We start from the raw sequence: 288,358 nt of genomic DNA on the forward strand, positions 1-288,358 counted from the left end.
CCTTAATTCGATGTGTTGCTGTATCGTGCGGTGTTCCGATACTGGTCTGCATCTAAACAGACATCTTGGCCTTGCCTTCATCACCCCCACCTCAGAGATTCTCACAGAGCAAGTATTTTACAAGCCAGTGAATTACAGTACCATCTCCAGAAGTCATCAGATTTCAACCCACAGAACCTCTTACCTGTGACAATCAAAACATCAAATAAAACTATTACTTTACAGTAGTATCTCTAAGGATGAAAACGAATGGTTCAGCGATTACTGCAGGTGTTTAGCAAGGTATAGTTAAGATATTGTACACAGATCCTAGTGGTTTTTAAAGTGTGAGATTCAAAACCAACTTCCATTCCATGTACTGTTTTCATTTTGGTATCAATGCAAGTGATAATTATTCTCAGTAATTAAAATGCATGCTCTGATATTTAATGATCTTAGACAAACCCTATTTTTTTTAGATATTAATTTCTTAGGGTGAAAGGTGAAGATTGTACATAACATAAAAACAAATCACATTCCTTAATGGTTTTTAGTAAGTTGCAAAGACATACTTGTTTCCAGCATAACTGATGAATACACAAATTGCTAATATGTATTTTAAGTGTTCAGCACCATTCATGTTAAAGGTCAGCTGTAAACTCCTTAGGCAAGAAGGGTGTTGTGTTTATAAAAAAGAACTTTTCAGTTGTACGCTGGGTACTTCTCCTTAAACAACCGAGGAAAAAAAAAGAGTTCTCAAAAGTAAGTTAAAGACTGAAAAACTCAGCAGAACACCAAAATGCTGTCAGTTGTTCTAGCATGCACGCGACCTCGTGCAAATCTGGAAACCCTCCTTCGATTCTCCATTTTGTACGGGGGGTACAACAAACCTTGTACAACTCTCAAGAAGCCAAAGGACGAGCTTTTACCAGTTCTTGGCCTCCTACCAACTGACTCCTTGCAAACGCTGCCTCCCCGCCTGAAAATCTGAGTTACAACAGGTTTGAGTTGTATCCCTTCTTCTACCATTTTAATAAAAGCAAGCCAGGCACAGGCTACGTATCAGCAATAGCTTTTATTGCCACCTTAGAAGAATGTGTGTCTTACAACCTCTAGTGATGGACTTTTGCTCAAAGCCTGAACTACCACCAAAAGAAACCTGAGAGACTGGCTATTAATAAGAATCAACAGACATACTAAAAAAAGCACTAAGTTTATCTTCTATATGTACCATTTTTGATGCTGCATCTCAACATCACAATCAGTTCCACAGCTCCGTGCAAATGCTACCTGCATCTCAGAATCACAGAATCATCTCAGTTGGAAGGGACCTTGAAGATCATCTAGTCCAACCGTTAACCTAACACTGACAGTTCCCAACTACACCATATCCCTAAGTGCTATGTCAACCCGCCTCTTGAACACCTCCAGGGATGGGGACTCCACCACCTCCCTGGGCAGCCCATTCCAACGCCTAACAACCCGTTCTGTAAAGAAATGCTTCCTAATATCCAGTCTAAAAATCTCCCCTGTACCCACCTCAGTCCAGCTCCTGGCATCCTCCTGCTAATGAGCAAAGGCAAAATTATTTCTCCAGATCTGTGTATCCCACTTAAACTGGCTGAAAAACTATGGAATCAGCTACTGTCAGTGTGCAATTTTACACAGGGTGTTCTTTAAACACAGAGCCCGTTGGAACAACTCCCATACCCAACATATCTTCCAGACATTTACAGTCTAACTAATAGCAAATACAACCCTATAAACAGAATGTTGTTGGTTCTAGCAGAAAACCTCTAACTACAAGCTGTACAGAACATAAGTTTTGAAAAAATAGGTAAATTTACAAAAGACCTGTTTTGCAAAATATCTGTTTTGCAGGGAAAACCAATTACAGATTTGACAAGTGGCATGAGAAATCTGATAATCTGGAAGTACCAAGAGATGCCAAGTGTTGGAATACAGTTCCCTACATTGACTTTGATATCACCTCTCCAGGCAGCTAGAGATTGCAGAAACACAGATTTGCTTTTTCCTCCCAGATGCTGCTAACCTCTTCAGAGAAAAGACAGAGAAGTTAATTTAGAACGCTACTAAGAGTCAGCACTGGAATCAAACTGTAAAGGACTAACAGAGAACTGAGCATGAAATTGTTTCTTATTTAAATGCTAAATAGTCTTCAGTGGTTGTGGGGTAGAGAAATACTGGAAAATGAAGGTAGCACAGCCAGGCAGTTTAACACTGAGGGCGCTTGGTTCTGCGGTACATACAGTCTAACAAACACAAATTTCAGTGTTGAACAGGGTATTTTCTACAACTGGAGGCCAAAAAGGCAGAGCATGCCCGTGTGGCTTTTAAATTTTTAAGCAATGTTTTTTGTGAAATGTTTCTTTTTATCAAGCTGCAGACTACTTTCGCTAGAATGCCTGGATGCCAGAAAGCCGGCAGACTGTTTTAAACTGCTCTCTACAAATAAAGCATTTAAGATTAACAGAAATCAAAGAGTACAGTGCCTGGCTTACTCTGGAGCTTTAAAAATGGTCTCCTTTCAACACCCGCAAAACTTTTGTTACACTAACTCCAGTGTTTGGCATGGAAATAACAATTCGATGAAAGACTATGATTTAACAGCATATTATTAACCAGTCATCAAACTTCAGAACCTGAAAATGGGACAGAAAGGAGAAAGATGCCAATAGACCGTGGAAGAGTTTATGTAAGTATTCTACCTGTCCGTGGTGTCCCAATCCAATATCAGGGAGGGTTCTTAAACGATCCCAAGAGCGAGATTAAGACGCAAACGAGGTCAGATGCCGCACAAACCTTGTAAGCTTTATTTTGCAAAACAACTGATAATAGCGATAGGACAGAAGAAGAAAGGAAAAGTCAGAATACATATAACTACCAACATCTTTAACAAATATGTCATGTTTAAATTTAACTCACTTTACAAAACCAAAACATTCTATAAACTAATTTTAAGGCTGTGAGGAATCAGTAGAAGAAGACGACAGCAGTTTACATGGTGGACATTTGCAAGGATAAAAGACAAGTATTAAAAGAACAATTAAGGTAACAGTTAACAAAATCAAGGCCACATAGTAAATTGGAATCAGCACTACCAGGTGATCCATTGTTTCCCTGGCAGTCCACACGGTCTGCTGCCCTGGTCTGCTCGAGTTGGGATCAGCATATGCAGCAGGAAAATCAATTTCCACTCCCCCTTATCCTAAAGTGCATGTGTCATCTGGGCCTAGAAGCTTCTATTCCAAATTTAGACAAAGGCAGATAAGCAATAACACTACAAATTCACTGCTCAATATTGTTAAAAGAATAGATGGAAAAGAAGGCAGTCTAAATAATGGATACAGCTGCAGGCTTTGATTGGCGAATGACACGAATCTGCTTTACACCATCAGGCGAGGCAGTAGATATGAATTGCATGTTCGATACAACATGTTGGATTAATTGAATAAAGCAGGGAATAATACATGGCAAAAACATCAAAGCAGCAAATGCACATAACAGATAAAATCAAAGCTATTTTACTCATGGTGCTCCCGGTAACCAAGACCATAAATCACCATTCCAGCCATTCCATGTTTGAATGGGGACATGGGCCAGTTTTCTAATCCCAAAATCTATTCTTTGGACCACCTGACCATTGTCATCAATTTTTAAACAAGCATTAAAATCGTTTAATTTGCCAAAAACAACCCCTTCTTCGGCTAACAGGTAATCGAGAACCATACAATGTTAGAATATTACAGTCCACATTTGCATGGCCTGGTCTGCCAATAAATCCAGGGCATGAGCAGTTTCATTAATAATAATTTCTAAGATGGCCTATAGCCAGATAATACAACTTAATTTATAAATGGGTTCTTGAGCACCACTAATTAGCTCATTGGGGTTCCAGGTGGCAGGCCCATAATGCTGGATGATCCATTGTGGGGTCCATTCATCCTTGCCCCAGGTTTGGGCCCTACCTCCTGTCAGGGCGGTATCAATAGATTGCTTATTTCAAATTAGGTCATCATAAACTTTAATCCCTAATGCCTCACCCTGGTTTTGTGATAGTAAGAAAAACAATGGTTTAACATACCCTATGTAACATATTCCTATCCAATTTAAAAATAGCCTCCAATAGGCATATTGTCCACAAATCCAATAATGACCTTTTAAAGCCCAGGCCCCATTAGCAAGGGACCTTCCCATGATTCAGTGTCTACTGGTTGTTCATAATATAAATGGTTCTCAGGTCCTAGAGATCCTCCCACCACAGTTGTTTCCCCTTCAAAGTCACAATAATTACATTTCCAGGCTCCTGCACTGGGTTGCCATTTACAGTTGCAACCCCCAATCATCCTTGGTATTTAGAACAATCATAGGGTCTACAACAGGGGTCATAACAATCAAAGCCTAGAGATAAAGTCCATTCACAAACACTCCCCCCAACTTGTACTCCTCCCTCTTTTGTCTGGTTAAGTTAATAAATACCTTTTCCAGGAAAATGGAGTCACCAGGGATTGGCATCCTCAGTCCAGAATCCCACCCCATTATGGACTGTACTCAGGTTTCTGACCCACCATTTAGGTTGCACCGGTTGGGCTAGCCAAGGCCAATCTTCAAATCTTCCTGGACTTCCACAGACCCAGCAGTTAGTAAGGTTAAATACACTGGCAACAGAATGACTTAAAGCCACAAATTCGTTTTCCCCCCATTTTCGGTAAACACTTACAGAATCACAGAATCACAGAATCAACTAGGTTGGAAAGGACCTTGAAGATCATCTAGTCCAACCATTAACCTCACACTGCCAGTTCCCATCTACACCATATCTCTCAGTGCTATGTCGACCCGACTTAGAGAGCTGGAGCTTCCCCCAGAACCAAAGGAGAGGAGAACGGTCGCCCAAAACAATTTTGATGATGGTACATAATACATCCTACAAATATTAATAAGGCAATGGACATGAATACTATACAAAAAATCAAAATCCACATAAGGATCCCCCGTTGGGGCTCAGGATATTGTTCTCCATGGGATTTTACCTACAAAAGAAAAGGAAAGTGTTCTCGGTTCATTTTGAGAACCGGAAGTGGGTTAGTTAGAAAGATGGAATAATCCACCTTGTATTAATTTTGTGCTCCTTTCCATGAGCATCTTTGGCTTTCCAGGTATACTTGTTGTGTCCAACACCAGTGGCACTGTACCCACTGAGGGGAGTTCAACCAAGTCAGGTTGTCCTGGAAAATGAGACGGATTGCTGGGGTGATCAGGGCCATGTGGGGCTGGAATGATTGTTGGAGCTTTTGGGCAGAATGCTGTGATCTTTGGGCATCCATTTACTCCCCAGTGACTGCTAACGCTGGTCACTGCATCCCATAGTCGCTCGGCCCATCCTGATTTGTGTGGCTTAAGGAAGTGCTTTAACAACCATTTCTACACAAGTTCTAATTTCTGGGTCGGAGTCCGTCCATCAGGTCCCGGGGAATGCCTTCCTGAAGCCCTGGCTGCCACAGTCCCTGTCGAGTTAGGGGCCTCTCTCTCCCAGAATTCTGACCTTGGGGCGACTCCAAGCCTTGGCCCTTCCCCATGGATGGTTGTCACCCACTAACTTGCTCTGCAGCCCGTATGACCCTGGTTTCAGTCCTTTGGAACAATCCACCAATGGGGCCATATTTTCTCCCAAAATTGATCAATTCCTGGGCTATCTCTCCCCATGTCCATACTTTTGTCCCTTGCCGCCGATGGTCAGGGGTCACTATCCCCTCCGGCCGTAATTCTTTCCGTTGGGGGTGTTTTGAATCCTCCCTTGTAACTGAATCCCAATGGGTTTCAGGGAGTTGGGAAGTCCCCGTATCAGGGGAGACATCCTTTCTGGGTCCACAGGCATCATCATCGGGGAGCCCTGGCTGGGCTTGAGCTCCTGATCATACATCATCTGGAGACAGGCTGCCTTCTGCACACTTTCCACTAACTGATCCACCGTACCTGTTATGACAAGGGGATCCCCCCTCTCTGAGGGGTTCAGCCCTCTGGCCCAATAGGCAGCTCTCTGAGTCAACGACCATGGGGCTCGGCGATCACCAGTAGCTAGAAACACACCCGGGCCCCACTATCCTTCTGCTTCTTTTTCTGACAACAAAATTCCATCCCCTCCTGACAGAGACACTCTCCACACATACTCCGTCTCTGATTCCTTTGCAGTCCTTGCAAAATCTTTTCTCAACTTTGCTAATCCAGTTGCTGTAAATGGGACCTCTTTGGTGATAACCTGAGGATGGTTAGTGCTATCGTCCTCGTACACGTACTCTGTTTTAACCAGCGGATACATATGGGGGAAGCTTTCTACGGTTTCTTTTGCCTTCTGTAAATCTCCTTGAGGATAAATTTGCCGTATCCCCTTCTCCGAAAGCTTCACTTCTACCTCCGCCAGTGTAGCCGCCTCCCTCAAAAGTTGATTCCTCAATTCGTCCTTTAGTATTATATTTTGGTTCTTTCCTCCTCTAGCAATTGTTTGCTTTCTTTTAATTGTTCCTGCAGGGTCTGTTAAGACCATCTGCAGGGAGTCTATTACAGTATCAGGTTGACAAGACTTCTGCTTTCTCTCTTCCACCGCAGCTGCCAGACTCACTCCTAACACTCACAAATTACAGCTTTTCCTTTCCCTCTCCTAAGCTTCCTTCTGCAATAGTCTTGTCCTATCCACCACACTCTGTGGTTCAAACCAGTGATTTTTCACCCAATCTTGTCCCGGGAGCGAGAGACAAGATCAATGCACTTCCAAAAGATCATATAATTTATCTATTCCTTCAACCCGTGAGGGCACATCATCACAAGCATCGGCTGCCTTCTGGGCAGTCATTCTTTTCCTAACACAAAGGGGTTATCGTCCCGAGAGGGTCATACCTGTGTATCCAAGTTTCCCCTTTTCTCTCTCAGGAGGTCACACTGTAATTTACCACAAAAGTATCTCAAAGTGGTTATCGTCCTGAGAGGGTCACACCTGTGTATCCAAGTTTCCCCTTTTCTCTCTCAGGAGGTCACACCTTACCCTAACACAAATGCAATATTACTATCCACTCTGCCCCCTATTCACTCTCAGGAGGTCACACCTTAACGTAGCACAAAGGGGGTTATTTCATCCTGAGAGGGTTGCGCTGAACACAGCAAGGTTGTACAGCACTCTCGCCTCTAGGGATCCTGTCTGTGACACCAAATTAAAATGTCCCCATCCAATATCAGGGAGGGTTCTTAAACGATCCCAAGAGCGAGATGAAGACGCAAACAGGGTCAGATGCCGTACAACCTTGTAAGCTTTATTTAACGAAATAATTGCTAACAGCGATAGGACAGAAGGAAGAAGGAAAAGTCAGAACACCTGAGCAAGCAAACAAAAAGGAGAAGCAGCAATACTAATTACCACCACCACGAGTCCAGTCGCGTCCCGTTGTTCTGGTCCCAGTGCAGGTGATGGGGAGAAAGCTCGGCAGGTGATGGAGAGAAACCAAGCAAGCGAAAAACTTCTGCAGGTGAGAGCTTCGGAGAGCGATACAGTGAAGGCAAGCGAAAAATCTACCACAAGCGAGAAGTTTCCCTAGAGAGCAGCACGCAGCCCCTTTTATCCAGTCCCCATCACTAGTTCGCTCGTGGCCACTGAGCTCATTTCATATTCCCGCCCCATGTTCCCCCACGTGCACATGCCCAGGTGTCCACAGTGGTTGTACGGGGCGGGGCGGGCATCGGCCATTGACGCCTTCAGCTTCCGCACGTCCCCCTTGTCCCCCGGCCCCGCGCACACCCGCAGCTTTTCCAGCTCCGGGCGGATTTTGTCCTCCCAACAACGGGACGTCGAGGCCTGGCCGAGGAAATGGCATGGGGCTGAAACAGACAGCTGCCATCTTACACCGCCCTGCGGCTTGGGGCGGGGGGGTAATGGCGTATCAGCAATGTTGAGACAAAATGGCTGACACAGTCCCTTACACATGGTTTACTGATCAAACACATCCACATTAATAAAATACTAAGAAAAACTGTAAAACACAAGGAGTGGTGATTCTCAGAAGTACAACTCTATCTTTGGTTCAAGGAATAACGCCTTTGTCCTCACCACAAAATTAACTTGAAAGACAGATGAGCAAGTACATTTCTCCTGCGCACCCTGATCCATTTCATCTTGTTTTCTAGCTGATGACCCACACAGATATCTAGCAGCAACAGCCTTTTTGCCTCTCTGGTTTCCCATTCTGTGTAATGAACCACTGAATTAAAGCAAGGCATTAATGAGAAAAAAGATGAAAAAACATTTGAGCCCATAAATTGAAAGATCAACAAGTCTGATTTTATTATGATATTGTATTTTTATCTGGATGGCACATTAATACAAAGAAACATTTACAATATATTTTCAAGTATTAAGTTATGTCATTTCAAGGCTTCCACTTCAAAAAGCTACATTAATAATACACCATACAGATAGTACAGTCGGTTAGAATTTCAAATAACTTCCTCCCCTCTATTTGGTTTAAATATGATTCAGTAGGCACTAGAAATGCCTGCAGCCACTTACTTTCTTGGGACTTGACCTTGTTCTTGTACCGGTATATATCATTTTGCATGTCAGAAAATCAGCTACTCTCAGACACAGCTCACAGGTAGTTTCATGACTAGAGCGATGTGCAGGTTCACAACAGAGAGCAGAACTACGTCCCTGACCCCTACCGTTTAGCAGTGATGCAAAAAGAAAGAATGCATATTTAAGTTAACTTAAAAAACACCTCTACAATGAAGTAACTGTAAAAATGCCGTTTTAACATCCCATACTTGCTACATTAGCGTTTCTCTTTTCATCAGGCATGTTAAACTTCAAAATAAACCACGTTCATGAAGTCTGAGCTAGGCAGATTGAGCCTAGGTTGAATCTAACTCAATTATTTTCATTCTATCAGTCAGTACGGGTCTCAATGGTCAACACTGATTCCTGTGGCACTGGCGTAACCCATCAATTACAGCAGGGTTACACAATTTTAAGACTGGAACTTTGAACAGTCCTGTTGATGCCACCACAGAGGTGTAAGGTAACACATACCCCACTAAGTCTCTTTTGTGCTGGCAATATACCCTGAGCAGATGGAATTCTGTATACAGTGGAGTAAAACCTGTTTGATAGGATATTGTCTCCTAAAAAAAACATCTTGGATGACAGTAAATGATCCCAGCATTCAACCTTTTTTTTTTTTTTTTTTACCAAAGACAGCAAAAGCCCTGTTACCTCTTTATTCTCATTTCTTATACTACCTTTTAAAATAAAGCAGGAAATGTGGCCAGCAGCTGGTCCCGTCTCTTCTGCCCCAACACAGCTGAATCCACTTTAGCATAAAGAAAAACAAGGATGCTAAATACACATATACTTTATCACACAGTGATGTTTCACAAAGAAAAATCAAACTCCTTTTATAGTGATGAACACTTGACAGGGTCTAGCACCAGTAAAGCAAATGACTGGGAGAAAACGCTTTCACCTTCTACTTAGCCTTAAACACAAAATTTAAGGCTTTAAAGAACAAGACTTCAGAAACACTAAATAGAATCTTTTTTTTAAAAGAAGTTAATAAATGAAACTGTTTTAGGAAAGTCTATTCTTTGTGAAACCTCACTTTACATATTATAATTTTCACAATCCTTCTTCCCCCAACTGACATACATATAAACAACCTGGACATTATAATACAACTGAAAAAACAACCCACTCGTCTTTTGTGATAGGGAGAAACACTGACTAGTACAAGAAAACACACGCTATTGTTGGTCAAACTATTTTTCCTCCTATCTCAGTTAATTATGGAGCATTTTTCAAATCATTAGCCTCAAGATACATATTTGCTCATCTCCAAACTGTGCTTAATTATATAAAGTTATAGATTTCTGGATACTGTAAGAGGCTAAATTAAGAACTCTACAGTAAATTTAAGCACATGCATATACATGCAGTATCTTTAAAATTTAAAGCTACTTTGAAGTAACGTAGGAATTTCAGTGTGCGTGGGCACAGGTATTTACTTATGGGAAGCTAAAGTAACGAGTTACTTCGATGCACTGCATTCTTCAAACCGCAATTCTCGTTAGAGGTCCATGCAAACAAGTGACTCCTCTACATTAGGATTCCATATACAGATATAACCAGTGTTCAGGTTCTGTTTAATCAGGCAAAACTCCGCATCATGAATTAGAGCAAGCTAGAGAAGGACTTTATAAAGGTACCGTGCATCCCTAACACTAGACAGTATTTTAAATCAACAGGTCACAAATTATTTTTTTTTTCCATTTAAAAAGCAATTTACTTACACTTTTGGGACAGTCCCCTATAAAAGGCTGTAAGTGTCACATCCCCCTTATTAGCATACTTTCCCTTTTCAGCTCATCAGATACTTAGTTTAACAGAAAATTCATATTTCAAATGGCATAGGCATCTATTTTTTCAATTCAAAGCGTATCTCATGTATTGGCTACTATGTGCATATTCATTTAAAAAAATGAAAAGAAGAAAACAGCTAATTAGAATGATGTGACTGTAATTTTCACTATTAGTTATCATCTAGAGCTAGAAACATTTTGGCAGAGTAGGCCAAGGACCAGAGAAATCATTTCCTGAACCAGTCATTACAAGAGACTGGCATAAGCAAAGCAAGCTGTCTGATACCGCATTATGGGAATATATTGATCCTTACCAGGTTGCGAGGTGGAAAACGACTGTTCTTTAACCCCTACACAACGGAGCCTGGCAGGGCAAGCACCTAAAAGAGAAACTGTCAGAGAGGTTTTAATAGTAATGTATAACTGAGATGCAGTACAATTTTATATGCATGCTTTCTTTTGCCGATCATTACTATTTTCTTAAGTCTGTCCAGTGACGATGTCTTAATGAAGTTTTTGGTTTGGTTTTCTAAGCAAGCATTTTCGGCTCCTCAGGATAAGCAGGCTAGACATTATCTGACTCAAGACCGGGTAGTCAGTGTTATCTTTACTGGTAACTGCGAAGCTGAACCAAGCACACCTTCATGCGTCAGGTCGGCATGATCTTTTCACCCAAGTGCTGCAAACGGGCTCTGGCGGCACCTCTGCGTGTGTATGCGCGTGTCAGTCTGCACGATAATTATCGCACTGCTGTACACAGCTTCGCACGACTCTTACGCAAAAAACAGGCTCAGACCACTACCGTCCACACGCCAGATTTACACGACCTTTAACCAAGGCCACCATCTGGCTCCCAATGTGCCGTTCAAGAGAATTTATTTTTTTTTGTTACCCTGGCCACTTAAGCACCAGGTTCCCCTCCTCTGCATCTCCCCCAATACCACCCCATCACCACTGTATTTATCCTTTTCCTCCGCACCATCGCCTGCTTCCTCCGCCACGACGCGAGGCCCCTAGGGGCGAGAACCCCACGAGTACTTGCAGCAGGTACCTGACCCTACATTTTGAAGGAGGCCGCTGCTCGCCGAGCACAGATGGAGCAGAACTCCACCGACACCTGATCCCGGTCCACGTGGAGGCAGATCCCGCCGGGGGCCGCCCACTCCTCCTCCGTCTCCGTCACCACCGCCGCCTCCTCCAGGCTGGGATGCCGGGAGCTGGGGAGGGCGTAGTCGTGGTCGCTGCTCTCGCCGGCAGGCTGGAGGTGGTGGTGATGCCGGCGGGGGCTGCCCGTGTCCCTGAAGAGGCTGGTGCTGAGCTGCAGCCCGCCGGCGCGGATCCCGGCTAAGCGGCTCAGGAGCTGCCCGAGAGCGCTCTGGTTAGCCAGCACGGCCCGCAGGTAGCTGCTCTCCCGCTCCAGCTCTCGCAGGCGGCGGCTCAGGCCGCGGTTGCGGTCCCGCAGCTGCCGGTTCTCAGCAGCCAGGCCCTGGAGGCGGCTCTCCAGCCCCAGCACGTACTGCTTCTTCTTCAGCCGGTTCAGCCGCGCCGCCGCCGCCGCCTTCAGCCGGCTGCCAGCCCCGCCGCTCCTCCGCCCGGGCGCCGCCGGCCTCTGGCCCTGGCCCGGCGGGGGCAGCGGCTCCGGGTCCCCACAGAAGCAGCCGCTCAGCTCCGCGTCCAGGTCCCAGTCCGGCCGGGCCGCCTCCAGCAGGTCTCCCAGCTCCAGCCCCGGGAACCAGTCCTCTTGCTCCCACACCTCCAGCGGGCCACCGGGCGCCTCCGGCTCCTTCTCCTGCCGCCGCGGCTCCAAGGCGCCCGCCTCCCGCCGCGGCGGCTGCTGTTGTTTGGGCCGCGCGGGGCCCGGATCCCCTTCCCCGCCGCCATCCCGCCCTCTCGGGGCCTGCCCCGCGCCGGTCAGCGGCCAGACGGCGCCCGAGGGGCTCGCTCCGCCGGAGGAGGCCGCCAGCAGCTGGGTGAGGCTGTGGCGCATGGCGGCGGCGGGCGAGGGGCCCGGCGGGACGGGACGGAGCCTGCGGAGCGCGGCTGCGGCCCGGCGCTCCCGCCGCGGTGCCTGTCGGGAAGCGGCACCCTCAGCGGGGAGGGGCAGGGGGCGCCGCGCCACTGCGCCCGCGCGCGGGAAAGCGGCGGCCGTGAGGAGGGGGGATACGTGTGTGTGAGGGGGGAGTGTGGCGGGGGGGTGTGTGTGTGTGAGGGGGGAGTGTGACAGGAGGCGTGTGTGTGAGGGGGGGTACGTGTGTGTGAGCGGAGAGTGTGACAGGGTGGGTGTGTGTGAGGGGGGAGTGTGACGGGGGGGTGTGTGTGAGGGGAGAGTGTGACGAGGGGGGGGGGTGTGAGGGGGTATGAGTGTGAGGGGGTACATGTGTGATAGACGGCGTCTGTGAGGGAGGTGTGTGCTTGAGGGGATGGGTGCGTGTGTAAGGGTGTGCTTGGGGGCCGGAGGTGGGTCTCTCGCCTACAGACACAGCCGAGGGGAAGGAAAGGGGAGGGATGTCCCCGACGGCAGCAGTGTTTGGGGTGGGGGGGGCTTTCCTGCAAGCCTGCGGGACTGTTCTGTCACCCAGCGAGTGGGTGTCCTGTGCACAGATTTAGACTATTTAGGCACCTGTGTTTAGGCTCACAGTCACGGGAGGGAAACGGGCACTCCTTGCTGCATATTGACTATTTAAAACAGAGCAGCAGACTCAAGTCCTACCGTGTTCCTTCCCCTGTGACCACAGGCCTAGTTTGTAGCCTGGGTCAGTGGGTGTTCACACACACATGCAGCATGGGCATGTCAGTGGGAAAAAGATGGGTGAAAAGTCAGAGGATGTGGTCCATAAAATTGGTGTGAAACGACAGTTGTAGGAGCCAGATCAAAAGAAAGGCTGTGGTTTGTTGTGCAGTAGCAGAGCAGTACTTCCCACCTGGCTTTCTGTGGGTCCAAGGAGAGTCCAGAGAAGTTCAGATGACAAGTCTGTTGACAGCTGTTACTTAGAAAGCACATCTGGTTAGGTACATCCTTGAGATGAACGGGTTTCAAGCTGTAGGATCTTCTGGCCATTTCTGTACACTTCTGAACACGTGGCTCAACAGGTACCAAGTCTGACGCAGTGCTGCGGCGCTGTAGATGCTCAAGAGTAAGAGCTGCCCCAACAGCTAGCTAAAACGGTGAGTTAGCCCCTGATATACACACAGGAAAGAACTTGGAGAGCTCTCGAGGCAGCTGCCTACAGCCCAGGTGGGGAATGCCAGTTGTCCCATCCTGGGGTTTTTTTGTTGGAGAGTTAAATAGCAGGAGCTGAAACTCAGCAGCCAAAAACCTCCTCCTTGGCTGGGAGAGAGGCTGAGAGAGAGGGGGATGCCTCTGTATCCCCCAGTGCTGACAGGAAAGGGAAAGATTCCCTTGTCAGAAAATGCCAAACATACACCCTTTCCCTTTTGTGCATCATCGCTATTTTCTCTACCTAAGAGACACCTAAACTATCAGAACATCCAGGACCTCAACCTGTTCCAAAGACTGTTGAAGTCACCCAAAGACCTGACAATTTATTTTGAGCTGAACAGGGATATAGATAATGCTATGACATTAAATAAACCTAAACCAACTGTAGAAACCCCTAAGACTACTAGGCAACTGTACACAGTCACCTGCTTGAGCATCAGGTGTTGTGTTCTGACGCGTTAAGTTGCTGAATCATGACTGTTCACAACACAGGGCAAGGTGAGATTTCTTTCTTGGATCCTCCGTGTTACCTCTTACATGCCCAACTTCAAGGGAGAATCAAATGCAAAAGGCTAAGGGTTTGAGCTTTGGTCTGTCTTGGAAAATAATGTGATTTTAACTGTAAAAAAATGAAAATGTACGATACAACCGAGGTTAGGACCAAATAAACCAAATTCATATTTTATGTTTTCCACCCTAATCTTTCATGTCACAGGTTTGACTAGTTCAACAATCCCCCTTCAGATTTAACAGTGTAGAACTCTTACTTCTTTAAAAGCATAACAAAAAAGCAGACTACAGAACCATCCTTGTAGGAGGATTTAAGCTGGTAAATGCGGAGAAATCAGAAAATGGTCTCTGCCAGAAGAGGGTCTCGTGGCGAGGAACAAAATGCAGTGGTGAGTTACAGTAGAGGCACCTGCCAAGACGAGAACAGAGGAGGAAGCTGCAGTTACACAATAAAATGACGGAGTTTGGCATTCAGCGCTTTTTCTTTAGTCAGTAAATCCATGCTGTGCTTTCTGTAAGCATCGAACTGCAGCGAGAGTTTGCTGCACGCCTGCTTGCTGCTTTCGAGCTGTCGTTGGAGCTCTTGGACCTTCAGATCATTGTCTGCTGCTGCCGCCTCTTTCACGAGGCACTTTCCTGCTCTCTGCCTGGCGTTTTCTGCGATCTCCAGCTTCCTCCCCAGCTGCTCAATTTCCCATTGCTTATCTTGCAGAGCTCTGCCCCTCTCCATGGCTAGGCTCCGGAGCCGCTCTTTCTCCTCGTTCGCCCTCTCCAGCTTGGCCTGCAGCTCGCTGCCCTGAGCCCTCTGCTGACTTTCAGTGCGCTCCACCTGCGCAGCAGTTTGTTGGTGCTTCTCCTGGAGGTGTTGCAGCTGGTGTTTTAATGAATCGATTTCCCAGGCATAGGCGCTTGCTTGGAGGCTCTGAGCTTCTAGTAGCTCCTTTTCCCGCTCCTGGGCTCTGCGACTCTCATAAGCGCATTTCTCCTGCAAGGAGTCCAACTGCTGCGAGAGCTTTCTGGCCTGGGCAGCAAGCTGGAGCACTTCAGCTTCCTTCTCCCTCACCATCTGGCTGAAGAGCGCTTCGTTCTTCTGCCGCAGGCACTTATTCTCCTCCCACAGCTGCACGTGCCGTTTCTTGTGTTCGTTCTTGAACTGGATCATTTTTTCATGGTTATTGGCCAGATCCATGAAGCGCCCCTCCAGATGGTGAATCCGTTGGGTCAGGGTCTTCATTTTCACAGCATCCTCTGTCCTCAGTTTCTCCAGCTCCATGTTGAGCTGCTCCAGGCCTCTGCAGCGTTTGTGTGCATCATCTGCTTTTTTCTCCAGTATACAGATAAGGTGATGCTGCTGTTCTAGGTGTGAATGCAGCAGAGCCTTCTCACTCTTCTCCTCCTCAGGGCTCTCACAGAGTTCCTCCAGGCCTTTTGTCATATCCTCCACGTCTTTGCTCGTCTCTGGATCACTCGTGGGGTTGGCCATCCCTGCCTGCCTCTCATCCTGAGCCATGGAGCCCCTGTCTCACACAAAGATGAGTCAAAATGTCATAGCGACCACTTCTCTTAATGACACTCAGCATAATTAAACAGTACCCAATGGTTATGTGGCCAGCACTGCGCTAGGCTGGTGGAGTTTCTCTGGGAATCCACCAGAGTGGGGGGACAGGACCTCCCACAACTGATGGCAGCCCACAGCCCACGTGGTCCTGCAGCCCTCCTCACCTGCTTCACCCTGCTTCAGAGTTAGGCGGGCTGGTGAAAGGGATGCCAGGCTCCATGATACAAAAGCAAAGAATCTAGGCTTAGTGTTTATGCAAGCCTATTCATTTGCTGATTACTAGCTTTGCTAATTATTCCTTCTCAAAGGGCTCTGTTGTTGTAGCTACAAGAAGTACTATTATATTTAGGTAAAAAGCTTGTAAGTGATAAAGCAGTAAATTCCTTAAGCAATCCTTTTCCTTTCCCTTTATTTTCTCCTCCAGATCTGGTATTATAAATGCAAGTAAAACATGGAGAGTTACATCAAACTTCTAATTGATTTATAAGATTTTAATGCTATACTGCTCATTAAAAATAACCAATTAGCCTTACACCATGCTTAGTAATTTATGAATAAGAGATCTATACAATGCTAATTACTGAATGCCCTGTGATACAAAGACTTTGTGCCTGGAAAAATGGTTCATTGCTTGGGTTTTGACACTGATTTGCTGGATTATTTTAGGCATGTAATTTTAGAAGTCTGGTTCCTCATGTAAAAATAAGGAAAATATTTATATTACATTGGCACCAAATCATTACTGGTGCCTAATCATAGGCTATGCTACCCAGATGTATGAAAAGTCAGCCTAAAACTCATGTATGAGTTTTTCATTTAGATCCAGACCTGGACCTACACAGCACATCAAACAGCATGCCGATGGTCAGGTTCTGTGAATTCCTGGGCTTTAACTGGAGGTAAAGACAGGGCTGTGGGAAGGAGTCAGCTTAAAGGAAGGATAAAAAAATAACATACAGCAAAAATGAATTAACGGCTGCGAAGCACAGACGGTTTCAGAGCTGCATAGCAGTGACCGTAGGTAGGGACGCTACCTCCGCCTCCACCGTCCTGCGCTCCCCTGCCACTGCTGCGACCTTGGATCCTGCCAACACATTTGGAAATAACAGAGGAGAGGAGGAAGGACTAAAAGGTTTAGACCATCCAGTGGAAACACAATGAAGAGCAAGGTTTAAGGGGAGAAAAATGTTTTCTTACCAGGTGTTTTCTTTCCCCAACCATTTGTTGCCACTCCTGCCGCAGGTTTCTGTCTCCGTGGAGATAAGAGGCTGAATCCAGTCACCCCAGAGCTCGTGCCTTCATCCGGGCTGGTTGGAACTGGGCCAGCCCCATGAGAGCAGCTGAAAGAGCTGGGAGGGTTTCTTAGCAAACAAATGCTGCTGACACTCTCAAAAGCACCCAGATTCAACAAAGGGAAGAGAATTTCCACAAGTCTGCAGAACTCCCTCTCGGCTCGTGCCCTTCGTGTGCCAGAGGAGATCACCATGGCAGGCTCTGGCCTTCTCAGGTCATACATGTCTACGGTAAGTAAAGACACAGCCCGCGCCCTAAAAACGGGCAATTTTTTCAGCAGTTAATGCCAGATCTGGCAGATAGCATAGGGAACGGGAAAACAATGCAGCTGGAAGGAAAAAGTTGGTGCAGGTTTTGCTGACTCCACTGGAAAAGGATACGAAGCAGAGGAGCGAGTAATGTGGGTAAAGGCTATGAAGCAAACAAGACAAGGAGGGGGCAAGCCCAGATCTTCCAAAATGGGTAAAGTCAGAGTGATGGGGGTCACCACACCAACTCAGGTTTGCAGGCTTACTTGTAGAAATGGGAAGTAGAAAAAGGAAGAGGGGGTTTCTGAGCACAGAGCATGAAAGGAGAGCTGGGGCATTGGAGCCGGGTTTATAGGAAGTAAAGATGGTGTAATTCAGAGCACACACACACATATATATGTGCATACATATGTACGTGTGCCAAAAAAGCTTCATTCCAGGCTAAAGCAAAGATGAACTCAAAGTGAAGGGGAAAAAAAAAAGTGTTTCTCCCATTTGTTTCTCTGGACAAGGATGAATATAAAGACTTTCTAGGATTACGGCTGCTTTGTCATAAAGGTGACTTGGAATTAAGAATTAAAGCATAGCTATTAATTTTATCAAAGTGTTCCCCAGTTCATAACTAACTATACACCTTTAAAGTTTTGGTTACAGATGACAAGTCTTTTGACTGTAGCACAAAGAAAGTCATTTCTTGAAACTTTTTATTCTAATCAACTTCATAAACTTGCATTCTCTATCAGCATATTATCGATTTTAAACACACTACTGTAGTGACTATGAATTTGGTGGAAAGCTGTATTTATTATGTGAACCACATTCAGAGGAATGTCAAAAAATACCAATAATCTTTTTTAAGTAGTAAGTTTAGCATGACTTTAGATGTTTTCAATACAGAATTCCTGCTGGTTTATGTGATTAGATGCAGCCATTACTTTCAAGCACCTTTTAATAAATCAACATAATATCATTTAGCAGGAGGCAAAATTGTTATGTTTCTACTCTGCAATTAAATCCTACAGCATGCATAGGGTAATCAAAGTACTTTTTCCACTGATGAAACAGCTTGGTTTGTAATCTTCCCTTCTACTGAAGCTCATCTCACCAGGACAGCTTTGATTTTTCGTCTGTATGACAATAGTAAAACAGTAAGAAGATTATAAGCACAGCTGTTAAAGCTCTGCTGAAAAATCTTTAACTTAAAGATCTATAGCTTGATGCAGACTCCATGGCAGACTAACAATAACAATGACTTTAAAATATCTAATGTTTTTAAGCACTACAATACTTTTCAGAGACACTGCTGTGACTGCCTCTGATGACCTCCTGTAAATTTGGAAGCGTAAGGAAGACTCACTTTTGTGTGCGGTGACAACTGTCCTTATAGGTTTACCTCTAGTTGTCTCCCATTTTCTGCACGTGCTGAAAAAAATGTATTAAAAACCAGGGAAGAGCACTGATTTTGTACTAAAGGGTCCATTTTTGTTACTTGGCTCAGTTTCTTGATTAATCTAGATGAGTACATAACACTGCTGTGTCATTACTCACACTAAAGCGCAGCACACAAGCAAATCTTACATTCATGTTCAGGTAGCTTTTCAAAATTTAAACTGAGTTTTGATCTATTTTGTGTAGTGGTAAGCAATGTCTGTCTCTAGAATGGTTCAAGAACAGTGAGACAGATGTTCTGCTTGACCAAATGACAAGGAGACACACTATCACAAACCAAACGTTTTATTCTGATGGCAGTCAAGTTTAGCTATCAAAATTCTGTACAGTATAGAACACAGCAGGTTACATGACACTTGCCTGCAAACCGAGAGCCTCAAGATCCCATCCCCAAAGCTATTTTGACATAGCGATGGATTTGAGCTTCATGGGAAACACAACAACGAAGACTTTAATCCAGTGAAATGTTCACAGCCACCTACCTTGTCAGGTGAAAATGAATTCACCTAGGCAGTGAATATAAGCAAGCTGGGTGCCTCTGCCTTCCCAGAATCACCACCCTTTCAGGAGTGGCTATTTACGAATACAGAAGCAAAGTAGCTCTGTATCCCCTAAGTACGGATGTGTTGTTCTGAAGTGTCACACGCACACTGTTCCCTAGTCATGCAAGAATGTTTTGTATCTACCTGGCAAAGTGGAATCTGTAGCAGCTACCCGTCTCATCCAAAACACCCGAAGCAGTAAGAGATGAGGACTGGCAATGACTTTTGGCATTTGTAAACACCACAGCCTGCCTCACTGATGAAAGTGGGTTCCCTGGCAGGTTGAATAGCACCTTTCCTTTTTTCCATTCATAGTGTGTAATAAATACCAAGTAGCATTTAAAATTTCTATGATTAAATTAAGCAGTTGAGTTGGAGCTGTGAAAAGCTCCCTTCTCCTCTCTACTGCGAGGTGCAAGATTTCACCAGCTTTTAGACCTACACAGTTGGAGCAAAGGAATGTGCATTTATTTTCAGAAATGTTTTCTCTCTGCATTTTGTTATATTGCATGCTGAATTGCTAACATAAAACACTGGGTTTTAATAAACACTAATTCCTATTTAGCTTTAATAGGCTGCTTTTATTAAAAAAAAAAGTAATACACTTTGTATTTTTATGCATTTACCTTTCTTTAGTAGCATGCATTTCTACAAGTTACAAATTCCAGTCCTATTTCCTCTGCTGCAAAGCTATCTAAACCAAGACCACCGTAATCCCAACATTCTCCTAATGGTGGCGCTGTAGCACAGATAAATTACTTTTTGGAAAAAAAAAGCTACTGGTTACAGATACAGACGAGTACACTTTACAGAATAAATACCCAACATACTTGTCATCACTAAAATAGGCAGGTTTAGATCCTTTAGAGTAACTGTTGAATAAAAAAATGTTTCACCTCTATGCCTTCAGCATTTAAGAGTAAGGATTGTATACTAGCGAGACATTAACACATACATAAGCAAACTTTTTATAACCCTGAATTTTTATAGTACATTGGAACTAACAGTCCTCTGCACTCTGCAGAATAGAACGAACATCGACAGTACCACTTCGTGTAATGCTTCTTTCATGTCCTAGAAGTGTACAACTAAAAATAAAGGGACTTTAAAAAAAATTCTTCATGCACATATTCCTCACTGGAGAGATCCGACACAGCATAATGAGGATACAAACACATAGTAATGAACACGAACAAAATACAACCTGTTCTTGTCTTATTAATAACACTTAATGAACAATCCTAGAAGTATACAGAAAGAGTTGAGTTGCTCTTATATTTTTGCTAGTAATTTAGGTTACTTAAGGGATTAGCAACGCTTCAGGTAGGCAACACCAGCATCCAAGTATCACAGCTACCTCTACCACTGAATTCTGTGAGTGCCTTCTTTCTTGAAGTCATTTTCAGTGATTAAGAAATTAAAGAATCCCTTAAATTTATGTAATAATCTGCAGGCAGAAGTTTAATTAGAAATACCAAGTGACATTTGACAGCACAAAACCAGAACAGCAACGGAGCAGAGACTTTCAAAAGAGCTATTGTGTTCCTCTTCCAAGTTTCACCACCACACATTTAATTTCATTCCCACGGTTTCTTTTTGACACTAGCAATTAAAAAGCCACCTTATTTTGTCAATTTTGCGACCATTAGCATCCTGAGAGGTAGCGTATCTTCTATCCACGTGTTCGGCGAGTTCATCATCTTCTCCCAAAGAGCAGTTTCATCTGAAGTAGAATCCATCCAGTCTACTGTAGTCCCATAGCTTTTCCCTAGAAAAATGTTAGTTTTAAGAGAAACATTACTTAATACGCTACAGAGTTGAGAGTGGACAATCAAATCTGCCCATCTTCCAAAACGGTTGCACCTCCTCAGGTAGCTGACCTAGTACTTTGAAGAGCCAGTTCTGCATTTTTACACTTGAACAATTCTGTCAAATACAATTAACAACAGTTTCACATGGAAACTTTGTCATCTTTCTCCATGCTTTTTTTCCTTGTTATCCTTTGTCTTTTTGTCACAATCCCAAGGAGAAAGATGTATTGGCGATAAACATCTGAGAGGGTTTAAGAATAAAACAGAACACTGGTTCTGTCCTGAAATACAGCCCTGGGCACTCTAAAATTCAAATTGAGACTTATTATACTAATTTGTATTTTAAGCTATTCTGGTGAACCATGCAAGAAATTAATTTGGGAAAAAGTGATTTTTTTATTGTATTTGCTTGAAAAGACTCAAACACATCCTCCCCTCAGAGGAGACAGGACAATGAAAGGGTCAAATATAGTAAGGAAAACATACAATTTTTCTATCTGCACATCTTATATTGCCCTTATGCTAAAAACTTGTTTGCATTGATAAGTTTTTCTAGCCAATATCTTCAATCCTTATCATGCATTCCCGATCTATCTTTTTATCTCCACCCAATACTGTCTTCACACCACATGCCTAGTTTTTGCATGTCTAAGTTCATAAAGCGTTATCAAGATTTTGGGTGCAGGAGTAGCATATTCTTATACTTCAAGCAGTACCAGATACAATGTATGGCCAGACAAAGGTTTATTTCTAATATTTCTCCTTACTTGTCAGTCATCCTAACCCTCGTAATACTGCTATTATTTACATTTCATGGTCTGTGCTGAAGAATAGGTAAGTTATTAATGAAACTCTTCAGTAAATAACTGAAAGGCTGCTCAGTGATCATTGCAAAAAAGAGAAGAAATGGAAGAGGAAAACAGGAAAGACTGTATTTTTTAAATTAAGGATTAATGTGTTGATTGTCCAGTACCTGTTCCAAGGCCTATCCTGAGACCTCCTAGAAAGTGGTTGGCTAGTTTGTTGTGATCCCACACTGTGAGTTCTATGCATGCTTCTTTCAAATCTTCTGGTCTAAAGCCATCATAGACCATGGTGTGGTTGAATACTGGGTTTGTAGTTTTCGCCACTGTTCTTGTTTTCTGGCGACTTTTTCTGCTAGTATCTGGAAGAATGGTACTTCAGAAAAAAAAAACCACACTGTCAGTTTGCACTTGCACAGCATAGCCTGCATTAAACACACTGAACAGACAAAAAATGCTGATTAAACACTGTCCTTTGCTTGTTAGAATGTGACTGAAGAGAAGATGCTTTAGCATCATGAAGTCAAAGGTCATATTGTCAGTCCCCTCCAAGAAATACTGGCAGCACGTACCCACCCTTGTGCTTCAGAGGATGGAAGGGAAGAAGTCTGGTGGGGAAGAAGCACAAGTGAGTTTATTTGCTGTATTATCACTAATGGCGCTGAAACCTTTTTGTTGCTGCCAGAGATTTCCCAACCATCTTGTTATTCTTGTCTCTTCATGTTTTTAGTCTGTATGCAGAAAGGAAGGAGGAAGAAATACAACTATGCTCCTCACTTCTGTCTCCTCCCACGATTTGCTAAGCTAAACCATACTCTTGCACAAACATACTTTGTTTAAATGCAAATAAAAGCAGACACAATTTTGACTAGGTCTTCCACCAAGTAACTGAGCAAAATGAAAGAGTAGTGATTACACAGGAAGTTTTCCCAGTATGTTTTACTTGGTGGTATATACTTAGCAGCTTGAAGGTGTAAGCCCTGCAGGACAATTTGCATTACAATAAAGGAGAATCAGAAAGTAATTAGGTGTTTTCTACTTTGAATGTAGAAATATTAAGATAAGATTAGGAAGCACATCAGTAGCATTATTAGGCCACCATGTTTGATGACCAACTACAGTTCTTACCACTTAATAAAAGAGTTGAGCCTGTTGCCTCTCAGAAGAGGAAGGTCATGGCATTCCTTCACCCAGATGTGGACCTCACCAGTAGGTAGAGTCTTCTTTCCTGCAAAAATAAAATGAAACATCTGATTAAGCCTTACTGATCCCTTTTAAGGGTAATTTCTATGATGCAGCAGTTCCTGCCCAGTTGTAGAGGTGATATTCAGCCTAGACTCTCATTATCGCACATCTTAATCCAACATTCCTCTCTGTACTCTTGAAGCTGCAGTCTTCATCCCAAAGTGTTGCAAGATCACATCACATCTGTATTCCTACAATGACATTTTTTCTGTAACAACTGAACAAATACATGCTACTGGTCTTCTCTTTCCAAGCCTCCTAGATAAAGAGATCAGCTTGTCTTCAGTCTATGTGATGTTAGCATTTATTGCCACTTGTACTTTCAAATAAGATCTTTTGTGCTCTTAATATATTTGATTTTTATTGACTGACTGGCTGGATTAAAGACCCAACTTCACTGTCAGACCAGCCAGTATCAGTTGCCAGACAAGATTAAACCAAACAGATTGTACTGCTATAAACTGCTGCATTCTAAATACTTATTGCTGTTTTCTACTTCTAATATTGCTTGAATTTAGTGTGTTGTCATTGCTTATTTAGCAAATCACAGCACCTGCCTGATGATTTATAATCTCTAAAATGATTAGCAAGAAACAGAGTTTTGTTACACACAGACTGCATTAAACATCTAAGATTACAGCAATGAGGTCATTTCTTCTGTAGTACCATTAAAAACAACCAAAGATCCTAAAGTGATCTTTGGATCCTAAACTGAATTCATTACCACGGTGATTTACTCCTCTAGAAAAAAAAAAAAAATCTACTGTTAAAGCAAGATGTCTGAATTGGCTGAAAAACATTTTAAAAGATTATTGGGTTTTTCTTTTTTTTTTTTTCCCCCTAAAGAAGAACAAAACCCCCAAGGCCCAACAAACCCAAACAAAGAAGCAATCCATACCTCCAACAGGGTGTGGGACATACTGGAGAGCTAGTTTCATCTCCCCTCTGTTTTCTAGGTTAAGAGCCATTGTCGAAGTCTGAAATTTAAGGAAAAAACCCCACAAATCTCAAACCTTGCAGTTCATGCACAGAATTTACCAAAGCTTTTCACTGGAAGAAGCTTGACTTCTACTCGAGGCTTCCCCCCCGCCCCCTTGTTTCCTTATCCATTAGTCTTCCATCAGTCTACAGGACATGAGATTTTAGGGCATGTTTCATCACTTGACATGCCTCAGATACATAGCACTTCCACTAAAGCAGAAAAGACAACCCAGGAGAGGCCAAAAGGCATTGAGGGTGCATCTTTTCCACTGCTGCACACTTATTTAAAACCAGAACACACACTCTTTCATTCAGGAAACTTACTCTTTGTGCAACAGAAAGTGCACTTTTACAAACTTATTTCTATCGGAATGTTTTGTCTCATTTAATACAATCTAAAAATCAGCCTCAGGAAGAGTTATCTTGCAAAAAGGTGGAAGAATATGTCACTTCTTCAGAGAGTCACGGACCATCTGTAGATGGAACATGGCACCTGTTAATATTTGGTTACATTTATCTACCCAGAGCAGTTTTAAAGTCAGTCGAATTAAACTCGACTACCATAAAAAAGACTACCATGACATTTCTGTTTTGTTCTACAAATTATTGAATTTTGGATTGAGCTAATTTTGGAATCAACTAGTGGAGTAAACTCAAGGAAAAAAAGAAAGAGAAAAAGAAAACAGAAGAAACCAGAACTTCTAGCAGTGGCTTAGCTAAAAGTTTAGATTTTGACTGAAACCCATTAACAAACAAGAGGCACGCAGACATGGAAGTCATCATTATATCTGATATTAAAATGATACTGCACTTGCTCCATATTCTCGGGAGGTTTGCTTCATGTTCAGGGAACAAGTGCCTTCAGGGATCTGTTACAGCAACGTGACATAAGTGAAAAATACCTTGAAATTCCTACTCCTTAGACTATGAGAAAGTTTTTCCTACTATAAGAGCTAGCTACTTACTGGACTAATAGAAACCTCAGAACTGTATGTTCCATTTACCAGTAAAGGGCTATTTATGATTATAACCAACACAAACCACAGAACACACAAGACCAGGCCTAAATAAATGACGACTTGGTTTAGTACTTACACAGTGAAAAACACAAAATAGCTAACCCACCCTTAGTAACCTACCCTTGGCTTGAGTGGAAACCAGTTGATCTGCTTGTTGGATTTATCATTCCAGTCCCAAGTTCCTAAATCCAGCTCCACTTCACCAAGGAAGCTATTCCTCCCGAAGGTATCATTATGCCAGACAGAGATATTAAGGCTTTGGTTCTTTAGGAGATCCTTCTCAATTTTATACTGCCAGGAGGAAGAAATGAGGAAAAAATAAAACAAACTGGATTTTTGTCAATGCTGTGTCTGAAAGTGACAAGGTTAGAAAAAAAACATGTCTGGGTTTATACATCTGTAACTGTTCACTTCTTCCATTTCAGAACAAAACTCGTCATGTTTTATTTCTTATTTCAAGCATCTTACACTCATATTTAGCTTGTGCTTGTTTACAAGAAGTATACAACAACCAGTGTTCTCAATGCCGTATCCAGAGTATACTGGAGAGTTAACCTGTCCATGGAAGGACATGGGTACTTCTACAGACCAATCCATCTCATCCTACTGTCTCTGAGAGCAGCTAGACCTGTGCGTAGAAGTTAAGGTTCCTCGTACTTCATGTATGCATGCAGTATTTCGTATCTAGTAATAGTTTGATAAATACCCGCAGTATTTCATTATAGACTGGATTAAAGGTTTTCTTTTTGACAGAAGTCTTCCGTTTGCCCAGCTTGTACTTCTCTGGAAGCAGGTAGGTCTTTACATACCTAAAATTTAGACAGGCTTGTTAGAAGAACAAAAACCCCACTCTTTCCAACTTCCCTTTCCAAAATACACAGGTATTTCCTTATAAAGTAAAAGAAATCCACTTAACTAGCCATTATGTTGGTCAGCTTGTTACATGTAAGAAATGGAACAGCAGTGGTGAACTACAACAATAGTTTCCAAAATGGGACATTAACTTCCTTCTACCAGGGCAAAATCTGTTGAAATGTCTCCTCAAAACAGACAGACACAGAATATTTAACTATAGTATGCCTAGATATCATAATTACAGGCTCTAATCCTACTGAAAACTTAAAGCAGGATTTAGCATCTGGAAAGTTGAATTTTAAAAGAGAATTTCATATTCTTAAAAGTTTGAGCTTCCCATGTTAATATATGTACAATTTCCAGTGGCAATTCTATATTCAGTTCAGAGTGGAAAGCCACGTAAGGCATTTTATAGCCTCTTCTTCTATTTAATGGGTTATAGAGATTGGAAAAAAACATCAGTTTTCATTTTCACACTAAAAGAAAAACTTCCATTAAGAAATAAAATATATTCTCTGTACTTACGGGTCTGAACGCTGTCGCTTAACATCTGCCACTGCCAAGTCTTTACACTGGCAAATAAAAATGTGGAGCTCGTACAGCTGTTCTACATAATCAATAGCAAACTGAATGTTCCCCTTCACATCCACATTGCCAAAGTCTGCGCTATAGATGCTCATTAGACTTCCGCTCACCTGTATCATACAAGAGGAGAAAAATTTTCCAGGCATTGAATTTCCCAGATACTTCAAGATTAGGGTAGAAGCTATGCTTAGAATTCAGACAGTAAAGGAATCAACCGTGTCCCTTTAGATGTAATAACAAAATGTAATGGACACTGTTATACAAGCTTCTTAGCAAGCAGATTAACAGAAGAAAGTTATTTGTAAATCAAAGGTGTTAGGCCAAGTTTTCTACAAAAAAAAAAATTTGAATGTGTTTATTGCATTGAGATCGAAGAAATAAAGTGATAGGATACTGTAGATTGGAGATTGCCTGTAATCAGACCCTTGAAGTATTACTTATATATCTCTTCAGCTGATCGTCCTTGCAGAAAGCAGAGCCTAAGGGTTTAGGACAACAGGCCTTCTGAAAATACCGACAAAATGATTAGTGATAAAGTCTATATGGCTGAATTCTGTACCTAAATAAAACACTGAAAATTAAACGCTACTTATATAGAAAGAGAAGGATGTACAATTTTTTAATCTCAATATCCTTCCCCGAAATTCTACTTCTCCCCATAAAGTCTTGACTTTTGGTTAGCTGGTTCACTGATTTAATTACATACACCACATACCAATACTGTCTCTTGTTTTCACTTATTTCTCCCCACTTTCTCCTTTTCTAAATGTTTGTTCTATATAAATTATCCCCCACTTTCAGCTACAAATGTAAGCTCTTAGGGTGAAAGCCATGTCTCTGTTCAGTGTTTATAGAGTATGCTGCACACTGGAGTCCTGAACAGGCTCTGATATATTACTAGAAAACAAACAAAAAAAAAAGTGAAACAGATTTTATTTGGTTTAGGCAATTCCATGCAAGGGTTCACGTAACAGAGAGGGAAGGAAGGAGACAGATGCCAAGGGAAGAAAGGCAAAAGGAATAAGAAGGGAGACAAAACAATACTGAAGAGATTAGCAAAAGCAAAGTGCCATTACAACAAGGCTTTGGTTTACATACAGAGGATAAGGAGGCCATGCCAGAAGAGCCGCTAAGATTGGTTAGAGAGCTGGGACTCTTCTTGATTCTGCCAAGGGAATAACTGCTTTCTGATGCTGTATCTGTCTCTCTGTCATCACTCTACAAAAACATCACAGAAAGAAAGTCTGTGTAGGTTCTTTATAATCACAAGGAACATTAAAAAAAAAGCAAACAATTTTAATATAGATTGAGACTCAGTGAAAACCTGAATTTAAATCTCCTTGTAGTGCAACACAAGTAATTAATATTTCTTGAATTAGGTCATGCAGTTAAAAAGTTGAAAGGGAATTTTTCTGATGGAAAACTACACTGAAAGTTTTCTAAAGCAGTAATGGAACTGGGTTTGTTTTTTGGTTTTTAAATCTTAAATAGCAATGAAAACAAAGTTAACTTTACTGGGGCAATTAAACTCAATTTCCCTACTTCACTACCCTATGCATAAACATATTCAAGTGATAATGCTCAGGTCTCTTACCAGTCCCTTTCTGTTATATAGAAAATCCTATCAATTCTGTGCCCTCTACCTTGAAGGCAGGTAGCTGGAAGGTAACATGCACAGTGGAACAGCACTGGATGCAAGTGAATGGCTTTTACAAAAAGCCTTTCTTACATGAAGGCAAGCAGGGCCCTGCTTTTCCATCAGGGAACTGCAGTTTTGGTTGACTTGGTCATCATCAGGTTATGTGTTTACAACCCCGTTCTGTCTCAATGCTATCACTGTTCCCACGTGTGCCTCGGCATCTTCCTCTGCAAGCTGTTACAGAACATGTTCTCTCCCTGTTATGTTCCACCCACGAACAATTTACAAGGCTCCCCCCGCTCCTTTATACAGTTTTGAACTGCTGTCACAGATCTTCTACTAACAGATACAAGATTAGTAAACAACAACTTCTATACACATTAAGAAAATTAATATTTACAGAAATAAATACCTAGCATATAAGCATTCTGAGTAAGTCTTTATAAAGATCCGTTGATTGTAGCTTCTCTGGCTGTCTATATTGCTGAGTAAAAGCAGGCCAGGATTGTTCCCCAGTTCAGAGGCCAAAGGTAAGGACTGACTAATGTCCACCCTACCTAAGGCAAGGCTCCTTAAGAGAAAAGTTGTTTCGGAGAGCACTGTTTGGGACTGTCTAAAATAAATCCAGGGAGTGAAGGAACAGTTAAGCAGTGTGGATAATCAGTCCTGTTACATGAACTCTTTGAAAGACAGGAATATCCTAAGCCCTCTTATAGAGGAAGGATACATGGCTTCCCTAAGACCATTTTAGCTGCTGTCCACACAGCGGATCAGCAGGAGAGGTACAGGATTGAACCCAGTTCTGCTGACTTTCAACCCTGTTCTTAAATTTACGTAAAGCCTGCTCTCTGGCTGGGAACAATCAAAGCTCTTCTTGTGGAGGTTTGTGGAATGTCTGGAAGTTCAGAGACAAGGAATTAAGCACTGGGTGACTGCATGCCTCCAGAACACAGTACACATACAATTTTTTTTTAAAGTTACTTCCAAATATTAAATAAGGATATTGTTACTATTCACAAGTAGAGAACCCTTAAATTTTTAGGCTGTTATCTCTTTTAAGCAAAAGGAAAAGACACTGGTACTTTAAGATATATTTCTTTGTATTTCTTCTTTAATTAGAAAGTCTGTTATTATCAGAATTCAGTATTTTTAATTCCAGAACTGAAGTAGCACATAGAAATAAGTGTTAATACTATCGTGACTACATGGTGTCTACAATGATTATTTCTACCTGTTATTTCTACCAGATTTATGTTATCCATTCATTAGTTTCATGCTTTGTATTGGCCAGATGGTACTGCAGTGATGATAAACTCCAAGGCAGAACAAGCCCATGGTATACATACATGCTATTTTTATAGATATACACTATTTTTTATATATGCATATGTCTTGTAATAAAACCTGTGCTGTGAGCTTCATAACTCAAAACAGTATTGGGACTAATCACAATTTTTAAAATAAATTTTGGGGGTAGAATAAACAGACTTGGGTGCTGAAAATTTCTTATAGTATCAATATGAACCACCCCCAAACCCCTTCTACATGACCAGACTGATTACATATAGTCCTTGGACTTTCAAGTATTTGTCAGACTCGTTCATTCAAAGCCCACATGAGTAAGCTTTTTAATTGGCTTCTTACAGAGGCTGCAACTGGTTGTTTTTAGGTGCCCAGATACCAAACAAGTCTGAAATGAGTATCCCACCTCTAATACTTTGAGATACTAATGTTTTCATCTGTCCATGGTGCAACACTAACAGAAAACTTTCCTCTGCATTCTTCTCAGAAGGGGCATTAGGATAGTGAAGTTTTAGAGAATCTTTAGTTAGAGGTGTAATTCATAGACACTGAATGGTTTTAAGTTCTGCACTTAAGGTAAGATTAGTCAAACCTGTATCACCACATTTTGTTTATTTCAGACTTTAGTAGGGCGTAGGCTAAGACAGGGCACAGCATATTCCTGATTCGGGCCCTTCTGTACTTTTAGACATGTGTTTTAGAAAAATAATCAAAAATACTGATGCTTATGCTGCACTTACAGTGATAAGGGCTGGGGTAAGCAGCAGCTCCTCATTTTATAGCACAGACACAGGTATTTTTGTGATATTTATGCCCCAAATTCCCATGTCGCATTTAAGTCTGTGTCCACTAATACACATCCTTCATTTGACAGGACTCAGGCGTTTCTACCACCATTTGCTAACAGCTTGTGGGAGGGGGAGTTTGGCATTCACATTCATAATATGGCACTCAGGAAGGAATGAAAAAAAATATCTATGGTGTTGGATATCCAAGTTCAACAATGACAAGGTATTTCCTATTCTCTAAAGCTTCCTGTTCCCTGTGACCAATGGAGCTACCTCTTTTCAATACGGCCTCAGAGCTTATTCCGAGGCCCACACCATGATGATAATAACAATAAAAATAGTCTTACAGTCTATTGTTATTACAGGCACAGTATGTTGTTGGAAATTCTGAAATTTCATTCACGCAGAATTAACAGCTCAGTTCCTGAACCTACATCCCTAAGCAGAACACCAAGCTAATACCCCTCTGAGAAGGGTTACCAGATGGTGACTTTCTTATAGTTTTACATGCTTATTTTAGATTTTAGGCTCTGAAGAAAATAAATATATGCACATACGGATGTTCTGAAGACAAAAAGAGATCTGTTCGTTTAAGGATAGAGATTGCCTTTGGGAATACACAGCAAACATTCACTATGCTTCAACCTCCTAGATAAAACATGCTCTGTATGTTGAGCTATACAGTAAGAATCAACCTCTAGTTACTGGACTAAAGCTTCGGAAAGGTTAGACACAGGTTGTTTGGGGTCATCTTCGATTGTTACACCACAAGCTCAACTGCATGCCATGGTCCAACAGTCAACTAGCTTGGCAGACCCTGGAAGGCACTACTTGACAAATGCAAAATGCCACAGTAACCAAAAGTTTTAGTTACAATATTTCAGAGATGGAACTTACCTCTTCCTGTAGGAATGATGGTACTGACTTGCTCAGTCCTTTGAGTTTTTCAGGATTGGAAAATAGCTTATCAGGCTGTGAAGGCACTGTGGAAACTGAAGAGCAGCAATTCAAAAGGCTTCAAAAATATGTTTGTACATCAAAATAGTGAGATTCCGTAACAGGACACAGTTAAACGACTTCAGATGAAATACATGCACATGCACAACCAGTTTACAACTTGGATACAAGATTTGCACACACACACCCCCCCCCCCCCCCCAGGACTCAGAGAAGCTATCATTAGGAAGGATAATCTACTTTGACATCTCCTTAACACTGACCAAAGAACTTTGTCTGGCAGGAGCAGAAATGTTTACATTGCTTGACATGATGTACAAGCCTGGGTGCTGCAGGCAAATTCTGATCAAATATAATGAAGAAAACATTTTCAGTTTACCTTCCAGATTTTCTTCCTAGAACAAGGCTAAGTGCACTCATGCACTAACCATACCATCATTGGCATTAAAGTCATCATAAGGTTCTTGGTAAGAAGTCAGTGTACAAGCCAAACCCTGTTCTTTTATTTACTCAGTCTAATTAATTGCAATAGAAACATTTGTGTAAATCAAGCAATTCTTAGACCAGAACAAGGAAGTTTCAACTATTCTTAGTTAATTATAAGATGCATATCATTAATGATGCACTTCTTTGCAGCCCATCTCTTCAACTTTTGTATACCTCTACTGAAGTCAACTTCTATGCTCTTTCACTGTACAGAGCTTAATTGCACAAGCCAGCCTTGCAAAAAATCCAGTTTGCAGGAAGCCCACAAGTCTCAATTTTCCATGCTCTAACCCCACTTATATTTAATAATGCACTAAAGCTCTGTATCTTTGGACTCGATACACATTGTAAAATGCACCAATACTGAATATTGTATGACAGAGAATTATTTGGCAACAAACAGCCAGCTACAGGGGCATCTATTGCCTAAAATGAAATGCTGCACACATGACGGGATTGTTTGCAAGGCATGAGTTAAGCTTTTGCAAAGCTTTTGCTGTTGAAGCTCAAACAGCGCTCAACATATCAGTTATGATCAGTATGCAGTTAGATGCAGTTTCCCCACTGAGCAAGTATCTAGTCCAGATGTATAACTTATTAGTTGTTAAATAAAAAAGGATTTTTAACGTATTAGTTTAAACATAAGTGGAGAAGTCTCTCCATTGTTTGCTGGAAGAATCCTATTACTCACTTCCTGCTGCATTTTCATTCCCCTCTCGATGCTGATCAGCTTTCGGACCTGCTCAGTGCAGTATTGACAACAGTCATTCAGCAGCACAAACAGCTTTGCAATGTTATAAATAGCATCAACATATTTTATATGTGGGAAGTTTTTTACTTCCCCAGGCTCCATATGTTTCTGTGTTTTGCATCACTGTTCTCCTTTGAGGAGCTGGATCATAACAAAGGTAACATGAGTGTACAAGCTAAGCACAGCAAAAAGATGAATAGTATTTCCAAGAGAGCTTGCCTTATTCTGTCTGTGCAGCTATCAGTTTGGCTGTGTGTGTCATTTTTTCAAAAGTTCACTCAATAAATTTAATTGAAAACCCCCACCACCCTTTTCAGATACATTCCATATTGAATGTAAAACATGCTTTCAGTAGGGGCCTCCATGTGAAAGTAAAGTGCAGTGCAGTACTTAAGTCTTGTTAATTTACTGGACACTGCATGCATCCTATTATGCTACAATCATCCTATTTATACTGTAGGCCACTAACAAGCAAAATGCTTTAAAGCATTTAAAACATGACAATAAATGCATCTGTGCACAACAATTTTTTTAAAACTGTAGTGCTTCAATGCAGTAGAGAGTTCTGTGTTATATTCCACCATATTCAGTGTTATTTGATGGTTTTCTATTGTGTTCATCTTGACCTATTCTTGGAGTAGGCTTGCTTTTTATTTTGGTTAGATTCGGAATTTCAAAAGGTATATAGAAAAATTTAACAGTAAGGCATCTGTAATGCACTAACAGACTGATGCTATATCATCAGTAGCTGATCTGGCAGTTCATCTATTGCTTAGAGTAATTCTACTTTGCTGGATTGAGATAGAGATTGTAAGAGAGGTTCCTTTTCAACTGATGTATTCTGAAGGGTGTTTTACACTAGCAAAAGCCATCTTGCATCTTATAATGCAACAGAGGAACAGACAAATTCAATATTTACTTAGGCCAAGTCTTTCAACTGAGCTAATGTTCAAAGCTCTTAATGACTTTAGTAAGTGTTTCATAGGCTGAATGACCAACAGCCAAAGTAACACACTGGTAGGTGGCACAGAGTTTCTGCAGATATAGCAGGACATAACGTAAGTATATTCCTTAAGAATAAAATACAGTAAAACTCTACAAAAGCATTTCAGTCATGCTGAAGTTAATCAAATCTAAAAGTGCAATACAATTCTTGGTTTTAAAAAAATCCTTCACTAGCAAAGAGAAGCCATTGAGAAAACAATAAACTTCCATGCAGACACAAAAGATATTTACCATCTTCAGCACTAAGAGCTAATTCTTCCTTTGGATTATTTATTTTTCCTTTATCTGTGCAGGAAAAAAGTAACACATAGTTAGAAATTTTGCTGTTCAGTATGATAAAATGGATGGCAGTGGTAATCACTGAATTAAGAGTAATGAGGACAAAAAAAACCCAAACCAAACAGAGCCATTAGAATGGTTAAATTCAAGAGATGCTTTCTATGTCACACACTACTTCAAGCCTACATCCAAGCAGCGGACTCGTGTTGACACAGTTTCTATCAAGTGTGCTGCTGCAACCATGTTAGTGCATACCTAGAAACTAGAAGCAAGCAATAGCATAAGTAGTATTAGTAATATTTGCCAACAATAGCCAACATATTTCAAAATCTACACCTCCACACTTCAGTTTACAAACAGAAGTTCAGTTTATGTCTTCCCTGTTAGACATGAGATCAGCAGGAAAACCGTCGGGGGCAGGGTGAAGGGAGACAGGAATAAAAATTAAAAAAAATAATCCTAGGAGGCTACAGAGAGAAGTCAGGAATGAATCTTAAGTACAATCTTGTCTCACTGTATTCTCTTCAAGTAAGTTTGGTATATTAACTGCTAGAGCACACAGGTAAAACTACTAAACTAAGATGATTTTTTCATAATTCTACTGTTTACTAATTAGACCCAAGCAAGCAGCCAGGAGACAGTGGCAGCTGCTGCTCATTACTGGTTTGGGTAGTTGCCAATACTTTCACTATCCAAGAAACAGTTCATCACTGATGAACACAGTGTATTTTTGGAAGATGTCTCCTTCCTAGTCCAGTGTTGCTTCAAAATTAACACAAAAGAACTGAAAACTAAACTGTACGAGAAAAGAACTCAGTTCTACAATACAAGCTCCATACAGCTTTTTGAGAAAGACAGACAAAACCACTACTTGACAAAGCTGTATGGAGGACCAGCATGAACACATTTAAGCCAAACTGAGGGTCATGGGAGACACACACAAGCTTTGTGCTCACTTGAGGTGGCTGATGGAATGTCCTCTAGACTTTTGGAAGGCATTTTCCTATCTGCACTCCTTTTCAAAGCCATCAAAACAGGGTTTAATTCTTCTTCTGAACCTGTTACGAGACAAAACACATGAACACTGCACACACAGACATGCCTTTTTAAGCAAGTCACTAAAGAACAACCATGGATTTCCCATGAGAATCTCTTTTGACTGTTAACAAAGACAGTGAATATTCAATGAAGATACAAAATAAGTCCCAGACAAAAGAATTGTCTAATTTTAAGTGTCCATTTGCTTTCTCTAAATTCTCTCAACCATCAGTAGAGAGAGGCAGGTTGGTTGATTTGCCTTGTGTAGGTACCTCTGGCTGTACTGACTAATAAGTGGGTTTCAGGCAATTATGGCAATTATTGTTCTTAAACAATTATAGGGTAAACACAGACTTTAGCCATTTTGTAACCATCTTGTTATGAATCAGCACAAAAAAAAGTTAATAGCTTTAGTTTTTTCCTCACTGTAAATTTGTCCATTATATTTTCTCCCCAGTGAAAGAAGTTTTGTTTCAATACTTGTGCAACAGCCACAAAAAAAACCCCAACGGTGGAGATATTTGGATCCCTGAAATTATGCAGTTGTCTCCAAAGGCAGAATCAACACAAACCTAGTTCTTTCAAAAAACTTTAAGACCCTCTCTCCTCCCTATTGCGCTTTCTTCCCCATCAGCCAACTAACCAGGCCTTACAGTGTTGCTGCCTGTAATTATGGGTAAAAACAAATTATGTTTCATTTTTTCTCATTTGAGTTTTCACTGACTTCTATTGGAATCTCACTTTCAAAACAGGCTCAAGAGTAAATTGGCAGGCCCTGGAAACTACACAAATTAATCGGATATTCCAGATAAAGAAAACACTCCTAGTCTCTCAGGAACAGATTAAAAAGGTTAAATTATCTCCTCTATCTTAAGCTCTTCAATGACGATCACATTCTATACATTGACTAGAGCTGTCATTCAACCAATTGATAAGAATCCCAGCAAACAGACCACTTCATTTATATGGCCACTTTCTAGTGCAACAGGCAGCAATGCTAAACAAAATAGCACCAAGTACTGGTATTGTCTTTATATCTAGCCATTCCACTGATAAGTATTTACCTTTGAAGACTAGCTGGTCAAACTAAAGAATGAACTCAGTCAGCCACTGATATTTTTTTTTCCCCTTTTTTAATCCAGGATATTTAAAAGAAATACCAGATTTCAAGTGTTACAACGTTATTAATTTGAAGGAGCTGTCATGGGGGAGGAAGAAAAGGGTAAATCATGAAGACTGATGTGATTGATTCATGCTGCTAAACTCCCCTTACCGAAGAGGCTTACCCAAATGTAGTACATGTTTGTCAAACACTTTCCAATTAAAGGACTTAATTAGTTCTTCTGATCCTTCCCAAACAAACATCCAAAGCATCCAATTAAGAAATAAGTATCACACAGACTTTTGGTTAATATATTTCAACTTGGCTACCAAAAAAATTGTAGCCATGTTTAACAACCCATCACCATGAATTTTAGCAATCAAACGGCTCACGGATTGAGCTTCTGGTTCCAAAGTGGGACTCAGAGTTTTCATCTGAAAACTTGGATCCCAAATTTGAGCCATCCCCTTCCTCTTCATCATTATCCTCATGCTGAGACATTAGGTAGAGTTGAGCTCCTTCTGGCTGGGGGAAGTTGCTCTCATCTTTAAGTGGTGTGCTTGTTCTTCTGAATTTCAACAGTGCTTTAAATTCCGAATTATTTTCAGAGGCATCCAAGGATGTGCTTTCATCTCCCCTTCCTTTTTCATTTATCTTGAATGGCTTGATTGCAGTCATGCTGGTCTCTCCTTCCAAGGGAAGATGATCAGCGGGAGCCAAGTTTCTCTTTTCTTTTTTATTAATAGCTCCATTTCTTTTAGGAAGATCAGAAGCTTTAGTTTCACTTACTGCAAGATCATTTACTGAGGCTTTGATATTTTGTTCTGGAGCTCCCCTTTTGATAGATATTTTCATCTGTGTATGATAGCTACGTAAAGCATCATATGGCTGTGACATTGTCACAAATAAAGTATCTTTTTGTGATGGAAATGTATGATCCCCAAACTTCTCGTGTTTATGTAACTCTTTGGATTTTGGAGATGAAGCTTCAGATGCTTCTTGAAGAAGCTTTTCTAAAGAGCTACTGAATTCACTGAATTTTGCAATATTTGAAACAGAAGTTTTTTCTATTATTTCTTGTATCTCCTGAGGACGATCTCTCTCTTGTTGATGTGGAGCATGTACACTTTGACTAGTCCCTATTTTACCTTGCATTTTCTTATCCATATTTTCCAGCACAGAAGCTGGTGTTTCAGAAACCTCCTTCTGTAGCTTCTGCAAATTAACATCAAATACTTTATATTCAGCCTTGGACACTGCAGATCTTTCTATGGTCTCACTGACTTCCTGAGGCAACTCTCCATCATGCTCACAGGTCATGCTTTTAACTTCCACCTCAGCAGGCCTCCATACTGTGCTGTCAGCACACTTTGGTTTAGGCGGTAACGTTTCTGAGGCCTCCTCCAGCAGCTTCTCTAAAGCAGAACTCAAATCACTGACATTGGATGGAGCAACAGACTTTTCTATGGTCTCACTGATTTCCTGCAGCAACTCTCTATCATGCTCACAGGTCATGCTTTTAACTTCCACCTCAGCAGGCCTCCACACTGTGCTGTCAGCACGCTTTGGTTTAGGCGGTGACATTTCTGAGGCCTCCTCCAGCAGCTTCTCCAAAGCAGAACTCAAATCACTGACCTTGGATGGAGCAACAGACTTTTCTATAGTCTCACTGATTTCCTGCGGCAAGTCTCCATCGTGTTCATAGGTTGTGCTTTTAACTTCCATCTCAGCAGGCCTTGGTACCGTGCTAATGGCACGTTTTGGTTTAGGTGGTGGCGTTTCAGAGACTTCCTTCAGCAGTTTCTCTAAAGCAGAACTCAAATCACTGACCTTGGATGGGGCAACAGACTTTTCTATAGTCTCACTGATTTCCTGTGGCAAGTCTCCATCGTGTTCATAGGTTGTGCTTTTAACTTCCATCTCAGCAGGCCTTGGTACCGTGCTAATGGCACGTTTTGGTTTAGGAGGTGGCATTTCGGAGACTTCCTCCAGCAGCTTCTCTAAAGCAGATCTCAAGCCACTGACCTTGGATGGGGCAAGAGACTTTTCTATGATCTCATTGACCTCTTCAGGCTGACCAGTATCTTCCTGGCATGTCAATTCTATGCTGCAATTAGTTTGTGATAAACTATTTGTGTCATCTGATGTTTTCATTCCCACCCTCCTATACTCAGAAGGTTGAGATGCAAAGGTTTCCCTGAACAGGTTCTGAAAACCAGCTTGAGGCCTCTGAGAACCCTCAAGAGTATCATCATTGTCTGCTGCCTGACGTTGTAGACAGAAAGGTTCAAATTCCTTAAACAGTTTCCTGGGCCCTTTTTTGTTTTCATGCTCATCTATTGATGGCACATACATTTTCCCTAAGCTTTTACTTATTTCTTTTTGTTGATCAGCAGAAGTAGTGTCATGGCTCTGTTCTACTGTTCTTTCAAAAACCCTGCACTGATTTAAGTGAAAAGTTGTCTCTTTCAAAATGTTTTCTTTTAGGTTCAAATTAGATGACAACTCAGAGGCTTCCTTTTCTAACTTCTTTAGGCCTAATTTGAATGCATCAAGCCCAGCTTTAGGTTGAACAACCTTATCCACAGTCTCTGCAGCTTCCTCTTTAGGGAGACTGACATCTAATGGAGTAGTCTTGTTCTCCACTTTTTCTATAGGTAAACATTGCCAATCATCTACTGCTGTCTCCTTTAAAACATCTTTATCACTGGGTGATTGGAGCAAATGCAAGGAAACATGATGTTCTTTTGATGAAACAATACCTTTTTCTATACATTCTTTAACTTCTTGCTCTGGAAGACCCATCTTTTCCTGGAGTTTTGAGATAACTGGTTTTCTGTCCAGCTGGACAGAGTCTATATTTTTTGTGTGTGTCACATTCAGACCTTCCAGTGTAGGTGATCCTAGAAACACTTCACATACCACAGAATCTAATTTCTGTGTGTTTTTTCTCTCAGATGTTTGGGTTTGTTGTTGAATTAACTCTTGCTTGCTCACGTTCTCTCTGCCCTTTTTATCTTCCTTTGATTTTCTTTCATAGGTTATTGAACTAGTATTGTTTGGCAAAGAAACATCTCCCCTATCAATGCTATTCTGTAATTTAACTCCAGTATCCCAGAAGTTTCTCAAACTCTGGAACTGTGAAGGATCTGAAATTTGATTCTTGGACTTTTCATTCATTTTTTCTTTTAAAGACAAAACCTGGAAGTGGGGCTTCTGTTGGGAACAAGCAGCAGCTTTTTCTTTAAGTGTTTCTTTCTCATCTTTGCCTTCACTTTCTATGGAAGTTGAATTGGCACCAACTCTTGACTCCAAGTTACTGGCTTTTGGCAATTCTGTGGATTCATGAACTTCATCAGATGGAAATCTTCTTTCTGTTTTTTCAACCGTGTGGCCTGGTCCAAACTCAAAAGAGTTCTGATGTTCATTTCTTGAAGTCTGGCTTGCACAACTTAGTTTAGCACTTCTTAACATATTCTTGCTTTGATCATCCAATCCATTAGGTAGGTATACTGCAGTTGGGTTTATTTTGTCACTTTCTCTGAGACCTTTCAATGCACCACCACCTGATGCATTAGTATTGATATTAACTTCTTTCTCCCCATGACTGAGGATAGTTTTATCCCTCTCCCAGAATGCTCTGATCTCCTTTATTCTTCTTTTTTCTCGTATTGCCCTCTCTGATTCACATTTCTGAGCTGGTAGCTTGTGTTCTTGATGTTCCAAGAAATTTGATTTTTTATTTTGTTGCTTGATTTCTTGACCATGTTCTCTTTCTTCATCTCTTGTACATTCCAATTCAGTTAGGAATTTGCCATTTTGCTTCTCATTCTCTTCCCCTTTCTTAGGTTTCATCCTCTCTTTTATCAGCTGTGTATCTTCTGAAAAAAGTGATGCAGATGAAATACTATTCTGTTGTTTAATCTTTCCAAACAGTAACTCTTCTGTAACTTTTGTTTTTCCATCCATGCTAGGCCCACTGTGTTCTGGAGGAAGAGTTGCTGTTCTGGATGAGAAGTCCACTTCCTCTTTGGGTTCCCTGCCTTGGGATCTGGCTGATACATGTTTCCTATCTTCAGTACCAGAACTTCTTTCCAACCAATTTAAAATTTTTGATACAGATTCATCAGCCACTTTGAGTTCATCAGCATGTTTGTCAGGCTTGAAAGTGGTTTTAGCATCTTGCTCCTCAACAAGATCAGGCTTACCTTGTTGAAGACTTGTAGAATTGGTATTTGACACCTCATGTGCTTCTGTTTTAGCAGAAAGCTGATGTTTATCTATAAGGTAAACAAACTTAACAGAGTTAGGAATCAGTCACACAATTCTATAAATGTTTGATCTATCTTGAAAAATCTCTCAGATTATTTTTTTTAACTGTTAGCAGAGAAAAAGAGTTCTCTGTCCTTGTATTTTTGGAAAGAACCATACTGCAGGCAATGGAGTAAAAAGTAAAATTCCTGCATTGATATATCCTACCGGAAGATTAATCATATTACTTTCGAGGGTGCAAGCAGATAAGATTGGTTATCCCCATTCTAAAGGAAATGGTTACATTGAAGGGGGGGGTGGGGAGAGGAAGGCAGCAGGGGGAACAACCCAGAATACTTGTGTTTTAGTCCCATGAGCAAATCGCCAAGTCACAACTGGATTACTACCACAGACAGTCAACAGCAGTACACCAAAATTTCTTCAGTTCCCATGCAGACAGATCTACCAGGCCTTATGACAGGTATTTTATCCAAATGCCATCACTTCACCTTCATCATCCACAATAAAGGTGCCTATGCAGGCTCTGATCTGATTGTTAATTCTTAAGAATACCAGTAGAAGATAATCTAAAAAATACTGGACTACATTAGAGCATTAAAATACAAAAAGGTGATTTAGAATTTAATTCTGCAGTATGTAGCACATTCCTACTATTTCTGTTTCCTAGTTGTCAATTCTCAGATACAAGTGATTTAAACATTAATGAATACGTGCCATATGCTATTGCATTCTGTTCTTCTCTCCTATTAGTCTCTTACCAGTAAAGTTTTTGTGTGACTTTGATTCATGGCTCAAGATCTGGTTGGATTTATTTTCATGTGTCTCATCAACACTCAGTTCGTTATTGCCATTTGGCAGGTTATTGCTGGAGGTTTTCTGCAGACTTTCAAGTTTCTTAGGAGTAACCGTCTTTGTCTGCGAGGCTTCATTACCCAGGAAGGCTGACCTATTAGTGTCACAAGGGCCAGATGCTGATGTATCTTCTCGTAAGCCATCTTTTGTTTTTACTTGTAAAGCTGATGAATAGGTTCCCAAAGGTTTTGCAGCAGGAATTTGCTTATTCCCCAATGAATCTGATCTAATAGCATTGCTTCCACTACTCTTTATTTCATCAGATTCTAACAAATCAAACTCTCCTGTTTCTCTACCACGGTGTAGCTGTGGGCTTTGCAGAGGTTCTCCTTTACCTGTGCTAGATGAGAACCTCACTTGTTTTAGTTTTTCTAGTGAAATTTCTGTGGAGTCTCCCGCTTCTTCCATAAGAGAGTTCTTCTCAGCTTCTCCTTCAAAAATAGTTGCAGTAGGAAGACCATTCTTTTTTGGAACATCTAACATCTGACTAACACGAACTTCTGAGTCAGTGGAACTTGAACTTGAACTGCGCTTCAGAATGCCCCTGGGCAGTGTACCAATGCCATTAATCCTCTCAGTCTGTTTGGCTGGTTTTGGAACAAAATCTTCTCTTTGTGACACAGGACCTGTTGCTTTATGAATTAATTTTCTAGCTTTTGGGACAGGACGCTTAACTAGTCCCTTCTGTGATTCATCAGGAGGTTCTACAGAAGGCTTCTTATGTTTCTCTGTTTCATCATTTTGTAAGTTTGGTTTAGGTTGGCTCTCTTCTGAGAGTGACAAAATTTCTGTAAGACATATAGAGAATAAATCATGAGTTTACATGACATTCATCTGCATAAACAGAGGGGTATGACAGTGCAGATCTAGAATGTAGTGATTATACTGGTTTATTAAAAACATCTGCAGTAAAAGACATGCAGAAATTCAACACTGGTATTGATTTCATTTGTATGTAATAGGATGTTTTAGCAGATGTAAATCCTGCAGTTATTTCTTATTCTAGAAATATTAACTATTTGATGATTCCAAAGATAGAGAGCACAACAAATTTTTGATCAGCATTATTCCTGCAAGGGACAAAGTCTGCAGGGAAAGGCAGCTTTAGAATATGCATATGCTTCTTCGGGTTCAGAACATCAACAGCAACCTACAGAAATTGAATCAGGCTATTTCCATGTTCATACGGAACAAAGTAAAATTCAGAAGTGATCTCCTGGTAGGGAGATAAGGTTTTTTTTATTCCTAATGCGCAAGTCTTCCTTTTTCCTGTTGGCAAGCTTTATGACAGAGACAGGAGAGTAATTTCCACATATAAACCTGCAAATTACAACTTCAAATGCCTGTATTGTGATATATCAGCACTCATCTACTTGCTTGCGGAGAATACTGCAGGAAAGGGAGGATTTGAAAATAAACAGGACTGAGAAAACAAAGGAAAATAATAAAGATCAAAGAGTTAGGTTTCTTCTGTTGAGCCAATAGCAGTAAAGACTGGAAGGTCATAAAGGCAGCTATGCCAAATTCAAGGAAGTTTCTCTGTTCTCTTAAATGCAATTCAGGACAAACAGCCCTCTCAGATGGAGTGCTTAATACTGACTGGAACTGTGAGTAAAACAAAGGAAGCAAAACCCACTTACTCATGTAAACAGTCATTTCCAAAACATGGGGTTTGAAATGAACTAGCTGATAGGTCCAAGTAGTTAAGATAAAACAGGTTTTGATATCTTACAAAAGAAGCAATGAAAGTAAAAGTAATTTCCATATAAGCCACCAAGAAATTCACAGTCATATGCTAAATAAGTATATTTACCCTTTGATAGCTGAGGCAGAGTGGCTGGTCTGTTTTCTGATTCCCCGCTGTTCAAGTTATCACCTGGTGCAGTGGTATTAAATGGATTTCTCCTTTGCTAAAAAAGGAACGAACATTATAGTTGCAGTCAAATTGTTGCATCAGTACAGTCTTGACAAAATAAACGAAAAGTGCAGTGATTTCCTCTGCCTCACTCCCCTGTCAGCAAAGAGTCTGAAAGCATGCCTCAAACTGGATACATGACAAAAAAACCTAAACAATATGAACCAGGGAACTATCAGAAGTGCTAGTGATAGCCTCATCTTGTTCTTTTTGAAGTCACCAACAGCAGAGATAAGCCACCACTTAAAGACACCTGAAAATCCCCAGTTGTTGCAAGTTAAATAATTTTATCTCTAGTTCTGTGACTTCAGAGATATTGAAACACAGCAGGACAATTCTTTTCAGTGGTTAGAAATAATGTCAAGCACAGACAGCCACTGAGTATAGCCATAACAGCACTTCGGTGCTGAACTTTGAGTGGTTTCCATTGTCTCCCTCTAAAACAAACAAACAAAAACAATACTCATTTGTTTTCCACCTTATTATCTTTCTTCCTCAAATCTTTAATTGTCTTTACCACCGAAGCAAAGAAACACACAAAATGTAAAAGATAGCTTCTGCTATATTTAATACCAGCCATACCTTTACTTGTGAGATTGCTGCCTTCATAGATCTTTCCTCTGGTTTGTCTAACACAGAGGTTATTGTTTTAGAACTGCAAAGAAAAAGCATATAACAAACTTCAGCAAACAGGACATTACTTTAAGCCTTTTTGAAAAAGCAAAACAAACATTCATTTATATATACTCACATATAACCTCTTGGCACCTAAAGCTTTCTATTTAGCCTGTTCCCATCAGATTTAATCACACAGAATCATTTAGGTTGGAAAGGACCTTGAAGATCATCCAGTCCAACCGTTAACCCAACACTGACAGTTCCCAACTACACCATATCCCTAAGTGCTATGTCAACCCGCCTCTTGAACACCTCCAGGGATGGGGACTCCACCACCTCCCTGGGCAGCCCATTCCAACACCCAACAACCTGTTCTGTAAAGAAATGCTTCCTAATATCCAGTCTAAACCTTCCCTGGTGCAACTTGAGGCCATTACCTCTTGTCCTATCACTTATTACTTGGTTCAAGAGGTTCATCCCCCGTTCTCTGCAACGTCCCTTCAGGTAGTTGTAGAGGACGATGAGGTTTCATTTAGAAACAAGCCTTCTCCTTTCCATAGCAAGGGAATATTCTTGCTGCTTTGTTTCCTTACAAAAATTTCTTTGCATGTTAAAGAATTCAATACAACTTCTTCTTGGTGTGACAGAAATAATTTTTTTATATCTTTTAGATTTTTAAGCAAGCTTTATGTAATATAGCCGCTCTCCAGACAATATCGGTGTTGTCATCTCCATCCTTGCCCTACATTTATACTTCTAGGACTGAAATCAAAGTGGAAGAAAGTGCCAAAATCTGATAAAAATAGAGTTTTGCAAACTCTGAGTAAGAAAAATCAGAGGAGCCCTATCAGCACTACGGCAAATACATGACACGCCACAGATGACAACACATTCCCTCAGAGGTACAGCTTATAAGCTACTCTTCCAATTAAGATCCATAAAATCTGTTGTTTGATAGCATAAGTGAAGTTATTACTTGTGATCCTGACTAATTATAGCCCAAATAAGGAGAAATTAAAACAGCTAGAAGAGACAGCTCCTACTTTATATCAAGAAATATTTCATCTATTTGCAGAACGATGCAAGGGTTTTTTTCCAAAACCATTTCCAAAATAGATTATTACAATTTGAGTTTATCTAAACATCTCAGATATGAAAAAGCATTTGTTTTTTGAAGATGGAAGTTCGATGTGGATTTAAATATGATCTTTATAGAACAACATCATTCAGCATCTTAACTTTATCTAGAAAATGCTGTCATTAAACCAACTTATGTGCTTATGATTTTGGGAATGGGGGAAACAGTACAAGGCAGGAAAAGTGAATATTCTCAAGGTAGGAAACAGCGCCTCATGCTAGGAAGAAAAACAACTCCTGTGTTTTTTCCATTATAGATGTACAAGGAGATTCCAATACTGAGTATTTCTTTGGTCGTGATCATTGGTATGGGTGAAAAGGCTTTCAGATATTGATTGGTAAGCAGCAGAGCCACAAGACAGTGCTTTTGAGGACAGATGTGGTACCTCAGGACAAGATAACAGCTCCCAGCTCTCATCAAGGGTCAGGTTCAAACAGGAGCTGCCTCCTCACATGGACAAAGATCTCTCCAGTCGGGTAACTGGCAACAGTCTGCCCTGATGAGGAAAGAACTTTCCCATCTTCTCCAGGGTGCAGTACAGTTAACCTCAAAGTTTAGAAAAAAAATGTCTGGGAGCCACACTTGAAAGGCTACTGGCCTCTGGACTGCTAAGTGTGTGTGAGAAGTGACATCACTTCCATTTTACAAATGGGAAAACATCAATCATTATGGAGAAGATGACACAGTAACAAGCAGCCTGAACATAAGGCTAGGAAAAAAATACCAGTTGTAATCTCAGCTATAAACTTCTGTATCTCTTCCTCACTCTTTTGGTTTAACATTACCTTTAAGAAATATACCACCACGCATAGTGATACAAATTTAAGGTATGAGCTGATCTGGTAATGGAAACTATGGCATGGGTGAAAAAAATAAACTGTTCTCATTTCAGCACTAACTGCAGCAGACTCTTATATGTACACACCACGTATATATAACAGATTATTATTGTTCTTTTTATTCTTCTCTGATCCTAAATAAGAAAAAAAAAAATAGTTCCCAAAGATCTCAGTACTGCAACTTTTCTTTTCAAAAAATAGCATTCCACATTAGTTTTTAACCTTAGTTCTAATACTTCATTTTTTTTTTTAGTCTGAAAATACATGTATTTAAAGAAACTTTGTTCGGATGAACTAGACTTTGTGTTCTTGCTTTTATAAAGCACTAGAGTTTGGTTTTGTTTTTAAGAGCACCTGTGTGCTCCTGTACTTTGTGTCTCATCTACACCATCTACTACCCAACAAGACAAACATGATCTTGTTGGTTTTTTTGTTGGTTTTTTTTTTTTTGTTTGTTTGTTTTGGGTTTTTTTTGTTGTTTTTTTTTAAGGTCTAGGTCATGAATGCTTCAAGCCTTCGCTCATGTAAAATGAAGAAAATACTGTTATGTACACTGGGCTGCAAGAAACTGGTAAGACATTCTTTGGTCTGCAGTTTTTACAGGCAGGCAGGTAACTTTAAGTCTCATTGAACACACACACAATCCCACAGTATTTTAATGCAATGCTGCTTCAGATTTACCACAGAAAAATTAAAGAGTTGTTCATTTGGCATTACATACTGAAAACCTTGCTCTAAAGAAAACAAGGTAGAGAAAAGAAAACCACACCCAGGATCCTGTAAATTCCACAACAAATGGTCTGAAAATACGAGTTTACCCTCAACCCATACAGATGGCAAACAATCTGGGAACAATCAGTTCCCAGATATGCTGCATTCACAAGGCTAATCTAAGAGAGTGTATGAAGCCAAACTGATAAATACACCCTGATTAAAAAATTCCTGCACTGCAATTCAGCAAAACAAAGAGCTGAGAACCACAGTGAAGGCCCAAACTCCACACAGACTGGACAGCACTGGACAGCAACCAAGAGGCAACAAGGCAAAGGCAAGAGCAAAGATGGAGAAAGGGGTTATAGATTTGCAGGCATTGTCAATACAGTCTACTCAGAAATAGCCTCCCATTAAAAAAAAAAAAAGCCTTCCTGGGCTCATCCTGAACAGTAGAGAATCTGGTGCGAGTAAAGCTAATGCAATTTAATGGTACTCCATAAAAGTGTCCTTATCTAGGTATCCCAGCAAAACTACATGGATTTTAGGAATTAGGACTTTTGTGCAAATTTTTCACCTTGCAGAACTCTAGAACCCACAACTGTCACCTGTTCAAAGTAGGCTAAGAATATTTTCTAGCCTAGGGAAGAAAACAACCTACAAATTTTAATTTGAAAGGTAAAACCCCTTTAACACTGCCCTTTTTTTGAGTTTCAGCATATAGACAGATGGTATCACTGAACAGAGGTAATATTGACAGTCTGAGTCACCCTAGGAAAACTTGCTCTGTGCAAGGTTACACCTTCAAAGACACTTCACACACCTGGCTTGTAAAGACTCTGGTATGCAAGGAAAGTACCACAGTGATAAAATGCCCAAGAAAAAAAATCATAGCTTCATTACTAAATTTAGGTATTTGGGGTGTGGGGATGAAGATCACTATGGTAATTTTAAGAATATAGTTGTGGGCTGATTTCTGTCCCACCTAATATAGCAGGATCCTAACTCAACAGCAGTTGAACTGGCCCCAGGGCTGGATTCGATCCTGAGCAGTTTACAAACAGATCTACCAGAACTGAACTTTCTTCACATTCAGTAAGAATTGGTTTGGTTTAAGAGTAGGATCCAGAACAAAAAAAAAGGTCTGGGTAATTTTTTATCACATATCTTCTGGTCCCTATCCTCAGGTTAGCAGTTGTTCAGTTTATGCAAAGCCTGCCAGCCAGTGCTGGCCTGAAGCCCACTCTTAGAGAAGGGGGAAAAATCCTAAACCCTAAAATCCACAACTCCCACAAACCTACCCTGAAAGCAGCACTTTAAAATTTTTTAAAAGTCCAAGTGCTCGAACCACATGTAGCATTTGGGCACTAGAAGCTGTGAACTCACTTGGTGCAGTCCTAAACTCCAGAATGATACTCTGTCTCATCCTCTTAATTCTAGCCATGTTGAGACTACTGCATTGCAACAGGAAGAGTCAATTAATTCGTCGTGGCTCTGCTATCCTAACAGCCAAATTAAATGTTTGTGGTATCTAGGTTTTCCCTTCCCACCCAACTGGTGGGGTTATTGCTTTCCCAGAATTGTGTTTCTACTCAATTCCTGATCAGTTGCTGCCCTTAGAGACAAGCCCACAGCCATGTCAGGCCAGTTTCTTTCGAAGTCCAGTATTAAGAGAATAGAAAAGAGGAGTATTTTAAAGACATAGTGCACCTCCTGCAAATTCCCCACACGTTGTGTAAACTAAGCTCAGTCACAGTGAAATAAGCCCATACTGAAATCATAAGCATTGAATTGCACATAGTCCTGCCATTTTGCTTGCTTCATCTTTTGACATTTTAGAAGCAAATAATCTGAGACACCTAATCAAGTATTTATGCAAAGTAAATGCAAGTAAGCATCCAGTCCACATATTCTAAGGACCACTTCCAACTGCCTCATAAATCCTGGACTGTGTGAGCTTGCTTTAAAGGGTATTGGTGAGAGTATGAGCACACATGAACAAGGCATACAGGCTGATTAATTTCTGGCACAATTTGGAGCAAGGGGCAGCAGAGGGTCCAGAACAATAACTATCAAGCTTTGCACGGCTGTGACCTGAAATAAGTCATCAAATCACTTTAACTTAAACACCACTACCAAGTTGGTCATATTCCAAACAATTGCCTATGTGTTCTTAAACTCGTTATGTTATACTTTTAAAGAGGCTGCCCTGGCAGTTTATGAAATGTATTACTCTATCAATCACACACAATTTGTGAAGTTGTAATGGTAAGAATAACATTATATGGCTGTGCTATTTTTAAAGTATCATCATCATCTTCTCCTGACGTGCAAGATGACATGCAAAATATTCTAAAAGATATATTAAACAGGAGCGTGTCTTGTGCTGTCCATAAAGAAATAACTCCATAACAATCTCCTGAAGGTAAAAGCCACCTGTTAAAAAAATACATTCAGTAACAACTAACTCTGTCAGCTTTATCAGGCAACCTGGGGGTGGGGGAGAAGCTAAGCTCTTTTTTGTGATAAGCAACCTTTTATCATCCTTACTGTACTAGTCTATAACAAAGCAGTTTATTTGACCTTTTTTAGCATGGTTTCAGATGTGGGTAAGACAAATACCCCTTTGAGTTCACTGATAACGATACCTAAAGGATAAGAAAGACCAGCAATGCAAGCCACAATTGTTAAGACTTACACAAACCTTTGGTGCCATTCATCGTGAATATGTGTGCCCAGTTTGCAGACCACAAAAGTGAAAGATTCAACTGCTACTAGATACTGTACAAATGCATAGTAGGAGAGAAGCCTTGCTGCAAAGAGAAAACAGATGACATACAGAGAAGGCCTTAGAAGATAGAAAGAAAGCAAAAGGTTACAGAGCAGATCAATGGCACAACCAGAAGTAAAACAGCCACCTTAAAGAAGTAACTCTGGCTCTTACCTCACTCTGTTCACAGAAAGCACAAACAACAGTTATCTGTATTACACCCTGGTTCTTGTTTCCTCAATGGCGTTGAGGAATCTGGCCATTTACAGACATTTCATTTCCACCTGCAGTCACCCTAGCTAAGAGATCAGCACTTTCCTTTTCAAATGCAGGCTTTTTGAAAGCTTTTCACACAGCCAATGAATTACTACATGTAGGTATTTCAAAAAGAAGACATGTCTCTCTCGGAAATCAACTCAGGATATTTCAAAGCAAAATGGAGCTGACTGGGATGTATACAGACTTGACTCAGAGTGATTTAATACAAAATGTTCTGTAGTTCAGAAACTACTTATCCAACTTTCCTGCAACAACTATAGCCATTCAGGCATATCCAAGCTGACCATCTTGCCTTACTCTGAATAGAAGCCTTCCAGAAAGACAGTTATTTTTCTTGGTAGAGTCTGAATTATTTTCCGTAAGTATCCAAGGTTCTTTCCACCTGAAGTAAGTTTGATCTCCTTAAAACAAGCATTAAACAGTGCACCCAAAAATCTGGAAAATTCTGAAGAGCAATTTCTTAGTCTCTGATTCTTCACATGATCCAAGCTTAAAATTCAGGCTGAATCAATAGTCTGGTCTCATTAAGTGACCAAATGAAGAGACGCAGAGTTTACTGTCCCCCTGCACAGAGGGACTGATCATGGCCAGCCATTCTAAGCAGAAAATCCTGATCTCGCTTCTGGGAACCGGACCAAATTGTGACAAGAGAACATGTGTGGCAGCATTCTATACATCATTGACAACTTTTTCCTTGAAGAGGAATTTGAATGCAGAACAATTAACAATACATGACTATGATCTGTCAACCTTTCACATGCACGAATTCCTTGGGCGATTCTGGGGAAACATTTGATGACCTTTGAAATAAGAGGCAAGTACAGTATTTTGGATGGAACTTACAGCTCACAAGTTTCACCAGTCCTGATATTATATATATTGTATGATTAAACAGACAGCTTACCTTGAACTAGATTTCAGTTGTTGTTCTTCTTCTTGATGTTCCACAATGCCATGTAGTTCTGGTGGCACAAAGACTTCTTTATTAACATTGCTCACCCAGCTGTTCTTTGCTTTGTTTGATTTGTTCTGACTCACTTCAACTAAAACATGAAACAAGAATATTGTCGTCTCCCATATGTCCATACAGGATTTCTTAAGAAGCAAATGTAAGTGTTTGTATTCAGCCCTACAGCTATTTCAGAAGTCCACTATACTTTAATTATGTACAGGAGCAGATCTCGTGCTTTCTGAAGAATGGGTTTTTTAATGCTACTAGAAATTTCATGTACTGCTCCAGGCTTTAGACCATCTGCTTTAGACCTTAAAGTGATCCTAAATGGAGAAGTTTTCTACCACAACCCTGGTAAAGACTGATCCTGTAGTTCTTGCACCTAGATAAACACCAAAAATTCAACCTCAGCATCCTGAGGAAACAAAAACAATTAAATGATAGAAAACAGAAAACATGTTGAAGTTCAGTTAATCAAGTCAATTATTCTCTTCCTACAGCAGTAAACTGGAAGTTGATCATCACTGTCATTGAAGCAGGTGGCTAACCCCTTATGGATAGAATTACCACAAGAAGCTAAGAAGGTAAGTATAAAAAAAAGCAACCAAAAAGCCCCACTCGTTCAGCAAATGCAAATACATTTGCATATCTTTTTGGAGGACAGGATCTATTCTGATAACCCCTTTCAGAGTCAAAACATTAGTTTACATTATTTCCTCTACTGCTTTTTGTACTACTTCAACAGTTTAAAAATGAAGAATTTCTTAGTATGTAAAATAAGCAAAATTTTTATTCTCACTTTTGCTATCCATCACTGCAAGCAAAAATATCTGGACATCTAATGAGCCATTGAAACCAAGTAATTGCACATAGTTCTGAATGTACCAGTATGGTCCTTTGTTCAATTAATAAGATTAGGAGTAATTTATCTTCCTTTAAGATAATATACCTTAAGTATTTTCCTTTAAGCTATAAATTACTGTAAAATTTAGTTAGAATTTTACAGCTGATTTTCATAACCTTCAAGTCCCAAACCAGCCAAAACCACAAACATGCTGCACTAACCACCTCTGAATTTTTGCATTCTTTTCTGTTTCAGGCCTTTTCTTGTTAACTTAAAAATGCAAAACCATCACACAGTAACCTCAAACTGACTAAACTGCCACTATCCAAACTCCTATCTGGGAATATAGGAATTGAGAAGGTGTAACACTAAAGGATTAGACACAGCAAAACAAAGCTAAATTGTAGTACAAAACCTATAAAAAGTAGCAAGCTGTAGTCCATTTAGAGTATTGAGAGAAGTACCTTACTTGCTTTACTAGTGCAAAGTAAAATGCCTTAATAGAACTTAGAAGAATAAAGATTGCAAATTTCAGTACAATCTGGTGAGAATCGTAAGAGTCTTGCCCTGCTAAATCAAAAGGATTTTGTAGAACTCCAGAAGGTTAAGAGGAGATGGGGGCCAATTTCTATAAGAAAAAAAAAAAAATCATTTTCTGTACAAAGGATAACAAAATAAACCAGAACTTTGTTCAGACTAGAAAGTCGGATGCTGAAAGAATTAGAAAAGCAGTCTATAAAATCTTGTATACTATATTATATGTGGTTTCGTAAATATAGATCGACTGTTTACTTTCTCCCCCAGGGATTGTAGAATCACAGAATGGTTTGGAAGGGACCTTTAGAGGCCATCTAGTTCCAGCCCCCCTGCCACCGGCAGGGACACCTTCCACTAGCCCAGGTTGCTCAAAGCCCTGTCCAACCTGGCCTTCAACACTTCCAGGGAGGGGGCAGCCACAGCTTCTCTGGGCAACCTGTGCCAGTGTCTCACCACCCTCACAGGGAAGAATTTCTTCTTTACATCTAATCTAAAGCTACACTCTTTCAGTTTAAAACTGTTACCCCTTTCCCTATTGCTACAGGCCCTACTAAAGTCTGTCCCCAGCTTTCTTAGAAGTCCCCTTTGAATACTGGGAGGTCACTACTAAGGTCTCCTTGGAGCCTTCTCCTCTCCAGGCTGAACAACCCCAACTTTCTCAGCCTATCCTCACAGGGAGAGTGCTCCAGCCTCCTGATCATCTTCGTGACCTCCTCTGGACCCACTCGAGCAGGTCCATGTCCTTCTTCTGTTGGGGGCCCCAGAGCTGGACATAACACTGCAGGTGGGGTCTCACCAGAGCAGAGTAGAGGGGAAGAATCCCCTCCCTCGACCTGCTGGCCACACTTCTCTTCATGCAGCCCAGGATACGGTTGGCTTTCTGGACTTCAAACACACATTGCTGGCTCATAGTCAGTTTTCCACCTACTAATACCCCTAAGTCCTTCTCCACAGGGCTGCTCTCAATCCACTCCTCGCCCAGCCTCTATTTGTGCTTAGGATTGCCTCAGCCCCTGTGCAGCACCTTGCACTTGGCCTTGTTGAACTTCATGATGTTTACACTGTCCCACCTCTCAAGCCTGTCCAGGTCCCTCTGGATGGCACATCCCTTCCCTCCAGTGTGTCAACCGCACCACACAGCTTGGTGTTGTCAGCAAACTCGCTGAGGGTGCACTCGATCCCACTGACCATGTCACCAAAAATGTTAAACAGCACCAGTCCCAACACTGACCCCTGAGGAATGCCACTTGTCATTGGTCTCCACTCGGCATCAAGCTGTTGGCCACAACTCTTTGAGTGTGACCATCCAGCCAATTCCTTATCCACCAAGTGGTCCATCTATTAAATCCATATGTCTCCAATTTAGAAATGAGGATGTCATGTGGGACAGTGCCCAATGCTTTGCACAAGTCCAGGTAGATGACGTCAGTTGCCCTTCCCTTATCCACCAATGCTGTAACCCCATCGTAGAAGGCCACCAGATTTGTCAGGCATGATTTTCCCTTAGTGAAACCATGTTGGCTGTCACCAATCACCTTATTTTCCGTGTGCCCCAGCATAGTTTCCAGGACCATCCACTCCATGATCTTGCTGGGCACAGAGGTGAGACTGACTGGCCTGTAGTTACGCAGGTCTTCCTTTTTCCCTTTTTAAAAATGGGGGTTATGTTTCCCCTTTCCAGATAATGTTAATGGTGATCAGTTCAAAACCAGAAAAGGAAATGGTCACTTCTTACGTGGAAAACCTTCGTTCTAAAATGCCTCGAGACAGGACATGTGAATGTTAGAGGCACGGCTTTAAAGAATTTCTTGGACAAATTAATGGGGAAAAAAATAATTCAGAAATACCTCCTCTATTTCAAAAAAGTCTGAGGCACAATTGGCTGCAGTCTAGTCCTGGCCTTGGAGCCTACACATGCTGTCAGACACTCTCAGCAGGGTGCTGGGAGATGAGCTTTTGGTCTCATCCAGTAGAGCAGCTCTTATGTTTTACTCCTTTGTTTTGTTTCTCTCCAAAACAAAACACTGTATTTACTTCTGATGTTAAACACAATGCATTATCTTCCCACAACCTGAGTTTTTTAAATAAGCATTTCAGAATATAATGTTTATTATCAAGTAAGCACCAAGCTTCTCAACGTTACTCAACTGACACACAAAATACTACTACCTATCTGTACTACTAAATTATTGTCTGCAACTGTTATCTGGCACATGAACACCATTGGCTTTAACAAACATTTTTAACAGATCATTTGAGAGCACCCACCACGATGTGGGGATGGTGAGTGCATTTAGAGGTAACCTGGACATAAGATGCCAGTTCTAGCCGCCAGAACTCCCAGCACATATATTTCAGTAGTTATAACCACTAGCTCTAGCTCATGGTCCCTACCATTTCAAATCAACTTGAAGTACCTTTGGTCTCCTTAAAAAAAAAAAATTAAGCCTCAGAGGTCTCAAACTGAGCACCCAAAATCTTGGAAATCCATACTAAAGAACAATTTCCTCAATCTCCGATTCTTTGCATGTTCCAAGATAGCTTATAGGACCTCAAAAATAGAAATGAGAACGCAGTCCAGGAGTGGAGGGCTTTTAGTCCTACAATATAAACACAAGCCAGTCCCTCCTCTTAGGAGTCATCACACAGAAATCTCTCTTTAATACATAGCATTGGGAGGAAGGAAAGCTTACACTCTAAACTACACGGGAAATCTCTTTTTTTTTTGCATAATTTTCTCCTTGTAGATCACCAATATTTTTGTATTTCACAGACAACAGTGTCTGAAGTTAGCCAAGAGCCAGCCTTCCCAAAATAAAATGTAAACCAAATGCTTACCAAGCGTGGCAGGCTTCCGTCGCATGGAAGCTCTAATAATATCTGCTCCGTGTATCTTATCCCTGTGCCTCTTTGACTTTGCTTCATAAAACCACTGCCCACTCATATTCTTTAGCTGAATGTCATCTTTGACTTTTTCTGGTAAATGCCTAGGGGAAAAAAAAAAATAAAAATGAGATACACAATCTACTTACCTGTGTGAACAGAATAAAACATATTTTTTTGTTGTTTTTGGCAGGGCGTGTGTGTTTTGGTTGGTTTGGTTTGGTTTTTTAAATGCTGTCTCCACATACTATTTCCATCTTCTGACCTGTTACTCTCCTTATTTAATTACAAAGGATAACAATGAGCTGGAGAGGGAAGAGCCTCAGCCCTGTTACCCTCAGAGCAACAGCTGAAGTAGCTCTTAAAAAAAATCATATGCTCTGCTATGATAAACTCTCAAGCAGAGACAGCTCTGCAGAAGTCTCCAGTAACTGCAGACCTTGACTTCTTACCTCCAAAGACCAGTTTTCCAAGGTTAAAATTGAGATAAGCTAGCAGGGCAGCATAAGAAATCTGTGCCAAAAGTAAGTCCATGGCTGTTTTGGGACTCAGAAGATGCCTTTTAAGGCTCTTCATATGGCACTACTTTTACACACACATTCCAAAAATGCACTGGAAAGCTGGTGCCATTTTTTCCACAGGTTACACAAAAATCCTTATATGAATACAGTGAGTTATAAGGGAAGGAAACATCAGATGGAAGGAACAACCAAATAAGTCTGTGCAGTTTATTAATCTATACGTATCCATCGCATCGTGGCAATTTTAAATACTGTGAAGCAAACGTTCAATAATTTGTTTTCAGGCTTCAGAGTCACCCTGCTTTTACAAAGGACTGGCTGTGTGCAATCTGAGAGATTGTTTTCTTTTCTCATTAAGCATATAACACAACACAGTAGGCATATGCTTATACATGGCCTGGAGACTAACCTGCAGACCAGGAAAGTTACTACACAGATTTAGAGAGGACTTAATCAAAAAGTCATGTCTGCTTTCTCTGTTTATGTCCTTTCCTTCAGCAAACAAGCTAATAATAGAGCCCAAGGAAGAAATCAAAACAAATCAAGTTACTCAGAGACTTTTAAGGCTAACACAGTCCCATTGCTGTGGGATGGTGTTATCTTCCACAGGCCTGATGGCAAACCATAGAATGGTTTGGGTTGGAAGGGACCTTTAAAGGTCATCTAGTCCAACCCCAAGGAGGTTCACGCCAGTTCTGTATTGCTCAGGAATTTAGGAGAAGGAACTTCTAGTGCAATCAATTAGCTATGATGACAACCCTTTTATTATAGCTGGCAAATTTAACTGTCAAGTACAGACAACCATTCACAGCAGAGAAAGGACACTGAGCCAGTCCCAAACCCCACACTAAGATTGACCATTCTCATCTATCAATCAACTTCTCCTTCATCCTTGTATGACCAGAAATTAAAAGGCTTATTCGAATGCATCAGCTATATTAGAATTTGAATACCTAGACTTCTTTTTGAAAGTACTGTCAACATTCAGTTCCTCCTAGGTGTGTAAACAACTTCTGTCTTGAATCAGCTACACACAGCTGAGGCTGCCAGGAGTTGAGGTCACCACTGGCATTTTTAATGCCAAGATTCAACCTTCTATAGCATTACTGTGCCATTTAAATTGGGCCCTTCCTCTGGCTTATAACTTTGTGCTTCTCTAAGAGCCAAAATACGCACTTCTCATATGGAGCAGGAACACAGCAGTAACTTCCCTCTGTTTTCAAGCAAATATATTACTCAAGTATGAGCTAACTCCTCATTGCTCAGCCAGTTTATGAACACAGCCAGCAGGAATAGTGAAAATATGGCATGCAAGAACTTTTTATACATATTGCTTCTCCCTTTCACCTCCTTTCCCAGGTGTTATTTGTCTTCTCAGACCAGATGCTCCTTAGGGCTAGGGACTGGCTTTTCAGCTCTTCATACAGCCTGCAGGGCAGCAGAGCTCTGACCCCAGCTAGTGCTTCAGGGCACTATGACAACACATGCCAAGGGAGGTTAGCTAATGGGAAGGTACTGAGTCACAGGACAAGTATTCAATGCCCTCACCCTGTTTGATTCAACCCTTTTACCTCAGACATTGCTCTCTCCCTTCCCCTTTGTATTCAACCACTGAAACTAGGGTGTGGTACAAGACCTTTACAAGTCAGCTCAAACCAATAAATCAGTGTGGCAGTGGACAGGATCCCAGGCCTCTCAACTGTGTCAGCCTACTTACCTGCTTGTTGGACTCTCAGATCTGTGACCGACTAACATAACATAAGCAGGACAGATGCATGGATTTGTCATGGTTCTAGATGCATTAAATATCACCCATGGCCAATGCTGCTGTCATTTTGGCTGGCAGTGAATGTCAGCACCTTGCTCCCACCCCTGCTTGCTGCCTATGGAAGTTAGTGTATCTTATTTCCACCAGCTCAACAAGCCTTCTAGACTTTGGGAGATAATTATGCTTGCTGACAAAGGTATAGATGTGCTCTCAATTTAGACTACTATTTTTACAAACAACTCACCTTGCTGATAGGGCTTGTATGGTGAGAAACGTCAGAAGCTCACAGTAGCTGACTTACAAATTACCTTTGCCTTCTCTTCTCACCTTGAGAGCACTTGATCTTTGTTAGCTCGGCTTACTCGTCTCTTTGAGAGAAGTATTTAGCCTCTCAGTCCCATCTTTTGAGGAACCAAAAGCAACCTAAATATTAAAGCTATTCCCAGGTATTCCCCAGCCACAAGTAAAGAAGTAGATTTCTATTATCAGAAAGACAAATAGTTCTAGATCTTGGCTTCTGGTTTACCTTGAAAGGAATTGTGGAGAAATCAGGCTGCAGCCATGGTTTTCCAGGGCTACATATGCCTCCCAGCAAACCACAACAGGATTAGAAGCCAACACTTGATTCTACGCCAGCTCCCCAATCAACAGAAAGGCTAACCAAGTTGTCATAACATTTTTTTCCTCTTGGTGACCAAAGAACTAGTAGGTATCCAGATTAAGATTCAGATTGCAAGTTTGCAATTAGGAGAACATGCAATAACAGCTTTACATATGATGTAAGCATGTATTCTGGAGTCCCTCAGTGGTCTGCTAAAATGCCAGTTACCATATGTTGCAGTTTTCAGAGTGAAACAGCCTGAAGTTATAATAGAGCTAGTGCCTGTTTCTTCTATAGGAATATCAAACTCAAGAAAAATGAAGGTACATAGTTAAAAGGAGTTCACTCTAAAATCCTCTTTTAAAATAAGCCTGAGTTTCCCCATTAATCAATCTGATTTTTCCACTACGCCTAGATGAAACATTTTTGATGGCACGATAAGCTTTTCATCCCAGTAGGGCATTAAGTACATGCAGAATTACACTGAATGGGCATACAAAGACTGTCTGGCACTCTACAGGCAAACAGAATCTACATGTGTATTAATTGGGTTGTTTCTCCCCACCTCCAGAACATCTGATAGTGGGCTGAATCACATGGTACCACTGCAAGGCAGAAAATCTACTCTGATATAATCAGCCCCTGTCAACCGTCCTATCAACAAATCCAGAATGGTTTATCTTATGCTTTGTAGGCTAGTGTAATAGCTCATAGCGTGTTAGGGCAAAGTGATAATGACTTCTATTTCTTTTTTTTGTAACAACAGTACCTAGCAATACATACCTGTATCTAAAACTGTTCAGCTACACCTCCTCAGTACCTCCTAATTCCTTCCCCTGTACCCCCCTTATTCATAGTCCATATTACAAACCACTACAGGATTTGCAAGATATGGCAACTGACATCTTAAGAACTTCTTTCATTGCCTTATTCCTCAATCAACAGCTTAAACTGAGCTTTTTGGACAGGAGAGTCTGTGTGGTGCCAGCACATTCTGGGACTTCTTGTGACAAACCAAGCAGCATTTAAATCAGGGTGTTTGGCTCAGAGAGACAAATTCATTAGCGCCTCACATGCCCTATTCTGAACATAGGGAAAAAGCACCCCCGTGACTGGTGGCAAAATAAAGGCCCTTCAAAGCCTGATACCACCATCTTATCTACAAATTCACTTCCAAAACCTCCCTCCCGCAAATGAAATACCAAATGAGTAGAGAAAGTGGAAGGCGAGAGACTTTTGAGGAATTTATCCTCAGTTCTATTTGCTGCAAGTATAACAACAAACCCCAAACCAACAAAAAGACAACAAACAATTTAGGTTCTGGGTCACCTTCCAAAAATAGACAAGATAAACTTTTTGAGGTATCACTCATGCAAGAATAGGAGTAAAAGGATATTAGACCAGGCATTGTAAGTGCCAAACTTTCAGATTAGATTTTTTTTCTTTTTCATCTTTGAGAGTGGGAAACAGCCATAAAATGTTTACAAGGCAAAAGGAGTAATTGTTTAAACATTCCACTTTGCATGAGCATGCCTCTTTAATCTGCACATATCTAGATAAGGTGTAGGAAAAAAGTCTGGTTTGGCATTTGTTAGAGAACTACACCCAAAACATTTGTAACGGGCAGTCCCAAATTGGGAATATGGACTATTCCTTTTGCACGGTAGTTGCACACACATGACTTTCAAAAATATCTGTTACTATTTGATTGGTTTAAGCAACAAAGCAATATAATTTTAAAGTGGTTGAGAGCTATACTAGGAAGAATAAAAGCAAGCCAATGGGGTTATACAACATTTCCCCATCCTTGTCATCACGATACCTCATCAGCAACACCTCTAATTCTTGCCTTTGGGGTCTCTTTAGATAGGGAGGTTTGGGGTAGGTAGAAGCAGGTGGAAACATGAGAAAAAGGCAGTCTATTTCTGTTTGTAGTCACGCACGTTCTTCCATTTTATGCCTATTCAGAAGTCTGGACATGTTAAGTCTACAAACAATACCCTGATGAATTAATTTAAACTAGCATCTTGCTTTTGGATCCTTGGAGAACTAACTAGACTGTAGTCAGCACAAGTCTTTATGACTAACAAAAACTGACATTTATTCTGAAGTCAGAAGGGAAGACAGACACATCCAGGCCCGGAACATTAGAATGCATGAGTTACACGCTCATAGGTGTGAGAAGTCAATTGATTTTGGAGAGGAAGAAGTGAAAGCAGGCAGCTCTGTTGCCCATTGAAACATGGTCTCCACCAGAATCCAGAACAAAAACTATGATCCCAACTCTTGTGCTGAGCAAGTGTCTGTAACACATACACACTAAGCAGATTAACCCTGCTATACGTGATTTCTCTCCTAGAAGACGGCCACACATGGGGCATCAGACTGGCACATTGTCCCCATACATCATTCAATCCATATATACATTCTGCACTGAAGATGGAGTCCTTCATTTTTATACGCTTTTCTACTATGTCACCTGCAGTTAGCACTCAGAATTATTCTCCTATTAGCAGTTGCACTGTCAAGTTTGAAGTAAGCTTCATTTTACAAGTAATGTGTTATAAATCATGTAATTAAATACTCCCTAGGCAGACACACAGAATATGTAAATTTGTGTAGGCATTTCTTACTATATGGAAGCTTAACTTTATTCCATTCAGGAATTCTGTATTAAGACTGTTGAGGCTACAGAGTACAGGAGTTAGGAGTCTTTCAAGGTCTGTCAGCCTTCACAGTTTCTATTAGCTTCCACTTATTTCTAGAACAGCCTTCTACTGTTTCATTTGTCTGCTTGTGTTAAAGGATTTGCACAGAGGCTCCCCAATGGCCTCCCCTCCCTCTTCATACACAAACCAAGTAAACCTGCCATGGAAAAAAAACGAAAAACAAACCACAAGTAATCCAAACAAACAGCAAAACCTTCACAATGAAGGAACAGCTATCCTGTGACAATACACATTTGGTATTAGAGTCAGCCTGGACAGCAGTAAAGGACAACCTGAATCTGGGGAGAAAAGGCTGCTAGAAAGTATGTGCATTCACTCACAGGTTCTGCTCAAACACTGTGCTCCCAGTACTTTATAGGCTTTAAAAGTAGGTAAGTAAAGCATAAAAACGACCCTGAACAAGTGACAGCCTATGGGACACATACAAGCAACTGTAAGTGAACAGAGGAGCCTGCATCATAGCTTTCTTCACACTACCAGCAAGGGCATCTCGAAGAAATTGATGTTGTGCTGAAGAACAGGTTGCATTTTAGGATTTCAGGCAAGCTACAAATGAAAGCTAATCTACTCTGAAGACAAAGGCTTCGGTTTGGCACTCAATAATACAACACAGTTCCAGGCACAAGGGATAGATCTCACCAAGACAGTTTTTGTACTGTAGGGAAAACCATACTTACTGAGGGATTACCTAATTTGAAGGTTAAAAAGCCTTATTAGTATCCACTTTTTTGCTAAAGCGCACTCTTCTACCACACAAAAACTCCATCCACCCTGCTTCACTAACTGTTCCAGACAAGCATCATCCAGTCAAATAATCCATCTGCTACTAGTAGACAAGTTAGCAATCAATACTGGGAAGAAAATCTATCAGTCCAGTTCCCAGTATAGTCCAATGCCATGTCCGTTACCAAAACCAGTAAGTACAGTCTCTTTCTTACCCCCAGTTACCTCACCAGAGGAAAATGAGAACAGCCCTGCTTTTCTTACTGGCTCTTCATAAGGTGGGCTGTGACCAAGGTAGTTCACTGTCACTTTGGCCTGATAAACCTGGTAGAAACCACAGAGGATGCAGAAAGCCTTCTGGAAGATATATGGCCCCCTTACTTTTTTGTCTGTCCAGTGACAAATGGAGACTTCGTCAAAAAAAGAAGTTTGCTCAGAATAGGGTGGGTTTGGTTTGGGTTTTGTTTTTTTGTTGTGTTTTCTGCCCCCCCCCCATATCGCTGGAGGGCAACAACCAACCTCCCCACCAAACCCACAGTATTCTTATGTCAGTTGGCTTTGTTAAAAAGGATAAATTATGGCATGCACATTTTGCTAGAGAATATTTCCTGAACAGTCACTGTGTTTGGAAAGTCAGATTTGGTGCTAAGCAATGTCCATAAGGGGGAATTAATTCAGAAGGCATGAGCTTATCCTTTTCCGCCCAGACGGGTGCACCTTACAGCCCAAAGAGGAACGTTCTCATCTGGGTGTATTTAATATACCTGAGAAATCAGCAACTGTAAGTGCTACTTTATTGCCAAATGTCTCAGAAATCCTGCCCCATTAACATGTTAAACCAAGCATTTAAAAAAAAAAAACCCAAAATATTATTTTTAAACTGCTAAAGCTAAAAAAAAAAAATAAAAAAATATGGACCAAGTTTCATTTATTTGAAAAAAGGTAGTTGCTGAATTGACATGCTGGATCCCCTCTGTCTTTGACAAAGGGAAATGCCTCTGAGCTGCTTTCATCCTACACAACCACCACACAGAGCCAAGCAAAGGCAGGCAGGCAAGTACAGGCAGCAGGCAAGCACAGTCTTAGCCTCAAGCTCCTTTGGGGAAGTACTCAGGTTGTTCAGAGTGTGATAGAGCTCCTTCTCCTTCAGCAGATCTGCACAGCTGGAAAGAAATCAGCCAACTAAGGGCATGAGGAAAGAGCTTACAGGATGTCCCTGATTTGGCTGAAGGCAATCTCTAAGCACACACACTCGTGTATACACTATTATAATTACTAACATTGTAACACATTATAATTACTAACAGGTAAACCTGTTAAAAGTTATTCAGAAGTCCCTGGTATGAGCACTAGACAATGATTTCAGAACTAGTTATAAAATAGCATGAGTGTCAATTAATAACCATTAATGTCTATTTCTCCTATGTCTGAGCAGTGTGTGAAAGCAGATTCTGTTTGACAAGGAGATGCTAAGATCTCTCAGTTTGAATTTTCAGCAAAAGAGTTCAAGGCACCTAATTCTTAGTCTCTTACAATAAACGAGCCTACAGAGATTTTTTTATCACTATGGGTGGAGTTAATTTCAGATTTAAAAAAACCCCACTTTGATTACATTGTAAGCAAGCTACTTGTTGACACAAATGTATGACCTAAAAATACAAGAAATAAAGACGCTGCAAAGTCAGTTTGGGTTTTTTTTTTTAATCGGTTTTTAAAATCAGCTCCACAAGAACTGTAGGTTTTACTTTCTTATTAGTCACACTTGCTTATTACTAGACTAATTTGAACCCACCGAGAATTCAGGATAACATCAGTACCCTGAGAAGAATCTCAGAATCATGTTGCTAGAGGGGATGCTCTGACAGGATCTTAACATATCCTTAGCTCTAAATTTAGAGAAAGTTATTGCTATTTGTGGCATCCCTGATTCAGAGCACAAGCAAGCTTTCAGAATTTCAGAGTGGATCAGAAGGGATGATATCAGACACATAAAGTGCCGTTCTGTTTCCTGGTCAGGGCAGAATGCAGAGCACATACAAACATACTGTGCTCTTGCCTTGCCTGTGTGCCACAACTCTTCCACATGTTATTTTTCCATTCATTAACAGTTGCCCAAACTTTTATCATGAAGTAGTACAGATTATATATATTAAGGAGTTTATAAGAAAAAGGGGTGGAGAACCGGCAAAACGAATATTTTTGCAGAGATTCAGCTTTAGAAAGAGTCCCTGTATGGCAATAAGAAAGAGTGATACTTCAAAATTATGAAATTATAATTGGTGCCTAGTTACCTAGCTATGCAGACACTACCAAGCTGCCACAATCATTTGAGTGGATACCGAGGACATTTTGAAAATTTCTGGAACATTCAGAAGAAATACCTTGGAGGCAGAGTAGGAAAAATGGGTAATTCTTTTCAGAAGCAAGAAGGTTAGCTTTGACAGCATCTCTAAGACAGCATCTCTAAACTCTTCAGTCAGCCCTTTAAACTTGAACTGGCACCTATGTTCAAAATCATCTCCACCAGGAACCTTGCCTCTGTTAAGCACACACTCAAAACTGTTACATCTAACAGAAAAGCATTTTATGAAGATTTTAAGAATGTATTCTGGTGACAGTCATTGAATGTCATTTTCACGCTACAGTGGTAAATCCAGTTCCCCCAATGCCAATATACAGCTCACCTCAACACTTTAGATATATCCCATCCTAAGGAACAAAAAACAGCCTCCCAACAGTCTACAACATAAGGAAAACTGCCTTGGAAAGTGACTGAAGAGGATATCTGTTAAAGCTGACCAGAATCAAGAAAACATTCACACTAGGGTTTTATCAGCCGTGAACTCCCACTGAACATTGTGAGAAAGGTTAAGTGTACGCAGCACCCAGCAGAATCAGATCTCTGAAGGTTTCTCTTTTTTTGCAATGCCACACCAATGTATGTATTAAAGGGGTTTGGCACACAGCGGCCCCCACCCACCACACAAACAACTCCACATCAGAATTTCCCCTATCATTAGCCTCCTTCAGTTTGCACAATGAGCAAACAATCCCAAGCGCAGCCCACAACAGCATTGCCAGGAGGTTCTGCTGGGAAGGGCCGATAGCCACAGCAGGGAACCCTGTCGCAAAGGCAACCACAATGGCTTTCTGCCTCAGACACGCTGGTGCCAGGGGCCAGCCACTCCACCACTGGAGAGTCACCCAACTACAATCCAGAACTTCAGATAGGTCTAAATCTGTTCGTTACTGTCTCCAGAAAGGGGCCGAAACTGTGTTAATTCTGAGCTACACAACTGTAAGAAGAGTTACAGGCTATGCTGAAGCTACTGCTGAAAACCAGCTTCTGGTCTTGACAAGCTGTCACTCAGCTTTTCCATTTTGCACCATTTTTCACCTCCCAAGTAATACTGCCATTCAGGAGGTGGCAGTAGCTCCTGGGGTGAGAGGCATCTTCTTGCCCTAGGAATAAAAAAAAGGATGTAGGGTCTTTCCATTTCCTTGTACCACACCCTCTTGTACCTCACCCTTTTTGCCCATGAAAAGAAAACATCAGTATACCCTTTCCTTTGGGACAGACCTCAGCAGAGGTCAGGGAGGAAGCAGGCATGCTGCTCCCAAAATGATGCTGTTCCCAAAACTATCAGCCCAATTCAGACCAACACAGGAAGAGGCACAGGACTGGGCAAACACCTATTCCAGCACTCAACAAACCAAGAATTAAAGCAGACTGCCTAAGGAGGCTGTGTGGGTCAGTCTAATCAGCACAGTTTTACTACAGATAAGCAATATTAGGAGCTGTTAGCAGAGAAGGGACTTCAGGTGATGTGTAAAATTCCACTAGGAGTTGCTCAGAGGATTCTGTTATGTTACCAGTTTGTCCACACTCCAGGCACAAGGCACAGACTCCATAGATGGAACAGATTATTAGAACACCTTCACACCCCAGAATTTCTTCTAGAGGGAAAAAGATTACGTTAAAAGACTTCTATTATATAAACACTTTGTTACAGTGTGATGTTTGTATGATGACATTCAATCCCAGCTCTTGGAATCTTCCAGGCGTGCAAGGCGGTAGAATTCAAACTAAAATATTGTATCTCCTTGGCTGGACATATAATTCAGGTACTGTTTTAATATATAATATATAAAATGCAAGCTCAACGTGCCACAACTATGAAGAAAAAAATCAGTTTCAGATGTAAGCTTCCAGCTTCTCAGAAGTTATAATATTCAGAAACCAGAAGAAACATTTCACTGTAGAAACAAACATGCTGATTACAGGCTGCAACAACCTGCAGTCCCTTGCATTTTCCACCACACCCTCTTGAACTAGAATTACAAATGGCAAAAGTGAAGTTATACAGACAAAAATACTTGTCGACAGGCCTTTCAGACCACTGCTGAGAGTGGCTTTTTTGATCTTCTGTTCCAGGAAGGGCTTGTTTGCCCAGATACTGTTTTCAAACTCACACCTACAATTACTTTCCCTGAGCACTTTCAGAACTGGCACTGTTGTACCATTCCAAGATTAAAGTCAGTATTTTTCTACCTATGTTAAAGAGAAGAAAATGCCCATTCTGTTACAGCAAAGTCAGTTTTATGCTTTTTGAAGCAGGAGACAAAACTATGTGGTGAAAACATCTCCTCCTCAGGTTGCAGTAAGATAGTTGGAAAAAAAATTGGGAACATTGCCTGTAATGACTGATTTCATTACGCTCATGAATGTAAGACTTCAGTGAAGCAAATGCCTTGAGAGAAAAAGCTTTTTTAACCAGGAGAAGCTACTGGCTTGCCCTTTATTGCTCTTACACAGAAAGGAGCAAGAGGAATAACTCAACAACATGCTGACCAAACAACTTCAAGGCTGCACAAGCATATGCAGCAAAATGAACACTGCTCTTGGGGCAAGGAGCAGGCTGCTGTTTCATTGGCTGTGGGGTATGCCTACACAGAGGTCATTTGTCAGAAAATATTTCTCAGTAGAAGAGAAACATCACTGATGCATCATGGTTGGAATAATTTCAAAATATTTAAATAGGAAACATATATCTTCATGAGGAACATCACAATGAGAAAGAATTCTAAGGATTCCTGAATCAATGAAAGAAAAATCCTGCCTCATCAGACACCTGTAAACATCTATTTGTGTTACAGCACTTTGACCTTTCAGCATCTAAGGCTCATCTTTCATTATTCCAGCAGTTGTCATTTTGTGTATTCTGTAATGGGTACTTTCCTTCACACTAAAAAAAAAAAAAAAAAAAGAGAGCCTGACTACCAAAATCCTCATTCTTGAGCAGGTAGCTATCCATATTAGCTGAAACCACTATTCAAGTGCTATTTGTACCTGTGTAGATGGCTCTCTCAAAGTCATCATCGGTGCAATGCTGCTTTCCATGCATACATCTCTATTCATGGCAGTTACAGTAATAGTAGCTCTAGGAAAACCTCCCAGCACAAAAAACGCTCCAGAATAACACCACATTACTCTGTCTGTGACACCACAAATTAAACAGGGAGCAATCTTCTGCTTTAGCCATGGATTGCAAGGACTTCTTTTGACAATGGAGCTTAGTGTTAAGTACCTCCTCTGGACTGCAGCCCCAACGCTCCACATGCTTGAGGTGTAACTTCATCATTCAGACATATTGCTGACTGCATCTATAGTGACTTTTTTGCTTGTTTGGGGCACTAGTGCTCTTTATGAATCAAATGCCCCCACTTATTATGCATTAGTTCAGTTTGTGAAGGTTTTGATACTTGCAACCAACTTGAAACCAAGCCAGATGCATATAAAGCCAGGTGTGTACCAAGCGTGCTTTGGCCCCTTAGGGAATTGTAAGGGTTCAAATCAGCAGTTAGTCTTGGCCAGCAATGAATCATTTGTGTGGCAGAGGCATTTCATCTGGAGACTATGCTAAATCTAGTACAGAGTAAAAATCTCTAAACTACATATACCGTGGAACATGGGGCCCTCAGCAACAATTGTTTTGACCTACTTCTGTGCTCCAAGTAACTCAGTATATGAACTGTGTAGGTCCTCCCAGGACAACCCAGTTTCCTTACCTGACTCTCTCTTCTTCAGCTCTTTTAAGCTCTGCATCCCGTTGCAGCACCTTCATTATTGCCTCTTGTTCCTCCTCTGTTAGGAAGCTTAGGTCAATCATCTTGCATCTGTAGGGGCTGCTAAAGTGTCCAGGAAGATCTTAAGTTCTGCTGGGGAGGACAGTCTTGTAGTCTGCTTTAAAGGTATAGAAGATACGTCTTTTTCAGCAGGCACAGAGAAAGCTGGACTAGGTTACAGTCAGGGGTTTAAAGAGCCCCAAATGTTGCTTTCTTGCAGTAGAGTATGTGCATGCTTCCCTAGATGAGAGATTTTTGGGAAAGCATTGCATTCCTGCTTGCCATCGTAATGTCTGCCCAGCTTGTCCTCTCAGCAATGTCTCCTGGAGTAACAGTTCAGTGACCCAGCATATCCAGTGTTTCGGAACAAACAAAACATCCCCTAAAAAAGAGACAAGGAAGAACAAGCTCTAATATCAGGGATCAGGGAAGTAGATTATGTATGCATTTTTAATTAAAAGAAACAAGTTTTTCAGTGTGATTAAACTACTTTGTGAAGTTCAAATGGTCACCTCGAGTCAAACCGGTTTTACAGGCCTCTTGAACAAGGTGGCCATGAAAATATATTCCTATCCAATATGACAACTCACACCCTAAAACACAGAATCAAGTGTCATTCAAATGACAACATTTTCAAATAAGTGCATTTTAAGTTGTCCTTTAAGTCAGCAGAACAATTTGGAAAAAAGGGAAGGGGAAAAAACCCAAAAAATAAAAACTACTTATGTTAAAGTAAAAAAAAAAAAAAAGCAACCCACACAACACGTAGTCACATTAACATTATAATCAAGACCACACAAGAAATCTGTGTCTATGGCTATCAATACATAGATATCTCTGAAGAAAAATCCACTGCTGCTTGCAGCCCCGATTCACAGCAAAGCAGCGGACAGAGCGAGACAGCCCAACACACATCCGCAGTGTTCACCTTCTGACAGCATAGACTTGGGTCATGTCCAAGAACTCTCTTCACAAGGGCTGGAAGCTGGATTTTGCTTACTTAAAGAAAGATTGCCTGAACTCCAGGAACAGAAGTCTTAAAGTGAAAAAAAAAAACCCACAACCACTTGGGCTAAAACTCACAAGCTTGCCATGCTGGTTTACTTATCATTAGCACATTTCTAGGACACCATTTTTGGCAAGTCACCAACCAAAGCACAAAAGAACCATCCCATTAGGACAAGGCATTGAACTTTTGGACCCTACTGCACTCCTACCAAACTGTGTGCCTTGCCCTCCACACCTGTCTTCCCACTCCAAGTCTTCAAAGACTTCAAAGGCAGCAGTCATCACAAGCCCTGGAGCAAAACCCCCAAGGAAGTCATCAAAGCTGCCAAATGCAACATGCTGCAGCAGTGAGATGGGAGGAGGCTGGGAATGTGTTAGAGGAATCTGAATGCTCCAGTTCAAGACTTAAGGATCATATTTTCAAACTGGTGCAATGCCTCTTTCTGCAGGATTTAGTCTTCAATTTGTAACAAAAATGCATATTGCTCGTAAAAGCTTCTCACATGCTACTCAGAACTAAAAGCAACAGGTTTTAGAGATTATTTCATCAGAATACCCTCAAATGGGAATTCTATAAACAGACTTTTGACCAAAATACTCTTTCCCCCAAAATGCACAACACTCCTCACTGAAAGGTCAGGTACCAGGTTTGCAAAGTCAAGTTCCTTACAGTAAACCTTTCAAACTTTCTAGAAGCTGCTGATAGCTGCTGGATGGAGTCAGAGCCACTATGTCATTCTAACGAGTTACCTTGAAGTCAAGAGGAAGGGAACCATTTGAGTCATTTCCCTTTCCTTTGTACCAGCCCCTGCTTTGCGAAGAAGTCAGGGTATCCATGGTAGCCATAGGCTGCAATACAACTTAATTTACAAGATATAAACGTAACTTTTACTCACAACATTTTACCACTAATAGTATATAATTACATCAGGAATATGACTGCATGTAGGGCCAATCACTGTCCTACAGAACACATGAAATAAATGTGAAATAATTTCTACATAATCATCTTGAGTATGTGGAATTAGAAGTTACGCAGTAACACGAACCTCACTGCTTTATCCAAAACAAACTGCATTTACAAGCAGTAATTTAAAATACTGCTTTGTCTCTGTTTTATAGGCCATGATTCCAGAGGACTAGTCACTTAACAAGGCAATCCCAACTGTCAAAGACAAAAACCTCTTCTTCAAAAAAACCTTAGAGGAATAAGGGGGGGGAGGGAGGAAGTCAGCTGTATCTAGAGTAGAGTCTCTTAGTGCCTCAGGGTTACAGCACCATGGATGTAATGAAGCCAGAGAAAAATAAATATATAGCTTGAATGTAATGTAAGCCTCAGAAGCATCCCTGGTCACAAATATGGTGAGAGATAGAAGAGAAGCAGATGTTGTTACTGGACAGGTCTCTTAGGCAGATACCGTCACTTTAGGTTTGTGTGTGTGTGTCTGCCTTAGGCCCCTGCAGTCTGACACGACCATCTGGCAGACAGGATGCTGGCATCGTATTGGTCTAACGAGCACTAAAATTATGCAACGAGTCATTGAGCTTGCTTCCCTGGCCACAGAGTTCAACCAAGAGATTAAAACAAAATATTGGCACTGGCACTACTCAATAAGAAATTCATCTCTGAAGATAACAGCATTTCTTACAGATGTGGAAGGCAGCTGCAGCCCGGTTAATGATTATCCTCCCTGCTAAAGAAAAAAAGCTCAACAACCTGCATGTGATTATGTTTGGCTGCCATATTTATCTTCTCCATGATTCTCACTGTGATTTTTGTTCCATGAGGTTGATATAACAGTATCTCAAACAATCTGTAACTTTATTTATATTTAGAAAATGACAGTTTTATAATTAGGCAGAAGTAAAAAGTGCTTATTATAGAGCTATCAACAAACATCAACCTGAATTTGTTGAGGACCTACAACAGCACTCCTTCCGCTTACAAACAGGTATGGATACCTATTTTAACTATCATGGAAACTTTTCACAGCATCTGATACAATCCAAAGCCCTGGATGCTGACTGGATGGCATGTGTGCTACTGCCAACAGGCACTCTCAGAAGCTTATGTTGCAACCACAAAAACTTGGAGAGCTCTGAACTGGAATTATCAAGGATTTTTTCCATGTAAAGCAGGCAAGTTTCTTGCCTCAGGTCAATCAAGCCTTAAGAAAACTGTTGGACGAATGACATCTTACCATGTCTTTGTGTTTAAAGAAGGCTGAGGGAAGAAATGTTATATTGTCTGTTACATTAATTTTAAAATCTAAAAGAAATAGTTGGACAGCATTTACAAAACAAGCTGCAGGCTTCATCGATGTCTCATTATACAAATTAATAAAGCTAGTGGAAGCAGAACTTCAGTCCTCCCCAAATGAACAACAGTTTGCAAGGGCTGAGCATCCACACAGGCTGTGGGAGCTCACAGCAAGCTGCACTGCTACTAAACTTCCCAGATACCACCATTCTGTGGAGCAGTTTCTGCAACTCAGTTTGCATTCCCACTTTGTCTTCAATCAGGTGCAAGATACCACCAACCCTGGCAGGCTCTTAACCATTTTTCCTTCCTGGTAGATATCATACAACATGGTTCCACAGTTCAAAGCTGTGATTTGCCAAGTTTAACAAACTTACTATGTCTAGCTTAACTGGAGCACATTCTCCTTCCAGCTCTTCAGAAGAGAATCCTACATGAATTCTGACCACTTACACTCATCCTGTATTCAGATTTACATGGCATCATATTAGTTGGGTTTGCTCCCACCCTAGGTTATGATAAAAAGCGTCCCCAGTCTTGAGTTGTGCAGCTGAGACCCTTTAGGTTCCTTTACAAAGCTAACAAACATGCCTTAACTGAAGCATTATATGAGTACATGAAAAACTGGCCCCTGATCTCACTGGATAAACAGTTGTAAAAAAAATAGCAATAATCAATTGGGGTTTTTTTCTCCCCTTTAATGTGTATAATCCATACAGTGCAAATTGTATCACATCATTATGATAACAAGTCTTTAGTGACTGGAACCATGCCAGTCACAAACTAGGTTTTTAAGTCTCTACATAAACAAAAAATCTTCTTTCTGTCTGTGATGTACTTGGGCCAACCTCATGAGACCCACTGGTACGAGTTACTGCAATGCTGGCTTTCTGCAGAAGACTCTTAGCACCGATAGTAAAAACTGCTGGCTTAGAATATAGCACCTGTTAAAAGACCTAAGGCTAAAGTTAAAAAAAAACCCCAAAACAAAAAACAAGCCACCCAATGCCTTCCTCCCCTTCAAGTCACCCACTACCACGACTCCTTTTGCTTTCTTTTTCTGGCCTGTAATAGATGTCAAAAAACTGAGAGGTCTCAACAGTTTGTCTGATGTCACTGCAAGTTCAATGAGAAGCTTTCCTTTGCAAGGAAAGTTTTCAGGCCTAAGTCTCAAGTAAGACTGAAAGATCTGTATCAGACTGATTAAATCACAGAAATTGATACAAATACCATGCTGACTGATTTTTGGAAAAAGGCTGTTATATGCTGTAGACTAACATTTGTGAGTCTTAGGATATTTGGCATGATTTTTTTTTTCCTTAAACCTTAAATTTAACTGAAACCACACAAAGATCTTCCCTTTCATAAAAGAGTTCTAATCCCTGTAATAAACGGTAACTCAAATTATGTTTTATGCAACTCACACATGAAAGGTTCCATGTTTTGGCAGTAAAAGAACAGAAAGGAGACACAAGATGTAGTTTCTCCTCCCTACTCTTAAGCTACTCACAGCTTTCAAGTGCTTTAGGCCAGGCACTCATCTAATAATTTTATCATATAAAATTTCTCAAAACCTTCTCAGGTAGTTATACGCCTCAATTCCTTTAAGTAAGGCTTTACAATTTTCTCAAACACAAGTCATAACAGAAAGACAACCTTGTCCACAAACTTGTTTACAGAGAGATTTGTTTGTCCCCCTTGCTGCTTTCTCCCATGTACCAAAAGGGAATCTTAATTCAAATACTGCATTCCAAACATTATGAGATATCACATTGAGAGGTATCACAAACATAGTTTAGATTTTAAAGTTTTTACTCAGTAAAATGGGATGTAATGAGGGAAAAGCAAGAGGCTGGAGTAGTTTGTCATGACTGACAACATGTTCATCAACAGGATCAGAAAACAAAGAGCAAAACCCCAGTCAGCTGTTCCATCCAAATCAACAAGATTCCCTTTTGCATGCAGAAACCTCAATGTCCTATATTTACATTGCAAAATTACTTTTCAAGTGCTCCTTGTACAGCAGACCTGAGCTGCTAGAGCTTTGCTCCAGAGAATCTGTCCTGCAGCCAATGCCTTCTAACAAGAGGACGGAGGTGACCGCCAACTCCACACTTTTGGCTGCTTTCTCACCCCACCCCTATTTGTGCCAACTCCTTCAGCCGAACAATTACCCCGCAGGCCTGGCTGAGCAGCGACTCTCATCTGTATACATCTTCAGCACATAAAGCGTTCGGTTACAAGTAACCTATTGGCTCTTAAAACTGAGAGGGTTTGGTTTTATGCATTTGAAAGCTACACATTTTCCTAACTTTATTTCTCCACTGCTACAACATATTAGCGCTAGCAAGCGGAATGAGTTGGAAGTCCAGACATAAGGCAACAGGAAGCTGAGGCAGACAGATAAATGGAATTGCTAATATAACAATTTGCATCTGCGGAGAAACTCATTCTCAGAAGAGAAGTAACTAAGTTTGGCCTACACCCACGCTCAGGAAATAATAAACCTTTATTTTGAAGCAAGGAAGCCAAGAAGAACACTGAGAGAAATAAGAGCTTTGCAGAATTGTCCCCTACCACCCTGGGAAGTCACATTAGGCAGTAACAGTACCTCTGACTACAAGTCCTACAAGCAACAGCTTTGCAACAACAATCACACTCATAAACAAATTTGATTCTCCACTGACTTTTAAGCAGTTGAAACAAAGAAATTAACTCAACAGTCCGAATCCAATAGAACTGTTAAGCAGGTATTCTTTTATTGGCAGCGCTGGGGTCGCCCTGGGGATTCTCCACCATAAGGGCTCCCAAGAATTAGCAAGGGACATCAGTTTACATACACACAAATCATACATATTCATTAGATTTCCTAGAAAGGGGTGTCTTATGATAATGAGTTCCCAGAATTCATTTGCATAATCCGAGCATGCGTAGTGAAAATAGGGTGAGGGTCTTCGGTGGTCAAGGGAGGAAGTAAGTAGTCTTCTTCACAGTGTTCACTAGTTGACCCTCTTTCCGGAGCATGAGCTGTGAAGTAAAGTCCAGGTGTCTCCCTCCTAAGTCAGCAAAATCAGTTTCCCTATAACAGGGTCTCTGTGTCTCTTTCTCAGAGCCCCCCTTATCTCATTCTAGGGGTTGCCCAAGTGTCCACTGAAGGCCTTGAGTCTGCTATCAGTGATTTACGTAGGGAGCCTAACGAGTGTTTCAATCTTACCTGAACAGACAAAGGGACCTCAGGAAACAGTTGAGAAGTCAGGAGTCCTTGAGAAACAAATGAAGCAAAGCACAAGCAAAGCTTTCACACATCACCTCACAGTTTAGTCTTAATAACTGTTAGAAATTCATTTGTTTGAGCCCTTTCATTCCCTTTCACAGTCATAGGCAATTCAGCACTATCCTAGGCTTAGAGAATATAATTTTTCTGTAAATACATGAGGCAAATCCCATGAAGGGAGAACAGCTAATTAAGCTAAATGCCAGTGTTGGCACAAGCACGAATAGTTTAAGAGGGGCATGAACATATTTGTACAGAAGATCAGAGGATTATGGATTTCAGTTTGAGTAGTGGAGAAAGAAAAGCTATTAACTTTCAAGGGGGCTTTAAGTCATCATCCAAGAGAGTTTTAAACATGACTGCCTGCAATGGTAAGGACCTGAACTGAAACACAAGAAGGCCTGTTGTCATTTCAGTTCTTGAAGGGGCAGAAGTGATCACCCAGTAAGATATGCATATCTGTAGCTAACCCAGCTGCTCTTTCAAGAGGTGTTATCAGAGCATTTACAAGATGATAACAGCTGGGTCTACAGAGCATATCATATTTTCAACAGTCCCAGAGATTAACTTAGAGAACAGTATTTGCCAACATGCATGTTTAGTCAATGGGAGGTAGAAGTTCTTATCTAGCTAATTGTGAAGTGGAAAGTGTTGGTGGAACAGGGACCTTTGTAGAAGTGTGGGACATCTGTAAGGCAACATTGAAGTTGGTCTTATAGCAATGCTTCATTTTATTCCAGTAATAAACCTACGTGTTCTCCTGTGCAATATTCATTACAATACAGTTAAGTGAACGAAGCTACTTATCTGCAATTATAGGACCAGGTAACAGCTCAAAACAGCCATAGTGGGGGAAAAAAATTAAAAATACGATACACAACAAGCCTTGCTCAAACTTTACCCTTCCCCAATAGAACCGAAATGATCCCTGTTGGTTTTAACCTGCAAAATAGTTGCAATCTTAAAATATTCTAATTGACAGCCTTATATAATGATCTCCAGCCAGCTGGAAGAGGAAGAAAGGCAGCTAGAGTAATACAAGCACTTGAGGAAAATTCCACTTCTCTCCAGGAACATCTGCTTTGCTAGTCCACACGGCTCTGCCTGATTTAATTTTACTCGTTTGGTAAGAAGTCAAGATCTTCATTGCTTTGAAGACCATACAAGCAATTGTTCTGTTTTACACAAAATTTACTCTGAACAAGAGTGCAAAACGTTAAAAACAGAAAGAGGATAAAAGTTAACAACCGAAAATTGCAAGAGAAAAGAATAATTTGCTTTGGTTGTGGCCTAATCCCTCTAATCACATATGGCAGCTTGCCATTTCTTTCATAGGGCTTGGATACTGGCAGCAGTGCCTAAGAATGTCAATCTCTGTACCTATTATGGTTTACTACCATTAGGCCAGTGGTTTCAAGAGGATGTGGTCTCTGGAACAAGAAGTTTGTAAATTAAAGGGAAGCCTCAGAAACACACACCTAAATTTTTCTTTTCCCTGTGACCACTGTTTGCTGGACTAACTATAGATGCCATGCCATTTATTTCACATTGTCATAGGTATAAAACTACTCAAAAAAATAAAAAAGAATTTTGAAGCAGCTTCAAAATTACAGATTCCATCAAGTTAATATCAGCATACTTCATTATAAATTCTGAGGTTCTTAAAATCTAGTTCTATTTTCTTGCACATCATACCATTGTCACTTTGTTGTGGTTTAATCCCAGTAGGCACATTGTTTGAATTATTAATAGTTCGTTTGTAAGAACTTAATTCTTCTAGCTGCTAATTATTTTCATCAAGAGTTGCAACACTAAGAATATTTTCTCAGGGTAAGGGACTTGAAATACAATAATGAAGATGGCTCAATCCTCTAGATCTCTGAAAGCAGAGCACTGTATCTTGTAACAATTATTCTCCTTTTTCAGAGGGACTAGACTCCCTCCAAAAGCAGAAGTGTGGGGGGCTCACAAGACTCAAACTCCCATTGTCACTTTCTTATTCTTCATGACAACATCGACATTAGACCCACGCAGGGTCCAGCTTAAGAGAGTGTTTTTGTCTTGTTTGAAAACAGATTCAAGTAAAACACTCAAAGGTTTAAGAGAGATTGGAAGAAAACTAATTACTTGGTGGCAAGTTATGTGACACACTTCTGCATTTAATGACTAGCTCTTTCTGAATGTTTTCCCAAGATAATTACAAGACAGATTCAAATCCTAGCAAGGAAGTTTCACAAGAAACAGCTAAAAGATTGCCCTCCCAAAAAACTTGAAATTCATAATGCAAGTAATTGATTCCTTCAAAAAATTTGTTAAGATGCCAATGGCTTCCTTTCATTTTAGAGGAAAGAAGTGCTCACCCTCTTCTTCTGGAGCCTTGCCATCTTAAATGTATGGAGTCTGCATGAACTTAAATCTTTAGTATGGAAGATAAAAGTGAGACGGGGCCAACAGCATCTCCCTCCCTTTCTCACAAACTTTTATTGCAGAGTGGAAAATGCTCCTGCTCTTCCTCTCACCTGCAGTGTCCCATACAGAACATTTGCATGTAACCAGGAGCTGCCGAATCCCTCTCCTTTTCTTCCCTTGCCCCATTCTTCCAAAAAAATATTCCTATTGTAGTTTCAGGTTTGGCATTCCCTGTGCTAGGCCAGTGAGCATTGTTTCTTGATGTAAGTCAAACAAAAACATCTGTTATGTACTAGGTAGTCGTTAAAAAAGGTAAAACAAAAAAATTATAAATAAGGCTAAAGTGGCAGAATTCCCCCAGACAGACTGTGTTTTGAGTATACTTCTCCCTCATTCAGCTTAAGCTTTCCTTCACTTAGATGCTTGTACCTATAAGAAATTGGAAAGGAACTTCCCCAAAAAACATTTGGACAACAAGGAGTCTCTGCTTGGTTTCTAATTTTTCCTGTGCTACTGGAATTTCAAAAAGGCAACTAACCCTATATTCCCCTCCTCTTTGTTTAAAAAAAAAAAATCTCAGATTCTGTGAGCAGTTATAGCTCAGAGTTATAGCTCACAGAGCAAATCATGTAACTAGTGATGTGCTTTGCTTTCTTCCTAGGCAGGTGTTCACAAAGTCTTCATTGTACTTGTAAGATGTTTTTCTAAATTAAATCCCTTGATATGGATGGTCAAAGACCAGTGCTGTGGAATTGATGAAAATCCCTGTTGTCAAACATATTGTTCTTGGTTTTAGCAAATTTTAGTCTTAAGCAAATCGAAGTTGCTCCCAATGTAGAGGTGTTGACAAGTTTGGATATTGGAGACTGCAGTGTAACTATCCTATCTCTACCCTGCTTCCTTGCTCTCTTACTATTTAGCAAGCACTTGGGTACTTTTTAGCTGGGACTCTGTTCTGGAAATTGTACCTCTCAAGAATGGAAGTGTGCAAAGCAGTGCGACTTATTAACCAGTATTTCCTATCAGTGGCTACTGGGAAGTGACACGTTTCCTCCAGTCTTGGTTAGATAATCTTTTCTGTATGACAGTGAAGAACAGAGGTGCAGTTCAGAGTCACTGTGTAGTCCTGACTCTTTGCTACTGCAGGCTTTCTAACAAGAGGACTAAGCAGCACTGATGCAAAGAAATACCTGTTACAAATAGCAAAGATGGATTTGCATTCAAATACAAGGACTGATGCTCACTCTGTTGAGCTGATAGTAAGCCATTTTGTAGAGCAGTTTCAGTTTTGGGATACCAACTGGATGACTCTTAAGCATACAGTTTTTGAAGAAACTTTGAAAAAGGTTTATTTCAAAGCCTGTCCACATGACTTCTCTCATGATTTTTATCGCATTGTTATGGGAATCCATTAGTCAGTATCTGTTGCATCCCTGGGACTTTAAGAGTCCCCACTCTCACTCCTCATTCGAGTCAAAGTGATGAGCTAGTTGAGCAAGGACAGCCACCATCACCGACAGACTGATTTTCCTCCACTATGTTTGTAAAACTAGGAACCTGTGGGTTAATAGGTTGCCCCTTTTATGTATCACTTTGATCTTCTCTAAAGCACTGTCAGCCAACTGCTCAGGTCACTGGTGGTGGCACATTTCCTCTGCAGGAGGGTGCACAGTACAGCTTTGTGGTACAGGTTGGGCACAAAACAGCCAAATCAAGAGGGCAACATTTTACATCATCCCTGCCTCTGCCGAGAGAGGCCACCGACCTCAGCTCCACCAGAGCAGCTTTGCCTGCAGCCCAACACAAAACTAAGTTCACGCAGAACACTGCAAAAGGCACTCCATCATTCTCAGACAGGATGAACTGTATAAACAAGTAGCTCTGGGAAATAAAATCATCCCTTACTCACCTAAATCACTTCAATTTGCACTGCAGACCCCCTACTTTTCAGGCATCAATGTTGTTATTGTAACTACAGCCCTGTTTAACTGATTACTAACATGCACAAAGAGCCAGTGAACAGAACAAGCCCTTTGGCTGTCCTTTCTCATGAGATGACTGAATAACCACTGACCAACCACTGACCTTGGACACTCACTCATGCAAGTTTTTAAGGTTAAAATTACCCACCTAATAACTGATGTAATCCAAAGGCTACCAAGAAAGTTTGCATCATTTAATCCAGTCCTTGTCACAGTAACTGAGGCACACACCTACCTGAAAACAGGGCCTTACACAGAATCCAATTACCAGCAGAAATCACATGCCAGAGGAAAAAGAATGTTCTTTAGGAGTCCTGCAGTCATAGAAGCAGTAAGCTAAAGTGGGAGGTGGGGAAAAAAAGCACTTTTGTGAAGTTTCCAGATAAGGTAAAAATCCAACTAGTTAAAAAAAGCTAGCCTACAGTCTGCAGATAGACTAGTCAGAATTGGGTCTCATCACAGTCACCAAAATTAACTTAACATTTGCAATGAAGTTTTTATTTCAGGGCTATTGTTGGGTTTTTTTAATAGATACATTTTTTTAAAAGCTTAATATAACTCTCTATTAAGAGGAAAATCACTCATCTTTCCATGCATGAGAATGTTTTAATGGATAGCCCCATAATATGAATATTCTGGCTGCTAGCAGTTTCATTCTGGCTAAGTTGAAACCAGCGAGCAGCGTCACTCCTCCTTAATAGTGATATTAAATTGCAAGAATAACAGGAAGTCTATCAGCCATGAAAACTTCACTCACAAGATTGTTTGCGCTGCTGGGCTGGGCTATACCATGCAAAACCCAGCCTTTTCGCTGGCTTGTACCAGTTTCACGGAATACTTACGGCCAGATCCAAACAGAGCACTCAGGCACCGAGAAGTGAGGTGCGCTATAATGTAAGGAGCCTAAAAGGGCACGGTGAGAGCTAAACTGAGTTGCTGCACATGACAAGTGAGGAGCAGGGAAGAGTTTCTGGAGCAGCCTGCAGTTGCACGGGGTGAGGTGTGGTGTCAAATCGCACTGTATGAATGGGATTTGCCCTGTAAATGCTGGTGAATAGCACAGGGATGGGAAAGAGGGAGCAGAAGATTGTGATTGAAATTGTTTCTCAGAGACAGGGAGCAAAAATCAGGAGTTTAGGGTTTGTGAGGTTTGGAGTGTAATGCCTGTCCCTGAACAGGTATTTAGTTTTGTAGGAGTGGCTCATTCTTTAAGAGCATAACTATGCAAGGTGTCAGCTCCATCTTACCCAATGGCTACAGCACATACCCAGGAAGCAGCCAAAACCAGAGCCCACAGAACCACTTAACCCAAGAGGACTCAAACTCACAGCCCCTTGTTTACCAAAATATATGACAGTCTCTGAAGGTTTCACTTGGTTCACTTTTAACCCTTCCTAGGGCTACACTACCAAGGATTAAACCACCCATCTCAGAATGACTATTAAAGTGATGTCACAACCTTGCAAGCAGAAACAGGAACCCCAAGTCTGCTTTCTCTCAGTCAGGCCACCACATCACAGACCAAGCTCTCTCTCCTGATCTCCCTCCTCATCCAGCCAGCCCTGCACTCCTGGCTACACAGCAGTCCAGTTCTAGTATAGCAGAAGGAATAGGAGAATAACCTGAGGGTATTAATCTTCAATCCAGGTCTCTTAATCTCCAGAAGCACTGTAATCACTACGAAACAAGACAAAATTTATGACGTTTCTACTAACATGCATTTTCTCAGGCTTTAAAAAGAAATAAAAAACCAAACAAAAAACCCGCAAAACCAACAGAAAAACCCAACCCACAACTCCGAGTTAACATGCTCATGCAATACCCAGCTGGAATACAGGCAACCTGCAAAATCAGCACAAAATAAAGATCGCAACAGTTTTTTATGGGCTGGTCCAGAATAGAAGGTCAAGGGCTCCCTACTTCTGGTTGTGTGATAGATTTCTGCCTAGGACTTGGACACATACCTTTTTCTTACGGTACCTAAAGTGCAATTACACAGGATTTTTGGACCTCACCCTTAATTCTTTATAACTGATGTTCTATATTTAATGCTATTTTTGAAGGACATAAGTCATTTAAATTCAGTAGAGAAGTATGGGAGTAGATTTGAACATCTAAAAAGCTGATGGTCTAAAGCCAGTTCTAACCCAGGAGTTCTTGAAGATGACAACTTACTTCTGAAGCTCTTAGTTACAAGGCTGAGATGACACAGTCTAACTGTAGCCCCTCCAACCTGTACAGAAGTAAATCACTGTCAATTTATCAGAATCAGGCACTGGGTAGGCAATTTCATATGGAATTTACCAATATTCAGCTTGATACTTTTGCAGAACAATGAGTCTAGGATACTGTTCTGCTAGTTACTCTGCAAATAAGCATCTCCTTTGTTTTTACCTTTATTTTTATTTATATTCACACATAGAGAGAGACAGGCAGAGACAGAAATGCAGAATTTCCTTGACTGGGAGACAGAAAGATAAGAAAAGTTTACTTTTAGAAGATTTATAGTACAGAGGAAAAGGCATATAGTAATACAGAGGAAAAAAATTGTCAAGCTGTTCATTAATTTGGTGTACATGCACTCGATACTGAGCGGGATTCAGGTCAAAAATACTCTGGCGTTATCATCCAGAGAAAGAGCTACAAAATAAAAAGAGGGGATAAATATTCTTTTCCTCCTCCTCACACATACATTGTATCTCTTCCCATTGCCACTTTCAGTGAGATAAACAGTCAAGTTACATATAGCAAGAAAACCTTATACCATGAAACATGAATCTAGCACATCCAGTTACTGTACCCAGGTGAACTGGAATGACTCCCTACCACAAGAATGAAGCATGAATAAGTCTGCTAAAATCAGCTGTCACTCACTTTATGCCCAAATAAGCTAAAGAACTGGAGACTGCTGATACAGAAAACGCAGTATCACTGGCTTGACATAACATAAAGCGTAAGTGTTCTGGCACTGGAAGACCAAACTAAGGAGCCTCCTTAAACTGATTTATGAGCAACTTAAACAAGCCGACTTTAAATCTAACAGGTCATAAGACTTTAAGCACCAGAGGGTTACCTACTGCTTTTAGCAGTTACGTGTTAGTCATCCACCCTGCATGAAGAGCACTTTCTGTGCAGAGAAAAAAATTCTTTACTATGATTCAGAACAAGTCACTATTGACTAAAGACTGACTTCATAGGACAGAACCATCACTTTAATTAAAGAAAAATAAAATTAAACATTTTCTCCTCCTGAGAGACTACAAATTACTCTGGTTCCTTGCAAATAATGTTTTCTTACCAGGTTTTTGTTTGAAGTCTGTTCTATTCCTTTCTGTCATGAGCACAGGGAGAAAAACAGGGTAGAAAATAAGTAATTCCTTTGACTTCATCCCACTGTTTAGCTTCCTGGTTAAACTTTTTTTCTAGATGCAACAGTTAAAATCTCACCTTCTGGTGCAAGCATCAAAGGTTTTCTCCAAGTACTAAATTGGAGCAGTACTTCCACCTGGGAACCTGGCAAGGGTCTCCTGCAACATAATGGGAGTTTACTCCAGAGAATATATCTGTCCATGGTCTCTACCCAGCGCTTTAGACAAAAGACAAATTCACCTTTCCGACCTTCACTTCTGGGGGCAATAGAGTGCTGTTTACTCTGGCCTTTGTCATCACTGGTATATAAGAACATGAATACCTGTTTCACTGAATTTTAAAAGCCTGACAGTGAAACTGAGAATACATTATTCTGGGCTGCAAGAGATGCTGAAAGAAAATTTCTTTAACATGAGACAGGTCCAATGACAGCTTCAGAAAATTCAAGAACATGCCTTACAGACAAAGCAGAGGCCTGCTGCACCCATACAGTAGAAGCAGACTAAGCAAGATGCTTATTATTTCCTTGTCTTAAACCTAGACACAAGCACACTAAAATATGGTAATTTGTAAGAAGTGTATAAGCATTTTGTAACACTGTAATATTAGTAGTAGTATTTTACAACATAGCTATGCATATATAAAAAACACATAACTGCAAATGGACAGAGACTTGCAGTATACTTGCCCAAATAATGCACAGGAAAACATAAGCAAACAGTAAAATCTCCAAGATAAGAGCAAAGGATGTAGAGTGGGCAGGAAAGATGTCAGGTGAAACCAAACTAAACCTGAAGAACAAAGAGATATGTCTGATGGAGCCAGAATAATCCTGCAAAGTAAATAAAAAAGATGCCTAGCAAAACTAGGATAAGTCTTACTCCCTAAAATAAAATGAACTATGTCAAAGGCAGATGAAATCACCCCCTTTTCTTCCAGGGAGGCAGCAAGGTGCATAAAACACTAACAATAAGCAAAGAAGGATGTTAATTTATGAAAATCACAAAATGCTCACTTTGATTCCAACTTCTCTTGCTAAATAGCTCTCAAGCGCTTTACTTGGGCAACTGTAGCCATCAGCGTTAAATACAGGGCATTAGCTCCACAGCACTGTGTACAGGTGTGATCGTTAAGAACTGTTTGGGAAATGTAGTGATAATGACTGGTTAATTAAAAACTAATGACTGGAAAGCTGTATTGTTGGTGTATATAGATTTAGTAAAGCAGTTTGCTTCATCAGCCTTTGAAACACTCCACCACCAGAGAGCTCCAATTCTCCGATATATGTAAACACACAAATATTTTCTTGTAACACTCCAACCGCATCTTTTATCAGCGAAAATCAAGTTTCTTCTCAGATCATCCTGTCAAGCATGTTTTAAGCCCCCTCCCCTTACACTTTTGAGAAAGTTCAAAAATACTTGTCTTGCCACTTGACAATCTGTCCCCAGATTTAAGTGACCTTTATCCTGCAACGGATCATCTAAACAGATCCTTCTGCTCACATAGGAAAGACACAACCGAGTGCATAAGACTTTAGGGCCAGGTCCAATTCTGCAAGTCATTCCAGAGACAGCGTGAAAGATGCAATTAAGTTCGTGTTTTGAAATGGAAGCGTTTACTATTCACACTAAAGTCATTAACATCTCTCAACTGAGATCTAAGCACCCTCTTTAAATAGAGAGAATCCTTTTATTAACCCCGGCCTCTACAGAAGGTAGGCGCAGGTCGGTTTTTACAGTTACTCAGCTCGCACCAGCAGCCAGGAGCTCCCTTCAGCTGCAGCGGGGTGTCCCAGCGCACGGCCCCCTCGCCGGGGGGGCTCCAGTCCTTCACCCCGGCTCTCCAGACCCCTTCTGAGGAAAGCGGCGCTTCCCTCCGCCCTCAATAACAGGGGCTGGGCAGGGGAGACCCCCCTGAGATGTCCCCCCCGCCTCAGGCGAGCGGGCCCTGCAAGCTGACCGCCCCAAAGCCCCTGGAGCCGGGAGCAGCCCTGCGGAGCAGCCCGGCCGCCGAACGCCTGGAGCCAGGACCCCTCAGCTGCCAACAGACTCACCCTCACGTTGCTCCAGCACCGGCGGTGCCTTTTTTTTGTCGCCGAGCCACCTCCATTAGCAAGATACCCCCAACCCCTTGAGGGGCAGCCTCACCCCTCCCGTCGCCTCAGCGGTCGGGGGCGGCGCAGCGCTGCCTCAGCCCCGCGGGACGCCGCTGTCCCCTCCGCGGCTCCTCCAGCCCTTCTCTCCGGCCAGAGACAGCGTCAGTTACCTGGTCCCGCCGGCAGCCGCTGCCCCACGCCTCCTCCCCGTCTGTCTGAGGGGAAGGGAGGCGGCGGCGCGCGGAGAAGCAGCCCCGGCCCGCCGCCGCCGGGCCAATGGCGGCGCCGCCTCCCTCAGAGCGGGGCGGCTCCCCGCGCCGGGGCCGCCCTGCACCGCCCCGCCGGAGTCGCGTTCGCCTTCGTGTCTGTGTTCGCGTCCGTGTCCGTTTTCGTGTCCGTGTCCCCCGTGGCAGCGGGAGGGCGTCTGAGGGACCGGGGCGGAGCGGGGACACCGTCCTCGGGGCGGGAGGAGCCTCCGGGGCGGGTTTGAGCGGGCTCTCCTGAGGCAGAAGCTCCACAGCGGAGAGCGGGTATTTACATAAAGTCCACGCAGGAATATCAGCTTGACTTGAGCAGTTGCCCTGAGGTAAAATGATCGGTATTTCACTTTACCTGGTGACAGGTAACCCACGGGGTGTGAACATACACCCCTGTTTGCAGTAAAGATACAGGCGGCAATAACGGAGGTTTCAGTCATCTATTTGTCCAGGAAACCATGGTAAGTGCTTTTTTGTTTAATTAGTGGCACAAAATACACACGCCGGCATTTCATAGCATGTTTCAGCAGGACCTGCCCCTTGAAGCACCTCGCACTCAGCAGCCAAGGCAGCAAGGTGATTTCTGAAGCCAGACTCCCTGCAGGAGCAGGGTGACAGCACCGACCCCCTGTCATGAGGAGAGCCGGTGTGGTGGCATTTCCCTCCTCTGCGTGTTCTTCTCACGGCTCTTGCTTTATATTTTAATCCTGTTTCAGGGCAGCTGGAGGATTTCAGTCACTGGAGTGCCAGGGAGTGGGCCCTGCTGGGCCTTGTGAGGCTCATGAGGCACTTGCTCTGGTCTCACTTGCAGGAGCCTGGTTTTAAATGCCTTCCCCATTGTGTTCCCAGCCTGAATCCATTCACCCCCCAAATCCTACATCATCAGCACTGGCTTCCTGCTAACCATAAATTCTTATGTTTTACCTTCTACTCAAACTTGAATATGGTGAAACAATGTAATGCTTCTGAGAGAAAGTTTCATATCCGTGGTATTGGTATAAAGAGTTGGTAAATTACGTGTCTTTTCAATTTCATGTATTTTATATGTGGCTCTTCCTTCCTGATGACAAAATTAGGGACTAGAGCATGCTTTATGCACTATCCAGTAAAATTCTGGCTTAATAAGCCTTTAATAAGGCTTCCATTCAGTTCACAAGGACCAAAGTGAATTGGAGACCTTGTGAAAGCTTAAAACTCAGTTTCTCCCTGCAGTAATTTTCATTCAAGCATCTCTTATCCACATATCCTATTTATTCATCTTAATGCAGCACACTAAGCTGTACCTATTCAAACCCACACTGAACTCCTGTTCAGCACGGATCAAGAAACATAGTTTAGTATGTTAATTAGAAGTGGGGGCCCTTCTGGCACTCTTGGTGCATGGAACATATTTTTCTATCGTGTTAAATATCTCGTTTTTTCCCCGCTCACAGCAGTCCTGAAGAAGGCAGGCAAGACAACTGAGACTTTTTAGACCAGACAGGCTGTATCAGCTGGCGGCTGTGGATACGCCTGGCCCCTGCCGGAAGGAGCCGGAACTGATGGGTCTGGTGTAGTCATTCTCCAAACCAATTCCCCCCTTAATCACAGACTTTGGACCCAAACTTAGGGAAAAGCAGCTCCTTGGTGCTAGGAAGCTCCAGGTGGTAGAGGCGTCCACCACCGTGACAAGTGACAGCTGCAATACAGTGTATGGGGCGTGTGCTGTGTCTGTTAAAATAGATACGTGCTGTCTCCTACTCGCATTTAGTTTAGTGATTTGTTATAGAAATGGATTTGGATGAAACCTGTGGGATTATGTATGCAAAGGCTGTCCCAGCTCAGACCAGTTACCAGTTCATAGTGTGAGTGTTTGCAATAAAGAAGAAACTGAAAATACCTGAACGACATGCATGGTGAGGACCCTCAGACTGATTCCTCAGTAACTTCAGATGGAAAGAGTTTGCAACTGGTATACAGCCTGTCCCCACAGTTGCTCTGCACTGGTGTAGTAGATATGAAGAATCTGGGGGTTTTGTGTAAGCATGGAGCAGTTGTTTTTCATGCGAATTGAGTCTGAACTCTCTCAAGGTGGCACCAAGGGGACAAAAATTTGTGATGGAAGGATGGGCCCTACCAACTTTCCCCTTCATCTTCCCCATACATAGTCACAGAGTTGTTAAATTCTCAGCACAATCAAAAGATATAAGCATGCTTTTAGTTGCAGTGCAACACCAAGCGTTATGACATCATGAAAAAAAAAAAACCCTGCATGTATTTTTGTGTAGTGGTATTCCTGACAGATTCGGAAAGTGGATCACCTCTCTTCCTTCAGCATGTCTTTCTCTCTAGCCATTACCCGAATTACAACAGAGGTCATCCCAATTATCCCATTAATGGAAAAACAAATGAGTGCTTCGGTGTGGTTACAGAATGGCTGGAGATAGTAACTTCCAGAGAAGCAAATCCACCTGACATGGCTTTTTTTCCTCCAGCTTCATCCAGATAGAACCTCAGTCTCCTTGGAACACTCAGCTGCTCCCTGAGGTGAACTAACACAAATCACAGCTAACTCAGATGCTGCCAATTTCATCGCTGTAGTGGTTTCCCTGGCTGGTGGATTCGACCACATCAGCTCTTGCTTTACAATCTTCTGTTGGATCCTGGGCCCCAAGGTCTTTTTTTCCTTTAAATCCCTCTGCACTCTTAGGTTATGCGATAAAAGACTCTTCTCTGCACACACTGTGAAAGGCAGAGGAACGATGGTGGGTGGAGAAGCCTGAGAGATACCCTGCCTGGCTGCTCCCAAGCCCACCACAGGAGATGTCAGCCCACCAAAGGTCCATCTCCACACACATGAAGGAGCACAGAGGCACGAGGGCAGGTGGGGGAGCCCCAATAACCCCTTCAGAGACACAGCCCCTCCCAGGGCTGTCCCAGGGGAGCCTCAGTCCCTTACAGACCAGGGGGGGATCACTGCCCGGCAGGGGGACACACTGTGGGATGCAAGGGAAGGGGATTTTCAGATTGCACAAGACTTACTATGGGACAGGGAATGAGGCAAAGATGGGAAAAAGAAGGGATAAATGTAGTTTGGAGAGGAACAAGCATGGGAGAACAGAGGGGTAAGGGGATAAAAGGGGCCAGTCACTTGTAAACAGGGCTGGTCAGTCACTTCCCTGTCCCTGCCCTGCGCCTGCTGAGCATCATCTGTCATGTCTTCTATTAAACTCCATTTCTACCATTTTTTTGTGGAGGTGCAAGTGGCTCTCTATTCTGCATGCATGTGTGTACATGGGAGTACTACTTCTGACCTCCTTGCTGGGTCATGTCACATGGGAGAGGCAAATCCTGTGCCACCTTACCAACAGTAGGCATTTCTTTAGATATTTAAAAAGAAAGCCTTCAAAAATATTTTTTAAATAATTCTAAAATTCTTTTAAAATAAAACAAGAAAATGTATACCGAAGGCGTAAACTGTGAAAGGAAACAGTGTGGGTAATTTAGCTGTATATGATGCTCTCTGTGGTAAGAAAGAGATTGGCTTGATAATAATGATCACGAAAGAGATGGCTTTAAAGAGCAAGTGTGCACGAATAGGGCCTGATTGTTTTCCTGCTCTTTTGCTCCAAGACAAAGCAAATGTAAGTCCTGCTGCCACTGACCAGGGCATCTTTAAATTTGTGCTATTAAGCAGCATTGCTAGACATTGCTCTCAAATGCCCAGTCAAGGAAAGGACATGAGGCTCTAATTCACTGTTTGATGATTTCTGGGAGGTAAGAAGGAATCTATGAATAACTGCAGTTTTCCTCAAGGACTGATCAAGATAGTTTCTGCTTTGCAATTGATGAGAAATGCTGTCTTGTGTTTAATTAGATAGTCCTTCGTCATTAAACCCTTTATACTAGGTGCCTTCTAGTCTTTTCCATATGTAGTTTTAGTCTTTGACAATTGTCTTGAGTGTGCACATATCTGTAAAAAGGTGAATTTGCCGTTTTAAACTTGATCAGAACATGGAGCCAAAACAAGTTTCATGCACTAGTGATTTATAAAAAATGGTCTGGCACTTTGCATGGAAATTTCCAATCTCACTGTGGCTTTACCCTCTCTTATCAGATTTCCAAAGTTAAAAAAAAAAAACAAAAAAAAAAACAAACAGGGAAAAAAAAAGATTTAAAGAAACATGAGAACTTCTTTTCCAGTGTCAGGTCAGCGGGACAGCTCAGCGGGAAACTCAGCATTAGGGATGGGGTCAAAATTGGAACCAGCTCTCTGGAGTGAACTTTGCTATAAGACTTTTCTTAGAGCAGCACCTTCCGCAGCCCATCTTAGAAGGTCATGAGAAGGAAAACACATTCTCTTCATTGCCTCTTTTTGGCACAGTCTGCGTTTTCTGGGTTTCTTTCCCTCAGGGTGTAAGGCTGAGAATTCTGGAATGAAATGCCCCAGAAGAGCAAAGGTTTTTCCTCCAGTTCTAGAGGGTGTTCACAAAAGGTTTAATTTAATTTCTCTAGTTACTGAAATAAGCAGCTGCTCAAGTGGCCCATACTTCCCCTGCCCTTTTATCAATGTTGATATTTATTGAAAGCAGCGGGACTAGCCGGTTCAAAACCAGGCCTAGCAATTCTCTGCTGTGTTACATTCTTTCTTGTGATGGACATTTTGTCAGTGGAATACAGGACTTCTAGACTTATATGCTCTGTTTCTGCCTTGCTCCAGGTCCCGTACCTTTCAGAGCCCTTCCCCGGTCCTACCTCTGCCTCCTCAGATTCTCCCTGTCCTGTCTGTATGGCTCAGGAGGAGCATGTGAGAGAACATCTTCTTGGTCCATCCTTCCTTCAGTGTAGCCAGAGCTGTCTCTTTCTTCACCAGAAACAGCCCGTCACCTTCACCCCATCTCAGGCTTCACAGAGGTGCGGGTTTTAAAAAGAGCAGAACAGGACTTCCAATGCTTACTGGGGTATTCAAACACCTCTTGGGTATTTTGCAATAGAAAGAAGAGGGATTCTCCTTCCCTCCTCAAATCTTCCCCAGGCTCTTCTTGGGCAAGTCCTCACTGAGGGTTAGACAACATAAAAAACAGAGGTGAAACTCCCATAAGTGGACCCAGGGTGCACCTCCAGATGGTCTTGCCAAGAGACCCTGTGTCCCGAAGAAGCACCCCTGGGTTCTGTTCAACACGCGATGCTTTATTCTTCTCCGCTGACTGCAGTGGCTCTGTGGTAACACGGCCAGCCAACTCTTTGTGGCCTAGCTGCTATTTCCCTGCCTCTGTGGTCTTCCTATTCCTCACATTCCTGGGGGATGTGCTCTTCGATGACTTCTTCCTTGCTCTGAAGGTTTTGCTGGTCTGCCCAGTTGTCCCTCAGGACCTGAGCTGCTGCCTGCTGCACAGCAAGATGCTTGTCTTCCTGCAGTCAGTGGAGGACTGAAAAGACACAGGAAGATGCTTCAGTGACTGTGAAATCCCAAGTCAGAATGGTCACGCCTTCCCTGCCTTCCCAAGTTTGAAAGCCTTCCGTGGGTTCAGTCTCATACCCAGGCTGAGGTTTGGGACAGGGCACTAGAGAGAAGAGGCAGCGTAGGTCAGCAGAAGGTCGTAACGTCTTTCCCCAGTCAAGGAGACAATGTAGAAGAGGAGGGGCAATTTCTACCTACAAATCCTCAGAAGACTCATACCCTACTCTGTCAGCTGGGACATCTGGCCATATACATGCCCTTGAAATTCTTCTTTGTGAAGATGGAGGCCCATCGTAGTCACCACAGCCCTGATGATGGCCTGGTTGAGCTGTAGACAGCGAAGGGAGAAGTTTGCTCCAAATGAACCTCACTGAACTCAGCATCCCCCAGACATAAACTGCCTCTTCCCAAAAATAATTATTTCCCTTATTCGTCTGGAGGAAAAAGGCTTGCTCAAGGGTGTAGGGAGTATTTCCTTTCTTTTGTACCCATAACCCTTCTGACTGAAAGGCCACTGGAATTCAGCTAGTTCTCAGCAGGAATTCTTCAGGCCCAGCTTGTGGGAGAGGTGGGAAGGTGGAATCCACCCACACAGCATTTCTATGCTCTTCAGCAGCACCTTCCAGCTCCAGACGTTTTCATAGATACGCTGCTTCCTCCCAAAGCACTTCTGACGTGCCGTTGTTGCACAGAAAGCCAGGTGAAGTCCAGCATGACAGCTACTGCTGGAGGGCCGACAGAAGCAACAACTCTCACCACTTCTTCACAGTCCAGCCAGCTGCTGACCACATTTCTGACCATAGAGCAGAACAAAGGGTAAATCTTGTCACAAAAACTCATCTTCCCCCATTTGAAGGAAGGAACATTTTTCCCAGTCTTGGAAGTTGAGATTTACACCTTTTGATCACCTTTTCAGAACTGTAACAAAAGAAGGGGCGGGGGGAAAGGTCGCGATGTAAAGTACGTACCAGTGAGAGTCTTTTGCATGATCACCCCGGTCTGTCTCAAATGGCACTCCCATGCTCATTGGCATTCAGTTCTGAACCAAATTTGGATTCAGGGTCACATGTGAGGTGTTTTAAAATTCCTTCCTTGAAATGTTGAGATATTTCTCTCCTCCATCTTCTCTTCCTAGATCCCTTTAGGTAACTCCTTTATACATATGTATTTCTATATAAGTTATATATTGTGTATATTGGTTCCTGATGACCATTAAAAGGCAAATGTCACACCCATTTTCAAGGCCAAGAAGAAGGATCCAGGGAACTACAGAGCAGTCAGCCTAATCTCAGGCTCCAGGAAGTTGATGGAGATGTTCCTGGCACCTGTGTTCAAGCTTGTTAACAGAGGGTCAAAGAAGAGCTGAAAGCACTGCCTGATCCTGGCAATGCTGTTAACCTGCAAATTAGGGACTCAAACTTATCATAATATTTTCTCTTTCTGGATATAAGACAAGATTTTCTAAAAGATATAAGTATTGTCTGCCCATGCAAATAGAAAAAGGCAAAGGTTGCCTGCAGTCAAGTTTAAATACTGTTATTTTTTGGCACAGTGGGATTTAAATATGTCCAAGTTAAAGATCTACTGTTACAAAGTACAAAGGTCAAGGCCGTGTTTGTCTTTGCCAGCTGACTTAAGACACTGTTCTTATTTTTTCCCTGCCTTCTATTCAATGCCTGGCTTATGTGTCAGCTGGCTACTGTGTCCTAATAGCATCAATCAATCCATAATATAGGAGAAGGAAATTAAAAGTCACTATAGTTTTTTATGATTTGGGTTTTTTTGTTTGTTTTGGTTTTTTTTTTGCTTTCTCATCTGAGCAGTTATGTGGGGCCACTGAATGAACATAAACGGCGTCTTCCTACTGTCTTCAGCATAGATGCATTGCAAATTATGATCTCTGCCTATAGGACTGAAAGTGTTTTGTCCTTGCTTTAATGAATGTGCCTTAGTTATAGAGACTGCTGTACTGCGTGAAACAGAACTGGTCATAGAATAACATAAGCTCCCACAGGACGCCAGAAACTCTGAACAAAGTAGCTAAATATGAATTTCACCCAAAAATAAGGACAAAGGCATTTTAGTGATTTACAGTTTATTTCTGTGGTAGAGTATGGCTCTCAGGGTTACATGGCTCAGGTGCTGAAGTCCTAATAAGGATGATGTACAGAGCCCATCCAAAACCAATGCAGGTCTGCTGGCCAGCAAGAGAGAAACAGAATTAGACTGGGATCAGCCTCCAGCCCTCCTTTCCATCTCCTTATGCCCTGTCGCCACTGCTGGGACATGGCTTTCTGCACAACACTGCTGTAAGGGGCAAAGGGGGATGTAAGGGGCAGTGGATGGCTGCCTGTTACTCGGGTGGAGGAACCTGCTCCATCTCAGTGCCTTGGATGGTTTAGGGAGCTTTTTCCTGAGAAAGCAGCTCTGCAGCCATGCTTGACCCAGCTCACATTTGGTGTGGAACTGCACTACCACTGTGAGGCTTGGAAATGCTCTTTTTCTTGAGGATAGCTGCAATTTTACTTCCCGATTTTAAGCCTGCCACCATAGATATCCATTTGGGTGCAGCTCAGGCCATCCCATGACCTTTGACACACAGAAATCCCTCCCAGGAGTTAAATTACCCCTGTGCTGTTGTTAGAATGGTTTGAGTTGGAAGGGACCTTTAAAGGCCATCTAGTCCAACCCCCCCTGCAATGAGCAGGGACATCTTCAACTAGATCAGGTTGCTCAGAGCACCATCCAATCTGGTCTTGAATGCTTCCAGGGATGGGGCATCTACCACCTCTCTGGGCAACCTGTTCTAGAGTTTTATCACACTCACAGTAAAAAATTTTTTCCTTATACCCAGTTGGAATCTACTCTCTTTCAGTTTAAAACTGTTACACCTCAACCTATCCCTACACCCCCTGATAAAGAGTCCCTCCCCATCTTTCCTGTACCCCCTTTAAGTACTGGGAGGTCACTCTAAGGTCTACCCGGAGCCTTCTCTTCTCCAGGCTGAACAACCCAAACTCTCTCAGCCTGTCCTCACTGGGGAGGTGCTCCAGCCCCCTGATCATCTTCGTGGCCTCCTCTGGACCTGCTCGAGCAGGTCTGTGTCCTTCTGATGTTGGGGGCCCCTGCACTGGACACAGCACTGGAGGGGGGGGTCTCACAAGAGTGGAGTAGAAGGGGAGAATCCCCTCCCTCGACCTGCCGGGCACACTTCTCTTCCTACAGCCCAGGATACGTTGGTTTCTGGGCTGTGAGCGCACACTGCTGGCTCATGTCCACCAGCACCCCTGAGTCCTCCTTGCAGGCCGTTTCCTAAGGTGGGCTGCCAGTACTGGAATCACAAAGCAAACACAGTGTCACTGCACCTAACTGTTTCAGAGGAGAGGCTCGGAAATGCTTCGCCCTACCCCTCCGCGGCGACGCGTTCCTCACCCCGCGGGCTGTGAGGGCTGCGTGGCGCTCTCCCGCCGGGGGGCGGCGGGGCGCTTTTCGCGGGCTTTTCGCCGGCGGCAGCTCCCGCGCCGCCGCCAGAGGGCGCCGCCGGCCCTCGGAACGCGCCGAGGGGCGGGGCGGGGCGCGGCCTCCCGTTGCCTTGGCGACCGGCGGCCGTTGGCGTCGCGGTGGCGCTGTGGCGGGCGGGGCGCTTGGTAGGCCCGGCCTGACCGCCGCCGGCACCGGGGGGCCGGGAGCGGCGGGGCCTGCGGGGAAGGGCCGGGCAGTAGAAAGAGCGTGAGGGTGCAGCCAGGCCCTGGGTGGTGACTGGGTGCCGGGAGCGGGGCGGGGGGTGTGGTGATCACTTAGGCCTTGGGGGTACAGGTGCCCAGGGCCGTGAGGCGGACGTGGGTGGTGGCAGGGTGAGGGGAGATACTTCAAAGCTTGGCTGTAGAGAGAACTGTTTGGGGGGGGGGGGGGGGGGGGGGGGGGGGGGGGGACAGTATGGGGGGGGCTTAGGCACTGAGTGACAGTACCAGTGGGGTCTGGTGGCTGCAGACAGGGAGGCTCTGCGAGAGGTGGCCCAGCTTCATCTACTGAGCTGTCTGGTGATGAAGGACATAGCAGGAATATGTGCAAGGGACACGTTGGAAGGGGTTGAGGGCAGAGGGAATTGTTAACCTGCTTTGGAGATTGGGAAGGGCTTATGGCGTGGCTGCAGACTGCTGAGGTAACTATTGATGGGACTGAGGGAACGGAGGCTGCTGCTAATGCACCTGCTTGAGGTACAGGGGTAATAGTCTGAGTGCAAGTGGTGATGTGGATGGCACTGATGGTAGTGCCTGAGCTCACGGGAGTGGTGAGCCACCGTATAGGCAGTACCTGCAAATGAGTGTCTGGAAAGGCACAGCAGTTGTGTCGCAATGTCTGGGATCTGCTTGTTTCTTCTAAGGATGTAATGTCACTGTAGTTAGTGGTTGAGAAAGTGCTGGTGGCGATAATGGGGGTCTGTCAAGAGTTACACCTCGTAATTTATTTGTTTGGGAGAAGAAATAGGTCTTGCCTTCTGCAAGTGTTTACCTGCTGGTTTAAAATCTGGAGTCAACTCTCAGTCCCCCTTAATATGTTCCCTTGTCTCTCATGTGTGTATTTTCTGTGGTTTGCAAAATCCAGCAAATCTGTTATTATACTATGGTTTTTTACCTTGTTGTACAGCTTGGAGGCTTTCTTGTTGCTGTCTGTGCCCAAAGAATTTTAAAAAAAAAAAAAACTTTTCAAAGTACTGCTGCTCAAAATGTTTCAGTTTGTATCCAGTTTTAAGCAGAGGATTTGATTATCCATTTAATGGAAGGGACAGAAATTTAAAAAAAAAAAAACAAAAAAAACCTGTTAGGGATTGCTGCAGTGATCTTAATTTCTGAGGAAAATCAGTGAAATAAATGCTCAAGTGAAGGTGGAAGGTTAATTCTGCACTGAAGAAGGATGACAGATTCTTTTTTATACTTAAAAAATGTACCCTGCATTTGTGCATTTGGGCTGGAAATTTCGAAGGGGTCAAGGAAGCTCAGTACCTGTCTCAGATTGTTTTCTTAATTCACTTGGTCTTTTTTTAAAAATCTCAATCTTACAACAGTCATGTGTTTAGGTTTTTTTAAAGTTTCATGAAAAATATTGTATGAGCTGCTATCTGCAAAGGTTTGTGTGAATATTAAGGGCTTAATATGGCTTCAGACTCAAGTGGATGCTCAGGTGCAAAAGGATTTTTTCTTGAATGGTAAATGTCAGTAAGGTTTACTGCGGTCATGCGGATACTGTGACACAGGCATGACTGTATTGAAGTTCCACAGTAGAAATATTTTACTGATGTGTAGCAACCATTAAAACTTTGATCTGGGAGTCAGAATTTTCCAGGTTTCTGTGAATGGAATTAGCTGTATCTGCACCATAAATAATCTGGTGGTGCAAATATGGTGATTGACAGCTCTAGGCCATTGTCCTTATGAGTGAACTTTTCTTCAGCAGCAGAACAGACAAAATCTTCACAAGCAGGTTTCCAACACTCTGGGAGTAAAATTCGTCTGGATAAAACGTTATGAAAAAGATATTACAAAGTCTAAGGACTTGCATGGGGACATAAGACTCCAAGGTATGTTTACCCTTTCTTTCACTTACCTCGTAGAGCTGTCACACAGTGAGCATTCCTTTTACATGCCTTTCTGCGATACACAGCACACTGCCTGCCCTCAGCACCCTACTTGTTTCATCAGCAGGCATCAGCTAACTCATCTGGGGTAGAAAGTTATTTTGTATACAGAAAGCTGACATGGCCTTGCTTCAGGGTATGGTGAATGCAGTGAGAAGGCCTGAGCTGGCATATGGATTAGAGGGCATCTGCCAATAGTCTGTTTAATTTCATTCCCTTGATTTTGCATCAGTTTGGCAGGCTTGCTATGTGGCTTTTCACTGACCTTTTTTTTTTTTTTTTCCCTATTTCCTTGTGCTCGTTTTAACAGGAAAAATATCCAGCCTGCTGTATTTAGTCACAGAACAAGTTGTTATCAGTTTTAGCTATTAGAGTGATAATTGTTAGAATTCAGAACTTAAATTCAGAAAAGCAGTTTAATATGAAAACAGGTTATATACAATGTTTCTACTCATTCAGTAATAAAACCTCCTATGTTATATGAACTAGTCTGGCATTTGATTATGTGGCCGCTAAAAGTGATGAATTTTCATAAGTGCCCTCTTCTTGTGACTTTTTTATTTTATATAATATATTCTACCAGTTCCATTACAGAACTATTCATAGTCAGTTGAATTCTGAGGTTGGTAGTTGTGACAACATGCCCAGGGAATACTGCTGACATGCATATCCCTTCAGAGAGTGGTTTTGTTCCAGCTCTGACAGTGAAAACTGGTATCAGAGTTGCAGTGAAAGGCAAATGTTCATGGTGCTAGGAGAACAGAAGGAGAGGGAAAGAGATGCATAATAACAAGTGGACTTGATAAAAGAAGCCTGATAAAGAAACAGAGGCAAAAGACTGGAAAAGGAACAACTGCTTGTTTGATTTGCAAGAATGTAAAACAGCCCACAGCAAGGGATGCAGTAAGTTAACTAGTGATAGAGGCCACTGTTCACAAACATATCTTTACTCAGGACAACACTTCAGGATGTCCCAAAAACATGGGGCCGAGTGCTACCCTGGGCAGGTTTATTGTCAAAAAAGCCTCTTTTTTTGTTTATTTCAGAACTGTTAGGAACTTGTCACAAGTAACAAAGGTTGGTGAACATATGACGTTTTGTAAATCATTTGTTTCTCTTTTCTTCTTTTCTGTTTGCCCTTCCCTCCCTTTAGATCTAACTTCTAGCACAAGTACCACAAAAAGCATGGAAGAGAAGAAGAAAGAGAAGAAACCAGAAGAGCAACTTACAGAACCTGAATCAGCTTTCCCAGAAGCCTTACTAGAATTTCAGTAGGTTTAATATATTTAACTTTTCACCCATATAGAATATGTGAAGGTACAAAGTAGATCACAAAGACGATTTGTCCAATTCAGAGCCTGAGCTGATTGACTGTGGGAGTTGTGTTCTTTTGTGTTCTTGTTTTGGGTTTTCAGTGCTATTTTGGAAATACACACTTTTTAAACTATGGCTGTAGGAGAGTATTCAAGGGGGTCAGAAATATTTTTATGCCATTAGGTTATAACTTGGGAAAGAGTTTTATTAAAAACAAACAAAACCCCCATTTTTGTCTGTTAGTAGCAAGCTTTTGATGAGCATACTCTGAAGTTGCAAGCTCACATTTGACTGGGTTTTTTTTTTTTAGAATTCCTTGGTGTTCACAGAAGTATGTAGTCACTAGCCAGAACCTCAAGTCCTACAGTTTGCTCCCTTGGTGCAGCTGAGAGCAGAGCACAAAAGGAAGTGTTTTGTTTTGAAAATAATGGAGGGAAAACTTAAAGGCCTTTTAAAATCAACCAGAGAAAAATAAGAGCAAAGAGGGGAATATCTGAAGTAGTTATAAAATAGTCCAATTTATTTGCTCTCCAATCTCTTCAGTAGATGATTAAAAGGAGAAAAACTAAGCTCTGTGACTTTGATAAAAAAGACAGAAATTGAAAGGGAGAAACTTCAACGGCATCCAATATTCAACAGTTATCAGCATTTAGGGAGCAAGGAGTAGTGCCTTGGTGCAGAAATGAAAAGTGGGGTAAGAAAACTGAAGAGCAATCACACCTAGTGACATCTGTAGGAGTTTTCAGGGTTTATGTGAGATTTTCTATTTCATTTTACAAAGAACAGAGTACAGGTTTCCATAGTCAGCAAGCCAACACATCTATTTTGCTAAAAATAAGCAAACTGTGTTACTAGGCTGAGAAAAAGCCCGCACCACTTTCTGATAAAATTATTGTTATGCATATTCAAATATCCAAGCAAATGACTCATTTGTCTGAAGAGTCTTCCACTGAAATGGGTGCTGTACTGACACAGGATATTTCGTTTCTACAGCAACAGTAGGGGGAAAAGGGAAGAAAAGTATTTTTCTTTCTGTCTTTATCTTTCTCCCTCTCTCTTTCCCTCTCTATACCTCTGTAATCTATAACTTCTCTGTACCACTTGACTGAACAAAGCCGCATAATCATACAAGTGAATATGTCACATTCCACTTCAGGATTTATCAGTCAAGTGTGTAGTATTTATTTAACTTCCACTCCTGCTGTTTCTTCTGTACATTGAAGAATGGTTGCCGTTCATATCGAGTTTGTTATTTTGCATTTTCAGTATAATTTCTGTTTCAGGATTGGTTAAGAACAACAATCCCTTGAATTACTTGCCCTAGTAACATCCTACAGATGACTGACAAAACTGTCACGGTACTGGAGAGGAGTGTTGTTTCTAGATGATTAAATAATTTAGATGAAATCTAGTATACAGAGTTGAGAAAAATAGTTTCAAAAATAGTATCAAAGGAGTCATCAATCTGGCTGTTTTGTAGCTTTAATCTGGCAAATACCATAGAAAAATAATCTGAAGAGGAAAGTTCCAATATATAGCAGGCAAAATAGCAAATTCTACTCATATGTTTTTGATGCTAACAAAGTGACAGATATAGACTGTCACTTCATGGACAATCTTAAAGTAGCAGAAATTAAGATTAACAGCAGTATTCAAAGTACAGAAATTATTTAAAATGGCAGGTAATTTAGGAGGTCACACTGTGTGGCCAAGCTGTCCCCTCTGTCTAAAAAGTGATGTATTTTTGCTGTAGCCATCACCACCATACCCCAGTATCTCTGTTCTAGTCTCTCTAACGAATATCCTTGTACTTAATGGAAAACCTGAAGAATATCTTGGAGCACACTGACACCAGAGGATGCAGATCTAGTAACCTGCAATTTGCATGACTGAGTGATACAAACTTAGCCAGGAAAAAAATGATCTTCTTTTAAAACAACTTAATACAATAGGGAGGGGCAAAAAGCCCCCCAGAAACAAACAAACAAAAAACAACCCCCAAAAACTTAAGGAACAATAGCTGTTGAAACAGAAAAAGATATTGTGATAATTGTAATACTTGCCTCTGTTGTGCTGTATGATGAATGAGTTCCGGGAACAGAGGGAAAGATTACAGAGAATTTTGCAAATAGACACCATTTGCAATCCAGCTTTTCTCATTCTAGAAGAGAGAACACCAGAAAAAAATACTTATTTTACAGCTGTTGCAAGGCGGATGACAAGTAGTCTATGAAAATTGTGAAAGCAGCAAACTAGTTCTTTGACAACAATGTGTAAACATACTTAGAGGATACTACTTGGGCTGCAGTCCCTATATCCCTGGTGCTTCTTAAAAGCTAATAAGTTCTTGGTGTACAAATGCAGTTTATGAAGCTCAAGAAAACACATTTTCAGAAGAATTGAATCTCATTTAATTCTCCAGTTTGGGATTCATCAGACCTATGCCTGAGTGAGTTGCCTAGGCTTCCTCTATAGTCAGTGGTGAGTAATAAATATTTCTGGAGCACAAATAATCTTGTCCTAAAAGAGACCTGTGCAATAGGTCAGCTAAACCACATCCAGAAAGAATAAACCAGTTTAATCCTCTCTAGTGGTTAGAAGGGAACAGTATAATCAGGGAATCTGTTTCTCAGTAGGAATATGAGATCCAAACTGACATAAAGGTCCTGATGTATATGGGAAATCATTTCTTTGTGTAGAAAGCAAACAGTGGTATCCACCCAAATGAGTCAAGCAATATGATACGAAAATAAACATTTCAGTAGTATTTACATCTAATCTAGCTTAAATACCATTCCTCCCTCTTCTGTTTCTGTAAGAATATCTCTCTTTACTCTTTCTCCACAGAATTGAGACAAAAGAAGCAGCAATCGATCGTGCTTTGTTTGATCTGAAACAAGTGGAAAAAAAGAACAAAGAATATCATGAAAGAGTAAGAGACTATGCATCCTTCTCCCAACACATTTGATATGTGGTGTTTTAACTCACAGATTCAATTTTATTCTTTTAATCCTAATACTACATTCACTAAAACTAGTCATTGCAGTGAATTTCTTACAGTCAATGAAACTAGAGTTAGTGAGTCACTTCATGTGCTAAAAGTTAAAGTGTTATCTGAATTAAATGTGACGTAAAGCATAAATGTCCTAAATATAACCATGCAAAAAAAAGGACCTGGAGGAGTAGAACACTGCAGAACAGCCATAAGGCAAAGTGAGTTCAGTGAAGGTGTTTTCCAATGCACATGAGATCCTCAGTAACTGCCTAAGTATTTAATCTTACTCTGCAGCAAACATAGGACAGCAAGCCCCCTTTCAGTAGGTACATTCAGATGTGTGGTTTTAAACAATCCTTCAGATACTCCTCAATATTTCAGCGCATGAAGAATAAACAGTATTAACTTCATTTTTGTCAGTAGTATTAGCAGATCTAACCAAGCACTGAGATTTGCTGACCTTCTTTGATTCACTTCTGAGGTAACAGAATTGCACAGGTTTCTATGAAAGTTTACTTATTCTTGCAAACTTAGTTACAATGAAAACTGATCAAAAAGCATCACACAATTGTCTAGGTGCAATTCTTAGCACTGCTTGATGAAGACTCACTTTATTGAGGATTAGGAGTTGTGTTGGGTCATTTTTAGAACAAGGTTATGTAACTACCAATTGCACCCGAGCAACACTTTAAAGAACCGTATGTATGAACTGTATATAAAGAACCATAATATGGCATCTGATGACTGAGAGCAGTGAACTTTGAAAGTTGATATAAATACAGTCACCTAATGAATTCAAATAGCTCAAAAATCCTTAAACTGGATCATGTGATTAAACAATGTTGCAGCCTCTACTTTCTGTAGAAGGGAAACTTAGAAACCTTCCCATGCCTGATACTTGCCCTGCTTTTATAAGTATCCATCTGTTCAGCTTTCCTTGGTGTTCCTTTCAGTCCTGAAGCCTGGATGGTGTTTCATTTGTGCCCTTAACTATCAGTGGAAGTGGCATTTGGCTCTTCTCTCTGCAGACATCTGAAATCTCTTATGGTTATCCCCCTAATTTGCTGCTAGTTCATGGTCTCACAAGGACTCCTTCATATTTTAGACTGTGCAAGGTACTTTAGGGCATACTTGAAGTGCTATTTGTTTAATTTACCCGTGTTTTGACAGTTCTTTGAGCTCCATCTTTTGTTTCCTGCTTCATGTTTCTGAGTGGTTTAGAGTTAATCCTTCTAGAAGGGAGGAATGCTCGAGACTCACTACTGCACAGTTACTGTTACAGTTTGGCTGATATGGTTATTTGCTCCTTTATGGTATCCTTTGGGAGCAAACATACACGATCAGTAATTTCAAATAATTTGAGTGACACCTGAGAGGGTCATGGAAAGGGTTACAAACACAGTTGTGGAATCAGTAGGTAGAACTAATTCCAACTCTGACAAGACTGTGGTTACATGCAAATGACTTGATCATCTGACATTTCTACATGAAGGTGGTACATTCTCATGAAGAATATTGACATGAAGTAAACAACTCCTACAAATAAATATTGTTATTAAATTGACGCACAAGGAACTTACTTTCCAGGCAATGGAGGACCATTGATCTGCTGCACCAAGTACAGCAGTCATTTGTCTCTCATTTCCTTGTAATGGTCTTGAAGTTACCAAGAAACTTCTGAGACTTGCAAACTCTCCCTTCTGCTTCATCCTTTTTGAATATGAAGAACAGGTGTTTAGCTGAGTGTTTCTGCAGTGCATCCGGGCACTAGGTCAGATTTTACTTTACTTCATCACTTAAGTTTGTCACTTTGAAAACTAATTTGAAAATATTTTAATACATGTCTTTTCTTCTGTTGTTCTTTCGTAGAATGACCGCCTGAAGGAAGAACAGCAGGCACACATCAAGCGCATACTAAGGCAAATGAAAGAAGAGGAGAAAGAACAAGATGAAAAGGAGGTTGTGACTAGGGATGATGTGGAAGAGTCACTGAAAGCAAAATGGCAGTATGTTAAGGACCAAGAACAGCTTTTGAAAGGTATGTTGTGAGTTGTGGAAGTGTGGGTTGCAGTTTACGCAGCTGGGATTGAGTACTTTTTTTTTTTTTTTTCATTTTAAATGGAAATTCAACTTCCTCGTTGCATAAAAAGCATAAAGCTTTTCCTCACCAAATTTAAGCTCTCTCAACATGGTAAGAGATTGCGGAGGGCTTCTAAGTAAATCTGTTCCTTCCAGGTGGTGTTATATCATTGTGCAAGTACAGACCCTTCATTTTTTCCATAGAGTTGAAACTCACGAAACTTCTATGTACTGGCTCCACTGGAAGATTTAAAAAAAATTATCGATGGAAGCGAAAATGACCACTTCTGATTGTTGAAAGTTCTGGCTGCCATCCCTGAGATTCTCTGTGGGAAACACATGTGTCTTTGGCTACAACATTTCAGTGAGAACTGTTCTCTCCCCTTGGCAGAATAAGATCAAGCTGTTTTCAGCAATGATGGTGGCCCTTGACCAGTGAGGCCATCATGTTGTAACGTATTGTAGTGTAGAAGAATCACCCTTCTATCTCCAATCCCAATGAATGTACCTTTATTAAAGAATTTGATGAAGTTGTAAGAATTACAAATGATCAGTCTGAGAAATTGGTAATGTACTTGTCTTCTGATGTTTTTATTTTAATAGATCTGCACTCCCAAATTGAAGAAACTGGCCAAAGACTTTCAGAAAAGCAGAGTGAGAGGGATTATTGGTTGGAGTACAAAAATGTAGGAAGTGAAGCACAGGCCAACAGGATTATGAATCTGGAAAAAGACATTAAGGCACTAAAAGATGACCTTCACAGTACTGCAGGTCAGTTTACAGCTAGTGTAATGTAAATCTTATAGGCTCTTTGAGTATTACTTGCAAGAATTAATTAAATTATAAATTTAATTTGAGGTCAAGTTCTAGTCATTTCTATCAGCTTTTCCAAGACAGTACACCTAATGTGGGCTGCATAATCCTGTAAAATGGAAGAACTCTCTCTCTATCTATCCCTGTGAAAGTCCCTTTATTAAACAAATTGATAAAGTTACAGAAATTATGAACACTTACAGAAACTGATAAGCTTGTCTTCTGATGATTTTCTTGTAAAATACAGGCAACCCATTTTTAAAAAATGTTACTGTGATGGACAGCAATTTTTCTAAAAATAAGTCTACATACATTTAGGTCACCTACACACAGGAGTCCCTTAGCAGTCATACCTGAAAATGTTGACTCTGCTGTTGTTGCTTCTTATCATGCTGCAAGCACTTCACGTGTTGAAAACTCCTTTGACAGAAAGTAGTATGATCTCATTCTTGGAACAGTCCTTTCGATCGAGCGGACTGGTTTAAATGCAGAACTAGAGGGAGCTGTTTAGCCAGCGGTCTGAACTTTGCCTCCTGGTTGCATAGTCTCGTGTACGAGGCCCCGCAAAATTGCAAAATTGTCAGTACAGACATATACAAACACTGGGAACTGTTTCAATACTGACACAACAGTGTAATTAATTTGAGAGCTGATGTGTTCTGCTGCTGAGTGCTTTACAAAGATTTCTTTACTACTGCTTTATTTTTAAATAATTTAAATATTTTGCTGTTACATAACCCATGCTTCTAATGGGAGAAGGATGTCCTGGATTTCTTCCTTTATGTCCCCCTCAGTATGCATGACCACAGCCAAGCAGCTGGTAGTAACAGGCAGTGACACGGCTCTAAGGGTCTGTATATTCTGTGCCAGCCATTACCAGGCATCAACTACTGTGGATAAGAGCCAGCTAGCTATCTTTTTGTCTCTTGAAACATATTTGTCCAGGATTACGATCTGCACTGTGTTTTCTGCGTTGCCGGATAGCTTGTCAGGTATCCATCTCTGTATTCAGAAGAGGTTGATATATTTCATTATGTGTTTTCTGTGTTCTTAATCAATTTAAAACTTTGCTATACAGCTGCTGAAATATGAAATGAAAAAGAGAATGGGCTTTTATGTAGAATGCCAGAATGTGCCAGTAGGAACATTCAGTCTGACCTCCTGCATGTCACAGGGTACAGAGCTGAAAATTTGTGCTAGAACGGAAGTGTATTTATAGAAGGACTGCTACAGAGGTACATATAGCAGTTGCCTAATTAACATACTGCAAAATGATGCTGCCAGTACTGCAGTACTCAACTTCCTAAAATCAAACTTGTAAAGTGGCTGGGGAGTACAGTCTTCTAGCCTACAAAAAAATATATTTTTTTAGAACAAGTCAATCTAACAAGCTTCCAGATTGATGTGGCAACAAATTGGGCTTGTTCACTCCTTGAATGTGGAAGAGGCTTAAGGAATAAGCATAGGTGAAGAGGTTTCTGTAGGTACCACTGAAGGGCTTGACACTAATGCAGTTCATGTGGCCTGGAGATGACATTTTAAACAAAATTGCTGGAGGGGAGAGGAAGCAAAAGAGAGCCATACACTTATATGAGGTGTGGGGAAAACGGTTGCAGTGAGAGAGTTAGGGAAAATAGTCTCCTTAGAAACAGTATGTATGTCTGAACAGTTCCTCCTTTTCTTCATTCTCCCAGTACAACTCAGGCTGTTTAGCTGTCTGAAAGAATGAAAAGATGAATTAATTATAGTATATAAGTACTTCCATTTCATTCTGCCAAGTCTAGATGGCGGATTGATTAAGGCAGGCCAGCTTCCACAGTGTTAAATTAAGAACTAATGTACAACTAATGCACCTTTTCATGTTTGACTGCCTTTGACTCCACAGTGGGTCCATGACCACACACTCATTTACAGCCAGACCAGCAATAGACTGTCTGCAGCACAAGTGCAGAGCTAGGCTGAATTTCAAGCATCTGGAAAAAGTATGAAGTGCCTTCCTTCAAAGAAAATTACTACAATCTCATTCATTCCTTCAAAAGGAGAAAATTCCAAGCAGCAGTGGGCTATTTAGAATAGCACAAAAACAACTGAAGGGAGGGATGAAATAATTAAATAGCAAATGACTAGAACTTGAAGCCAAACAAATTCAGTTTGATGTAAGACACACTTTTTAAATAATGGCCACAAGTAATGATGAAAGCAAATCATTGAGGCAGTTGCCACATCCTCCATTTTGTCCTGTTGTCAGATTAGAACCCTCTGGAAGGCTTAGATAAGTCAGAAAATTTATTAGGTTCTGTATAATAACTGTCTGGAAAAAATGCCATATGCGTAAGATGATCCAATATGCTTCTATATCAAGAAAATAAGTTTTCCAAGCAAATCTCGTACATGACTCCAGGAGCTCTGCTATTGATAGAGACAAAATTTAATGTTAAGATGCCAATATTTTAGCAGAGAATTGCTCAGCTCACTGCTCCATTAGAATTGAGTTGCTCAGCTGTTGTAGTTGCCAACAGAACTGTGTAAGCCACTTCGGATTACTAGTTTTGTAGTTTTGTCCTTTGAGTTTAGGAGGAGAATTTCTGTGGAGAAGGATATTTGAATCTTCTATGCATGTGCACAGAAGCATCTATGCATGTGATGCTGGCTGATAAATTCCAGTTTAGGAACAACATGCCAATAATCTATTTGTTGTTAGGAGAAATTGATGTCAAATAATTATTTCTGATTTTCTTTTTTTGTTTTGAAGAATATTATATAAATGCTTTGAAAGCAGTGAAAGAAGAAAATGACAGACTGCTTGAAGGGCACATGAAGCTAATTAAGGAACAGGCCTGTGAGGTATTCCTTTTGCCTTTTTTAAAAGTGCTAACTGCATCATAGTTAGAATTAATGTACTCTGTATTAATAATTATTTTAACTCAAATTAAGACTTGGAACTTTTCTAATAAATTGAAAGTAAAATAAACTGTAAATTTTCTTACTAAACATGGCATACACACGTACTTTTTTTTGGTTTTAAATCAGACTAACAGTGAGTAGATGTGAGGGCATTTTACAAACTAAGTATAGGAAACTGGGGCACCCCATGCACTGATATGACTTGTTCGAGAACATGTCACTTGCTGTGACCTTGATTTTGATGTTTGCATAGACTTCAAAAACCTATAACACACTAAGAGATTGTCTGCATGGAAATAAACATCAATTTGAAGAAAAAAAATTGGTTTGTACTTGTACAACATTTTTAAAATGCCAAATTAGTTCACAGTAAAACTTAGGCTTATTTTTTTGTCATCTCTGCCAGCTCTGCTTTACAAATATGATTTACGAAGTACTTATTGTGACAACTTCTTAGACTCCCAAAATGTAAAGAATACTTCAGTACAGATCACTGGTTGGGCCCATTAGGTGTTTAAATTCCTTGACTTCAGTGCTGGAATTTTCAGTCATGTGAGCACATAATCCAAAGGACTGAGTTTATGGTGATCTACAAGGGCGTCTTCCCTCCCAGTTGTTTCTTTCCACTTACTGACATCAATAATTAAATTGTAGCCTTGGCTCATTAGCATAGACCTCTACATGTTTAAGTCAGTCACTTGTCATAGATCAGTACTGCCTCGTTTGTGATTTTCCTTGCTTTTTTTAACAGCTAAAGATTTGATTTCCTGAAAATAGAAAAATTAGAGCAGTAGTGGGAACATAGCAGAACTTGTTAGGCAAAAGGATATGTCCTATTTTAATATGGGAAATTATAAAATACTGGTAAATTGCTTGACACAAACTGCACTAGTCAGGATGATGGAGAAGAAACAGCTGGTCTTGTGGGCTAAATCCCCTTGTAATCCCTCGGGGGATGCTACAGTCTGTTGTGTGGATTTTTCTTAATTATTTCCTGCTGAACAGCAGAAGGTTGTTCTTTATAGTATGCAGCACTGACAAAGTCCTGCTTTCAGACGAGATGATTTTAAACTGTGTTTTCTCAGAATGCTGTAAGATACTTAGACAAAAACAGTTGCAGAGAAATTGAAGAGAATGAATGGCTAAAAGAAGAGGTAAGCAGATCACTTTCAAACCTGAACTGCTATGATAAACTGTATGCAATACCATGACCTACCCTCATAACTGTTTCCAGTGAAGGGCCTCTGAAGACTTTCATAGGAAAAGGAGAGCAATTTTCCTGTAATTAATCTGTAATCCTGAGTAGCAAACAGTGTATGTGGTGAATAAAGGTAAAAGGCGAGTATCTACTTTCTCAAATGAAGGAGCCCTTTTCCTGCCCAAGCAGTTATATGAAGTTTATATACAATGATATACAATTATATACAATATATAAAATAACACATACATTATATGTACATTATTTGTATATAATTCATTATGTACATTATATAGAATAATTGCAATTGTATATACAAAAATATACAAATAAGTATTTACATCTGTGGAGATTAGAATACTATATAGTGTAATGGCTCAACCATGCAAGTGTCTGAAGAGTGTAGTTTTGAATTGCATTAAAGTTCTAGTGTTGCTGTATTGAAAGAAAATGGATATGGATGTTGGAAACATTTTTGGAGAAAGGGTTTGGGACAGCTTTAAATGGGAGGTAATAAAGAAACCCTGGAGATTAGTACACTCAAGAGAGGAAAATCAAAATCGTATACAGTTGTAATTGATTACTTGATTGCTTTTATACTGTACTTTAATGGCAATTTAGAGCTATATATTAGATAGTTGTAACTTTTCTTGTCGAGAAAAAACTTTTTTGTGAGCCAAATTTAGGAAACTGATTTTCCCATGGTGAAAGTTTGATTGTGTTTGTTCCAATCAATACAGGTTCTTTGTTGTGATCAATCTAAGCAAGAGATTGGAGGGAGGAAGTACCCTTCCCCACCTTTACAACCTCACAGTTTAAAACTGAGCAAAACTTTTTTGGAATTTAATAAATGAACTCATTATTTTTCAGTGCCACATCAACAAAATTAACAGAGGTTTCTTCATTTTACTTACTAGTTTAAGATACTTGCCAGCATGCAGGGATATGGCTTTCCTTCTTCCCCTTAATGAGCTCTGAGCTTACATCTTTAATTTTCCAGGGAGGGTGTCCAAACCACAGCTTCTGAGGCAATGAGGTAGGGGTCAATAGGGCAGAATTAATGTTTTAATCTGTATAAACAGACAGGAGCTCAAATCTATACATCCTATCACTGAATGAGCATGAATTCCCTTCCTTTCTCCCTGTCTCACTGAACGCTTACGAACTTTGCATGCATTAGGCAGCGTCAACAAGGGCGATCCTCTTTGGAGTACTCACGTCCCCACAGGCCCTCACCTCGGAGTTGAGGGATTTGGGTTTCTTTCCTCTCAGCTGGAAGTTTCCTATGTTATGAATTAGTTTCCTACGTTACTAGTTTCCTATGTCATGAATTAGTGCTTTGAATTATTGTGGAAAACAAAACTATTATCACTAACTTCTCCAGTACTCTGAATTCACCCATTCATTTTCTCTGCTTTTCTTATACAGATGAAATATTTTCTTTCAGGCTAATGTTTGTATGTAGCTGACAGACTCTTCTGGTATTTTCTTCTGGGAAGATAAACCAAAACTTTCAGTTTTGCCCTGGTTCAAAATTTATCACTTCTTCAGTTTGTCCACTGAACTGAAAAATTACTTACCAAAACAGCCCTGAACCAGTTACCTCCGTATTTACACAGATTTGGAGACTTCAGTCACATTTTTCAATGGTTACTGTGTCACACCAAGATGGTGCAAAGCTGCATCACCTCATCCTGCCAAGCCACATCCTGTTACTGGTTAATGGCCTGTCATTTTAACTGTTTTTAATCCCTGGGAGAAATGGGAACTAGTTTTTAACTGCAAATTTGGATAATTATAGCTGGGTTAATTGGGCTTTGGTGAGAGCAGATACATTCAGATCACTAGGTACTGCTTTTAAGCATGTGCATATGGCTAAGATTTCTGGGAAGTATCCATCCCATAGTATGTTCCACTTCCCAGTGAAGGGGGCAAGAACTTGCTTGTGCTTCAAGAAAAGTGAGAGGAACTGTGGGAAGTGAATAACTGGTATCCTTTGGTTAATAAAACTTCATGGCAATATGAGGCGATTGATTACCAGTCCAAAAGAAAGTAGAACCTGAGGTTTAGCCAATGTCACGGCTAACTTGGACCGAAAGCTTCACTAATTCTGGGTGAGAAGGTTTTGTGTATAGGCAGGAATTAGAAAAGCAACACTTGCTGAGCAAGAGCCTGAATTTAACTCTACAAAGTTTTTTCTCTCTCAAAGCTCTGATGTGAAAGCAAAAAAGAAAAATCCAGAGCTTCTGTCTCCCAGACCTGTTTGGCTACATGAGAAGGTTCTGCTATCGGGGTTGCATAGTCCAAAAGTGTGGCTGTGATTGAGAGAGTTGTGCCAGTAAAGGGTTCTAATAAAGGTGTGAAGGAACCAGAGAGGCCTTCCCTTTGCCTGAAAATGTGTCACTCTGTTCTTCCACCAAATGCACACTCTTGCTGATATAGCTGCATTGTTCCTAGGCCTGTGCTATTCAGATAGTTACTATTAAAGCTTTCCAAAATGGGTGTAGTCTTTCTAAGATGATCCTTTTTTTTTTTTTTTTTTTTTTTTTTTTATTGTCAAAAGATTAAGAGGTACCAAAAGGAAATAAGTGATTTGAAAGCCTCTATTCAGCTCCTGGAAGAAGAAAATATTGCTTTAACGACAGAACAGATTGATGTCAGACTTCGGAATCTGAAACTACACAGGTAAAATGATGTCTTTACAGACTCAAAAGTAATTTTTTTTTTTTTTTAAAGATAATCCTGCTTTCTGCCTCTAGAGCTAGTTGGGCTCTCCCACAACAAAGCTAAGGTAGTTTCGTAGTTGAGGGGAGGCAGGATTTGGCTGAGTATGTGTGGCACTTGTGTCTCTGAAGGATGACACTGGCACTGTAACCTCCTAAATACCAAAATTCACGGAAGAAACTGGGTTATTTACTAACCTATTAAGAGCTAGCGACACTCACTTTCTTTTAGTGGGGATACCATTGGGGCTTGGAAATAGTTTCTTTCTGTTGTAATTGTCTCAGACCCAGCTTCTCAGACCCAAGTGCTGAGGAATAGATTTTTCCTTTACTATTGGCAAAATGTTTAAGGATGTGAAGATTATTATGTAAATATATGGGGTTTTGCAATCTCAAGTGAAACAGATGACCTGGTACTAAGTAAGGAAGAGGCCTTGGGATAGGTCTGTCTGCAGAGGTGTCTGTACTATTAGTTTCTTCTGTATTGAAATTATTTAACTTGTCCCCTAGAGAAGGATTAATTTAGCTGTGAAATGTCAACACTAATGCTATCAAAAGCACAATGGAACAATGGGAATGGTCCATCTTCATTTTCCAGTTCCAGCTCAGTGATTTTAGCCATAGTGCATTAAAAAGTTCCAAGTCTTAAGAAGTGACCATTTTTCTCTTCCTCCAAACTTTGGACTGCTTTTAAGTGAGAGCTGCCAGCTGTGGTTTGAATCTTGGACTGACTGGAGACTATAACATTTGTTTTCTTTTAGTCTCACGGACATAGTTGAACTTAGGCACTAAGAATAAAAAAGAGCAGCTTATTAGCCACTAAGCTACCTGGCTGCCTCCGTTGCATTTTTAAACCATTGCGCTATTCTCCATTTGTGGTTAAGCACCAAATGGCTTTCAGAAAGTGTGCTCTCCCCCTTACCCCAAAAGATTGCACAGAACAATTTAGAGAGAAAATTCAGCCCTCTAATATGAGTTTCACTTTATCTTTTTAATTTCATAGGCATTTCCTTCTTACCCAGGCAGCTGGTTGGCAAGATGAATTTCCTAAGGATGAAACGAACAAAGCAGAGAATAGAGAGTATGCAGGTAATGCACGTGCCAGCAGCCTATAAGAACTGATAAGTTACTGGACGCTTACATACTTTTTATTTCTTAAGTTTTTTTTCTTATCAGACTGCCTGTTTGACATGGTGAGCACTTACTTTCCCAGTTAATTGCAGCCACCACAGCAATGATGGACTGTAGTTTGCATTAAGAAGACAAAACCACCATCTACCTATAACAGAGTTTTAAAATTGAAATTGGTGTTTAGATTGTTGAATGCAGTTACTCATATAGAGCTAACCTTGAATGTGGTTAACAGTATCGGCCATCTTTTATGAAGATATGATTCATATCTTAATCAGTTCTTAACTGATCCGTATCATCGTAACTTCATTATATCTTGTCCCTGAGAGGACACTCTTGAACTCTACACTGGCTTTTCACTTGAAGTGTACATGCACTGCACCTTACAATCATTCAGCTCATAGAGATACACTGGCGTTAAATTATAAATAAAGTCCTAGCAAGAGAAGATGAAGTTACATGGAGCTCAGCCTGAACTGAAAATCTTGGTAAGCAGTACTGAATTTTGGGCTGAACCTCCATCTGTTCTGGTAGGTGTGCTCAGGGAAAGGATATACCGTTAGGCAAGAAGGACTATATGAGTGTGCTTATCCATTCAGGGTGGTTTGTATGGATTCCTTAATATCACATGTTTTATGTACTCACTTTGTATGAGTAGAAGAAAGAGGGGGAAAAAAAGGACAAAATTATATCGAAGAGGTAACTTCCAGAAATTGAAGTCATACAGTTACAAATACATGAACAAGTCTGTTGAAGTTCTGATCAGTTCCAGCCATAGCTGTGCCTTTCTGGAACCATCAGGCATCATCAAACATGTTGACTAAGACTTCTGAATTAGATGTATGTTTACTTTGAACAGTTCAGCTCTATTACCTTTGCTAAACCTTTACAATAGTTACTGGGAGGAGTAGGTTTTGTTCCAATAATCTGGGGTCAAGTCACTGTCCCAGGCAAACACAGAACTTGACAGTCCGTGTCTGGAATTCTCTATCATCCTGAAAATTAGTCAGCTGCAGATGTGAGCTCTTGTGGGGAGTTGTAAGTAGACTAGCTGTGTTTCAGAACTTGTATGTATGTACATATAGAGATACATATGTGGATATTGAAAAGGTTTTTACTTGGTTTTGCTGCCTTTCCTATTTTTTTAACTATTCATGGCTATATAGGATTTAAGTTGAACTGGTAAAAGTTGATTTATTTTTTTTTCCCCTGCCCCGTCCCACAGACCCATTACCTCTAACTTCCAATCAATGTCAGTCCCTGATCTTGATCAGAAATGGTGAACAGAAATAAACATAGAAAAATCAGTGAGCAAATGAACATTTGGTTTGCATTGCCAATTAAAAATCTTACCAAGCTGTTCATTACACCACAGTGGCCAAGCCACATTAAAGATCACAGGCATATATACCAAATACTAATTCTGATCTTCATAAAGCTTAGCAATTACATACACATCTTTGTTAATCTCTTTAAAAAGCGAAAACAGATGGAGATGAAAGCCTCAGAAGTGCCACAGTCCCCTGTCAGAAAAATAAGGCCTTTGCAAAGATTCAGTCTGAAACAGAGAATGAGAAGCCTAAAGACAGTGATGAGGAGCTGCGGGGAAAGTCTTTCACTCCAACTCTTGACAGCTTGTTGTATGAAGACAAAAAAGTTTCCCAGGTATGAGTTAAAGTAACTGGAGTCTTTCACTGACACAAATATATTTCAGGTTGGAGCATGAGCTACTGCTGGGAGTGTTCTACTCCCAGTGGTGTTATGGCAGAAAAAACTCCAATGTCTTTTACCTAGTGCACAATCCAGATCTTAATCATAGGGATGTAGTGCTGTTTGAGATGGTGAGGACACTCCCTGTCCTTCAGACACCAGAAGAGTGTAGGTTCTGCCATGCAGGTCAGCCTCACGTGGGTGTGTTGGATGCCTTAGGGCATTTCCGATAGCACGAGACACATTGTTCTGGCAATTGCATGGTGTCGTAGAAATCAGCATATGTGAGTGTCAGGATGAAATTCCCCCTAGAAAGAATTGTCAATGTCACCTATGACAGTTTTCTATGGTACTGCCCAGACTTGTGGGCTTGGATGCTGGTCCTTTAGAATTTATGTTGCACAGTAGCATTAAAGGATCAATAAGTAATTTATTCCTTCAACAGAAAGCCAAGACGAATATATTCCTGGGCGCAAAATAGAGGGGTTGAGGTAATGAAAAGGTACAGGTTATATGGAAGTAGACAGAGTTTGTGTGGTTCTCGAAAGAGGTAGTGGCACCTGCTTCAGGAGATCCTCAGTTGCACAAAGATGTTTCCTGGATGCCTTTGATACTACACTCTTGAGTTATGAAAACTTGAATACATTTCTAAATAAACCAATTTCTCTCAGAAAATATATGACTCTACATCATCTATTTCTACAGCAAATCGAAGATGATGATATAGACATGGCACAGACTGTGGGGGCTTGCTGTGTAGAGATACTTCTCCATAATATTTCTCTACTCTTAAATATTTTATTCAATCATACTCAATAATGAGTTCAAAAAACAAAATCCCCAAACCCAACAACTCTTTTTTTCTAGAAATTTGGAATTAGTTTGATTAATACCCTGCAACTTGTGTTCAGAGAAATCATCCTGCTGCCTTGATCAGAGACTAACTTAAGGAGCAGCTCTGTCCTGAAGAGTCATTACAGAGAAAAGCTGAACATTTAACCAAAAAAATTCTGTCCAGGTGTTTGTTTCCTTGCAGTTGTTGCCTTGGGAGAGGAACAGTAGCTTTACTTCTTTCTTCCTGCCGTTAGCACTGCAGAGCCCACCTCACTGAGGGCCATAGGTGCTGCTGGCATTGTTGTACTTCCTAACAACGAAGGTGTAACTGCAGACAGCGAAGCTGCACTGACAACTATTAAGAAAGCATTTATTAAATAGAGGTGATTCAAGAGCTTGCACTGTAGGGTTCCTTCTTCCGTCCCCTGGCCTTGGCTGAACGGTCCTGCTCCTGCCCTTAGCGAACCCGTAGTGCACATCAGCCTCTTCTGTAGCTGATTCATTCACTAACCCAGCAGAAAAACTTGCCTTTTTTTTCTCCTCCTGAATTAGTTTTCTGTTGGGTTAGTCAACCAAATTGACCCAGAGGTTTGGAGGTGACCAGAGCCAGCACAGATGTGGTGGAAGCACATGGCTGGACTTGGACCTCTCTCTCTTGGCAGTGGTGAGCTGTTGGATTAGTTTAATTCTTCTCACAGAACTGAACTTGGGAGTAGAATTTGGTTTGCAGAGAAAGTGTTATTGGTGAAAACACACAGGAAAAGAAAAGGGCAGCAGGGCTGCAGCCTCCTAAGATGAGCTGGCTTGTAAAGCGAGCCCGTTAACAGTGACATTACCAAACATAGCAACCCTAGGGCAGCATCTTTACAGTTCCTTTTAAAAGGAAAGTTGCTGGGTTCTTTTTAAGAACTGCTGCTTTTCTGTGTAATTGCAGAATAATAATATTCTTTCTTCTTAAGGACTACTTAAAGCTGGTCCCTCTGGAGACAAATCTAATGTGTGTGGTTGGAAGAGCCATGCCTATTCACAAAGAACCAGAAGAAATGCCAGGCAGGAGCCCCACAGAAGATGGCATTACTGGTAAATCAGACAGGCACATCACAGCTCAGATGATCCAGGCCTTATCTAAAGACAAGGTTGGTTAAAAATAAACAAGCTAACACAGAAATGTAACATTGTCAGTTCATTAAGCATTTGTTCTGTTCTTTAAGGAGCGTGTGGCTCTGGGCTTTGTGGAAACTATTTTTGAGTGTCTGAATCATGATTTACACATACAAGTTTCATGAGAGGTGGGTCTGTGTGCAGATGGCTAATTGAAAGGTTGCTTTCCCTACCACTGTGAGAACTCTTGTGCACTTTTTGGGCTTCTCAGTCCACGTAGCTGCACGTAGATCTAATCAAGGATCTGAGCTAATATTTAGTTTTTGTGGTCCCCACTTGCAGTCTGTCAAATGTGTAATTCCCTCTTGATCAGACACTGAAGGGGTAAATGTGGGCTGACATAAAATGTTACAAAATACTTACGCTCTGCTAAAGCAGAATCTAATTTATCCAAGCATAATCCAACTGTTGCTAGACATTGAATGTTTGAATGCATTTCATCTGTCTCCATAAACCCCCAACTTAAATATATTGAAATAACCAAAGTTTAACTGAAAAAAATTTAAAAAAACAGAGCATAAAAATAATCAGTCTTAAATATTTATTTTTTTCTTTTGACAGCTGGCCAACTAGGTTGTGTGACCCTGTATCTTTGTTTTGTGGCTGGTCTCCATGAACATCTTAGTGCATTGGTCCAGTGGGTTTCTCCGCACCCTCGTTGCACATCCTGGACCCCCCCTCAGGAGAACACAACGCAGTTACTTCCCACAGGCACAGGAGGCTTCTGACCTATCCATTTCCTATTTAGAAACTTGTAAAAGCATCGAATAATCTGATTTATTCATTCCAAGCAGTTAATCAGCTGCTTGGAATAAAGCTTTAAAAAAAAAAACTTAAACATTTTAAACAACCTGTATCTGCGCAGTGGGTCTCATTTTATCCTGTACTTCTGTGCAAACATTTTTCATTTTCGAGCCAGCTCAGATGTCCCTGCCCAGCAGGTGTCTTCTTGAGTTGCAGGTGAGTCCAACGCTGGGCTCCACTGACTGCAGCTCAGAAACCAGGCTCACAAGAGACAGGTGGAGGTAGGAGCCTTCACCTCAGACTGCATCTCACTTGTGTTGCCATGTAGTAAACAGCCAAATGAGCTGGGACATGCTCTTGCTGTAACCCAGCTGAGTTACCACAAGGCTGAGGTCTCTCCTAGAGAACAGGGATGGCTATTTGCGAGGTGATAATATTTTCAGTGCAGCAGCAGCCTCCCCTCGGCTCCACTGGGTCGCTTTGAGCGAAGTGCAAGCCCCAGGAAATGGCTTAACTTGAAAGAGAGATTAGTTCTGCTCGGTGATTAGTTTAGCTTTTCGTTCAGTCACAGAATTAGAATATGGCTTATGCTGAACAGCTTTTCAGTTAAAGAAAAGCCTCTCCTCCTTCCCACCACCCCCCAGAGGGCATTTCCATTTCCTAGTGATGTAAATGTAGGGCCCATCTCTGGGCTTCTCCTTGCTTATGCCCATAACGCATCCACCATGTGTCAGACATATGGCAGGACAACACAAACACGTACCTTAGAAAAAAGAAACTTCGCCTCTTCGAGTCACTGTTTAGCCTTTTACCGTAAATGCCTGTGTGGGTGAGAGGGAGTTAAAAAGAAATCTGAAACATGCTAATTAGGGTACAAGCCACAGGCAGCCTGCACAAGCCAGAAGCAACAGCCTGTAGCAAAACATATTTAGTGAAGTGTCCCAAATCCCCTTGATTTCTATAGGATTAGCATTAAGGCCAGTGTGAGGCTTTTATGCAGAGAAAGCTAGGTCTTCAGCAAATGAGGCATCTGGATTTGATAATTTTGTTTCTGGCAAAATCTCTCGGCAATGAACAACATGTTGTAAAACAGAGGGGTGATCAGTCCACTTTCTGGCAGCACGGCCAATGCTTCCAACTCAAACAATGGGAGCCAGGGTTCACTACTCCAGTTAGGACAAAACTTAGTCACTCTTAAATTCCCAGCATTATGAAATACCTTTTCTTTACCGTGTTTCTGTTGTGCAAGACAACTATAGAACACCAGGCTACAAGATGCAGGAAAGCATCCATGTGTCCCCACAACTATAATCCAAGCAAAGCCTTGGTTGAGCTGGAGTTATGTATTTGACTGGCACACAACTCAAAGAAACTTGCAGTTTCAACAGGAAAAAAACCTCACAAGTGTTCACTGGAAATTCAAAGTTTAAGAAATATGATCATTACCCAAGTTGCATGTAAGTGTGTGGTAATAAAAGCCATTTTAATAGAACTGAAGTCCATTTGCTGGAACCGAGAAACATCAATCCGTCAAATGCCTAAAAAGCACAATGGCGTGGGGTGTACTGCTAGCCTGGATCCACTCAAGTGATTAAAGGAGCTGCTTACCTCAGCACACTGCTGGTTTGAACCCTCTCAGAGCTATTTCCCTCTAGAGTCAAGCAATTGGATTACATTGCTTTATAGTCTGGCTGTGCAAGTCTGATCTCTCCCCAGCCTGAGCTGCGGGGAATGTAGGTTACTTAAAAACCAAAAGTTGGGAGGTTTGCAGCCCTCGATGCAGCTGGGTTATATAACAAGGCAATCTTTCCACAGGTTCAGACCTGCGTGTTTTGGGAAATGAGGGTAGGAGACTTGTTCTGCAGCATTTGTTCTTGTTTGGCTGCTTTCTGAGAGAGAAGTTATTAAACGCTCTGCTTCTGTGGGCTAGAAGGAGTTTGCCAGAATAAGGTCAAGGCAGAAGCTAATGGACTGAAAAGTTACACTACAGTGACAAGGAAGGAACAGAGAATCTAATGGTATTAGCGTCTTAAGCCACTGATGTTTTGCAGCTGGATTTTCCTCTGAAAAAGACTTTCCCTTGAATTCTGAGTCCACTGTAGAAGGAAGGATGTTTCTCTGTAACACGACACTTCAGAGCTCATGTTCTGCAGACTACCACAAACCCCGTGTTGTTTTAGGACAGGACACGGTAACGAAATGCCAACAACCGTTGCCGTATGTGGCCCATCAAACATCTCCACCGAGCCATGGAAAACTGGGATTGGACATGGTGCTGGATCTTTCCCTCACTTTTAGCGATTGAAGTGCAGCAAGAGGCTAAAACTGTACCAAATGCTTTTCTAGAAAAACAGTACTTGGGCAATTGCTGTAGCTGGCATGGGGAAGTTCAGCAGTTACCACCGTGAGCGAAGCAGAGAGCCAGGCTATGAAGATAAGCACAGGAGCTCCGCTCTCCTCGTATAGCGCAGCTGCCGGATACCCAGAGCAATACGCTGCACCCAACACATTTTCAGGACTGTTACTGGCTCACACAACGTAACTTTTAAGTTGGTTGTTTGTTCCAAGGCTTTTTGATCTTTGCCTCAACAGCAGAGAAACAAGAAAAGAAGTAAATGTGTTTTACTCACCCCATAGCCTGGTTTGTTATCCTGGGCAAGTCCTGTCCCACAAGTGAGGTGGATATAGTATTTACTCAGCCTTCAGCTACAAAAGGGTGCAAGTGGGCAGCAGCAATGTTACACCTTCAGGGGAACCTGCCCAAGGTTCTCTTCCTCACTCATTCTCCTGATCTAGGCAGGATGAAGCGACTGACCAGCCAAGTCCCTTCATTCTCCAGTTTGAACATGGAAAACATCAGTTAACTCACTGATTTTTCCTGTTGGGCAAATTCAGCAAAAGATGTCAAAGACTGTTTCTGCTCCCTCCGCTGCAATGGGAGCGAGCTGCAAGGGTCAAGCCAAAAGATCACCCACAGGCCAAGGAAAAAGCTCTTATTCAGTTTATGTATGCTCCCATTAACGTTGCTTCTTCTTCTGTGTTCAGCACATTTCTTCACTACCTCTCACATTATCTTGTCAATCTTCTGCTCCCACCAACATTTCCTATCTTTCCCAGTGCTTTCTGGCACCTAATTCTCATTTTTCTACCACAATCTTTATCTCAATTATGTCATGGCCTTCAAGTTGCAATTCATTTATATCGCTGCAAAATTTATACCAGGCTCTGAAAACAGACACTTTTTGTCTAATCAAAGATACAGGGCTTGACCCTGTCCCTCCTTCCTGCTGAAGGGCTGTCTGTCAGCTGGGACACTCTGTCACTTATTCCAGTAGCTGGTTGAATGGACCATCTGATGTCATGTAAAGTCATGCAAAGACAGTTTTTAAACATTTCCCGAGGTATTGTCAGTGTCAATTTACTGCACAGAACAGTTCAGCTCGTTGCAAACCTACAAAGAACAGAAGCAGCAGAAGAATTTAGATTTGTCTTCAGATGAAGATTCTACATTTGGGCTTGTAGAAAACATATGAAGTTACAAGCTGTTCAGGTTTTTGTTCTGGCAAGAGTAATTGTCTCAAGAAGTGAACCCAGTTGTTTTAATAATATAATACTCCAATTTATAAATAAGGTAGTGTGGCAATTCTGACGCACTAGTTTCCTTCAGAAAGCTCTAAAAGGAACCACGTTTAGACAATTCGTATGTTTGATATTCTGAATGCAAGCAAAATCTAGGGGTACAGTCCCACACTGAAAGCCTCAGCTGTAGGAATGTAAAGATTTAAATGAATCTTAACATCAGATGGAGGTGTGTACATTATATACTCTACAAATAACAGGTTCAGGGGTTTTTTTTTATTCATGATTTTCAAAAGAAATTTTAGATCTCATTTAATGATGTACATCCTTCAGGACAAGCCTCAGGTAATTGAGAAGAGGAAAATTCCACTTCTGTCAAATCTCCCTGTGATGAAAACTAGTGTCTCACTGCAGATGGTCTCAGCAAAGTGCTCAAAGCTTCTTCAGCATCACCTTCTGCTGGAAGATTAGGGAAGATACCTAAATAACGGGGGGGGGGGGGGGGCATATTTATACTTCTTGCTCAGTTATAAACCATACAAATTTATTGCCATGAATATTTTGAAAAAGTAGAAGATTGTGAAGTATATTAAGTAAGGAATCTGGCTCTTAACAAGACAAGTCATTATTTGTAGTGGGACTAAGGCTGCCTACTACAGCACCTCACTGATATAGATCACCTCACTGCACCTCCTGTAATACAATATGCAGATATGAAATACATTTGGTGTTTTATTAAGTAAACAAAGCAATTATCAGTGCACATTTTAAGCAGCAAAAAGAAAAGAAGCACCTCAGACTTTCATACCGTAACAAAAGTTCTGTGGAAGCTGCATTTTATTTGAAAATCCACCCATTTTTGCTAACATACATTTTAATATTTTAAACAAAAATAGAATCTGCAGAGACAATGCAGCAAGTATGCTTAATTCATGTACAGAATTGCTTTCATATCATCGACTATCCCTCTGAAGGCCCCACTCCACCCAAAAGTTATGATGTATTTACACAAAGCACCGATCAACAGTGCTACTTTAATTCTTCGTTAACTAAATACCCACTAGACATATGTAAGGAAGCTACTTTCCCTTTTTTACTCTTAAAAGGTACATGATCATAAACATGGCACTAGCCAAATGAAAAGGCTTTCCCCCCCACAACACACACCACCTCAATTTATTTTTTTTTTTTTTTTACAGAAAAGAAGGAAAGTCTTAAAGTGAAAGCAATTCCTCACATTCATTTTGGAAAGGCCTTATAATGTCAAATGTAAAAATAATGACATGCCAAGCACAAAGCAATAAAGTTCCTTCCCAATGCACTAATGCTGAATTAAAAATGTAGTGCTTCTTCTAGTCAAGTTAACTGTTCCCTTGCAAAATCCTAGGCACAGAATTGACTATAAGGATTAATGCATTTTACAGCTCTTCCCTAATTCCCATATATACTGAGAATTCATTAGATTCAGACCTTTAAAATATTTAGTGCTCTGTATGTCAGCTGAAAAGCATTCTGAATCAGATTCATTCTTTGTGGATAAAAATCAGACATACTGTATACATCCATACTCATTTTCATAAGGAGGTTTTTTTGATACAATATTAATGTTAAATTGATAATCATAAATAAATACAAACAATAATACATAAGGAATGTCTACTGCAAACTGAATATATAATTTTTAAAAAAAGTTAATTTCCATTACTGCTGTGCCTACGTTTGTGAGGACTGAAGAAAAGGTAACTGCAGAATTAAGAGTTAGGATTTGACCCTCCCCTGCCCAAAGTCTTGTCTCGAGTTACGGTAAAGGACACGTCTCCATTCCAGACACCATTTCCAAACACCAATCTCAATTTCCAGAATAAAGGCTTCTCTTCGTATGTTACCAATTATGGATTAGAAGCTGAAAGTATCGATGTGTTAGTCACCAGGACAAAAAAATAGATCTTAGTCTTAATTCATTGCAATTCCTGGCTTTTTATGGTATATTGATGTTTTCTTACAGAGATGTCCCAGGTTCCTTCATTGGTCTTCATCATTTCACTGCATCATTTAATGGAAGAGGAGAGTTTGAGAGACTGAAGTTCATTTTTTCCTGGAAGTGGGGGTTTACTGGTGAGCACATTTTTTTGGAAACGTTCCTTTCTCTTCCGTCTAACACAGTTACATAAACTGAATCTGGAAAGATTAAAAACCCTCGTGTTAACATCCAACAGAAGTAGGACTTCACTATAAACCTGTGTTTTCCTCAAAAATTTCCATTCTTCAAATGCCCAAGCTACCCCAAGATCTGAAGTTTTAAACAGAAATAAAAATTTTACAAAATCAGGGCCAGAAAATAACCAAAAGCCATCAGGATGTTTTTTCCAACTACACCAGCCTTTGGAACACCTCTTTGCATTAAGCTGGCTCGTCCAACAATAAAACCCTCTCCTTATCCACACGATATTGTCACCAGTGGCAGCGTAACACAGATCAACATCACTACGAAGAGAACTCAAGGTCATTGTTCAGGCTGAACCAGAGGAAATGCACAAAGAAAAGCAGAACACTGGGTGCAATAAACCCTACTCTTTCTTTACACAATGTATTCTTGAATTTTTTCATGGTTTCACCCATTTTAGTATTTAATTCACAGCTGTCCCTGATTGATAAAAGAGAACAGAACTCCTCCAGTGCACGTCTGTACCAAAATTTAACCCTTGTACCCGTGGAACGAGTAACTCCTCCTGCATAAAGCAAAGTCTTTGGCCGAGCAATCTGGTGAAGTGCACGAGCAGACTGCCAGCAGCAGTCAGGTGTTTGCTGCTAACCACGAACCCTAAACATTTTCCTGAAATAACAGGTACCAGTTCCTTCCCCCTGACTGCAGCAAGTACCACGTGTGCTGGCTCTTGCAGTTCAGAAGGGAACTATTAAACTTTATTTCCAATGGACTGAAGCAAAAATGACTTGATTGGGCCTATAAGCCACTTCAGTTAAGTACATCAAGTTTCCGAGTCACTTCCACAATGCTTCCAACTCAACATGACTTGTTTTTATTTTCTTCAGAAACAGTTCTAGTCATGTTAATAAAACTTGAATTAGAACTTTAATTTTGTTTTATATCACAAAAACCAGCATCTCCCCAGAATAATGGACAATACCTAAGTTGTTCTACAAGAAATCCTGGAGAGAGAGCTCTGCAAAGGGATCCTTTCCTGAGGCTCTGTGAGGACTCTGACTGGAAGGGCTGGATGCTGCAGACAGCTAGTAGGAAAGACGACAGAGAAAGGGAAAGAAAAAGAAAAAAGGTCTCAGAATGACAGAATATGAAAGCTGAACGTGTAATGAAAGGACAAGGGGAGGCTAAGAGGCAAACTTGGCAGAAATCAACTATTAAAACAAGGTGTTTGGTCATATGGAAAACAGAAAGCCTCTTCAATGGTTGGTGTAATGCAGAAACAAGCTGGACATGACCCTCCATAAAGGAAACTTCAATTGGCAGTTGCCAAATAAGCAGATAACCTCGCACTTTCACAGCAGTTTTCTTCGAAAGAAGATACAAAACATTAAGCCTGACACTCCTGTGAAACAGGTTAGCACTCTCCCTGCTTTACTGCCAAACTACGTCCTGGCAGGGAGAGATGAGACTGGGGGTCTGGCCAGAGCATGGCAGCTTTCCAGGTGCCTTCTCCAGAAGAAATGGCTCTCAGCATCTTTTCCTCTCAAAATCAAATGTGTATAAAAAGAAGCTGGAGAGCAGACAACGGATAATTGTCAATGTGGGGCCTGGAAGGAGGACATGGGATATGTTCTGGGGGTGGAAAAAAATAAACAGATGAGTTTGTCAACTGCTGCCGTTTTAGGTGAGAACTTAAGACTGAGACCAGTAGTCCATACTAACAAAAATCAAATCCTATAGCCATGTATTTAAAGCACCGCACTACAAATTCAGCCATATAAGCACATCATTTACTCTAATACTGGCATTCCAGCTGCTGCTGCTGAAAGGGACCAATAATCTGCAGGCTGTAATTGCAGGAGTATCTGCTATTTGTTATTTTTTTTAGCCCTTTTCCTTCTCTGTTAGTGCTTTCCCAGTTATAAATGGTGCTTTATTAAATTGTTTGCTCTCCTCCCTCAGAGCTTGCATGTTTTTGCAGTTACAAATGAAAGTCAGCTTTCTCCATTTCAGATTCCACCACTTTAACAGTTTACTCAGAGTCACTAATCACCAGTGCATATTTGCACTTCATACCCACTGCAAAAAGCATCGTATGAAGACGTGTTTTCTTTGGAAACACTGAATGCCTGCCAACCTACGCATGACAGGGAACACGCTTATGGGAACTGCTTGCAGAAGTGCCCAGAGTGTAAATATTGTCATTGCAAATTTAAATTTTTCATGTTCATCTCTACCTCAGAAACCACGTGAGGAGGAGGAGTTCTTTCAGGATCAATACTCTCTATCTGGGTTGGAATCTTCATCTCCCTCCCGAAACCCCACTCCCAATGGGGCACTCGGATCCAGTCCCCATAAACAGATTATGGAGGAGTCATGAGACAGAATGGGAAGTGCTTGAGAAGCAGCTTCAGGATGTCAGAAGTTCCCCTTTTAAACTTGGTTGTTCCCTTTGGAAAGCCGTAGCTCAACACACCCCACCGCTCTCCAGGATTTGAGCCAGACTAAGGATCAAGTCCACCTGAGTCGTAACTTCAGCAAGGCAGGCCTGCTGCGACTGGACTTCATGAGACATTCTGCCTCTTCACGGTCAAGTGGCTTGAAGTGACAGATTAAAACTTCTGTTAAATTGAGTTGGCAAATCTCCAATTGGTATCAAGTCCAAAGTAATGTCCCAGTTTGAAAGCAGTGTGGAAGACTGGTAGGTTTAGAGCTCTGTCATTTGTGCGACATCAGCATGTAACCAGAAACAGAGGTGAAATTTCAGGAAGCCTTTTCAGGTTAAATACTGGGAAAAAACTTGACAATGCTACTTCCTAGATGCCACAGACAAATTCAGACAAGACAGCACCTTACAGTAAAAACATATTTTAACTAGATATCTCTAATTATTAAAAAGGAGGCCTAAAAAAAAAACCCGTGGAAAGTATAGGTAGCCAGTTTCCTACATTGCAACTATCCAGAATACTGCTTATAAATGTATCTGAAAACCAGAACCTACTTTAGCAATTTCTAGGGAGAAGCATTTAAAACAACAGCACTGGCCATCAGTTTCTCTAGCACTAATGTGTCCAGGACTGTGGATTTAGCCTCCCTACTGCCCAGCACTCGTGTGATCTGAAATGCAACGTACTGTGCTGGATCAGACCCAACGCTTAGACTCCAACATCAGTCGTCAATTCTCGCTGCTTCCAACAAAGACAAAAACTCCCCAGAGTCACAGTAACACAGAACAACCCCTCCATAAGCGAGTGTTGTGCTGATTCCCATCATTAGCTAGATACTGGTTTCTCATTAAATCTGTCAGGTTGTTATATTTTAGGATTAATATGCCAAAAGCAGTACCTGTAAAGTCTACTTTCTGGCATGTCTGTCCTGAACTTCATACCCTGTTCTTCCAGTTTCAAAAAAAAAAATCAAACCACAACTCAAAGCCAATATCTCCCACAAAACCAACTTCCTCATTTGCACATTTACCCATTCTTCAACATCACCAGGTGATCACTCCTACTACTTCTTCCGTACAATTCAGTGACATTAACAACTGCAGTGTTACAAATCACACAGATGCTGGCAGCAGGCCGAGTAATTTCTTTATTCTATTTTAAATCTTAAAATTTTCACTACCCAGCTGCTTGCCTTCCTAAGGCTATGTCTTTTGGGGGTAATCAGACCAGAATATGTAACATTTGCAGGCATACCACCGGTTTGTCACTATTGTACCATTTTATATTAGCCAACACAATAATGTTTTTGGTGGTGGTGAACATTCAAGCACTGCTACTGTGCACTACGACGCTCAGGTCTTACAAAGGGTAGTTATATTCCAGTTAACTGTACATCATTCAAATGTGGTTTGTCTGAAATTTTCTGCATTTGCAGTACTGTATCACATCTGCCATCACTCTGGCTACTCTTTAACCTTGTTTGGACCATTGATTCAGCTTGTCCCTCCCTCACACACACACTCTCCCCCCGCCCCTGCCAGCTAAAATTTAATCAAACAACTATGACCATTCTCACTGTTCTGGGTAGCACGATGTAACATCTTGCAGTAAGGGAAGTCTGCTATTTTATCATGATGAAAGCTATTCTTTCTCAAGCGTGAAATACTGACCCTAATGCAAGATAAGTGATTTCAAAGAAAAAAGGTACACACCAGTTTCTTTTAAAACTACGAATACCTTCTGCACCTAGATTTTCAAAGAAGCAACTGTCCTTGTCTCATTCCCAACTGTTTAAAATTATTTTGCCCTTAAAAAAACCAAACTACCCTTGCTTCTGATCACAACAAGTAGAAATAAAGTTGCATGCATGTAAACAGAACACTTGAAAGCAAGGCAAAATAGGTGTGTCTAGAGAGAGGAAAGGTATATTTATTAAGACAAATCCTTAAGACTATCAAGTTAGGAACACCAGTTCAAGTTATAAAGAAACTGCACAACATTGGGATGCTTATTTTACCAGTCTGTATAGAAAGCAGGAGGAGTTCCCAACACACAACTCGTCAATATAATTTTTCAGCAACTTCATAACTGTCATTATGCTTTTAAGTACCTTCAAGTTTCTTTGCTGCAGACAGCAGCCAAGATCTTTCAGCAGACTAGAGGTAAGTGATATAATCTGGTGCTTTACACATAAACATGAAAAACAATTTAGTTTTTGGCAGTGATGACACCATGGACAAAATAATGGTGTTCAGAGTGATCCAGGTGGGATGTAGGCAGTTTGAATAGCGTGCCTTTCAGATAACCATTATGTGTTCTTTAAGATTTGTTTACTTACCCCAAGAACACATTTTATTTCTTTATCTTCCTATTTCTATTTCTGGCACAACGGGAGTATTAACTAAACCTAAACAGACAAGTATGTTCTCTGACCCACCCCAAGACTAAGCATACAGTAAGTTTAGTGTAATAATATTGTAATTCCCCTCCGTGGCCAGACATTAGCAAATGCCACCTCTGCTGTATATGGGGAAGAAGCTCTCACACGCAGCCTTTGTTTCATTTAAGTTGCTTTATTGATGTCAGACTTCTGAAAACACCTGCAAGCAACACAGACTCTGTGTGTGTCTCAGGGAAAACCCTTCCCAGCCACACAGCAAATGCTGATTCAGAGGCTGTGTTTTCCATCAAATTAATTCTCCCAGGAGCCAAACACGTTGTCAGAGAAGCACAATAAATACAGCTCTACACACCTCACTTGTGACCAATTGCTCTTTCTCCTGTTATGACAGCCAGTGGGGATTCAACCCAGACCAAGCCCTGCAATGTCAAATGAAGCAGAAAGGCTCACCTGGCTATTCAGACCTATCTACCCGTTTATAACTGAATTGGGCAGGTAGGCAGATATATTTTTTTTTAAAGGGACATTTTGGGAATTGCACAAAAAAACCTCTTATCCTTGAGGATCCTTTAACTTGTTCTCTAGTTAAGAAGCATCAAAACCACATTTTTTCCTACTGAAACAGTATAAAACTCATGTGAAAGATACCAAATCACTTGTCTTAAGCGACAGTGAATGTGCAAAGCAGCTCTCAGAAGTCCAAAATAAAGTCAATTGAAAATTGCATTTCTAAAGAAAGCTAACAGCATCCCTTTCAAATAAAGCCTTTAAAATAAAATTTAAAAATCTCTCCACAAGGCTCCATTTTAAGGAAGACAATGAACATACTGCCCACTGTCAGCACACAGCACAGCCTCTCCTGCTAAAGGATCAGATTCAGGCCCTGAAAAAGGTTTGAAGCTCTTTTTCCTTCTAACCTACTGCTGAATTCATTTCCCTCCACACTCCAGTCCCAAAACATGCGTATACTCCCCACGCATACACCAACATACACCTGAGTGAAGTTATACATGCATGTTTTTAAATAGTCACCTAAAGAGAGCTTTTCATAGCGAGATCAAAATACAGCCCCAATGTGTTATATTTTTCTAAACGAGTTAAGATGTACAGTGTGAACTTTGACAAAGAAACATTTGACTGGTAAGTAAAACCACAATGTTAATACTGGAGTTCCAATCTGCCACCTAAACTTGGCTCTGCCTCTAACTACAGTTTACAAGCACAACAAAGTCTTAATGATTTCAGTGTTTTCTGAAAATAATATGATGGTGTTCAAGGTTGTCTGTCCCCCACCTGCTCCATTTATTTTAAAAATGTTTCTCTGCAAAAAACTATCTTCAGGTGGCTACTGGGTTAAAAAAGTGGGTTCAGATAAACTTCCCAGTGACAGAAGTTTGCAAAACAAACAATAAAAGGTACGATTCAACTCCAGTCAGTTCTTCTCAGTGTTCAGAGTAACCCTTCAGCACACACTCTTGTTCCAGTACATTAGGGAATGAATCTATACGCAACATATCACAAGAAGCAGAAGAGCAGGCAATTTAGGGAACACTCCATTTAACATAACACCTTACTTAACAGGGAAAGGCCAGATAGATTGGTATAGCTACTGAGTATCTTCACTGGAAATACTGTCTTCTGCTAAAACATGGAGGAATACAGAGACCTTTAGAGAACACAATGGTGAAAACTGCCATGAACATGCCGTGTGCCTCCCCACTGAGAGTGGTTAGTACTAACAACCAGGTGTTGGGTTGAAGCTTCACCAGGTTTGATACCATGTTCTTTTCAAACCCATCTATAACATTCACAGACTGAAAAGGCTCCATTGCACCCTGTCTGTCCCCTCCTAAATGCCGTCATAAAAGCATGCAGTTTACCCTTAAAAAGTTTACAGCTACTGCCAGACTTGGTTACTTTATAATCTAATACTTTTAGTATAACGGGTCAAAGAACAGTGCCACATATACTTAGGAAAAAGCTGGAACAGCACAATCTCAAAGCCACACTTAGAGGTAAAGCAACAGAGAACACAAACTTTGGGGAAAAAGCCTGTCTTCAGCAAACAGCACAGACATTAACTATTCTTGTCCTTTCACTGGGGTGTTGAGGATAATCTCAGACACATTCCCAGAAAAACAATGCCTTAAAACACTGTCCTCTTTGCTTCAGTAAAACAAACTTGATGCTGCCAACCCGGACATAAGAAGCAGGCTTGTACAATACATCTGTCCAACACAAGAATATATTAAAATACTTTTAAAGAAACTGACCCAGCTGTAATCTGTTCCTAGCACCAATGATTTTGAATATACACACCTGTGCTCCCGGTACAGGGCCAAAAGGGTTTGGTGGTCTCATGACTGGCTGACTGTATATTAAAGTTGGCTGTGTCATTACTGGTATGCCTCCCATCTGTGATGGCTAGAAAAATCCAGACAACATCAAATCACACATAGGATTAATACACTGCAAATATTTAAGGAGAGAAATGAAAATGGTAAATGGGTGAAAAGTCTTGGTTATATTCGATACATGCAATCATATAAGATCTTTCTACAATATTCTGCAAAAAAAGGTAATACTTTTATGTGTAATAGGTCAAAGCACAGTGCCACATATACTTAGGAAAAAGCTGTAATAGCACAACCTCACTAGAAAGGAACATTAGAGCCATTTCAAGGAACACTCTCAATAACAACTGAGCCCATTTAATCTCTTGCTGCAAAGATCCAAAACAATAAAATACTTGTTTAAGCACAAGCATTTGTGCTGGTCCCCTTGCTCCCAAAACCGAGGTGTGACAACACTTCCCTGTCTGCCTTCGAAAGTACAAGAACATTTTTACAGATATCATCGCAGAGCTGACAGAGTTCAAGAAAAATTGAAAACTGAGAACTATACGTATGATTAATGTTGTCATTATGCAATCAAAGTCTAAAGTGTGACTGGCTGAGCCAAATTAAGAATTTAACATATATGAATGGTCTAAGAAATGAGGGGTTTTTTTGTTTAGGTAGACGCCCATCTCTGGTGCTGCTTTTGCCCTTCCCTCAGGCTCAGGCTGATACCCAGCAGCAGTCCTACTGAAGCAATCCCCATGCCAAGCAGCTTTTCCTTGACTAATCCCAGTGGTACTCCCATCACGCCAACTACCTGCCTGGGCAATAACATGAACCCATTCAAGAAACTTTCCCTGATGAAAACACCCTACGAAAAAAAAGTTAAAAATAACTGCTGGCACAAGGAAGACACAGGAACCAGCAGACAAGGAATTGTAAAGGTACTAGTGAAATTGCCTGTCCCAGTATGCCCTCACCAAGGCACTGCCTGCTACTAGGCTGCTGCTTAGAAACAGCCATGCTCAAAACTATGGTACCTACTACAGCTTTTAGGAAAAATTAAACACAAGAGCTGTAAAATTGGCCAACGTTTCAGAAATTCCTAACAGTAAACATCCTGAGTAAAGTTTGAATGAGCCAGGATGGTTTTCAGGATGCGTTATAAAGCTTACTTGGTCATTCTGTAATGGCCCATCTTGCCCATCTGCCCAGGCGTTGCACGCTTTAGAACAAGTAACAGCAACTCAGGGTAACAGAGCTAAGGCTCCTATTAATTCCAGTTTCCATTTTACATTGGCATTTAAACCCCGCGATGAAAGCTGCTTTATGAAACAAGCAAGATTACATTCTATACTATATATATAGTTAACCATATGTATATAGTGCATAGGAAGTAATACATATAGTATAATGTACATGTTACCTTCCCCAGCTGCTGAAACAAAATAACTAAGAAAATGCTCCCAGTACAGTCAGTGCAAAGTTGTGTAGATCAAGTTTGAATCAACACTAAAGATGGTTTAACCACAACAACTTTGCACAGAACATACTACAGTTGTTCGTGGATGGAAAATAGGGAATATGATAGTTTCCCAAAAGACCCTCAGGAACATAGTTGACCATTTCTGCAGTTCACTTACTGAGCATATACAAATGTTAAGTCATTAATTTGATTATATGATGAAATATTTAGCTTATTTTCATTATACTAATCTGTGAGCCCTTTAATAGAATAATTCTTCTAAGGAAGTTCTCCCCCTTTATTCACCCAGCAGAGCTGTGCTACATAAACACCATACCAATACAGAAGAGTTAAGGCATATAATTTCAGAAATATTTTAGAATTTGAAATAAGATCAAAAATTTGAACAACTTTTCAGACCAACAAGCAGCAAGGTCAGATTTACGTCAAAAGCCTTCCAGTACTGCTGTGTCACCAAGAGATTCAATTCTCAGTTGACACCACAGCACATGGCAGTGTCACAGACTTGCAGTTCTGTAGCATTGATAATTAGATTTAAGGAAGGTTTCACTTCACCGATGAAACATTCCTGTTGCGAATGCAGCTATCTATACTCACATGATATACTCACATCCCACCAAGAACGTCTTAATATAAAAAAGTTTATGAAAAACCAAATGAGGCAAGAAAGGGCAGTCGTAATTTCGAACAATAACCACTGAAGTAATTCAGAAAACCAGGACTTAACGATTTGGTGAAGAATAAACCAATATGAGCTGAAATTCAGTCTTCAGTAAAATGGTTCAGAAAAACAACTGCTACCAAGCTATAAGCAATCAAACGATATACAGCATCTGACTTGAGTGACAGGAGTTCCACTCACCATCCCATAGCCCATCATTCCCGTTGGCGTTGTGGCAGGATATGCCATTACAGGTGGTGCCTGGTGTGAAAAACAGTGGTGAGCTGAGAGGAGAAGAGATCAGCTGCACACTGGCAAGACATTGCTTTCTAAGGGTCAACTGCAGCACTTAGCTTACTATGAATATAGCAAAGAATAAATAGGATTTGCAATCTTGTGTTAAGACTGTATCCAAATTATTTCAGATAGAATACAATACCTAAACTAAAGTTTCTAGGCAATCGCAGCAAATCTGATTATGTATTTGCTTTTAACCTGTTACAATTCTGGCTGACTAAACTGCAAGCTACCATTCTCTCAGCATCCTGTTTGAAGAACACAGTATGAGACACAGAAGTTTGAGAGAAAATATTCAGGAAGCAGAAGCATTTTTTTAATCCTGTGAAGTATATACTTATATTTCAGTATCAGAAGTAATGGTGCACAAGGATTCTTAAGAGAATTTTAAAGACTGAAAGACCAAATGGCCATTGCTTCTGCTGACACTACAGGAGTTCTCTTCTGTCTAGCCAGGACGTACACGCTATGGGGATTCTCCTACCATGCTGCAATATAAGTTCAACTCTAACATGAATATCTGACTTGCGTTGTCTCTCACTCACCCACTTAGTACAGTGAATTTGAACAGGTTAAAATCCCTCTTAGTACCTTGCAATATGTTTATATTACCCTTAACCTAATTTGACTTTTTTGAAGTTACAGTAAGATTGCTGTCAACAGACAAAACCTGGGGTGAAGCTACGTGTTGTAAACAACTTGGCAACACACACATAGAAAAACAGCTGATAACTCTTAGAAAAACACATTAAAGACAGTTCTCCATATCCTAACCATATTCTTTGTTCTACAGTTTCATTATCCACTTTCTAAATCAGTATTAACTCTTACAAAGACAAAAAATGTTTTTTTTCCCCCGATTATAAATCGGTGCTTAGAAATATTCAGGGATCTTGCTGTCTATCCACTCCACCTTCTTTTACCCTCTCCTTTAAGAAAAAACAGTCTAATTTTCATGCTATTGCTGTGGGGATTACTATTCATGACAACACAAAGACTGTATGCATTTCTTAGTATAGAGATTACTGATACAGAAAATAGGGAAGAGACAAAATATTAATAATACTGAATTAAAGTAGATAAATTCAGCAAAGCTGCTTCTGAATTCAGTTCTAAGGTATCAGCTGCCTTTTCATAGATAGTAGCCAGTTTTAGTGGCATTTTAATTGCCATCAGATTTCCCTGATTGAGAATTACCTAGACTGTGTACTATCCATATACTTCACACAGCTGGCAAAGCTATCCTGAAAATTACTTTTTTTTTTTTTTTTGCTTTGCTTATGTATCCACACCTACACACACACAAACATGCTGACTAAATTGATTTTTGAGTGCTCAAGTATGGACCTACCATCCTTTAGTTACAGAGTTACCCTGCAATAAAAACAGAATACAGGGAAAGACCAATATCACCATTGGCATAAAGAAAAAAAAAAAATACTTTGAAATGAAAGACTGCATTCCTCAGACAGCAAGCACAGGTTATTGCTTGCCCTTTGTAAACTGTCAGCATGGATTTTATTTTTTCATATGAGCATTAATGACATATTGGTCTCTCCCCAACTGAAAAAAAATATTAAAATCAAGGTCTACCGTAAACGTGGATAAAGTGCCAAGTATAACAGAAGCCCGTGAGGTTTCATGCAGTTATTCAAACACAAACATTTTTATCTTCATTCAAAGTTCACCAAGTGCATTAAAGGCAGCACAGACACACACCCCAGCTCTCTGGCAGCAAATGGTACAGTTTAAAGCAAGGAAAAATAATCTTGGTATTTCCCATGCCATCATTCGAGTCAAGAGCCTGCAGACCACCTATGAAGTTTGTGTATGCTAGAAAAAGCTCAATTTTTGGCACACCAAAGATTTTAAAATGAGAAATGTGTAAATAGCAAGAAGGTTATGAGATTCTGCAACAGCAGTGGTTAATATCAGCATGCCAGTCGATTGCAAAAAGGCTGTGGGTTGTTTCACTTACGTATTGTGGAAAATGCATGCCATTCTGTATTTCCCAGGGAGAACAATTACATAATGCAATAACACTGGATTAGAAGCAAATACTTACACAATGGAATATACACAGATAGCTTTTTAGTTCACAAATACATTAAATGTTTACCCCAACACATTCTTGTAATTCAAGTCATTTACTGAGACAGCATACACCTGTGACACTGTCATCGTTATTAGGATTGTAATTGTGTTGCACAGTCCATTTATTTGGTATATGCCTTTTTCCCAAAGACGAGAAAGCCTTATTTTCAAAAGCATATCTATTTAGCAAGCAGCAGCAACTCCACAATAAATAGACCAGCAGAGGAAGATAAACTTTTTTCCCCTCAATTATTTCTGTTTCAAGATTTTTATGTTAATACAACAGTTTCACAGGCACTGTCTCAACAGTATCTCTAAATAAAAGCTGTTAAGTGTAATGACTTATCACAAGAAGATGTATATACAAGACACGAGTTATTAAACAGATTCAAGCACACAAGTAAACTCAAACCACCAGTCATTAAAGCAGGTGAGTAGTTACGGTTTCTTCAATATCTACACACCCTCCGGTAAGGTCCACAGACACTTCTCCCTACATAAATGTAGCGAGTTGATAAGGGACACCCAGCAGGGAAGAAGGTGGTGGATCCAGAGAAACAAGCTCTCTCTTTCGAAATCCACAATGCTGCATTATTACACTGCAGATTCAACCTCCCCCAGTGAGTTCTAGTCAGATGCAATAAATCCTCGGGGGTGGTGTGTTACCTGTTCTGTCCATGCACAGTTCTTCAGGTCATTGGTGAAAAGTTGAGTAGAATTCACATGCAAAAATGTTCTGTTAGCATTGTGAAAACTACTCATAAACTCTCGACCTCGGGGGGGGTTTTTTTGGCATGTAACTAAGAACCCCCACTCTACATTCTATCCAAAAATTCTTGCCAATACTACCTGCTACAATAGACACTATGAAGTTGATTGCTAAAATTGACATGCATTAAAAACAAATTGCACACATCAGGGCAGGAAAGCAGTAGTTACGTACATTAAGAAAGCTATAGCCCACATCACTGCAGACACCTCTACAAGTATCAAGAGAATTAATCACTCGGCCCATGCTCAGCCCCAGAGCAGGCTGAGCTGTAATGTTATACATACATACTTGACGTATCAGTGCACCTGAAGAACGGAGTTTTTACACTTCCACTTTTCTATACTGCAAAGTGCTCCCCCCACACCACTGGGATTCAGTTTTGTATCAGTTGAGTGAAACACCAAGGCTGCTACCTTGCCATGAGAGAGGCTGGTCAAACACTACTGGAAGTTTATGCTAAACCTCTACGTGTCACATCCCAAACTTTTTACTAGAACCGTGAAGCACAGAAAAACAAATCCAAGCAGTACACATCTCAAAGTGACCAGTCCTTCAATTTTCTAGTACCCTTTTACTGCAATTATAGATTACTCTCAAATTTCTCTGTTCTACATGAGCCTGCATATCTAAGTTGCAGGGAACTGACTATTTTAAAATGAGTATTTGCTTACCAATGTTGGAGCATTCCACGCAGTTGTAGGTGCAATCTTGGGTTGCCAGTTGGAACCACCTGTTAGTTTCTTTTCACCTGGCTGAGTCCAGTTTACATCACTTTAAATAAATTTTTTTAAGAATTGTTAGAAAACATTGGATTTTGTTACAAAACTCTCTCAACACTGTCTTCTCTTGGAAATGTGGCTTCTTTTGTCAGGGAAGAAACTCTTCTAGGAAAGGAGTTAATAAAAAGTCTTGTGACAGCTTAGCTAGGAAAAGTAAGGTAAGATGTTTAACATGAGCCACCTCAGCTTTATCTAATCTGAGTCAAGTTCCCCAGCACAGGTAAACTAATCTTTCCTTGGGTCAAGATAGTTTAGGTTAGGAGCAACTGCATACTAGATTTCTGAATGATTTCAGAGTTGACACAGATGGTCCCAGTAAGCCTGAAATTTGCTAATCACATTCTCAACTTTGCTGCTAGAGCCTATTCTAGAATACGCCATGTTTCAAAATTCACTTGTCTAAAGGTCAACCACAAGTCGGACGATGTAGTTTCACAATCTTTAATACAGCTCTGCACACACTCAGGTCACACAAAGTATTTAAGGTGTGCTAAGATTACCTGCACCTACAAAGAAACATTTTGATGAACTCATTTCTTGAGTATATACAAAGCCTGAAAGGAATCCAAGACAGGAGGACATCTTGCCTGCTGACATCACTGTCAGTACCACTCAGACTACAGTCACCTTCCAACAGCTCTCAACAGTTCATTATACCTTGTATGAGAAACAAAGTACAGTCCCAAATGTGCTCTGAAGGTTAATACTGTGTTGTTACACACAGGTTTGAACCTATACTCTCGTGGAATTTTACTATCAAGAAAATGAAAATGTTCAAGTCTTGATTAAGCATACTCACTTTTTAGTAGTTCCATTTCCAATGCCCAAATCTGTCACAAATTAGAAAAAGATACTATTGAAATCCTATTCATTTAAAAGAATTAAGTAAGTATTTATATGATAGTGGTTCAATACTTACTGCCTACAAGATTGGCTAAAGATGAATCCAGGTCATCTGACACTAATTTGTTAGGTGGTACTTTGGCAACTGGAAGACTCTGGTTTTGAGAGGCCACTGTTGGTTTTAGGAGACCACCTAGTTCATCAAAGCCTTGGAATGATAAACATAAGAGAAGTGATTTGAATCACCGGCTTCTCATGAATGTTGTGACATTCAATTAAATACACAGCAAGTTCAACACAATGGCTAAATACAAAATTTAACCTACGCTATACAAGAAGGATAAAGCTTATTATGCCTTTTGATAAAGGAGGAGATACTCACTACAGAAAGGACATTTCACTGGTTTAATCTACATGACATCAATTTGACATGGAATGGATTCATGATGACTGCAAAGCAATCAAAGTGTGAAACAAAATAAAGAATAAGTATCTAAAGTATGTCAATCTTATAAAAACAGATGTGTATTTGCTTTTAGTGGATGACTGGTTTATCCAAAAAGAATCCAATGTCAAGAGTTCAATCTCAAAAGACCAGAAAATATTTGCCTCCTAGATGCTCAAAAGAGAAGAAAGAGTACTAACTATGACTACAACGCAGACTGTGTATGTTTTGATAATTTCTCATTTTCTGAAATAATCTTAACATAAAAAGAGTAACAGGTAGGCAAAGAAGTGCTAAAAATGTGTCGCACAGATATATAAAATAAAGATGCAACTTTAAATCTGTCAACCACACTCTACAGAGACTTAATTTCCGTTGACAGCATGTAAAAATGAAGGCTGTTCACTGTATGAAGTTTTAATGCACAAAATAGTTAAGTGAAGGAAATAAATAAACATTTCAGCAGGGTGCACACAGAAACAGTGTGTAAGGAAAAATGATTTGATTAATAAAGAAAAAACTGGATGAAGAATGCTGCTATTGACCTTTTAAAGTCAGCTTTCTTTTCTTCAGCTGGAACACTGTCACAACAGTATGAGTAAATACAGATTAAGAGATTTATACCTCAAGAATAAAAAAAGTTAAAGGACATACATCATCTATTTTAGAGTCTTACCACCAGAATCTAGGACAACATTAGAAGATTTATTTCCAAAGACAGACTCAAAGTCAACATTAAGGCCTGCTGATGGCTGTGGTTGAGCAACAGGAGATGGAGTGAACCCTGTGGGGAAAAAGAAAGAAGTTGAATGTTTTTATACAGCATTTCCCATGAATCCATCTTCTTTATGCAAGACAAACCAAATAAATATGTAGATTAAGTACCACTGAAAGACTAGGAATCCCTCAAAGGTCCAGATTACACCCTGACACTGAGAAGTATTTAAGAGAAAGAGCTGGAAGCAGTTTGTTTGGAGTTTATTTGAAGTTACTCCTCCAAAGAAGGCTTTTGTCTCAAAAACTGGACAGATGGGCCATAAGACATTCCTCGTCCCCGCAGCTGCTAAATCTCTGGACTAACTATTCACATCTTCCTTATTCTTTTACCAAATACTTACAATAAAATTATTGAGGAAATAATCACCATGCTTCTCCAGGGAAAGAAACTGGCTGGGTACAGAACCTGTTTCAAGATTACTTGCCTGAAGATTACTCCCTCCATGTTTTGTATTAGTTGTCTTACTTCTCAGATACAGCTAGAGTAAGAGCCAAAGCATCCCACACTCTTAATACTAACAATTTTTATAGCACTTAGCTATTTTTGGACACACCCTTCGCAGGCAACCATGTTTTGCAGGTAAGTTTCTAGTAATTATGGCAACATCAGGGGAGTTAAAGCCAAGTTTCAACTCCTATTTCTGTCTGAACTTACTCCATTTGTCTCCTATGTATTTGTAAAGCGGTGTTCTCCAAATACGCAATTTTTTTCAATACTGCGAAGATTTATTGCAGTACAAAGCATTGTGTATGATGTTCAGCAGTACTGGTAGTTCAGTAATATGAAAGTCAGTACTGATTTGTTTCTAGAATTTTACTCTTTAATGTTATATATGATTATGCACACAAGCGTGCATGTACATCATCTTGATATTCAGGCAATTACAGAAATAATTATTACTTTATATGAAAAGGACCAAAGAAAATGCGATGCCATCTTGACAACTAGCTATTCCCATTTCTAAAAGAAAATTTTGATGATATGGAGAACTAAAAGGATCACAAGTACATCAGCAGTAAAACATCGCAGTGAGCGCAAATAACTGACCAAGAATACTTCTTCGATTTTGTTTAGCTTGCTGTGACAGCACCTTATTTCAATCTTAACATTCTCCTGAAATGTCACATTTCACCTAAAAAATTAATAACTATAGGATATTATCCTTGAACATAAACTTCACAGTAATATGGATTACTTGTCCCTTCCTATTTGTCTTAAAGGAACATACAACTCATAACTCAAAAGCATCAATCTCTAAGAACCCGAGCAATGTACTTTTCATTAAATCAAGGAAAACAGCATACAGCAAAACATGTGAAGCAGTAATGTGGAAAAAAGATAGGGAGTAAATAACAAAACAAAATGAGTATCTTTATGACAAGTATACTGTCAGGTGTAACAAGCCATTTCAGAGACTCTGCATTGCAGATAGGAATTCTTTTGATGGGATGTCATGCAACTCTTAAAACCATGCGTGTACCAATAGAAAACCTGACTTACAACAGCTCATATTTTTCTTTAGAAAATGGCCTTAACTGAAACAAGCAGAGTTTCCTGCTCTTGCATTTTAAGAAGTTCCAAGTTGTATGAAGCTAACGAGATGAGACAAACCAGAAGACAAAACAATACACAGGACTCCTCTGAGTCAGCCTCTGAAAAAGATTAAATCCTACTCCCAGTATCAACCACCAGCCCAGGGCATTTTGTCTAACATGGATGTTTTGAAAGGTGCAAAGGTCGGTATTTTTAATGGAGTTCCTTCGAGGGAATAAACCAACAAGACTTGATGGAAACTAATCATCCTGCTTTTTGGATATGGAACAAAGGGAAGAAAGTCATGAGTAGTATTCAACCTTTCGTTGAATTAATTTAGCTAATTTCTATTCAAAGACACTAAACCAAAATGTGACTTTATGGAGCTTTTAAGAACTAACTCTTCCACAAACCATTTACTGAAGGGATTCCTAAACCTTGCATTACAACAATGTTAACACTCCCTGTTCCACCTGGTTTAGGCAGATTATCACCTGTCACGGTCCACAGCCTGTTTGGCAGCTGTCAGGATGGTATTCCAGAACCAGCATTCGTACTGGGTCACTATACAGCCATTACACAGCTGCACAAATGATTAGCCAGTAATTTAATGAAGTAAGTACCTCTTTCTCATGTTCTGTTGCAAAGCTTTGTACTAGTTTAGTGCACTGTTTAAGAGTAATATAACAACAAAAATGCCATAAGCAGCAAGAACATCCCAATCCTTTATATTAAAAGCAATGAGGCAGAGTAAGATGAGAAGATACTTATAACATGCAAGTTTTTTGCGTGGTATGTAGCAACATGTAAACTACAAGAGATCCTGAAATGGGGAGATACTCATTTCATGTTTAGACTCAGTAAGCCTTAGTTAAGCACAAACTGAAAAAATATATACCATTTGTGACAATGCACCTAGCACAAGCACATGAATAAAGGTTGGAGCCACTATAACAACGCAGTTCTGTAGCCAATAACATACCTACTAATTCTAGGTACACGCCACATTCAAATTTCTGTGTTTGTGGTAAGGCTGTATCCCATTACCTACCTCCAAATAGACCAGCTACAGAAGAAGGCTCATTGCGGAAATGAGAAGCATTAGGGTAAGCTTGAGGACCACAAAAAGAATCTGATAAGGCGTGTCATACAAGAGAGAAAGCCAGGAAAGGAGAAGAGGGAGAGTTACAGAAAGAGAACCAAGATACACTGTTTATCTGCTACTCAAAAATTTAATTTCAGGTCAGTCTATAAATCCACATATACTCTAATAACATAGAACCAATGGAATGAAATCAACACACATCAGACACATGACAAGAAACAAGTTTACATTGTCTATAACACAAAAGGGGAAAGCACAGTTTCAAACTTACAGCTATATTAGGATAAATATTTTTTTTTTCTCAAGCAAATGCCATGTTTTACACCCTGAAAAGAAACTAGTGTAAAAGCTTCAAGGCATTTTTCTTATACCTGAAGTATAACGATACAGCCCAATAGTGGATTCATATTTGGTTGCCACAAAGGGATTTAGTTCAGTAAATGGATTGTAATGATCTAAAGAACCAGAAAAAGTTATTTTAAATCCACATTCACATTATTGTAGGACCTCGCTTGTGCTACAGCTAAAACTGCGCATTTACGTGTCACATATCAATCTGTCAGGAGGTTGCACTTTGGTTCTAGATATCTTTAGAGAATGAGACATTAGGAGAGAAGGCAGTGTATCAATGCCAACCATCTCCAGTGACTTCAGGGCTGACGGGTGATAAACACTACACAAACCAGTGAGTGCCACAAAAACCCATCAGGCTCCTTGTTCACAGCCCCGAACTGCCACAATTTTTTTGCATGACTGCAGAACAAATTACACAGAAGAAATCAATCTGATGGAATAACAACCCTACTAAAAAAGGCTGTATTTCAAATGATCGTTCTACATTCACATGAACCATACAAATTTTTTTGGAACTGTGGGAAAGACCGATTAGAAGCCTAGGCCAGATTATTACACAGTAGTACCACTTAAAGTATTTGTATACTACTGCCTTGGCCAACTAATCCTCCTGGGGAGTTGTGGAGAGAAGTTCACAGCAAGAGATCTTGTGCTTGATCCTGCTTACTTTCTCTCTTTACTAACCAAAGATAAGCTAGGAAACTAGTTCTCTAAGGTGACAAAGTGTAGATGGTATGAATATCTCTAAACAGATCCCTTTGTTTTATCTCTGTTAACAAGTATCAGAGATATCAGAGATCTCTGTTATGAGTCTGGATTCTTCTGTGATCTATTCTAGTGGAGTTCAACCTGCAAAAAGAAAGCCCGTGGTACAGCACAATTGTCTTTAAACCTAGCTTTGCTTAAGAACAGAACTGACATGTAATTAATTGATTTTTAGTCTATGAAAGCTAACAATTCTTCATATTGAAAAGTAATTGAATTACCATGTAGCTGCACCAACAGAAATTTTAGAAGGATTTCTCATGTGACAGCCATGCTGAATCGCCTCCAAAGTAAGATTTCAACAGTTTTAAAATGGTGAGTCATTAGTTTATTGCCTAGTAAGTAAACAGTTTGAGTAAACCACGCACCAGAATGTGCATGGCTTTACCAGTTTTGTTAATGACAACACGACTGGGGAAAAAACACCCACTGCCAAAAAAATTAGATTAAGCTCCTATGTTTAAAAAGAACATTTCAACCTGAGGAACAAAGCAGCAGCATTTTCTCTTCATTCTCAGGCATATGTAGTATTTTACCTTAAAATTCCTAATAATAAGAGACTTTGTGTAAAACTGTACTCAAACGCCTGCTTTAACTAAAACTAAGTTCCTTTACATCAGGTAGAATCCCATCTAGGTAGCCAAGCAAAGAGTTTAACACCATTTTCATGGCATAATTACTAAATCAAGTTCTAACACAGCACAAAATCAGCCCCAAATGATCAGCTTTTAGTTTCTGAAAGGCCCCACAAATATACTTTAGAAACTGAAAAAAATTTTTAGGAAATAGGAAATTATTTTAAAATGGTACTTTACCAACAAACATTTCATGTGTGGGTGTCCTACTGGTGAAAGTAGATACATCAGAAGACACAGACAGATGAGCAGCATCGTTAGTTTTTGTAAGGAAAGGATTTAGGTTTGGAATGGCATCATCAACACTATCAACAGTAGCAGAAAAAGGATCTGTTCAATTCCAGAGAGCAAGAGAAAGAAGAAAAGGGAGATTGATTTAGTTACATGCTGCTTCCTAGGTATAGAAGAGCAAGAGTTAAGAAGAGTCCAGGGAGTATAGTTTTCTCCTGTCACCTCTAAACTTGGGATGACCTAGCTAATTCTTTAATTGTCAAATGGTCCAGAATTATCTGTTCTCTGCTCAAGAAAAAGACTACAGGTGTCAGCTAAAAATTTATTACTTTTTTTTTAAATTAATACCATCTTGGTCCTAAAGTGAGCTTCTTCCTCACTGTGTTTTATACTGAAAATGTTATTCCTCTTTAAACACAATCACTTTTTGCTTCACTCATTATGTCCTGATACTCGCAACAAATTCTCTGGAGCACAGACTGCCTCTTAGGATCACAGAACCACAAGTGCTAAGCAAGGATTCAATGCAATACCATCCTGAGGATAGTTTTAAAAACCCAAACAAACAAAACCAACAGAGCTGTACTTTTCCTTCTTCTTCAAACTGTGTTTAGTTTTTTTTTTTTTTCTCTTACTGGGAACCATGCAATTTTCAAGAGCTATGAACACACCAAGGTAGCATACAGAACAAAAGCACTTTCCCTACTACCTGGAGCATCAGAAGCAACAAGCTTGTGGATACACCATTAGCTGCAAGCAAGCAAAAACCTTCTCTGCTTTGAGGGACAACACCCAGTGAGCAGAGATGAGGAAAATGTTCCTTATTAAAAAACTGTCGGACTGTACTGGGGAATGAAGGAAACATGGATCTACGTGAGTCACTTCCCGAGGCATATATGAGAGTTTAAAGGTTTCCTGAGGATGGATACCATTGCCAAATACTCCTGTACTCCAGGATCCAACAGATAAACAGGACAGGAAAGGCAGCTACAATACTCGCTGACAGAAGGAGCTGTGGTTTAACCGTCTGGCTTCAAAGCACACGAATCCTTGATGGAAAACTCAAGAACTCACTAGTGAGATCAGCAAGAGTTGCATCTAGCACTACTTGTTTTATTACAGTGCCTAGAACTGCAACTTAATCTTCTAGGCAAAACCACTACAAAGAAATGTGTGAATAATTATAGGAGAGATTTCTTGAGTACTTCAGTTTCTGGCCTGTTTTTTAAAAAACAACCCCAACCTAGTTAGATTACAGATTTATCCACAACTCTTGTAAATACTACAGTGATGTGTGCAGCAGCTTCAAAGTGTAAGTTACTTTCTCTCCCTGAATCTGATCTCCTGATTCTAAACTATAAATCCCACACAGCTTGATATCATGTAGATTTCAGTCACATTCAAGTCCTAAAAAAAATGAAATTTAAAAACCGTAACTGCATTATTCTTTGCAGGCATAATACACACTTTGATTTCCTGCAAGCTCAAGATACCTTACTCAGTTAAGACCTGACTTCTCTCTGAAATTGCCTGGCCACGTTGCAAGAGTGAAGTACCTTAAAAAGCCTTTTCCTAAATCATTCAGTCAGCAAATTGACAGTGTCAAACACTGAATAAAGGATAAGCAGAATAAGCTAATATGTATTTTCAATATGTAACAGCAATACAAAACTTTTATCGTCTTATGTACGTTTTAGATAGTCATATTGCCACCGAACACATTTGTGGATGTGCCAATCAGCCAGACACCTGAAAGTTGCTTTCAGGTACTGCTTAAAACTAGTCTGCTCTGAATGCTATTCTAGAAGCTGTAGAACAAACAGACCTGACAATGAAACAGGTCAGGTTATCCTTTAATCAGCTCCTGCTTGTTTTTTCTGCTGCCTCTTCATATTCTTCTGATTCTATTGGTTGTCCTTGTAATTGGAAAAAATCCTAACAGATAGGTCAAGCATTATTTCCACACGGATACATCCGTTTTGCTTCTGAAGTTTAGATACAAATTGATAGCTGGCAAAGACATACACAGCTGGAATGGTCTCCAAACAATCCAAATAAACAGCTCAGATAAAACAATATGAAAAAAGCTAAAAAGGACAAAAATTTTTAAACTGTATTTGTCTGAAACTATTGTCCACTGGAATTCTTTTACACATGCACTCAACAGAAGAATTACTTACATACTACTTTCTGTTCCCAAATCCCAAGGTTGCATATGGAGTTTCATGTGTTTTGACTAGTAAGACAATGCAATACAACTTTAGATTATCGAGATTTTCTCAGAAGTGTAACCTGTTCTCAGACTCTTCACTCATCTGCCTCATTCTAATTCTAGCCACTGTGTTCAATCTTGTCCAAGTCTCAAAACTTGCCAATGCTTGTGACAAAGGTAACTGAAAATTAATTGGGTTTAGGTAATTTATATCCTTGCATATTTAGATTTTAAAAATTGCTGTCTCTTCTGACAGCAAAACCTCAGCGTTTCTAAAGCCCAATTTCATCCCTGAATACACACGGCATCTGTTTGTGTCAATGGAATCACTCTGCACCCTCAGGCTATCATTAGGCATTAATGATTCAGGTGCTTTTAAGAGTAATTTGAATTTTGCAAACTTCTACCTTTAAGTTAACCAACTACAAGTATTTTACCCGAGAGAACAATGACAAAGGTTTTTCAGTGGCATCTCTTAACAGTTTGGAAAAAAAAAACCCACCACACACCAAAACAACAAAACCGCACAGTTACAGAACTCATTCTCTGGGAGTTTTTAACCTTGCTAGCTTTAACTTTTTTGGAAGCACAAGACAAAAGGCAGCCACCCAAATATAATGCCTTTGTAACAATTTATCCTTTTATCACACCTAAGAGCTGCTGCACAAAAGTTTTAACAGTAACTAATTTTAGCCCATTGCAACTTGTAGCTGGTTTGATACTCTTCTCAAAGTCACCATATACACCAAATACAAACATCATGTCAGAAAATTACCTAAGGGAGGGATGCCGTGCAGTGGTTAGAGCACAGGACTGGAAATAGTTCAGGTTCCATTCTTGGCTCTGCCACTGACTTGCCGTATGACTTCAGACAAGTCAGTTAATTGCTCAGATTTCCCCATCTGTAAAACGTGGAAAGCACTTCTTATCTACCTCACCTGTGTGAAACGAGTGTTCACGTCTGTAAAGCTGAAGAGGTTTTTTTTTTGATGAAAGGTAACACAAAAAACCGTGATCCCAGAATTTTAGCCTAAAATTTTAGCAGACAATCTTAAATCTTCACAGTTAATTAAATCTTAGAAGTATTTAGAAATGTGTCAATAGTAAGTAAATATATCAATGACTATTACTGAAGATTCTTACCAGGAGTAACACAACATCGAACAAACACAGACTTCCAGGCTCAATTTTCAGGTTAATAAAGAAATGCTAGATTGTGATGTGACCTTCGAGAGGAAGGTAATTTCCCCTTTTCTCTCTCACCCATGAAACAAATAGGACAAGCTGAAACAGAAGATATTCTCCACAAAGCAAACAAGATGAGCCAAAACATTTTTCTCCATTTCTAAACTATTAGACACTGCAATCTGTATGCATAATTCAATATGCTCCTCTCACTGCATCTTTCTCAAAAGATGCTCTGCTCAAAGCTAAAGAACAAGTAAGATACTTGTATTTATTTTTGAAGTTACCACATATTAGTATTGCCTCTGTCACTCAAAACTGTGTGTTATTTCCCTATAAACAGATGTGAGAAAGTACACGAAATGGAAAGTACAGAGCAAAAAGTAAAAAGGAATAGAACACATACACTGCTTATTATGAAGATATATTAGATAACTGGAAAGATGTTTAGCAAAAGCTGTAGCTCATAAAAAGAAATAGTGAAGTAACACTTCAGAACAGGATTATTTCACTGCCCACAAAACTTTCTGAAGCAGCAACTGCCAATTTTTCACATCATAAAAGAAAGCATTTTTGCAAGCATCTGATTTATAAAAAAAATAATCTGGAAATAGCCACATAGTTCAGAAGTTTACTATTTTATTAAGTGCCATTTATGTAGAAAACAAACATCTTTCTAGAAGATTTTTATTTCTCCACCAGTATAACCAACAGTGCAAGCAGGCTACATTACCTACATCAGAAGTATTCTGGAACACTGCAAAGCAGTAAAGAGAAAAGCGGCTTTGAGTAAATGACTAAATACGCTAACACTCAAACTAATCTGGAAGTAACATTCATGACTTTCTAGAACACTCTCGCTTGCCTCCTTGGCTTAAAGACTTGCCTGTATCAGTAAAATAATCTAATACCTCATTCAATCCATTCTAGCAACTTGGACAGAATGACAATTTGGGTGTTCTGAAGTAAATTTCAAAGGGAAGAGTTTCTTACAAATTTTGTGTCTCTACTTAAAGAGATCCAATAACAGCTTTTTGCTAATTTGCTTTTGTAGTTAAACACAGCAAAGAATTTGTGAAGAGGTGCCTTGTTTTGTTTTCAATAACTCTGGCTTCGATGCATAGTTGTCACAATTGCCCCCTTTCAGGCCTCATACAAGTTCCGCTCTATTGTCACCTGCAAATTTGATTTAACATTAAACAAAATGTAAAGTGTGCATTAAAAAAATTCTGTATTCAAGTTCCCATGTATGCAACATGGGCTATCCAGCAGACATCTTCACAGAACTGACTTCTCACAGCTAAGTTTCTGTAACCTGTTACACAACTTGAAGACAGCAGTTATGAGGCTGACAGAGCTGGTCAACAACTAAAGTAACTTTGCTACTAAGAATTCTCATATCAAAATTCTTTGTAATCACCACATGCTGCTACATTATTTTAATCCATACCCAGATTTGACTTTCCACTCCCTTCATTCACTTGTAGCTTGTCTTTGCAAAATGTCTGTCTTTAAGGAAGAAACAGTCCACAGACTAGGGGAAACATTTACAGGAACATGGCTATGGGAATTGGAACCTTAATCTGACTCAGAATTCTTACCTCCCCAGGTACTTCCCACTGGTGGAGCAGCAGATATAGGATGTACAGACGGATGAAAAGTTGGCTGCAAATCAAGCAGATCATTTGGCAGCTTTGAAGTGCTACAAAGATAAATTAATACAACGGTTTGAACTACATCACAGTTTTCAAAACAAGGCAAATGCTATCAACTGTCAACAGTAAGGAAAGCTTTGTTACAAATTGGTTGTTATAAAACGGATAGAATGAAGCCAAAATCAGGAAGTCTGGTGAACTCCACATTTTCAGTTCTGTAGAAAAGTGTTAATGCAGCAAGCTAAATTCTACGTTATGCCAAGCGACTTTTGTCAAAGCTGTCTAAGACAGAAAGACAAGGAGTCATCTTCCAACCCAGGGGTAGAGCATGTTCTGTTCAGCAGCTTTTAAAATAACCTTATGAAAGCCCTACAATATGACAAAAGCAGACTGACAATGAACGGTAATGGGCTGCGCCACCAAAACATTACATCTAAATTCCACAACTCATATCTTTCCACTATCAATCACTGCTGAGAAACTGGCTTACATCTCTGAGCTATTAAAGAACTTTGGGGAAAGCAAAATGTAAGAAGCCTTGAAACGCTTTATCACACATCAGTTGTGTGAATGAAAACTCATTTAAATGCACATTCAGACTACTCAAAACCAAATTGAGACCCAAGAACATCACACGGAAATGAAGAGTGAAGTCTTAAATACAACTGCTGCAGTAATTTCAAGAGTCAGACAGGAACAGTAAAATTCATCCTCTTGCAGAGAGTTCATTTAATACTTTAAATTAGTCTCAGAAAAAAAAAAAAAGAGTACTGGTGTTCACCCAGAACTTTTTAGCACATGAAATAAAACAAAATTTGCACATATGGCTGCTCCTATGGACAGAGGCTAAATCACCGTGGCATCCAGGCATCTTTTGAAACGAGACTGGCACAAGAGTTTAAAGCCTAGTAGCGACATCCTAGATCTCTGTATATTCTCCTGCTGACCCAATCACTTGCATCATTCAGATTTTACTATTTCATTTCAACAGTGATTGAAGTCACATTTTGCCACTACTGCTCCTATTAAAAAGCAGCATGGTCTGGCATAGCCCTGTAATGTGGGCAGCAGAGCCAAGATAACATTCAAGGTAAAGCTTGTCCAAGTTAATGATAGGGATTAATCAGACACATTGCATCTAACAGCAAGCAACTGAACTTATGACCCAACATATCCCCTTCATGGCAGCTCCTGCTGTAAAATCTGTTCTTTGCTCACAGCAGTCATACTGCCAGCAACTGAATTTAAACACGAAGACGAACTAGCATTTGGTTTTTTAAGAGGAAAATGCTCTTGTCTTCACTATGTAGCATTTCTGGCTGTTTGAAGAAGCTTTATCAGATGTTTCTGTTTCAGACCTCTTAAGAAACAAGATCAGATATTCAAGTTACTAGTTCAAAGCATATGCTCATTTCAAATATTTTTGCCTCTAAAAATCAATTTAAAATTTCTTTTTTCAAGAAAGTCTTTCCATTACTAACACTGACAGATTCTCTAGTTCCTTATATGCGATTCAGCTATTTCCCACGTACTTGGTGTCAAGTAATTTCCTAGCTTTCTAATGGGGAAAGTAGGCTGTCAAAGTTCTGACTGCTTTAAAGAACAGCAGATTCTTATGTGAACTCTAACAAAATAACCAAGCAATCCTTTATGTTTAGGATCACACTCAAAGCAAAAATATGCCGTCAAAGAGCTATTTCCTTCTATGCTGATAAAAGCACTGTACCTTCTGCTACTGCTTGATTTGACAGGTATTTTACAGAATGAAGATCACACACTTACTCATACCAATAGTTCCTGCCAGTCAAAAATCAGGATTAGCATGCAGTGAGTACTCTTGCACTATCTTTGCAAGTCCTTGCAGACAGATAGCAAAAAAGCAAAACCCACCTCTCTTCTTTCAAACCTTATTTCAGGTTTTCCTTTTTCTGAAAATCTACCAAGAACACTGGTTATCACTCTGCTTTTAAAGATCTAGAAATGCAATACTCAGTATCATCTTTATGACCTCCCAAACCGAATTTTTATTTGACTTTTCCCAGATTAACTTCTGAAGTTCTTTGGGGACAAAGCATGTGTGTTTTACAGTTCCAACTGTCTGGCTCACTGACTAAGAACAGCTACAAAGGCTGTCAGCAGCTGTTTTGTGTCAGAAACTGTTCTGCACATGAACAATGAAAACACTTTTTATGTTATTTATGGCAATAGGTTATTTTCCCATCAACTTCACCCAAAACATAATTTCTTATGACATGACTAATGTACACCCAACCAACCTTCTGCAATGCACAGTGCAGCAGTAATTTAGAGGAAGCCCTAGCTGCAGTGCATCTCAGCGAAGCACTCCCATTAAGCATACCTGTTTGAAGAGCTAGGGGTAGAAAAAATATCAATGGCTGGTGTAGTCATTATGCTTCCTGCTGCAGTTGACACAGGAGAAGCTGCAGTTGTTAAAGAGGTATGAGGTTTCTTTGCAAGTTCTTTTAGACGTTGCTCCTGTTGGGAAAGTGAGCTGGTGTAAGAAATCCAGAAACAACATTTGTGTATATGACTTCGGAGATAAGTAAAGCAGGACTAAAGACTTCTTTTTATTTATTCCACACACTTGTGTCACCTACTTACAAGAGTCAGTGGTGCCACAAATCCTTCAGAAACTATCTTAACAAAACCTCCACAAGTTGTATGGTATATGTACGTAAGATTCTACTTTCAATACTTTGCCAACAGTACATGTTCAGTATTAATAACTCTGCTTTTTCTCTTTGCTCCTTTAAGAATCCTCATAAGCTATCAACAAGAACACAGGAAAAATGTTTTCAATTAAAAATTCTGTATGCCTACCTTTAAAGCTTTTAAGCGAGCCTGTTCTTCCTCTAATGCGGCTTGTTTTTCCCTTTCATCAACTTTTGTGAGGGACAGGCCAGTGCTTGCAAGGGAAGAGACTGCATTGGAAAGGGTGGTAGCCCTAAAGTAATTGGACAGCAAAAAAGCTGGCTGTTAATAGGTGACACGTGATAGGATCATCTAAAGAACACTGCTTGTATCCACCCAGTCTCCTTCTGAACTCTTTGTAACATTGGTTATGTCTTACACTGTACGATACAAAGTGATAAATTTAAATAAGAAACACCATATGAACTGCAAAATGAAAACGCCTAGAAATCGTGCTATCTACTTTTATACACTGGATTTTGAAGTTTCCCCCTTAAATGCTTCCCCTCCAGAGTGCATCACAGAACTCACGTATGAAGCCTTTGCTCTTTCCCTAAGATGGTATTATTTGTAGATACAGGAGAATCTCCAATAATCTGGGCTCCAATTCAAATTGTTACTAATTTAACAGGTTTAGTTAAGAAACTGTCAACGCACCTAGTATATCCCAGAGGAAAAGCTTGCAATTTATCATCATGTTTAAAAGTGTGCAAAAGAATTAAAATATACTTAACATAATTAAAAAATACTTAACTTTTAAAGCAAGCTAATCTTACAAAAGAAACAAAATATTCTGAGTAGCAGTTAACAAAATGGTGCTAAGCCCTAATATTGTCACTATCATAAAAAAAGAACATATAAAATATTACTGTCTTATTTTTTGAACATGCAATAAAGAAATGCTATTTAATTTTGCAAGTCTTCCCCCCAGTATTAAGCTTTTTAAAATTTGAACAATGAAGTTAGCTGTCTAGAGGACTTATCTAGATTGCACTTAGTATTTTAGCAAGCACTCAAAAATCAGTGAATGCCTTTTACCATATACATTATGGCTTTAATCCTCAATTACTTTAAAAATCCACTGTTAATGTAAGGACTTCTGGAAACATTTTTTTTTTTGACAAAAAAAGAACAAAGTTGAGATCTAAAAGACTAAGGACATTAATAAATAAATGTTGCATACCTTACAGTAGTTTAACCATTAACATAAAATGAACATTTGTAGGCAGTAAATGAAAAACAACTTAGTTTCTCTTCAGAAGTTCAAGATTAGATGTTAAAAGTATAATATACTACACTAGGAATTCTACAGCAAGGAGCTGCAAGCACTTGGATTTTAGTTCTCTTGACCTGGAAGAAGCTGTCTTAAGTACTCAGCAAAAAATATAACAACTTGCTAGTTTATCATTGCTAATACAATGTCTTCAACATAGGCTACACAAACCTTAGTTTATAATGAAATTGAAAATAATGGATTTAACATTTGATTCAAACAATTGTTTAAAAGGACAAGGGCATAAGCACCTGCTTGCAGCTGTGGAATCTTTGATTTTCTTCCCTTCTAGAGAAGCTAAATGTTGTTCCAAAGCATCAAGAAGGCTACTTGGTGCCTGCAAAGAGAGACATTCGGGAACAGTTGAAGAATCTAAGGCAAAGCAAATCAGTAGTTAAAAGACTTTCAGAGAATGCAACTGTAGGGCAACTGGTACAACAGCTCAGAATACTTACACCACATCTTGGCATTCTGTATGTATTTAACTACTTAAAATATCAGGTGATGTACTCCTCTCACTACATTATTCTCTCATAATGACTCACCAGTAAGTACTGAAATATGTCAAGAGATGTTAAAATTAACAGCTAGGAAACAGCGAGCAGACAAATCGGAACCAGTCAGTATTTCAAGAGACACTAAGAAGGAAATTATACCTGAAGTAATTTCTATGTGCACACTCTGCAAGCCTTCACAACAATTTAAATGGGCATACAGCTGACAACAAGCTTGCTAAAAAACACAGCTTCATAATATCATGTAAAATTTTCAATATGTGAACTCACAGATATAAATTGCATCTTCAAGCATGATAGAAATAAGGTGGTCTTAAAACTCAGAGTATGACAGAAGTGATCTATAATATTTAATAGGATCACTGCATACAAAAGCCAGGCTCTGACAGAGGTTGGATTTTATAACAAACTTGGAAGTAACTTGGTCACAACATATGCAAGAAAGCACAAGTGAATGCCATAATGCCAAGTTTTTCTGATTATGCAACCCCAAAACAGACATGTACTGGCAAACACATAATAGGTTTATCTACCTGTGAGAGGTCTGGTATGTCTCCTCTGTCAATTCCAACTTGCTGTAATAAAACAAATTAGCTTTAGAACCTGCTTGCTTTCCTTAAAGGCAGAGATGCTCAAAAAGCAAACAACATTAAGATGAAGTCATGTAAAAAGCACAAACATTTTAAATCTCCACAGTCTGAACTCTATAATGCTTGGTTATTCTGTTAAACATCTACAAATTTGAAGTAGGTGTGTTACAGAGATATTTTAACAGATACAACCTTAGAAATAAAACGGAATAAGAATCAAGTGTTTCAGAACTTTAAGGCTAGAGAAGTTTGCCTATCCCATAATTTGTGGTAAATTCTCAGACCTACTGATATAGAGCATATATTTGCTAAAGCAAAGCACCTCATGAGTTTTGTAAAGGAGCTGTTTTCTAAGATGCAGATCAAACTTCAGATGTTCTGTAGCAGGATATATATTGTTACAATAGAAAGATTAACACTCAACTTCAGTTGTTATCAGCTGAAGATAGCAGAAGGTGGTATCTCTGATAAAGCTATTCTGTCGGGACAGACAGAAAGACAAGCTTTACAGCTTAATTTTTTGTTAAAAGAGATACAAATAATGAAGGAAAGCAAAACGAGAACAGGAGCACATCTCAACTGGGGAATTGCATAATATTAGGACAGCAATGCATCAATACTTCATAAACAAGAATGCAGACTAAATTTAAAAAAAAGGCACAAAACAAAACGTATTGCAAGGTAACTGCTTTTTCATCTATAAACACACCTATAGCCGAGACACCTTTTAAAAAAATAATCACATGTTCATCTACTGGTCTCAATTTCTTATTTGTGAAGCTATAACTTCATTTAAAACTTAAGGCAAAATTGTGGCTTTCAAACCTCAATACAACTAGAACCATAGAAAGCAGCAGATCACCATGAAATTACCTGATTTGTTTAAAGCAAGGCTATTCAAAGAAAGCTCACAATTATTATGTAACCCAAGAAATATTAAAAAGCTTATTTATACACCCTCCTTAAGTAAAAGATAAACCAGTGTGTATGTTGTAGTCAGTTTTTTCAATACAGTCCTCAAATGAACTAATCACCAAGGTCAAGACTGACAAGATGACCCTTGATGGAACTGCAATTAGGCTGGAAGGAAGAAGTATACCTGCTTTATGAGAAAATAAGCACTTTATAAGCTGTTTCAAATAAAGGGCAAAGTTTGGCTGACTAAGGTTTACCTCTGCAACTTTAAGGAACTCTGAGATCCGTGTCATTCTAGTGAGGAACTTCTTATATATATCAAGGCCTTCTTTGCACTGGTTCTTTTTCATATCAAAGTATTTTTCTATAAACAATAAGAACACTTGCATTTAGAAGTCAAGCTTTCTGCAAAGGATATACAAAGTAAAAGCATATAAAACAAGACAAACAGAAAATGCCTGCAGATCTGTTTTATTAACTGCAGAAGTCACTATGCCTAACTTGCCCCAAATGACAAAAGCTCTGCTCAACATGAGCATTTAATGATCACATGCATGCAGTTACACCTGACCTTGCAGGTACTAGATCTCACAAAAGCATAACCACCCTGAAGAGGACAATCAAGTTTAAGAAACAGGTCACCCAAAGAAATGTAAATGCATCCTCTTGGGGAGAAAAAAAGCAATTTTACAATCTGGCAGTCAAACATCTACTCTATTCCAGTGGCCACATATCACTCAAGATTTTGATGTTCTCTGCCAGACTGATGCCTCTTGTTTTGGTGTGGTCTACAATGAGGTGCAACCAATCACAAAAATACCTGTGCTGAAAGAGAGAGGGTCCCACCCTCCTTGAAAGAGCACTTTCAAGCCTGTTTCTATACTAAGTTTCACCCAAAACATGAGTGAAAGCAACTGCACACTAGTAGTTCTTACTGAGGGAAAAGTAGTAGACGGGGCTTCAGGCTGGAAGCATGACTGCCATTTGCTGACTAATTCTGGATTTTGCAAGCATTGGGTAATAACAGCAATCATGTAGCTTGATCCAATCACAGAATACAACCAAACCAAGCAAATCAACAGATTACTTTCAACTTAATTATTTTACCAAAGTTAGGCTCCCCTACATCTCCAGTGTGTGCAAGTGAAGGGGCCTGAAGCCTCAATTTGTAATTCCCCTTAAAATATAAGATATGCTCTAGAAACATAACCAACCAATCATTAAAACCAACCAACATTAAAGTTTTGATAGTCAAGCAATCACAGATGCTGTGACTGCAAATTTGTAACTGACCATAGCTTATTCCACTTAGAAGAAATAAAACCTGATCTTGTTTCTTAAAGAAAAAAAAAATATCATGGTTCAGGTTTACCACACAGTTCAACGAGACAAAAAACCCAAACCAAAACAAAGCAGTGCAAGAAAAAAAAGTAGTGAATTGGCTTTGCTTTCAGAGATTTACCCATCCCTGTATACAATGCAATGGAAAATGCAATTGGACAGAAAAACCTTGGAAACAAATCTGACTTGGAAATAACAGTAAAATTTTGACGTTTTACAGTAAGACTGTTTCAGCTTCTCAAAAAAGAACGGCTCTTTACTACTTTACTGAGCTCCCTCCCCAAAGTTTAACATTGCAGAAAGCGGTTATATTTACCCAAGAGGTTAATAATCCCTTCGTTATATGCCGCAAACAGTCTAATGGCATCTTTGAAGAGGAGCATGAAGGCAGCATTAATTACACCATTTGTAAGTTCATTGCTATTGACCTAGGAAGATGAAAAAAAGTTAATTTAACTGAATTGATCCCTTATTGGAAAACTGCTAGTTGAACTCCAGTACTCTATCCCAAGGCATGTTTTCCAATCATTTCACTAGCTATTAATGGAAAGTAGCAGCATAGCAAATAAACACAGGATCACAGCAGAGAATTAAATCAAATCATTTTGGCAGGCATTTCTGTTAACTAAATGTTAATGTTAACTAATGTAAGTAAAAGACAGAGGGCAGAAATAATCAATTTCTAAATAAACAAACATTCCTTACACAAAGTACACAATAAACAACACTAATTTAGCACAAAGCATTCTCTCCAGTGAGCATCATAATTTTTTATTCTGGTTTCTGGGGGATTTGTGTTCTTTAAGCTGTGCAGATAACATGGAACCAAGTTCAAGACCTTTAATCTTGACCTATTTTACAAGCTTGTGCATGTTTGTTGAACAAAGTCAATAGTATGTTAGACATGTACATGCTGCTAAACTTACATTGAAGTCAAGAAGTGCATCCATTTGATTTTGTATAATTGGTACAGTTTTTAAGAGTTTTTCTGTGTTCATTGTTCTCATCACACCATCGGCCCTGTTGTGCAAAACAAAAGAAAATTCTTCACCTGGATTTTGAAAGCAATGGTTAGTGAGAAACATAATGTGGAAAATAAAATAGGTCATCAGAGAAAACATTTAAATCATTGCCATTCAATGAATGATATTTAGGAAAGCTCTCTCTAGCCAATGAAACTGTAATAACTGGAGTGTACAAAAGCAACAAGTTATTTGAACAAAATATGACTCCAAGATGAGTTTTTATTTAGAGGAAATGAAACTGATAGTGCTCAGAAATATAGCAGAGCTATATGCATCAGGTAACCACAAACGTGCTCTGAAGGTTATTCTGAAGCAAATTTTTACCTATGCTTTTTTCAATCACCTGATCATTATTTTCTGTCAGTTTGGATTATTTTCTTTTCATCTAAGCAGGAAGAAAGAATAAACAAATGTGACAATATGTTTTCCAAGCTTTTTCAGAAAGATTAGAGACTACATGACACTTCCTTTTAATGACTGGCTACCAATATTTAGTTGTTTATTAGTTGTCCAGATTAAACAGACTAAGACCAAAAGCATCCAAGAAAAGCAACAGCCGAGGAAGAGACTAAATCACCTCAGTGACAAGAAATAACTGCTTTCTGTAAGACAAAACAGACAGCCTTGCAGTTGCATCAGCATGCACACAGGAAACCAAATGTTCCCTGCAAGCGCAGATCTCTCAGTGCATCTGCACAGAAAAGCTGTGGATGTTCTCCAGGATGGGAGGCAACGAGAAGCAAACTGCTTCCAGCTTTTTACCTGCACCATATACTCCCTCACAATAAACAGCAACTGCAATAAGCTTAATGTGGCAGGGCATGGGAGCAGAGTCCCTGAGAAAAAATGAGGTATGAAAAAGGTAGATTGCTGCCACCAGAACAGTTATTCCTGCTGGCTTGCAGAAGGCCCTCCAGGCACATGCTGTGGGCTAAATAATTCACCTCACTAGGCCTAAAACACCTGATTATAAAGCAACTGCATAACTCACTCATATATCTGCAGCCACCTGACCACACGCAGATCCTCTATGTGGAAAGGCTGCTGGGACTCCAACTATCTCTAAAGGTCGAAACAGCAAAAGGAGCCTAAGCACTCCCCTTTTACTTTACCATCACACTTCATAACAAAATGGACTCTACAGTATTAGCAAGGAGGTATAAGTGATTTGGACATTCTTCTCAGGCCAATTTCAAATGGCTTTGTAACACTACTGCAGTTACCTCATTATAACAGTTTTAGGTTGAGATTTTTGTGAGTTAAGAACTAACTTTTAAGCATCAAGATAAGTTACCCTGTGTATGGATGATAAAGGATGCCGAATGTAATACTAAAATTATGTTTTTAAGCTTTAAAAAGCACAGAGATAATGGACAAAGATAGAAAGACTTTCAATTGTGACTAGTACATCCTCTCCAGCCTTCCCAGTGAAGATCTCCAGATTAATTCCATAATTCACTATAACACATGATTTACCCAACTACTACGTGCTCTGCAGTGTTATTTTACATGTAAACAGGTACCTAGCCTCAAACAACTGATTTCTCTTAAAGGACCTCACTTTTCAGGGGAAAATTTTAATTCCACTAGGCAAACTCTACTGAGTATCATCTACTACAATGTTCTGTTAAAAGTATGAATTGCACAACCTTTATAAAGATAGTAAACTTCATACACACATTTTGGGACAAGAACAGAGAAACACCAGGACAGACTGCAAGGTGTTTCACAAAACACCTGTCAATTAAACATTCCAGAGCTAGAAACACAAGTAAATTGCAAAGTCCCCCATACTACATGTGAGACAAAGTAACTTTGTGATCTATCATGGTACACTTGTCCAAACTTCCACTTTTTTGATATATACTTTTGTACTGGGTTTGCATGGCAAGGTTTTGGTAGCAGGGGGCTACAGGGGTGGTTTCTGTGAGAAGCTGCTAGAAGCTTCCCCCATGTCCGATGGAGCCAATGCAGCCGGCTCCAAGACGGACCCACCACTGGCCAACGCTGAGCCCATCAGCAACAGTGGCAGCACCTCTGGGATAACATATTTAAGAATGGGGAAAAAAACTGCTGCGCAACAGCAGCAGCAGAGAGCAGTGAGAATATGTGAGAGGAACAACTCCGCAGCCACCCAGGTCAATGAAGAAGGAGGGGCAGGAGGTGCTCCAGGAGCCAGAGCAGAGATTCCCCTGCAGCCCGTGGTGCAGCCCATGGTGAGGCAGCTGTGCCCTGCACCCATGGAGGTCCATGGGGGAGCAGAGACCCACCTGCAGCCCGGGGAGGACCCCACACCAGACCAGGTGGGTGCTTGAAGGACCCATGGGAAGCCCACGCTGGAGCAGGCTCCTGGCAGGACCTGTGGCCCCATGGAGAGAGGACCCCACGCTGGAGCAGGTTTGCTGACAGGACTTGTAACCCCATGGGGCACCCACGCTGGAGCAGCCTGTTCCTGAAGGACTGCACCCCGTGGGAAGGACCCACACTGGAGCAGTTCATGGAGAGCTGCAGCCCATGGGAAGGACTCACGTTGGAGAAGTTCATGGAGGACTGTCTGCTGTGGGAGGGACCCCATGCTGGAGCAGGGGAAGAGTATGAGGAAGGAGCGGCAGAGACAACGTGTTATGAACTGACCTCAACCCCCATTCCCTGTCTCCCTGCACCGCTGGGGTGTGACGAGGTAGAGAAATTGGGAGTGAAGTTAAGCCTGTAAAGAAGGGAGGGTAGGGGGAATGTATTTTAAGATTTAGTTTTTATTTCTCATTATCCTACTCTGATTTGATTGGTAATGAATTAAACTAATTTTCTAAGTCTGTTTTGCCCGTGATAGTAATTCTCACTGTCTTTATCTCAACACATGAGTCTTTTGTTACATTTTCTCTCCCCTGTCCAGCTGAGGATGGGGAGTGATAAAGCAGCTTTGGTGGGCACCTGGCATCCAGCCAGGGTCAACCCACCACACCTTTGATTAATATAAAGAAATGAAAAATGGTATTCAAACTGTTAGTGTTTAAAGTAGTAAAATTACAATAATTGAAGTAAAATATTTTTGCAACATAACTGTGTAGTTGAGCCTTTGTTTGTCATGGGAGCTATCCAAGTGAGGAAAGCAGACTTTACTGTCTGTACTGAGTTGGAGCCAACATTGGTATTCTCCACTTGAATTACAGGACATAAGACAAAAATCTTAAAATAAGCAAAACAAAATACAGTCCTTACCCTCTTTTTACTTTTGTGAAGTCAAAAGCCACTTGTCTGTAGGAAACTGCCTTTTCATTCAGATACCTACTATACCGTCTGATAAATGTTGACATGTCATAACCTAAAAAACAAGTTTCAGAAGCTTATTACTTAGTCAATTAAGATCTAGACCCTTACTCTAAATAAAGTGCAAGATATTAATGCAAGACAGCTTCATTGTATTTTTGATTTTGTATAGTTAATCTGTGTTACTAAGAACTACACGCGTCATCGTAGTTACCATGAAATCAGACAATACTGCAAATATTTAGAAGACCTGAATTATGTGGAAGTTTACACTGCGCTTCCTAAGGAAATTACTTCCGAAAGCAAAACAAAGTATTTTTATGCAAGTTCTCTATGATAGAAATTATTACCAAAAAGATTTACATGACGCATTCACAAAGATGTTTGCATCGACTCCACAACAGATCCTCTCATTTACAACTGAATAGGAAAAAAAAAAGGCATTGAAGGACATATTAAGACATGACAGAAATTCTTCTATGTTAGCACAGTGGTGATAGGAAATATTTTGATAACTGCCAGTCTAAGGATACAGGCCAAGAAAAAGATCTGTTCATGATCTGTACTGAGACCATGGAAGTTAAGACTCAATAAAATAACGCAATTTGGTAGGCCCTTGGTTATCACTGAGGAGGCTTCTGTCCCCAGGCAACCACTCTGTGTGCCTGTTTCCATACAGTTGTGGCAAAAGTTAGAAGGAGCTATACAAAACGTAACACAGAAAGTAACAAACCACCTGATGACAGCTAAATGTATGATCAGAACTGCACTGAAAAGCAGCATAACAGTTGGAAGAGTATTTCAGTTGAAAAATTTCAGTTCTCAGAAAAACTTATTTGCCCATTGAACTAGTTTCAAAAATGTATGAAATGGTCTTCAAACAATTTCCCAAAAGGTAATTCTTTTTTTAGACACAGTTCTTGTCTCACTGACATGCTGTATCTGGTGTATGTATGATGCATTTTTTAAAATGTAACTTACTAATCAAAATATACCTCTCTTATTGGAGAAATCTCTTCAGAAATAGAAGGAATACTAAGTCAGACCTGTTTAGCTAAGAAGCTAGTTAGAAGCATTTATAAGCAAGCCTTTCCTAAACGGTGCAACAAATTCCTGCAGCAGACAGCTTCTGCCATATCACAACAGCATTTTAAATTAAGAAATGCAGTCTGGGGTAAAACAGACAGAAAAATTACTTGTTAAATGACACAGCCTGTTAGAGATACCAGGTTGTATTTACTGTTCCCCAGAATATACTACTACTTTTAATGAAAAAGATGCCTTACCTTGCAATCCACTTTTGTCTAGGAAATTGCTCAAATTAAACAATGTATTTCTGGACGCCAGATACTGGATAAAGCGCTAGATGAAAGGAAAAATTTGAATGCTTTTACTAACATTACCAATGAGCTGGAACTGAAGTAATAGTACTAGAACCTGGTTTTATCCAGCTTAGGAAATTCAGCTTTTACGCTTTAAGACTGATCTCAAATCTGGAAACTATTACAAAAACTCAACTAAGTTTTCAAATGAAGCTAGTTACCTTTTATGTAAAAATCTGTGAATAAATCAAAGTCACAGATAATTGCATGAAGGCTTCTGATGGAAAGACCTCGTTGATTTTAAGTCAGAATATGGAACTGTAAACTTCTGAAAAAATCCCCCCAAACACATTCTCATTTTACATGTTCAAATTGTTTCACTAACTTCAATTTTATAACACTTGATTTCATTTTACCAATTAGCCAAGGTATCTTTGGTCAGTACACAATTTTAATAGTACTTAGCTTAAATATGAAAATAAGGTGATATAAAGATATGTTTGACTTATAAGCAAACTAAATACAAGAAATAAATAATAATGCTTATAATACTTTATATAGATTATTATGTTTAACAGTATCACACTTAGAACATCTCATTAGTTACATATAATTGAATTACATTTCACAAAAATGAATGACACTTCATCTTGTAAAGACACCTTTCAGATCACTGACACCACATCTTATTTAGGGCGAAAAATAATTGTCTTATGAACCACTGTATAGAGCGTGACTACAAAAATAAACCAGTCATTCACTTGTAATAACATTTTGACAGAGGGAAAAAATAGTTCTGATTAGTGTAACATCTACTGCTGAATTATTTTCATTAGCATAAATACATAGGTTACATAGAAAAAAGACTGGAGAAGGGTAAAAGCACTCAGTACTTAGCTATAAATGAATTAAGCAAAAGCTAGAGGACCAAACGCTTTTCAGGTTTTTTTACAAAGGGATTTACAGATTCTCCATAAACTTCTAGACATTTTCATAAGCACTCGATTTCCATCTTCACTGTTCAAGTACTATTTCTATCTGTGAAAAGTTTCATCTTGAGCAGCAATCTTATTACTTCTGTAACATGTTTAGCAAGCAAAATTTGTTTGGTAGTTTTATTCTTCAAATGGAAAGTATTTCAGACAGTGGTCCCAAGAAATACCTTTAATTACTATGAAGTGTATTGGTATCAGTTTAAAATTTATATGACTCAAAGGGCAAGCACAACAAAAGTGTATAGATTCTCTTTTGGAAAGTTTCAATTATCCCACTGATAATGCTTAAAGTCAACATGAGAAGTTTGCCCTCTTGTGGCTTACTTCACTTCAAAGTATAGATTTTTACCAAGACCAAAAACACTCTGCAGCTGACCTGCAAGAGAAACCAGTATATATATTTTTTTTTCTTTTTTTTTAAATTTAAAACCCTTCACAAAGCCAGTCAGGCAGAAGTAGATACACAACCTGTAAGAATTCTGAATGCAATCTGAAATGAAAAGTTTTGGTCCTCTCCACAAAATCCTACTTGCAATTTTCTAAAGCTACCACTCTTAATTCCAAAATTCATATAGCATACATTATACAGACTGTTTGCAGTAAAAAATAATGTTTACAAACACTTTCTAAGAAAGCCTTCAAAGTACAGTTTGGGTTTTCTTTTTTTAAAATGCAGAAAATTCAAGCTGCTGCTATGCTTGGCATCTCAAAAAATAAGGCCCCATAGGAAGTCAAGTTGTGGAACAAACCAAGCTTATTAATTTTTGTTTAAATTGGGGTTTTGTTTAATTGTTCTACAGTATTTGGTGTTATTTATATGCTCATACTCCAAGTCAGCTCACAAGCACACATTTACCTTCACTGCAAAAGGTTAGGGGGTGATGGTGGAAGTCCATTCAGAATTATCTGGGAGAAAAACCATCTGGATTAGCTAGAGCATGAACCTAAAAATGCTTCCATTTTCAGCTTTCAGAATCTTATTCAAGATAATTTCTGTTGGTTTTGTTTGGTTGTTTTTTTAATTACTAGAATAACACCTCAGAAAAATTTATCTCCAGCATTCAGGACACTTACTTTTGATTCTAGAATTACAATCTTTAAAGTAGAAACAAACTAGGTAGACAAGCATATAACCAGACCCGTGTTCATGCAGAATTAGACACAAAAAGTTAAACATTTTCTTACAAAGATAATTAGTGGAAGCATTTAGCTGACATTTATAGGAATGAAGTGCTGTAACTGTTGTCAGACATAGCATTTTTTGTATTACCTCATTTCCATACACCATTAGATGATGGGTTGTGATGAGAGATTTGAAGACCACTACCCAGCTACTGTTTGTAGTTCTTTCAAACAAACTGTCTGCCAGTTGTGGGATGTTCACATTCATCTCATTTGTGCACTGGATTAAATCTGCAACACAGAAATTCTTATTATAACAAATTCTGTGAAGGAAGATCAATAACATTAAAAAAAATCAGTACACTTATTTTATATAGTAATATTTTCCCTGAAAACTGAGGGGTTTTCCAGTAAAATAATTTATTGAAAAGCACTGCAGCACTGGTCTACCAGAACCTCATAATACAAACTCCACTCTGCTCACTGACAAGATTCCTGGTCCTCAATTGCTTTTGCAGTTGCTTTAGAAGGTGCTGGAACAGTAGTACTATAATGACTTAGACTATCTCTGACTAACAACTCCCAGCTTTCAGACATCTAAAACATTAATAGCAAAATAATTCTTACATGCTACCATTTAATCAAGTTTTACTGGAAGACTATGACTAGAATTGTAAACCTCAGATTTTTGGCCTCTTAATGGACCACTAAACCCTTCTAGACATTGGTTCAGTATGAGTAATAAAAGATTCCAATACTGCTTAGTCTTGATACAATGCAATCAACACCTTCAAAAGGGCAGAGGAAATGTCAAGTGAAAAAATAAGCCTCTAGCTACAATGTCAGAAGCTGACAGATGAATTTACTTACAACAAAGTGGGTTGTTAATAGAAACATAGGAGCACACCAAAACCCAAGGTTAGCTAGCTAAAACAAAGCTATCCAAATTTTGCTCAACCTGGACTTCCAGTAGAAAGATCTAATGACTATTCAAATACTTGTTAAAAAAGGTACCCTATCTTTCTTCTAGATTTGCTACTGTCACAACTCTATAACCACAAGGAACGATGTGGTTATAATACAATCAATATAATATGTAATAATCCAGTAACTGATTTCCAAATGCCAATGAAGGAAGCAGTGACTCAATGATGCTAGAGTATCAAACACAACAGAAGCAACTATATTAAGACCCAGCTGTGATATAACACAGCTTGCTAGATTTAATATGAAGCTTAAAGCAACATAATACTAATGACATTTTACTACTATTACTACCTCAAAAATAAAACAGTAATTTTCACTCCAACTGTGAGCGCTGCCAGAGGCCACAGCTCAATAAGGATCAAGACTTGAGTAAGCCTTATGCCTGCCTGTCTATGGGCTACTAAGACTAAATGGAAACATCCGTTTAATCTGAAGGGAAACATTTAACCTTTGAAGACAGTTTTATATCCTGCTATGAAGGGAAACGTTTAACCTTTGAAGACAGTGTTATATCCTGCTATGAACAATCACTCATCAAGAAGGAGTCCTGGAAGACAGGACCCTCCTTCAGCCACACAAGCAGGTAAGCATGGCTACCACAAACTCAGAACTAGTACGGTCAGAACTGAAAAAACTGTTGTTTACAAGTTTAAGTATTAAAGGAAGCAAGCAGGAAATGATTTCTACATTCAAAATGTAATGAGATGGAGAGATTAGCCATTCCTTTATCTACAAGTAAAACTGTGATGACTACAGGCATTTATGACCTCATTTTTAAGTCATAGTTATCTATTATTGGATGATGATTTGGGGCTGTGAAGACAATGCTAGGATATTACTCAGCAAGAGACATGCTCTGAATTGGATCATTAAAACCAAGCCCTGCAGCTTCTTGATCTTCAGGTCTTCCCACCTAAGTAATAACACAAGCTGTTTAGTGCAAGGCTATCTGGCAGGAGCCCACGTTAAATACAAAGGTATATGCATCACAGGATGTCAAGTCATACACTTTGGCGTAAGAGGTGCAAATGCACATTAGAAAATGAGAACTTCTATTCTTAAATGCAACATTTGCCAACTAGTCAACAGTAACAAAGAAGGAAGTGCCACTTGAAAATCCACTATCTAAAATTACTAAAAAATTTATATCCATTCTAGATGATACTTTGTGCTAGAAGAAATGTTTTCTAAAGTGCCACTGGACTTTCAAATGATGTTTTGATATCTGTTGCAGTGAGAACAGGCTCTGTAACCCAGCAGAAAATCATCCCTCACAGAACTGATGAGTGTTTCTGCGAAAAGCATAGAAATGAACTTGGGGGCAGGGGGAGAGAAGGCAGGCACCTTAGGAAGGAGGACTAGTAGCCAACTGGGAGAGAACATAGGCAAGAACTGAAGTACAGCGGCAAGTCTAGCCTTGAATGGAAGGAAGTATATTTGCAAATGCAAACAAGGAAAGAAGTCACTACAATACCACAGTTACTACAAACCAAGTTTAACAAAACATGAGGTTCCTTTCTCTACAAAATGCAGGTTGAACAACACAGATGTTTAATAATCTGATATGTCCTGATACCCCAAAGTTACAACTATCTAAAAGCTTCTTTGAAAGTATTCACATGAGCAATGCTAATTAGGTAAAGAAATATTTGTACAGTTAAATTCAAATTAGATCAGCAATTTTTGTGCTAAGCACAGCATAAGCAGCATAGCACAGACACAGCAGAAGAGATGACAGTACTCTGCATCCCACGTTGCTGCACTGCCTCTTCAGGAAGACTGTCACATACAGTGCTCTTGCTTATTTATCCTATTCCCACAGTCACCCTTCATTAAGGGAGAGGAACAAATATATCATTATTTTCACATCCTACACTTTACACAACTCATCTCACACCCACCTATGAAAATACTAGCTACGTATTTTGAAACCTAAGTGCCCAAAGCAACATATCTCTCAAGCCTGCTAGTTCCTGGGTATGGATGCGCAATGCGACAGGCAGGTACGTAACCAAAGGGCAAGGCACCACGGGCAATAGCTTTAACCTTAGAAAAGAACAAAAAGAAACAAACAAACAAGAAGGAAACAAAAAAGGATAACCCTTGGTGAAAGTGTGAGGACTGTTTCATCTTTGATCTTCTTGTGGTAGGAGAGGAGGAGGAGGATTGAATACCTGCCCCATCAATACTACAGAAAGGGAAGTCATTCGCTCTACCAACCTTCTGCATTAATGCCCACACCACCTCACAGCTGAAAAAGAAACGCTCCTGGGAAGTACAAACCACCTTCCCAACTCTTGAAAGCTGCTACAACTTCCACAGCATAAGACACAGAGCATACAGATATTCAAGAATAAACACTGATCACTGTTTCAAAGTCAGCAGCAGCTAGCAACAAGAATTTTAAGTTAAGCTTGCAGCTAGCTGGGAGTTGTATGAGGGACAGGAATGAATGCACAGTCATATCCATGGATGTAGCTGGAGACAGTCCAGAGAAAGGCCACCAGGACAGCCAGGGCTTAGAGCACGATGCATGAGAAGCAGTTGAAGCAGGTGGGTTTATTGCATCTGCAGAACAGAAGACTAAAGGCAGGGAGGGAGAATATAAACACTGCCTTCACAGTCAAATGTTTCTTGGAGGTTCACAGCAAGAGGATGAGAGGCAGCAGTCATGCAGCAACAAGGGAAATTCTAATCAGATGAAGAAATTAAAAATCTTCACAATTAAAGTGGTCAGGAACTACAGCCTGTAAACAATCAGATCTTTTGAAGTCTGACATGGTTTAAGCAGGGCGTTGATTAGAGGACCTTCTGAGGTCCCTTCCAACCTAAAGTACTTTACAATTTTAATGTACTGCCTATGAAAAGAGAATGAGAAAATGGAGACAGGCAAAAACAAAGTAAGTTAAAGTCCAAAAGAGTAGTTCAACAGGAGTATATTTCTAAAGATTTCAAAACCTTAGACCTATTTAAGTCGTAAGTCTTATGTTTTGCCTACCTACACTAATCATACACCAAATTTCAGCAGAGATGTCAAAACCAGATTTTTCTAGAAAACTGTTCTAATTTGTTTTTAAATATGGTTTAGTTTCTTCTATTTTTGTTATAACAGTTAAAATGACCACCACTAAATGACTTTCACATAATTCAGTTCTGTTTGGGTTTATGGCTTTTTTCCACAAAGCAAAGATTTTGCGAGGAATCATAACAAAGGTCTGGTCTACAGATATTTCAGTAACATTGAAGATTTGCAACTGCACCTGTGCCAAAGCAATTCTATTGCCTAACCCTGTAGAAGTTCACTAGTACAAAATGTGCAGTAAAATTGTGTATAATACTCTGGCTAAGAAAAATAACATATTTGCACTCCCACCCAAGATACTGACAGTCTTAACAACTGTTCAGCCTTCGTTAGAGGAAAGAACTAAATCACAGAATGGTTTGAGTTGGAAGGGACCTTAAATATCATCTAGTCCCAACCCCCCTGCCATGGGCAGGGACACCTTCCACTAGACCAGGTTGCTCAAAGCCCCGTCCAACCTGGCCTTGAACCCTTCCAGGGAGGGGGCAGCCACACCTTCTCTGGGCAACCTGTGCCAGTGTCTCACCACCCGCACAGGAAAGAATTTCTTCCTTACACTCAGTTTGAATCTACCCTCTTTCAGTTTAAAACTGTTACCCCTTGTCCTATCCCTACACCCCCTGATCAAGAGTCCCTCCCCATCTTTCCTGTAGCCCCCTTTAAGTACTGGGAGGCTGCTCTAAGGTCTCCCTGGAGCCTTCTCTTCTCCACGCTGAACACCCCCAACTCTCTCAGCCTGTCCTCACAGGGGAGGTGCTCCAACCCCCTGATCATCTTCGTAGCCTCCTCTGGACCCACTTGAGCAAGTCCATGTCCTCCTTATTTTGGGGACCCCAGAGCTGGACACAGCACTACAGGTGGGGTCACACGAGTGGAGTAGAGGGCAAGAACATACCCTCCCTCAACCTGCTGGCCACACTTCTCTTCATGCAGCCCAAGATGCAGTTGGCTTTCTGGGCTGAGAGCACACACTGCTGGCTCATATTGATAAATCACGAACGATTCATTGCTTTACACAGTTGATACTTATTAGGCGAGAGAAGTATAAAGGTGAAGGGTAAAGTACAGCAAGACTGAAGCTTCATACCCAAAAAACAAGCAGCAGTCATCTACACAAAGCAGCTACTACAAGGTTATGTTGAAGTACATCATCTACTCCACAGTAGAATTGTAGATATGGAATCGTCAACCCATGGTAAGTGATCATACGAGTCTTGACCCATGGCAAACACAAGGCAGTCAGGCTAAGTAATAAAGCATTAAAGGCATCTGCCACAAATTAACTGAAAGAATGCAAGCGCTTTCAACATGTGCCTGTGACCAAACTCCTCCTGCAGAACTTCATTCTGCACTAAGCTGCCTCTTAAGACAAAACTATGAGAAACTGGTTTACTTCCCCACAAACAGAACCACCAGGTAACCTGAACAAGTTTTTGTATTTTTTTTTCCCAGAATCTTACCTATATTAATTTGCAGTAATATTATAAAAATGTGGTTTGAAAATAGCCTTAACTCAGACTATCATTTGCAGTAACTTGACAAGTAGACTGAACATAAACCAGAATTGCATACTTCATGTACATACAGTATCTGATTATTTCCAATGGTTTACCCATACCTCTCAGTTTGAACAATGTTTCCATTCAGAAGTATCAACCTGAAAATATTTACAAGAATCTGATCTTCCAGGCCAGAAAGTGTGCCCCACATCCTTAGTTACTCCAAAACAGGTCAAGCAACTGAGACAGATTCCTATCTTGGTAGCTATTGCTTTTTCATCTAGAGTAAGCACATAATTGGTTATATTCTTCAACATGCTGATAGGGTTTTTTGGGTTTTTGGTTGGCTGGCTGGGGTTTTTTTAATAATGAAAGAGACAATATCAATTCAGTAAGCAGGCAATTGAAATATTGATCATCCAACATTAGTAGGCACAGACAATGCCAAAAGTTAAACACAACATTCTTCAGAAAAAAAGAAAAAAGCAAATAACAAAACACCACAAAAAAAAACCCCAAAACATTGAGAGTAAGGTAAATTACACCCTACTTATCTAGTTATTTATTTATATATTCCCTCAGATACAGATTAAATTCTTTTAACCACTCATATAATAAGTTGTGGCCAAACACCAAAAGGCTTGAAAATGTTGAACTGCTTTGCCCAGTAAGTCACCCGCCCATCTTCTACATCTCATTGACTCTGAATTCATGTCTGCTAAAACAACTAAAAACATAAGATTATGGTGCAAGATTCAGCAGTTGCACTTGCCCAGGACAAACTGCTGCAAAATAAGTTTATTTTAAACGCTTATGTGGAAATTACTTGGAAATATAAATTATTCTAGACTACATACTGCCTTCATAAATTGGGAAGCTACTGCAGAATGAGTGAGCTATGGAACAGTATCTCCAAGTAACAGCCGCAATGAAGGAGCTCATTACCCCAGTGTTGATGAAACAAATTAAGTGAAAATATGGCAATATATAGTTCTTCCAGTTACAGCTGGCCTAAAACAGGACCAAAAAAAATCTTCATAATAAGACCAATTTGCTCCTCATTCACACATGTACATGTATATTGCAGTTTTATGAAGTTGACTTGAAAATGATTAGGAAACAAGAACCAAAATCCTGGGAAGCAGCTCATATACAATATTCAGACTAACTACAACTAGAAAATAAATCACAGGTCCTGCCAGAAAGTCAAGTTTGCATTGTAAAGCATTAGCCCAATTTATTTCTTTTCAAAAAGATATTAAAAACAGCTCAAAAAGAAGACCTCCGCAAAACAAACATATCAGTTTACTATTGCTCCTGTTTCAAAGGATCCGGTTTTCACACTGCAGCTATCCAGTGTGTCAGCAGCTTTGCTTGGATGGCATGTTTTCCTCTGAACCCTGCTAGAGGTACTACTGTTATAAAAACTCAGCATCCCCCATACCAGCTTCTTATAGGAGTCAAGCCTGTGTTTGACACCCACCCACAGTCACAGAAATTGGTGACACAAATGCAGCACTGCAACTTAGTGCAAGATTCAATATGGAAACAGCCATCTGAACAATAAAAGGGGCAAAATTTGCCTTAATGCATTTTTTAACTTCAGAAACTAACAAACACTAGAAGTACAAGGCATGATTAAAGACAGACATGTATACCTTCACCACATTACACAAATATTTGATTTCTCCCAGGCCAACATAAAATCAACATACAAAAGACACTAGGGATGATTAATCACGTAAACCACATGTTAACAGCCTGAGCTTGTATATTCAGAATATGCATATACTTAGCTCCAGGTCCAACAGGAGTCTCCAATTTATCCTGTAATCTTCCACAAACACACATTTACACAGCTATGCCCAATAACAAGTCCTATATATGAACAGCTCTTTGAGCATTTTTTTAAAGATTATTAAAGTACCACCCTATTAAATTAAGCAAATACCTAATTTCTTTGTACCATTACCTTTGGGCAGATGTGTATGTTACTTATCTCTGCCCTACCACAAGGTATTGTCAAAGCTTAAAGGTCATTCTGAATAGACTACACACTGTTCTGATAGCATATGCTGCTCTATTTCAGATAAACTCAATGCCCAGACAAGGAAAATACTATGATAAAAGGGATGCACATATAATCACACACAAATTAAAACTTGCCACGTCAAAAATTCTTAATACCCTACTCTTCCAGAATAATCATAATCTAAATACTCTAAAATACAAACTACCAGAAGTTCAGCTTTCCAGAAGTGAAGTTACCCAAACTTCATAAAGTTGTCAGAAAGCTCTCATTTGCCCTAACACTTCATCTTTTCTTAACAGGATGAGAGCCAAAAATTATTAGAATTTAAATACATATTGATGGATCCAAAGTATAAGCCAAACATGCACCAGATCAAGTTTACCTAACTGATAAATTTGTAACTGAAGCCAAAATACATAGCAGTTTCTTTTTTAAATATAAAAGGAAATATGTAACATTTCTTGAATCAGTTGTTACTCTTGTGAAATTATGTCCACATAGAGGAGTTCAGTAGAACACAATCCATTTAGCATATGGATTAGCTTTCAAACTGATGAGATAACATGCTAGTGACTGGCATTCCACTTGCATGAGGGAACACTTGTGGCTAATCATTAATGGTGGAATATGAGACAGTGTCTGTACTTAAAATAATTCTACTCAAGAGTGTGCATTTCCTTATGACCAGTCTTCTCCCCTTCCACCTATGGCCATACAAAAGGATTCTAGTAAAGTGCTTGAGATTTAAAAAGCTATTCATACACCATTATTTTTTTTCCTCTAGGGGAGCAGTTTCTCCACAAGACAGAATATTCAAAGCTGAAACACTTTCATTACACTTTTGAAAAATAATGTACAGTTGGGGAAATTCTGGTGTCTCTACTTAACGCAACAGCTTAAACAAAAATAAAATTTAACCCTCTCCATATAGGTGTCTGCTCTGCTAAGACTCAAGTTCAATTCCCTTCTCTAGCAGTCCAGATTTCAATCTGTATCTTATAACTCTCAAGTTATACCACTTTCCACTATGTTAGGGTCTCATTTCCTTATTTAGGGTCTCATTTCCTTATGTTAATACTTCTCACTCTAGAAAAATATTTGATCACTGAAACAGAGCACCAAATGTGAAGTGTTCCCTCATTTGGTAAGCAATCTTAACTGAAATGCAAATGCTGAATATAAACATCTGTTACACAGTTCCACAGGTAAGGCATGACATCAAGCAGTGGATGGGAATGTCAGCAGAGACACGACTGTTTCCCACATAATAACACACTGTGTGGCAGGAGCTAACACTGTCAACTGTCTTTAAGAGTGTGGTGAAAAATTTCAAAGATCATAAGTCAGCAAATTTGCACCAAATCGGTTAGTGAAGTGATGCAGTTTATGCTGAAAGGAAGTTTGCCAGTAGACAAGAAGTACTTTACTTTGATTTTGTGTTAGGAATACAGTTAACAGCAAGCACTAGTGGTGGTATAAAGTTTAATGTACTATTTCCAAAGAAACTTATGGGTTCAGGATTAACTTCCTCCCCACCCCCAAACCAGTTAACATGATCTATGGACCCATGTTGATTTTAAATAGTCCTGTCACAGGTTCTGGCAAGGCACATGCCTGCCACATCTTTCCTTTCCAGAAGGACATGAGCAAGTGTTACGCAATAGGGAAAATAGGTGTTATTGAGGAAAAAAACAAACAAACAGACACTCCAGTTAAGGTAATGGAACATTTGATAGCAAATCTTGAATGAAGCAGAAACTGACTTTAGGCACACATTGCAGCAGCTGCAAAGTTTTCCATGGTCAGTTTTTATTCTGGCATTTGCTGAACTAAAACTTTTAGCCTGGGTGGTTTGTGTGAAGTTTCACATGAAATATTAGAATGACATAGTCTCTCTATATTAGATATTTTTTCCAGTTGCATTGTTTTCTTCTAATGTCCATAACAGATTATCTTCCTACCTTAAACAGAAGGCAGCTCAAGGTAGCCCCCTGTTTTCAAATGTCCAATATAAAGTACCAAGGAGAAGAGTTTTTCAACTGGCTGTTGATGACAGGAAGTATTTTGGATTATGGTGGTTATTTCTTATGAGATATAAAATAAGATATTCTAATTTTACCCAGTTAAAAAATTTTAAAAACCCCAAACTTGAACTTACTTCACAAATACATACCAGGTTTATTTGAAAAGTTTATGAATTCTAGCAAAACCCCTTGAAAACATTTACAGAACATTATGTACTCTTCTTCAGTATTTAAACACTAGAGGATTTAGCTGTGCCATGAAAGGATTTTGGACACTTATAAAAAACACAAGAAATCAGAAATACTAAAATAAGAACAAAATACAGAGGTTGGCTATAAAATCCAATATTAAAATCTACTTCACCAGATTAACAGTTCTGATGACTGAACCCTGACACATTCAAATCTGACTCTACACATTCTAACTGACATTTTAAAACCAGATAACTTAACACATGCATATGGTAAATTTCTAAATAATTTCCCACCTCTTACATAAGTGATGTCCTTATCTAAATATGGAAAATAGGATTAGAAAGTTCCTGGATGTAAATAAATCACTTTATCAGAGAACCAAACAATCTGTCTAAAGCCAATAATCGAAGTAGGAACATGAATTCAAGCATGCAAAATTGACAATTTTTTAAAACTGATTTCTTCCTCAAAGAGATACATTTGGTAACTGCAAATGAAGTCCCTGCCAAAACAAAGAAACCTGAAATGCCATACTTAAGTGATTAAGCTAGAAAAAGAGAGTGATGCTAAATTTCAGTCTGAGCCAGTAAATGACATTTAATCTGATGGAAGAATATTATATAACCAGCATGTATCTGAAAACTGAGTGATACTTAAATGTTTTTACAATTACCAGAAAATACCTACATTTGCAGTTTAAAACAAAATATGCCATAAACAATATTTGTTCTAAATTTACTTTTGTTTCTCTTCTGAATAAACCCATTTGTACCAACCTGTTTTATTAGAAGGAGTTTTCTACAGCAGATTTCCTAGTGACTTCACCCAAGTTGCCTTGAGAGGGGGACATTGAAATCTGGACCACGCATTTCTTGTCATTAACAATAAAAGTTCCAGTTGAAAATTCTTCCTCTGCATATAATGTTATTCTAAGAGCTAGATACACTAACTCCGGAAATAATTTGTGGAAGAGTTAAAGAAATCTGAGAAGACCCACTCTGTTCAGGGCTTTCCATGTTTAAAAAGGAATGTGATTTAATCTTATTTATATTAGATAAGCAGGATAAAAAAAGGCAGAAGGCAGGTTTAATATAATGTAGAATAACTTGTTCTACGGCCAATTTATATTTTCATTTCATCAAGTTGCATCTTGTCTTTTTCTTCCAATTCAAATAAGACTATCATGTTCTCTCTCCTACCTAAAACTGCAATTTTTAATTGCAATTCTTAGAAACGACTTTAAATCTCTGTCAGTAACCCTGTGAACTCAGCATTATTGCCTCAGGTATCTCTAACTGTCTAGATTTAATCTTATGGCAACTCTGAGTAACCTTTACTTTTTACCTTTGGGAACTGTAAAAAATGATTGAGATACTTTCTGTGAAAAATAGAGTAAAAACAGGTTCAGCTGGACAACGAAGACTTCTCTGAGTAACATTAGGATTGTCTACCAAAACTCATCAGCAAAAAAACCATCAATAAATGAAACAGCAAAATAATTTAAAAATAAGGGAAGCGCAACTCAAAAACCAGTAGGTAAGTCACACTGACAAACAGGATGATTTTTTTTTTTTTAATTTTTCATCTTAATTCCCACATACAGGTAAGTGCCAAATTACCATTTAGATCCACCATTCATGATGATTATTCAAATTTATCCACAGTTACAAATACTGCGGAAATGACAAGTCTGGCTAAACTGCCTTTACAGACTTAATTTCTCAAGACATAGCAGCACATGACTTTCCAAATAATTTCTTACCTTTAAACTCACTGAGTACCCCCATCATACTTTAAAGGCTAGCATTAAAATACTGCTAAATTTTGTCTCAACAACTCCAGCCACATATTATAAATACAATATTCTAATTTCATCCACATTTGTCTCATTCATCCAGAAACAGTTACAGGCACAATTACAGAAGCCTAAGTGTACCATGACAGCACATAAACATGTTAGAGCAGTTTAGAAACTGAATATATCAACACCATGATCCTTCCTCTTATCTTCTCATCTAATCAGATACATTTCTCCTTGGAAAAAACCACAATTTAGAGCTGTTTCGTTCATTCTGCAAGCATCATCATGTAACACTTTCAGACAAGAGAAGCTGCTGGTATTCTGTTAAACTCAATTTCAGAAAATAACCAGAACTGCCAGATCATCATAGCAGAATAAAGTTATACAGACTTAGGATCACCAACTTAGAAAATAATTCATAGGACAGAACCTGTGGAAGTTTACTTTAATCCTCTATATGAAATGGGTCCATTTAGATCAACTAGGTTTGCTAAGCTCCACTCAGCTACTGCAGAGTCTTGACTAAGCTCATAGGTTGTTGGAGCCTGGATCCCTCCGAGGAATGAGTTCTCAAAGACATCCAGTTGTGGAACCAGTATCAGTGACAACTAGCTCTGTTCAGTTTTATGACTGTTCCTCTCCCTTTTCATATAAGAAAAAGGCTATCAAGCTCACAACTGAACAGACTTGGAGCTAATGGATCTGGCTTATATGGCTACTGCTATGAGCTACCTCATTCCTCCATTCCCCCAACATTTATACTCTTCAAGTTGAAGATAGGCCAGAGCTTAACTCACTTAGATCTTGATGCAAGTTTAGCACATCACATAAGTTTTTTAGACCAACACAAATTTGTAAGAACAGGTCAGGATGGTTACACGAACAGTTAGTTTAGGAGAACCATCAACGGGGAAGTAAGTGTGAGCCTTAAATTACACTTTCCTTCTGACTCCCTCAACTAACTACCCTTTAAATTATTTCAAACACCAGCTACTTTATTTTCAAAGCCCCTCATAGCTTAGGTTTAGGCTGTCACATCCAATCACTATCAAATCATAGAAATCAATGAAATTGGAAAAGAAACTCAGTTTACATCTAATTCCCCTGCTTCATCTTAGACATAATTACCCATACGATGTTTTTATGACAGCTCACTAACACGAAAGACAGTGGTCCCATTCCTGTCTCTAACTGCTAACAGCCACACGCTTCCATTGTTCATGTTATGCCAGCGCTGGTGTACTACTCTCCAAACCGTATTAATTTCTCAGAAAATACAAACCCTAACTTAAGTGGTGGTGGGTAGGATGACAGGGACAACACAGGGGAACACAACCCCACATAATTTTTCCACTGTCCTACAAGATAGAAAATGGTTCAAAGACCAAAACTGGCAAAAGTCACTACAGAAGAGATGACGACATGCAAAAGAAGAGTAAGAGGAAAAAGGAAAGTGGACAAGCCCTCCCGCTTTCAGCAACGAGTGATTTTATTACTCAACCATCCAACTACAGTCATCCACTGCTCTCCAAAGATGTCTGCTTTGGCCATAATTCCAAGTTTCCTTATATCTATCTTATATCCCAAAAGTCCGATGTTCAGGTGCAGATTAAAAAAGGAACTTCCTCTTGTCCTTCTCAGTGGAGACACAGTATCTGTCCCCTGCGTAAAAACCATCAACACAATGGAAAAACACTGTTCTCTACTTCCTTAATAAAATAAGTATTTTTCTTTCAATGTTTTCTAACTTTCCAGTCTTCTTAATTCAGTTGATCTCTTCTGAGTTCTCCACAGTTTCACTACTACTGTTTTTCTCATACAGTGCGCCAAGCTGGATACTGAAGCTCCCCAGCACTAAATATAATGGAAACAACTTTCTGCCTCATTATACATTCTTCTTTAGACATACAGAAAGATGCCCATCTTTCCTGCAGCCTCACAATGGTGGTTTATAATGAAAATGAAATGCGTCAAAGCCTTTTGTAGTGCTCTCACACTTCCAGATAATCCTTTTATACTCGACTTTGACACCTTCCTTACCCATTTAGAACTTTGCACTTGCAAGCATTCATGGAGTACTACTCCAATTTATCAGCATAACTTTGTCTTCTAAACTTGGTCTGAAAAGCAGCTGCCAACATTTCCAGCACAATGCTATTCTCTGTTAACCCAAAGTGTATTCCAACATACCAGTTATTAATAAAAAGCATCATTACAATCAGATATGGACATATTCTCCAGTTCAAATATCCTCCAATTTGATTGCAAAGTGATGTAAACAGTTCTCCCTCGTACTACTTAGTTTGACAGTCATGCAGAACAAACACACCAAAACCCATGCTTGTTACCTGCACTCATCAAGATCAGTTGTTGTAAGAGAACTATCTTTGTTAAAATCTTAAAATACTGATCAATACAAAAGTATCAAAAAGATATTAGCTATCTTCCTAAAGATTAATTTTCCAGGTCCTGTCTTCTCCCTACAATACCTTTTTGTCTGCCATTCTTCAGTATTCACATTTTCTTAGAGACAGATGCCAAAAATTTAAGAGATTGTTTAAGACAGACTCAGAAATGTTATTTCAGAAAATGCTTACCAGGTACCGCCAATTTGAATTGAGCTAACATAAGTAAATATGTATGCAAAGTTCCAAGTTATCGATATTGCATTACTCTTGAAAGACCTTAAGTTCTTCCTCTAAACAACAAAACTACTGCTTCAGCACCCTACGGCTGAGAAATATGCAAAACATGCTAAAACTACTCAAAACTTCTGCTCCACATTCAATTCCTGCAGTACCTTTTAAAAGCATTTTATCATGAAATCTAGCCCAAAATAAGTATTAGCTCCCACACATAACCAGCACATTATTTCTACTGAAAAGCATCTGTAAACTTAGAGCCTTGATCCTATCTTTACAAACATGCTTAATAATGAGCCTATGAATCATATTCTAAAGGTGATTCTTGATTATAAGACGAAAAATGCTTCTATCAGCCAACTAACATGACAATTATTGCATAAGCAGTACATTCAGAATATTTAACCTGTTGGCCTACTTAAACCAGGGAGAAACAAATATTCTTTTTCACTGATCATACGTTAGTTTCAATGCATTCATGAATAAAATAATGAATAGTTATTTGTTCAACATTAAGTTGGTATTTTCAGAGCACATAACCGCAAACACTTGAGGATGCATCCACTTCTTCAGGTTCTGACGAGCTAGAAAGCAGGTACGTACCTTCAGGGTTCTGTATAAGCCGTGCTGTTTGAGAATACATTAGGACAGGTGGCTGGGCAGGCTTTGATTTTGAATGACAGCCATCTGATTCAATATTGCAATAAATATTTAAGTTTAATATATTTGAGTATAACATTAAATTACTATATTAAATATTAAAATAAATATTTAAGTATCCAGCATAATATTTATACTGTGGATAGTCATACACAGTGAATGGATTGAAGCACAATGAATTGCATGAGGTAAAACATTTCTATTTTGAAGAAGACTAATTACTTTGAAAATTGTATAGCTTTAATACTACTTTTATCTTCTACTGCAAACATGAAGCTATTTCAAGCAGTCTGCATAGGTGCGAGTTTATCCTATGATTTTACCTTAAGGTGCAGAGAATGCACGTAACACAGTTTATAGACAGCTGAGAGAGATCAGTATGTGATGCCAAAAATATTAACCCCTCAGGTCTCTTCATCACCACATACACATTGAGTATGTTATCACGCTGTTCTCTTATCTTTCTCTCCGACAAGAATAGTGCCCAAGCCATCTGCCTTTGCATACTGTAAGTTTTTAGTTATAGTATGCACTTATAGCCTTTTCCTTCTGCTCCAAAGGAACTTAATCTGTAAATACCCCATAGCTATTACACTTCCACACAATAAAAAGAAGCTGTGCAAATAGACCTGTGCTAAAAAAAAAAAGACTTGTGAAACACACGTACAAGCTGCTGTTGTACTGCCAATAGTATGCAACCAATCCTTGCAGATTGCTCTGGAGTACCTCCTAGACTCATGCAACATGCTAATAAATGTCCTCACCTGGCAGCTTGCTAGCAGTGGTACAGAAACATTACTGCAGCCCAGCCTACTGGAACAGAGAAACCATTCTATCAACAGCAGACACTGCAGAACAAAAAATTCTCAGTGACCACAACTCTACAGTCGTTTTGCAGTAAGGTGACTTTTATTTTTTTAAGAAGGTAAGCCTTTAGCAGAACTAGGGTTCACTTCAGTATCTAACCCTCTCCAATCCCACAAAGAACTCCTGATCTCAATTTATGGGAGTAAGTCCCATAGTTGATGCCACCATTTGCGATAAAGCTAGATGGGCTGTCTTCAAAGCTTCTAGTCTGAGCTCACTTGGTCCATATGGATTTCAGATCAAACCTGTTAAAGTACACCCAAAGGCAGCCAAAGTACCTATGCTGCCTTCCAACATCTGTGACTTCCTTAATCCTGTGTTACAGCAAAACAAAAAAAACACACCTGAGTTCATGCATAGCACATTTTATCAGCAAACACCTCCAGCTGAGTTGCTAAGTCTAAGTATATATCTTCTAAATATACAAAGTATTCACACAAGTGTAATTTAGGTGTTTCTTAAATGTTTAATTTCCACATTACTTTATTCTAAAAGATGAATCAGAAAGTAGTTTTGTCATAGTGGTACCATCACTCTACAGCACAGAAACTGAAACCATCATGGAACATTAACACCAGCCTGACCTCCTGCCACCGCATCTCACTGAACAGATTTTCAAGCCAAAAAAGTTCTCCTGATCTTTGTTATTTTAGAACTAATCACACACATGTAATTCATATTTTTTCCCTTTGAACGGCAGTGCTGCATCTTTAATGAGATGGTTTAATAGGCAAAACCAAAGATAAGAAATAACCAAAGCCATCTGATCAGAGGTTTTCCTACTTCAATACTTGTCTCATTTCACTAGTTCAAAAGTCTTACTCACTCTAGTAAAGTTGTTTGGAGTATCTGTTACTCTCTCCTATTTTAAAATAAGACTTTGAAAATTTTATTTCCTTCTAAGGAGAACCTAATTCGGAGCAAGAATAGCACATTTTCCCTGAATGCCTTTGGGAGCTGTCAGGAAGCATGTATTTGAGTTAAAGGAGTTATGCCTCTGTATTTGCCTACCTCTGTCAGTGCTGAAACTGCAGATGACGATATGTATATCCACCTCCGCACAGCAAAGTTCTCTGGTCAGACTATGACCTTCTCTAAATCAAAGGTTTTCCAGTTTCTGGAGAGCACTCATGCCAAAACACATCTTCTATGCAGCCTCCCAGACTGTAATGCCTGCAGCACACTAAGTGTACTGGTGTCCTCAGCAAACCATAAACAATATAGCATAATAAATTCAATTTAATCGTAAAAATATTGAAATGCATGGCAGGACATATTTCTTGGCAGATACCATCCTCTACAGTTTCACCTACAGTAAAGGGCTGTTCCGTTAAGTAGTGGCAAAAAAACCCCAGACATATTTTTTTGTGGAAATATGCCTTCTTTTGTCAAGAGTTCATGCTAGGTTTTTGTACTAAAGCAGCTGTACTGCCAAGAGATTCTAAACATGCAACAGCATCTACTATAGGTCCTTTTGCCCCTGCAGTATATCATTTAGAAACCAACATTCCACATTTAACTGCTTTTCACATATACTTACACAGAGTAGCAAAACTGGGAGTTTAACTTGATAAAAGGAAAAATGTAGGAAACTTCCACACCTAGCACCAAAGAAGATTAAGCCATATTCTAAAATGGTATGATTATTAAGTCATGCTCTTCCAACATCATAAAGATGCAAAAATTACTAAGTAACTTGGATTTATTTTAATATAAGGAAGTATCAAAAGCCCAGTACATAAACTTACTGCAAACAGTGCATTTTCTGGCACATAAGAAACTGAAGGAAGACCAAATTATTTAGATTTTTTAAAATTAGTACTATTTATTACAAGACAGTGCTATATGGTTTTTCTTATAAATAGCACAATGCTCACCTATTTGAACAAAAATCCTCAGATAGTAGGCTTCAGCCCAGATTCTCAGTATGAATAAACTTTACACACAGCATGCTACAATCCAGCTATGCAGTATTTCCTATTTTGTGGAGAAAAATCTGTGTATCTTACTTTTCTGTTGATCTCAGGAAATACCTACAGCAGTGCCCTGTCAGATGATCGTTTGCTGTTTTAGATGACTAAACAGAGCTTGACAGATCTTAACGAAAACTGTAGCTCTGATTTAAGAGCTTACAAACCATGACATAAGAAGTAGCCCAGCAAGTGGAAAAAGGGGAAAAGTGGGGAAAACAAGGCAAAGTCAAGAAAATCACACTGTTAGTAAGTAACAAAACACAGATTTCATGAGGGAGTTTTGCTGAGGAATACTTTATTTTTCCCTGTAGTTTCTATAACAGAAGCTGGTCAACCCCAGACTAGTAGCCCTCAGGATTTACCATACGAGTTCTCACTCCACTGACAATGCAGGGGCAATAAAACCACTTGCCCAAAGCTCACTGCAAAGCCTTCCTTACTAAATCTCAGTTAACAGACCAAGAACGAAAATAATTTAAATTATTTGTCTATTATATCATACAGTGCATTTTTTTAAAGAAAAAAAACATTCCTGACAAATTATCTGAATGTGCAAAGCAGCAAATCCTCAAACTTCAAATATTTATCAATTCAACAAAAAATCAAACACCAACCTTCTCCTAAGTGACTGGCAGAAAATCACACAAGACAGCACAGGTTTACACAGTTGGCGGCTTGGGCTAGTATCTCAGAGATCAAACAGGCTAAGTTTTGTACCCCCTGATGTTATACAAAACAGCTTGAATACACAGTTTTGCATGTGCCAGATTTATCTTTCTTTATGCTAAAAACCTGAAAGAAAAATAGTCAACTTCATAACAAAGCATGGGGACTGAGATGATAGCATAAAGTCTGAAATTAATCATACACATGAAATGGTGAAATTGTGTTGTTTTCCTTCTATTCCTTGCTCTTTTCCCTAAATCTCACAAGTGATTTCTTTATGTGAAAGGCCATCTACATACCAGCCATCTCTATACGGCTTCTGTCTACTCCTAAGTGTTTTCATTTTTCTAATGAAAGTGTACTTCATTTTTCCCAGCAGGAATAGGAGAAAGAAGCATAACAAAACACATGAAGCTGCTCCTTCCATGCTAAGGTATTTGGTGACGTGCAAAATTCTAGCAACTTTGGTTACAAACAGTGTCACTACTTTCTAAATTACCATTTTTTTAAAGCAACTAAAATTCAAGATACCTGGATCTAGAATACTTCTTGTAGACATTCTAATGCAAGCTCCATCAATTCCATACCATCTATTTCACATTTTGCACTTAAAGTAGGTGAACTCGTTAAAGGAGATTCGTCACTGACAGCCACTTTCATACGTTTTCTTTTAGCCAATACGGGATCAGATCTTTGACATGATCTGTTAGCAAACTGGATAAACAGCACACTGCAGCTCAAAGAAAAAAAAAAAAAATCAAAAAAATCACCTCTCCCCCATCAAAACATAGGTATCACCACAAAACTTTCAACTGACACTAATGTACTGTGAGTGTGCAGCTCTCCCATGAAAGGAGGCAGTAAGTAAAGGAACAGCTAAAATCCTCCATGCTATTAATAGAAATGTTGGAAATGCCTGCCTAATTTAGCTTTAACTTCCTTCTTCAATTTAGACTAACATCTCCCATGAGATATCTGGAGCTCCCTGACCAAACAAAACTCATCCTGACTCATCCCAAGTACAGCTTCAATGCACATTTGAATAGCACCCTTCTACAAGGGCACAACAGCTAAAGGATCAAAATCATCCTTCACAGCCCATGTCAAAGCTGCTCAGAGTAAAAGTTTTAAAATATCCTGTGATACAGGTTAGGGTAGAGCAAGAATGGTCTTTCACTGAGTGAAAATGAAGTTATATTTTCCAGCACCATACGTTAAGCTTTACTGATTTTCAGTAGAGAAAGCAAAGGACCTTACAAAGGGGAACCCACCCTCTTACAGCAGTGCTGTTATGTCTGAGTTTCATAAATCCAGAACAGCAGTTTCCCTCATTCCCCAGTTTTAGAGATTGTTCCCAAGCATTTTATTAGCGACCATGTGGTTATCAAGTTTCACACATTTCAAAGCAAACGTGGAGCTTCAAACTCTTTAGTCTGAAACTGGACTGGTAAGGGAAGTTGTACACAGAAAAAACTCCTCCGTATCCCACAGCTTTCAGACGGGAATTTCTGTATTTACCATGCACAAAGACATGTCCCTATCACAAACAGCCTCTAAGATAAACTAAAGCCAAGAGCAGAAGTAAATAACATCTGCCTTTTAGTCCTCAGTAAAAGGGAAAATTACTTCAGCCAGATTCTATCTTTAAAATGAAATTGTTTCATAAAGAAAAGCTCTAACAATGAAAATGTAGTTATTCCGTTTGCTTCAAAGTAAGATTCGTTCACTGGCTAAAACCTCAGAGAGCTAAAAAGAATATGGAGCTATAGTAAAACTAGGTGTTATAACATCTTGTGTCAGCCCTACTGCATACCAAGAGGCTGACCACATTCCTGTCTACAAAGGCTCCTCATTAACACTTTAAAATAAGGACAAAAGTATCTCCTCTAATGCACTGTACTTCACTTACAGATAATTAAATCTGAAGAAAAGTCTCCTCAAAATAACTGCGTATAAACAAAAAGCAAAAAACGACAAAACAGAAAATCAGTCCCTGGAAATGCAAGAGCTTCAAATTCATAACATGCAACTGAAAACATCAGAGGTTGAACTAACTATGCTGTTCCCTGGTATTTAAGAACACCAAAGCTTCCCTGGATTTCCATCCACTCAGATGCCAAATTCAGCACTGACACAAATGTTACATATTCCATACTTTTAATGCAAAGTAATCTGCTAGGAAGTTTATTTAATTTATGTTTTAGCTTCAATTACATTTGAGAGGCTTAATGATGCTACTGCTGAGGCAAAACATTCCAACTGAACAGATCTGAAAGAAAGTTTGAGCTAGCTCTCTATCAAGAACTTAAAAATAAAAGTCTATATCCAGATCATCATTTTTCCCCCAAAGCACAACATAATGTGCGAGTCCCTGTGTTTCAGACAGCTTAGAGCTAAGAGTTGTGCAACTTGAGCTTTTCCATCAGACAGCTAATCAAATGCAGCAACTTACTACGCATTTCATATCCTTATTATAAATAACTACAGCCTAGGAATGCAGAAGTGTTCATACTTGGTTTCCATTGACTTTTCTTTCATTCCAATGAATAAAATACCCTTCGTGTATATTTTTGATACTCTGAATTTTATTCTGCAATGCTGTACTATGAAACTCATGACCGAAATGCAAGCACTCCAGGGAGAAATAACTCCTATTGAATTTAACACAGGTTATTAATATATTACAGAAAAAAATTAAGAGTATGATAAATCCAAATACAGTAATTTGAATAAAAAACAGCTAATTAGAGCAGGTCTATATCAATGAAAGCAAAGTGACATGGACTGTCACCCTGAGAATTAATCAAAATTAAAACCTACCTAAGGATTACAATATATTTCTAAATAGTAAACAAACTTGCTTTGTCAAGAGGGAAAAAAAAAAGGATATTGCTTAGAAAGGGATTTTTTTCCTGTTTATCTGCCACTATGATTTGAACAGTACTAGTTGTAGCTCATGATGAATAAAAAGTAATTGCAAGTAAACCGTCTGAATTTCACCCCTAAAACTTACAAATTGACATAATCATTTATATAAATATTAAACTTAAGTACCCCCTTGTAAGACAGAAGAAAAGGATGAAGGCATTTCATGAGTAAGCAAGACTCTATGAAGCTAGGTTTACATCAATACAGAGATGAAGAATTGCTTTATGAACTACAGCTGTATGCAGCTGTTATACATAATGAAGTAAATATTCTTAGCAGACCGTTTTTAAATGAAAGTTATTTTTAATGTCTTCATAAAAGTATATTTGCTGAATTATGAACACCCATAGTTTCCAGCAAAGAGGAAGAGGGACAGACAATTAAACCCAATCAATTACACCACCATCCTCCGTATGGTGGCTTAACCATCACAACAGTTTAAACATCTGTTAACATTTCACATCAAAAATGAGGTCAGGTCAAGAATACACAGAGTTGTGGATCAGAAAAAAATCATAAAGTTTGAAATAGGTTGCAATGATGGCTGCAACTATGATGGCAATACTGGGGGGGGGAAGGGATGGGAAGTGGATAAATCAAATTCAAGTGTGACCCAATTTCCAATTAAGTATCAACTCATTTGTCAGCAAGAGCAGAGATATCAGCCAAACAAACCAAGTGCGACTACAAACAAATGTAGGTAAAAATACTGATGTGATTTCTGAACATATGGGGAGAAGTGGGGGAAAGAGAGACACAACACTACATAACAAAACTAAACCCAAAACAAAAAGCACACACACCTGAAAAGCAAGAGACAGGTACAGAAACATTGCCATATCACATTACAGCTCATTATCCACCCCAGAAGAATCCAAACATTGCCAACAGCAAAACAAGTTAGGAGCAGCCTGTAACAATGCCAAAGAACACGAAGACACCTACTTCTACCTTTTGATAGCCAAGACACCCAACCTTCTGATTTGGCAGATACAACAAATCACAGAACTGCTCCGAGTTGATTTACTGACAGATTAAAGGCATAGAAAAAAATCTAAAAAAAAAAAATTAAAGCATGTTTACTCCTGTTTGTAACGAGAGTTTAGTTTAAAACTTTGTATGTTATCCACTCTGGGTCTTGAAATCCAGTTTACTATTGTAACTTTAGAAACTTATGCCATGCAGCTGAATACCAGTTGATTGTTTTTTTGTTGGCGTTTTTTTGAAAACTAATTGAAGAATGATATGAATTTTATTATCACCTTTTTCAGTGGGATTTAAAAAAAACACAGTTTTTACAAGCTATTAACGTGGAAAACTTACTAAGGATTCATAATTTGTGCTTTAAGTTGTATTAAATTAACTATTAAAAAAATCAACAAAAGTTACAAACTATAGAGATACTTTGTTGATGTCATAGTACATGGTTGGCAACTGGAATAGCTGAGCTACACGCTACTGCAAGTACCATATTTAGAGTAAATATGTGAAATACCAGAGCAGTTTGAACCCGTGCAAACTTATCACTTCCTACATAAGCAAAAGAATCACTGCTGCTAGAACGGCACGGCTGCTGGAGCGTATGGATGCTGTGCCTCAAGGACTGCTTGCTTGGGAGGAGGCAATAAGGAATGTTAAGTGAAGATTTCAAAAGTGTCTTGTCAGGAGAAAGGGAAAAGAAGGGGTTGCTGTGGAGAGCTCTTCTCAGTAAATTAACATAGGTTTGAGGGAAATTATAAAGGAGAGCTCAGAATGAGTGTAAGACCCACCTTCTGTATTTTTTATTTCATAGACCATGTATATGTCATGACACGAATTAAAATAAAACCACAGGATTTTCCTTTATGCCACCACTGTTCAGTAAATTTTCTTATACTTCATGCTAGGAATTGATCCTCCCCCAAGTTAAATTTTGGTGTAGATCTTGTTATTTTATATCCTCTGTTTTGAAGTAAAACTTATAAAAGCCTAATTTACTCATGCTTAATATTGCAAATGATCTAGATAAGCATTACTTTAATAAAGCTTCTTTAGCAAAATAGCACAAGAGATGTTTAGTCACAATCGGAAAATCCAGTGTATTTGTTAAGTCTTTATGAAATGCTTAACTTCATTAAGTTATTTTCACACAGTTAAACACAGCTTAGTTCCCTAATTTCTTAAATCTCAATACCTGATTTGTCATATATTACTCATAACTTGGATTTACCATTAGCAGACTGAGAGTACCACAAGTTAGCACTGAATTTACTAACATTATTTTGAGGTTTAGAAACTACCAGCTAATTGATAAAGCTCTGATGTAAAGCTAGGGGTGAAATACAATGCACAACAGTTATTTCTACTTCCCTTGAGTTTAGAAGGATACATAGTTTATAACAGTTCATACCCCGCCTGCTCACTATCACATTTCACAACGGAGAAAAACTGCTGGAAGAGCAAGAAAAATATCAAACCCAACAATTTTATATCAACAACAGTTTCTTTCCTTTCCACTTGGTTGCAGCTTTTTGGCCAGTCATTTCTTACTTCTAATCTGGCGCAGACATAATCAGTAATAAAATCTCTCTCCTACCTAAGCCTTTGCAAGATAACACTCAGCTCCAAATTACAACTCCTTCTGCCAGTAAGACTTCAACTAGCAGGAAATCTAAATGGTTAAACTCACAGGCTGATGGACAAAAAACCCCGTTCTTTGACACAAAGCAAAGTTTTCATTGTGGCAGTAGAAGTGTTTGCCAAAATACACAGAAGTAAGACACATACCTGATATTATTGCTTTAAACTTGTATTATGAACTATTTGGAAATACTTAGTAACTGTCCCACTACAGGACTTCAAGATTTTATAAACAAGTCATTCACTTCAAGATACTTACTTTCTTCTAACATGCTTGAGAAACAGTTTCTGCAGGGTTTACAGAAAATAAAGAGTACACATATGTGACCAGCAGTAGACCAGTGGGCTATTTTTAAAGAAGTAATTGATGTCTGAGAATTAATGAGTGAAAAGATTTTAAAGATATTGAGAAACTTAAATTTTAAGAAGACTGCTAAAAATTAAGCTTTCAAATACAAAACATGTCTCTGCTTCAGAAAACATGTTGCATTTTCCAGGGAGAGCAAGATGTCAGTAACATTTTATAAGCGAACCTTCCTAGCATTCTACCATGATCGGTAGTAGTTTACTGATCATGTAGTTTACATAAGGCAACATACACAAAGCAAAAAAGGGAAGCTTTAAATTCCATGTTGGATAAGTCATCTCTCTCGTATTATTATGCAAACTAGTGTTACTTTGCAAACCAAGTCACTAGGAGCTGTTTAAAACCTTCACATCCACAGATCAAGAACTGATTTCAGGATTAGGAACTAAAGACTGAAATAGATCACTAGGTCACAGGCTGAACTGCAAAAGAATGCCTCTTTCAAACATCACTTTTAGAAGATAAGAGATGACTGCACCATTAAAAAATAAAAAAAAAAATCCAAAGAATCACAACTAGAGCTATAGCCCAAAGTTACATGACACCTGAATAACCACAGCTGATGGGAAACAATGGCAGTATGAAGATTCACAGTAAGCTGATTGCAGGTGTCCTACAGCTTCTCCTCCTTAGTTCCTGCCTCTTACTTCATCCGAAGTAGAATACTGCTTCAGGCTAAGTAAAATAAAACAACAGCTGCAGAACTAAATGGCTATTCTTTCTGCAAATGAGCAGCTGTGGTAGAAAATTGGCCCTCTGGCAGTCTAGAGGAGTATGATAGTTCTCAGACTCTGCTAAACGGCACAAATATTCCAAAGGAATTCCAGTAACAACTTAGGAAAAGTTGGCTAAGGAAGAAGTGATAAAGGAATCATGGAAGAACTTGGAGAAAAAAAAATTAATACTTCAAAAGAAAGTTATAATAATGCAATTATCTGTATTTGAAATAATTACAGTTACACAGAACAGTTCTAAGCAAAAATAACAATGGATTGCCTCCAGAAGTTTAAGTCAACTATAAAATGGGAAGCAAAGCCACGAGAAACTGCAGGTAATCCTGCCAAAGCCAGAAAGAAAATAACAATTTGGTGAAGTACTACAGTACCATAAAAGGAACGTGGATAATCTATTTCTACTGGAGAACACAGTAGTATCCACAGACATCAGGAGTTAACTCACATCACTGAAATAACCCAGTTATGCTTCTGTACGCAAAGGCAGGCGAGCACTTAAACCAGCTTTTTTCCCAGGTTTATTACAAATCTCTTGTGAGATACAAGGAAAAGCAATGATCCTTGTCCCCCAGTTCCACAAGATACCCTCTGGGTACAGTCTCATTTGGAAGCAGAAGCTGTACCCAGCACAGACACAAAGCAAGTCTTTAGCTGGACTTTTATTTGTACTAGTAGTAGCCTCTAGACAAAACCAAAACAACTGACACTAGGGACTTGGGGAAGTAAGTTCCCAACAAACTCAGTTTACTCTTACACAGCTTCTCAACAAACATCTACCCAACACAGGGCAGGGTTCTGGTTTACCATCTTCCTTAAAAATACATATTTTTCTTCACAATAAGAAGTCAAGGAAGTTACACTCTGGCATAACTATAGAAAGATTTCCTGTTGAGAATGGATAATTACAGCATTGCAACTTCCTTCCAAGCCATCCATCCACATTCTCCTTTAAAGAGAGCTACTCCATTAGCTACAAGCAGATAGGGTTACTGTGCCATACTCATTCAAGAACGCAACCCTAAATACGTTTCACATCAAAGCTGTTTCAACTACACTCCACAACATGCATCTGTACACAAACATTTTTACACTACTGAGATATCACTGCTACACTGGTTTCACTGAACTGACCTAACGAAAACTCCCACTTGACATTAACTATGTATCTTCTGGTTTTCCTAATATTAATTATCCACCACACATACACATGCAGGCACACACACCCCTCCCCATAAGAATCATGCAAAAAAGAGTGAAACCTGACAAGTTTTCCAGCACCATTTACATTCAAACAACCTAAAGCACTTGTTCTTAGCATCACCATACAGCACTGAACACAGGAACAAAGAGCTAAACAGGAAAGGGCTGTATAAATCTCAGTGTACAAGTTAAACCCACAAACCAGTTTTGAGCTACTGCTGCTCAGAGAGGTGTGAAAACTAGGACAAAGTCCTAGTGAAACTAGGTTTTCTGTAAAAGAAATTTCATGAACCACGCTTTGAGGGTTTCAAAACTATTAAACCTGTCTGATTACTGTAAAACAAGTAATCCATCATTACAAAAGCAGCGAATCCTTATCCCAGCCCTAAGACTGGACCTTCAAAACAGGAGAAAAAACCCCCAAACATACCCTGAGTGAAAGCATATGACCCTAAGATGACTGTTGTTACCTAGCATAAGCCATGTCCACTTGCAAATTAGAATTCTTTTCTCCCTCAAACCAAACAAGCAACTAAGCTTTGTAATGGGAGAGAAATAACGTTCTTTGAAGTAATTATATTTTTATCATCATGGGCTAAGAATGCCTTTTTACATTCTTCAGTTATTAAGGTAACAGTCACTGAGGGAAATACAGAGGGAATATACAAACCCAGGATGGGGAGCACTTCAGTTTTGGAATTCCATAGACAGTCAAAGGCAAGATAAGTAAGGATAGGAATACGCATGTGCACAGGTACCTATGTTGGATTTCCCCTCCATTTGTACGAGTTAACGTGAGGCTGAGCTACTTAAATGTGTTCATGATGGCTCAAGCTTGGTAAAGAAAGAATTTCAGAAACAGGACGGTCAGAGATATTGAGATGTGTACATACCACAGTAACAAGAATATATGTCATGGTCACAGAAAATGCTACACAAATTAAGACTTCATTCCAGGACAGTATGAGAAAACTCAGCTTATCAACTCATCCAGGACACAACCTTTAACAAGGTAAGTTGTAACTGTCATTATCACAATAAACAATAATTAGAAAAAACACTTAAGATGCATGCTGCCTATGAAGACTGGTATATTAAATGTCATTCACAGTGAGATGTCAGTTCATAGGACTTACCTAGTAGTTAAACTGTTTGTTGTAAAAGGAAGATAATGTGCAAATAATTCAGATGGTGCTTGAGTCACAGCTTGTGAAAAAAAGCATGCGTTTTTAAACATACAGCCATAAACGGTATGAACAAAGAAAATTTTCAAAATATGAAACTGTGTGTCATTTCCCGATGCCAGGAACAGACTCCTAACACACACATTAGGGGAAGCATACAAAAACTTATCTACCATGATCTATTTTAACCTCTAAAGTGACTATTAGTAAAATGAATAAAAAACCCAAGTTTGCTTTGCTCTGATAAAGGAATTCTCCGAGAAAGAGGCAGGAACTGGGACTTCTGACAGTCTAGAGTAGACATTAATGGTCTTCTCATCCAGCAACTACCAGATAGCTTTCTGAGGAAGTTCAAGCCGCATTCCACAGCAGCATCCTATAGGTCTCAATTAGGATGTCCCCTAGCAACCATGTTCAGAACACCACCCCCTTTTATACACATGCCAGTCTGAAGAGCAGTTGTTGGTCAGTTTGATATTCTTTTTCATAACGCTTATACCGTGAAATAATTCAGCAGCTAAATGCCTTATTACTGAAACTGTACTTCTAGCACTACTCCAGGCTAAACCTGGCAGTTTTTTTTCCAGAAGGCCTCCCTCCTGTTGTGTGAAATCCAGTAACACCACGAGTCCATAGGTAAGCCATATGACAAGGTGTTTTCTCTACCTGAGACAAAGTTACTTAAAGCCCAAAGATGTCCTCAGCCTTCTGACACCCTGGGCTGACCAAAAATAACAAAGCCACTCAGTTACTACTTAGTCTTCAGGCAGGAGATGAAATGGAAGAGAGAATACCAGAAAGAAACTGAGGCAGTTGGTCTGAGGCTACCCTAAAAATATGATCACATCCCTCTCAGGTACTCACAGAACAAGATTTTCTTAAACCTTTGTCAGACATGTTTGGGTGGAAAGAATAAATAACTACAGTACAATTAATCCTAGTACTATCATCTGGTCTTCTCATTCGGATGTAGAGCAACTCAGAAGGCACAAATTCAAGACACATGAAGACTCAACCTTCCCACAGACATGGGTGGAAGGAAAGGAGAAAGCACGCATACAGAAGGCATAGCCACACATCTCTCTCCAGTATCTTTCCTTACATACTGGGGGAAGTGAAGTGGAGGGGGGGGGGCGGCAGCGGGGGGAGAGAGAAGGGTCCTTAAAAGTCCTAGAATAAATAGATGCAAGATAATCAGGTATTCAAGCCAAGAACATTCTCAGTCCGGTGACCTTACAGCTTAGTGGGAGACACACTAATATGAACTTCAGTGTTCATCATTCTCTTCATATTCACCTGGATGTAACAGAGTTGATAGAAAACCTTTCAAGCCTTCCTGCCTTGGATCTCTTTTTAATAGAAGCTGAAAAATGGCCAGTTCCTGTATGGGATGTTAAGCTCAGGTACTGAAGGTCTAAAGAAAGTCTTCTAAGGCCCATCTTCTCAAGTGAAGGAGACAGACTGGAAAGGTAAGACTAAGAACACCCTTACTGATAGAGATTAGCCCCTCGAGCACTCATTTCACATATTCTTCTACGTGGAAGGCTTACAAGAATGATAGAAAGGCAGATTTTTTTTTTCTAGTAGACTACCTAGGAAAGAATTAAGATAACTGATCAGCTATTCCTTCTTAAAACTCCAGCACCTCCTCTATTGAATGGGGGAGTACTGCCCTAGCAAAACACAAATGAGATCAGTTAGCAAAGAAATTACTGCCCATTCCTCCGTTTGGCCTCCGTGGTTCTCGCTCTCCAAGGAAGGGGTATGGGGCAAGTCCTGTCCTTCAGAAGCTCACATTCTTCCAGGGCCCTGTGCATAGGGAAGGGCTAGTAAGGCCCTTTCTGGTGAGCAGATACACTGAACAGCCTCTCCCAAGCTCTCCATCGCCACGTCCCCGATCCTACGCCTCCCCCCGCCATGAGAATGTCCTATGCTGAAACACACAGAGCTCCTCCGCCTGACGAGGCTTCATGCGAGGCCGGTGGGAAAGGAGGCAGCCCCACAGCCGGCACTCCGCTCCACAGGAGCCCGGGGCAGAGGGTAGCCCGGCGGGACGCGCGGGGAAAGCCCTTCGGCCGCCATCCCTCCCCGGTACTCACAGTCCAGGTGTTTCTTCTTGGGCCCCATGACCTCGTGGGTCGTGGCCTTGCAGACGGTTTTCGAGACCGCCGAGCCGGTCACGCTGTGCTGCGCCGCCGTGATGCGGTCGGTGAGGCTTTGGCCGGACATGGCGGGCTGCTGGCGGCGCTGGAACCGAGAGCGGCTCCGCTCCCTCCTCAGGGGCCGGGACGGGAGGACTAGCCGGGGGATGGAGCTGCACGGACTCCTCACCCCGCCGTGCCGCAGGCGGCCCCCGCTCCGCCCTCAGGGACGGACCTGTCACCCGAGCAGGGACCCCTCCTCCTCCTCCCACCCCCCTCCCCCAGCCGCCGTCCCCTCCCCCTGCGCGCCTTCCGCTCGGCCGGGGACAGGGGACACAGACTGGGCGCCGCAGGAAAATGGCGGCGGCGGCGCTCCTCCTCGGATCTTTCCGGGCCGTCCGCATCACGTGACCCCCCCCTGGCGCCCCGCCCACGTGACACGCACCGCCCCTCCTCGCGGGCGCGCCCCGCACGAAGCTCCTGAGGCCGATAAGGGCGGGAACGTGACGTGGCGCCGCGCGCGCCCCTGCGCGGGTGTGGCGGGCTGGGGCGGGCTGGTGAGGGCTGGTGACAGCTCCGTCCCCTCAGCGCCCCGGGCCTCGGGAGGGGGCGAAGGGGAGGAGGACAGGCACAGCTCGCCAAAGCTGGGCGATGCCGGAGGGGGGCGGTGTCCCTTCCCCTGGGGCGGGCGGCCGGCCGTGGGTGGGTGGGAGCGTTGGTGGGCCACTGTCTGGGTTCAGCGGGGCGGGTCAAAGCGCTGTGTAAAGTCTCGTGGAGCAAGTGGGGTGTCTCCACCCTGAAGGAAGTTTTTGTCTTTCTCAGCTTGGAAAGTTTTGTGGAAACTCCTTCAGTGGACAACGAAAGTAAAGTAAAACTGTTCACAGGCAATGAGGAGCGCGGAGCTGTGTGGTTGCTGCAATCGTGCTTCTCCTCAGAGTTGTTTTTATTTGAAAGCCTGCCAAAAATTTCTCGAATGTACATCACGGCAAGCATAAGAAATTGGGGGTTTTCAGGTCTTTCATGATCAGCCTCCGCCTGTTTTGCTACTCAGCTAATGCTTCTCAGGGCTCTTGGACTTGGTGGCTCTGTCCTTGGCTTGTTGGGATTTTGTACAAAGTTACCTAATATTTCTGTTCATAAAAGTTAGCTAACTGTTCCTTAACGTGCCTTCTGTAAGCCTGGTACATATATGACCCAGCCACAGTGGCAGACAATGAGGAACAGCTACTGGAGTCGTTGCATCCTTACTGTGCATTGCCAAAGTACAGTCACAGCCTCCCAGTTATCTGCAACTTTCATTACTTGTTACAACAGGGCTCTTCTCCGCCTTCCCAAATGCACAGCAGCAAATAATGCAGCAAAACCACAGGATTCCAGCAGACAAATGTTCTTCCTCTCCCAGAAGTGCCTCCCGAGGAGTTGTCTTGGAACTGTCCCTCATCTATGAAGCCATTGAAATACTTATTAGGCAACTTAAACAGAAGCAGTATACAAATGATACTCGGCTCTGTCTGCTTGACAGGATATATAAGTAGGATTATCTGTTTATAATGCGTAAGGAAAATCAGTGTCAGAGGAAGGACATCTGGTGAAAGCTGAACTGAAATAATGCCATTGTTGTGTGTGTGGAAGGACTGCTTGCACATGTAGAACTTGCTTCCTTCATAATGCCAGGCTCTTTGAAGATAGTGTTGTGTTTGTATTTCTTGGCTCCTTCTGAACTGCTTCTGGAGTCCCAAATATCCATGCTGGGGAAATAAATCACTGACGTATACAGCAGCGGACTCTGAGATAAGACAGCTTTAGCATAAAGCTTCGCACCATGAAAACACTGAGGCTGCTATAGGCTATTGATACAGCAACACGTATTGCTGTGAATACATCCAGCTTTTTGTATTGTTTCCAAATTACACTGTAAATCAGAGATGTAAATAATTTTGACACTGCTGGTATTTTTTATGCTAACTTCATCTAGGATCAGGATTTCAACACCCCACTTCAAGTTGCTATTTGGAGAAGTTCCATGGAATTGGCCTAAGTACTTTAGGCTCCAGCCGTTCTTCTCTAATTATGCCCATCGTTTTCTCCAGGAATAGTGAAACTATCCAAACAGAGGAAGCTTGCAACTCTAAGAGTTACTGAGACCAGATTTGGACAAAATATCTCATTCCTAAGGGGACAAAACCTGACCTTGGTCTTAGAGGTCCAAAGCCAAAAATAAATTTAGCCTTTTTACAGCTCTTCATACGCACAGAAACCTCACAATTTTACTCCATAGTTAAAAATTCTGCTCATTATTTTTGTCCATAAGCAGAAATGGGAGAGAGAAGTGATGGGAAAACATATTTTTGTAATTGTTTGTTGCTTTTTAATTGCTTGGGAGCCACTTGATACCATTACAGTGAGGAGCTTAAAGCACTGTGATAGATAATATCTGAGCACCTCCCAAAGATTTGGAAATTGAAATCAAAATATTATTTCTTTTCCTTTCCAACCTGAAGAAAACAAGTTTGATTAGTTTATAACTCATTTGTTTTTGTTTGTGTGCCTGGGTGTGCTTGAGAATGAAAGGAGAAAGGAGTACATATCTGAAGAGAAACTAATGCAAAGAGAAGAGTCCTGTATTTAGTGAAGTGGCAAATCTAAACAACATTCTTTTTTCTTGTGAAAAGTTCTTCCAGAATCTGGCTCCAGCTCTTGCGAAAATGCTGTATCTTGCATTCACAAGCTCCCCAAAGTGTCAGTGTTTCACTGGCATCCAGCTACCCTGGAAGGACAGACAAGCTGACAGGGCTGTTTCTCCCCCTGTGTATTGTATAGTGCTGAAAACCTTGCCTCAGCATGAGCTTTGTAATTTATTATGTATATCACTTTCTTGCAACAGTGTCATCGCTACCCTGTGTGGTGCTGCCACACTGTAATGCCTGCAGTCCGACTGGGTGCTTTGGTGCTCACAGTGCTGCTGATATCCATGCTCTTCCTCCATGCTTTGTACTATTGCAAACAATTAGGAAAGCTCTGGGGTTGGTGGGCACTATTAATCAGTTATAGCTTCAGATTTAAAACAGGTGTTTTGGCTGAATTTCAGGCCTGTTAGAAATCAGCCCTTCTGGGGCTACAAAAAGGACATTGAATCACTTGAGCATGTCCAAAGAAGGGTAACGAAGCTGGTGCAGGGTCTGGAGCACATGTCGTACGAGGAGCGGCTGAGGGAACTGGGGTTGTTTAGTCTGGAGAAGAGGAGGCTGAGGGGAGACCTCATCGCCCTCTGCAACTACCTGAAGGGAGGTTGCAGAGAGCTGGGGATGAGCCTCTTTAACCAAGTAATAAGCGATAAGACAAGAGGTAATGGCCTCAAGTTGCACCAGGGAAGGTTTAAACTAGATATTAGGAAGTATTTCTTTACAGAACAGGTTGTTGGGTGTTGGAATGGGCTGCCCAGGGAGGTGGTGGAGTCCCCATCCCTGGAGGTGTTTAAGAGTAGGGTCGACATAGTGCTGAGGGATCTGGTGTAGTTGGGAACTGTCAGTGTTAGGTCAATGGCTGGACTGGATGATCTTCAAGGTCTTTTCCAACCTAGCCAATTCTGTGATTCTGTGATTCTGTAAAATTGGTGAGGCACAAAACCGAGCACATGCAAATAAACTGTAGCAGGCTCATTAGCAAGGATCTGATACCTGGAAACAGCAACAAAACCCCCCAGCAGCCATAATCTGGGAAGTGAAGGGGGCTGATGGAGAAAAATTGCAGAGGCAAAAAAATTGAAATAGGGCTGAACCGATGGAACAGAGATGGAACTGTGGAAGGAAACAGTGAGAGGGACAGTGACAGGGCAAGGAGGTAATGGGGAGGAAAACCAGAGGCAGCAAGGCTGCCTGAGTACGGTTGGGAAACCCTCTTTCAGTGTTGTATAAGTGATTTGGAAACATGTTACAATCCAGATGTTTCCCATGACCCATTTCAAGGATCACCATAGTTTCATTTGCTGTGAAGGGTTATAGTATTTTCCCCAGCTTTTAAGGAAAGGTGAATTTGATGTCAGCCCCAGGAATTTAGCATCTATTTGAGGTAGAGACATGAGATATAGAATAGACTATAGGAAACAGAAAACACCAGCTCTTTGGCTTCCCAAATGTACATTGCTTCCCTATGACATATGCCCATGTCCGTGGCCTTTTAGGACTATATGGTTCATTTCTCGTGCACTTCTGGCAACGTAGAACTCCAGAGCAGCTGCACTGCTAGAACCAGGCCACTCACTGACTGCATACAGCAATCTGAGGTTATTGATGGACTTCTGAGTAGCCTAATTTTGTCCAGCCTAGTAGAACTCTGCCAATTTAGCTGCAGTATAATAATTTCAAAACCATTTTCAAAGGGTTTGGCAAAGATTTACTCAATGTTGATTTTCTATGAAAGACATTTAGAGTCATACTCCAGCTTGACTATAATAAGAATTCAATATAATTTGCGTCACCATAGCAACTTCATCAAAAATTTTATGGATAATAATTAATTTGTTCTTGTAACACCTCTAAGAAGATAAACATAAAGAAACTGGGACATAGACAAGTTATGGTCAACGTAACACTTGTTAGTGGCACAGTGAAATAAAGTAGCCAGGGTGTGTGGTTGTCCTTACTCATCCGTGCTGCCAGCACGACCAGGCAGCCAGCAGAGGTTTGCAAAGTGGCCAGATTACATGTGGGGGAAGGAGGCAGCACGGCCACTGAAGACTGCTGGAATATTGCAAAATAGCCACAACACACAATGAAGTTGGGATAGTTTTAAAATTGATGCCCATTCCCACTACTCCAGATGTGCTTGTTTACACCTCCAGCATTGCTCTTGCCCACACGTAACATGGTGACCCACCAGATTTTACTTTTACTTCTCTTCAAGGCCAGGTTGGACGGGGTTTGAGCAACCTGCTCTAGTGGAAGGTGTCCCTGCCTGTGGCAGGGGGGTTGGAACTAGATGATCTCTAAGGTCCCTTCCACCCCAAACCATTCTGTGATTCTTTGATTCTCTTGTATTAATTTGTATGAATTCTGATCCTTCAAACTTTAAGTACTCAGCTCCTTCCTTTCCTAATGGACATTATTCCGTGCTCAGTTCATTCCTGCTTCAAATAGATCACCCTCTTCCATCTAAATACACACCTTGAGCCTATCCAAAATGTTCCTGCTGAAATCACCTATTGCTCTGCATTCCTCTTATAGCATCTGCTTTTATTCTAGCTTCTCCCTGTCCTCACATCTAGTCCAAATCTCATCCTTGCAGACAAAACCAACTTCCTCAAATCCATGTTGAATCAGACATCTCTTTTTAAATTCTCTTGCCTCTTTCTGGAAATGGTGACAGCTTTGATGTTTCTTTTGTTCCTCTCACATTTCCTCTTTTGTGCCTCTCTATGTAAGACCAATACCCAACATCCTTTTTCATACATAGTATTCTGAGCTCTGCAGCTTGCGTCACCTTCTCGTGCAGATCCAGTTAACTAGTAGTCGATGTCCCTTTGCTGTTCTGTTCCCCAAAAGGGAGCTGACTTTGTCAAGGAAGAAAGCAGCTGCCCGAGAACTAACACAATTTTGACATGAGAAAAGCAGATAGAAAGGGAGTAAAGTGAATCAATACTGTTTCACAGGAGGGGAGCAATCAGAACTAATTTCACTGCATTCATTTAGGAGTCGAATATCTGGGTAGGAGATCCTATGCCATATGAGATCTAAGCAGAGGTGGAAAACAAATATGATGCTTCTGAATTCTGTTGTGTGTTATAACACCTTTCTCTCCTTGCCCTGACATGAAACTTGCACATTGCAAAATTGATCGTGTCATTAACGCTGTAAGCAAATGCCTTCAAAACCAGGATTACTACCTGACAAATGTGTGTAACAAATGTCTTTTCAAGTGTGAGATAGAAAGGAAACAAGCTCCCCTACATTTTGTTCACACTTTCCAGTGGATGTGTCGAACACTGACACCTCTGAAGAGTGGGAGGTATGCTGTGTCCCCTGTGTCTGCCATGCATTGCCCATCAGCAAGCATTCCTAATGCACTCCCGCTGCTCTTTTCTTCGGGGCTTTTTATTACGCATCCTTTCTCGGCAGCGGGCACTCTCACAGTAACTCACTCAGATGCTCCAAGGGGAAAAACAAACCTTGCAACGCAGCCTTACCAGCATGAAAAGTGTACCAATATACTTCCCCAAAATTTCTGGAGACCGTCTCTCATAGAGGAAAAACAAGTGGCCCAGTCCCAGCTAGTGTCACTGTCTCTATTCCTTCCCCCTAGTTTCATCTCAAAAGCCTAGGGCCTTGCTGCCAAATACTTCTCCCCATCATTGCAGGCTGGCAGTGTTCCTGAAACTTGGCAGGAGATAGCAGCTGATAAGAATCCTTCTCTGGGCACTTTGGAGAGGGCACTGTCATTCATCTCACTCCCCTGCCAGTTCACAAGCACCAAGCCAGCAGGGCAAGTGCAGGAGGAACTGCATTCCTGCTGTAACTCAGAAGCAGCTCCTATCATTTTCTTTAGTCACATTTGAGCCAAAAGCAAGCACAACACTCTTCAGCCCCAAAGGAATATTTTTAAGGAAAGTTATAAGCAAACGAAAATGCAGGGTATGAATGGAACAGCCACTTCAGCCTCCTGCCAAGCTATAATTGGTGCTTATGCTCACACTCTTGCACACACATACGTGCAGCAGAACTTTAATAGATTCCCTCATTAATGTTGAGGCTCATGTGCTCATGCTCTATGTCTGGGAAAGCTTTACACCCACATGAATTTTGATGTGGAGCTGAAACAAAAATGTTGATGCTGGCAATGCCAACTATAAAGAGTAAATAGCTGGGTCCAGTCCTGCCAATGCTGACTTGAATGGGGCTTCTCACCCAGAAGAAAACCTATGTGTGAAAAGTGTTCTCAAGACCATGTCTGTGCAGCAAAAGTAAATCCTGGTTCCCTTCCTCAAATGAATAAATCTGTTTATGCCAATGAGTTGGTTTCGAGCCTTGTATAGGTAGGTCCCACCCCCTGGTCTTTATGTGAGATCTGAGTCTTGCCCGCTGGAGTGAGTCAGGCTATCAGTGTTTGGCTCTGTGCTTCAGGGGTCAGTGACTGCATTTACACGTGGGCAGACTTCATGCTGATTGAATCAAACTGCTGTACTGAAAAGGACATTAACTAAATGCCTCCCAACATTCTGATGATGTATAAGCTATTCTGAATCTTAAAATCAATAGAGGATTTGTCCTAATTTGTTCCAGTACACACAAGGACATAAATGAAGGTGCTTTCCGTTCAGTGAAAGGGAGAAAATGCATAAAAAAAGAAATTAACTGGATATTTAGAATTGCTTTGTTTTTCAGGATCTGAGAAGCAAAGAATTACAAGTAATATTGGAGTGACTGTTCTCACCGTCTCTGTCATCCTGGGTTTCCTAGTTTTATTTCTTAGAGCTCTAAAAGCAATACTTTTTGAGTAGCGGTGGTGAAGACTTGTCTTGATAATGTGCTTCAGCCACAGCCCCTGTCTAGAAGTGATCAGATTATATGTTCTGCCTGTTTCCTCCACTGAGGCCAGGGACAGATGTGAATGGCAGGGACACAGTGCTCCCTTCACAGCCATATGTCAGGCACCCACCTTTCTGCCAGCTCATCAGCCTCAGGGAGATCCCACAGTGGAGGGCCAAATGCAGGACAATACACACTCACAGTTCTGCCTCAGGACGTGCCTTGTCTCCAACTCCCCACCGCTTGCAGATGGGGTTGAGGTGCCAGAGAGAGGATGAGGTGATACACTGGGAACAAGTGCATTGCCAGCACTACGGCAGTGGAGTGGGAGAGGGACTACAATAAAGCTAAAATTCCCTTGGTGGCCTCCTGGTAAATCCATATCGGTTTAAAGCTACAAGTGAATCTGGCAACAAACTTCTGTGACTTCAGATCAGAAAACGCCTACTGTGTTGGAAGTTGTGTGATGTGGACCTTTCCACTGGCAGCTGGCTGCTGGCCAACAAATTCACTTTCCATGGATCACAAAATCACCGGAATTTTTACTGGTCATTTTTATCTGAATGCAGGAGCAAAGAATGGTAGACTATCTGTATCTCATTTCTAATGCATCCACCTACCCAGTTCTTCTTTGTGGGCCACTTCTTCCGTGTGCTTTTGCTAATCAATTAAGCCCTCCCTTGCCTTTTCATACAGTGTCCCTTTTCATTGGAAAGCCAGACATGTTGGCAGTGCTTGCTACCGGAGGAATAAAGAAGGAATAATGATCCAAAAGAAAGGATTATAGTCTCTCAAATTGCACTCGGATATTCTAAAGTCAAACACTAACCCTGCATGTGTTGGTATTCACTTTTAACATTCTCCAAGAGCCTGTTCATTGCTAAAGACTTTGTGCATTTCAACAGCAGCTGAAACCTAGGAAGAACCACAAAAGCAAGACGCTGATGTACATTCTGTGCACCTGTGTTTTTTAGCCTTCACAATCTAAAAAACAGCAAAAGATAGAGAGCAAAAATGGATATCAGATGCATTGAACTGATTCAGATTACATAACTCAGTTGGAGGAAATAGGAGAAGATAAGTAGTTTGTGCAACAGCTTGTTGACCTGAAAGATCAGATGCCTCAAAGAACATTTATCTAAGAACAGCTGTAAAGAAAACAGTAGCGTAGGCAGGTAAAACCACAGATCAGATACTTTGCAGGTCCATATTTCATCACACGCAGTATGCTTTTAGATGCCATATTCTGTTCCTACTGAATCTATGGCAAAATGCCCACCGACTTCAAACAGAATAGGTTTTGTCCCTGTAAGCTAAGAGTACGGCCAGCAATACCAAAGAAATAAATTGTGTAGATGAGGAGGAGGGAGTTGGTACTGCAAATTTAGTTCCTGCCTTATCTGAACACTTTTATTTTCAAATTAACAAAACCCTTTTACTCTTGGGACATTATATAAATAATTTTTTAGGTCCACAATATTTTAAAGTCTGTTGGCTGGAGTTCTTAATGCTAATAAATATTATTTAGTAAATAATTTTTTTAATGGTTAAACAAAGTGTTCAGAAATATTAGAAGCATTCTTTTCAAAGCAGAACTTTTTGGTTTTGTAGCAAGTTTTGTTCAGTAAAGGTCTTTAAACCTTGGTAATGTTATTCTCTTTCTTTTACCTTCTTCTCTGTTCTATGACATTCTGTTTACTGAAGTTTATCCAAATCTGTATTCTTAAGCCTGATCCTGAAAGTGGATTTGATAAATCTTTGTAATTGTTTGACATGTCTTAGCAGTATGGGATGTATCTGAGTGTGGATCTGTGCATGGACATGAAAATGAACAGCGGAAAAAAAGCTACTGAACTTTTTGCGCAATTAACTAATTTTGCATCGAAACAAGTGTAATTGCCAGCAGTTTGTCTGTAGTATTTTAAAATCAGATAAAAATAGGATTACTGTATTCTTTAATTAGCATAGCTGAAAGTTAGCCAAATCGGCTTCGGACACGGCAGGAGACGTACAGTTTGTCCTGATTTTCTGGGGAATGAAAAAATGTAACACTTGGCACATGAACTATGCTAACCGAAAATGTTATTAAAACATATTCAACTAAATCAAATATGGTGGTTTACCAGAGATTAGTCCATGTATTTAACAGAACAGAAGAGCAGTTTTAAAGTTGTGGACTACTGAAAGAAACAAAATCTAGAGAAAGTGACTATCAGTGACATGAAAATTTTGAGGAAAACTACTTACATATTGAAATCAGTAAGCTCCTTGTGCGAAACCCTGGCATTCTTACCCACACAGAGTAACATCACCCCCTATGAATAGTTTTGTTTATTTGGGAATCCAGTCTTTTATCACAAATGAAATTGCAAGGTGTTTCAAATTGAGTGAACATTTTCAAATGTTAAGATGTTAAAAGCCATCACTTTTTAATCTCTCTGTGCCCAGTTGCATAAGATGGGTTGCAATGAGGTTAGAGGTATAATATTAACATGGGATAAATTGTTTATTAAACAGGAACAAACATCAACTGAGTAAACAAATTATTAGTGCTTACGACATCTAGCCGAGATGTAGTCCCTCCCTGTGCATGATGGAACTGCAGTCTCTTACTAAGCAGATACTTTCCTGTGCAAATTTAAGGGCAGGATTCTGTCATTCTCAAATGCACATCCTTAAGCAAATATGCTCTCAAGAGTCATGAAAAACTTATGAAAAGTCCAATAAGAAAGCCTCTGATGAAATCAGATGCGGGCTTCAAAAAGGTAAAACCGATTCTTCCTGAAGCAGTAAGGACTGAATCCAGAGAAATTCCTTGAAGAGGGGCATTGCTACCCTGCCTGCAAAGTTCTACTGCTTTAACTTGCAATTTGAATTCCTGTCAGTAAGGTTATGAAGGATACTCAATAAATTAGTGCATGTGGCAGCTGCTTTCACCTTTCACTTCTCCATAAACAGCCCAGCTCAGTCTGGGAGCAACACTGTCCCCTATACTAGAGGGCCATGTGCAGACAGCTACCAAATTTACATTTCCTGGCCTTTTCTGCCTTTAGAAATGCGTATTTTCTTTTTTTTCAAGAACCTAGTTATGAAGATTGCCTCATTCCCAGATGTGCCATTTCACAGCTTTGAAAGAAACAGTTATCTGAAGAATTTTTCAAAATTGTATCACAGACCATATCTCTTGGTGTTCCTCTAATCCAGATCATTTTGTTTCCTAGAAAGGACAGCTCATCGTTTCATAGGACTGACTTTCCCATGCACATACAGTTTGCCTGTTAAAAAACTATCCTTCAGAAACCACAGTAGAACATGAGCACTCTTAGGCAATAGTTCCCAAATCTGGGGTTCTGACCCTTCAGGAGGTTGTAGCAGTCCTGAGTGAGGTTGTAATTATTGCCAAAATTAAATCATTTAGATTGTTCTGGGGCTGTGAGCCAGGTTGAAGGGGAACTTGCAGTCAGAAGAGGAGTTACTCAAAAGCCAATTGAACCACATCTTTCTCTTGTACCAGCTTTCATCTTTTGTGACTTTGATGATTATATACATCAGACTGTCTATAAGATGTATCTGATAGTCACGGTGGGTGAAGATTATTATAGCCCATCCATTTTACAGACAATAAACACCAAGACAGAAGGCACAAAGACAAGAAAGGCCCTGGAGTCTAGGTGAGGCAGAAATCTTGCCTTTCCTCAAGTCAGAGCCACTGATGCACTTTGTAGCACACTCCACACAGCTGTGACCTCTTCAAGTGAGAGACATTTGTCGAGCATCCTTCCTCAAAAATCCTCAGATCTCTTTTCTACCCCAACCCCATACCCCATTGCTGGGAGGAGGTAGGATGGCTCAGTCACCCCCCAGGCTCTCTGTCACTTCTCCCTGATACGTATTCTCAACAAAAGCAGAATGCATCCAGGTTCTTTGGTAAACAAAGGGATGTGTGGGACCATTTTTCCCCTTGGAGACTTGCTAAACATGTCATGGGTAGATGGAGCATAACTGAAAACAAAGATGTAATTCCAGTGCTCTTGCAAAAAATTCTGGCTAGCACTGTCTCTTAAAAAAAACCAGTCTGGAGGAATGTAAACATGTGTTTGGCCAGTAAAGGAGCTGTTATATAAATGTTAATTATGAAGAGGATTTCCCATGAGTAACAGGGCTTTTGACACAACTTTGATCCCATGCAAGACATAAGTCTCAGGAGTTACATGCTCTGCCTTAGAACTGTGCTGACACTTCTCCGAGCCCCGTGAAGCTGCAAGGGCATTTGCTGTAGCACAGGCACAGAAGCCTCAATGATTGAAACTGAAGCTTGCACAGCATCATGCTGAAGCAACCCTCTGTTTAACTAAAAAGTCCCACTGGTCAGAACACTTGACTATCTAGCTATGATCCCTGGGTGGCCCACGCGTGACAAAATACAGGAAAAAAGCTTTCTAATCAGCCTCCCAAACTCTCTCTTGTTCCCCATAAATCTACCTGAAACCAGCCATAAAATCCATGTATCTCATCTGATCAGACAGCTGTTGTCTTCTCCTCAGGTTTAAATGCCTTCCTTTAGTCTCCCCTCACCTTCTGCATCTTCCCAGAGGTCTTTGTTTTTCTTTGCAAGGCCAATACAATTCAGGCTACACCTACAGAACTCACTATAGCAGCCTACTGAGCAGGTAGGTGTAGCAATGAGATGGATTGCTGAGCTAGAATACCTACAGTGCATACTGCAACCCAGCTAGTTCATTCCTTGTATGGAGTAAATGTACCCTTAGGTCTTCTCTGTCTCCTTCCTGACATTCCTTCCATTCTGTTCTTGCTTCCTATGCCCTTCTCTTCCTTCCCTCTCCCCTCTTAACTTCCTCCCAAAACTGTTTACCCCTTGGTCTTCTTGTGCCCCTAACCCTGATTTACACTGTGCTGCTCTCCTCTTAGAACACACTTTTTAAAGTAGGATGCATTGAAAGCTGTTTTTCCCTTAATAAGCAGCAAACAAAATAGCTAATAAAAAAGAATGAAATAAAAGCCATACATTTGGCATAGCATAGGCTATGGAGTTGTTACATTTTTGCTGTTATGGGTGTGAGATTCTTCTCTTTGCTCTCAGCATTTTGAGCTGTTAGGATCTGACTTTCATGCTTTTTTTCCTCCACAGCCAGGAGGGATTCAGATTAAACTGACCTTTCCAAAGGGATGCTGAGGTTCTCACATGGGTAGCATGACTCCAGGCTCCCAAAAAGATCATAAGAACTGGGGACAACCTTCAGCTTTTTTTTGCTGTGAATAGTGAAGGGAATGACTCACCACGTGCAGAGTGAAGCCTGTCCTCAGACCATCGGGGTGAAGGCACCAGAGGACTAGTTTAACAATCTGCCTGTGGGCATTGCTGGTGGCTTAAGCAGACACTGTGATAGTCCCCTCCTCCCACTACAGCCATCCCTTCCTCATACGCTGCCCTTGTGCATGCAGCATTTGCACTGCTGGATGATGCACCCAACCAAGGAAATTATCTGGCCAAAAAATATCGCTGGCCTTTTTTTGCAGAGTTACTTTTTCAGCTGGATCAGAGTTTGCTGATCCAATTTGTGATGCGACTCCGAAGTGTGTCAGCACAGAGTAAAGGTGATGAGATGGAAACATGCAGGCAAGAGTGGGAGTTCGGGGATATGAAAATTGTGCAAGTGGTCTTTGGCAGTCCAGCGACTGAACATTGAACCATGCTTTGAGACTGAAACCTTCTGTCTGCCTTGACTGTTAAACTCTTATTGCATGTGGTGCTCTATAAATAATGTCTTTTGAAAATATTGCAAGGCTATTTTAAAAGAGAAATACAGTTACTGAATTTCCACTGTGATTTATCTTCCAGCCCTCCTCCCTTCCCAGTCCCCTGCGGCTGATCGTCTCATTTATGTATTTAACAAATGGGAAACAGAATACTCCACTGCTTTTCTCCTCATTCTTAAATAAAATGGTGAGAATTCAGCCTTTCAAAACGACTAAGCAAGACAACAGGACTTCTGCTCAGGAGGAAAGACAAAGATCTCTATTTGAGGCTTTAGAGGGTTTCAAATAGCAAGAAAGAGTTGAAGCATTTAAAAACCAGAATTCTTAAGCGACCTTTTAATTGAAGGAGTGTTTTATATATCAGAATTTCTGCCCATATCCAAGGGGCTGTATAGGACTTTTGTACTGGCATTGAAGAGAGTCTGTAGTCACAAGGTAAATGTAGGCTTTGACTTAGTTAATGTATTAATGTTGAAAATAGCATTTTTATTCCAAGCAATAAAATGTGAGTTATGGTTCTGAGGATGACAGAATTTGAAGCATATTTATTTGCAGTAAAAATCTGCCTCTGAAGGAGGAAATAAAGGTTTGTTGATAATATTGATTCTGACATAAAGCAAGCCAATGGTGTCAGAGGGCCAGCTTTTCCAAGAAGATGATTCTGTGAGTGCCATTGGTACCCACAGAGCAGGTGATAAATTATGCATCCTTGATCTATGGCTTCTAGCCACGTTACCTTTTCTTCTAGTGATGTAATAACAAGGTCCAAAAGGGAGTCAAAACCTCAACTGTATTTAATATTGACTCACAAGCTTTTGTGACAGGAGAGCATGATTTCCTGATGTGTTTGACACCTAGGAAAGAAGGATGACTGAGAGACCTATAAATCTCAAAGTCCTGTTTTAGACATAACAGAGCGAAGGAGAGAAAATTATGACTACTTAGCATTTACGTGGTCAAAGTACTACAGTTGTAATAACAGCCCCAATATCTTTGTAAAGCTAAGGAGTAAACACTATTATCTCCATACAGAAGCTTGCCAAAGGTGATATGCCCTGGAATTTATTTTAAGTAAGATTAAACTCTTCAGTTACTCTCTAGAAACTAATAAGCAGTTGCAAAGCAAGTCTGTAGCAGAAGTAAGAATAGATCCTGGGACTTGCTGGGTTTCAAGCCCACGCCACCTCACAACCATCAAAATTTCCTGTACAGGAGGTAGCTGGAAGCTATATTAAAAGCTGGGGTTTATTGTGTTGTTGCTCCAGAGTGGACCATTTGTCTGGAATTTGGCTCCTGCAAATTGTCTTTCATTTGGTGTGTCCCTGAAAAGAAGTAATCCTTGTTTCCACTTCTGATGATAAATGACAAGTTAAAACAAGCAGGTTTTTTTCTTGAATGCCAACCAGCTATTATTATACAATTTGTTATCAGATGAAAGCAAACATGACCTTGGCCCTCGGACAGTGCATCATAGTGCCATACCTTTCACATGGAAAGGAGGAGGAAGGGGGAGGAGAATACATATCCTGCTTTACTCACCAGATGTGACTGCAGGTATTTTAAAGCATAATTATGGAACCAGCTAAGCTCTTTGGCTTTCAGACTGATTGGGTGTCTCGCCTCCTCAGTCTATTTCTGGGTGCTGTAAATATTGCTGTTCATGTAGCAGGAAAGCAACTGAGCCACAGCCTTGCTGGCTAATGACTCAAAAATGTGAGGACAGATAGAAGCCGTACCTATTTCTGAAGTCACTTGCTCAGCAAATCAGTGCAAATCTATGCAGCCTTTATACTTTAGCAATAGTCCTCATTGCGTAGAGGTGATTTCACACGTGAGGGGTCACGCTGTGACAAGTATCCTTCCCTCAACCTGTCCCTTTCTGTGTGTTACGAGAAGAGAGAGAGACCAGAGCCCAAACTTGCCACCTGTAGGAAGCCTTTGCCAAGAACAGAGGATACTTCATCAAGCTGTTAGCTCTGCTGTTGACATTTATAATTCTTTGCACTTTACGTTAAAGCCCAGCTTCTGGGATTGAGTGGTTATGTGAGAAATTCAACTTTTGTTTATTTCTTTGGAAGATTTCTAGTGTTCAGATCTGCAAAGAAAGGACTTATGAATTCAGGGTTTAGAAGTTACAAGGAAAGGAAACCCCTCTCCGCAATTGCTACCTATAGGAAATGTTGAGATTTTTAAGCAAATTTCATGGTAATGAAATCTGAGTCATGATGTTTTAAGATCTGGGCTGCTGATAGTGCCACATTTAATGTCCTTTGCATAGTCCCAGAGGCTCATTCATATCTGGTTGTAGACCAAGCGCACAGTTTGTGCTGTAATAGCCATACAACAGGTTTCTTGATACCTGCTTACATCTCAAAAGTCATGTCAGGTAGGCACTGCTTGCAAAGGAAGAGCTTTGGGCCGACGTGGATGGCACTTCCTACAAGTGGTGGCTTTTCCCCACTTTCCTCAATGCAATGTTTTCATCAGCATTAGGAATGAGTTCAGTATACAGCATTGCTCTTCTTAAAATGGCTCCTTCTGTAGGGCTTCAGCTCAGCATCACCTGGGCTCTGAAGGGAGTCCCTTTTTCACATGCTGCTCACACTTTTCATTCTAACATTTTGAGCAATTACAGCATACTTTACAGACTAATGTATCCCTCACAACACCCCTCAGAGGTCTGCAAATGTATTTTATTATCCTTCCTTTACCGACAGGGAAAGCAAGACATGGCGATTAAAGGCGATATTCTCTCCTTTGTTTCCATTCTTGGAAAAGAGCCAAATTTATTAAGATCTGGCTGGAGGTGGGGAAGAAAAGTCAGGATGCCCACATCTGGGGCAAACTCCTACCATTCCTTGGAGCCTGTTAAAATCAGCTCTGCCACAGATTTTGGAGGTCAGGTCTCTGTGAGGTCCTGGGGATGACAAAAGGAGGTAAGAGGGAGTTCTGTGATGGTATAAATTTTCCATCAGTCTGAGTTGAAGGTTGGAGTTTGTCATTGCAGAGACAGGAGGCAGCCAGTAAGCGACAGAGAGTTTATAAGGAGCCGGGCAGCAAGGTGGCTGTAAGAAGTGACAGAGTTTCTTGCAAAGTTCACTGTATTGAAGCGGACCTTGAGAAGAGGAGCTGCTGGTAAAGGAGCAGGGAACAGACACCATGAACAGCAGGATGGTGGAAGGTTTGCTGTGGCACCAATGAACCATCCCTGCTCTTGCTGCAGCTGAAGTATTTCTGGCTTACAGAGGGAAAGGCCAATCCATTAGGAAAGAGAAAATTACGCTGATTAAATCAAGCAGAATTTGGAATGTATTTGCAAAGACTGTAATTCCCAGTGAACAAGATATGTAATCTAAGTACAGGGGGCCAAAACAGGGCTCTAACTTTATAGGAAGACTGTATCCTAGTGGGTGAATGTCATACTGATAGATAAGTATCTTCCCCTCACCCTTAGGACAAGGCATTCCCTGTGGGAGCTGGATAGGATTCCCTGAAAGGATTATGAGTTCTATGTAAGATGAAGTAACTCCTATACTTAAAAATAATCTAAATGAATCTCCAAAACAGCTGGTACCTGGCAAAAAATCTGTGTTCTTGCACTTAATTTTATGCCACAAACTGGCCTTTCTCCATCCAGCTGTCTGTCTCAGTAATGACTCCAGTTTCTAGAAAAGGAAGGAGATGCCTCTATCCATCATCTGTTTAAAACTCAGTTCACCTACCACTGTCATTCCAGAGGAGCAGAGAGAAATATGTGGTTCCTCTGAACTCTGTAATTCTGTAATTTTGTTTGGGATTTAGAAAACAGGGTGATAGATGTCTTCTAAATGTCACAGATAAGACAGATAGGTGTTCCCTCCTTAACTTACCATTTTCTTTTAAAGTCTCTCCGTCTGTTTATTGTCTCTTCTTGTTTCTGGCAGCCCTGTGGCCAGGATCCCTGACTTCTCATCACTACCAAAACTGTACTGGTAACAGTGCCAAGCTCTGTTGGAAACACATACAAAGAGAATCCAGTCACCATTCATGTATGTCTATGCCTTCACTTCCTATATCCAGGGGAATCACTAGCCAAGATGTACAGTCCTGAGAGTGAGATTTCTTCTCTTCGTGTTTTCTTGTTCATTGATCTTAGTTAGCATGGTATCCAGTCTCCCAGTTTATATTCTGATATAATCCTTCTGATCCCTATGAACATAAAATGGAAAATTCCCACTCAAGCAGTGAAATTTTTTACAATGAGGATGATCAGGCACTGGCACAGGTTGCCCAGAGAGGTTGAGGATGCCCCATCCCTGGAAGTGTTCAAAGTCAGGTTGGACGGGGCTTTGAGCAACCTGGTCTAGTGAAAAACATCCCTGCTCATGGCAGGGAGTGGACTAAAGGTTCTTTAAAGGACCCTTCCAACCCAAACCATTCTATTATTCTGTGGTTCCATAACACCAATATGTTCATAGAGCAGCTCAAGATATTTCTTGACATGCCTTTTTTGCAAGGTGAGGCTTAGCACACATTTAGATCAAGTTTGCCAGGCTGTGTTCCCTCTTTCAGCTCCCCCAGAATGTCTTCCTGAGGCTGCACTTTTTCCTCACCTTTTTATTTACACTTGTCCCAACTAAGACCCCACCATGTTATGGGACCTGCTCACCTACCTCCTTCTGGCCTTGGTCAAGCCAGACAGTTGTGTTAACAGGAGGATTAAGTTTGGCTGATCCCCAAGACTGGGAGGCTTGTTTCCATAGGTCCTCCTGCTCCTGGAAGCATAGCACTGCAGTTTCAGCAGTCCACCAGAGTGGTGGTGCTGTTGGGCATCCTTTGCTCTTTGTCCTACTCCAGTTCCTTACTTGTAAATTTTTAAACCTTTGTTGCCATCTTTTTCCTTCTTTTCAGTCACTGTTCCCTCTAGTCATTTGGCTTCTCCTTTTCTCTGACTTTTTTCTTTCTTCAGTCCTCCTTAGTTTCTGAGGGAGGGCTTTGAAGCTGTTTCAGAGTTGGGATAATCCCAACAGGGATAAAAGGGACCGTGGCCAAACCGTTGAATGAAGAGCCATCTCCTTTTGTTTGTTCCACACCTGGCCTCTCCTAGCTTCACCCAATGGCCCCATGCTCTTGCACTGGAAGAGACAGTGGAGAGTGGCCTAAAGAGCTTGTCTGTTCAGTGTCACGTAGGAACTGTAGGAAGGCTTTGAGGAGCTGTCAGCCCTTGCCTGATTTAGGCCGGATATTCAGTGCAGAACAGTTCTCTTGTTGAGAGCACAACAGTATGAAGTTTTTGTGGGATGCAGGAAGTGGGATAAAGACAATGTTCAAATAAAAGCCAGAGGTGGGGCTGATATGAAGACATTTTCTTTATCTCTGTGCTCCACTCTCAGCTTCACCCTTATTCTCTCCACCTCTCTCCCATCAAGGCCAGACTGTCTGTCCAGTGCAGTGGGACATTCCTGCTGACACAGATGGAATGGTGGTGATATAGTGATAGCAGAGTTTCAAACTCCTTACACAACTCCATGTCAGATGCTTTCTCTGCAGATTTAAATGCACAGCTCTTAAACCAAGCTACAGTCTACCTTCACATCCCTTATACATGCATGTGTACCTTCTTTTTCTGAGTCAGATTTACCAGCACATTCTTGCTACGTTGTGCTGTTTATATCACACTGGACATCCCAGTAGATTTGTGGCTGCTGTGCATCACCAGAATAGGGCAGCCAACATGCACTGGGGCACCCATGCAGCTGAGAGAAAGAGAACTTGCTTTTCTAGGCTTACTTTATGGTAGTATCTGTACATGCAGTGCTTCATATGAAACAGCTACATATTTGTAATGGGCCAGTTTTATGCCATTTAAACAGCTGTTTAAACAAAAGCCCCCCCCACCTAAAAACTTAATTGTGGCTGCTGTTACATTTGATATACACCTTCAGCCACTGTTGGAAACCTATCGCTTTTACAGCGACTGCTAATGACTGATGAGGTGCCCAAGATGAGCTATTCCCTGGGTCATATAACCCACACACTGCTACTGATCTTGTTAACATAAGATATTGGCGAGTGCAGTTGAATATTCTGCCTTGAGATCTCCAAGATGCAGTTTTTAACAGATGCTAATCCTGAGCTACCAAAAACCCATAGGTACAGGAAAGGCAGATCATATTCTGCAAATCGTACACTGGGATCTAGCCAAGTACAAAAGAAACTAAACAAAAGCCAGAGCCAGGCCTTTGAAAGTAAAACTGTGTGAAATATTTGCCTCTGTTAAAAATACTCCAACTGCCTTTTTTTTTGTGTGTCAGTCTTCCTGCAAAATCATTTGCCTCTATGGTCTTTTCCCCCCAACTTTGGACACAAAATGCACACTCTGGATGGCTGCCAAAATGGTGAGGTAGCTTCTCTTAGGTCACTTAAAGAGGACATCTGAACATTTTTGGTTGGATTTTGTCGCACAGTGAGAGGAATATAAGCTTTTTCTGCTTTCCTAATGGTACAGCCTCTTGCAATACTACAAACTGTTTTCATAGCTTTTCTCAGAAGGGGCTGCATTATGAGCTAGCCAGAAAAGTAAAGCCAAGCTGGTTATCTCACATAGCTTGCAACATTATTATGAAGCTGGTTCCCTTGTGGCTAAGATTTTCCAAAGATACTGATGATTTGAGTGCACTAACATCTTTAATATCTGAGTGGCCTCCTTGAAATATCTCAGAAAGCCTGTTTTTGGAAAAAACAGTTGTCCTCAGCTGTGAAACTGAGCTCTTTTCAGTTGTTACAATGTAAATGTTTAGTACAAAAAAACATAGATATTTCTGAAAATCTTGGCAACGTTATTCTTTGCCTTTACAGTTGCTACATACATTTTTTAAAGGACCCTGCAAACCTGTTTGTATTATTAGAATCCACCTGCATTAATCCTGCACCCTCCTCAGACCTGTCTGATTTAGATAAAAATTTGAGCAACCAAATGAGAGCCCATTTAATATAGAATATGGGAGTACTTCAGCAGAATTATCAGTGCTGGCTTTAGCCTGTTTTCTGAGGTAGACATGAGTTGTATCATCTTCCTTCTCCCATTAACTTCCTAGCTCCTCAGTATAGAGACTATAGAGACTTATCTAAGTCTCCATATCTTCTCTATATCTAATGTTCTCTGTTGCCAATTTGAACAGGAAACATTTAGTGCTGGTGAATAATAAGTATTTCACATATGCAAATTTGCTCATTTGCTGCCCTAACTTCTTGTTAAGGGAAGGGGTCATTTATTTTGCTTAAAGCTTTCCCTGGGAGCTATTCAAATTAACAAGATGCTGAGTGCTTTACTGAGGAGGGTTTTTAATTTCCTCAGCTGGTACAGCTGGAAAATCCACGTTTATTTATTCTGTGCTCAGAAACTACTGGGATGGAGACACATATTTGCTATGTAAAATATATTGTTAGTTCCTCAGCATGTATCATCATGCTGGGTCAGAGTTAAGAAGGTTAATGAAATGTTTAAAGTGAATTTTCACATAGCATTTTTTTAGTATTATAATGGATAAACCACAAAGCCAAGAGCATGTTTATGTAGGGTATCTAATCAGTTGTTTTCATCCTATATAATGCATAGAGGCTATTATCAAGATGTTCTTACACCACTTGGATAAGATTATGCTCTTTATAAATACTCTTTTAAAGGCAAATTTGAAATTTGCTTGTAAGGTTGTATTGCTGGACTAATAAGCAGTAGAATTGATGTCTCTCTGCGTTTGTTTTAATTTATGATGGAGGCCAGACTGGCTGTAGTTTCTCTTGGGGTTCAGATTTTTAGAGGCACACCTGTGTCATACCTGTCGGTCCAAAAATCAGTGGAACTCAAGGGGTCTGAGTCCATCATGTATAATAAAGACAGTATTTCTGACTAGCTTCCTTGGTCCAAGACATCCAGACCAAGGCATTATGTAATGGTGACTTTTGTCTCCATGTATTTCTTTGCAGAACTCCTCGAGCAATGGAATTTCTTGAATGCTGTCAAGTCAAACCCAGATGTGGACTGTTCCTGCTCAAGATGTCAGAAGTGAAACCAGCTTTCGGTAGCTTCCCATGCTGCAGCAAGAGAAGGATTAAAAACTAAGTTATTTGAACACCATGAAATTACCCCCAAATGCAGCAGTAGATATGTTCACAAGGACTTTTTGCAAATAAACAAATAAAAATGTCACCAATTTCACATAGCGAGGCTTGAAAGAAACATGCCAAGATCAAATAGCAGCTGTACCCTCTGGAGCTGGAACTGAAACAATCTGATCCACTTTGTTTGCTACTTAACGAACAAGAAGCTTGACTGATAAAAATGCTCTTAAGCCTTTCTAGCTCTGTGGTAGATACAAGATCGCTTCGAAGTGGCTTTACAGGAGCAGGCTGTACTGGCAGAGCATGGTGACTGACTTTTTGTGAGCAGTGGGTTTGGGCATCTGCTGAACAGATCATAGAATCATAGAATGGTTTGGTTTGGAAGAAACCTTTAAAAGTCATCTAGTCCAACCCCCCTGCAGTGAGCAGGGACATCTTCAACCAGATCAGGTTGCTCAGAGCCCCGTCCAACCTGGCCTTGAATGTTTCCAGGGATGGGGCTTCTACCACCTCTCTGGGCAACCTGTGCCAGTGTCTCACCACCCTCATTGTAAAAAATTTCTTCCTTCTATCTAGGCTGAATCTCCCCTCTTTTAGTTTAAAACCATTACCCCTTGTCCTATCGCTACAGGCCCTACTAAAAAGTCTGTCCCTGTCTTTCTTATAAACCCCCTTTAAGCCTAAAGGCCACAATAAGGTCTCCCTGGAGCCTTCGCTTCTCCGAGTGGAACAACCCCAACTCTCTCAGCCTGTCCTCACAGCAGAGCTGTTCCATCCCTTTGGTCATATTTGTGGCCCTCCCCTGGACCTGCCCCAACAGGTCCATGTCTTTCCTGTACTGAGAACTCCAGAGCTGGATGTGGTACTGCAGGGGGGGGGGTCTCATCAGAGCTGAGTACCAACATGAGGACCAGCACTACAAGCCAAAGACATAGTCTGAAAATACCCTGGGAGGCTAAATATCTGTTTTATTTCCATCCTGCATTTAGAAGCAGAAGCTGCTGCCTTCAGTGAACTTGTCATTAGCATGGATGAGAATCACAGAATCACAGAATCACAGAATCAACTAGGTTGGAAAGGACCTTGAAGATCATCTAGTCCAACCATTAACCTAGCACTGCCAGTTCCCATCTACACCATATCACCCAGCGCTATATCGACCCTAATGATATGGGGCAAGTCTCTGACCCCATTTCTGCTACTGTAAAACTGAAGTAATCCTGACTGTAGGGATGCTTTTCCATGGGTGATCACTTTTAGGCATTTAACTGTTTATTTAGTCCCTTCAGTAGAATCATTGATGTCAACAGCAGCCAAGCACAGCCCCAGTTGGCCACTTTTTAGATAAAGAAGACAAGATTGCAGTTTCAGGGAATTTGACACACACAGCACTACTGATTTTCTCACAGTGGTGCAGTGCAGAAAGATAAACTGCCCTGGTTTTAACAATATAAGAACGAAGCTTCTCAGACAGAGATGGTTTCACTTGTTTATTTGTAGAGGCATCATAATCCATTTGTTTGGGAATTTGTTTGATTGCTGTTTATCTTTTAAAAAACTGGAAATCAGCTTTCTCCTTTGTTTCAGCAGAGAATTTTTCAGCAGTTTCAGCTAAATAAATATAAGGCATGGGATCTTGAACAGTTTTCTTCAGGGTATGTGACAGATAATGGAGTTAATGGGTAGCAACAACAGAAATAAATGAAAATTCTATGCTCTAAACGGTGGACAAAATACTTCATCCTGTTAAGACTCATTTTTTGTTTACTTTGTATAAGACTTTTGCAAGTTCTCCAATCTCTTTTCCAGGATAAATGCAAAACAGATAGATACTCTTTTTATACCTTCTGCAGTCATCATAAAGAAACAAAGAATGACATCAGCCTTAAAAATATGCAGGTGACCTACATTATCAGCTGAGAAATATGTTGCTAGGACCAAAAATTTGGCCAGCAAATTTGAAAATTCTGGTAATTCATAATGGCAAATAACCCAGCCACGCTAGTCAGAGCACTCAATATTTTTTAACGTTATAACTGAATAAGCACAACAAGTCAGTGTGTGCCTCAGCAAAACTGGATGACAGGAATCCACCAGCTTAAAAGGAGGATTGCATTACGCATGAAAGGAAAAAACCTGTTCAAGTAAATGGTTGCATTTGTATCTCACAGCAAATTAGATTCCTTCAAAATCTCCTCAAGGGAGTGTGGCATCATGAAGCCTTTCATCAGGGGCCCCAGACTGGGCTCTGCTTCAAACTTCTTCAGAAGAACAGAACAAACATCCTCCTTCCACTGAGCCGGATGTTTTCTGAAGGTGGAACAAGGTATCCACTGTAACTCAAAAGGGAGGAAGGATCATGTAACACCAGGCGTAAATGTGGAGTTACCAGTTTTCGCAGGCTTTTTTATTATTATTACTTTTTGAAAACCAGGAAGCTTTTCCACATCCCTGTTGGAGCTATGAAGTTCTCTGGGTGCTTTGGATGTACTGACATTCAAATCCCAGGCTCTCAAACACAGTCAATATGTGCCGGGCACCCTAGCAGATAGAGTGGCTGGTAGAACATTTCACTGTTGTAACAGCCCTAGGACAAGCACAGAAATGGTGTACGTGGAAAAATATTTATCAGGAAGCATTTGATATATTTTTAGGTTCTGCTTTAAAGCAATTTAGTGGCTGGAAAGCAAGGGAGAGGAGAGCAAGTTCCCTTCACACTGCCAGTAACATCTTCATAGCATCCAGCTTTGGAACCTGGTGCTGACCAGCTACACCTAAACTTCTTGGGAGTTGTCAGCAATTCAGATCAGGGTTGAAGCACCTTTCTTGTGGCAGCATGCAAGCAGTGGTTCCTGCTGTTTTCTTCCCTTAATTCAATGTCCTGTTGTTGAGCAATAGAGCAAAAGTTGCTTCTATGAACTTCCAACTTTTGATCACTCTCCAGAATTAAACAGGTTTGTATTCCTGTTGTGGAGTTCTCCAGGATGCTGGAACAAACCATGGAAAGGGTCTTTTTCTCTAGCAAACTGCGTGGGTTTCAAGAAGGATCCTCTGTGACATTAGGTCACTTTAAAACAGGTCACATTCCTCTGGACTTTTCTGTCATTGCTTTAGTGGTTTCACATGGTTTTCCTGCATATGAAAAAATATTTAGATGGAGACGTTTAAAGCGTTCTGGAAAATTAATTTTTTCATTCATGCCCAAGAGAGAAAAGGGCCTGCTCAGCTCAAGGGATTAGTAAAAAGAGATTTTTAGTTTTTCATCTCCTAGTGACTCACTTCTAGACTGCAAGTTGTAATGATTTCAAGACTGGCCAGCAGCACACTGAAAAATATTTCACACTTGCAGTCCCATCTCCCTACATGGGAATGTCTGTCACAAACCTCATACTGCCTGGTATTTTCTGCGAGTTTGTGGGCATTTCCAAGATAACGGACTAGAAAATGAATGGTGTGGAGATGACCTACCACTTTACCTGCAGAGGGTATGTCTCAAGGACAGAAGAAAGTCATTCTACAGTCCTTTGTGATTGATTTATTGTATTGATAATGAAAACGGTTTTCTCTTTTACACAGTCAGGCTGTCTGTCTGATAAACTCATGTTTACAGAATAATGTGTCTTTTTGGACATTATTAAAAACAAGGACTGCATAAACAGCAGCAATGGAAGCTTTAACATCTCTTCCACCTCACATGTTCCAGTCTTTTTCTGGAAGGCCAGCCTTTCAGAGAGAGAAGATAATTTCATTAGTACACTGGTTGAATATTGACTTCTCTGTTGAGATGCTAGTGTGTCCTGGAACAGTGATAATGCTACCTACCTGCTAGGAATGAGACACAATTCTCTTTGTAGAAGCTGAAAAAGATAATTATATTTTTTCAGTAAGTGCCTACTTAGCACTGTGAATTACATTCCCAGAGGTAAGCACTTCTCTCTTAAGATATGATGAGTATCATAACTTGAAAATGTCTTTCTAGACCTAGATCATAACGCAGAGACACTGAAGTCAATATGAATCTTCCCATTGACTTCAGTCGGTGTTAGACTAGAACAAAATTGTGAAGTTCAGCACTTTGACTTTGGAAGAGTAACCAGGTGGAGCAGTAGATGGGTGAAAGGAAAGATGGGTGGAAGAATAATCAATAATAACTGAGATTATTAGCAGTCAGTTAAGAGCTTGAGTCATTTTTGCAGAAGATGATGATCAAGGTTCCTACATGTGCACAAGACACAGGCTGCAGCAACAAAATGAAGCTGCAAAAAAATTGGAAGTGATGTCCTGAACCAAATTAGAGCAGTTTCCCAAACAATCCCAATCATTAGCTTGAAGTCCTGTGTGGAACTGGTATGAAAAGGAGAGAACAGACCAAGAAGCACTGATAAAGAACAGACTCTTGGCTCAGCTGGCTTCAGAAGATAATCACAAGCTTTCTGGAAGCCAATTTAAGTGCCATGCCAGAGCACAGTCTAATTTCTCTGTTAAGCCCTTTGCCAGGAAATAAACTATTTCATTCAAGAGGTTATTGCATTAAGCAGAAATGACTAAGGCTGAGATTCTGAGATCCAGTTCAATGCTGAATGTCACCTCACTTGACAAGCAGACCTTAAATAACAAGAAAGGCATTCAAAAAGTGAGCTTTTAATTCGGTTATATTTTTAGCTGGGCCTCCTGCTTACCTCTACGTATCTTGTTTCTTATCAGAATGAGTTAAAGCTTCATGGAGTGTAAGAGGGAGGAAAGCTGAGCTGCTATGGTGCATGACTTTATTTACTGAGTAGGATTAAATGGGTGAGAAACCAGTGATGCTGGATGGGAAATAGGGTTCCCTTCTCTGCAGAGAGCAATGCCCAAGTGTGGTAGTAAGCAGAATCTATTGAAAAATGCAAAATACCAAATGTATTCACAAATACTTTAATGAGTTTGTTTTACTCTGGCTTCTGCAATCAGAAATATTTGCAAATAGTTGGATGACAACCAGATTTTTTTCAAAAGAATGCCATTTCATTGTTCTGCTTTAAAAATTTCCGTCATTCAATTAGGGAGCTGAAACAATGTCTTGGACAAAAATGACATGTTCGCTCAAAGCAAACAAAAAACAAACACAAGCCCAGTGGTTTTTTCCATTAAAATAGCTGTCTTTCTCCAGCTGGCTATCCCAGTATAAATCCTAATGGAAGCAAGGCAGAGTGGTTTCTACCTCTGTAAACTCAAAGCTGATCTGGCCCAGGTACCTCCGAGTGAAGAACGGAGCACTTTTCCAGTGAAGACAAAGCCTTAAGCAATCAGCAAATGACATGAGTAATGGATAGTAAAGTATTGAGACAAATGATTCACAAATAAGCCATAGGCTGAGAATTATTAATTGATTTACTCACTGGATTCTGACACACACCACATTTTTAAAGATTTCCTAACCAAAAAAGGTATCCTATTTGTTGCACATTTTACCCAGAACTTTAGTGTGCCTAGAAAGAGCTGCATTGCTCTGAATTTTGATGTTTTTTTAAATGGAAATTGGATTGAAAAACCTTCCTTTGAATGAAACACGAGGCCTTGACCACTTTTTTATCATTACGACTATGGCACTTTTCACAGAAGTAGGGTGTTAACCTCTGAGACGTGGCCACATTCCAACTCAGATGTTTTTCTTTCTTCCTGAATTTTCTCTGTAGTTTCAGTTGGATGACGTATTCCTCACTTCCCTTCCTTTGTGTAATCCTTGTGGCACAGAATGGGAAAGGCTGCTGTGTTTCCCACCACGGAGATTGCCTGCTACTGAAATGCAACTGGAGAGGGATATTAAAAAAAAAAAAAAAGGCAATTCTGCAGCATAATAAAGGACAAAAAATCCAGAGGAACAGACGACTTAGAGAAGGTCCATCTTTATGATACATAAAAGAAACCTCAAAGAATCAGAAAGGAGTCCACTCTGGTGTCTACTCCTCTCTTTTACTGTAAATCTTCTGCTTATGCCTGAGTATGAAAATCTTTAACACCTTCTCTCTACTACGATGCCTTGTCAGTAAGTGGTGCCTTTTGCAAGCAAAGATGTATTCCTCACATATTCCCACAGTACTGTTCTAAAGTGGAAGACTACTCTGATTGATTGACAGCCGGCTGAACATGAGCCAGCAGTGTGCCCAGGTGGCCAAGAAGGCCAATGGCATCCTGGCTTGTATCAGAAATAGCGTGGCCAGCAGGGACAGGGAAGGGATCTTACCCCTGTACTTGGCACTGGTGAAGCCGCACCTCGATTACTGTGTTCAGTTTTGGGCCCCTCACTCCAAAAAGGACATTGAATGACTCGAGCGTGTCCAGAGAAGGGCAACGAAGCTGGTGAAGGGTCTGGAGCACATGTCGTACGAGGAGCGGCTGAGGGAACTGGGGTTGTTTAGTCTGGAGAAGAGGAGGCTGAGGATGAACCTGAAGGGAGGTTGCAGAGAGCTGGGGATGAGTCTCTTTAACTAAGCAATGAGTGATAAGACAAGAGGTAATGGCGTCAAGTTGCACCAGGGAAGGTTCAGACTGGATATTAGGAAGTATTTCTTTACAGAACGAATTGTTAGGCGTTGGAATGGGCTGCCCAGGGAGGTGGTGGAGTCCCCATCCCTGGAGGTGTTTAAGAGTAGGGTCGACATAGCGCTGAGGGATATGGTGTAGTTGGGATCTGTCAGTGCTAGGTTAACAGTTGGACTAAATGATCTTCAAGGTCCTTTCCAACCTAGATGATTCTGTGATTCTTTTTTATAGGTGGGAATATGAGACATGGGCAAGTTAAAGGCCTTTCCAAAAGCTCTCTGAAAGGTCTGGGCTGACATTTTGCCACCACACCACAACCTCCCTCCCAACACAGCTACGTATCTGGACCTGGAATGAGCTTGGTTGTTATTTTGGCAGCCCTCAACTTAGAAGCAATGGATGAAGAAACACTCAAGATACTTCTGAGAGTCTAAGAAGCCATTCAATAAAACCAGGGCAAATTCAGTTTTGATACTGCTAATATTTCATAGAAAATCCACCTCATCCCAAGACCTTATTTTTATAACCTTTCAGGATTTCTTTGTATACTATAAAGAGAGACATAGCCATAATTCCTTGAGGATAACTTCTAAATCTGCTTCAAAGACGTAGCAGGGCAATACCCCAGGATCTAAGTACTTCAAACTTTTGAACAACCCAGATCTGACATTTGCGGCTTAGGCCCATCTCTGCTCTGAAGGTTAGAAAGCTATTCCCATTCCACCGGTGTGATTTTAATCTTAAAAGCAGTTCTCCTGGCAGGCTGCTCTGCCCTCAGCCGATTACGTAAAGTAAACTATTGACATATGCAGACCAGTTGAGGCCATTTTCTCCGTTAAATTCAAACCTTGTTTTAAAAGTGCAGTTTTAACATGTTGTTCTTTCTGAAATATTCCACAATATGTGCTTTCACATTTGGTTATATAACATTACATTCTTTTACAATAATAAAGCTGAGTGTATTTTGGAATTGTTCACAGACTGAAGCAGTTTAGCAAATGGGACACATCCAGATGTGAAAACGTTCTGCGGCTTGGCTAGACATGTTACTAAACCTTTGACTCAGACGTCCAAATGATGCTCAGGATGAATTTAGATTTCCTTTCTGAAAGGGACCTAGCGCTTTCCTAGTATGCACAAGGGGAATCAGGGGTTCCTATTTCTGAAGCCAGGGTTCTGCAGTTTAACACAATTTAGCATAAATTTAACCAAATGTTAATTCAGTAAGATGTTAAAACTGCTTATGAGCTTCGTTTAGGTACTTACACAGTCTGCTAATGGCCTTGATACAGGAGAAGACATCATTAAATAATAATGCTGTATTGAATCCAATGTCTTCAAGCTTCAGACAAGGGGCAGAGATGACTGGTAACGTGGAAATAAAACACTGGTAGGTTTTCATGTATGGGCAAATTGCTATGATTTTTCCCAATTCGTAGGTAGGTACTAAAACATAAGCAACAAAGGTATCTGGTATTCTAACAGAATAAATAAAATCATGTGTAAGCACATGGGGCTTTTCTGTTTCAAGAAGCTGATAAAGGAATGTGACATAGGCAGGGCTACTGCTGTACAGCACCCTCTTGGGTGGAGATGGGCAGCCAACGTGCTGTGACATGGGATCTTTCCAGGGGACGCCTTTCCTATGAAGGCATTTTCAGGACCCTGTGGAACAGAAGGCAACTCAGGCCAAAGCTGCAGGCTGCATCTCCAAACAGACATTTCAGAGAACTTACATAGCTCTGCCAAGGGTGTGACATCATCGACATGAGTCTTGGCACTGAGGATCTCTTGCCCAGATACCATCCATTGTCTTCTCTGCATTATTATGTGTCGCCATCCCCGCTGCAGCTACATGACCTGCAAGTTTGATTGCTATCGCCTACTGCTTCACCCTGGCCCTGTACTGTCATCAGCTCAAATTTAGGCTTATGACCTTACAGAACAGCTCCTGCAGGATTTACATATATTGGTCCTGTATTGTCTCTGCACAAGGAGAAATTCGATGGACTTCAGAAATTTCATTACAGCCTCCACGTGCCACTCATTGCTCTGGTCCTTCACAGTATCAGCTACCTGACACTTGATTTATCTGCAGCCTGGGGAAGTTAGGGGACTAAAAGTTCTTCATTAGGATCAAATAATCTGCCTTAATTGTTTTATTCCAATCTCAGATTCTGGTCTGAATCAGTCAGGACCTGTCCCGTTAACAGCATTTCTGCTGTTATGAAACTACAGGTCTATGTCAACAGCATGCTGGCCTGGCTTTATACCACCTTGAAATCAAAGCAGTCATCATGTCATCAGCCTGTAGAAACACAGCGGTGAGTTCATCCACAATAGTTATTTAAAATCTGCTTTTTTTTTTGTTTGTTTTCTGAGTTGACTTTGATGGAAAACTCTGGGCTGACTGCCTTCGAGTTTGCTATATTATGTTGTTTGTTGTTCTGCTTCCTGGTTATTATTGATATCCCATCATTATCCAAATACTTTCTAACCACAGGAATTAGTGCAGCTACAAATTCTCTTTTTTTTTTATTTCTCCCCTTTGCTTGTAACTTAAGAATCTTTATTTATTTGTAGAGGCCCAAAGTCACAAAGTGTTTTCATCTTTTCCTGAATATAGGCACAATACAGTGATTTACCATGCAACCAGAGACTTTAGCTTTATTACCTCACAGCATTTATTGTTTTATTTATCCACACAATTCTTATTTATCCATTCAAAGGATTCATCCTGACACAATTCAGTTTATTGCAGTGGTGAGATTCTAATTCAAATGTTGAGCTTTGGTTTTCTTTATCAAAGTTACTATTTTAAAAACATGCTTATCTCCAAATACCCTTCATTCACAACTGTGAGATAATTTTAAGACAACTTAAAATTGCATGCCAAATCTGCTTTATTTACAGATGTGCCTTGTACACAGAGCGGCCACCTGTCCTTGCCAGCAGTAAAAGAGACATATATTAATGCCTGCACTCAGCTTTGCAACGACAAAAGCTTTCTTTTCAAGGAAAAAAACTCTGGACATTTCATGCACTTATATGGTATTTTGTAGCCCTACTACTTTAGAGCCAAAGGAAATGTACATGTCCAAGAGAGTTTGCTGGATACACAGACAGTATTCTTGGAACTGGGCTTAACTGCAATCATCAGGGAAATCACTTTGTTGCTTTCCTTATGTTAGTATAGCCAATGTGCAATGCAGTGTGAGCCTCCATCCAGAGCAGGAACTTTTCCACTCTTTCTGAAGGCAACAATTTAATGCATAATAGATCAACGAGCAGCCCACATACACACATACAGACTTCTGTTCTCTTTGCACTTTACCTGTGGGAAGCCTCACACTCATATGTATACTAATCTACCAGGTCTATTCTGGAGACTTCCAGTTCTGCTCCAGATCTGCCTCAAGGGTTGAGAGTCATCTCACCTAACATTAGGCATCTGTAGCATAGATGTCTATGGCTAAACTATGCATTGGAAGTGCCTTTTATAGTCAGTGGAGAGAAAGAGGCATTTTCAGGGACCAAGGTTAGGGACCTTTTTATTCAGAACTGGTCTGTGTTAGATATTTAGCTTGGATGAGATGGATTTCACCCTAAAATCCACTTGATAGATCTCCACTGTCTATAAAAGGAGCTTGGGTGGTTGGCTCAGATGGAGACATATATGTTATAGTGACGTCTGAGCACTGCTCCTTCTGTCCAAAGTAAAATCTCAGCCGGATTTGAGAGACATTTCAGCCTTCACTACCAAAACCTGTTTATCACTTTCTCAGTCACTGTGTACTGTACCATGATCTTACTTGTCAGTCAGACCCATATGCTGGGTATCAGTTTTGACTCCTTTGACCTCTTCTGAATTCATTTAAATACAGTCTGCCTCAATTGTTTAGGTTCCTCTAGGATAAAGCCTTTTTATGCATCTCACAGGCAAAAATTCTGTGCAAGCTTTAGGTCTTTTTCATGAGCAACCTGTAGAAATTTTCTACAATCAAACTACTTAAGAGTATGAAACTCACTGATAACTTTACTTGGAATATGGATAACTCTATGCAGTTATTTTGTACAATCCATATATTATATGCATACCCACATCTATACTCTTTTACTGGCTTCCCTTTCTGTGTTCATCAAACCTCAGCTGTATCTCTTCACCTCCAGAGGTCCACAGCTTTTCCTTCCTATCTCTTCCTATCATCTGTATTGAGAGAGCAGCTCCTGCTTCTGTCTCATATTTGCTACGTTTTCAGAAAAAATTGTTCCTATTAAATATCTATCAGCCCTGTTCATTGTTCTCCAGATTCCTCCTCGTAGCTCTCCTTGGCCCTGATGCCTAGAAAATACTTGGCAATACATGCTGTCTTGCTGACTAATGCATCGTTTCCTCATTTTCCATATAGGTCTGTTGTTCTTTTGTCCTGATTTAGATTGTAAAGGTATATTCCCATCTATATAAAGTGCTGAGCTCAACTGCTCCTGAGCCACCAGAGTACAATGAGTAAATAATAACACAATATCAGATAAACAAATTTAGAAAAATCAGGGGTAAGTAACTTTTCACAAAAACTTTTCTGTGGAGATTTCCACTGCCCTCTTTCATAAACACTAGGACTGTGCTCCCTTTGTTATAAATTCTTCATTCTTCTGGTTTTGATTCTTTCATGCTTCTAGTCAAAAAACTTCAGCTAGGTCTTGAAGCCAACACAGTACTGCAAGCATGCACTTTAAAAAAAATATTTATTTTTTTTTTTTGTGGCTGTAAATTACCACATTTTAGAAAAAAAGATCATTACCTTTTTGAGTATGCCCAGGGGAGGCAGAAACCTTCCAGGCTGCAGCAGGTTTCTACCATCTGTTGCTCAGACAGAAAGGGTTACACTTCAATTGGGTATTGGTGAGACAAGGTTTATTGGTCATCATTTTATCAGAGCAGCTGGTATAACTTGAAAAATAAGACAATTTTCCAAAATATAAGCCCTTCCTATGTCCCACATATGTCCAAAACGTAAGGTATGTAAAATGGTCTAACGTATCTCATGCCATAGAAACAAGAAACAGAAAAAACACACAATGAAAGGTGTAATATACAGCCAAGCCCTGAGATACACTACATTTGGTCTAGAAAGAACACAGTCAATGCTACATCAATAATCTAAGGATTATTTTTACTGTAGGATGCTATTCTACTTAAGTAGATGGAGGTTTTGAAATAGCTATTTAAACATCTGATAAGGAATTACTTCAGAACAGAAAGAAAACCTGCACTGATTCTATGGAGTGGCTAACAAGTGCCATCCTAGACTGGAAACCACACAAAGCAGTTAAGGCTGTGATTACAGTCTTATGAGATAAATATCCTACTTTGAAAAAGTCCTTCTAGACCTCCTATCCTACACTCAAACAACCCTCATGTTTGAAATTAGGTTGTCATTTACACAGCTGCAGTTTCTTCAGGTATTTTGTTTCGTGTGGTGTCTCATTTCTGTTTTATCTCCAGTGAAATTTAGGTGAGGAGATAATAGGTGGAAGAATTAAACTACTGCACAGCAGTAATTAATAACGCAAATATCTTTGAGAGGCGAGAACTATGTGTTCACTGAACATGTTTTTCCCAAATGCATGAAAACTGAGCACTGTCAGAAGGCAAATACAGTTGATCAGGGAACTCGCTCAGGTGCCTGTCACCATTAAAGATCTATCTGTGCCTGCTCTGGGTTAAAGCATCTGTCAATGCAGACTCTGACTGAAGGGAGCTGCTCAGAAATGGCTATAGATGGCTGTAGGGGTTTCATCAGGACTAGAAATCCTTACAGGCTCCATCTCAGTGCAGTCAGCATTCCCTCTGAACTCTGCCAAGCCTTTTGTAGGCACCTCAGCAGCATTGCCTTGTCCTGTGTGCCCTGTTCCTCTGGATAGCTGTTTTCTGCTCTCCGCTAAACATGCCTTATGTGTTGGGAAACGCTGCTGATCTGGCATGATGCCTGAAAGCTTTTGCAGATGGACAAAAATGTTTTCTTCTGATAAAGAAAGGGTTCCAGATGCAAGAATATAAATTCTCAAGAAAAACAGAGGAGAATACCTGGTGGAATGGAAATAACCCTCCTTTTCTCAAGGACAACAGATGTGCTTAATAGTTTTTCTAACTCCCTTTTGTGCTCAGCAGCAGCAACTTGTGCTCTACTCATTATTTTGTCTGTGGAGAAGGAACTAATCTTCAGCTTGGTGTTTTGTCATCCACACAAGTAACTTTGAGAAGAGGCAGTGAACTTATCTAATGTTAGTCATGTGATTGCAGTGATTGCTGCTGCTTCAGATCTGTTGATCCTGATATTCCAGTAACATCTGCACATGACTTTCTCGATTACAGTTCCAGGCACTGTCACTTTCCTTCTCTTCGCCAACATCTTGATCTGATGCAGTGTCTGTGCAGCACTGAAATTAGTCACCTTTATGTAACACAGCACTGTTTCAAAAAACAAATATTTTTCAATTTGTACTTGAAAATTTCAGATGTTACTTAATAGGATCCACTCAACAGGGGCCTATTCACATCAGGTATGAATGTAGTCTGAGGGGAACTAAAGACTGTAATACTAAGCTCTGAGTTAGCATATTATTTTTTTTCTTTTTCAGCCATAAGATTAATAGCCCTGGATTGTATTGCATCCCTTTACTACACTCTTAGCAAGACACGTAGGACAGAAATAGCCCCATCCTAAAGTAAAAGTCTAAAACAGAGTAGATGAATGATGCTGCCTCCTCCACTGATTGCACATGGACCCCAAGGGGATTAGCTGAGACAGAGTCACCTCTGCTATGGACACGAGGCACTGGGAGCAATGAGTCCCATCTAAATTACCTGAAAATGCCTGAAAATACTTGAGTAACTGTGTTCCAGCACAGAGTATATATGCTATGGGACAATTCCCTCTTTGTACTGCCAGTGAATATAGTTTGTCCCTGTAACTCAAGCAGCCTGAGTAGTCAAGCAGATGGGTCAAGATTCACAACGGTTCTACATGTGCAGTATTTGTTTCTTTCTTCATCCCTGAAAACCCAAAGAATAAGGGTGCTAGTTGTTCAGCTATAACATATATGTTAGCATTACATCTTTATTTACATAATCACATGCTATTTTGTCCCATAGAACAAGAGGAAGGAATTAGGACAACCTTCCATATGGCATCTGCTTAGCTTTCCAACCTATATGCACAATGTTTTGCATAGGATATATAGGAAATGTAACGGTAAGCTGCCTGTGAATCCTCTTCATGGTGCAGTCAGGGAGTGAGGAGAATGGTTAAGGATGAGAAAATGGTGCAGAGAAATGAGGTTATTTTTTTAACATTGGTTCTTTTCACAAAGCGTGCTGGGAAATGGTAGAGAATAGGAGAAAAAATGAAGTTATTGGCAAAGACTAAGGAAGGAAGTTATGGGAGTGCAGAATAAATGGTAGCATGACTCAAAAAGTGTGGATACTCACTGAAGAGCTTTGAAAGAGTTTAAGATTCAATGAGATGCCAACGAAACTATACAGTATGCTTGTGAGTGCTCATCCAGTGGTTTAGTGTTGAGAGGACAGGGGAATTCATGTTTATTTTGTGTCTGGAAACTCCAATATTGGTCTCTGAAAAGGAGCATCAGTGATATGTGCTTCATTTAACCTTTCACTGCTTTCTTAGGTGTAAAACAGAGGCACTATCAGTCTTATGGTTGCTCTAGTAGCACATCCTGGATGGACTTAGATCGAGATCCTCTAGCTCACACTTTCCTCCTGAATGTTTGCTATATTGTGCAGACCAGCATGGTGTAGAGCATCCTCTAGTAAGTGCTGATCCATACTTGCAAATCCGTATAGTAGAGATATTTCTGATCTTATCCACTGTCATTTTTCTGGAGATGTCCTGCAGAAAGCAGAAGTAGAAAAATGTATCCCATATGAAAGTCATATTGGTAGACCAACTATTAGGTTTAAATCCAAAGTGTGATGTATTGTGTTCTCTCCAAAAGCCTATTTTGGCCTTGCCAGTGGTAAGACTGGATAGCCTTGGAATACGTATATGTGTCTAATTTTTTATAGAATCATCTCTAAGTATTGGTCAAAGGGATATATTGTGCTATAAGTGTTCTACCCGTTAATGTGCAAAGTTAGAAAGCACATATTTTGCCTAGTTGTGAATGTTCCCCAGTGCTACATCCTCCCAGCTGAGACCTGAGAGTCCCTCTGCTAGTCAGTAAGGTAATACAAATTCAGTGTCACCTCTAGATCATTCCTGTGTAAGAAAAAAAGGAAAAGCTCTTCAAAGGGCTAAAAGTCTTTGAAACTTTTCCTCTGAAGAGCCCTCCAAGTGCTAACCATATCAAATCGCCTCCTTTACCTAGCAGCTAACTCCCCTCTCCTTGTTTCTGGCAGGTACATGTGGGCCACTGCCCTTGAGTCCTGTAAGTCTACTTTTAACTCTCACCCTGGGTCTCTGGGGTTTATTCTCTCAGTCCCAGACATGTACCTTACTGCCTTAGGCTCCATAGGCCAACAGCCCATCCACCAGGCAGAGTCTACAGACAGATGTTCTCTTCCAGAGGCAGCTGTTGGTGGAAGAAGCGACCACTTCTGCCTGTGTCATCGTGTCTCCCCACCAAGGTTGCTAATCTTTCTTCCCTTTTAAAATACCAACTCCATGGGTTTCTTCTGGTGAAGCAGTGGGAAGGCTTCCTAAACCATTTGAGTAAAAACCAGCCAACTTGGCTTAGAAAGTTTAAATAACTCATTTTCATGATCTAAGTCACTTTGCCAGAGATGGGTTTAGAAGTGTTTACATGAACAACTCAGCTGACAGATATGAGGGGTCAGGAATCCATGGACAAGAGGCAGCAAAGAACATTTGGGAGTGACAACTTCTTCCAGTGTCACAGATCAATCTAAAGGAAGATACTGGGTCACAGACTAAAACTGCCTGCTAGGCAGAAAGAACATGGACAGCCAATGTACACAGCTAGCAGTGAAGCCATGCTTCGGAGCCTGGGATATCGGTTAAGCTACAGTTCAGAATGGAATGATAAACTAGAAAGAAGATTAAAATATGACAGATCCTTACACATCTTTTGAAAAGGAAATTTATGTCTCAGCCTTACACTGTAGTACTCTGAATCCATCAATAACATAGGAAGAGAAGTATCGGGTGACAGAGTTGGACTTGAATGAGCCTTCGAGTAAGTTCTTTACAAGGAATAACTAAGCTATCTGAGAGAAGTAAAATACCATCACAGGACAGAGACAGGAGAAATCAGTACTTACTCCACCCATGTTCATCACGGCCAAGAGTTAGCACTGAGTAGCCAAAAGTTCAGACTAGAAGCCGCAGTACTCGGCATGACCTTGCCACGCTGCCACATGACAGGAGACATCCCGGTCCTCACAGCTTGGTGTCCTGTCCTGCTACAGTACTTGCACTTTTGCTGTAAGATCATGTTATACAGACCTGGGAGTGATGGTGGGGACAGTGTCACCTACTCTGTCATAAATGCCAGAAGCAATGCTGTCCCCAGATCTGTTCTGGTGAGAAGGATTAAATGAGAGAACAAACGCTCTTTCTACTTGCCATGACTATTTGAAAGGAAAAGCATCATAAAACAGACATCAGTAAAGCATTTTCTACCCAAACTAAACTCTGTTGCTTACGTAATAAGAAAAACAACCTGTATTATTATCTGTAAAATTGCCATCTAGGGGCTACTTATATTATATTCCTTGTTTGGAGTGGTGTCCATGGATTTATTTATGACTGTTCATTACTGAGCTGGAAAAGAGGTGAGAAGTAAGGAGGCAAAACTTGCAGACTAGTCAGTATTATTTAAGGAAGGAGAGACCTGGACACAGAGCAAAGAGTTTCTGAAGGGATATTCTGGAATAATGTGCTCAGCTTGGCTACTGTGTCTAATAAAGAATATAGCTGAAAGAAAAAGGTTGAGAGATGGGCAGTAAAAATCACATGAGAATGGAAAATTATGGGTATTAAAGGAAAAATGCTGAAACTTAATTTTAGAAACGAGACAACGAGGGGAGACTGTGATGAAGTGCATGAAATGAATGCTTAAAAGAGGCACACTGGGATTCTCCCATTCATGTGCTTTTCACAAGAAGCCATTCACTAAAACAGAATAGTAGTGAGTGTGAAAGGAAGGAGGGAAATATTCTTTCAAACACTATACAACCTCCATTGACTTACAAGGTATTAGGTTGAGAGATAAGCTAGACTGAAGAAACTATTTTCTGAATTTTTCATGAGTATTTTCTGAGCATTTTCATGAAAAATGTGAACATCCTCACTTAAAGAAACAGAGATCAAACTGTGGTATGGAAGAGATATAAACCCTAAAATTCTACATCATGAATGTAGCCAAACTGTAAATGATGCTGTTAGGGAGAAACCACTAATTGCAAGTGTTCATTCACCTGGTTTTATAGGATCTGGCCATTACCCAGGATAGGATACTTAACTAAACAGATCACAGTTCAGATCCAATATGATAATTCCTATGCAAGCACCAACACTTTGGTGGGCATCCTGATTAAAGATGGTGTCAGAAAAATTTAAACATCTACACCTTGTTTGGGTTTGAGTGTCAACAGCATGAGATAGTGAGATCTGCTTAAGCTTGATACAGTGCTTGTAATTTTTTGTAGAAGACCTTCAGATCCTCCCTCTCACTACACTGACACTTGAAGTGTCTTGTGCTGTAGGTATCACATTGGAAAATGCCTGTAATAAAACCTTTGTCCTCAGATGTCTCTGAAATGGTACACTCGATATGAAAAAAGGCTCCCACTGAAGGCAGAATTTGCTGGGGGTTTTCCATTTCCTTCTTCTAGCCTTTTTGTCTTTGCAAACTCAGCACAATGTTAAACTCTTTGATAGGACTACTGCCTGTAATTACAGCTGAGAAGGTGCAGAAATGCTGTGTATATAATAACTGTGCATATGCATTTAAAGTTAGACATACGTTTAATTGCTGTGAAATTGTAAAGCCGAGTACAATCTGGTTTTAGCACTGGACACACTTCAACCTAGAAACAAGGTAGATAACTCTGGTTTGATTGTGGCAGCTGGCTATATTCCAACATCTATTTAAAAATGCAAGCCATGCCAATACGAGCCATAATAATTCCTGGGTTTATATTAGAAAACAGAGATATGTGAACAACTCCCTGAAAGGAGGTTGCAGAGAGCTGGGGATGAGTCTCCTTAACCAAGTAACAAGCAACAGGACAAGAGGGAATGGCCTCAAGTTGCACCAGGGAAGGTTTAGACTGGATATTAGGAAGTATTTCTTTACAGAAGGGGTTGTTGGGTGTTGGAATGGGCTGCCCAGGGCAGGGGGGGAGTCCCCATCCCTGGAGGGGTTGAAGATTGGGGATGGCATAGCGCTGAGGGATATGGTGGAGTTGGGAACGGTCAGTGTGAGGTTAATGGTTGGACTAGGTGATCTTCAAGGTCTTTTCCAACCTAGATGATTCTGATTCTGTGAATTATTTTCTTTACTCAAAAGCTTTTGAGACTTTTCCTTCTGGAGGATGTTTCACCAGCTTTTGGTAAGGAATTTATTACTTTACAAATTGCTATGAATCAGAACTATAGTGCATGTGAAATGAACATGCACAAGGGGAAGACAGATTGTGTCCAGCAGCCTGACGGCCAGTGCCTGTTTAGCTGCAGTGGAAATCTGTGTATGAGCATGAGTATCATTAAGATAATACATCTTCTTTAACTGTGAAATGCCATTCCCTGGGTAAAACAAAACAAAGGCTAGATCAGGTAATCACCATTGTTACAAATCTTAAATCAAAACAAAGTGGTCCTTTTCTTTTCTTTTCTTTTCTTTTCTTTTCTTTTCTTTTCTTTTCTTTTCTTTTCTTTTCTTTTCTTTTCTTTTCTTTTCTTTTCTTTTCTTTTCTTTTCTTTTCTTTTCTTTTCTTTTCTTTTCTTTTCTTTTCTTTTCTTTTCTTTTCTTTTCTTTTTTCTTTTCTTTTCTTTTCCAGTTTTTAAACACATTATTGTTGAGCCAAGAGCAAAACAATGCTGTTCTGCAGAAGCCTATGCATTATCCTGATGTGCAGCAGCTGAAGATTTAGTCAGGGTTGGTAACTGGGACCTTCTCCCTAAACCTCTGGCCTCCAGTTCAGGTCTTTAACAAAGGGACTGCATTCCAGTGGGTATCTTCAGGGACCTCAGAAATATGGTTTTCTTTGTAGTGTGTAGTCCAAGATGTAGGCAGGGCTCCTCCAACAACAATTTGAAAATCTCGTCCTAATGTTACCACCTCCATGCGTCTTTATTGTATTGAAACTTGACTTTGTAAATAAAATGGTCAGCTTTGAGGTGGTTTTAGCTCTACGGATGGATTGTGAGAATCATGTTGAACTGTGGCGTTTCGCTATGAGGTCAGAGAAACTTAGGGTTGTGACTCACGGTCACAGGCAGATTAAAAACGGCTGTAGGGGCTGACACCTATAATATAAAGACAGATTTCAATGATGTCCTTCATTGCGCCAACACTGGAACTTGTCCAGTCCCTTGATGAGCTGGTTCTGGACACCAAAGAAGGAGGAAACTACTTCACTGGGAAAAAAAGTGAAAGCTTTCTGCTCATTTATTGCCTTGGAGTGGGTCATCAAGAGTCATATAAGCATGAGAGTTGGCACTAGAAACAGGGTGGGCTCACATCGCCAGGGACTGATCAGGGCTGCAGCGATTAGACTGGCTTAAATTGTCACAGAATTGTCACTGGAGTTGGACGACCACTGTGGGTCAGCACCCCGTGGCTGTGGATGGAGAGCCTTTCCTGTGCTCAGCTGTGTTAGCTGCTTGTCCCCAGGCTCCTCCACCCACCAAATGGTGCTGCTGCCTGAGATCTGCCAGCAGAGCTGCCCCGTTTGGTCACAGTGAGCTAAGACACTTGCCATCAAAGGAATTAAGCAAACCAAACTAGTTGGGACTGAAGTGGGCCAGGAGACAAGTCTGCCAGTGGACAAGGGACAGTGACCTCCAGAAGAAGGACAGGGCAAGAGGTGTGATGGGCTGGGTACACAGGGCACTCGCAGCAAGTACTCCTGTGGTCATGGCTGCTTATAGTATGCATGCAGGTTTCTACCCTTAAAGAGCCTGTATGTTTTATCTTTAAAAAAATAAAAAATAAAAAAAAGAGACAGAGTACTAGGTGGCTTGAAAACAAAATGTATTCTTCCAGGGAAGAAATACCGGGTGTCTTTATTTTAGCAGAGAGAGACACAGCAAGAAGAGATGGTAAGAGCTGAAGCCAGGCAAATTTCACATGAGAAATAAGGCACAATTGTTCTACTGTGAGAGTGATTAAACTAGTGGAACAGACTACCACGGGAAGCAGTAGATTTTCCGTTTCTTCAAGTCTTCAGCTCAGTACTGGATGCCTTTGTGGAAAATACTTTTAATAAACATGAGATTTTGAGATCAACACTAAGTAAGTAAAATTCTGTTGTGCTTATTAAACAGGAGGTCAAGTTGGATGATATCATAGCCCTTCTATTCTTAAAAATCCACGAAGTGTAAAGGAAACAGCTATAGAGCTCCACTATGGAACCAGTTAGGATACACATTCATACACTTTCCTTGTCAGTGGCAATGTTTTGGCTGGAATATTGCAGCTCCTGATGACCTGGTGTCCGGGACAGTATCCTACGCTGCTGAGGTCAGTCCATCTCTGTCTGAAGCCCCTTAGCTATGATTACCTCCAATTCCACATTCTTTGTGTCTAATTCAGATTGTGTTATATAAAAGCAGAACTACAAATTATGGGAAAAAGAAGTATGCTTTAGTACTAAGTGAAAGGTAAGTAGAAAGAAACAAATGTAGTTAGATACAGCAGATGCTGCATGTGAATGGAGGCTGAGTAACAAGCTTTTCATGCAGTCTTAAATCTGCAATTTTCTCAGCAAGTCATTTCAAAAGCTCTTTGAGTCCTAGAAATCTCATTCTTTTTCTCCTGAAAATAATAAAGCAGCTCTTAAAAGAGCACTTTCCCTCAATAGGGTCCAAAGTCCATTAAGGAGGAAATCAGCATTATTATTTCCTTCACTTTTATACATTGAAGTGAAAAAAAGCGAGTTGTCCATAGCTAGTCAGAAACTAGTGAGAGTGATCCTTTCCACACACAAAGCTAGATGCCTGCCTGCCACCTGAGTATTTACACGAAGCCACAACTAGGAACGTGTATGTAGGCACTCGGACTGTCTGTGCACTTGGCTACACAATTTAAAAGCAGGCCTTCAGTTTGAGGCTGAACTAAAAACATAAGAAGGCTATTTCTAACATTGTTTTACAGTATTACAACACTGTTTTCTACCATGAAAGCCACAGCAAACAGCCAAGCATAGGCCACGGTACACAGAAAGGATCTGAAGGGTCCACCGTTTTCACAGTCAATTTTTTTCTACCAGCCAACTTTATAAACCACTTCCCAGCAAAAAGCCAACATACTCACTGTGGAAACATTAACTCTTAAGTTTCCCAGGGATTATCAGAAATATGTAGCTACCCTGAGCTCAAATCTTGGCACTAAAGCTAAACAGGCCAGTGAGACTTTCCCCTGGTTCTGCTGCTATGTAATCTGTTAGACTATTTTATTCTCTACTAATCCCTGTTAATTCTGTGCTTCCTTCTTGTCTGCCCTGCACCAGGAACATGCCTGTATAAAAGAGAGCTCAAGAGGCCATTGGCCTCGTTGGCCTTATATAGCATCAGTTATGCCAAAAATATTCCTGACTGACGTTTCTCTAACCTTAAAGTCTTCATATAGCATCCTCCACAGCAATCTATTTCTATTCATTATCTATTCCTGTAGTTTCCTATATGTAAATTGAATCTTTACTGTAATTAAAGCCCATTGCTTCTTGTCCTATAGAAAATGAATCATTTCTTCTTTTCAATGGCCTTTCATTTCCTTCATGTCTATTATCATCTCTCTTTTCAGATTTATGTTGTTTAGGGTAAGAAGTTCCAGTTTGTTCCATTCTTTCATTGCAGGCCATGGTTTCAGCCCTCTCATCATTCCTGCTGGTTCTTCTCTGGACAGTCTCCAGCTGAGTCATATTGTTCTTGAAGTGTAGTGTCTCGAACTGGGTAAGCAGATGAGAATTTAGCTGCAGTAGCTGACACTATTCGCCTTTTTATCTGTTATAATCCCCTCAGCCTCCTTCCTGAAACCCAGTCCTTGCTTGTGTGTTCTCTGTCCCATGCTTGTGCAGTTGAACATTTCTGCCTAAGTGTAGTATCTTGAATTTATCCCCATTAAAAAGCTATTTTCAGACCCTTTTAGAAATATGTAAAGAGCTTTTGGAATTCTAATCCTATACCCCAGTGTATTTTCAGTCCCCTCCTGCCTCTTTGTCATTTCCATGTGGAATGTGCCCATTTTCCATTCCAACAGCTGAATTATTAGTGAATAGAGTGAAAAAGACTTAACGAGGGGCAGTTCCACTTGTTAATGCTGCTATTCTAATAAAGGATGGCAGCAAGGAACAGTACAAGGCAATTGCAACAGCACTGTTCTAGTCTGGTAGTACCCAACACAGATAGAGTCCACGTTTGTCATCTCCAAACCTTTTAAGGTCTTCAAGTGGAAAAATGGCACAAAGCCATGCTGGGCTATGGTTTAACCTGTTATTTTTAAAAGCAGCATCAGCTTATGTGTTCTCTTCCTTACCTTCCCTTTGGCACTTGCTCATACCCCTGCACAGCCTCTTCTGTCAGGCCAACACAATTATTTGTGTAGCCAAGTGGTAAACCAGGTTGGGGGACGACTAACACAGCACAAAGAGAAGAAGTATAGTTCAAGGCTAGATGCATGCCCTGAACAAGGTCACTTGTGCCCACATGAGGAAGAGGACAGGAAAGTGTGGCTGGAAGTGTATGCTCATAATGGGTTTAAGAAAAACTCAGCCCTTGCTGCTGCTCAGAGAAATGGCCCAACGCACCTCTCTGCTCTTGTCTTCTCTCTGACGCTGGGTGTAGTACTTAAAATTGCTCTATTCTGTTTGGCTTGTTTAGTTTTCAATCCGATCGGATCCCCGGTCTGGCTGACTGCATATCTAAACAGGTGGTAATGTTGGCTCAAGACGGGCATTGAACATAAGAGAGAGATCCCTAAAAAACTAGTTTCATGCCTGGCTTTGATCTAGCTAAAACGATGTTTTGGCTCAGAAAAGTTTCCTTTATTGTGCCTTGCACCAGCTCAGTGTGTGGCTGCGTGACTGATAGAAAGGACACAGCAAGTACCAGCAGTGTGTCCTGGGGCTGTTGCACTGGTGTCTGAGGTGCCTTCGCCTTCTGCATCACCAGAGGCCTTGCACCTGCTGCTACGTGCCCGCTCTGCACCCCCAGCTCTGTGCCCTCGCGGCCCAGCTGCCTTGGCGACGCTTCCCAGAGCCTCTGGGCCAGGATCTTTCCCTTGTTTTTCTCATGCTGTTGTTCTCATGTTGTTATTCTCATGACCTTGCACCTGCAAACCCCTGATAGTGTTCTTGGCAGGTTCTCATGGGAAGCCATTGCCACCAATGTGAGAATCACCCCTTTTTCCCCCCTTTTCCTACCCCTTGGTTGTAGGTTTTGGTTTACATTACAGGAGGCACAAAGCTTAACAACTATCCTGCATCCAGCACCTGCAAGATAAGTGGTTACAGCCAATAGCATTTGGGTGGCTCCCAATAAACATTATATCTTTACGATGGGGAAAGTGCTACAGAGGGCCCTGGAGAGGAGTCCAGGAGATGATGCTTTCTGGGGACCCTCCTCTCACTTTTTCCTCAGCTGCCCACTTAGAAGTTCTCCCTTTCCCTTCTCTTTCTCAACCTCTCTCTCCTTAGTTTATTTCACTATTAAATTCAAGGTATGTCCTTGGCTATGGACCCCACTAATAAATCTTTGTGCACGTGAACTTGTCCCCACACCCTGTGTGGGACAGGGGAAAGGCATCAAAGGCAGGAATCCCCCCGACAGCCCCCTTGCGTTAGCAACAGCACAGTCTTAGACTAGCTTTGCATCATCTTACAGGTAAGAGTGCAGTTCCATGCAGTTTAAATTAACCTAAACTGGATTTGCCATCCTGTGTAGTGGAGGGGAGGGAATGCATGGCTGAGGCAGGAGGGAGAGCGCCAGTGGAATGGCAGCTGCTCTGGATTGGAATAGAGTGAAACCATACTCTAAGTGGGAAGAAAAGCCATTAATTCCCAAGGCTTTCCTCTTTGTAGAGAGTGAACAAGTTTACATGAACTGGCTCAGGAGTAGCAAGCTGACAGTCACCACAGAGACAGGTAGATCCTGGGGAGCAGCGTTCCTGGGAGGAGAAAGAGCAACAGCAAAGCCATGAGGAGACAGGACACAGGAGCGGCTCCAGCAGCTGCTGGTGTGGACAGTTGCCCCCTTAGCACTGGTGGTGAATCTGACCTGCACCCTGTTACAAGGTTTCACAGTTACTTTGGAGTTTTTCCAGTACAACTACTGAAAAATTAAACTGACATATGAGCTGAGAGAATAACCCATTTATTTAAATATAGATTAACCTCAGGTGTCAGACCATTTTTCCCAGCAAACAACTCCTGCACCTCAAAGAAAGGCTGAATTAGGAAGAATAAGTATGTCTCTAAGGCATTTCTAAATCATCAGATTTTGTTGCAGCTAATCATTGCACTGACATTTTAGCACTTGGAGTAGCTTCTGAAGATGATGCCAACACAGTCATCACGGCTGTGTGTGTTTCAGTGGAAAATATTTTGGGCTAAGCAATAAGAAATAAACTAAGAAATTGGCTATTTCAATAGAAAAATATTTAAGGGAAAGTGTATTGTCATGGTAAATGACATAGAAAAACTGGGGTGGGGCATGGGAAAAAAGGCAAAAGTTACATACAAATAGAAAAAGGCAAAAGCTACATTTTGCAAAAATCTATCCATGTATTTTTTGCAATAGCTGCTCCTTTGGTGAGTGATGCTTAGACAGAACAGACAGTGCGGCGCAAGGCCTCAGTCTGCACTGACTTCCCCACGGACTGGCTGCGTAACAGGGCTGTTTGGCTAAGAGGATTCCCTGGTGTTCAGGAGAGAACCAGGCCAAGAGTAGCCTGCCCAAGAGGCACCAAGAGGCAATGGAAGCACAGGGCTTCCCTGGGTGGCCCTGACCTGTTGCACCTTTCCCAAGTTGAATGGAAATCTCTGTAGGGATCATCCTTGTAGTGTTTTTTGGGAAGATGTGAAGAAAATTCTAGGCAGGTAGTTGCACGTACTTCTGTTCACTATACAGACAGGGCAAGGGAAATACAATTTATCTGAACATTTGTTTCTTATACTGGCCGTTCAGATTCCTTGATGCTATGGTGATAGATTTAGTACTTTAACATTCACACTTTCAGAAACAAGTTCTGGGATGGCCAAAAGAATGGCCATCAGCCCTTAGCATTTAGGAGATTTTAAATTGCTGCTGATACAAGCGTATCTGCCACACCAGCAGTTGAACTCCTGTTGATGATGGAGGCTGTGTTGTTATTGGACTTTGTCACAGGGCCAGTGTGGGACTGCAGACCCCCCACATTTCTTCCATGAACTGGGGTCTGAAGTCCCTTTGTAAATACGCTTCATATACTGTAAATGTGCCTTGATGGTTCAGTGAGAGCTCCTTCACACACAGAACAAACTATTCTGGAAGAAATGTCACTTTAAACTAGACTAAAGACGCGGTTCACATGAGCTGTGGGTCCACAAGGATTTATTTGATGACGATACTGGCTTAAGTAATTCTGGCTTTTTTCCTCCCACCTCCCTCTCTTCCCACCAACTGTTCATGTGCCACTCCCTGCGCTGCGCCAGCAGAACTGTTTGTGTAGCTACATCGTGAACAAACAAGGGAACTGATCTAATACAACTAGGCAAAATGGAGAAATGTTGTTTGTTTTCTTCTGCCAGATCATTTGACCTGTGTGATTCATTACACAGCTATATAAATCACTCCTTGGCAGAGAACAGGAGGGCAGGTGGAAGCAGAAGAAATTAGATGGATGGGGTGGGATGGGACTGCCTGAGCAGCGCTGTTGTGGACCACAAAACCACAGACTAAGTTTAGGCTTTACTGATGCTAACTGCATGTTGTTGCCCCTCTGTCACCATGGCAGCAGAGCTGTTACAGTAGTACAGACAGTCCTACACCTTGGGTCAAGCTCTTTCACCCTTGAAGACAAGCCATGAACTAAAGTGGCACATGGGGAGATTTTAGGAGATTGCTGAGCTGTAGCTCACCATTACCATCAGGATGAGATCTTGTTTCTCAGCCATCTTTCACTCCTGGCTGCAGCTTCCATCCTTCCTTTGTACCAGGTCTGGTGGTCAACAGGGAGTTTGCAGAAGTCTGGTCTTGTTCATTTAGCTAAAGAGAAAAGATCAAGTTATTCTGTGCTTGATCAGTTTTCTCCTGGGTCAGTGAGCTGAACTGGCTCATTGATAGCCTTTTGAAAAGCAGAGCCCATGGAAGAGAAGTGCTGGAAAACCAGAACTAGGAACATGGGGAAGGTTTGGAAAGGGGGTGGGTGAGATATCCTTCCTTCAGTAGTGTTGAGTTAGATCAACTCAGCTGTCTCATCTTCTGATTCAGATACACCTTCCATTTTTATGCAGGTTGTTAGCTCTAGCAGATGGATAAAATACACGATTTTTATCCATATCACCGTGAACTTCTGCAGCAAGATTTAAATGTGTGAGCTGTTCCTTGCTTTCAGAGCATGAGTCAGCTAAAGGTTTGACCCATTAATCTTTCAATAGTGAGAGGGGAGAAAAGACTGCAGCCTTTTCTGGCTGTTGCATTTCCATTATGCAAAAGGGATGCTATAGGCTTCTGTATTAATGCTTTTTCATTGGTTTCTAAATTTGCTGTTTTCATAGGGCAAAAACTACAACGTTAGCTGTCAGACTTACAAACTCAACTGGTGTTCTGAAAATCCAGCTGTGTTTTCAGATTCTTAATAAAAATACCAGTAAAACAGCCTCTGTAATTGGAGATTAACTGACAGGGCTCTTGACAACACATGAAGCAGAACAGAATCCACCTCAGTTGCCATGGCTATGTTTTCCCATCGAGCTAACAGAATTTAAAAGATTACTTTTCCCAGTTAATTGAGCAATTCTGACCTATACACACATAGAAAAGAGTTAATAAGTAGGAACGCTTTTCATACAGCAGGTCCTGGTATCAGGTAATTCAGGTGGAGGGCTATCTGTACATAGGTAAAATAACTGTTACCTAAGGCAGCATAATAACAGGGGCAGCACAAAGGCCAGGGCCCCACTGTACGTGCTGGAGCTCTAAAAGGTCAGACTCATAGCTGCTGCACTGAGTAATGGGAGAGGTTTGAGGGCAACAGGTACTGCCTGGGGACCTCTCCAGACTCTTCCATGCTCCCTGTGGCAGTGGGAACAAGCAGCTTAGATTTCCAGGGCTCTGCTCCTTGATCTGTCTGCCTACTAGCTCTTTATTTCAAGTATCCTTTTTTCTCAGCATAGCACAGCCCCTTTAGGATGGCAAAATTCAGTGTTACTTACTCAGCTGAGGAGTGCTGAGCTAACTCCAAGTCTCTTTAAACCACCCCTATTTTTTACATTCTTTCTTATGTGTCCTCTACTGCCTACTCTTGAAGAAAAAAGTACTGGTCCACCTGAACCAGCTGATTGCCAAAATCACCACCAGAAGAATGCAGGAGGGTGGAGATCCTTCTGTTTTATATAGACTACCTGAAGCATATCAAGGAAGAAAGATGCCAGGGGAGATGTCTTGCTGAACCTGTTGCAAACAAGAGAACTTGTCAAAGACGTGAAGGTGCAGTCTTGGCTGCAGTGAACACAAGACTGTAGAGCTGAAAATCCTGAGAGAAATGAGCAAGGCAAGTAGTAGAATCACAACCCTGGACTTCTGAAAAGCAGGTTTTGGCTTACTCAGGAATCTTTGTGGCAGGATCCAACGGGAGACCACCCTAGAGGGCATGGGGCCCAGGGCAGCTGGTTGATCTTGAAGGAGTACCTCCTCTAAGAAAAAGAGCAGCCCATTCTGATGTACAGGAAATCAAGCAAGTGTGGCAGGAGGCCAGCATAGATGTGCAAGGGACTCCCAGCTGAGCTCCAACACAAAATGGAAGTGTACAGGAAGTGGAAGCACAGATGGGCTGCCCAGGAGGAATACAGAGACATTGCTTGAGCACGCAGGGCTGGTGCTAGGAAAGCCAAAGCTCAGCGAGAGTTGAAACCAGACAGGGAAGTGAAGATTAACAGGAAAGGCTTCTGTAGGTACACTGGCAGCAAGAGGAAGGCTGAGGAAAATATGGGTCTGCTGCTCCATGGAGCAAGGGACACAGTGATAAAGGACATGAAAAAGGCTGAGGTACTCCTTGCTTTTTTTGCCATGGTTTTCACTGATAGGTCTGCCCTTAGGCTTCCCTTATGAACCTTGTGAAGTTCAGCAAGGACAAGTGTAAGGTCTTGCACCTGGGAAACCATAATCCAGGAGAGCAGCACAGGCTGGGATCTACCTGGCTGGGGAGCAGCTCAGTGGAAAGGGACCTGGGGGCCTTGGGGAGAACAAGTTCAGTATGAGTGAACAGTGTGCTGCAGAGGCAAAGAAAGACAAGAGGATGCTGGGCTGCATCAGCAAAGGCATCACAGCAGAGAGAAAGAAGTCGTTATCCCACTCAGTGCTTGTCAGGCTACACCTGGAATACTGTGCTGTTTTGGTCCCAGCTATACAAAAAAGCTGTGGACAGGCTGGAGAGGGTCCAGAGGAGATACACAAAGATGAACAAGGGACTGGACAGCCTGTCATGTGAGGAAAGGCTGAGAGAATTGGGTTTGTTCAGCCTTGAGAAGGCTTAGAGGAGACCTTATCACCATGTTCCAGTATTTGAAGGGTGGCTACAAAGAAGATGGAGATTCCCTTTTTACAAGAAGTCACATGGAAAAATCAAGGGGGAATGGGTACAGGTTACTTCAGGGAGGTTCAGCCAGTATGTATTTACCAGGTCAAACTGATTGCTTTCCACAATGAGATGACTGGCTCTGTGGACAAAAGGGGAGTTGTAGACATTTTAAACTTTTTGCAAAGCTTTTGACACGTTTTCCTGTAGTATTCTTACGGTCAAGTTGGTGAAATATGGCTGTATAAATGGACTACAAGGCAGGTGGAAAGTTGGCTTGGCTCAAAGAGTGATCAGTGATACAAAGTCTGACCAGGGCCAGTACTGTTGAATGTCTTTTACTGATGACCTGGATGATGTGATGGGGGCAATCACAGCAAACTGGTGGACAATACTAAACTGGAGGTGAATAATTGATAAGCTGGGGGGTGGGGCTTCTATGCAGAGTGTCCTAGATGGGTTGGAGGAACGGATTCACAGGAACTTCATGCAGTTCAACAAAGGTAAATGAGAAGTCCTGCACTGGGGGAGAAATAGCTTTATGCAACAGTAAAGGTTAGGGGTCAACAAAGGGGCCTGATGGAAAAGGGCTCAGAGGTCCTGGTGTACAGCAAATGGAACATGAGTCAGTGGAGTGCCCCCGCGGCAGAGAAGGTTAACCACATACTGGGCTGTTATTAGCAAGAGTGTAGCCAGTTAAGAGAAGTGCTTCTTCCCCTCTATTGGGCACTTGTGAGACCACATCTTACAAGTGTCCTGTTTTGAGCTTCCTAGTACAAGAAATTCAGCCTTAAGCGTTCAGCCTTAAGAGTTTTTAAGTGTTCAGACTTAAGAGAAAGCTAAGGAGGGAGCTTATTGCTGTCCATGGCTGCCTAATCAGAGGATGTAGAGAAAACAGATGCACAGGGAAAGGATGAAAGGCAAGGATGTGGGGCAAGGGAGACAAAGCATGGGAATTTCTGACCCATTACAAGGGAAAAAAAAGATTACTATGAGGGCAGTCAAACACTAAAAATAGAAGACCACAGTGGCTGAAAAATCTCTTGCGTTGAAGGTATTCAAAACTGGACTCAACGAGGCCTTGAGTAACTGGCTTTAACTGGACCTGCTTTGAGCAGGGCTTAGAGGTGATGAGCTTTGGAGGTCCCTTCCAATCTATACGATGCCATGATTCTGTGAAGAAGTGTGCCTTGAAGAGAATGAACGAAAGGGGTGAGATTGATTTACTTTCAACACACATAGATAAAAGTATTTCAGCATCCCTGAATGATTCAGAAATATGCTGGTATGTAAAAAAAAACCCCAAAACAGCTCATCTCTTAAGACCCCATGTCCTCAAGGCATTCCAGAAATTTTGTTTTTTGACATTTACTATTGCAATCCTATGAGAACTCACAAAATCCTCCCGTATATATCAAATCTAGCAGTCCCAAATACCCACCTTGTGCTTTTAAAATACCGTTCCTTGAAACTGATCGTTCTCCCATTTTCCTCTATACATTATGTCAAGGGCCTTATTACTTCTTAGTTAATATATGTATGGTATTTATATAGAAATATCATACTAATTAAACAAATAATGAACTATAATTATTTTTTTTTCATAATACCCCCCTGGCATGTAAGTAATGCTTCTCCCATAACACAGATGGGAAACTGAGGTACAGAAAACATGGAGGCCTTCCCAAGCGAATCTCAGCAGAGCACAAATCGAAGCAAATTCTCTGAACTTTCAAGCTTGTGCTTAACCACACAACTAATTCTTTAAATAGAAGCTTGATGAAGTGTACTATGGCTTCTGGAAACTTGGCTCCCCTGGTGTACTGGCCATTCATGTCTTCTGAGAAAGCAAAAAAAGTCAAGTGGTTCAGACTAAGAGGTGTCTAGAGAGGCCAGCAGGACTGTCACCTGGTGAAGGAAGTCCTTTAACATCCAGAAGATAAGAGAAGGCATAGACCAGTCTGGGCCCAGTACATTGGTGATGGAGACTGAACTGGTTGATTCTGGGTGTGGGTGGGGAACCTTCCTGCATGCAGACCAAGAAGCACAGGCTAGCTGAGGCTTTCACTCTCCTTATGTTTCGGATGAGCCAGTGAAATGTGGTGGAGTTGAACGCATAGCTGGCCATCTGGAGGATGTCAGCTGACAGCTGCAAAATGAAGGGGAACTGTCTTCTCTCCCGTAGCTCAAGGGCACCCATGGGGAGAAGTTAAAAACCCTCACCACTGAAAACTTTGTGCCTGCCCTTCTTTCAACAGATCTGCAGCACAGTTGTGATTTAGTCTTAATTAAGATGCTAGTCTAAAAACATCCTGTCATATTTTAAAAACAAGCCTGTTCTTTCTTTCTATATTTTCCCACAAACACTTTTATCACAACCTTGATCTTACAGCACGAACTCAAGCACAGCTTTTATTAATTGTAAGCTACAACATTTTGCTATATATTATGTCAGTCTCACCTCAGCTCCTGGCAAGATCATGGAGTGGATCCTCCTGGGAACTATGCTGGGGCACATGGAAAATATGGAGGTGATTGGCAACAGCCAGCATGGCTTCACTAAGGACAAATCATGCCTGACAAATCTGGTGGCCTTCTACGATGGGGTTACAGCATTGGTGGATAAGGGAAGAGCAACTTACATCATCTACCTGGACTTGTGCAAAGCATTGGGCACTGTCCCACATGACATCCTCATCTCTAAATTGGAGACATATGGATTTAACAGATGGACCACTTGGTGGATAAGGAATTGGCTGGATGGTCACACTCAAGAGTTGTGGTCAACAGCTCGATGTCCAAGTGGAGACCAAAGTGCTGTTCCTCAGGGGTCGGTGTTGGGACTGGTGCTGTTTAACATCTCTCTTGGTGACATGGTCAGTGGGATCGAGTGCACCCTCAGCGAGTTTGCTGACAACACCAAGCTGTGTGGTGCGGTCGACACGCTGGAGGGAAGGGATGTGCCATCCAGAGGGACCTGGACAGGCTTGAGAGGTGGGACAGTGTAAACGTCATGAAGTTCAACAAGGCCAAGTGCAAGGTCCTGCACGTGGGTCGGGGAAATCCCAAGCACAAATAGAGGCTGGGCAAGGAGTGGATTGAGAGCAACCCTGTGGAGAAGGACTTGGGGGTGTTAGTTGATGAGAAGCTCAACATAACCCAGCAATGTGTGTTTGAAGTCCAGAAAGCCAACCGTATCCTAGGCTGCGTGAAGAGAAGTGTGGCCAGCAGGTTGAGGGAGGGGGTTCTTGCCCTCTACTCCACTCATGTGACCCCACCTGCAGTGCTGTGTCCAGCTCCGGGGCCCCCAAAATAAGGACACGGACCTGCTCAAGTGGGTCCAGAGGAGGCCACGAAGATGATCAGAGGATTGGAGCACCTCCCCTGTGAGGACAGGCTGAGAGAGTTGGGGTTGTTCAGTGTGGAGAAGACTCCGGGGAGACCTTAGAGCGGCCTCCCAGTACTTAGGGGGCTACAGGAAAGATGGGGAGGGACTCTTGATCAGGGGGTGTAGGGATAGGACAAGGGGTAACAGTTTTAAACTGAAAGAGAGTAGATTCAAACTGGGTGTAAGGAAGAAATTCTTCCCTGTGAGGGTGGTGAGACACTGGAACAGGTTGCCCAGAGAAGGTGTGGCTGCCCCCTCTCTGGAATGGTTCAAGGCCAGGTTGGACGGGGCTTTGAGCAACCTGGTCTAGTGGAAGGTGTCCCTGCCCATGGCAGGGGGTTGGGACTAGATGAACTTTAAGGTCCCTTCCAACCCAAACCATTCTATGATTCTATGTAATGCTTCATTGGGGCCTAGAGTTCTGCAGATGAAAAGAATGACTGTTTATTGCTAAAAACATGCACCATTTAAAGCATATCTTTTTGTCTTTATTGCTGAATGTTATGCGACATTAAATTTTACATTCAGGGCACGGCTCACCTCTGTCATTGCACTCAAAGCAATCGCTTTTTGAGACTGGAATGTCTCCCTCAGGGAGGAAAGACTTGTTTCTGCCCCAGATAAGACACTATGGCTGTGGGCAAATTACTTTTCCCCTTTGGTATAAGTTTTTTTACCGTTCATAATTATTATGACTCAGGGACCTGTGGATTCTGAAATAAATAAAAATCTGGCAACTGCAGTTATTTTGTTTATAGCTGTAGTAGGAACTTGCCATGGAGTACAGGAGCAGACAGCAGAGGAGAGCCTATCTTCCCTCTCCAGAAAAACAGTTTTCAGACTAAATGACTTTTGTAGAGCAAGAGAACAAAAACCCCTTGAGGCACAAGAAACGGCACTCGACAACTGCACGAAGATGGACAGAGGGACCGTTAATACCCGTGGCGCCAGGGACTGCTTGCTTCTACCTTCCACGCGTGTCCGGCCGGCCCTGCCTCACACGGCCGCGCTACAGGCAGCGATAAAAAGTGCTACTACGCTTCCATGCTGTTAAGCCGGGCTGATGTAACGCCTAGCTTTGCCGAGATGAGCAGGGACAGCACCGTCCCCTCAGCCAGCGGCCCCCCTGAGGCGCCGCCAGCCCCTCAGGCGCCGCGCGCCGCCGGGCGCGGGAAGAGCGCTTTTTCAGCAGTGTGGCGGCTCGCCGCTCCCCGGCCGGGGAACGGGGCGCAGGGGTGCTTTACGGCAAGCGTTTCGACCTCCCCGTCCGCGCTTTGCGGCTGCGTGGCGGGGTGGGGGGCGGGGAAGATGTCTGAGCGGGGAGAAGCCCCGGCGGCAGCGGCAGCGGCGGGAGTGGGGGGTGAGATGCCGGCGAAGAAGCAGAAGCTGAGCAGCGACGAGAACAGCAACCCCGGGGACCTGTCCGGCGACGAGAACGTGAGGCTGGGCCGGGAAAGGAGGGGGGGCGGGGGGGGGGAAGGGGCGGTGAGGCGGGAGCGCGCGCGCGCGCGGCGGCCGCGGGGCCTCGCGGCGGGGGCAGGGGGGGAGCGCTGAGGCGAGAGGGGCCCCCGTCCGCCCGCCGGGCCCCACTATGAGGGGACCTCCCGGCCAGCCCCCTCGGGTGTCCCGCGGCCCGAGATCCCCGTCCGACCCCACCGGGGCGCATCCCAGGCGGGAGAGGGGATGGGGGCGAAGAGGGAGAGGAGGGTGTCAGCCCGCCCGCCTCGGCTCGGCTCGGCTCGGCGGCAGCCCCCCGAGGTAGACGGGCCGTTGGAGGGAGGCCCCGGTGGGAGACACCAGCGTGGGTCTGAGGGAGAGACCCTCACTTTTTCCTCCACGTGGGTGAGGGAGAATTTGAGGCCCAAACTCTTAAGCGGGCTCTGTCTCGAAATCTGCTTCAAAATGTCAGACTTACTTTTTTTTTTTTTTTTTTTTTTGCTGCAAACCAGCAAAATTTTCCATCTTTCTTGCAGTTTTGTGTCGTGTGTCTTCACCGTCATGTTGCAGAGTAACAAGCAGCATAAATTTATTTGTGCAGCCCTTTGGTAAACGAGGAAGAGGGGATAGTGCTCATAAGCTCCTGTCAGCATAAGAGGCAGCGGGGACTGAGGACTGTAATCTCTAAATTAGGCTAAAATCTAGTGTTCAGAACAAAAGTAATGTGATTGATACAGAATAGCTTTGTCCTTGAAAGATAAACTTAATCTAAGGTATCTAGCAGTCGTTTTACATAGTTACTGAGTGGTGGATACTATTTGGGTGTTAACTTTATTAAGGGTGGGGTTTTTTCCGGTTAGAGCACTTAGCCAGAAAGTTAGGGATCTGGACCTCATCCCCCACAAGCTGTGGAAGTGCTGCTTGTGAGGTGACGGGCAGGTTCAAGGTGCTCCACACCACTGCTATGGAGTTCTTTTACTGCTCTGCAACATTTGTGAGTCCAAGTGTAATTTGGTGGCAAAGGCATTCAGGTTTGCTTTGCTGTCTGCTGTGGACTGTCAGTGACCACAGATGTGGGCTGTCTAGTTATTGAAAATGTGACCTGTCTTGGTGGTGAAAGGACTCCCTTTTCAGGAGTTGGTTACTGGACTCCGCTACTCCTGAAAGATGGGGATTCTGTTTAAAAGTTGGCATAATAGTGTCAATTTGGAGAAAGGGTGTATTTTGTTCCACAGGTATCCTGGGTGCAAGTTCATTGGCTATGTTGTAGTTGCAGATACTCAGTGTAGTTGCATGGTACCAGGTATCTGGTGTTCTTACACTGACAGTATCTGACTAGTCCAGAGAAAATGTCATTCTTGTGAAGTATTACAGCTCTGGCTAGCAAGTGCGCTTGGGAGATGAGAATTTGGCAAGCTCGGAAATTTCTTAGGGTAAAGGACAAGAAACTGGAAAAGGTAAAAATTGTTAAACTTGGTTATGTGTATTAGGGGAGGGTTGACTCTCGTAGGGGTGCAACGTGAAGGGAATAACTTCAGGTTTGGGCAGTTCAATTTACAGGCCTGTGCATTGTCTTTCCTCCTTTTTCTTCTATGTCCTGATTTTTGGAGTTGTTGGGCAAACAAAGACCAGTGCACCTCTACTGGGTTCTGCTGATACAGATATGAAACTGGGACAAATAAATGTTTCGTGGGAATTGGTGTATTAATGTTTATAGCTGACCTTATTCCTTATTCCTAGTGGAGTTCCTGTTGCAGCTTCATGTTACACTTAATCTCCTCCGGTGACAGGCTGTTGTCTGCCTCTGTCTCCCTTAGTTCAGATCTAGAAATCACATGGCCTTGGGATGAGTTGATCCATGCACACCTGCCCCCCCGCTACTCTGATGGAAAGTGAACGGACTACCTTGCCAGGGGGAAGAAGAAATAAAAAAAGTTTATTTTTAACAAGCTGAACTTCCTCATTGGAAACCCAGGGCTGCCAGTTACGATGCGGGTGAAGTTGAAGTGTGCAGTGATGGGTGATGCAGAGAATAGAAATGCCCTTTTGAGTAGTGTCTTGCAGTCAGACGGCATATGAAATTGTAGTTTCTGTTAATTGTCCAAAGCTGATCTGAAACTGCTCAGGGACTGGGTGGGTTGTTTTGCACACCCTTTTTTTTTTTTTTTTGTTCAGTTCTCCCCATACTTACCTTAGCTCTGGCTGCTGACAGTTGGAGGGCCAGTTGGATTAGTTAGCTGATCAGACAGCAAGCTAATTTTATTTTTCATTTTCTTATTTTTGACTTAGCTTTTAGTTAAAGGAAGTATATGTAGGAAAGAGCAGGAGTTAGAGGTGGGACTTCCTCTTCTAGTGGCAGGGATGACTTATTGCAGAGCTGTGCTGTGTCTGATGCTGTTGAGGGTGTCCAGAAGTCTCTCAGAATGGTTAGATTCTTGGTATGGCTAAGCATAATGTTTTTACACAAACAGCCTCTTCCTTCAGTACTTCAAAAGTACTCATTTCATCTACGTCAAAGATGTTTTCTAGGGAAAGAAACCACTTTATCGTTAGACATTTTCTTAAGAGCAGCTACCAGTATTCTGAGGAAACTTCACTAGATCACAGTTCACGTCTGTCCCTCTTGGATTAGTCCTCATGTGACTCATGTTCTGTTTCTAGGGAGGAATGCTATTATGTTAGTAATAGATTTAAATACATGAATCTAAATAACACCAAGTCCTAGGAGATCTGTTCATATGGAGGAGAAGAAAAAGTGAAAAGGCCAAGTGCTGCATAATTAGTTCAAATTATATGGCAGTTAATGATATCTTTATTACATTCTATATAATTTGAATGTTTTCAGGATGATGCCGTTAGTATTGAAAGCGGTACTAACACCGAACGCCCTGATACACCAACAAACACTCCTAATGCACCTGGAAGAAAAAGCTGGGGGAAAGGAAAATGGAAGTCAAAGAAGTGCAAATATTCCTTCAAATGTGTAAATAGCCTAAAGGTAGGTATGTGTAAGCTTCAACATGGGTACCTTTGCTGGCGGTAATTAGCGTTGACTGTGAGACAGTGTCAAGACAGATATTTTTAAATATCTGTGTACAATTATATTCCATACTTATTTGAAGAAAGTACCCTTACTATTTGGAATGGCTAAAGCTTTGAAGAAAAAGAACACTGAGAAATAGGAGACAGCAGGTAGTGCTGCAGTTCACCCATTTTTTGTACAGTTTTGCAAAGTTATGTGTGATATAACTGTGTATTTCATTGAAGCTATGGTTGCTTCAGATAAAGACAAGAAACTGGATAAACAAATGAAAATAAAACAAAACCTGTGACAACCTGATGCAAAGTACAGAACCTGTAGAGATTTTTCTTCCCGTTGAAATGTGGTTTTTTTAAAAAAAAAAAAAGAAGACCCAGCAATCTTGGAGTAACTTTTTCCTCACACTTACCAGATCAGGTGTCTTCTGTCCTTTGGCAATTGTCATAAATGCTATATAGTGCAATTCAGTTAATTTATCATGAGTGCTGTGATTATCTGTTCGCACCTGGTCTATTTATCTTCCCACATAATACCTGGTGGTATTAAGGGATGTGGATTCATGGTCTTTATTCCCTGTTCTTGTGTTTTGGGGTGGTATTGTTTTCTTCCGCGCTGGTGACAGACTATGGTGAACTGAATGAATTTTCTCTTTGATTCTTTTACACTGTCAGGATGTTGTTCTTTCATTCCCCAGCCTTGTGTGGGATATTTATGTGGCAAAAGCTGTAAATATGTCATCTAATTTGATTTTTACAAGATCTCTAAATAAAGAAAATACTGCGTCTGGAACAAGATGGGAGTCTTGTTAAACTTTATATTTAGCTAACAAGAGAATGTGTGCAGCTCCATGGTGGATGTTTGCTGCAGAATTGCTTTAAGAGGTTTTTGTCGTTCCCCCGCACTTAACTGTTGAGCTGTGCTGATGTAGCTGTTTCTGAACTTTGGCTTCAGACTGCCTCGCTGAAATGCTGGGGTAGCTGAGTAGGAGGGGATGAGAGGTTTGGAGCATGGAAACCTCCTAAATGAGCTTTGCCACTGGAGAAATTGTGGTATGAAGCTATACTGGCAAAAGTATCTGGGAAACAAGTTGATGTTAATGTGTTTTTTGAAGTATAAAAATTATCTCTAGTCCTTTCAGGGTGTAGGAGGAAGGGAAGTTCTTTCATTTTCACCTAGGTAGGCAGCTGTTCCTGTGATTCGCATGAACTGCCCCCGCAGATAGTGCTTTTTGTGGCTTCAAGTCATACTTCAAACACAGGCGTGGGCCTTTCGGCACCCAAACATTTAACAAGTTCTGAGTTTTGCTAAGCATATTTGTTTTCTATCTGCAGACCAAATATTCCAAAGGGGTTAGTACTTTTCAAGTGTCTCCTGGGAAAACAGAAGATTCCCTCATCCCAATTTCAACCCAGGCCTCGCTATAGGGTGACCCAAAAGACCACCCTATGAAGTTAAGCAATCCCTGACTTCCGTGGATTTAGATCAGGGCCTGGGAACAGATTCCCGTGCAAGTGGAATCAAGCTGTGAAGGAATAAATGTAGCGTTTCAGCTAAGTGGGTTATTTTTATTATCTTCTTTTTCCCATTTCTCTTTGAACTGAAATTAATGCTAATAATAATAAACATGCATGTTAATACAAAGACTAGGTAGCAGCCAAATTTGGTAACTCCTTTTTACTTCATGTTTGAGGAAGCCTCTCTTCTTTTGTTTTTTTTCAGTTCTTCCATACTAATTTGCAGATACTATGGAGATAAACTCTAACAGTTGAATGTTGTATATGGGTTCAGAAAGACACTTGTGACTCTTTGGATATCCCATCGTATATCCCATAGTTTATATATCTTTGAACTATACTGTAAGGTGCATGTACTGCAATTAGTGAAGAGTCAACATGATTTAAAGACATGGAAATTAATTTTAATATTCTTTAGGGATGTATATATTATGTGTTTTTTCACTTTCCTACTCTTGTTTTTTCCTCTCAGTTTGCTTTTTACTTCTTTTCCTTGGGGAAACAAAGAAATATGTCCATAACCATCTGCTTTGAATGTTAAATGGTTGTGATTCAGCCTGAAAAACTCAGTGCTTGCTAAATATGCTTTTTAAATACTACTGTGGAAGTTATTTTGGGTGAAACTTAAGCATCAGGAAAACAAAAATATAACTTGGAAAATGACAGGAAATAAAAAACTGCCTTTTTTTTCCTTTTAGCAGTACTAAGTTACTGTAAGGTGTACTGAGATATCTTTGCTGTCTGTGGGCTGAATGGAAATGTAGCTTATAAATAAGCCTATACAGCTAACAGACACACGTCCTCACATACATCCATATATGTTTTGCTTATAGATCTTCCAGCAAAGAACTGTGTATATTCTGCCTTGATGTGCTCCCTTTGAAACGATGCTATTGTTTGCCCTGCCCTTTGCTTTTGCTTAGGGTGTAGCTCAGTGGTTGTTAGCAGTCTGGTGTTGTCTCTCAGCTTCTACTCGCTGTCCCTTGAGCTGGGAATCGGTGACCAACCACATGCAGGATTCTAGCTTGTTGATGCATAAAGGAGAGGTAACTAAAACCAGTGCCAGTAATGGCTTGCTTCCACTTCAGGGAACTGGAAATGCACGTGTGGTCAGTTGGTTCCCCGCTGGCAGTGTGGGTGATGGCATATTAAAATGGATTCATGTAGTTACAGGTGATTATTTTTTTGCATTGGCATAGCATTTACTTCACTGCCTTCAGTCTAAAAACAGGTCTAGTCTTACTCTCTGACTGAACCTGAGTTGGCGTTGAGTGAGTAAGGGCAGAGCTAATCATTGATTATTATTCATTTGCTTTTGTAACAATTGTAGGTCTGTTTTCTCCTCTGCCTTCTTTCTCTGGTGCATGAAGAACCTGAGTACTTTGGGTTTTGTGCCCTTTATTCATACCAAGGTCAGGACAGCATTTCACAATTCTACTTTTGGACCAGCATGTGGGTCACTCTTCTGTCTGTACAAACCAGTGGTCAGATTTCTGTGACATACTTGGCATCTCAGGGTAACCATAATGTGCAGCACCTAAAAGTGTAATGTCTTTAAAAATCCGCTTCATTGTTTAGCATTTGGGACAAAAATTACAGTGGACACGTATTATCAAAATAGCTATATGCTGTCTCTGACCACTAAACATGATGGTGGTTTAAATGAGATGAGCATAACTTCTTCAGATACCCTAGTGACTTCCTGCAAGAGCCTCTGCCTTACTCCTTATCTGTTAAACACCAGAAAAGCTGCAATGTGTATGGTCGGGCTCTTGGAGGTTGTAGCACTCAATGTGAGGAATGTAGTGCAGATGGTACAAGTAGTCTAAAGGCATTTGTCTCGCAGAGTAATTTTTCCAGGGAAATAGGTTGTCTGTGAAAAAGCTGACTAAATACTTTAGGTATGTACTCAAATACAGAAATATAGAAACAGTAGAGCTCTCTGTTGTATCTCTCTTTATTACATATTGCCTTGGTCTGGATCCTACCTAGAAAATCACAAACTTATCACAACTTAGGCTGGAAAAATATCCTATCTTGAAGGGGAAAAACATCCTCCTCTTCACTCTTCCCATTTCACTAAATATCAGAAAGGGTGCACATGACAGAGAACAAGGTTACTCTGGAAAAACAAGTGCAAAACCTGCTAATATGTCTCTGTAATAAAGCAGTAAGAATCCATGCATTTTACCTGTGGTATCTTCATGCAGTGAGTCAAAAGCCCTCTGTATTCACTAGCATGAACTCTTTCACGCAGAAATTCAAATCCAACTAATTATCGGTGGGTAATCTTTTTAAACTATTCTGTATTTGACCTCTCAGCCATTCTCTTGAAGGAAGACTTAAATACACTCAAAAATAAGCCTAGAAAGTAAAATTCATTACTTTATTGGACACTAAAAATCACGGCCTTGTGTATGCAGTTTTATGGCATAGAATTTTCCTCATTCTTCATCTCTAATTAAACTATAATGCTTTACAGATGCTGAATACCTGCTTTTTTCTTCTGTCCTGGGGTCACTAATAACCTTGCTACTTTTCCCTTTGCTGATATCCCATATCCCTCATCACATAAAGCCACTAGTCTGTTCTTTCATGTTATGATGGGTAATACTTCCAGTTAAACTTTGAGCAATTCTTTTAAATGTGTATTGAGCTTTGAAAGTTGTTACCTCTCTTTAAGAATTGCAGGAGGGCCTTCCATCTCTGAAAGATTTTATCCCTTCTCTTTCCACTCTTCTAGCTATTTCTGTTAATGACAGATAGTGCCTTTCTCAGTAAATAATGCTATTTTAAATTATTCCAGACTTCCTTACCTTTCTTTTTCTGACTAGTGTTGGACTTCCCACCCATACCCCCTCCTCAGGTTTATTCTTTGGTTCTTGGCTAGGCCAGAGCTTCCAGGCTAATATTTCTGGTGTTGTCTCTGAAGCACTGCCATTTGAAGGCTGCTTAGCAGCCGTCATGAGACACTTCCTTCCTGCCTGCACTGTCCCAGACAGTCCCCTGTGGGGAGGCACTTTAATGAACATTATTCTTACTGAAAACATCCTGTCAGGACAGGCCAAAATACTGTTATCAATTATTAACAAGCACCACCATATTCATCACAATTCATAAACATATCTGCTTCTTTTCTTTCTCTATTAAACTGATGTAAGCTGCATAAAAATAATACTTGGCATTTCTCTGGTAACTGTTTGTGAAGGCAATCTGAAAACACTTTGTAGACGTGAACTTTGCAGCAGCATTGTGGCATGCTGGGGAGAGTTCGTCGTGTCTGTGATAAGTTGCAAAACCTAACTGCTGTAATAACGAAATGTGGCCCTTCTCCACCTTTATACCAGTATAATTCTTCTCTGTCCTAATAATTCTCCTCTGTCTAGTTGTAAATCCTTGTGTGGAAGTAATTATAACAATATAAAAATGCATATAGATGTGGCCTTAGATGCAGAGGTTGCCTTGTTGAAATTTGCAAAACAAAGTAGTAGCGCTGCAAATATAACTCAGGAGTTCCGCCAGCTTCTGGCCATAACTGAGACAACAGTTCTTCACTTTTTAAAGCTTGCTGGGGAGGAAAATGGGGGTGTGTCAGAATATTCCTTTAACCTTCCTTATGACAGCAAAGTTAAAATGTGATGTTACAAAACTGTTCTTTTTAACTGTTCGCTACCTGAAATTATACTGGATGTGAACCCAGTAGTTTCAGGAGGAAAACATACCAAGCTGTTTACCACCACAGCTGAATTTCATGGTAATATGCTTGTGGGTTTTATCTTTTTTTGTCTCTCATTTACTTTACATCTACAGGAGGACCATGGTCAGCCTTTGTTTGGAGTCCAGTTTAACTGGCACAGTAAAGAAGGTGATCCTCTCGTTTTTGCCACTGTAGGCAGCAACAGAGTGAGTAATGTGTTTTTAACCATAAGCCCTTCTGTGTGGTTCTGCCTGCATTCTTTTTTTTTTTTCAGCCAAACCCTTTACCTGTGTTTGGTGCAGACATGGGATACTTCATATAGAAAGTTTTATTTCTGAGGTTTGTGGCATCTGTTATCTGGGAGAGTTGCATCCTCTGGACTGTTTTATGAAGTCATGTGTTAGCTATTTGGGAATTAGCCTATATAGTAAAGAAAAAAATCCTTCAGTAATATAAACATGGGATAAGGAAGAGAGGTGCATAAATGTATCTTCTCACTAAAATTACTCCTCACAGATGTTATTGTTTCCAAAAGGTCATATGTTCTAAAATGGGATGAGAAGTGTCTGCAGTGATGCCAGGCAGCTCAGTAACTAAATTAATGGCCTGTGTGGAGTGAATTTATAGGCTTTTTCTGAACAAGGGTCTATGTCATTTCAGTCTTGAAAATAACTCCTGAAGTGCATTCTATGCAAGTGGTGTGAATAAACAAGAAGCCTTTCATTTCCAGGTTTGTTCCACCTGGCAGTTACTAAAAGTGCTAAACTAAGATTAAACAAAGTATGAATGGCTCATTAAAAGACCAAGTCATATTAGAGATGGTGTGGTGAGTTGACCGTGGCTGGATGCCAGGTGCCCACCAAAGCTGCTCTCTCACTCCCCTCCTCAGCTGGACAGGGGAGAGAAAATATAACGAAAGGCTCATGGGTCGAGATAAGGACAGGGAGAGATCACACAGCAATTACCATCACAGCCAAAACAGACTCGACCTGGGGAAATTAGTTTAATTTATTACTAATCTAATCAGAGTAGGATAATGAGAAATAAAACCCAAATCTTAAAAACACATTCTCCCCAGGCTCAACTTCACTACCCGTTTCTTGACCTCCTCCCCCTGAGTGGCGCAGGGGGATGGGGAATGGGGGTTGAGGTCAGTTCATCACACATTTTCTCTGCTGCTCCTTCCTCCTCATGCTCTTCCCCTGCTCCAGCGTGGGGTCCCTCCCACAGCAGACAGTCCTCCATGACTCCAGTGTGAGTCCTTCCCATGGGCTGCAGCTCCTCATGAACTGCTCCAGCGTGGGTTGCTCCCACGGGGTGCAGTCCTTCAGGAACAGGCTGCTCCAGCGTGGGTCCCCCACGGGGTCACAAGTCCTGCCAGCAAATCTGCTCCAGCGTGGGCTCCTCTCTCCATGGGGCCACAGGTCCTGCCAGGAGCCTGCACCAGCGTGGGCTTCCCACGGGGTCACAGCCTCCTTCAGGCATCCCACTGCTCCAGCGTGGGGTCCTCCCTGGGCTGCAGGTGGGTCTCTGCTCCCCCGTGGACCTCTCTGGGTGCAGGGCACAGCTGCCTCACCATGGGCTGCACCACGGGGTGCAGGGGAATCTCTGCTCTGGCTCCTGGAGCACCTCCTGCCCCTCCTTCCTCACTGACCTGGGTGTCTGCAGAGTTGTTCCTCTCACATATTCTCACTGCTCTCTGCTGCTGCTGTTGCGCAGCAGTTTTTTTCCCCATTCTTAAATATGTTATCCCAGAGATGCTACCACCGTCACTGATGGTCTCGACCTTGGCCAGTGGTGGGTCCATCTTGGAGCCGGCTGGCATTGGCTCCATCGGACATGGGGGAAGCTTCTAGCAGCTTCTCACAGGAGCCACCCTTGTAGCCCCCTGCTACCAAAACCTTGCCACACAAACCTAATACAGATGGCTGCAGTAACTGATTCCAAATAGAGTTTAATCTTACTAAGACAGTTCAAATAATAGATACGTGTATCTGGGAAGGACTGCTGACAAGTCCTGGAGTGGTGCTTCACTGAAATTGCTGTGAGCATTCTTTTACCGAACCATTTCCACTTGTTGGAAACAAACAGGTGATGGATGAGATCTAAGCCATAAGACACACTATGTCTCCCCATCAGGAAGTGAATATACAGGTGCATGTGATTTCCTTTTGAAATATATGACAAGTAAGCAGAAATCTCTCCCTTTTTTTTTTTCTCCAGGTTACTTTATATGAATGTCATTCCCAAGGTGAAATCCGTCTGTTGCAGTCCTATGTGGATGCTGATGTATCCTTTTAAGTTTAAAAGCCACTTGTTTGCTTCCTGTTCATCAAAAATGAAGAGGCTTTGTAGGAAAAAGCATGTGAAGGTTTTGTCTGTGATTTAATACTTTGCTCATGTGACACATTCCTTATGTTAGGTCCAAGTCTTACCTCCTTCCCACATCCTAGAGTCCCTCCTATTGAGAAAATATTAAAAACGCAGACTCATGGACCATGCTGTATTAAAATATTTGAAAACTGATTCTCCGTCAGTTTAATCTTCCCAACACTAATATTTGTGTAACGTTTCATATTCACTGCTTTACAGTAGTCTCAGTTTCCCGGTAAATTGGAACTGGGTTTAAAGCCTAAGAATCATGTTTCATGCTCTGAAGTGGTAATAACTCGTGTTGATCATTTGCAGTACACAAGTCAGTAACTTGTGAACTCTGTCTTGATTCATCCTCCTTTTATTCCAAATCTTTGGATGTTTTGGAGAAAGAGGTTGGAAAGTGATGCCGAGAGAGAGAACGAGTTCCTTGTATGTTATGGAACAGAAGTGAGGAAACTGGCATCTATAGAAAAGGTGATGGTGCTTGTATCTGCATAGATACATAATCAAATATGTATCTTTTTCTTATTGCCTCCAGCAGAGACTCCTGGGCACTTACATAAAATAGCAACAAGTTTACTTAAAAAATCACATTGTTTTTAAAAAAATAAAATCTGTTTCTTCTGTGTTCCTTAATGTGAGATGTTGTAGGCAGATGAAAATTTCTATACCTGTGCGTGGACATATGATAGCAATACAAGCCATCCTCTTCTGGCTGTGGCAGGGTCCAGGGGTATTATTAGGATAATTAATCCTATTACAATGCAGTGTATAAAGGTGAGTGCTCCAGACTTTGAGTTACAGCTTGCGTTTCAGTAAGGCATGAAACTTATGTCTTCTAAATACATAAACATGAGGGGAAATGATAACTTGGTCTCTGAATTCTATCCCAGCACTACGTGGGCCATGGAAATGCAATCAATGAACTGAAATTCCATCCAAGAGATCCAAATCTCCTTTTATCTGTAAGCAAAGGTGAGGAAAAAAACCTCTTTTGTTTTTGTGTAAATCAGGATACTTTGGATTGGATTTTGGTCTTGAAAATGGCCAAAACCTTCATGATTTTTTTATGAATGGCACTGAACAAGTTTACCTTGAAATTTGAGAGCAAATCTTGCTCTTGTGGCTATATATCTTGTACATATTAAATCCATGGCCTACAATAAACATAACTCCACCTGTGGTGCAAAGGGATTGCGAACAGTGCTGCTTTTAGGAAAGAAGGAACATGAGCATTGGGGTTGCTCTTCCCTTTCTAACAGTCGAGTTAATTTTTTTTTCAGTTGTTGAATCATGTTGCCATCTAGTGGGGATGTCTTAATGTCACAGACAGCATTCACCATCGTGTTCATGGGGAAAACTTCGATTCTCTGTTGCTCAGGAGCAGCTCTGACTTTAATTGGACTTTGTGTAAAAAGCATATTAGTGAAGGGAGAAGTGGGGTTTTGGTATGGTGTCTTATGGGCTTGTCCAGAACATTTCAAGAGTCACAACTTCCTAATCTTGACTGTTCTGTGAAGTAAGGGCATGCTTGATCTGCAAGAGCAAGCCTTCAGGAGTGCTCAAGTTGGAAACATTCACATAAGGGGACTTTTGACTTTAGCGTATTCGGTATTACTGATGAAGCTACAAGAGAACAGGAGTTGGGAACCTCTCTGATTCTTGCAGCTGTCAAGTTTGTGCTGTGGGTCTGTAACGCTGAATTTCTTGAGTTCTGTATATTTTTTAGGTTCTCTTTTAAATAACATCTTGACATCAGCTGTAGTACTACAAGTTTTAATGTGCAATCTCTGGACCAGGTACTATCTTCAAGAAGGCATGAGGCAGGAGAGTACTGGGGTCTCAGAACTGCTTGGCTAAGAGATGAGTAGAAAAAGAGGAAAATACTTGGGACTGTGTGGCCTTCCAGCTGGTGTTGCTGTAATTCAGTGCAGTGTTCTTGTGGAATCCAAGAGGGAAAGGCACTAGAGGCTCCCATTTCCAAATGAGAAATACAGTAGAGGTTCTTCATTAGAAATTGTTAAAACTTTCTTTAAACAAGTGGATTAGTCTGATTTAGGAATACATATTTTTTATAGAAACAACTTCTCCCATCCCTACAGTCTGGGGTTAATAAAGAATAATATTTTAAAGGTTAAAAAAACAGAAAATCAAAACTTCTCTGAATGCTAATGTAAGAATGGCTGAAAGGAATTCTAGCATTTTTTGATACATAAAATTGTTTTTGAGATAAGACTGAATAAAAGCATATTTGTCCAAGATCAGGCTCTTCTTTGCTTTTTGGATGGTCTAAAGATCCAAGTATATTTTTGCTAGAAGCTGTCCCTAGGGGTGGGGGGTAGACACACTTTCTCAATTACAGAATTACTCTTAACAATAGTTTAGTTGTAATGGCAATTTTAGTTAACGCAGTTCCGTTGTTTCTTACAAGTGAAGAAGAATTAAGTGCCTTTTTGATGTTTACATGAACACCTGTTATTGAAAGTAGTTAAGCTGAATTATATTATTCATATGTACATATAAAAAGCAGCATGTAATTTTATTTGTTCTTTATAGATCATGCATTGAGACTGTGGAACATCCAGACAGACACGCTGGTTGCAATATTTGGAGGAGTAGAAGGGCACAGGGATGAGGTGTTAAGTGCAGTAAGTGGAAGACTGTGGGGCAGTGATCTAGATTTACAAAGGGTAGTAAGCCTACAATATGCAAATTTTATCCTCTTGTGCACTGTTTTGATATTATACTTACTTAAAAAAAACCTGAAGTGCATAAATACTGTTTTAAGGGGATAGGCAAGTTTAAATCTAAGGTGGTTTGATTGATCGGGCCACCTCTCAATATACAGGACAGGTGTTCGCTTTCTGTCTAGCTAGTTTTCTCACAGTGCAGCCTAGAAGTAAACAAAATAGAGCTCAGTGGGGCTAGAAAGAGTAAAAAGTTTTCATGATGGTCCCACTTTTGAAGTTCTTGAGGTCTTATCAAGCCAAAGCAGCAAGAACAAATAAGCCTTGAGAGACATGGTAGTGAAGGAAATAAGTTATTTCAGGTGAGTTATGCTGCTTTTCAGTGGCTGTGAACAGACACTGGTACCCAGCAGTTATCAACTAGAATAGTTGACTTCTAATACGCTGCTCTTAAGAGCTGTTTCCATTCCTGTTGTGTGACCTGAAAGGTGAGGGGTGCATCTATATGAAACCTGACTTTGTATTATTCTCTTGTGGTTCTAAATAGTCATCACCCTGGAATTCTGCCAGAGTTGCTCCATAAAATGAAACCTAGGGAATTTACTGAGGGAGGAGCACTAGCCCTAGATTCATTGTCTGTCAGTGCTGTTGAATATGCCTCTCGTTCTTGAGAGAGAGTAAATATAATTATTAAGATACTGTGGTGCTTTGCAGTGAGCAGGATTAAGTTATTAGTATTTTTCTGTTTGAAATACACAGTTTTACTGCATTCTCTAAGCCAAAAATGCTTTTTTGATGGAAATGATGGAATAAAATCTGAGTTGTTATAATGCAGCTTAGGCTGGGGGTCCTCAAAATTATTTCATATACATAGGATTATGATCTTCTTGGTGAAAAAATCATGTCCTGTGGGATGGATCACTCTCTAAAACTCTGGAGAATTAATTCCAAGAGAATGATAAATGCTATCAAAGAGTCTTATGAGTACAACCCAAATAAAACCAACAGGTATGTAGTCTTCATCTTCTTGACTGTCTTTGCAAAACATGAATATTCTCACCAGTGGCCCAGGTTAATTCCTATCCAAGTTGGGAGTTTTTGGGGATAGTGAGTGACTGGGGGATTGTGCTGGATACTGAATCTCTACAAGATGTGTCTTCTTGGTGGTTGAATTCAAAGTCCTGACACTTCTATTTTTAATTATTATCTTAATTATTTCTTATCTGCTTTGCTAGAAAATAATCTGGAATTATTATCTCTATCCTTCTTAATTAAAGCTTTTATTTCACAGTGTTTCAAGATGTCAATGGCTTTTCTTTCTCTTACCTCAAAATTTCTAGGAAGGAATCAAATCCGTGTAATTAAATGTAGCAAATAGTTTTATATTGAGTAGTTATTACTAATTATTTTATCTGTTATTTGACTTTGGGGTGGAGACAAAGCTGTTTATGTAGTAATAACCTTAATTTTCATCATTCTCTGATCTGACCTCAGATATGAGTAAATTGTCCATAAGCATAGAAATTAGATACATGATAGATAAATCCTCCTCTATGAAGTTCCTCAACTTTTTAATCTTAACTTCCAGTTAAACCATTGAGAGAATTGAAGAGTCTAAAACACACTGAACATGTTCAGCAGTGAGACTAGCTGTGAAAATACTCTCGCTTTTTTTGGTAATGTTACCAAATATTAAATGATGCTTTTTTTAGCGTGCTTTTTTCAAAATGATGATTTTTTTTTTTTTTTTATAGTGTGCATTTCTATTTAACAATTTAGATGTTGCAGAAGCAGCATCAGGAAAACTGAGCTTTAATTCTTGAAGTATTTGGCAACAGGAGCTGTATTCAGTATCTGAAGGAGTGGCTTTGGTCAGCACTGTTTCTGCACAGTCTTGTTCACGAGAGACTAGTTATTTGATTAGGAATGAGGGTGAAAACAGGGACTGTTTCCATTAGTATTTAAAAAAAAAGCATACAAAATCTACTTTGTTATAAAACTGTTAAAACAAAAAAAAAGGCTTGTCCTTTTAACATCGAGATGTGTTAAAACTGGCTGTTAAAAATTAGACTTGTGCTTCTGTGTTTCTCTGAACCTCACCTGGCAATTTTCTTCATAGGCCTTTTATTTCCCAGAAAATTCACTTCCCTGACTTTTCTACGAGAGACATACATAGAAACTATGTTGACTGTGTACGATGGTTGGGAGATCTAATTCTTTCCAAGGTAATGTTGCAGTTTTTTATCTGCTAGTTTTGAGGATCTTAAACAATAGAAGTTTTACTAGGGGGTCTTAGGTTAAATTACTGTGCTGTGTCAAATGATTTTATGGAGTGTATTGTGAATTTTGTCAACTGGCAGGATGTGTGGATAAGCAGCTTGTACTTAAAAAGTAAAATTATTATTACAGCTGTACCTCTGCTAAAAGCACAGGGATAGCAGCTAACCAGAATCTACACGGAAGGTACAGAAAGAGAATATAAAGGTACTGCTGAGGGGTCCTGCTGCTAAAGGGAGAAATGAGGGTTCCCATAATGGTGTAACTTGGTTTAATGTGCTGTGTCCAGTAGTCCATCTGCTTGCAGATCTTAAACTAGGCGATCCAACTGCCTCGTTGCCAGAAACTGATGCGTGCACGGTCCTGTTGGTTGAAGGAGTTGGGTGAACAATCCTCAAAAGGTTAATTTAAACTGCTCCTTGAAGTGTGTTTGAGCACATCTGGTTGCCTTCCTCTGAACTGGGTGAGGGAGGGCTCCTGCAGCCCTGTTATCTGGCAAGGCTGTGAGGGCAGCAGGCTCCCAGCGATGGGCAGTGATGTGTTGTTGGTGATGGGGCTGTGATCTAAGGGCAGAGGTGAGATTTTCTGTTGTACTTCTTTTAATGTCATTGGGGAAGCCATGAGACAAAATGTTTGGTTATATTTATAGTTAGACTGAATGTGCAGTATAAATTGTAAATATAGGTGATTTTGTTTTCATTGTTTCCCCCCAGTCTTGTGAAAATGCCATTGTGTGCTGGAAACCTGGGAAAATGGAAGATGATATCGATAAAATCAAGCCCAGTGAGTCAAACGTAACCATCCTTGGGAGATTTGATTACAGCCAGTGTGATATATGGTACATGAGGTTTTCAATGGATTTCTGGCAAAAGGTATGTGTGAGCTTGGACTTTGCTGTGTTTGAAGGTGCGTAACTTTTCACTGATTCCATACTTATGGGCATAGAATGTCTCGGTTCCTGCGATGTGATGTGTGAGGAGCAGAATGATTTGCTGCAAGGGGCTTTATAGGAAAATAGCAGAGCCCCGGATTTCTCATTCTGGGTTCTGCCTGGTGGAAAAAATTCCACCAAATAAATATTTATTTTCCATCAAGGGTATGTTTACCGATATCTTACTCCCCCATCTGCAGGGATGGGTAATAAAGTGGACGAAAGGAGGCAAATTTTACAGCATTTCTAGCCCCTCCAACAAACTCATTAAGTCATTCATGTTCAAACATTCACACACAATTTATCAGCTATAGAGCTTTTATAAAATTCTGGCTTCCATTCTTTGAGTTAGTATTTTAAAACTTTTATATCCTCTGCTTTCTTTTAAAGATGCTTGCTCTGGGCAATCAGGTTGGCAAACTTTATGTCTGGGATTTAGATATAGAGGATCCTCATAAAGCCAAGTAAGTACTTACTTTTTTGTAATTTTATTTTTGTTAAGACAGGGAGTTGGGGAACTTTCCTTTTTCCTTTACTGAAAGAAAGGGAACTGTAGAAATTCTTTAACAGTAGTAGTCACTTTCCATTTTAACTACTAGGTAAATAAACATTCTGAGCTCCTGAAGGTTAACATTTATTATTTTTTACTGATTTAATAAATTTTATTACTTTTTACTGATTTATTATTTATATTACAGTATTGCCAAGAGGCCCCAGTTAGATTGTGCTGGGTACCATATGTAGATACAGTAAAACACAATATGTTCCTCAAAGAGCTTACAAGCTAATTAAGGTGGAAAATTTACAGAGCAATTAAGAGAAGATGTGCTGTAGCACATGACAGAGGAGAAATAGGGGAAGGAACTAGAGTAATGGAAGTATAAAGGTTAGCTATGAGCACAACGTAGAGAAAACAGTGCGGCTTTCCAGTTCCTCACCTGTGTGGCCAGGCAATTTTACAGCAAGTCTTATATATATGTGTGTGTGTGTGTATATAAAAAAACCATACAAATGCAAAAAAACAAACCAAAACCCTAAACATAATGTGTATAAAATGTATATACACTATGTATATAAATATAGGCATAATATTTGTATGTACGCTATATAATTATATAAACTGATGTTTACATATTTTAGATGTATGTAATCTATATAAATGTGTGTGTGTGTATATACACAAACATATGAAGTTCCTGAAAATGCTGCAGTCTTTAATCACCCAATTACAATATTTTCTTCCTAACCACTGGGAGAGAACATTGCTGAAGTCCTGAATAATATGATTTAATAAGCTTTCAGTCAGTGCTTCAATGAAAATTGGGTGGATGAGAAATGGTGGTGGGCACACAGGAAATTACTGCTTTCCCAAATCCACATTTGGAATATAAAATACACCAGGAAGGGCATAATCCTGTTGCCCTTCAGCTCCTCCTAGGTCACATAAGAAAGAGGTTGGTGAAACAGTGCTCCATAATGTAGTACCAAGTGCAGATTTAACACTGCAGCTGAATAATTTTTTTTTATTTATAGGTGTACGACTCTTACCCATCCTAAATGTGTTGCTGCCATTCGACAAACCAGTTTTAGCAGGGACAGTAGTATCCTTATAGCTGTGTGTGACGATGCCAGTATCTGGCGCTGGGACAGACTACGATAAATTACTTTTTCTTAATTCAAAGTAGAAAATATATTTTCAAATTATAATATAGTCTGTTAACTCGCTAGTACAGTAGATGCATTTAGTGTAGACTTTCTCAAAGGTTCGGCAGGCTGGAGCTGAACTTAGTGATGTTTACATTCTGTGTATTGTTCTGCTTGAAATTGCTGCTTTTAATAAAAAGAAGTATTTTTGTAAAGTTTTCTGGATTGTCCATTTTAATTATTTCCCACAATGAGTTTTCACTTATGGCCTCTGAAATTGCTTTGCGTATAGCTATCACAAATACACAGTAACTTGCTAGAAATTTGGGTTGTGTATGCTTGCAGCTGGGTTTGTGCCTTTTTGACTGAAAACCTAACGAAGCTATTGAATCTTGTCCAGGGACCACACAAAGAAAATACTTCACTTAAGAATATAGTATAAATAAATGTTAAATCACTGCTAAAAATATTTGAACTCATTCCTTAAGTTAGTTGCACGTTAAATTTTAATAATCTCAAATTGGGATGTGCTTTTCACCGTTTCTGTTACTGGTTAGGGGAAAAAGCTTTACTTCTTTTTTTTTTTTTTTTTTTTTGTGGATCACATCACCTGGATTCTGGCTGTTTCCTTACTGCAATTAACTTAAATCATAGTTAGTTATTGGAAATATATCTTAATTGCCTCTATTGTCTGTATCCCCAAATAGCCTCATCAGTGTTTTACTCGCCCTAGGAATAATGAATTATAAAATCAGTATTATTTCATACAGGTTTAAAATATGTACAATTAATAAAAATGAAAGGGGGAAAATAGATGAGATGGCAGACATCATTAACAACGATAACTGTGTTCAGAACCCTTGTGTATCTTGTCAGTGTACAGCTGAAACGTTAGCGTTTGTGTTCTGGAAGTGGTCCAAGACATTGCACAATAGCTGCGTGTACCTGACCGAGGAAGGTGGGTAGTAACACTTACTGAAGCTGAACCATTTACATACTTTTTTTTCCTACTGTGCTCTTCTTATCCTTCACCATAACACATTACTTGAAAAGAATGTATTAGTGTACTTGTATTTGTATAAAATCCTATCACTGGCAACGTAACAGTGCTTTTTTGATCAGCAGATTAAGTTAAGTAGTTCTGTCTGCGACTGACTTCTTAAGTGCATATCTGACTTTTATCTTTGAGGATATTGCTTTTTCCTGTTCGTTACAGTTTGGGGAGCTTGTAAGTGCTCTGTTTAGATAAACGACCAGTTCAGTTTGAAGGAATATGACTAAGCCCGTTTTGATTTGTGTCCTTGGGAGCCTGCAAAAAATGAAGTTGAACTGGCAAGTAGTGTACAAGTCTTAGTCTGTAACATAGGATGTTTTTCCCTTTTTGCTTTTTTAAATCCTTGTCCTTACTCCTGGGGAGGTGCAGTAGTACTGTTGTAGCAGAGATCTGTCCAAAATCTAGTGTGTAACTGAGCTGGATTCTGGACCTTTTTCTTGCACAAGCCAAGGGGCCAGTGCGCTCATTCTCAGAAGAGGTGTCCTTGACGGACTGGTCATGGGGACACAATCAGGAAGCCAAGTGTAAAACCACAGAGTTGGGCAGAACCAGTCTCTCTAGCTAGAGACTGAACTACCTGCAGAGTTGAACACAAATTAGCTGGAGAAGAGGATGGTGGGACTGGAGCTTGGAGGCAGTTTTTAACCTCTAGTTCAACTGCATCTCTGGATGAGCTAAACTCTATTGAGAACACTTGGATTGGAGGCTCGTACCAGCTTTGCAAATGCTTTACAGGAACATGCCCTTGGACCAGGTCTTCTGTGTTTCCTCACGTGCAGGGTTGAGAGGGAAAGGGGATACAAAAGCAGTAGGGATTTTTCAGCCAGGATTGTTTTTTTGGTATGTGCATTCTGACAAATGAGCTGCCCAGTTTGAGAGAAAGGAAAGGAAGGGTGGTGCTTTACTAGAGAGCAGCCAACACAATTAGGGTCAGCTCTAACTTTTGGATTAATTTATAAACGTGCTGAAGACTCAGTACAGACACATGTTCCAGCAGGTTTGCCCTGAGAAACCTGGTCAGAGCTGAAATCAGATTTAAAGTGTTAATGAAGGGAAGAGCTAGGAAATGTGAACTTGAAAAAGTAGAGCTGGAGCAAGTCACAGGGAAATAAAAAATTCTCCTTTACAACAGTCAGTCCTATCTGGTTTTCAGACCCATAAAAGTGTGTTTGTTTCATTGGGGTGTTTTCTTCCTAGAGTTGCCTAGTTCTAGACTAAAAAAAGGGGGAAAAATAAAATTTTTATTGTGCATCTTCTGGAAGATACAGAGTGGCACTTATAATCATTGCAAAATAATTTAAAGAGTTTAATTTCTCCAAAATCTTTTACCATATACTTTTGTGTAACATACCTCGAGCGCTCCAGTGCTTAAGTTCTTCAGCAAAGGAAGTGTGGTTTGATCCTAATATTGGAGAAATCTACCAAAAAGATCCCAAAAGACATTAACGTGTGTTCTTTGCCCTTGTCTGCAAGCCACCTGCCGCTCTGTTCTTTGCCAAATTCTGTAACAGACTCTGGTTTCCCATCTCAGCCAAAGGCAGATGAGAGAGAGATAAAGTCAGGCTCTGCCTGGCTCCAATCTCCTGGGGGATAGTTGCAGTACAGCCAGGAAACTGTTTCAGGAGGCTGCACGTCTTACAGATGTCTGTTCTGTGTGAACTCTGGGTGAAGAATACAATAAAATTTGAAAGGCGCTGTTTCCTTCAGCTGTTGCACACTGAGTATGTCTCTGAAGAGATTCATCTTTCATCCCTTCATAAAAAAACAAGCGGAGAGAAGAGGTACTGGGAGGTCCTTGTCTTTCTCTGCCAACTTGCATAGACTTAGAACTTGGCTAAATCATTGGCTTGGACTACAATCCTAATTTTTAGGCAGAGCCTTTGCCCTGAGTCAGCAAGAAAGTTTGTAGCAGAGGTGGAAGTAGAAAATAGGTTCCTGAATGTTAAATCAGTGGTTCAGTTCGACGGGTTTCTTCCTCAGAGATTAAGGTCCTGTTTGCTGGGGTTTTACTCCATCTTGTGGTGACTGAATTAAAAAAAAAAATATTACCACCCTGTAATTTTAAATCAGGTTCTTCTTGAGGCTGCTAATTTTAAGGCGAAGAATTTCATGCAAGTGTAGATTGAATTAGCCCTTCCTAGCATCTGTAGGAGTGTGTGTTTTCTTTGGTGCGTTTCATGCTCATGTTTCACCACTGATTGTGCTGGGGAGCTCTGGTTCTGTGGCTGAAAGTCAAGAACTGCAATCTGAAAGATGCAGAGAAAAGACACTAAAATACTATTCATCCTGAAACAGGAAAACACAGTAAGAAAGAGGTTTATTCCATTCCTCAACAAGGAAATACTGCGCTGTTCTAGCAAGCAGACCAAGAAGTCTTTATTATCCCTCTCATCACAAAGAAATAGTAAAGACTGTTTTGGCATCTCTCAGGACAAACCATATGGAACAAAAGCTGGATGAGGTAGTAAATACAGCAACTGCCAAAGTAGATAAGGCTCATAGTCAGCAGAATGGGACAGGCTGGTGCAGAACAGCAAGCAGGAACTCCCTGTTCCTGCAGCACACTCCTCAGCAGCTGGTACCTGTGAGTCTGGTGACCTGTCTTGTAATCGTGACTCCACCACAGCACAGGCCATAGCCACAGAGGTGGCCATTAGCCCCTTCCTCTCCAGTATTTTTGGTTCTGCTCCTTCCCTCTGCCTGAGTGTCTCTGAGCTTTCCTTGTGAGGATGCTGAATCCACAGGGAAAGATCATTAGCAGCCTGACAACAAATCCCAAATTAATCAGCTAGAACTAGGAATGACAAAAAAACCTGCTGCTCCAAGACCCTGGAGTCTTCTTATGTTAAATCTGCCTAGATAAACAAAATGCCTGCTTACTACACAGTGATCATAGTATCAGCTCTCACTGAAATTCAGCAGTAGCCCACTGTAATCGTACATTTCACAGATGAGAAAATGTAAAAGCACTTATGCTTGAGAAGCAGAGTTTGGCAGTTGAAACAACCCATAGAAATGAATGAGTTCTTACTTTCCCAGCAGTTTCAAAAGGCACCTCTCTGGTACAATTTGAAGGGGGATGGAATCTTCCTCCTGCAAGATTCTGATCTGTGAGCTCAGCCACAGCAGGCTGGAATGAAGAGGAAAGTAATTTACAGGGATGGTCTCAAGCGTGTACCATGCTCACCAAGCTCAGAGACAGCACCTGCTGAGCCCACAGTGGCTACGGCACTGGCAGTTCTGAATTATTCAAAATGTATATGATTACATATATAAAGACTGGAGCCAGGGCAAGAGCAGTCACAGCTCAGGCTGGGGAGGCAGCCATCCCACCCACATGGTCTAGTCTGGCTTCCTGAAGCCCAAACAACAATCCTACCAGCATCATGGAATAACCAGAATGCAGTTTGTTACTACAACTACAGGAGACAGAGCAGCAGAGTGACCACCGCTGCTGATTTATCTCCTCCCAAAATGGGGCCCTTACAGAGTTTATATACCTTTAGTTTATACAACTCAGTCTTCACCAAACTGTGTCAGATAAGCAGGACTATAAAAAAAATTACAAAGAGCAGTAACACATGGATTACTTCACATAAGGATGTTCCAGGGAGTCAGATAAGCTCTAGACAGTACCTCTTTTTTACAAATAATTCAATCCTTTGTTAATTAAATCATGCTGACCCAGTGAGGCTGTTAGCTCATGCTGACATGTACTTCTTAACTAGTGAGGCCTTGCAAAGGCCTGTGAAGTGTTAATTATTTTTACTTCCACACCAGGCAGATGCTTCCTTAGAAGTGTGAGAACCTGAGCAATGGCCACCAGCAGGCTTCAGTGCCGTGCCACAACTTAACAATGCTCTTACTCTGGCTTCCATTTGGTCCCTCTGTCTTCTGACAGCACTTCTGACATCATCAGCTACCTGAGGCATCTGCCGCCCGTGTAACAAAACTACCCTATCCTACAGCAGGATTTGGCAGCTCACACAGAATGATCCTAATGACCCGCTCTGACAAGGGAGTTCTGCCTGGGCCTCTGCTAACTGCCCTCATTGCTGCTTCTCCACAAGGAGCCTACAAATGTGTCTGAGGAAATTAAATCCTTGGTTGAACCAGAAACCAAGTATCTGGGGGTCTGGGCCTGTTACATGGCTTCTGGGAAACAACATGGAGCTTTGCCCATGTTACCTGACATGTAATTAATTTTACTTTTCAGGAGCAGTCCATACACATCTTTCCTGGCTCTCATCTGTCTTCTGTTTTTTTTCTTATGGCCCCCAGGTTGAGCTCATGCCCTTTCTTTTTTGCAAGTCTCTCCAGTGGGATCCTTGGCTATTGCACAAGGAAAGTGTTCATTTTAGGCTGAGCCGTGAACACAGGAAATGTTGTTGAGCAGTCTCAAAGGCATCAAAGGAATGTGTTCCTAAGGCTGACCTAACTTGATAAAGGAATCCTTAAAGGCTTTGTTCCTCAGCGACTGAAGCTGATAAAAATTTTTGTTTTCATGCCAGTGGTCTTGGGAGCAAGTCCTAATTCTTAGTTATGGAAAGTAATTTACAAAAGCACGGCATATTCTTCAAATTAGTATTTCTGATCTAGGTCTAGTGAGCAGGAAGGCCAGCTGGAGCTACCCCTCTACAAGATGTCTGGACACAACTGGCTGAAGCCGTCTCACTAGCAGAAATTGCACTCCTAATCAAGAGCCACCCCACTGGGCCAAGGAGAACTGTATCAGAAGAAATCATCAGTGCACACCCTTAGCACAGCAACCTGCTCTCCCTGCCCTCTGACTTTTCTGGAAGAAAAGGATCTGGGGGTTCTAACTGACAAGCAGCTGAACATGAGCCAGCAGTGTGCCCAGGTGGCCAAGAAAGCCAACGGCATCCTGGCTTGTATTAGAAATAGTGTGACCAGCAGAAGTAGGGAGGTGATAGTCCCCCTGTACTCTGCACTGGTGAGGCCACACCTGGAGTGTTGTGTCCAGTTTTGGGCACCCCAATACGAGAGGGATATGGAGGTGCTGGAGCGAGTGCAGAGGAGCTGGGGAAGGGCCTGGAGAACAAATCCTATGAGGAGAGATTGAAGGAGCTGGGACTGTTCAGTTTGAGGAAGAGAAGGCTGAGGGGAGACCTCATCATTCTCCACAACTACCTGAAAGGACATTGTAGAGAGGTTGGTACTGGTCTCTTCTCACAGGTGGTTAGTGACAGAACAAGGGGGAACAGCTTTAAACTGCAACAGGGGAGGTTTAGACTGGACATTAGGAAAAAATTTTTCACAGAAAGAGTGGTCAGACAGTGGAATAGGCTGCCCAGGGAGGGGGTGGAGTCACCATCCCTGGATGTGTTTAAGGGTCGTTTAGATGAGATGCTGGGGGATATGGTGTAGGGGAGAACTTTGTAGAGTAGGGCTGATGGTTGGACTCGATGATCCCAAGGATCTTTTCCAACCTGAATGATTCTGTGATTCTGTGACTTGCATTGAGAGCTTTTCCCTCCAGATCATGAACTGCCAAGTGAGAGACACACAAAAATCACCTCCTAGGCACTGCTAAACCAAGACTTACACGATGACTTCGATAGCTTCAAAACTCATCTTCCTCTGGGGGGAGAAGAAAGACTGTTTTTCAGAATGTTTTCAAATGCTTGCAGTATTCGGGTCCCCTGTGTACTCTTTGCCTTGAGCCTTCTATTCTGCCCAATCTGCTATTGCTTCTCCCACTGGGCAGCACCTGTCAGGACTGTTCTTAAATGCCACTCCACAGCAAGCTTCTCCATCTCCTGGAAGAGCACAGAATACAATAACCCAGAGGATTAGTCTCTTCTTTGAAAGGGGGCAAAGGGTTTTATTTCTCACTTGCCTTTCTGGCCTTTGTCTTCAGCCTTTCCATCAGCACTGCTTAGCTCCACCAGCAGAAAGGAAAAGCCTTCCTACTATGGTCAATGATCCAAATGATTTAAAAAAACCTGTGCATTTCTATCCCATAACAGCTTAACAGTGACCCAGGTACAACAGTCTTACATTTTTCATGAGCACGTGGACTTGAAGAACACAATGTAAAAAGAGTAACTTGTACCCATTACAGAAAGATCCAATAGAAGCAATTAATGTAACAGTGAACACACCTATAAGGCTTCTTTTAAGGATCAACATCCATCTTACTAACTTTTTTAAAATTAAAGGTGGCATTATAAATACAACAATTCATAGAGTGTGCCTTTATTGCTCTGATATAGTGGTCAAGGTGGTGTTCAGTTTTAGGTTTCACTTCAAGTGTCTTTTTGATGTCCACTTCCTCTCAGGAGCTTCTCCAAACTTCAGACAAACTCCTAAAAATGCGTATCAGGAGGAGTCTGAGCAAGGCCAGGACAAGTTAGTTCTACAGCTGATAACTCATGGCAGGGAACCTGTTTCTGCTGCCCAAGGCAGATCTCCAGGACAACTACGTGTCTTCTGCTCCTTTGCTCCAACAAAAGGAGAGAGCAGAAAGCCTGAGCTGCGCAATGCAGCTCTGGTTCCAGACTCTCAAGTCAAGGTCAGGAAGCCCAGATCTAGGACCCTTCAATACCAAAAGTACCAAAAGTACCTACCAATACCAAAAATGAAGCCAGCTGTGGCTCTGGGAGCACAGGATGGTTGAATTATGCTTTGCTCTGTCAGGCAGCATGCATTCACCTCAAAGCAAGGCTTCCTTAATGGTCACTCACCTCTGAGCTTCACTGGCCTCTGGGAACAGTTCAAAGTGTTGAACAAAGCTCAGACACAACAGACAGCATTGAGAAGTGGTTCAGAGAGCATTTGGACCTCTCCTCCCTCTCACAAAATATTGCCAGAGTCTGAACATTGCTCTCAAGACAAAAAAAGCAGGTTTATTCAAATCAAGAAAGTAAGAAAGTAATCCTCTACTTCTGGAACAATTCCTTCATTCAGTTACTAAACATATCTGTGCACTGGAAGAAGACTACAGAGTAAAATGAAGCAGACTTAAAGGATCTTAAAGAAGTCTGCTACACACACATCCTCCTGTAATTTCTTGTGACACATACTCATAACTTTCCAGAGTTCACACACATCATGTCCAAAAGAAACATCTCTCTCACACGAGTACAAAGGCACAGTGTTATCCTCCACCGTTTCCTCAAGAGGCTCCCCTGAGGACTCTCTTCTCTTGATTTTCTCCCTTGGTCCTTTCTTCATATCAACTGCCCTTACTTTCATAGGACCACTGCAAGGAAGAGCTGGAAGAACCCCTATGAGCATGAACCACCACCACTCTTAAAACAGCATCTTGCTGAGGATTCACATGAGAATGACATGCAGAAATTGCTCAAGAAATTGCTCATAAAAAAACTAAGACTATTAATTCCCCATCTCTCCTATTCTTAGGCCCTTTTGAACACTGGAACTCATCCAACTTGTTCCTCCAAATCAGTATTACTCTTGGTGATACTATTTTTGCCCCTGCTTTATCTGGTCCCTGTTGTGAAAAGTTGGTTGGGAGGCTAGAGACCTAGCAGTCTCTTTTGGAGAAGCAATTTTATTTCACAGAGCCTAGGATCTCTGTACTGACCCTGACTGCATAAATTCACCTTTCTGATACATTCAACCCACAGACGTTCTTCTGGAGAAGTTCATGACCAATCAAGAAGAAAAAGGGCTGGAATGCCCAGACTGACAAGTGAAGTACATTTTTGGCACAGGTGATGAACCTCTTCTACAACCGTCTCCAGATGATGTGTCTCCTCAGAAGAAAACAAATAGGCCACCTGAGAGAGAAACACCACCACTATTGGCAGAATTTGGTATTCAGCATCCAGAAGGATCTCCCTAAGTGTTTACTCCCTGGTGCACAAACCAACTTAGAAAAGAACAGTTTGTACCTGTGATTCACCAGAAAGGGAGAACAGATCCACAATAACAACTCCCAGGGGCCTTTTAACATGTGCCATAGGCACCTAGCAAGAAGGACAAAAAGAGAACACACACAATGTTCTCAGGAGTCTGCTCTCACATTACCCTTCCTGTTAATCTTCTCCTTAAAATAATCTCTCTGCTTCTCCTTGGGGGAGTTAGTGGGTTTTTCATGGAGGGATTTAAGAAAAAATTCTCCATGTTCAGTGTTACACTGCAGGCTGCAGAAAAGACACCACCAGTTTGCATGCAGGACGCCACATTCCGTCTCCAGCTTTCATGAATGACCCCATCCTGCAGTCCACTGCTCTCAACAGCCTTGTTGTAGGAAACCAAGTTACACAGGAAGGGACTCCGGTGCCTGGAGGAGCTGTCCACATCCAAGGTCTCACTAATCCTTACTGTTAGGGAGTTGAGTCTAATGCAAATCCTCCTTGCTCCAACTGGAGACCATCTATCATCCCTTATCCCAAGTGTACCTGGAGACCTTTTGCTCTCCAATATGCCAAAAGTATTTTGAATTCTACTCTTAACCTTCCCTTCCCTTGGGTATTTACCCTCCCTGACTAACATCATAGCACCTGTAAAGAGGGAACTCCATCACCGGGGTCACGATGGAGCTCCTTTGCAGCGTTACACACAGGACACATCCCCCTACCAACAGGCTTCCTGTTTGCCAAAAAAAAAATAAAAAAAAAAAAAATCACTTCTCCCATACTCCTGAAGAGGGCATTTAAGATATAATTTCTTCACTTAATTCTCACAAAAGGTATGGGATTTTCAACATGTGACATGTATGGATCCCATCTTCTATCACATATAGTTCTGTAGAAGTCTGCATGAAATTCTGCACCGGAGAATTTCTTAAGACTTTTCCTGTAGTTCTGTCTTTTTGTAGTCTCACTCAAAGGAAAGAGGAAAAAGCAGATGAAACTTGAAGATGTTGCCCATATTTTTCTGGGCTTCACAAATTCTGTCTAATGAATGATGATGATTTTGCATGATTGATGGCAGGCTGGCAACATAAAACCCAATCACTTCTCTATATTACTTCAAGGGAAGACATACATCTTCCAACCCAAGCAAGAACAAGTGTGGAGTGTCCTGTGAATGAGTTTTTCCTCAAATACCCTCAAGAGAGGCAGAAAAATCCTAGTAATGCAGTGGTACCCAACATGAGCTGAGAGGCTCTCACATCATCAGTCAAGGGGAACAGAAACAGCCTTACTCACCCAGGAAACAGGATGTCAGGTTTAGGAAGGATGTCAGGAGCTCCAGCTTCTCCCTGGGGAATGACCCAATTCATCATCCCTTTCTTCCTCTTCAACAGAGACAAAGAGAGGGGAGATGATTCCAAGGCAACAACCATGTTGCCAACAAGGGCAGCAAACCTTTCAACTGCTAAAAGCAGCAGCTACCTCACCAAAGCTCTCCAGCAAAGCTCTCTTTTGTTAACTGTAGCCCCTCCTTACAACAAGCAGAGACACCACTGCTAAGAACTGATCCTAGGTAGTAACACTGCCAAGTTTTCTGCAAGGGTGACACTCAACAGCTTCAACCAGGAGACAAAATCTTGACCAGCAGAGAAGCCAGTGGAAGCAAGCACAGCCTCCTTCCCAGGCTTCAGGCTAATCCTTCAGCCAGGCCCTGACTGCTTTACCACTTACGCAGAACGGCAAGTGCCAGCACTATCCTGCCTGGTGCTCCTACCCTCTCCTAAGCCTTCAGGGACAGGACACTGGGCTGGATCCCCGCTTGTTTCATCAACACAGCTCTTCTTCAGATCTTATATGTCATCAAGACAATTGATAAGAGAATAAATCAATAGAGCACCTGCATTATTGTACATAATGTCTGGGCCAAGTGGTCAGACAAATCACGGCACGCCAAGGGACACCATTCAACAGTCCTTTGAGATTCAGTCTGAAATCCTGTGAGTAGCATTGCCAAAACAGTAGGACTTACATTGTTAAGAACTTCTTTAAAGTTTCCCATTGCATCCAGGCTGAGAAGTAATTTTTCATAAAACCTCATTTTGCCTTTTTTTTGCCTGGTAAAAGGGACACCCATGTCTAGGAAAACAAAATCAATATTCAGTCTGTTTGAGATGCAGCGGGAGAGATGCATCACAATCTCATTCATGCATTTCTCCACAGTGTCACATGGATTTGATGTCTCCAAGGCTATGGTGGCATAATCCAACGGGACAGCTGGTGTAGAATCTATTAAGTGACACAAGAGGAGCAAAGAGACTTACACAGCTAAGACCCCAATTGCAGTCAAGTTTCAGCAGCCTCAGGCAATCCTTGCTACAGAGTGATCTTTGTGAGTGCTGTGATAAGGTCATTGTAACTCTGCCCACACTCAGTGTGCGGGCACTGAGGGCTTGAGAGACTTAGTATGCCCTGTCAAACATTTCCAATTAAGAAGCAAAAGAGAACTCCTCCCAAGAATTACTCAAACCACTCCAAAATCCCATGAATTTATGAGTAAGTGTGACAGCTTTTGGGGACAGTGGTCATTCCTAGACAGTATTATCAGACACCACACATTTCTTTCAAAGGCAAACAAAATTTTACTCCATCTTCTTACTGGCAATAATTCTTCTAGCACAGCCAAAGTTAAGAATCTTTCTGACAACACTGGACAGTTGAAATTATGGGGCTCTGAATGGGCAAACAATCATTCCATACATAGCTCTTCCATAAAAACAGTGAACATCCCCAGCCCAACTATTCTGACACTCTAAAAGCAGAGAAGGAAAAAGGAACATGGACAAGGATTTGACATAAAAGTAGCACAAATACCCTTCAGCTAGAGGAGATGCAAGGGGTTTCCAACAATTATGAAATGTTGGGTGGTCCTTCCACTCTGGCAGCAGGGAACTGAGAAACTCTGACAGCATTGATCTTTTGAATATAACTGGAGATGGACTTGTTTTTTTTCTGTACACTTACAGGAAAATCTTATTTGTAGCACACTTGTTGACTACATTTAAAAGCAGAAACCCAACATCTCAGAAGTAAAAGAAAGATAAGACTAATTATATTTAATGACTCTGGTAGGGGTCAGGCTGCCAAAACCACCAAAGTATGAGGGGAGAAACAGGGCATAAAGATCACCTTGCCTGGTGCCAGCTGCTGCTGAATATAATGAGACACCTGACTCCAAATTTCCACGATCTCTGCAGAGTAAATGAAAGACATATCATGCCCTAAGTCACCAAGCTCACAAGCACATTCCTAAACAAATGAGATGATGCCACTGTCTTCAAACACCCCCTCCTGCCCCACAGACTGCACACACCCCTGGCAGGGGCTGCATGGCTGGGCTTTGGACTGATTTAAGGCTATAAGCCTTCTGCTGACCCCAGGGCAACTCTGGTGCTGAAACAGAAATTGCAGGTGGTTTGCACCCAGGGACACACATCTCCTGCCATCTGACATCCAAAAGCTGCCAATGTGGATGTACAAGATGTGGTGGGAAGAAAGCAGAGGGGGTCCTGACTCTGGCACAGCAAGCAGGATTTCACTGATAGAAAGTAAAACAATTCCTTTCCCATCACTGAATTTCAAGCCATGTCTCTGGAGCAGGACACTTGCTCATTCTGACAGTTCCTTTCAGATGCTGATCGTGAAGTGTAACCACACGACCAGGAAAACTTGGCCACAGATTTCCATCAAAAAAAAGAGGTCAGGGCTGGGCTCCACAGGAGCTGTGAAGACTTGTGAATCCCCAAGTTTCTCATGTGCCATGGCCACTTTCCCCCACATATATCTTTGGACAGGCAGCCCCTAGACTTCCACTCAGGCAGCTCCCGCTCTTTTAACCAAGCAGGAACCCAGGTTGGCTGATCCCCACTTTGGGGAGAGCTGGAACCCTCTGAGCCCAGCATCATCCAAATCCACGAGAAGTCAGGGCCAGAGCCTGGAGCAGACCCCAGACATTGTGGCTGCCCTACTGCCCCCCTTGGAACAATCGGTCAGATCCACCACCAGTCCTGCACACCCACCCACCCCAGACCCCAAGGCTGAGACAGCAGCTGCTGTAGTTAACAGTTGCTATGAGAACACTTGTAAAACGGCTCCTTGTGCTCCTACCTTTGGTAGTGTGAGACATGAGTGTTGGAAACAAGACTTCAGATGCCTTGAAGTCACCTTTCCAGGGCCAGAAAAAGGAAGTCATGGTTGTCACACTCACACTCTAGCACCTGGACCTGAAAGGGCAAAGATATTTCTCACTTGTGCCATTACAAACCCCCTCCTCAACCTCCTCTACACTACAAAACCCTCCAGCGCTACCTCCCTGCCTCCCTTCTCCCTCATGCTGCAAACCAGCTCAAGAGAAAAGCAACTGTGAGAGCGGGAGGCAGCACCAGAACCTCCCAGCAACAGGCAGGCAGGTGAGAATGGGGCTGGGCAGCAGAAGCCACCAGGTCACCACCAGTCCCTCCATCACCTGTGCATCACAGGAGGGCTGCGGCCTCCTCTGCTGGAGGAGGATGTTTTATCTCTCCCCTAAATCAATAAATCAGCAGGTTGTTTCTACAGCGGCAGGGAAGGAGCAGTTGAGTGCTACTTGGTATTCCTTTCTTCAGAGCTGGAAATAAGCAGAGAGGTTTCCTCCCACCCACAGAGACATCTACTTCCTTTCCCCATCTTTATCTCCTGAAACTGTTACACAAATCCATCATTAACATGTCCATAGGGTCTGATGGTAAGGGAGAAACATAAAACAGCATATCAGAAAATTAACTTCCACGCTCTCTGTACTAAAATATTTCCACACAAGAAACCATTTGCAGAAATTTTGTACACGTAGGACATGAAACTCGGTTGCAAGCCTGTAACTGGGTTGTGAGCAGTGAGCCCCAGCCCAGCAGTGTCTTCCCTCAGAGGGCTCTAGAGCAGCCTCTCTTGGAGGGATGATGCACACACAGATGATACCTCTGAGGGATGATAATTACCCTCATTTACCCATCAATCACACCTGAACACTTCTAAAGCACCAGATCCTTTAACCTCTTCTGCATCGAACATCAGTGTCCCCCCTCTCACATAACTGGCTGGGGGCAAGAAGGTCTCCTCCTGTTTTCTCACCGCTTCTTTCGTACATGGCTGCCCCAACATTACACGCTGGCAAGCAGACTGCAGGGATGGCAGGTCTGCTTCAAACACCACAGCATCTACAGCAGACACAGGCGCTTGGAAACAAAGCTGTTTCTCCACTGCAGCAGTTCTAGGGACACTGTGCCCTCTGGAGCATTAAATAGTGGAAACTTCTGAAGGAAAGACACCTTCTTATAGCAAACTGAAGGGACATCAGCTTCTTCCAACCCCTCCAGAAACCTTTAGAACAACGCTCCTGGTCTTGATGGAGACTATGGAGATGCTTTGTTGGAAGTTCTGAGTAGAATCACAGACAAGTTCAAAGGAGACGGGACGGTCAAAACAAGCTTCAGTTCCCTGCGCTGTAATGAGCTTCTTAAAGCAGAACATAATAGCTTCCCCTCAAACAATAAACTATACCCCACAAATTCTTGAAACAACTCCAACATTTTGATGTAACCCATCTTCCTCACGGAGAAAGTCTTCCAGATACTAAGAACCATTATGCTTATTTTTCTCCTTCTCCACGTCCTTCTTCATACCATAATTAGAGAAAGCTGAAGAAAAAGGCAAACTCATCAGATACCTCCACTGTCAATAACCCAGCAGCTCTCATCTCACTGAACAGTCTGGGGCTGCAAAGTACAAATTTACAACCCTGAATTGGCCCGTAACAGCCATTTCAAAGCTATCTGACTTGCAGCAGGGAGAGTCCCCAAAGATTTCTCTTCATTACTCTTTCATACAGGAAAAGTTAAAGACAGGTACCCTGAGATCAAGCTCAATAGTGTCTTCAGGCCAAAAAGAGGGAAATACTCTTATACCTTTTACATGAGCTGGGGACAGGAATATTGGTTGTCCACAAAGTGAAAGAACTTACAATTTAAGTACCAGCAGGAAAACCATCAGCATATTCTCAGTTGCCTGATCACCTTTCAGAATGAGGCAACAAAGAAGGAAAAGCTCCATTTATTTTGTTTGCAACTAAACACCCCAAAACATCACACAAGTATGAAACAGTGCTGCCATTTTTCATCTTGTAATTTCTTCCACTTTAAATGCAGTTTCAAAAGAATATTTCTATGCATACACATGGAACACTGATTTCTTGTGGCAGCCAAGTACTTCAATTAAAAAAAATACATAGGCAAGTAGTTTTCACAGATTTTAATTTTAAATAATTTTCAAGAGTAATACAAAAGTTACCGTTTTTCCCCCACCCCAAAATTCTTCAGCGAAGTTACTTGCTGTATCTTTCGGGTAACACCGTTTAAAAAGCACTTCCAATGATACAACTTAAGCTTATGTTTTCCAGAAGAGAGGGTTCTGTGTCAGACGTCTCTGGAAATTCTCATACCTAGAAAAAAAACAACCAAAACCCAAAAGCTGCTGCAAATAAAATGGCTTCAAAAATGATACAAATAATTTAGTCTATGCAGAGAACATAATAAGTTACATCTATTCCACACCAGGGAATAAATCCAGAATCCTCCTTTCTGATTCCATGTGAAGAATGCTCACAGTGCATATTCAGTCCAATTCAGGATCGCTTCCTAGCAGGCTGTAACCTGCTCACAGGTTAGGAAGAGGGGACTGCAGACAATTCTGCTCTCAAAGATATGCACTGATTTGCCTTGTAGTTCTAATAGAAACCTTGAGACAAAGTAGATCCCATTATTTTTCCACCCTCACCAAATAATTCTAACTTCCACATTTATTATATACAGTAATGTTTTAGTAAAAATCTAATGAGGAAAATAACACATAATGGAATCAAGTATGCACACACGCTGCCCTAATTTCACTTTCCATACTCACAGAAACAAGGAAACCACAAACAAAGTGAACATCAGAATTCATTATTGACCTACAGAAGTAGTAAGGGAAGTACATGATGTCTGTGACTTAAAAAAAAGCCTACAAACTCCTTTCAATCCCCACAAACCCAAGCTGTAAGGTATCAAAAGGTACTGCCAATCAAACAAACAAACAAAAAGGTTCTCCTACATCTCACAGTTCCTAACCAAACTCAAATGAGAAAAGACTCTAAATGGTTTTAAACCCACTCAAATTAGAGAAAGGCTTATTTATGAATGAATTTTTAATTGTATTTCCATTGCAGCCAGCCCACTGCAGAGACCTAAGATACTCTACATATTACAAACTATAATTAAACACATTATAATGACTCACAAACACATGAACAGAACCAAAAAATGTTTTTCTGTGGCTGTAATCACATTAACATATTTCTATACACAAACATATTCAGTTTATTAGAGTTATGCCTCACTTCACTATACTGTTTTGAACAACAGCCAAAAGCAAATTCAGCATTAACCAGGCAATGAACAACCCTGATGCTTTAGCCCATCTTCCCTTTGGTTTCTCTCATCAGAGGCCTTACCCACATATCTTCATGGAGTGCGCAGTTACCTTCTAAATAGAAGGGATCTGCATCAAGTTACGGTCCCAAAGAAAATATATTGCTTACGTTAACTGCCTGCGTGTTCATGAGATCGGTATTAATGATAAAACTGTATTCACAGCCCAAAAATACTGTTTTTAAAAGGGTTTAGGTTAATGCTGTAGAGGCTAAAGAGGGCTAAACTGATAAAATTGTAGGAAAGAATTTTTCAGACACCCTGAAGGACAGCTTGCAGTTTACAGTTTCTCTCCAGACTACACAGGCTATCCCCACAGACCATTCTTTCTTAAGCCAGTCCCTGGAAAACAACTCTCAGACTTTTGTATTTGTGCTCACAGGTCTTGGTGACAGAACCAGGTCAACCAGGAACACAATTTCTCCACCTCTCCCATATTTTTAAGCAATGTAACTATGCTGGAACTATGTCTAGGAAGAGACCAAGCATAACAAATAAGCACAAATTGACAAGTATCAGTGTGTTCTGCCTCCTATGCCTCCAGAGTATTTGCATAATCAGCAACATAGTGCAAATAAACATATGTCAAGGGTGACATTTCTAGAAGCAAAAAAATTTCCTAGGCTCTATAGCACTTTTCTAACAATTGATATGAAGATGCTGACAAATAAATATAAAAACAGCGGATAGAACCTCTCTATACTTGAGGTAAACAAGAACAAACACTTTCAAACATTTTTGTGTAATCTCACTGAATAGCATGACAGTAGTTCAATACTTAGAAATCAGCTGGTTTAATGCCTAGAAAAAAGAACACTTGTTATTAATGAGATCGTTTCCATTACCATTTCAGAACTACATTTGCAGGAATGAAAGCTTCAGAAGGATTTGGGGTCATCTGTGCCTGAGTAACAGCAAATGAGGAAGCAAAGTTATAGAAGTTATCCAACATCTTCTGTGTGAACTGAAATAAAGAGACATTTTAAGTTAAGTTCTTTTATCAATTTGAATTTTTGTGCAAGAGTTTAACAGATATACAACACCTATATGAAGTAAAATTAGCATTGTCATCTAAAACACACTGGGAAAGCGGATATACTAGGTCCAGGGATGTCCATTTTGAGGTGATCAAAACATTCTAACTCTGTCTTGTCCTCAGATCCATTCAGACATCATCTTCAGAATCTTCTCTTTCCCCTCTCCCTAGCCGATTTCATACAACTGGATAAACAGGTTTGGGAAGAACAAGAGTTTAGTTTGGAGGACAAGAGCTGTCCCTCTCCTCCAAACTAAGCCATCAGAAGAACTGTAGAGCAGGTCAAAGCTGCCATTTCAGCTCACAGCAAAACACCAGCTGTTAAACCAGCTGAAAAGTCTGCAATCTGCCTTGTTACAACTCATCATACTCCAGAAACAGGGAAATTTCTTTTAGCTTTCACCACAGAAGGGCTGCTATCCTGGCATCCTCTGCCACAAGATCCTGCTGGGGAAAACATGGAAAAAGGTGCATAGCAAACTCCTAAAGTGTAGAAACAAGGAAGTAAAAGAGTGAAAGAGAGGCCAAGAAGTAGCAAGCCCTGTGTGCAGAGGATGAGGCTGTAGGACATTCCCAGCCAGTCTACAAATACATAATCCTATGGTACCTCCTTCTTCCCCCTATTCTTTTTATTTAAAAAAAACCCCATGCATTGTTTTGGTGGGAGAATGAACTGTTTTCATAGACAGTGAAATGATGGAGGAAAACAGAGCCTGGGACAATATATGCACACTCTTGTGCTTCCCTCCACCTGCTCTGACAAAAGGAGCGGAAGAACTGATGTCCTAGAACCTCAGTCACACCTCGCTCGCATGCAGAACTCTGCGGTTTTGTCCCACTTTTTTCCATGTAACTTTTTATAACTATATATTAAAATATATATATATACACACACAATCATAAAGCTTCATAAAACTTCCTAAAAATGTCATGGGAGAACAAGCCCTTAACTTAAGAGTAGCAGCAGATGATTTTGCCTTTAAAAAAATACTTTTAATGCTATAATGTAGCAGTTCCAAAGAGATGTCAAGTATTAAATAAAAGCCATTAATCATTCACAGACATCCTTCCAGTCTTATCCCCTTCCTCTGCTATCCACTCCCTCAAAGGTTTCCTTCAACTATGACTTTTCTCTACAGGAGTAACTATTACTTTAACCTTTGGCTCAACTGCATTCCTTGAAAGCAATATACAATTTCAGTTAAGATGTTACTCTTTCTTAACAGAGAAATCCACCTAACTGGAAATAACATTTGTAAAACACTTAGGCAATCATGAGATGTTTGGTTTTTTTTCTTTAAATACTATTGCCAGGAAAATCCAGCAGCCACCTTGCAAATGACGTCACATGGCACATTATCACCTCATGACTTAGTTATCATGGAATGAGAAATATTATTTAGATGTCATTTGCCCCAAACAACTTCAGAAAAGCTCAACTAACTGTACTATACAAAAATAGCTGTTGGTCAACTCCTAATCATGGTAACTTTCTCCAAAAGACATTACCTATTTGGGGCTATTATATGTATAAACTGCCAAAGGACATCAGCTACAGTACTAAGGTTACTGTTCAATTACCAATCTACCTCAGCAAGTGCCTATAAGGAAAGTAAGCAACAACAAAAAAAACCCTCAAGAAAAGCCTCACCAACTGTTGAAACATTAAGGGATAATGCCAGAGCCATCAGTGTTAGAGAAATCAAGACCTGCCATGCCAATCTAGCTTGTCTTGAACTGTTGTTAGACGGCCAACTAACTGCCAGTGCTGGCTGAGAATTTCTGGAGGTTTAAACTGACAGGCTGGGTAAAAAATGGCAAGTGTTGCAGCCCAAGGCCTGGTCCACAGGGAAAGAAAAAAAAAATCTTTCTGTGGGACAGGGCACAATTCTGTAGTTCTGCAGAACTACATCAGAAGGATTTCTTAAGGGCCAGTGGTACACTTGAATATCTATCTGCACCCATGCCCACGTCTGCCTTGACTTTTGAGTAATTTTTGACCATCCCTGCAAGTCTATGCACTGGAGTTCCCCCACCTACAAACCATCAAAGAGCCACTGTCTTTTACACACATTTAGTTCCAGCTGCTCCTATAAGGAAGCATCATAAATATTTTTACATCAGAGTAACATTGACACAAGTGAGTTTATCGGCCTGATTCCGCCGAGCATGCAAAATCCAATCCTTTACAGGAAACAGTTTTCCGGTGCAAGAAAAAGTAATTTTAAAATACCAAAGCATCCACCCAAATCATTTGACAATGATTAGGTTGGTTACAATCCTATAGTCATGCATAGCAGCTGCTTCCCCCCCCCCCCCCCCCTCCCCAATTAGTTCTTCAGAGGCTCAATTCTTAAGACTTTGGTAGTACAGACAATTTCTGAAAACAGAATGTCCAAGCTACCTCTGTGAATGAATCTACTGATGACACAGCAGCATTTGCAACAGGAGTCTGCTGGGCCAGGTTCTCCAGCAATTCCACTGAGATTCCAATCTGGGCCACTGTTGGCGTCTGAGGGAGGTTCATGGCACCAAAGGGATGTTGACTTCCCTTCCCTGAAAGCACCACAAACAGCACAGGTTAGACTTGGCACACATGTAAAGACTGTGTTACTTAAATCACTGTGTTTCTTCTGTAGAAGGTATTCCTCAACTCCCACCAAAGATATCTCCCTATCTCAAATACAGAAAAATCATGCAGTCCTAGCACAGGCACAAGCACACACAAGCACAACAGATGAAACAGTGTGATAGGTACATCGAAAAAACAAAGCAGATGTTAGGGAAATTTTTTTTAAAAAAAAGGAAAAACATAATTTTAAAGCTCTCTATGAAGTAAGTGGATTCAATAGGAAACATGATCTGTGAGTAAAAGACAGCAGAACCTTTCTCTATAGGAACCAAGCCTTTAATTCACGTTGTAACAACTGCAGATAAACAGGAAACATGCAGCAGTGCTGCACAGTTGTTTGATTCCCTCATTCAAAACCAAGTTCTTGTGAACCTGTTTGTGCACTGAAAAATAGAGAACGTTACTTCAAGACCACTCTGACCCGCAGCTATCCCTGTGGAGGGCTGGGCAGCCCCAGGTCTCATCCGAACTGCTCAAAACCACCAACAGCAGCAAAGCTCAAAGGAATAGCCACGGAACAGAAAGGCCTCTGACTTCGCAAGAGTCACAAAGAAAACAATGAATCGGGCAGAAAACCACCCCCAAATTGCATACCACTCATACAGGCATCATCCCAGCCCTCTGCCATGACTTCAGACCTTTCTCAACTGAGTATTAACCAGTACTTTCAGTCCCAGCTTCAGCTAGGGTCTCTGCAAACAGAGGCATCTGGAGTCACTTAAACCATGCACGCTTTGTCAGCATCTGTAAAGGAAAATACAGGAAAAAGGTCTGGGGGACCAAAATGCTATTAGTAAATAAATACTAATACTCCACTGAAGTTTGAACAAACACAATAGACAAGTACCCTTTTAACACAGAAGTGATGTTTTGGAAGCACTGTCCTCTTGCTAGCAGGAGAAAGCAAACCTGATCAAGAGCTGTCCTACAGACCAGTCAACACTTTTGAGCTGCAAGAAAGACTAACTCAAATCTAAAGTACCATCTGACTTGGTTCCATGGTCAAAAACTCAGTCAGCAAAAACAGCACAAGGTTGAGAAGTGGAACTCAGGCTTAAGATTGAAGATCTCAGAAGCTTGACCATTCTTTGCAGGGATGCAAGGCACTACCACAAAGCAGCACACATTCAACCCCTATGGAAAGCACATTCACCCAGCACCCTTTTCAACTGAAGCCAAGTGTTGCTCCTCACTCCAGATCCTACAACTGCAATATGGTGCTACATTTACGAGCAAAGCACTCACTGTTAAGCTGTTACTTTAACACAAGGCCAGTAAGAAGAGAGTTCATCTCTTGAAGTGCTATTTAGAAGCGTTTTTGAGAAATGCCACTGCTGTATGATCTCAAGCTTTACTCTAGAAAGATGCTTGTTTGATAAAGGTAAAATTTAAACTAATAAGAAAGAAAGAGAAAAGCTATTAGAAACCAAATATCATGTAAATTGATTATTAAAAATCCCAATAGTAACAGAGCTGGTAGAAGTTTCACATCTTGTTAAAATCTTCACCTGAGAAGCTGACATTTACAGTAAATATATAACACCCTCAAGCAACAGGCTCCATCAGAAAGACACTCATGTTCCAAATAATAAAATAAAATAAAAAAACCACTTTGCATACACTCCCATGGAACCACCCTCCTGGAAAGACATCCACCTAAAATGGCGAGAGAACAGCATCCCCTGCCATCCTTACACCAATGAAATGCACTCCACATTTTTAACGCCTGGCTCTGCCAACTAACATTCCAAACCTTACAGAGAACACAGCGTGTTAATCGGTACTGAAATACAAGCTCAGGTTCTCATTCGGACCCTATACTCTCCAACGTACTATGTCATAGCAGAATAACTGCAGTCAGAAAAATATTTTTACCACCCCTTTCTTTCCCTTCATTGAACCCTTGATTCAAGATAGCGAGTCCTCATTACCTTTCAGCCCAACCATGGCAAAAACCTTACCCAGGCGTAGGCCTCAAATGCAGACATTATATTAGAGGGTATATTTGTAAGTGGAAAACAGCATCACACACATCATTGCATGCTGCACAGCAGAAAAAGTCTGTAATGGAAAAGGCTATCCTGTAACTTTTATCCCACTTGTCAACATACTTCCAGTAAGGATGCAAAATCCCAGCCCAAGTTTTGTTTTCTATTTCTACTACACTTTCAGGCACAACTGAAGAATTAAAAAACCTTATGATTCCAAGGCAAGAAGTACTTCTAAGCCTCCTCTTTATGCACAATCACATGAAATTCATCTACTCTCAATCAGTAAACAACATGCAGTCAGAATATGTAAGAATATAGAATTCTGTGCACTCAAGTGTTACCAGCCAGTATTCTTCTCCAGATCTCAAAGTACAGACAAGCCAGTAACAGTGACAACTGCCAGCAATGGCATTCCTCTAAAGCTTGATTCTCTAGGCCCAAACTGCTTCCCTGCAGCATAACTTCCTGCTTGGAAAAGGAAGGCCAGCAAAACATTCTATCCACATTTTCCAAAGCAACCTCAACACATCACCTGTGACAAAAACCAGCAGAACCTGTGTCTTGCCTTCCAAGAGCAGTCATGCTTCCAAGGGCAGCAGGAGCCCAAGTAAAAAACTTGGAACTCTTTAGTCGCACCATGAGAACTGACCACAAATCCTTGTGTTGAGTGATAAAGCTCACAGCGATGCCATCAGGAACGCCAGTGACCTTAATGAACGAATACAGTTAGCACTGATAGTGCAGCGCCAGCAGGCACCAAGGGATCTTACTACAACATCTGACTGCAGCTGCAGTTTATTACACAAGTGCAGAAACTGCACAATTTCAAGAGATCAACTCAGCCTCCATCACAAAGGTATATTTCCACTTTATTCCTCCTCTTATCACTAAAGAAACCACTCAGAAATAGTCTATTTTGCCTTGACTACAGGCTGTTAAACATTTCACCTGTAATAAAAAAATCCGAAGTGGGAAGAGTAAGAGACTGAAAGAATACACATCGACTGTCATCCCACTGGGGGGTGGGGAAATGACCAGAAACCCCCCAAACCTCAGAAACACACCTTATTCAGCTTTTAGCATGAAATACAACTACCAGTTTTGTTTGGAGGGGTGGTGGTGTTCATTTAATAGTCTTATTTCCAGCAACCATGAAAATTGCATCTGAAGAGAAAGAAAGTAATTCAGTTTTAATGCTTATTGCCAAGCCAGTCACCATTTTAAATGATAGTTAATCCTCAAAAAGAAACATGCAATAATGCTGGACACTTCAGGCCTTTGACTCTTAGACATTTCAATATCAGCAGACGTGATACTTCACTCACTAAATCAAGGGGTAAAAACAAAGTCACAAATACAAAGAACCCACAAATCACACAAGTACTTGTATTTCTAGCCTCAGAGCATAGCTTTTAAGGATGGTTTAAAGTCAGCAAGAAAAACAACAACAGAAAAGCCTGCTTTTAGATATATTAAGTTTGTACCAAGACTACTAAAAAAATACAGTTCAACAAACTCTTCCTATGTAGAGGAGCTCTAAAGGAATCTTTTTTAAAGGGTACTGTGACATCCTGTGAGACCCCTTCAAGATGAAGTCTGGAAATCTCTTATGCAAAGAAGGTTAGCTGAGTTTAAACAGCACCTGTAGTCAAGGAAAAGTGTCCAGGCTCACAATTTAGTCTCTACTCCACAAATCACTTTTGCATGTTGAAGAGTGTATTTCACAAAAGTGATTTCCCCTTTAATTCAACTACTGGGACAACCTTCTGGTACCTCACTTGGAAACACCGCAATGGTCACCTACACTGGCTTTACTAAGCAACTGTGGAACAGGAAGGAGAGAAGTGAACAAAAAAAAACCCCTGAGGCAACACCATTTTATTCGACCAACATAGTCCTGAAGCCTAACACCACATCCCCAGATACTGTATTTAACAGCCCAACCGGTCCTTACAACAATGAGCAACGTGGGCAAGTCACACACATCATGAAGCCTGCACAGTTTCAGGGCATTTCAGACACTAAACAAACTTCACGGAAAATCTGCAAATGATACCATTAACCTTTCCCAAAGTCTGTGTAATAAAACACTTATGCCACTTCAGTTGGCCACTCGTGTTTGTGTAAGAAACACACTGGCCCTCTTCATCACACAGCAAGAAACTCCGCTATGACCACTGCTTCACAGGGAGCTGACAAACAGGGACACAAATTTGTTCATCTCGGCAAGGGATTAAGCCCAAAATGCAGATTTCAACAGTCAGTAATGTCTCTCAATGATTCCAGCTCTCTCTAATCCCTCTCTGGTCTTCCCTTCCTACAGCCTCATAGTCTTCTCCATCATACAATTGTTTATGGTCATGGAAACTACGGCTGTGTAGCTTTATACTGACTCTACAGTCAGAGATAAGCTGTAGACAACAATAGGAATGGCAGAGCTCTCTGTTGTTCAGATCAAGCACAGCACTGCAAATGCATTCAACCATGTCACAAAGTTCTTCCTCCAGAGCAGCCCTTACTTAGAAATTATTGCTAAATATGCAAAATGCATCTGAAAAGGTGTTTTCCTACAAAGCTGTCTGAAAGCACATATAATACAGCAAGTCTTTCAAGCATGAGAGAGACAGCAAAAGTACTGGCTAAACACTTGACTGTTTCACTAACACCACAACTTTGGAATATACAAATACATGCACCCCCAAAACCCTTCCTGTGGCTGTTCTCTCTTCTGAAGAAAGCCCAAATATTTGAGGAACATACACGACCAGAATTCATTTAGCTCTGCATCTTGAGAGCCCTTATCTCATGTCACACTGTCATCCAGGACTGATTCAAAAGCAAGCATGCCACATTATGATTTAATACATTTTATCACAGCAACCTCAACGCTTACCTAAATAGAGATCCAAGTTAAGGCTGTACGCTACACTGAAGCCTATAAAAGATGTGTATTACTTTATCATCATAACACTTTAAGCTGCTTAACTGACATATCTCTTCCTCTAATATGACAACAGTGTGCCATGGGGGTGCTTCATTGTTTTTTTACAACATGCATGACAGACCCCCTATGTATTTATGAAGACACACCCACACCTACTTCATGTAGCACCAGCATTCTCTGGCTCGGGTCTGTATCAAAAATACTGAAATATTTGGAAAGCTGCTTTCCAATGATGACACCCTCTACTGGACAATTCCATGGTGCAACCGCACCTGAGTGGGAAGCAGCTGGCTGAAATCTGAATCACTGCGTCAGACTTTACTCATTACAAAATCTGTCTCCGTGCTACAAACCGCTTAACAGTAGAAGCTGCAGGCATGTCTAGACAAACACCTAAAAACTACGCTATGGAACTTACAGGGTCATTCTTCCTCAGGTTCCCTGTGCAGAAATACTGAACACAGGCCAAGCCTGCCCAAAGGAATTTCTAGGTCCACACCACATACAAGAGAAGACGAGCAAGAAATTTTGCTAGGAACATTAACATACAGAGAGCCTTCCATGAAGCTGACAGACTGCTTCTAGCACCACATCTGCTCAGGACTATCTGAAAACACAGTGGTCTGCCTTTTCAAGTAGCTTTATGTTCAAAACCACCTTCAAACATTTATCCCCTTATGCATGCAGA

General features: G+C 40.8%; 7 protein-coding genes across 32 annotated transcripts in view; 2 read left to right on the forward strand and 5 right to left on the reverse strand.

Annotated features, from left to right (window-relative positions):
- Window positions 1-8,304: 8,304 nt before the first annotated feature.
- CREBZF (CREB/ATF bZIP transcription factor) lies at window positions 8,305-12,434 on the reverse strand. 3 transcript variants are annotated; one of them, XR_012627769.1, is made up of 3 exons: window positions 11,450-12,434; window positions 10,713-10,790; window positions 8,305-9,353 (listed from the first exon to the last, which is right to left on the reverse strand). XR_012627769.1 is itself a non-coding variant. In XM_074860378.1 (3 exons), exons 1-2 carry the CDS (start codon window positions 12,383-12,385, stop codon window positions 10,742-10,744), a joined length of 975 nt encoding a protein of 324 aa, XP_074716479.1. In that variant the 5' UTR covers window positions 12,386-12,434; the 3' UTR covers window positions 8,305-9,353; window positions 10,713-10,741. The 3 variants fall into 3 exon arrangements, 2 of the variants coding, with proteins under 2 accessions (XP_074716479.1, XP_074716480.1); XM_074860378.1 differs by having other exon boundaries at window positions 11,460-12,434; XM_074860379.1 differs by having other exon boundaries at window positions 8,305-10,790.
- A 2,136-nt stretch (window positions 12,435-14,570) lies between these two features.
- CCDC89 (coiled-coil domain containing 89) lies at window positions 14,571-15,638 on the reverse strand. Its single transcript, XM_074860799.1, has one exon. It carries the CDS (start codon window positions 15,636-15,638, stop codon window positions 14,571-14,573), a length of 1,068 nt encoding a protein of 355 aa, XP_074716900.1.
- Window positions 15,639-18,945: 3,307 nt separating this feature from the next.
- On the reverse strand, window positions 18,946-83,580 carry SYTL2 (synaptotagmin like 2). Of its 6 annotated transcripts, none has more exons than XM_074860383.1 (20): window positions 83,513-83,580; window positions 66,886-67,324; window positions 54,430-54,578; window positions 50,163-50,301; window positions 43,486-43,558; window positions 42,802-42,898; window positions 40,895-41,776; window positions 40,073-40,144; window positions 34,681-34,782; window positions 33,677-33,730; window positions 32,381-32,428; window positions 31,144-31,238; window positions 27,616-27,735; window positions 26,458-26,627; window positions 25,784-25,886; window positions 25,198-25,368; window positions 23,976-24,054; window positions 22,961-23,060; window positions 22,003-22,208; window positions 18,946-20,986 (listed from the first exon to the last, which is right to left on the reverse strand). In XM_074860383.1, exons 2-20 carry the CDS (start codon window positions 66,984-66,986, stop codon window positions 20,841-20,843), a joined length of 2,907 nt encoding a protein of 968 aa, XP_074716484.1. In that variant the 5' UTR covers window positions 66,987-67,324; window positions 83,513-83,580; the 3' UTR covers window positions 18,946-20,840. The 6 variants fall into 6 exon arrangements, with proteins under 6 accessions (XP_074716484.1, XP_074716481.1, XP_074716485.1 ...); XM_074860380.1 differs by having other exon boundaries at window positions 83,301-83,524; XM_074860384.1 differs by lacking the exon at window positions 32,381-32,428 and having other exon boundaries at window positions 83,301-83,524.
- Window positions 83,581-92,665: 9,085 nt separating this feature from the next.
- Window positions 92,666-114,392, forward strand: CCDC83 (coiled-coil domain containing 83). Of its 4 annotated transcripts, none has more exons than XM_074860403.1 (13): window positions 92,666-92,686; window positions 94,494-94,617; window positions 95,828-95,945; window positions 98,836-98,920; window positions 100,853-101,021; window positions 101,666-101,833; window positions 104,628-104,719; window positions 105,865-105,933; window positions 108,541-108,662; window positions 109,704-109,789; window positions 111,312-111,496; window positions 113,335-113,511; window positions 114,098-114,392. In XM_074860403.1, exons 3-13 carry the CDS (start codon window positions 95,860-95,862, stop codon window positions 114,107-114,109), a joined length of 1,251 nt encoding a protein of 416 aa, XP_074716504.1. In that variant the 5' UTR covers window positions 92,666-92,686; window positions 94,494-94,617; window positions 95,828-95,859; the 3' UTR covers window positions 114,110-114,392. The 4 variants fall into 4 exon arrangements, with proteins under 4 accessions (XP_074716504.1, XP_074716501.1, XP_074716502.1 ...); XM_074860400.1 differs by lacking the exon at window positions 92,666-92,686 and adding an exon at window positions 93,044-93,201 and having other exon boundaries at window positions 94,491-94,617; XM_074860401.1 differs by lacking the exon at window positions 92,666-92,686 and adding an exon at window positions 93,044-93,201.
- A 4,181-nt stretch (window positions 114,393-118,573) lies between these two features.
- PICALM (phosphatidylinositol binding clathrin assembly protein) lies at window positions 118,574-190,005 on the reverse strand. 12 transcript variants are annotated; one of them, XM_074860387.1, is made up of 24 exons: window positions 189,677-190,005; window positions 160,266-160,408; window positions 157,965-158,040; window positions 156,631-156,733; window positions 153,313-153,406; window positions 152,703-152,814; window positions 151,303-151,409; window positions 150,074-150,115; window positions 149,277-149,362; window positions 147,882-148,005; window positions 147,400-147,536; window positions 144,987-145,087; window positions 139,938-140,087; window positions 138,375-138,458; window positions 137,950-138,030; window positions 135,264-135,371; window positions 134,219-134,350; window positions 134,099-134,129; window positions 133,192-133,291; window positions 131,633-131,656; window positions 129,559-129,618; window positions 127,191-127,295; window positions 121,006-121,108; window positions 118,574-120,037 (listed from the first exon to the last, which is right to left on the reverse strand). In XM_074860387.1, exons 1-23 carry the CDS (start codon window positions 189,804-189,806, stop codon window positions 121,016-121,018), a joined length of 2,223 nt encoding a protein of 740 aa, XP_074716488.1. In that variant the 5' UTR covers window positions 189,807-190,005; the 3' UTR covers window positions 118,574-120,037; window positions 121,006-121,015. The 12 variants fall into 12 exon arrangements, 11 of the variants coding, with proteins under 11 accessions (XP_074716488.1, XP_074716491.1, XP_074716489.1 ...); XM_074860390.1 differs by lacking the exon at window positions 138,375-138,458; XM_074860388.1 differs by lacking the exon at window positions 131,633-131,656.
- A 54,308-nt stretch (window positions 190,006-244,313) lies between these two features.
- Window positions 244,314-262,828, forward strand: EED (embryonic ectoderm development). 2 transcript variants are annotated; one of them, XM_074860404.1, is made up of 12 exons: window positions 244,314-244,444; window positions 247,290-247,442; window positions 252,809-252,901; window positions 254,919-254,984; window positions 255,723-255,848; window positions 255,965-256,046; window positions 257,628-257,719; window positions 258,633-258,766; window positions 259,878-259,983; window positions 260,749-260,907; window positions 261,357-261,430; window positions 262,500-262,828. In XM_074860404.1, exons 1-12 carry the CDS (start codon window positions 244,316-244,318, stop codon window positions 262,624-262,626), a joined length of 1,341 nt encoding a protein of 446 aa, XP_074716505.1. In that variant the 5' UTR covers window positions 244,314-244,315; the 3' UTR covers window positions 262,627-262,828. The 2 variants fall into 2 exon arrangements, with proteins under 2 accessions (XP_074716505.1, XP_074716506.1); XM_074860405.1 differs by lacking the exons at window positions 255,965-256,046; window positions 257,628-257,719.
- Window positions 262,829-277,835: 15,007 nt separating this feature from the next.
- HIKESHI (heat shock protein nuclear import factor hikeshi) overlaps window positions 277,836-288,358 on the reverse strand; it is an 11,716-nt gene continuing 1,193 nt past the window's right edge. For 3 of the 4 annotated variants that reach the window (XM_074860406.1, XM_074860409.1, XM_074860408.1), the window contains 3 exons: window positions 282,508-282,659; window positions 279,913-280,031; window positions 277,836-278,040 (listed from right to left, as the gene is read on the reverse strand). In XM_074860406.1, coding sequence (XP_074716507.1) covers window positions 277,986-278,040; window positions 279,913-280,031; window positions 282,508-282,659 — 326 coding nt within the window. In that variant the 3' untranslated portion in view covers window positions 277,836-277,985. The remainder of the gene's footprint in view (window positions 278,041-279,912; window positions 280,032-282,507; window positions 282,660-288,358) is intronic. The other variant, XM_074860407.1, reaches the window with a different exon arrangement.

The sequence above is a fragment of the Strix uralensis genome, chromosome 2 (assembly GCF_047716275.1).
Source record: "Strix uralensis isolate ZFMK-TIS-50842 chromosome 2, bStrUra1, whole genome shotgun sequence".
In the NCBI taxonomy this organism is placed as follows: domain Eukaryota; kingdom Metazoa; phylum Chordata; class Aves; order Strigiformes; family Strigidae; genus Strix; species Strix uralensis.

Coding starts and splice junctions, on each gene's coding strand:
- EED (XM_074860404.1), top strand. CDS start 244,316: ATGTCTGAGCGGGGAGAAGCCCCGGCGGCAGCGGCAGCGGCGGGAGTG. Junction 255,849..255,964: donor TTACAATGCAGTGTATAAAG/GTGAGTGCTCCA, acceptor ATTCTATCCCAG/CACTACGTGGGCCATGGAAA. Junction 261,431..262,499: donor GAGGATCCTCATAAAGCCAA/GTAAGTACTTAC, acceptor TTTTATTTATAG/GTGTACGACTCTTACCCATC.
- CREBZF (XM_074860378.1), bottom strand. CDS start 12,385: ATGCGCCACAGCCTCACCCAGCTGCTGGCGGCCTCCTCCGGCGGAGCG. Junction 10,791..11,459: donor GCAGCGGCCTCCTTCAAAAT/GTAGGGTCAGGT, acceptor CCTCTCTGACAG/TTTCTCTTTTAGGTGCTTGC.
- PICALM (XM_074860387.1), bottom strand. CDS start 189,806: ATGTCCGGCCAAAGCCTCACCGACCGCATCACGGCGGCGCAGCACAGC. Junction 160,409..189,676: donor CAAGAAGAAACACCTGGACT/GTGAGTACCGGG, acceptor TCTGTGTTGCAG/ATTTAATCCAGTGCACAAAT. Junction 148,006..149,276: donor GATTCCACAGCTGCAAGCAG/GTGCTTATGCCC, acceptor CAATTACTTTAG/GGCTACCACCCTTTCCAATG.
- CCDC83 (XM_074860400.1), top strand. CDS start 93,178: ATGGCGTGGCTGCAGACTGCTGAG. Junction 108,663..109,703: donor CGGAATCTGAAACTACACAG/GTAAAATGATGT, acceptor TTAATTTCATAG/GCATTTCCTTCTTACCCAGG. Junction 111,497..113,334: donor AAGACAAAAAAGTTTCCCAG/GTATGAGTTAAA, acceptor TTTCTTCTTAAG/GACTACTTAAAGCTGGTCCC.
- SYTL2 (XM_074860383.1), bottom strand. CDS start 66,986: ATGATTGACCTAAGCTTCCTAACAGAGGAGGAACAAGAGGCAATAATG. Junction 40,145..40,894: donor GTCACACAAAAACTTTACTG/GTAAGAGACTAA, acceptor TTTACCTTATAG/ATAAACATCAGCTTTCTGCT. Junction 33,731..34,680: donor CATTCCATCAGCCACCTCAA/GTGAGCACAAAG, acceptor TTTCCTGCACAG/ATAAAGGAAAAATAAATAAT.
- CCDC89 (XM_074860799.1), bottom strand. CDS start 15,638: ATGGCTCAGGATGAGAGGCAGGCAGGGATGGCCAACCCCACGAGTGAT.